The sequence below is a fragment of the Sciurus vulgaris genome, assembly GCF_902686455.1.
Source record: "Sciurus vulgaris genome assembly, chromosome: 8".
In the NCBI taxonomy this organism is placed as follows: Eukaryota; Metazoa; Chordata; class Mammalia; order Rodentia; family Sciuridae; genus Sciurus; species Sciurus vulgaris.
The window spans coordinates 143,528,731-143,800,256 of record NC_136468.1 but is presented as its reverse complement, the minus strand read 5'-3'; the positions used below and the strand labels follow the sequence as shown (position 1 = coordinate 143,800,256).

The 271,526-nt window shown below is 60.6% G+C and overlaps 12 protein-coding genes across 29 annotated transcripts; 6 read left to right on the top strand and 6 right to left on the bottom strand.

Annotated features, from left to right (window-relative positions):
* Positions 1–517: 517 nt before the first annotated feature.
* Positions 518–28,607, top strand: DTX1 (deltex E3 ubiquitin ligase 1). 2 transcript variants are annotated; one of them, XM_079151878.1, is made up of 10 exons: positions 518–735; positions 1,190–2,129; positions 14,612–15,296; positions 24,957–25,018; positions 25,406–25,567; positions 25,798–25,859; positions 26,267–26,425; positions 26,495–26,656; positions 26,741–26,830; positions 27,347–28,607. In XM_079151878.1, the coding sequence occupies exons 2-10, from the start codon at positions 1,871–1,873 to the stop codon at positions 27,569–27,571; spliced, it is 1,866 nt and encodes a 621-aa protein (XP_079008004.1). In that variant the 5' UTR covers positions 518–735; positions 1,190–1,870; the 3' UTR covers positions 27,572–28,607. The 2 variants fall into 2 exon arrangements, with proteins under 2 accessions (XP_079008004.1, XP_079008005.1); XM_079151879.1 differs by lacking the exons at positions 518–735; positions 1,190–2,129 and adding an exon at positions 12,477–13,262.
* Positions 28,608–29,400: 793 nt separating this feature from the next.
* RASAL1 (RAS protein activator like 1) lies at positions 29,401–54,916 on the bottom strand. Of its 8 annotated transcripts, none has more exons than XM_079151594.1 (21): positions 54,341–54,544; positions 51,520–51,576; positions 48,999–49,112; positions 48,800–48,861; positions 44,366–44,495; positions 42,553–42,634; positions 42,333–42,464; positions 41,147–41,235; positions 39,790–39,907; positions 39,513–39,666; positions 39,107–39,171; positions 38,746–38,858; positions 37,741–37,933; positions 35,253–35,390; positions 34,722–34,866; positions 33,494–33,666; positions 32,478–32,615; positions 32,264–32,399; positions 31,295–31,415; positions 30,440–30,516; positions 29,401–30,258 (listed from the first exon to the last, which is right to left on the bottom strand). In XM_079151594.1, exons 1-21 carry the CDS (start codon positions 54,403–54,405, stop codon positions 30,125–30,127), a joined length of 2,436 nt encoding a protein of 811 aa, XP_079007720.1. In that variant the 5' UTR covers positions 54,406–54,544; the 3' UTR covers positions 29,401–30,124. The 8 variants fall into 8 exon arrangements, with proteins under 8 accessions (XP_079007720.1, XP_079007721.1, XP_079007722.1 ...); XM_079151595.1 differs by having other exon boundaries at positions 49,026–49,112; XM_079151596.1 differs by lacking the exon at positions 51,520–51,576.
* An 11,768-nt stretch (positions 54,917–66,684) lies between these two features.
* Positions 66,685–72,025, top strand: CFAP73 (cilia and flagella associated protein 73). Of its 2 annotated transcripts, none has more exons than XM_079151597.1 (7): positions 66,685–66,874; positions 68,261–68,374; positions 69,070–69,174; positions 69,438–69,638; positions 70,102–70,323; positions 70,580–70,738; positions 71,908–72,025. In XM_079151597.1, the coding sequence occupies exons 1-7, from the start codon at positions 66,695–66,697 to the stop codon at positions 71,989–71,991; spliced, it is 1,065 nt and encodes a 354-aa protein (XP_079007723.1). In that variant the 5' UTR covers positions 66,685–66,694; the 3' UTR covers positions 71,992–72,025. The 2 variants fall into 2 exon arrangements, with proteins under 2 accessions (XP_079007723.1, XP_079007724.1); XM_079151598.1 differs by having other exon boundaries at positions 66,688–66,874; positions 68,269–68,374.
* A 454-nt stretch (positions 72,026–72,479) lies between these two features.
* On the bottom strand, positions 72,480–88,097 carry DDX54 (DEAD-box helicase 54). 2 transcript variants are annotated; one of them, XM_079151574.1, is made up of 20 exons: positions 87,883–88,097; positions 86,288–86,417; positions 84,456–84,526; positions 83,779–83,967; positions 83,646–83,695; positions 82,242–82,283; positions 82,043–82,138; positions 81,539–81,660; positions 81,392–81,453; positions 81,160–81,291; positions 80,096–80,306; positions 78,278–78,412; positions 77,753–77,980; positions 77,598–77,671; positions 76,757–76,969; positions 75,481–75,623; positions 75,284–75,397; positions 74,709–74,813; positions 74,363–74,475; positions 72,480–73,027 (listed from the first exon to the last, which is right to left on the bottom strand). In XM_079151574.1, exons 1-20 carry the CDS (start codon positions 88,054–88,056, stop codon positions 72,795–72,797), a joined length of 2,637 nt encoding a protein of 878 aa, XP_079007700.1. In that variant the 5' UTR covers positions 88,057–88,097; the 3' UTR covers positions 72,480–72,794. The 2 variants fall into 2 exon arrangements, with proteins under 2 accessions (XP_079007700.1, XP_079007701.1); XM_079151575.1 differs by having other exon boundaries at positions 74,387–74,475.
* Positions 88,098–88,190: 93 nt separating this feature from the next.
* RITA1 (RBPJ interacting and tubulin associated 1) lies at positions 88,191–94,494 on the top strand. 2 transcript variants are annotated; one of them, XM_079151587.1, is made up of 4 exons: positions 88,191–88,575; positions 88,724–88,865; positions 89,167–89,538; positions 93,259–94,494. In XM_079151587.1, exons 3-4 carry the CDS (start codon positions 89,231–89,233, stop codon positions 93,752–93,754), a joined length of 804 nt encoding a protein of 267 aa, XP_079007713.1. In that variant the 5' UTR covers positions 88,191–88,575; positions 88,724–88,865; positions 89,167–89,230; the 3' UTR covers positions 93,755–94,494. The 2 variants fall into 2 exon arrangements, with proteins under 2 accessions (XP_079007713.1, XP_079007712.1); XM_079151586.1 differs by lacking the exon at positions 88,191–88,575 and having other exon boundaries at positions 88,641–88,865.
* A 938-nt stretch (positions 94,495–95,432) lies between these two features.
* DRC10 (dynein regulatory complex subunit 10) lies at positions 95,433–120,601 on the bottom strand. Its single transcript, XM_079151584.1, has 5 exons — positions 120,448–120,601; positions 100,922–101,739; positions 98,502–98,735; positions 96,908–96,979; positions 95,433–95,947 (listed from the first exon to the last, which is right to left on the bottom strand). Exons 2-5 carry the CDS (start codon positions 101,705–101,707, stop codon positions 95,591–95,593), a joined length of 1,449 nt encoding a protein of 482 aa, XP_079007710.1. The 5' UTR covers positions 101,708–101,739; positions 120,448–120,601; the 3' UTR covers positions 95,433–95,590.
* Positions 120,602–120,877: 276 nt separating this feature from the next.
* Positions 120,878–173,117, top strand: TPCN1 (two pore segment channel 1). 5 transcript variants are annotated; one of them, XM_079151577.1, is made up of 28 exons: positions 120,878–121,031; positions 123,853–124,077; positions 147,697–147,824; positions 152,782–152,958; positions 153,887–154,000; positions 154,626–154,756; positions 155,452–155,540; positions 156,825–156,859; positions 157,283–157,341; positions 157,473–157,572; positions 159,601–159,717; positions 159,926–160,050; positions 160,693–160,741; positions 161,122–161,185; positions 161,630–161,674; positions 163,780–163,836; positions 163,904–163,957; positions 164,577–164,649; positions 165,652–165,759; positions 167,195–167,266; positions 167,693–167,782; positions 168,797–168,912; positions 169,556–169,602; positions 170,097–170,165; positions 170,235–170,319; positions 171,029–171,168; positions 171,279–171,359; positions 172,874–173,117. In XM_079151577.1, the coding sequence occupies exons 2-28, from the start codon at positions 123,966–123,968 to the stop codon at positions 172,991–172,993; spliced, it is 2,457 nt and encodes an 818-aa protein (XP_079007703.1). In that variant the 5' UTR covers positions 120,878–121,031; positions 123,853–123,965; the 3' UTR covers positions 172,994–173,117. The 5 variants fall into 5 exon arrangements, 4 of the variants coding, with proteins under 4 accessions (XP_079007703.1, XP_079007705.1, XP_079007702.1 ...); XM_079151576.1 differs by having other exon boundaries at positions 120,883–121,062; XM_079151578.1 differs by lacking the exons at positions 120,878–121,031; positions 147,697–147,824 and having other exon boundaries at positions 123,857–124,077.
* A 2,151-nt stretch (positions 173,118–175,268) lies between these two features.
* SLC8B1 (solute carrier family 8 member B1) lies at positions 175,269–194,499 on the bottom strand (the record flags this gene model as incomplete). Its single annotated transcript, XM_079151588.1, is given in 15 exon segments — positions 175,269–175,938; positions 177,602–177,669; positions 178,785–178,865; positions 179,433–179,586; positions 181,059–181,180; positions 183,041–183,182; positions 184,607–184,737; positions 184,942–185,001; positions 186,209–186,316; positions 186,892–187,059; positions 187,133–187,245; positions 187,537–187,589; positions 187,667–187,819; positions 194,345–194,472; positions 194,475–194,499. Coding segments are annotated over 15 exon segments (1,704 nt in total). The 3' UTR covers positions 175,269–175,740.
* Positions 194,500–201,986: 7,487 nt separating this feature from the next.
* PLBD2 (phospholipase B domain containing 2) lies at positions 201,987–221,112 on the top strand. Its single transcript, XM_079151580.1, has 12 exons — positions 201,987–202,331; positions 209,027–209,120; positions 211,063–211,221; positions 212,679–212,779; positions 212,930–213,144; positions 215,889–215,986; positions 217,573–217,733; positions 218,102–218,197; positions 218,347–218,418; positions 218,963–219,115; positions 219,474–219,636; positions 219,777–221,112. Exons 1-12 carry the CDS (start codon positions 202,042–202,044, stop codon positions 219,942–219,944), a joined length of 1,770 nt encoding a protein of 589 aa, XP_079007706.1. The 5' UTR covers positions 201,987–202,041; the 3' UTR covers positions 219,945–221,112.
* A 1,190-nt stretch (positions 221,113–222,302) lies between these two features.
* SDS (serine dehydratase) lies at positions 222,303–228,564 on the bottom strand. Its single transcript, XM_079151585.1, has 8 exons — positions 228,474–228,564; positions 226,306–226,460; positions 225,702–225,741; positions 225,367–225,506; positions 225,183–225,274; positions 224,531–224,758; positions 222,871–222,995; positions 222,303–222,526 (listed from the first exon to the last, which is right to left on the bottom strand). The coding sequence occupies exons 2-8, from the start codon at positions 226,456–226,458 to the stop codon at positions 222,318–222,320; spliced, it is 987 nt and encodes a 328-aa protein (XP_079007711.1). The 5' UTR covers positions 226,459–226,460; positions 228,474–228,564; the 3' UTR covers positions 222,303–222,317.
* An 8,548-nt stretch (positions 228,565–237,112) lies between these two features.
* On the top strand, positions 237,113–247,552 carry SDSL (serine dehydratase like). 3 transcript variants are annotated; one of them, XM_079151581.1, is made up of 9 exons: positions 237,113–237,376; positions 240,436–240,612; positions 240,703–240,742; positions 241,283–241,422; positions 242,457–242,545; positions 243,182–243,409; positions 243,556–243,654; positions 246,407–246,531; positions 247,226–247,552. In XM_079151581.1, exons 1-9 carry the CDS (start codon positions 237,128–237,130, stop codon positions 247,414–247,416), a joined length of 1,338 nt encoding a protein of 445 aa, XP_079007707.1. In that variant the 5' UTR covers positions 237,113–237,127; the 3' UTR covers positions 247,417–247,552. The 3 variants fall into 3 exon arrangements, with proteins under 3 accessions (XP_079007707.1, XP_079007708.1, XP_079007709.1); XM_079151582.1 differs by lacking the exon at positions 243,556–243,654; XM_079151583.1 differs by lacking the exons at positions 246,407–246,531; positions 247,226–247,552 and adding an exon at positions 244,292–244,346.
* Positions 247,553–261,473: 13,921 nt separating this feature from the next.
* LHX5 (LIM homeobox 5) lies at positions 261,474–270,927 on the bottom strand. The gene is made up of 5 exons (XM_079150836.1): positions 270,425–270,927; positions 268,238–268,461; positions 267,334–267,611; positions 266,462–266,627; positions 261,474–262,788 (listed from the first exon to the last, which is right to left on the bottom strand). Exons 1-5 carry the CDS (start codon positions 270,595–270,597, stop codon positions 262,421–262,423), a joined length of 1,209 nt encoding a protein of 402 aa, XP_079006962.1. The 5' UTR covers positions 270,598–270,927; the 3' UTR covers positions 261,474–262,420.
* Positions 270,928–271,526: the final 599 nt, after the last annotated feature.

The following is a 271,526-nucleotide window of genomic DNA, read 5'->3' as shown; positions in this document are numbered from 1 at the left end:
GGGTGCTCTGGGGAAGAGGGCCCTGGGTGGCTCCCTGGGTGCTGCAGCAGGATCCGAGTGGGGTGTTCAGGTGGGCACTGGCCCAAGCGCCTCTGTGATCCTGGGCCTGTTTCCTCCTCTCTCTGAGCCTCAGTCTTCCCGTCAGTGTGCCTCAGATGCCATGGTTCCATTTGGCTCTCCCAGGGGCCTTGCCGTCCCCTTCCTACCCTCCGGGACAGCGGGAGAAGACAGTCTACCCCAAAATGCCTTAAGAGCTTCCTGTAGACTGTCTCTCTTATTGGTTCATTCAAGCATTTATTGAGCACCTATTGTGTGCTAGGCCCTGGAATGCAGCGCTGACACAGAGACTAAGCAGGCGACCCCTGCACACCCGCTCCTGCCTCGCCCGCCTGGGCTCGGGCGGCCTCGCTGGAGATGTGGGGCCCCGCGACTCGCGTGGCGGCGGCGGCGGCGCTCTGGGCCGCGATCTGTCTCCTCCCCTTCCTCCTCCCCCGCCCCCTCCCCCTTCCTCCCGAGCGCGGCCGCGGTCGCCGTCGCCTCCCACCCGCGGGATCCCGGCGTCCGGCAGCGGCTTGCGTCCGTCCGTCGGTCGGCGGGGCCGTGTGTCCGCGCGGCGGGCCAGGGCCGGGAAGGGACAGGCGCGGAGGCGGGACCGCGGCTCCCTCCCTCTCCGGGGAGCCCGGGAGGCGGCGGCGCTGGGGCGCGAGCGGAGCGGAGCCGGGCGCAGCAGAGGCGGTGAGAGCGCGGGGCGCTTGGGGACCCACCCCCGGCGCCTGCGGGGTCCGCGCGGCTCGGCAGCGCTGGGCGGGGAAGGGCGCCGTCCCCGGGCGGGAGGCGGCGCGATCCCGCTCCCGACCTGGCCCCGGGTGCCGCGGCCCCCGAGGGGCCCTGGGCCGCGCCCGCCGCCGCGCATCCCGCAGCCCCGCGCCCCCCGCAGCCCGGCAGGCGCGGGCCCCGGCGGGGGGCGATCGCCGGCTTCGCGCGGGGCGCAGCGGGCGGCGCGTCCGGGGAAGCCGCGCGCCCAGCCTCTCCGGTGCGGCCTGTCTCCAGGGGACGCGGGCGGCGCGACCCCGGAGCCCCCGGGCGCCCCGGCGCCTCCCCATTGTTCTCGGGCGATCCGCCGCTCTCCCGGGAAGGGGGAGGGGGCCGCTCGCCTCTTAAAGGGCCCTCTCGCTTCTGTCTCCGGCAGGTCGCGAGCGCGAGTGGGGTGGGGCGTGCCGCGGGCCCCCGCCCCCTCGGCCCCGTCCCCTGCCCAGCCCGAGCCGCCAGCGGCCGCGCCGGCCGCGCGTCCGCGCCGCACCCCTCCCTGTGCGTTCTGCGACCACCCGGGCCTTCCAGGACAACGTGGAGAGGGGACGCGGGGGACAGGGACGCCCCCTTGGACAGGAGCCGTCGGGAGGGGCGGACCCGAGGCCAGGCGGCCGCCCCGCCGAAGCCAGGCGCAGCGTCTGGGACGCAGTCGGAGCGCAGAGGCTGGCGGAGCGCCGCAGAGAGCAGCAGGCTGGGGCCGGGCCTCCGGTGACAGGCCCTGCGTGGCGGGGAAGAGGACCTGAGACCCGCAGGGAAGAGGCCGGACCCGGAACAGAGGCAGCTGCCTCCCTCCCTCGCTGGGTGCAGGGGATCCTCCCCGCGTAGAAGGACCCCGCCTTCCGGGGCTCTCTTTTTCCGAGACTGCCGAGCCGGGAAGGGGTCCCCGGAGCCTGCACCCCATGTTCCCTTAACTGAGGCCTCCAGGCCATGGAGAGGAGCCCGAGATAGGAGGCCGACGTCCTTGCCGCCCCTCGGAGAGAGGAAGTTCCCTGCCAGCTCCCAGGCCCAGGAGGACTTGGGCCGCAAGTGTGGGGACCTGGCCCCGGAGGCGGCAGCGGCCATGTCAAGGCCCGGCCAGGGTGTGATGGTGCCGGTGAGCGGGCTGGGCTTCCCGCCGCAGAACGTGGCCCGGGTGGTGGTGTGGGAGTGGCTGAACGAGCACAGCCGCTGGCGGCCCTACACGGCCACCGTGTGCCACCACATCGAGAGCGTGCTTAAGGAGGATGCCCGTGGCTCTGTGGTCCTGGGGCAGGTGGACGCCCAGCTGGTGCCCTACATCATCGACCTGCAGTCCATGCACCAGTTTCGCCAGGACACAGGTAAGCAGACCCTCCCCCCTGCCCTGCCTGCCCGGGCCAGGGCACTGCTGGCCACCAGCCTTTCACAGTGGGAATGCTGCCCTCCCATCCGGCATCCCCAAAGGGGGCCTGGGACCGCAGAGGCCAAATCTGCTGATCCACCCCAGGGGAAAGGGGCAGTCCAGTCTAGTCCAGTGACGCTGCGGGCCTTGGCCAAATCGTATCTGCCCCCCGCAGTCTCAGTTACCTCATCTGCAAAATGGACAGAAAATATCTCTCTCAGCTGTGCAAGGAATTCAGAAAAATTGAGGTCACAGAGCCCAGACGGTAGGTGAGCTGAGCGCTGGGATGTTGAAGCCGAAGGACTGCTCGCCAGCCTCCCCCGGTGTTCCTGGGGCCACCTCAGGCCGCCTTATGATTGCATAACTACTATCAGCCCCATTTCACAGATGAGGAAACTGAGTCCAGGAGCTGAGTGATTGAAACTTAGAGCTAGGATTTAAAGCCAGGCAGAAGGTTCCAGAGCCAGAGCGCCCGGCGGGCACGGCACACCAGCTGCAGGTGTTGGTGGTGCTAGGTGGGGTGACGGCGGTGGCCCTTGCTGGGGGACAGGGCGTCGGTGGTGTTGGCGGTGGGGGGGGTGACAAGGGAGCAGAGTGCTGTTGGTGCCTGGGTGGTGGCTTTGGCAGGGGGCTGTCATGGAATGATGGAGGTGGTGGCTTTGCTTGTGGAGGCAGCCGGTGGTGGTGACGCCGATGGCTGTCCTGGTGTCGTGTCGAGAGTGCTGCCGTGTGGTGAGGACGGAGGGAAAGGTGTTGGTGGCAGTCGTGGCCGCGTGGCGTGGGTGGCCGTGCCAAGCATGCTGGTGATCGATCAGGAGTGGCCTGATGGTGCTGCGGTTGTGCTGGTCGGTGGTGATGTGACAGGTGGGGATGGTCCCCCAGTTCGTCACCAGTGGCTGCCCAGTGGTCTCCGGCACGCTTGGCGGGCGGCAGGCGGTGGTGAGATCCTGCCAGAGCATCCCCAGCGTGCTCAGCCCCCAAGGAGCAGCCAGTGGGGGCTGGGGAAGCTCCTGTGACTCTCTGAGTGACGACTACCGGTGACAACCTTGGGGACAATAGGCTGCTGTCCTCTCCAGAGCCACGCTGCCCCTACGCCAGCCATCACCACGTGTGGCTCCAGTGTGCTGCCTAACGTGACGGGAAACTTGAAACTCAGCCCCCGGGTCCCGCTCCCCCCGCCAGGCGCTCGGTGGCCACAGGGTGGCTTCGGTACGGGACAGTGCAGACCCAGCACGCTGCCGTCACTGCAGAAGGTCCGGCTGGGCTGGGCTGCACTGCTCTGAACGCTGCATGACACCACAGCGTGCTCCCCGAACCAGGGACCCAAGTGACGCGCCAGCAGTGGCTTCTGAGGAGGCGTTTCGGGGTGTCCTGTTTCCATAACTCCAGGCACTGGCGGTGGCCCCGGGTCATCCCTCCTGTGGTCCTTTGTTGAGGCCTCAGGCTCTGTGCTAAGCTCCGGACGACAGCAGGGAGCCAGACAGGTGCTTAGCAAGCTTCACTCCTGGGAAGCCTGCAAGGAAGGTCCCCGCACAGCCAGGAAGCGGCCATACAGCTGCATACGACCTAATCAGCCGCAGGTCTGAAACGTGAAGTGACCCTGTCCAGGGGCACCCGGGGAAGGATAGTCTGAGGACGTGATGTCTGAGGAATGGGTCAGGGAGGCCGGTGCAAAGGTCCTGGGGTGAGCAGGAGCAGAATCATCCAGGCCCTTGTGTTGGGAGTGCAAGGTGGGGCGAGATGAGGCTGGACTAGGGAGCAGACCTGCAGACCTGGACAGCTCGGAAAGGTGGGGGGACTCAGCCTCCAGGCTGTGCCCGTCCCTCCAGAGGAGTACCCAGAGGAGCACCTGGTGGAGAAGAGGGAAGTGTTGGCACCCCGCCCCAGCCTCCTTCCTCCCGAGGGGGCGGGCAGGGGCCGAGCAGCAGGGAGCAACTCTCTCCATGCGTGCGTGGTCCTTTGGCACCTTGCAGGCGCACAGCCAAGGCGGGCCGCGGAGATTTCCCAGGGCCTGACTTGGGTGGGGTGGGGGGACCTCAGAAGCAGAGGGGATCCTCCTGAGGCCGGGTTGGCAACTTTGCCGGTGGTCCCCCTCCCCGGCCGAGGCCCCCTCTCTTCCCAACACTCCTGCTCAGCCTCTGCGGCCCCAGGACAGCAGCCCATTCCCCTCCCACCACCCCCAGGCCCCCCAGGGCTGCTCGCCCCACACCTGCCGGAAAAGGCAAGGAACCACTCATCTCTCTGCAGGCTCCTGGGTGCCTGCCAAGACCCCCCAGGAGGCAGGAGGATGAAACCTGCTGGGGCTGGCGGGGCCTGCTGGAGGACGGGCCAGCGGCCTCCCTGCCACCAGACACACTGTAGATGTCTGTCCCGGAGCAGAGCCATGTCAAGAAGGGACCTCTTGGCCGCCCTGTCCATGGGGCAAGAAAGAGCTAGGCCAGGGGGAGGCAGCCCCGGGGACCAGGTCCCCTCTGCTCTGACCCGCTGTGCAGCCTCGGCCAGGTCAGGCACCCTCACCTCTCCAGGACTGTTTGCACATCTGTGAAATGGGCCAGAGCATCCCACCTCTAGCAAGGCTGCTGGAGAACACAGCCTGGGGTACCCCTCAAACATCAGCTGATCCCCACCGTGTGGACCTACCGTGTGTCCACCCTGAATGCAGGAGGGATGAGGGAGCGGCTCTGGCCCACAAACACACACCCCACCATAAAACTGTAAACCCCAAAACTCGTGTGTATGTGCTGAAATGAGCAAGACTTGCACCTAGTCTTGCTATTTATAACTCTTCATAAGCTTACTGAAGCTAAACTGAGTTGTGGGGGGCAGAGACAGGGGCGTGGGGCACCCTGATACAGGAGCTGGCAGACTTTGAGGGTAGTGCAGGTGGTAAATCTTCCGTCCCCGTGGGACCGACAGTTTCTCGTGGCTACTCAACCCCGAAAGCAGCCACGAATACTATGCAAATGAGAGGGGATGGCTGTGTTCTAAAGAAGCCGGTTGTGGACATTGGCATTTGAATTTCATAGCATTTCGCAGCTCATGAATTATTCTTCTGTTCAACAGTTTAAGAACGTAAAACCCATTCTTAGTTCCTGAGCCGAATGCAAAAGCAGGCGGTGGGTGGATGTGGCCCACGGGCTGAGGTTGATGACCCCTGACCTCTAATATTCTCGTCACCTGCCCTCGGGGTAAGACAGTGCTGGTGGCCAGGACACTGGCATGGCATCCATGTGCCATGGGGCAGGTTGTCCGCAGCTGACACAGAGGCATGTCTCCACCTGTCCCCAGGCAGCAGAAGGCTGCCAGGGCATCGGGCCCGGGTTCCAGGGGACCGCTCGGCCCCTGGGGGCTGCTGTTTGCTCAGCCATTCCCCCTTCCTCTTGGAAGTTCCAGGCCTGGAGCCTGGGAAGCGGAGCCCCCCACGTGGAGACAAGAGCTGTGGCCTGGCCCGGCTGACCCCGGTGGCTAACAGGTGTCCCGGCCCGAGGGCTGGAGGGCCAGAGGCAGGCGGGCAGGTGGCTCCCTGGCTTTGCGTGTGGGGTTCGTGCTGGGGACACTCCTGCTGAGATGCCTGCTGGCTGCCCCCGGAGCTGCCCTGGTCTCCCTTTGTCTGCAGACAGACCAAGCTGGTCACAGATCAAGCCAAGGCACGGTTGCCCGGCAGACCAAGCGCCCAGCACCACCCGTGTCTGTGGGGAGAGGCGTGGGGTGGCTTTCTGTCCCCAGAAGGGGTCCCAGCCTCCCCAGGGGACATGGTGTCCTCTGCCATTGGGCAGCGGCCCCCAGGAGCCTGACCCACACTCTGGGCCACACTGCTAGACCGAGGGGTGACTCAGCCTCGTCCCCGGGGCTCTCAGCCTGCGCCCGCCTCCTATGGCCCAGGTGGGCAGTGGGGACACCCCTCTGACGGTGACCATTCTGCAGAGGGGACAGCTGAGGCCGAGGAAGCCAGGCTGGGGACTGACCACATGCTGTACAAGAGGCCCTAGGCCCGTCCAGTGTGGCACTCCTGCCGTCAGACAGGAGTGGCAGGTGGCGGCTGGTCTCAGCACGTGCCAGGCCTGCGTCCCTCCCCGGGGAGCCAGGTCTCTGCCTTCCGAGAAGGTCCTGTCTGAGGACACCTGGCTTTGGAGACCAGTAGGGCTTCCCGGAGAGCACGGGGCGCTCAGGGAAAGACCGTTGGCGCCTAGACTCCAGACGGGGCGCTGGAGGTCCAGCAGGGGTGTCCTCCCAAGACACGGCCTGCCAGCCCCACACGGGGCCAGCTCCCCGACAGCCCTCGAGGATGGAAGCCCCTTCCCCTCCCCATCGGGAGCTCTGCCCGGCTTGCTGTCAGCCTGGACCAAGGCTCAGTCACCCTGGGGCTCCAGGGCCAGCTCCCTGGCTGCCCAACCCCTGGGACCCCCTCCAGGGGGCTGGTGGGGGCAGAGAGGGTACGTCTCATGGTGACCGTGGGTCCAGCTGGTAGGTGGGCGTCTCCCGCCACCAGTCACAGCGCCTGCTTCCACATGACGGACCTTCCCTTTGGCCCCCGGCTCTAGTCCAGCTTCGGGCGCCTCTTGTGATACAAGTTCATCGTCATCCCATTTCAAAGTCACGGGTGCCTGCCCAGCACCCTGGGCTGGGTCTTGAGCCCGGCTTTTCAGAGTCCAGTGAACATTAAATCGATGGCAGAGTTTCCTGGGGATGAAGACAGGTACAAACAGGAAGAGCATTTGAACCTCTGACCTGTGGGGCCAGCAGATACAGGCCTGGATCCTGACTCGGCCCCTTGCTGGCTGTGTGACTGTGGGCAAAACACTTAACCTCTCTGAGCGTCAGTTTCCTCCTGTGTAAAATGGGGATAAGAAGAGTCCCTAGCTGAGAGGGTTAAACGAGGTAGCGTGGGCGGCCCACAGAGTCCCGCTTACGTAGGAGAAAGACCTACCTGCCTCGCGAGAGGGTCCCGCGGTCTGTGGCCAGGGATGCGGGAGGTGTGAGTCTGCGGCTCGGAGGACTTCCTGTAGAGAGATCCTGGGAGGAAGGTGTGGGGTTCAGCAGAGAGAGCAGCGCATCCAGGAGAGCAGAGGCCCGGGACCCAGGGAGGCTGTGACAGGGACACAGGAGAGGAGGCCTCCTGGGACCCGCAGGGCCTGGCAGCAGAGCCTGCCAGCTGCTGCCCTTTAGCTGCCAGGCCCTGGGGACCCCGCGCCACCCAGCAGGACCAGCCTCCCTGATCTCGGGCCCTGGAGGCCGGAGCTGGAGCAGGTGGAGCGGGCTAACCTGGCTCCTCCCTGCCTGGCACAGGGACACAGGAGCCCAGCCGGGGACCCTGGCTGCTGGGGAGGCCCCCATGTGGGTCTGAGATGCACATCCAGGGCCGCAGCTCAGAGGACGGCCCCTCCCCAGCTCCCCGGGTGCCCGGTACCTTGGACAGCGCCACAGGGACTGGCCAGGCCCGTGAGACTGGGGAGGCGGCTTCCGGTCACAGCCCATTCTGGCTGCTCTCAGCACCCCACCTTCTCCTTCGCCTGTCCCCAGCCTTGTTCCCCCAGCCTCCTCCCCAGCCTCGTTCCCCCAGCCTCCTCCCCAGCCTCGTCGTCCCAGGGAGCTGTGGAGTCTGACCAGGGAACGAGGGAGGTGACAGGAGTGCGAAGGACAGGAGAGAGCAGGAGCTGAGGCAGGGACAGGCTGCAGCCGGGATGGGGGGTGATAGAAGTGGCCCTGACAGCAGGTGGCAGGAGGTGTGCGGGGCAGGGAGGGTGTGGCTGAGGGCGGGGGCCACAGGGAGCCACAGGAAGGGGTCGTGTGGGAGAGGAGGCTGGGCGGTCACGTGGGAGGCGAGGGTGGCCGCAGGCTCCTGCGTCACAGCCCGTCCCCAGGACAGCCTTGGTCCGGACGAGGCAACCGAGACTGCTCCTGGCACCTGTTGCCAAGGGAACCTGTCCTGCGGCCTCGGCTTTGGGTATTTTGGACATTCCTTCATGTCCTCGTTTGCCCAGCGCCTGGCCCCAGAGGAAGCCAGGGAGGCTGACCCGCCCAGCCGCAGAGGGGCCACAGGACCCCAGGCAACATGGGGCCTCCATCCTCCCGAGCCACGGGCCTTCCTGAGGTTCTGCAGGTGCCAGGCTCTGTGGGAGCCCTGAGGAGGGAGCAGTGCCCCCAAGGATGGAAGAGAAGATGCCAGGAGTCCAGAGCACTTGTGCTGAGCCAGGAAGATGGAGTAGGAAATGGGGGGGGTGGTGGAAGAACATTCTAGACAGAGTGCGAATACCTAGAGGTGCAGAGAGGTGTGCACCTCATGAGGTGTGCAGAGAGCGGCCAGAGTCCGGGTGGTTGAAGAGCCAGGCTGTGCAGTTGGCTTGTAGGGGACATTGAGGGCTGAGCTAAGGAGGCTGGTCACAAGGGCACTTGGGAGCCGTGATAGGCGTTGAGCTAAGGAGCGCCATGGTCAGACATGAGTCTGTGAAAGAGCCCTCTGGGCGCCATGTTAGAATGCATCACAGGGCGAAAGGGCAGGAGCTGGGGTAGGGGAATAGGCTACTGCAACGGTCCAGGCAGGCGGTAACAGACTACTGCAACGGTCCAGGCAGGCGGTAACAGACTACTGCAGTGGTCTAAGTGGCAGTAGTGGTTTAGGCCAGTGAAACAGCAGTGGAAGTAGAGAGAAGTTCAGATCCTGGCTGAGCTCCATCCTGGCTCAGAAGTTTAATGGTTGTGTGCCTTTGGGCAAGTCACTTTCCCTCTCAGTGTGTCACTCAGCATTTGTACAGAACAATGATAAAAATGAGATGGGTCCCCATGGTCTCTTGGGCATACAGGAAGCACTTGGGACTGTGACCGGCATGAGGTGGCCCTCTGGAGGGTTTCTCACGCCCATCACAGGACAGAAGGAGCAGCAGCTCCCTGGCCGTGACACTGCCAGCCCAGCTCTGGCAGCCTCCGCTGCGAGGCCTGTGGGAGGCTGTGGCCTCTGAGAGTGGGCAGCCCCCAGCCTTCCCCAGGTGGGCTGGGGACACCGTCTAGATCCCCCACCGCCTCCCCTCTCCACCGCGGCCCAGCGGCCAGCAGCCCCTGGGGAGCCTGGGCAGCGTCTACGGTGCAGAAGCCGCTAATGGGCCGCGGTTAGCAGGCGAGCCCCGGGGAGAGCTCGGAGGGAGCCAACCGCGCTGTGGGATGATGGATCGCGGGCGGGACCCCACGGCTTCCCGAGAAGCCTCAGCCCCCATCTGGCAAGTGAGGCTGGGGAGGGGCTCGGGGTGGGCTGTCGCCGCCACGTTGGAGCGGGAGGGCACAGCACGCCGTCCTAACCCCCGCTGAGGCCGTGGGGCCACCCGGAGGGCCAGCCAGGGTGGAGGGTGAGGTCATGGTGATCAGCGGGGCTTGAGCCTCTGCAGTCTTGCCACCTGGAGGGCCTCCGTGTCCTCCCGCGAGCGTGGCCAGGAGGGGACAGCCGCTGAGCCCCGGCCCTGGTCAGACCAGCCACCCACAGGTGACCTTGGGTGTGTCCCTGCTTCCTCGAGACCACTTCACAGGCTGAGGGCTGGCGAGCAGGGGCGCTCCGGCTCGCCCACCCCAGCCTCGGGCCTCCCCTCACCTGACAGGATGTCCCATGACTGCCCCCCCGGCCCCCTTCCCGCCAGGGTCTGGGTGCCCCCGACTGAGGTCACTTCCCTCCGGAAAGCCACCCCCAAAGGGAGGGGCTCCTGCAGGGTGGAGGCTGGCCCAGCCAGGGAGGCGCTGTCAGAGGCCGGAGGCCGAGGAGCAGGCGGGGGCTCAGGCCCTCCCCCTCTGGAGGACTGAGCGCCTGGAGACCCAGAGGTGGGCTGAGGCGCCCGCGCTCCCCCCTAGGTGTGGGTGTGGGACGCAGGCCGCGTGGCCAGGGCAGGATTCGTCCACCCAGGCAGGCAGGCCGGGTGCCTGAGGCTGACTAGCTGCCACTGGCCCCCGAGCCCCCAGAAGCCAGTGCAGCCCAGACGTCCCTTCACTCCGTGAGCGGGTCACCGTTCCCGGCCCCCAGCCGTCCCCCGCCCAAGGCTTCGCCTCCCTGGACCTCGGTTTCCTCATCTGTAAACCAGGAATGATCCAGATGGGGCGAGGTGGCGCGCAGTAGGTGCTCGGCCAACGCTGCCCTCTTCACCGAGGCCTCCTGCCCACTCTCTGTCTTGGCCTCGGAGTTTCCTGCTTTCCTTTCTCTTCATCGCTCAAAGCCTTCTGTCTCTGGTCCCGGCTCCCCTGCCCCCCACGCTCCCTCCCTGTCCGCCTGCCGCCCACACCCCTGTCCCCAGGGCCCAACCCCAAAGTCCTCCCGCTGACATTTGACCAAAACCCTGGCCCCTCGGTTCAGCTGGAATGAGATTGGAATTTTTCAACCAGACATTCTTCACACCCGAGGCGGGAAGGAGGGAGCATCAGGGACAGCGACGGGGGACTGTCCCTGAGTGCCCGGGACGCGGGTCCTCGGGAGCCAGGGTCCTGGGGGCTGGAAAGGGCGTGGTCTGCTCAAGGGCTCCCTCAGAATGACCCAAAGGCCCAGTGGAGCCTCTGGGCCACCAGCCTGAGGTCCTGCCTGTGCCCCAGGCTGAGGTCTCCAGCCCCAGCGCAGACCATGGTTCTGTGAAAATCTAGGCCAAGGCCACTGCAGAGGGGCCTGAGCGTTTCCAGCGCTGCCCCTGGGAGTCTCAAGATCCAAGTCCGGCAGGTCACCAGCTCCCCTGGTCTGGTCCCGGCCGGCCAAGGCCAGGGAGGTAGGTGACGGGCAGGCCAGGCGGCAGCGGGCCCAGCAGGTGCAGGCCCAGCGGGGAGGGCTGCAGCCGCCCTAATTACTCCAGCTCTCCAGGTTCCAATCTGGTTTCAAAAGGACTCCAGGGACACAGCCTTTAATAACTACCAGTAAACAGGCAGGGAAATCGATCGCCGGTGGATAGAGCCCCAGAGAGAGGCCGGGCTGGCCGGCCTGACCAGCCTACAGGCCCTCTCGCCGCTGCCCAGGCTCCCCTGCCGCAGGCCCACTGACCGCCTCCTCTCCACCGGGACCCCAAGCTCCTCCTCTGCCCCCGGCTTTATGCCTGCTGCCATCCCATAGTTGTAAATCTGACCTGACCCTTTTCCTTCCAAACGCCATCAACAATGAGGAAGACTGAACAAAAGCAAAGGATTTAAGGACGGTGGGATTTGACAGAGCTGCTTTGGCCAACGATAGCAAGGGACCCTGGAAGGCTTGCTGGGGGGTGGGTCACAGAGGGCCCTGTTGCTGACTAGGAGTTCGCCGGTGAACCAGGGCTGGGCAGAGATGGGTGTGTATGTGACCCGTCACTGTAGCCAACGTTCAGCCACCGCTCACCATGTGCCGGGTGCTTGCTGAGTACTTGTTTCTGTTCCCCAGTGATTCCTGGGGGGAGGTATTAATGTCTCTGTGGAGCCAGGATGTGTCCAAAGCCTGTGAGGCTCCTGAGCGGCTTCTCTCCCTCAGTGCCCTCCCCCACCCTCCCTGCCACCTAAGTCCCTCTCAGGCCGGCCCGGGGAGAAGGACTGTGGCCAGGGAAGCAATCAATACTCACACACTCAATTAAAATGCTAAACCAGGCAGCAGGCGGGGGCGGCCCAGAGGCCGGGAGTCTTCATGCCACCCGATAGAACGTCGCTAGAACGTCGCAGAGGCCCAGGGGCCTCATCCCCTGGGGCCAGCCTCCCAGGCCGGCCTCCCCATGCCCTCCACCCCACCTCGCTCTGTCCACCACTGCAGTGCTGCACCTCGGTCTCCCCAGCTTTCCGGCTGGGGGTGCTAGGGATGCAGAGGCGAGATCCCGGCCTCGTGGGCAGACAGCCCGCACAGCGAGGGAGCCACAGATTGATGTGTCACGTCAGGCAGCAGTTAAGTGCCAGGGAGAGAAAGAAGCGAGGTAGGAGGCCAGGCTCAGAGGGCAGCCCATTCATAAGGAGGCCTGGGAAGGTCTTCCCAAGGAGGTGACATCCGAACGGGGACGGAAGGAGGATAGAGCCCTGGGAACGTCGGGACATGGCTAGGTCACCTTCTAGACAGAGGGGCCGCCTGCAAGGGCCCTGAGGCAGGACAGTGCTGGAGACCTTTGGGAGCAGCAAGCAGGCGGGATGGCTGGAGTGCAGAGAAGGGGGACAGTAGGTAGTAAGTCAGAGAGGACGACAGAGCCAGACAGGGCGGCGCTTTGTAGGTCACGCAGACTTCGGTTTTCACCCGGAGTGCACAGGAACCATGGAGGATTTTGAGCAAAGCCAAGACAGGCAGGTCTGACAGGCTGAGCGGGATCCCTGGCTGCCACGTGGGGAACAGTCATAGCGGGCAAGGGCTGTAGCTCGAGCCAATTCTGAGTCTACTGCACCAGTCTAAGCAGAGGGATGCGAGGCTGGGTGTAGGTGGGTGGGTGCAGTGTGGGGTGCCCAGGTGTGGGATATATTTTAAGGTGGAGGGACTGGGCTGATGGACACACTGAAGGTGGGAGATGGGGGCAGAAGTCCAGGAGGAGTCCAAGGTTTGTGGGTCCAAGAAGGAGCAGCCCAAAGGCCGGAGCTGCCAGTGACCACGTGGGGGAGATTTCAGCCAGAGTGGGTCCCAGGGTGGCGGAGATCAGAGCTGGAAAGTCAGGACTCAGGACCCCGAATGAGGCCGGCTGTCTCCTAGTCCTGGGGGCCCCTCACACCCTGGGCTGCACCCCCAGTCCTTCCAGCAGCCCTCTCTGAGCGGCCAGGGGTGGGTCACAGATTAACATCACCCCACTTTCAAGATGGGGCCCCTGAGGCCCAGGGAAGCGTAAGGGACGTGGAACCTTTGCACAGCCCTGAGTCACGGAGCAGCCGAAGGCCCCGAGAAGTCCAGCAGCCAGGACCTGGGGGAGCACTGGGGAACCCAGTTTCCCGAGCAGCCCCGCCCTCAGTGGGTACCTAGCACTTTGGCAAACAAGGAACGGTCCTGGTTGGAAGCCAAGTCTCGGTGCCCTAGTATTCAAAACGGGGGCATCAGTACCACCAGGCCGGTTGTCGGTCGCCTCTTGCGCGGGTTTTGAAGGAGCGCTCAGCAGAGCCGACCAAGGAGCCGAGGGTCGGCAGGTGTCTGCTGGGGGGGCAAGTGAAGGATCAGGTGAGTGAGAAAACCAGGTGGGGGAGAGCGGAGGAAGCCATCATGAGCGCAGGGTTGGAGGAAGAAGACCAGCCCCGCCCCACACGGGCGCACCCTAAGGAGTTCCTGCACTTACTCAGCAGCACCCTCCTGAGAGCAGGCGCTGGAGATGTAGCTGTCAGCAGGGAGGAAGTCCCTGTCCTTGCGCTGGTTACATTCTAGCAGGGGGAGACAGACAGAAGCCAAGATACATGGTAAAACGGAGCCCGGGTGCGATGGCGCATGCCTCTCCTCCCAGTGGCTCTGGAGGCTGAGGCAGGAGGATGGAGAGTTCAAAGCCAGCCTCAGCAACTCAGCGGCACTACACAACTCGGGGACAACTTGTCTGTAAATAAAATACCAAATAGGGCTGGGGAGGTGGCTCAGTGGTCAAGCACCCCTGAGTTCAACCCCTGGTACCAGAAAAACAAAGAGAATGGGTAAAGTGGAAAGTGTATCAGAGAAAATGGAAAAGGGCAGGAGGGAAGGGCAGGGGGTGGGGTGCGAGCTTCTAAACAGGAGGTGGCAACCGGAGGCTCGACTGCCTGCATGGATAAAGGCGTGAACCAAGGCTGCAGAATAGGCGCAGGTGTGGCTGGCCGCAGGTGTGAATGAGCTAAGGAAACGGTCACTGGATGAAGGGCGGAATGTCTGGGTGCATGAATGAAGGCGCAGACAAATGAGTGATCCGAGGAAAGGGTTACAGAATAAATAACTGGCCGAGTGCCCAGATGCACCCACTAATGGATGAGCAGAGTGACGGTCGCATCCTGGAATGAATGAGTGAGCTAATGGAGGAGACCTGCGTGCCCCTGGGCCCCAGGCATGGCTGGCTCCCCGCTAGTGGTGGTCCCGCCTCACCTGGGCAGCCCCACTCCCTTGTCCTCCTCCCCTCCTCCCTCCCAGGGCCTGTGATCGCCAGGACCTCACGCCTGGCCTGGCTGGGGACTGGCACTCACTGACCTGGGCGCCCCCAGGCCTTGCTGACTTCCTCCCCAGCTGTCCTGGACGAATCCTTTGCTGAGTTTCCCACCCCATCCCCCACCTGTGGACTAGCGACCCCCGCCTGCAGCGGAAACTCCTGCCTCCCTCGCCCCAGCCCGGACCCACCCCCCAGTCTGTACTGAGCCCGATCCCCGCCCCTGCTGACCTCCCTCCTCTCCCAGCTGTGCTGACCCTCCCCCTGTCTTGATTACCCCCTTGGGGACCAGCGCTGAGTCCCCCTGCCCCTCCGCCTATGCTGTCCCCGGCCCTCTGACCTGACCTGACCCCTAGCCAGGGCCGGCAGTCCCCGCCGCCTTCGCTGACGCCCCCTCCCCTTCCGGGCACAGGCACCATGCGGCCCGTGCGGCGCAACTTCTACGACCCGTCGTCGGCGCCGGGCAAGGGCATCGTGTGGGAGTGGGAGAACGACGGAGGCGCGTGGACGGCCTACGACATGGACATCTGCATCACCATCCAGAACGCCTACGAGAAGCAGCACCCGTGGCTCGACCTCTCGTCGCTGGGCTTCTGCTACCTCATCTACTTCAACAGCATGTCGCAGATGAACCGCCAGACGCGCCGCCGCCGGCGCCTGCGCCGCCGCCTGGACCTGGCCTACCCGCTCACCGTGGGCTCCATCCCCAAGTCGCAGTCGTGGCCCGTGGGCGCCAGCTCGGGCCAGCCTTGCTCGTGCCAGCAGTGCCTGCTGGTCAACAGCACGCGCGCCGCCTCCAACGCCATCCTGGCCTCGCAGCGCCGCAAGGCGCCCTCCGCGCCCCCGGCGCCTCCGCCGCCGCCGCCGCCCGGAGGACCACCGGGCACGCTCGCCGTGCGCCCCAGCGCCACCTTTGCGGGCGCCGCGCTCTGGGCGGCGCCCGCAGCCGGCCCCGCGGAGCCCACGCCGCCCCCCGGGGTGCCCCCGAGGAGCCCGAGCGCCCCCAGCGGCGCGCCCACCCCGGGGCAGAACAACCTCAACCGGCCCGGGCCCCAGCGCGCCACCAGCGTGAGCGCGCGCGCCTCCATCCCACCCGGGTAAGACGGGGCCCGGGGGGAGGGGGCTCTGTCAACCGCGGGATGGGCGCAAGCGCAGCAGCGGCTGCCCACCAGGGCCCGGAGCCAGGTATTCCAATAATAATGCAAATGGCCATCACCTCAGCACCCCTTAGGAGTTCACTCGTGGTGAGCTTTACCCGAGCCCCTTAGTGCGCTGCTGCGGTTTCTCCTGCACAAGGCCCTGTGAGGTGGGTAGTATCGCCATCCCCAGTTACAGGTGAGTGTTCTGCAGCTCAGAATGTTCCCGGGATCACGCCCGATGGGCAACCACTCCGCAGCCACTGTGCGAACTCTGCGCTCATTAGCTTCTCTTTCTCTGCGTCCCCGTTTATTCCCCTAAACAACTCAGCGTTCCCTTGGTACAGATGGGGTGGGGTCACAGGTATGGTGACCTCTGAGGTCACTCGGGGCAGAGCAGAGATGGGCACCCAGACCTGTAGGGTTCCCGTCTGCGCTGCCCTGGCTTAGTGAGTCTGGGGGCTTCCAGTCCATCTGCCTCTGCTCCTGTGGCGGCTGGTTCACCCTTTCGCGGCTGGTCCACAGTATTTCCTCCATAATCTGCACCAGAAATGTCACCACCACTTTGGGTTAACAAGCTGGTGTTCAAACTGGGCTCCAAAGACCCTGGGATGACTTGGAATTGTGGCCAAGTCATCTGGGAGGGGGCTGCAGGGGAGACGGGCAAGCTGTGGTCCTCAAGGGGAGGTGGCAGAAAGGCCAGCCCAGGAGATTAGCAGTGAGGACCTGAGACCTGCCAAGCTCAGGTCTGAGTGTGACCTTGGGGATCACCACCAGAATTTCCTTGTGATAGAATAGAAGGATCGTGATTGGGTGGGATGGGACATATGGGCGTGTGTCATTCTTCAAACAATTGAAAATTTGCGACATTTCTGCATCTGCTTAAGATGTCACCAGACAAAATTAATTTGGTTTCTTCTCCTCTTTTTCTCCTTCCTTTTTGTCCTCTTCCTCCTCCTCCCCTTTCTTCCTCCTCTTCCTCCTCCTTTGTATTGGGGACAGAACCCCGTATCACTTTATCACCACACCACATCCCAGTCCTTTTTAAAATTTTTTAAATTTTGAGGCAGGGTCTCATTAAGTGACTGAGGCTGGCCTTGAACTTGGGATTCTCCCTCAGCCTTCCAAATCCTGGGATGGCAAGCATGTGCCACTGTGCCCAGCTGTCACTGATGAAAGTTTTGAAAGCCATCGTTTGAGGGCAGGCTGGGAATTCCTCAGCTTTCCTTGCCCAGTATTAATTCTCCAAATGTGGAGTGTTGCGCGTTCACAGAGCTGCAGAAGACAACGCGGTCAGTGTTCTCAGGGAGCACACAGATGGCCCGGGAGGTGACATAGAGCAATAAGGGAGTCCGTGGATGTGACCTCTGGAGGCAGGACAGAGCTGGGGGCCAGGGTGGCATAGGAAGAGGGAGCGGGTGGTCAGGGAGGACCTCTGAGGAGGTAGCAGATGGGGAGCAGGGCTGTGCCAGGAAGAGGGAACAGCACGTGCATCTTTGAGGGGACCCGAGGCCCGGCACGCTCAGGGCAGGGCTGGGGGGCAGTGTGGGCACCAGCAGAGGGGGCAGGGCCTCCTGGGCAGGATGAGTGCAAAGCAGTGGGCAGGAATGAATCCAGAAGGTTCTAGAGACCAGGAGGGCTCCCTTGTGGAGCGGTGGGGGCTGAGGCTGGTGCTGCCTGCAGTAGGAGCCAGCGAGTGTGCTTGCACTCAAGAGGGCCCTTGTCTTTGGGGTCCTCCTGGGCCTGCCAGAGATCTCATCGCCCCAGCTACGGGTCTCCGCAGCCACCCCCTCAGCCCCGGGGAGCTATCTGACCCTCCTGAGCTCAGACATCGGCCTGGAAACCAGGTGATGGGTTTCCTCCCCGCCAGGGCGGTGCTGCCCAGTCTCACCCCAGAACCTCTAGCGGACCCTCAGCACACAGGCAGGCCAAGGGACCCCAACCCTCCTTTGCTGAGGAACCCCAATTAAAAATACCCCTGCTCGGTGTGGGGAGCGGCCAGAGCTGAGGCTGGGCAGACCCCGCCTCCTCCAGGCTGAGCTTCCCATTGCCAAGCACCCGAGGCCAGCGCAGCCCACAGCGGGAAAGAGTTGGGGGTCTCCCGTCCCACCCTGGCCCCTGGCCCTCGGCCTTCTCTCCGTCTGTGTCTGTTGGCCAGGGCTGTGGGGATACAGCACCCCCACCGAGTGGCTCAGGACCACACTGGGCCTCCTGTCCTGCCGAGGGGATCTGAGATGGAGGTGCGGCAGGCCTGGCTCCTCCTGGGGCCTCTCCCAGGCTTGCGTGTGGCCATTGTCACCTGTGTCCTATCAGGTCCTTCTGGGTGCCTAGGACACCTGTCCACGTTTGAGCTCGGTGGCCTCATGAAAGAGCCTGCTCCTAGGGAGCCCTGCTCTGAGGCTCCAGGGAGGATTCTGGGCCCGGGCCCCCAATCCCAGCCGCGCCTCTGATCAGCGCCCCTGGCTCTCTGTGGCCCCAATTTGCTCTGTCTCTGTGTCTCTCTTGCTTTCTCCCCTCAGCTCCTCCCTCTCCCTTCTCTCCATCCTCCTGGTTGGTGACCTTGGGCCAGCAACTTTGCCTCTCTGGCCTCAGTTTCCCCCTCCGACAAACAGCCGCAACCTCTATGATCCATGTGCAGGGGAAGAGGACTCTCCAGACAGCCCCCCTCAGACCTGGAGCTGGAGCAGGGGTCACGCCCAGAGAGGGTGATGAACCTGCCCAGAGTCACACAGCCAGGGGGGGCAGAGTGACCACCTGGCCGGAGGTTTTTTCCGCCGGCCCCGTGCTGGGGCAGGAGCCAGCTGGCCGTCTGGGCCTGGGGAACAGGCAGGGGTGGGGAAGATCCGCCCTGTCTGCTGACCGGTCAGCGTCCAGCACTTCAGAACACAGCTGTGGAGCAGAGGAACTAGACTCAGAGTTTCCATCACACGTGGTGTGGCGGGTGGGGAGAGGGGCAGCTGCGGCCTGTTTCTATTTATTGAGCACTTGGTGCGTCCCGGGCACCAGTTCCCTTTCTACCTGCTTCACCTCTCAGCTGTAGCGAAACCCACTGGGGCAGGTCCTGTTATCTCTGTTCTCAAATGAGGACACGGAAGCTCTAAAAGGCTAAGGCACTTGCTCAAGGTCAAGCATCTCGCACTCCGATTTGAAATCCCAAGTTAGCCTGGGTATTGAGGTGCCCCATCCATGTGCCCGCGTGGTTTCGGGCCATGGTCCAGAGGGTCTCGGGGAGCCCGGGGAATGGGTGGACCTGCAGAGGCAGAGTGTGGGCCCAGCTTCGGCACTCTCTCTTGCTGTGTGACCTAGCCGAAACCATCACCCTCTCTGGTCTTCAGTTTTTGTGACCAGATGTCAAAGCTCCTGCCTTTCCAAGTCTGCACCCTATTCCCTCCCATCCCCCTCAACCTCATGCAACGTGGCCAACCTGAGGGATCATTTAGGTTTTCACATCATTGAAAGCCATTCCTAGGCTCTCTCTGGACGCTGGGAACCATCTGCCCTTGGCTGGCGTGGCAGGCGGGGGAGATGGACTTGGGAGTTGTTTTGGTGGTTTCCTTTTTTATTTATTTTTTGCAGGGGTTTTATTTCATATGGAAAAGAGTTGACATTTGTTGCAGTTTTTTCTCAGGTATTAACTTCAAAGGGCTCCAAGATCTTACTGGACCCAAAGGTAGCCCCTGGAAAGTCCTGCCTGGCGCTGGCTGCAGGCTCTGGCCTGTGCCCGCCCCCCTTTCCCTGGCCCGGGCTGTAACTGGGCCTCACCACAAGGTCACACCGGAGGCGTCCCCACCTGAAGCACTTCCTGCCCTGCTCCCTGGGAGGCCCAACCTCACACCGCTGGGCTGCCCACGTGGCCGCACAGGCCGTGGGAACAGCCAGCCGGCCCTCCCCTCCCCTACCTGTGTCCCCAAGCGCTGGGCGGGCCCTGAGCCCAGAGGTGAGGAGAGTGACCCCGAGCCCCCAGGCCTCTGGATAAATCCCATCCCCAGATGCCAATCACCCCGCAAGTCCCTCTGGAGGAGGGGCGCAGGCGCAGCAGGCACGGGAGTGAGCCGTCCCTTTGACAGGGAAGCGGAGGTCCACAGACGGGGACTCCCGGCAGGTGGAGGTGCCCACAGTGGCTGAGTTGGCCCCAGGGGACACTCCATCTCCATCTGCCCGGGGCTTGCTGCCAAGTCCCGAAAGTCAGCAAAGGGACGGCCACGGCACTTGATCCTAGGTCGGGTCCCCAGGACCGTGGGGACAAGGATTCTGCCCTGAGGTGGAGCTGGGCACTGGAAGGGGCAGGTGAGAGAGCAGGTCCAGACCCTGGGCGGAGCCTCTGGGAAGGAGACCAGGGCACCCTGGGGCCCCGCGGCTGGATCCTCCCCCACTGCCCCGCCCCCGCCCCGCCCACAGCGGCTGGACCCCCCTCCCACCCCCAGGGCTCCCTGAGAGCTGCTAGGTATGTGCTGGGGATCTGAGGCCTGTGGGGTCTGGACACCAGCGTCAGAGAAGGTGGGGGTCTGGGGTGGGCAGGGAGGGACAGCAGCGGGGCCAGGCACAGGGGACAGATAGAACCCTAGCTGCCCTGCAGGGACTGGCCACAGCAGGCCCATGTACCCAGCTCCTGTTCCAGTGGGCCCGGGGCTGAGCCACCCCAGGGTCCAGGTCCCCAGGCTTCAGCCCAGCTCTGGGGTTCAGAGGCCTCTGAAGACTGGCTCTATCCCAGATAGTCCCACAGACCAACCTGGTGGGGTCATCCTGGACTCTGACCCAGAAACTCCGGGACCTGGTGCCAGCTGCTCCACTCACCAGCTGGGTGACCTAAGTGGAGTCACTTCCCGACTCTGGACTTCATCACCTGCAGTCATCACAAATAGATTTCACGACCACCACTGTCCTAGTGGTGGTGACTTCCTGGGGCGCTGTGTTAAGGAGGACTCTGAAATCACATCTTGGCTTATTGGTTAGGATTGCCAGGATTGATTGGTGATGTCTGCGGTGGGTGCCAGATAGGCGGCAATAGTAAGCATGTCATTTATTTGGTGACTTGTCTTTGGGAGTGGAGTCCCATTTGAAATTAAAATCAGAGCCCCTGTTTCTAAGGACACCAGCCCCCTCCCCCATTAGACCACAGAGTGAGGAGACAGGTCTCCTACTGGCTCGCCTGCTCTGGTATTTACCGAGAGCCCTTTTCACAGTGTGTTATCCTCAATTCTGGGGTCACAGGGCTGGGTCAGATGCATTTCCAGCAGCTCTCAATCTGGTAGAAGAGATAAGAGTGGAGCCACACAATTAGAAAACAAGATAGAAAATTCTTTTGTCCTCAGAAAAACAAACGTCCCTTTGGAGTAAAAGAAGAAATCGATAGGAATCCACTGTAGTCAGGTCAGAAAAGTCCTGAGCAGACAACAACCTCTGACCGGGCTCCAAAGGGCAGATGGAAATCGGAGGTGGATAGAATAGGGAGGCAGGGGACACCGCGTGGTGAAGGTGCCCCAATGGAAAAGGGCAGGGAACAGAGTGAGGAACAGCATAGGAAGGTCTGCCCACATCCTCCCGTCCTGCTGAGCACTGTCTCCCAGCCCCGACAGGTAGGATCTGCTCTTCCTTGGCAGGGAGAAGAGACACACAGCCCATCCTGCCTCCCAGATCAATCCTGAGGACACTTTTTCCCTCAGTCAGAGCTTCCTGCCTCAGCCTCTAATCTGGGATAAAAGAACTACGCCCCAGAACCTTGCCAGGGAACCCCTGCCCCTGGCAGCCCTCCCAGGAGCTGCCCAGCTGGATGCCCTTAGTGTGCTCACCTTGATGAAGGTCAGCAAAGAGCCTTCCAGAGCCTGGAAGCTTCCTGGACATTTTTCTCTGTCTGTGAGTCACTGTGTACAGACGGTGCACGAGGAGACTGTCCCAAGCATGTGCTCGTGACTCATCCCCACAGAATCCACACCTGCAGCAAGGTTCATTGAACACCTACTATGTGCTTATACACTGGTGTGAAGTCAGGTGAGCAAGAAGGCTGAGTCTGGCCAGGTGTCATTGCAGCTGACACCTCTCAGTCAGCCACTGGGATCTGGGGCCTTCTTTCAGGCAGAGCACACAGCACGGAGGATTCCCTGCACGGGGACTGTGCTCACGCTGGAGGAGCAGCCGAGGTGTCTAGAGCAGAGAGTGGAGGGGTAGGAGATGGGTCAGAGGGGCAGGGACAAGCCAATGGCACAGGGCCTGGTCATGCTCAGAAACTGTTTTGCCCTGAAAACAAAAATGTAAGGTAAGGACAAAGACAGGGATGTCTCTCTGTTATGGTGACATTTGAGCAGAGACCTGTGTCAAGCGATTCCCTGGGGATATCTGAGAAAGAGCATCCTGGGAAAGGGATCAGCAAATGCAAAGGCCCTGGGGCAGGAATGTGCCCACCGGGTTGAGGGACAGCAGGGGAACCGGGGTGGCTGGAGACGCAGTGGCAGGTGCGTGCACAGGAAATGGGCTTCAAAGAGGAGACAGGGCTGGGTGACGGTGACAGGCTGTGCTGAGCACGGTGGGAGCTCCGGGACCCAGAGCCAGGAACACACAGGTCTGCACGGGATTGGCAGAGCGTGCGTGGCAGCCAGAAGCATCCCTGCCCTGGGCAGGCCAGATCTGGTTTCTGGCCAGACAGTCCAAGGGGCCCCCAGGGTTCCTCGGACCCCGTTGGCTGGGCCCCAAGAAGGCAGGGCAGGGGTGAAGGTGGGTCCCTGTCTGAGGCCCACGGCAAGCCGGCGCTTGTCCAGGTCGGGAGGATGTTCTCACTGACGGGGAGGAAACGGTACATCCCACATCAAAAGGGGCCCTGGGCGGCTCCCACGCTGGGTGTCATGGGAACTTGGCTACTCTTCGTTCTCGCAGGCGGCCTGCAGACTGAGAAGCCTGGGGCCGCTGGGGACTGTCCCCTACCTCCCCAGTGGGTAAATTTTTTAAAAAAATTTAAAAGCCCGCCATTACACTCCACTCAGCCCTCTCCTGAGAGCCAGACTGGCCCAGGTAAACCAGGCATCTCTGGTTTCTCCAGATATTTTCGGGCTGTCTGGTCCCAAACATCCTCTCCTGGGGCACCACCTGCATAGCTCCCAGGCCATAGGCTCCGCAAGGCCAGGGTCATCAATGGGACCAGACTTTGCCCCTACCATAGACCTGAGGTAGCACACGGGCCTTACTGATTGAGACGTTGCTGGATCGCTGCAATGAGGATTCTGCCCAGCTCGAGACAGTGCTGTGATGGATTAGTGATGTCTGCCACGGGTGGGACCCTGGGTGGTGGTATGCATGCTAAATATTTTTTTCCACCATTTTATAGCTGGACCTGAATAGGAGAGATGTTCTCTTCTTGTGAGACTCAAAGGAAGGGAGAGAGGTGGGGAGGCCCAGCGTGTTAAGAGCCTCAATCCCTGTGGCGACCCAGAGGCATTTGAAGGTCAGGTCTGCAGGAGGAGCCCTGGGGAAAAGCCTCTCTGCTGTCCTGCAAAGCATCTTGAAGGTTCTAGAAGGTCCTGGGAGATTAGGACAGCCTGAGAAGGGTGTTGAGCCCCAGCAGGGCCAGGAAGAAAGCCCCCTCCCCTGGAGCCCGGGGCCTGGACCCAGCACCAGCTCCATATCTACCTCGCCTGCCTCGGCCCCTTTGCAGATGGGAAGCCAGGGCCCAGCGCCTCCCCCTCCCCCATTGGCCAGGTCCCAGAGGACCCAGGGCCCTGTGCTGCCATCCCACCTTCCTTGGGGGTGGGTTCAGTGACTCTAAGTCACCCCAGCAACTCCTCCAGGGGCCGGACCCTGATGTCTTTCTCAGGCCCTGGTAGAGCCCCCAAGGGATCTGGGATGAGCCCCTCAGCCTACCCTGCATGGCTGGGTGGCCACAGTGGAAGGACTGTGAACCGTGTGTGTACATGTGTGTCCCCAAGTGTGGACAGCAAGTCCCTTTGTGGGCTGCAGGTGCCGGTGCTGAGCCGGGTCAAGTACACCCAATTTGCGGCCTGCTCCCCACAGCTTCGTGGGGCAGAGTGGGGTCGGCCACATCAGGGACAGTGTGGGCAGGCACAGCTGGCTTTTCTTGTCCAGCTGTGTCCCCACAGTGGTCAGTGTGCCCGGAAGTGTGGACCTCTGCGTGTCCGAGGGGCAGTGTTCCCCAGGTGTCTGCATTTGCACACGGACGGGGAAGGGGTTCCCTGGTATGTGTGCACACTAGGTCACGAGCCCCTGGGACGGGGTGTTCGTGTGTCTCCATACGTGTGTGGCGTGCTCCTTGGTGGTATTTGCGTGTGCATCTGTGTCTGTGTGTGGCGTGCTCCTCAAGCATAGGGAGGCACGTGTTCTTGGCCCATGCGTGTGTGTCTCTGGACCCACCGCAGTGTGTCCAGCCTGCCAAGGGCAAAATTTGCCTGAAGAGGCACCCTGGCCAACTCCCCTAGCCAACTGTGCCTGCAGGGGACAAGTGACCAGGCAGCATTGGCCAGGCTCCCACCTCAGCAGGCCAGCCCAGGGCTGCAGCTCCCGCTCCAGCTGTCCCTGTCCCCTCCTTTCTTGCCACACCCCAGGGGCATCCCCCGCCCTCAAATGCTGCTTCTCTTCCCAACTCATCCAGCCCGGGCTCCAAGCCCAGCAGAGCAGGACGCCACCCACCTGCCACAGCCTGAGCTGAAGCCGTGCAGATTCAGGAAGGCAGGTGCCCAGGCCACCCAGCAACGCCCCGGGTGCAGTGTCACTGCCCGCACTTGACAGAGAGGGGAACTGGGGACCGAGAGTTTAAGTGGCTTGCTCGAGGCTGACACAAAAACCCTTCTGTGGCTCCCTAAGATGGAGAGGGGCCACACTTGACTTAGGGGAGGGGACACATAGCCAGGACGATGCAGGCGACGGTGGTGACAATGATGTCTTTACGAGGTGCCCCGCCCTGGTCGTGGGGAACACCATGGAACCCTCACGTGCCGGTTGTACAGAAGGGCCACAGGCTGGGGAGAGGTGAGACCTTGCTGGCTCCCACCAGCGGAGCAGGGGTTGATGAGAAGCGAAAGCATCTCTGGCTGACCCCAAAAGCCAGAGCGTAGTATTCCCCAGGGCCTGCTTTGCCTTAGTCACAGAACTGATGTCGGTAAACTTTGTGAAAGGAATGTTCATCATCAAGTGCCTTTGAAAAGCCTGGATTGAGGATGGCTGACCAGGTGACCTTGCACAGGACTAACCAGAGCCTGCAAGATGCTCTCGGATACCTTAGGACTCTACGCGTGCAAGCGAGTGGTGTTTCCTAATTTATTTTGTCCCTGGATTCTTTCCCAGGACGTTTTATAGGGATCAGTGTTCCATACAACATGGGAGCCATGCTAAATCACTAATAGTTGGATTTGGGGCACAGTGGCCAGGGAAAGGAAGGAGGCCGGCTGTGGGGTGGAGAGGTCGAGCGAAGTCCAAGGGTGCGGCCCATTAGAGTCGCCGTGGAGATCCTGACCACACCACACCCCCAAGTAGGATGTCACGGGAGGAAGGGTTTTTCTAGATGTCGTGCACCAAGAGATCAGGGTGTGCCCAAGGGCCACAGACCGAAGGCAAACGAGGGTCCTCTGATGTAGTCAGGGGCCTGGTGTCCAGCTGCTGCCTCTTCTCTTATTCCTGCAGGGTCCCTGCACTCCCGGTGAAGAACTTGAATGGTACCGGACCGGTCCATCCGGCCCTGGCAGGTGAGCTGCAGCCCAGAAGCAGACCAGGAGGAGGCCGCCCCGCCTACCAGTCCCATGGCTCCGCCCTTTGGCTGCTGGTGGGCGGGGCTGGGAACGCCCACTGGTATTGGGTGCACTAGATTTCCACTCGGGGTTGCGCCGAGTGGGCGGACCTGGGGGCCTCACCAGCCCGCCCACCTAAAGGCTGCAGGATTCTGGGGTGTCGGCAGGCCGTCCGTGTTTGGGGACACGCCCCGCCCCCACATTCTTAGCTTCAGACTGACCTCCTGCGGGGGGGCGGGGCCCCTGAAGGAGCAGCCCCATCAGTCCACCAATGGCGGAAGGGCATATGGCTTGTGGGTGTGGCCAGAAAGACGCCCCGCCTCGATGGTCTCTCCCCGCCCCCAGGGATGACCGGGATCCTGCTTTGTGCAGCCGGGCTGCCAGTGTGCCTGACGCGCGCTCCCAAGCCCATCCTGCACCCGCCGCCGGTGAGCAAGAGTGATGTCAAGCCTGTGCCCGGCGTGCCCGGTGTGTGCCGCAAGACCAAGAAGAAGCACCTCAAGAAGAGTACGCCCTCCGACCCCGGACTCCAATTTGTTAAGACTTGTTACCTCACCTGCGTCTTCTGTCTCAGTCCCTGCCCGACCCACCCTTCTCCAACTCCTATTATAGCTGGCCTCCAGCAAACCCCGACTCCTCTGACCAGCCCTCTGTCCCTGACTCTGACCCCCGCCAAGCCCTCAGGGCGGGGGTGGAGACTCTGGATACCCTCAAGCCCCCCTCTTGTGTCCCTGCAGGTAAGAACCCCGAGGATGTAGTTCGAAGGTACATGCAGAAGGTGAAAAATCCACCTGACGAGGTGAGTCCCTGGGGAGGGGCCTGGCCTGCCAGCCCTCCCCCACCCTGCACGGTTCTCAGGGTTATCGGCGATGGAGACCCTCCTCCCAGCCGGTCCTTGCCACGTGGCTTCCGAGGTCTTTAAATGAGCAGAAATGCTTAAGTCTACTAGAATCCCATTTGTCAGTCTTAAAGATTGACAGTTTCATGTCACATTTCCCCCAAAATGTTTTCAAGGTTTCGCTTTTAGGAGTTAAGCCATTAAAACCTCTGGAGGGGGCGGGGCGAGGGGGTCATCTCCTCCGCTGGGATTTGTCCACATCCAGCACGCGAGGGTGTCGTCTCTTCATCTACCTGATGGCCCTGCCCCACGGAGATGGTGTCCTGCCCTCCCCCAGGGCTCAGTCTCCCTTCCCTGACCCCACGCAGGACTGCACCATCTGCATGGAGCGGCTGGTCACCGCGTCAGGATACGAGGGTGTGCTGCGGCGCAAGGGGGTGCGGCCTGAGCTCGTGGGCCGCCTGGGCCGCTGCGGCCACATGTACCACCTGCTGTGCCTGGTGGCCATGTACTCCAACGGCAACAAGGTGAGCCGCGGGCGCGAGCGGGCAGGCAGGGCCAAGCGCCGGAGTACTCACGCCCCCCTGCCCACCCAGGACGGCAGCCTGCAGTGCCCGACCTGCAAGGCCATCTATGGGGAGAAGACCGGGACCCAGCCACCGGGGAAGATGGAGTTCCACCTCATCCCCCACTCGCTGCCGGGCTTCGCCGACACCCAGACCATACGCATCGTCTACGACATCCCCACAGGCATCCAGGTGAGGCTGCTGGCCCAGGCCCCCAACCTTAACTCCTCGCCCCCCACCCGTTGTGGCTTCAGCCCCTGCCGCCCCTCCCCGCAGGGCCCCGAGCACCCCAATCCGGGCAAGAAGTTCACCGCCAGAGGCTTCCCGCGTCACTGCTATCTGCCCAACAACGAGAAGGGCCGGAAGGTGGGTGCCCCTGAGGGCAGTGGACACAGGCAGGGCCCTGGCCACTGAAAGCCTGGGCCTGTGGTCCCCATTGCCCCACCCTGCACCCTAGGGACATTGGCCACAACCATCTGCACACACACCTCATCTCATTCACCAGCCTGCTGAGGTCCAGGTCCGGACCCCATTTTTTCAGATAAAGAAAAGAAGCTTTAGAGAAGGCAAGTGATTTGCCCATTGGCACACGGCGACCAAGTGTCAGAGTCGGGATCTGCACCCGAACAGTCCAAGCCCTGGGCCACCACACTACGTTGCCTGATTTGACTCTTTTTCAAGAGCAGCCAGAGTGAGATTTTCCTCATGGAATCTGCAGGCTACTGAATGTTTGCAAAGTGGCTATTAATACAGCCTGGGGTCCAGTTTGAGACCCTTGCTCTACTTCAGTCCCGGGGAAGGGAGGCAAGATGGGTCTGGGGGCTGGAGGCAGGACCACGGCCACGGCAGGGAGGCCGCTGACCTCTGCCCCGCCCCATCCAGGTGCTGAGGCTGCTCATCACCGCCTGGGAACGGAGGCTCATCTTCACCATCGGCACGTCCAACACCACCGGCGAGTCAGACACCGTGGTGTGGAACGAGATCCACCACAAGACGGAGTTCGGCTCCAACCTCACGGGCCACGGCTACCCGGACGCCAGCTACCTAGACAACGTGCTGGCCGAGCTCACCGCACAGGGGGTGTCTGAGGCTGCTGCCAAGGCCTGAGGCCGGCCCGCCCACCCTCCGTCCTGCTTTGCCCTGGTCCGGCTCACGCCTCCCTCGGCCAGGGGTGCCCCGGTGGCCCACGCTCAGGGCCGGGGCGGGAGCCCGCAGGTGGAGCCCGAAGTCTTCAGGGGACTTGGCTGGTGGCAGTTGGGAGGATGGAAAGAGGATAGGCCAGTCGGCTCCCACCGTGGCTCCCAGAACAGGCTGCGAAGAGAGTTCCGGAAACCACAGCGACCTCCCTCCAAAAAGATGGCGACCCCCCCACACACACCAACACGTGTCCTGTTGATGCACGCACGTACACCCACGTGCCTCTATTGCCCCTACACTGGGGGGAAGAGACAGAAGGACCCCATGACACCCGTGTTCACCCCACGTCTGTCCCCATTGCTTCTGTCCCGCTTGTCTGCAGAGGACCCACAGCAGGCACTCAGGGGCCCTCTGGGGCTGCCAGGGGGACACAGGGACTCGGAAGCTGAGCCTACCCCTGTGCCCACCCTCCCTGAACCATCACACCAGTCCCTGCCCCTCGGACCAGGACTGAGCCGGGGCAGAAGGCCCCAGGTGACCACCCAACAGAAGGCCAGGCCAGAGCGAGCCGGGGCAAGAGACATCTTGTGTGCTCCTGTCTGTCTCTTTCTCCCTCTGGGATCTGGAACCCCGCCTCCTGTCCCATGCCCAGGCCTTATGTGGCTCCCAGATCATCCGACCTCTCAGCCAGATGGCTCCCATCTTTGAGATCCCAAAGCTGTAGTTTCTGGCTTGAGGAGCGAGAGGAGGCCTAGATCAGGCCAGCGCCTCGACAGGGGACAGCGGACAGCCAAGGGTTACTTTCCTTCTGCTCGGCAGTGGGCTGTGGGGTGGTTGAGAGTCTCGACCAACCAGGGGCCCGTTGCCCAGGCAACTCACCAGCTCCGCCTCTGTTGATTGGCTGCCGCGGCAGACGTCAGCCAAGATTTAAAGAGACGCCAGCGACTGCTCTTTTGACAACCTACCAGTCCCACTGTGGGTGGAGAAATAAATGGTCTTTCTCCTCCTCGCGCGCACGCGGTCTTTTCCTGCCCAGGTGGGGGTGGGGCGACTGTGGCCGGGACTTTTGGGAACATTGGGTTGAGGGCAACCTCAGCCATCTCCTTGGGAGACTGGAGGAGGAGGAGAGGGTTCCCATGATCCTCATGTCCTGGTGCAGACCGGCAGGTGGGTGGCTGGAGCAAAGGCAGACCCTCCGAGTTCCCAGGAAAGCAGAGGGGACAGCGGCCTGACTCTTCACAAGAGCAAAAGGTAGTGAGTGCACCCACCTGCTTCCCCACCCAATGACAAGAGAGGAGGAACTCTGGTTGGGGGCCTCCCGGAAAATACGGGGAAGCCAGGGCACACTGTGATCAGCCCGTCGGGACTTCGGAGCCCCAGACCTGTCCTGGGGAGGAGGGGCAGACCACAGGGTCACCAAGCAGCAAAGGTGAACCGCATCAACAGGCCGAATGCAGCTGGCCGCGGTGGATGTTGTGGCTCCTGGCGGCCCCTGCTGGCCACCCATGGAATAGCGCTGTCGGTCCTGGTGCGCTTGGTGCCTGGCCAGCTAGGCTTCAGCCTGTCTACACTCTAGTGACACAGAGCCAGAAATGCGCCCTTGAAGGCTCTTCCAGTTCTACCAGTCCGGTGTTCCCAAGCACTCTGGAGTCTGTGGCTCCTTCTTAAAAATCTCACCCCAGCCACCAACATATATACTTGCCCGCTGCCGGGTCCTGTGAGCCTCAGACATAAGACACCCACTCACTTGGGGAGCTGGTGGAAACGCCGATTCCTGCACCCACAAATCACAGACTGGGTCAGCAGCTTGGAGAGGCCCAGGAATCTGTATTTCTAGCAAACAGCCCAAGAGGTGGACTTTGGACCTCCTCTGCCCCTGAGCGACCCAGACAAACCAGATTGAATACCGCACAGCTGGCTCCCTCCCTCTGCATTTTATCCAGGGTGGACTGAGGCTCAAAGACAGGGGGCTCTGGCCCAATATCTCTCAGGCTCTGAATCTGACACACCAGGCTCACAGCCCCAGTTCTTCCTGAGGGACCTGATTCTGGAAGCTGGGGTTGGGGCCCTCAGCCAAGGACAATATACAGAGGACAGTGAGGTTACAGGGATTAGCAGATGTGAAAACAGGAAGGGCTGAGCCCATCTGGGGCAACAAGGCCGCGTGGGCATTGGGATTTCAGGTATAGCTGTATCCAGTAGCTCAGGGCAAGGCTGGCTTCATAGGTGTGGGCAGAGGCTAGTCTCCAGGCTCAGGCTGGACTCCAGGCTCAGAAAAGTCAAGTTCCTTCTGCTATCATTCCAGTCCGACTCAACCCAAAGAGTTTGGTTCATTCTGCACAAGGCTGACCTCTGCCAAAGGCCTGCTGTGCCTGTCTGGACTCAGGGCTAGAAATGTCTCTGAGAGTCTCCAAGAAGCAGCACTGAGCAGGCACAGGACAGCCACCGGGGGACTCCTGGGCCAGGGTGCACTGAGGGGGGCCCTGGCTCCTTGCTCCTCCTCTGAGCTGGCTCTGGCACTTCTTAGGGCCCCGGGGGGCCAGGGGCCACCTGCGTCTGCCGCTGGAACTCCTCATGGGCTTGGTCCAGGTCCGCAAGCACCCCCAGTAGGCGGGCAGCAGCTGCTCTCTGCCCAGCCAGGAACTCAGGGCAGGTCCCTGGGAGGGAGACAGGACCGCAGGTACTTGGCTGGTTTAGGATGGCTACCAGGACCTGGTCCCAAGGACTTGCTCATGCTGCATGCTTGAGCCCCCAGATGTGCCAGTGGATCGGAAGCAGGGGTGGGTGGGAGAACACAGGGGTACCCCTCGCACACCGCGGGGACACCTCAACCCTTACCATGAGTGGCGCTGGGTCCCCTGCCTGTGTCCGCCTCCAGGCCTGTGTCCAGATGGGAATCCTCCAGGAATTTCATCCTGGAAGTTGAGAGGGAGAAAGATAAGGCTGGTCTGAGTCCCAGTCCTGCGACCAGAGAGACAAAGTATAGGTGCCCACAGATGATCGCCATCAGCACAGCAGATACCCAGGTGTACCAGAGACCCCTCTAAGCCCTTTACATGTATCGACGCATTTAATGATTGCAACAAACTTATATGGCAGAGGTGCTCCCACTTAGCACTACTCTGATTGTGGAGACACAGAGAGATGAAGTAACTTGCCTAAGGTCACACAGCATAGTAGTTGTTACTATGAATCGAAAGCTATGTGTGCAGGGCCTACAAAGAGCTTGGCCTGCCTTAGCTCATTCCATCCTTAGGACCATATACAGCGAGGGAGCCGCCGTTATCCTCCCCATTTTCCAGATGAGGAAACTGAACTGCGGAGACGTGCCTTGCTCAGAATCACAGGACCAGGACTTGCCTCCCGGAAGTCAGCTTCAGAACCCACTCAAGAACCGGTTGGGATAAATCTCGGTCACTGAATAACAGGGAAAGTGAGGGCACGCATCCAAGGTCACCCGGGGAGCTCAGGAGGCCAGGATTTAATGTGAACCATGCTGCATCTCTAGAGCTCCAAGCATAACAAGACCCTGAGACCTAGCTCTCCGCTAGGACCTTGGAGGGGATGCTGCCTCAGCCCGACTTTGCAGACACCTGCCCCCCACCCCACAAGCTGAGCCAATGTGTGTGGAAAGAATGAATGTCCCAACGGGGCCACCCCAGTGACCCCTCACCCGGCAGCAGGGCCACCAACCTGAGCTGGTCCCGCCCCAGAAGCAGCTGCCGATACACCATCTGGGTCTCCGCATCAGGATCCAGTGGGTCGCTCCAGTCCCCCAGGGTGACGGCCGAGTGTGTGCGGCTGCAGCCCACAGCTGAGGGGGACACGCAGCATCAGGAACTCCCGCCCAGCGGTCACCAAGCCCAGCCCTCAAACCCACCCTTCTCAGGAGCTCCACTCCTCTGCTTTTGTCAAGCCCTGGGCTCCACCAGGAACCTCCTCCCTGGCCTCCCTGCCTCCACTCTCATCAGCCGCAGGGCTGCTCCCTGGACCCAAAGCCTCGGTCTCCTCTTTCCAGGTTCCAGAGCGTGGGCTCTCCCTCTGCGCCACCCCCCCACCTCTGCTCGGGCTGTTCCCCTGCTGCAGCAAGTCCTGAGCCACCCGCCTCCACCCACTGAGGTCTCATGGAGCACCACCTCTTCCAGGAAGCCCTCCTGGACGCCCCCGCCCTGGGGCTGGCTCGCAGGCATTCTCTGGGTCCCCAAAGCCCGTGCTGGTGCTCATAACGTTGTATTATGATAGTCTGGCTGGGGGTGGGGACGAAGCTCAGGGCTGGAGCACTTGCTGAGCACGCAGAAGACCCAAGATGGATCCCCAGCACCAAATCAACAACAATAATAATAACCGCGTAGCCTCCCGGAGAGCGAGCACAGGTCCCCCGCTGGAGAGCCAGCACGTAAAAATAGCCCCTGGTGCTCGGGAGCGCTGCGAGCCAAGCAGAGCGCTGGGCCCTCCGTTCTAGTTCATTCTCTGTCTTATTAACTTACTGAATCCTCAGAGGAACCCTGAGCTTGGTCCTTTCGTCAACCCCACCTCACAGTTGAGACAGGCCTAGAGAGGTTAAGTAACTTGACCACGGTGGCACCGTCCGCCCAGGCAGAAGTGGGACTCCCGCCAATTGCCAGGCGGGAAGGGCGGGGCCTGGTCTCCCCTGCCGCTCACCTGGACGCTCAGCCTGCAGGCAACAGGTCCAGCGCCCGCCGCGGAAGGCACCAGGGTGGCAGGCGGCCAGCTTGTCCTGGTTGGGGGCACTGGCTTTGCGCAGCGCCGACAGCCACTGATTCAGCTCGTTCACATTCTGCAAGGAGTGGGCGTGGTCGGGGCGGGGCGGGGCGGGGCCAGCGCGCGCCCTCCGCCCCCTCCGGCGGGGCCTCACCTTGCACTGCAGGTAGGTGGTGTGCAGCGCCCCCGCGCCGTCCTGTGTCACCACCTGCATCACGTGGGGCAACTGGAAGGCGCCCTCGTCCACGCGCTCCACTGCGCGGATGTGCGACACGGGGATGGAGGAGCGCACCTGGGGAAGAGGGTTGTCTCTGCAGGGCAGGCTGCTGGCCTGGCAGGGGTGGCCCCAGGGGCAGCTCCCCGCTGGGTGTGCGCGTCGGGTGGAGCCCCCAGGGTAGGGCACGGTCGGTCGACCCTTCGCTGGGCCTGTTTCCATCATCGTCACGGTCGTGACATCTTCAAAGCTGCTTAGAATGTGACCCGAGCTCTTTCCATTTATCAACTCATTCAATCATCACAACAAACTTCCCAGGTTGGGTTTGCTCTTCTTCCCAATTTGCAGATGAGGAAACTGAGGCCCAGGAAGGGATGGCCCTTCTGAGACCACTCAGGTGGTGGAGCCAGAAGGGGAACCCAGGGAGTTGATGGCTAGAAAAATCTACACCAATAAGATAGAGATCATAACTGGGTCCCCGCCAGCGTGAGGCACAGTGGGGGTGCGCGCCCGAACGGGCGGCCCCGCACCTTCCAGGTCCGGCCTGGTTGGGAATGCCAACCCCTTGTGGCCATTGCCTAGGACAGAGCCTGGCGGTAGGAGGCAGTCAGCAAATGTTCGCTGAGTGAATGAGCGAGCGAGCGAATGCCCGGATGTGAGCTACACAACCGGTCACACCCGAGTCTATGACATGTGGCACAGGCCAACAGGGGGCCCTGCAGCGAGGTCAAGCGTTGTCCCTGCCCGGGGAGGGCATGTCCGTGCAGAAGTGGACACCTCTGCAGGGCGCTGGGCTGGTGTGCGCAGGCTCATGCCTGTCCCCTCCTGTGCCCCAACTGGCCCCGAGCTGCGAGTCTGGCCTTGCTAAGTTGCTGCAGGGCCTCTGTTTCCCTGGGTACAGAGGCGGCTCCGTGCGGAGGCCACCCGGAAGGCCCGCCCTGCAGCCAGAGCCCCACCTGGCACTCCGGACTCTTGGCGTAGGACAGGTCCTCCCCGCTGAGCCGGAAGTAGCGCTTCTTGAAGGCGAAGCGTGTGGCCAGGCCTGCTGGCTCCTCCTTGCGCTTCAGCAGGTAGCCTTCTCGAAGTGTCACCGAGGGCGGGACCAGGGCCCTGGCTGGGCCCCCAGCCTCTGGGAGGTGGGAGAGGGAGGCAGAGACAGTGAGCCTTTCTAGCCAGACTCCACCTGCCCTGCCAGCGTGCCCAGGGCCTTTCTGGATGGCCTGGAGGCGGAGGAAGAACACCGGCGCTCTGGAGCCACAGCGGTGGGACCTGGCCCCTCTCCAACTCGGGGATCTGCAGGCAGTGGCGCAGGCGGCCAGCAGAGGGAGCCCAGCCCAGAGACACCCTCAGGAGCCTGGTCCCCGAGCGCACCAGGCCTGCCCAGTCCAGCTGTTTCCACAAGTTGCTCCCCTGGGACTTGGAGCTACGTGGTAGCCTGGACCCCATATTGTAAAGTGGACTCAACCCCAACTCTCTGCTTAAGACCTCCCGGTCCCACTTCTCTCCAAGTCCAAGATGAAAATCCTTCCCATGCCGATGAGGCCCCAGGGATCTGGCCACTGGCCTCCCTGCTCCGCTGATCCTCTCATTCACTCCTCACTGGCCCCCTAACTGTGGCATTCTTCCTACCTCAGGGCCTTTGCACGTGCTGTTCCCTGCCTGGAACAGTCCTCCCTGGGATCCTCACAGCCCTCTGTCCTCCTTCAGGTCTTTATTCCAACATCTCCAAGGTGGCCGTTCCTGTCCACCCATCTCGAAGCTCAACGCGCCCTCCCTCTTTCTCTCCTCAGCACTTCCAACTCCCCAACATGCCACACAATCTGCTTATTCATTTTGTTTACAGTCTACTAGAATAAGACTTCTGTGAAAGCAGGATCTTCTTCGGTCTCATTCACTGCTGTATCCAGGCACCTAGGTAAGTGACTATTATATGAGAGTCATGTAGTAGATGCTCCTCAGTGGTGTAGCCACCAGGCCCCTCCTGTGCTGGCTGAAGTGGTCTAGAGGACAAGGCCTGAGTTCTGCTCATCTCTGGGACTTAGCATTGCTGCCAGGAAATGTTTGTTGACTGACTAACAGACCTGCAGGCCCACAGTCTCCATGCTGAGGACCAGGATGGGGAAGGGTCCTGAGTGCTCTCAGTGGGGTGACACTCCAGGAGTGAGGGGCCCCCCGGGAACTCACCCTCCTCCCCATCCACATCCACCAGCTCGTCAAGGAAGGCTCGCACACGGGAGATGCTCTGCAGCAGGAAGGGGTGCAGGGGGGCCATCCACAGCTCCTTGCCCTGGCCCAGCTGCTGGCCCAGGTTTCCAATGCTCTGCACAGCCTGGGACCAGGGAGCAGGAGAAGGGGACGCCAGGGCTTAGTACCACATGCCTAGGCCAGTATCTGTTCCTCCCTCCCTCTTTGGGAATCCACACCCCAATCCCCCAAGACTAGACCCACCCAGGGCTGCCCCATCCTACACCCCGGAGCCCACCAGAACCTCAAGTTCCTGCCATTTTCCCAAAGATGGTCTAATTCATACTAAAGTGCCAATGACTACTAGCCTGCTCCCCACATCCCGCCGGGAAGGGTGGAGTTTTCGTTATAAAAAAAAGGAAACTGGAAAGCACGCTGGCTGGGACTCCAGTGGTGACCTGGGGTCTTCGGGTTCCTGTCAGGCCGCTCCCCGGCTAAGAGCACCCAGGACGGGGCCCCCGCTGCTGGCACCTTGGCGAGCAGCAGCAGAGAGCGGCTGGTCTGGGGGTCCGCGTGCTGGTCCCGGAGGTCAAAGAGCTTTGGCGTGAGGATGGCGGGTGCAAAGAACCGCAGGAAGAGGAAGCCGCTGATGGCCAGGTACTTCACGTCCTGCAGAAGACAGCGGGTGAGGGGGACCCCAGAGCCCTCCGCGGGGGACTCTGGGCAGCAAGGAAGCGGGACAGGAGACGGGTCAGGAGGCCCGATCCTGTCAAGGAGGGTTTTCTTCCGTGGGCCTCAGTTTCCCCAGTCGGAAAACGGGTAACACTACTAACACTGCCAAGTCAGATCTAGCCAAACACCTGGCCTGCGAGGGAGGCACCATCGTTGTCCCCATTTTACGTGTGGGAAGCAGAACCTCAGAGAGGTTGAGGGACTCGTTGGAGGTCACACAGCTGATGAGCAGAGGAAGCAGGATTCAGATCCAAATGCACAACTTATGGTAATGGTAACACGAGCCCAGAATCCTCTCCACACTCCCTTTATCTAATGCCCACCCCGGAGGAGAGAATGGAAGCCAGGAAAGGAAGGCTGTTTGCCCAAGGCCACCAGCTAAATGCAGCACCGCCAGGATGTGCACCCCAGGGGGATCTGAACTGCCTTCTGCTCCACGGAACCGGGCGCCCTACAGCCAAGAACTAACCACATCGTCACGTTTAGTCCTCAAATGCCTCAGGCACAGCCTGCCAGCCCCACTTTCCAGGTGAGGAAGAGGAGGCTGGACAGTGGACCCAGCTGGCAGGCTCCAGAGCCCCCCCATGTGCACCTGCCCCGGCCTCCGCCCTCGGCAAGCTGCGGAGCCGCCCCCCGGCAGCCCTGGGCCGGGCCCTCCGCGCTCCATCTGGGCTGCTGCCCGCCCTCCTCACCCTCGCGGCTACATCGAGCTGGGATCCTGCGCCTGGGTTAATTTAGGGGTGGCAGTCACCCCTGGCTCGAGGCCCTCCCGGCGTGGGCCAGCTTCCCGGGCAGCCCAGTCTTATCTGGAGCCCTGCGGGAGCTGGGCACCCGGGGCCACCAAAGGAAGGGTCTCTCCCTGCCCGTCTGGATCCCTGGACTGCCCCCAGAGTCCCTCCTGCTCTGACAGCCTCCTTCCCTCGGTCCTGGCCTGGGGAGGCCCTGCCGCCTGTCCAGCTTCAGGCAAGGACGGGACTCCTCCCACGGCAGGGCGCGTCTGCCGCTTCCCCTCCTGCCCGCCACAGCTGTGTCCCACTTGACACCTCGCGGGCAGGGCAGGTGACACTCAGCACAGTGGGGCGGCGCAGCGCCCGCCGGGCGACCCAGCGCCCCTGCCGGGCGTCAAACTGGGTTTGGCCTCAACCCTCAGCCGGGGGTGCTGGCTCCTCTGGACCTCAGTTTCCCCATAAACAGGAGGTGTCGGGGGAGTGGGGGCACAAAGCAAAAGTGAGCAGCCCAGGCACCCCACTCGGGACCTGGCGTCACCGGCATTTGGAGAGTGAACCTCAGGTCTGCGTTTCTGCCACCTGACCCTGCGGAAGAGGTAGTCTTGCGGCAGGCCTGTCATTCCAGCAGCTCGGGAGGCTGAGGCAGGAGGATCACAAGTTCAAAGCCAGCCTCAGCAACTTAGTGAGGCCCTAAGCAACTCAGTGAGACCCTGTCTCTATATGGCAAATGGCTGGGGAGGTGGCTCAGTGGTTAAGTGCCCCTGAGTTCAATCCCTGGTACCAAAAAAAAAAAGTCTCACTGCCATCTGCAGGTGAGGCCGGTGACAGCCACCTGGGTGTGCTAAGCCTTAAACCAGTCCAACCACAAACATAATGATGGATCCAAAGTGTCTGGTTTTGTTTGTTCGGGTGATTTAGTGCCAACTTTTATAAATGGGAGGCCTCACATGGAATCCAGAAGGTTGGCTCCTAAGAAGCTCCCCTCAGAAGATGTGGCGACACCTGGCCTCCATTCCCACGTGGCCACCGCGGCCTGCAGCCGCCCCTGGAGGGAAGTCGCAGGAGCCGCCTTCTGCCGCAGTCTCCACCACGCCCCACCGCGCCGCCCGCCCTGTTCACAGACCTCGCCTGCCTGACGCCCCATGGGTCACTGGTGGCCCTCGTCTCTGTTTCCTGCAGAGCCCCAGACCTCTCGGTCCCTTTCTCCCGCCTCTAAGAGCTGGAACGCAGGAAGCGCCTGCTTTTCGCCAGACTCCATGATTCGGTGAGACCCAGGCGCCAGCCCCAGCCCTGCCTCAGGGGGTGCCTCCACCTCTCCGGGCCTCAGTTTCCTTCTCTGTGAAATGGGAGTAAGACCGGGATCCACTCCGGGAGGCGGGTGTGACGGTGACCTAAGATGCAATCCTGGGGTCCCGGCAAACCAGACCGGGCCGCCGAGGCCGCAAGGAGCGGAAGGGCCACGACCACCACTGGGTCTTCACGCTGCCCGGAGCCCTCGGCCCGGGTCCCACCTCTGCGCAGCCGCCCCGGCCCCGCCTCCCACCTGCCGGCCCGCGCACCTGGTGCTCCGCCTGCGGGAAGCGCTCCTCCACGCACAGGCGCAGCTGCTTGAAGGCGTGGCGCATGGCGGGCGGGCAGCGCCCCACGGAGCCCACGATGGCGTCCACGATGGGCCCCAGGTAGCCGGTCAGCAGCCCCAGGCTGCTCTCCCGCACCTGGTCCTCTGAGGGTGCGCCCTTGAAGGAGATCCTCCTGGGGAACCAGAGAAACCTGTCGGCTGGCGGGAAACCCTCCCAGCGCAGTGTTATGGGGGCTGAATCCAGGGGCGCCCGCAGCTCATTTCCGTCTTCCTTTGCCGTGGGAGTGTCTGCCCAGCCCAGACCCAGACTGAGAACTCCCTGGAAGCAGGCGGAAGGTTCTCAGCCCCTCTGCGCCCTGGGCTAAGGGAGCTGGCACTGTGTCACCTAATCCCAGTGCAAGCCTGATGCATTAAGTGGCCTGATTGTTCCCTTTGAACAGATAAGGAAACTGAGGCTCAGAGAGGTTCCCCTTGCAAATGGGCGGCAGAGCTGATACTGGAACTCAGGACCACCAGCTCCAGCATCTGCACCACCAGGTCCCAGGTGCCTTGCTGTCCTGGGCACCCACTGAGTCTCCTAGAGTCTCCAGGTGCTAGGAAGACCCACACCTTGAAGCTTCATAGATGGACTGCCCTTCTGCTCGGGGTCTGGGTTCAAGCTCCTGTTTTGCAGCTTCCCAGCTGTGTGACCTTAGGCAGATGGCCTTCCCTCTCTGAGGCTCTTTTCCCTCAACTGTAAAAAGGGGTCCTGATGCCTGTGCTGAGGAGGCTGGAAGGTGTGGGCAGGGCCCAAGGTGAAGGAGACACCTGCCCCTGTCCCCACCAGGTCTCAGCAACCAGCTCCTCTGGCCCTGTGGAAGGGGAGAAGATTCTGGAAAGAAAGGAGACGGCCCGGACAACTCATCCCACCCTACTCCCTCCAATCTCAGGGCTTCAGTTCACCCTCGGGCAGGTGAGATCTCTGCAGCACCTGGGCTCTGCTCACCTGGCCCGGCCCAGGTCCATCTTGCATGGGTCCAACTCCACATACTTCCTCTCCTCGAAGACCCGGCTGACCACTGGTTTGAGGACCTCATGCAGGTAGCGCATGCCCACGAGCTGGGGGTGGGGGCACCACAGAGAGGGCTGAGGGCCAGGCTGGGACCCCTGAGCCAGGGCAGGGCCCCACGGGGAGAGGTTCAGAGAGGCCCGGCATGCCCACGGGCATGCCCAGGGAGAGCCAGTCACCAACCACCAGTACCCCAGCTCGGCCACCAGTGCCACCAAGGCCAGCCGAGCTCTGGGGCCCAGGAAGGGAAGTCCCCTTAGGGAGCGGCCCCCTGGTCCCAGTGGACGCACCTACTCACCTTCATGAATTGCTGCATAGACTTGGAAGCCAGGGAGTTAGAGCGGAAGAGGGTGTTGGGGTCTCCTGGGGGGCAAGGAGAGCTTGTTGGGCTTTGGCAGGCTGCACCCAGCTCAGCCCACATGCCCAAGATAGGGGGTCATGATTCTTCCAGCCTCAAGAATCAGGGAGACCCAAAACATCAACTCTGTTCACAGCACTGAGCCCCAGGGTGGTCAAGCATGCTGCCTGCGGTCACACAGCCCCCAAGGAGCAAGACCAGCACCCGTCCTGGGAGGGAGCTCTTACTGACCTGGGCGTGCATAGCAAGGGCCCCCAGAGGATTCCCAGCCTCAGCGAAGGCCCCGGTTCTCCCCAGGAACCCTCCCCAGCCTTGGGGGGAGGCTGGGGCTAGGTGGGCAACTCACTGGTACGAGCCACCTCTCGCCGGGTGAGGTAGTCCAGCAGGGGCCCAGCCAGGCCCTGGCCCAGAAAGAGCTTCACCAGTGTGGTCGCGAGGTCCCTGCGGCAGTCCCCTGAGGCCACCTCCTCCAGCACAGCCAGGGGGCTGGCAGTGTCCTCCTGGGCAGGGACCAGAAGCCAAGAGGTGACCTGGGGCCCTGGGGCCCAGATGGGGTTCCCTGAGGCAGGGGGAGGCCTCGAACCCAGGCCCTGGCTGGGCAGCACCACCTCCAGCACACCCACCTCCACTGGCCCCCGCACGGACTCCAGGAGCAGCGCCATGAGAGGCTGGTAGTGCTGAGAGGGCAGCACCCGGTCCTCCGTGAGACGGACCTTCAGCCGCAGGGCACCCAGGCTGCCCCTGGCGGGACAGGCCACCGAGAGGCAAAGAAGACAAAGCACATGTGGGCAGGAGACCCAGGAGGGGCCTGGGCATTGGCCAGACCAGGCCAGCAGGGACAGGTGTAGGCAGGTGTGTGCAGGTGTGAACTGGGCAGGTGGGTAGGTGTGGACTGGGCAGGTGTGGACTGGGCAGGTGTGAACTGGGTGGATGTGAATGGGAATGAGGGTGGGTGTAAATAGGGCAGGTGTGAACTGGATGGCTGTGAACTGGGTGAGTGTGGGCAGGTGTGAACTGGGTGGGTATGGACAGGTGTCAACTGGGTGGGTGTGAACTGGGTGGGAATGGACAGGTGTGAACTGGGTGAGTGTGAACTGGGTGGGTATGGACAGGTGTCAACTGGGCGGGTGTGAACTGGGTGGGCATGGACAGGTGTCAACTGGGCGGGTGTGAACTGGGTGGGCATGGACAGGTGTCAACTGGGTGGGCATGGACAGGTGTGAACTGGGTGGGTGTGAACTGGGTGAGTGTGAACTGGGTGAGTGTGAACTGGGTGGGCGTGGACAGGTGTGAACTGGGTGAGTGTGAACTGGGTGGGCGTGGACAGGTGTGAACTGGGTGAGTGTGAACTGGGTGGGCGTGGACAGGTGTGAACTGGGTGAGTGTGAACTGGGTGGGCGTGGACAGGTGTGAACTGGGTGAGTGTGAACTGGGTGGGTATGGACAGGTGTGAACTGGGTGGGTGTGAACTGGGTGAGTGTGAACTGGGTGGGTATGGACAGGTGTGAACTGGGTGGGTGTGAACTGGGTGAGTGTGAACTGGGTGAGTGTGAACTGGGTGGGCATGGACAGGTGTGAACTGGGTGAGTGTGGGCAGGTGTGAACTGGGTGGGTATGGACAGGTGTGAACTGGGTGGGCATGGACAGGTGTGAACTGGGTGGGTGTGAACTGGGTGGGCATGGACAGGTGTGAACTGGGTGGGCATGGACAGGTGTGAACTGGGTGGGTGTGTACTGGGTGGGCATGGACAGGTGTGAACTGGGTGGGCATGGACAGGTGTGAACTGGGCAGGTGTGGGAGGGGGATTCACTGGACACTGAAGCTCATCCAGCAAACGTGTGCCCACCAGTGAAGGACAGTGAATACCGTGGTGCTTGACCTTGGGGGGCTGGCCTGGCTCCGGAGGACCCAACCGCGGGCTGGGGATGCTGGGGGGGGGCGGGTTCCCATCCAGCCCCTCCCTCTGCACCCACACCTACCCAGAATCCTCCTCGGTTCCAGGAAAGGGCAGGAGGCGGAACCAGCCATTGGGCGGCTTCTGCTGCAGGGTCTGCGGCGGGAACTCCACCTGTGGGGACACACGCCATGGGCCACCTGCCCTGACTGGCTCAAGCCCCACCCAGTCCTGGAAGAGCTCAGATTGCCCACCCACAGGACAGTGGCATGACCTGCCAGGGGTCACCTCCTCTCTCCCAGTCCCAAACCATGAGCTCCTGCCAGGGCACGTGGGGCCTCCAGAGGACGCTCAGTTTACAACTGAGGAAGCTAAGGTCCCGAGAGGTGGTGGGACTTGCCTAGGGTCTCACAGCTGCTGACAGCAGCCTGGACTGGGTCATTTTCAGGTGTTTAGAGACACAAATGGCAGCATAAAGGGCTTCAAGAGGGTCCAGAGGGCACCCAAGCCTTCTCTTATATAAATAAGAACTTTATAGAGAGAGAATTCACACCCTTGCAATTCACCTACTTGAAGTGTACTTGATGGGTTCTCGTACATTCAGAGTGGTGCAATCCTTCCTGAATCCCAGAACATTCCCTGTAGCCCCCCAAAGACTGTGTGCATCAGCCCATCAGCCTCACTCCTCAGCCCAGCCCCTGGCAGGCACTGCGGCCCTCTGTCCACAGCTCTGTCTGTTCCTATAAGTGGAATCGTATAGTCTGGATTCCAGGGAAATGACTTCTTTCACTGAGTGTCTTGCCCTCAAGGCTCACAGGAGGTATAGCATGCACGGCTTAGTGCTTCATCTTTTTTATGGCTAAATAATATTCCATCGTATGGGTGTACCACAGTGTGACCATCCGTTGGTGGATATTGGGGTTATTCCCACTTTGGGTCACTATCAACAATGCTGCTATGAACATTCATGTCAAAGTGTTCGTGTGAATGTGGGTCTTCACTCCTCTTGTATGCCCAGGAGTAGAATTGGCAGGTCATATGGGAATTCCATCTTTAACTGTTCGAGGACCTGCCAGACTGTTTTCCACACAGCCGGAGCATTTTATGTCACGACCAGTAGTGTATAAGTCCACCTCCCTCTTACTTAATCTTGCCTCCTGCTGAAACGTCATCCATGAGCCACCCGGGAACTACCCCAATCATCCTGAGATTCTCCCCGCTGCCGGAGGTACTGGGGAGCCACGGAGGATGTTGCAGGGAGAGGTTCTCACCATGCCCAAGAAGTCGTTCTTGCCCACCATGTCCCAATCCCAGAGCTCCACCCGCAGCGGGGACGCGGTGCCCGGCATCTCCCGCAGCTCCAGCACCTCATTCCAGTGTGGGAATCGAGTCTTCTTGATGGTCTAGGGGTGAGGGCGGTGGTCTGTGAGTGACAGAGCCGGGCCCCACCCCGCCCGAGCCGCGCCTGCCGCTCCACCGCCCCACGCTCACCGAGGTCTCGGAGCTCTGGCCGCCCCAGAACACACGTGCAAATGGGTCAGAGGTGCCAGAGATGTCCCTGGGGGCCAGGTCCCTGGGGAGAGATGAGGAGGGAAGTAAGGGACCCGGGACCCCCGAGGACCGAGAGCCAGGCTGGGCCTTGGAAAGGGGGCTTGAGGCACTGGTTCCCAAGGCATCAGAGGCTCCGCCAAAGAAGCCCAGCCAGGGCCACCACGCCTGCCCAGACCCAGAGCCTCAGGTCGCCCCCCACGTCCCCACCTTCCAGCTGAGGAAACCGAGGCACAGGAAGGTCCAGCAAGCCAAGGTATGGGGAGGGAAGGGTCCCCGCAGGTTCCCGCAGGTCCTACCGGAGGCCACAGCCTCACTCTGCACTCTTTAGCTGGGTGACCCTAGAAAAAGCCAGTACCCTCTCTGAGCCCTAGTTTCCTCATCTGGAAAAGCAGGACTAACAACAGGCCAACCCTGCAGGACGAGGGTCAAATGAGAGGGATACGTGTCCAGAGCACTTGGTATACAGCAAGGACACAGCGCCTGGTGGGTGGTGGGTGGTGGGTGGCTGGAGGCGAGCGCTCAGTCACTCATTCACTCAACAAACACTCATGCCCACAGTGCGTGCAGGAACAAAGAGAAGGCGGGCGACTGGACCCCGGGCTAGGATTGCCATAGCAACTCAAGCCTCACCCCAGCCAGCTTCCCCACCCCCACTCTGAGGCCCCCAAACCCAGGAACACCCCCCACCGGGGGCTGCTGCCGCTCCCTCCCAAGCCTGTGGTTTCCTAGGAGCCAACACAGTTGCTAAGCAACAGTGATCAGTCCCTCTCATGCCTGCAAGGATCCTGCACAGCCTTGTCACTGGGGAGGGGGCCTTGGGCAGAAAGCAGCCAGGAGCCTGGGCCCCTGCTGCCTCCTTAGCCAGCCTCATCCCGACTCCAGGGGCCCCAGCTGGGACCAGGCTGAGGCAAAAATCTGGAGGTGGCAGCAGAGGTTCAGAGAGGGCAATGAAGAGATTCATGGTCACACAGCAAGCTAGAAACAGAGATCGTCCCCACTCTGGATGAGCACTGGCCTAAAAGTGAGGGTGGGGTGGGGAGAGAGGGAAGGTACCATCCCCAAAGGCCCACCTCTGAGTCTGCTGCCCTGCCTCCGTCTTCCCACCGACTTCTTTGGGACAGGACCACCCACCCCTCACTCTCAGCCCACGTGACTGCAGAAGGCCAACCACTCCCATCCCAGGAATGGGACTCAGGCCTGACCAAGTAGACAGAATAACCGTTTCCAAAGTAGGCCTGTGCCCCAGACAGGGCCGACAAGAGTTGGTACCAGGAGGCTGCTTGGAAACAGTGAGAACTAGCACTCTGTCAGTTGGGTGGGATGCCAGCTGGGGCTGTGAGGGCCATCTCACCCTAAGAATGAAGCCAACCCAGAGGCAGCAGGGCCAAAGACTTATAGATTCCTGATGCCACCACCTGAGCACCTGGATCCAGCCATGCCTGAAGCTACACATCAGTTCTATGAGCCTGATGAAGCCAGTAGGAACTGAGTCGGTTATAATGTGATTAACGTCTGTCTGGCCATCCTGAATCTGGCCTGTCATTGCTGCTCACTGGGGCCCAACCAAACCGTGCTTATGAGTTGCAGTTTGTTGAGTTTGGACTATTGCCCACACGGGCTCCTGGCTGTGAACTCAGAAGGGCACCGGGAGAGAGGAGGTCCTGAAGGCCAGGCAGCAGGGCAGACCCGGGGGTTTCCGCTCACCTCGGACATGGCCCCGCCCCACCACGCGCCCCCTGCATCTTTACCCTACCTGGCTTGGCGCACGTGGCAGCGAAGACCACGACCGCGCGCATCCTCCAGCATCTGCACTGCCAGGCAGATCTCGCCTTGCACCTCCGCGTCCGGACGCACAGGGCTCAGGTTGATCCAGCTGTCGATCCCTGAAGGGCGAAGGCGCTAATGCTTATGGAGGACCCAAGGGCACCAGGCGCGGTGAGCTTTAAAATCCCTCACTGTTGCCCCCGACCCCACAGCGAGAAAGGGGCCGCCTGGAGTTTGGTTGTGGAAGCAGATCCTTCCTTCGGTTCTGGAAAGCGCTGGGCTCTTGGTTTTGCTATAACACATTTCCTCTCCCGGTATCTCTCCTCTTCTCCCCTGGGGACTCCAACTGAGCGATGTTAGACCTTCAGGGCTCCCGCCTCTACCTTTTCCTTCTCCCTGTTCTCTGAAGTGGATTCGGGATGACTCTTCTGGATTCCACTCCGGTTCACTGGGCTCTCCCTGCCACCCTGGATGGGCTGACGCTTAACTCGGTTTAGGTCAAAATGAAAACTAAGGTGAACTAATAACTTAGTATTTCACTTCACCAATGACAATTTAAAAAAAAAGAAAAAAAATTTTTAGTTGTAGTTGGACACAGTGCCTTTATTTTATTTATTTATTTTTATGTGGTGCTGAGGATTGAACTCAGTGCCTCACAGATGTTGGGTAAGGCTCTACCTCTGAGCCAGGACAATGGTGATTTTCTAGAAAAGTTCCATTGGGTTATTTTTAAAAATCTGCCTGTATATTCACGCTTTCATTGTGCTGGTGAGGAGCCCGCCTGGGTCCTTACTCAGACTTGGCGCACATTCTCAGCCATGCCTGCTTATTTCTTAAATTTTTTTTTTTTTTATTGCTGCTTTAACATTTTCCTGTGCATGTTGGTCATTCTTGTGGCTACGACTTTTATTTCTTTAAATATCTGATTTTTCTAGCCAGGCACGGGTGTGTATGCCTGTTACTCTAGCAGCTTGGGAGGCTGAGGCAGGAGGATCGCGCGTTCAAAGCCAGCTCAGCAACTTAGTGAGGCCCTAAGCAACTCAGTGAGACCCTGACTCTAAATAAAATATTTTTTTTAAAGGCTGGGGAGGTGTCTCAGTGGTTAAGCGCCCCTGGGCTCAATCCCCAGTACCAATACATATATGTGGAAATCCCATATGACAGAACGACACGATCCGGGCTCTGCGGACGCCTGCTCGTGGTGGCCCACCCCGTGAGCTCGCGGATCGCCCACGGTGGAGCCCTGCCTGTTTGACCTTCCGCTGTGGGAGACTTCAGGTGGCTGCAGAGCCCTGGAGAGGGGCGCTCCCTGCTCCCCCTGGGGGCCTGTGAGGGTCTCGCCTCAGGGGCTGCCCTCGGGCCCCGCCCCATCGCAGACTCTGCGCACCGTGGCCGCTTCCAGGGAGGCCCCTCCTCCGCCCCTGGCGGCCCCGCCCTCCCCGCAGGTTCAGCTGGGGCTCAGGGTGGGGACACGGAGGGAGTTCCCTCTGGAGGTCCCGGGGGACCCCGTGACTGGGCGGAGGGCCCTCCTGATGGTCCAGTCCCCGTACCGCTGGAAGCAGAAGTCCCCATCTCTTGCGTGTCCACCGCTCGCCCCGTCCAGGACGCCGCTGGCTTTCTGTCTCCTGAGCACTGCCACAGAGGCCTGACTCCTCTCCCCAAATACCCTTGTCCCTCTGGTTCCAGTGACCGCAGGGCAACCTCGGGGATCTTCTGAAGACACATTCAGTCCCTCCTGTCACTCCACCTTCCCAAGAGAGCTCCCATCTCTTCACTGTCTGGCTCAAGAATCATCCATGGCTCCCCGTTGCTTCCAGAAGCCCAGACCAGCCTGCACCTAGAGCTGTCTCCGGGACCCCATGTGGCTCTGCCACGGCCACAGCTGGACCCTGATCCCGCGCCTCTGTCCTCTGGGAAGCCTTCCTTGGTCACATGCCGCTCACCACCCTTTTCTGCTCATCTGCCAGCGACATCCCACAGATGGCCACCTCCACGTGCCCATCCTGTTTTTAAACAGACCGAGGCACCACCTGCCCTTCTTGCCCTGTTCGGGGTGAAGGCGTTCTCCCTTCCTGTCTGGTCCCTAAGCTCCGGAGCCACGCCTCCTAGGTCAGTTCATTCCCCGCCCCAGGTGTGGGGTGGGCACAGCCGAGGCTGGACTCCCCTCTGCGGGTCCTAGGATGGGCAAGGCGTCCAGCGCTCCACGCCCAGGGCCCCTCCACGCAGGCCTGGAAGGAGAGCACCCAGCGGCAGGGTGAGGGTCGCTGCTGACAGGCACAGGTGGGACCCCGACTCACTCCCACTGAGGAGCGGTAAGTGGTCCGAGAGGTCACAGAGGAAAGCGAAAAAATTTAACGCCAGCCCTACACCTTATATCTGAACGTATTGCACATGGACAGAGAAAATGGACTTGTCACTAGGAGGAACCACGGGGGAAAAAACTGTCTTAATCTTAGAGCCGGGAGGGGGTTCTTTTCTTTCATTTGCCGCGTGCTGGGGATCAAGCCTGGGGCACCCCACACGCTGGGCAAGCACTGGCCCACTGAGTTACAGTCCCAGCCCCCAGGGGACTGGGGTCCCCCAGATTGTTTCTCATCTAACAGCTCATCAAGAACGTGTGTGTTAATGTGTGTGTGGGCGGGGGGGGGTGCTGAGGTTGGCCTCAGAGACGTAAAACAAGTTTGATACATGGCAAAAATGACAAAGTCAAAATAATAGAGATAAAGGAAAATACAATTAATTCACAAATAATGAGTAGATTTCCATAATATGTAAAGAGCTCCTATAAATCATCAAGGAAAGGCAACCAGCCCAGGGGGCAAAACTGCATATACAAATGGACAATGGACAGAAGAGGGGAAAAGTGACTCTCAAACATACAAAAATGCATCCGATCACCCTCATAAAGAGTGCAACAAAAAGTCACAAGAAAAGGCAATTTTTACCTATCAGATCAAGATTTAAAAGCCTGATAATGGTTTACAAGGGTGTGGTGGATAAATTGTACTTCCTCCTGGGGGGTAATCTAGTAACACCTCAAACATGCAAATGTGCAGACTTTGATGCTAGGAATCCCTCTAATAGATGGTGTAGCTGCGTGTGTGTGTGTGTGTGTGTGTGTGTGTGTGTGTGTGTGTGTGAGCAGGTTGTCGGTACCACCGTGTGAGATAGGAGGAGACTCAACAACCCAAATGTCATCGATAGAAAATCAGCCATGCACACAGCTCTCCATCCAGCGACTCCTGGGAGGACGGAGTTCCAGGATGTCACACAGATATCAAATAATGCAGAAACGCTTGCAGCACTGCTAGAGGAATATCTCAAAACCACGGCCTGGTGGTGCCTGTCATCCCAGCAACTCCGGAAGCTGAGGCAGGAGGATGGCAAGTTTGAGGCCAGCCTCCCCAACTTAGTGAAACCCTATCTCAAAGTAAAATTTTTTTAAAGGGCTGGGGATGTGGCTCAGTGGTAAAGTGCGCCTGGATTTAAGCTGCAGTGCCAAAAAAATAAAAAATAAAAAAAGTGATAAAGAGGTAAAAAGACAAGGTACAGAATAGTGAGTATAATACACTACTATTGTTTCCGTCAGCAGAGAAAACACACACACACACACACACACAGTGCAGCACTAAGAGCTCAGAACAGACAACCTTGACTGAAATCCCAGGTTGTCTCACTGAATAGCTTTGTGATCTCAGGCAAGTCATTTACTCCTCTGTGCCTTTATCACCAAAACATGGGCATAAGAAGGATCCCTATCTCATAGGGTTATTCCCATCCCTAAGCAAGTGGGTATACCTAAAAAACATAGAAAGTGCCCTGTATACACTAAGCACTATATAAGTGTTTGCTACCATCACTGTTTTTTGTTTTTGTTTTTTTTTTTTTTTTTTTCTTGTTTTGCTTTGCTTGTTTGTTTGACGCTGAGGATCAAGCCCCGGGGAGCTTTTTATTTTCTTTTGTTCTTGAGACAGGGTCTCACTAAATGGCTGAGGCTGGCCTTGGGCTGGGGATCCTCCTGCCTCAGCCTCCTGAGTGGCTGGACTACAGGCGAGGGCCACTGCTCCCCGTCTGTAGCTCTTGTGCTGTTTCACAATCTCGAGGCTGGGGTGTCGCTCAGTGGGAGGCCTGACGTCCATCCCCAGTACCAGCACCGAGCGGAGAGAGCGAGAAGACTCTAGAAGGGCCTTTAAGGAGCCGACCATCCTGGGAAGACCCGGGAGGCCCTGGGAGGGAGGGGAAGTGCCCCTGCTCACTGCCAAGTGCCACACGTCACTATGTGGAGGGTGCGCTGCTCAACCCATGAGCTGAATTCGAAATTAAAGACAGAAACCCCCGCGCAAAGCCCCTTCCACGGCAGCTCTGCCCGGGAGGGCCTCCGTGGTTGCGGGCGCCCCTGCCCAGCAAGACGGCCCCTGCTCACCCCGGGGGTCCGCCGCGATGGCCTCCTTGCTCAGGGAGATCTTGCCGATGACGTCGTCGTGCCTGCGGGAAGGCGGAGGGGAGTCAGGGTCCACCCGCCCGGAGCAGCGGGCAGGCCTCAGGGCCGGGCAGCCGACCTCACGCCTCACCTCCCCGGTGCCCCGGCTGGTCCCCAACACACCCCGCTGCCCGCCACGCACCCGACGGTGTCCTCGTCCAGCACGTACAGGGCCAGGTGGTGGAAATCCAGGGGCAGGTGCACCGTGTACTCCTCGCCCCAGAAGGGGCTCAGGCTCCGCCAGACCGTGGCTGTCCTGCAAGGGGTGCAGGGGGCTGGGCGCCCTTGGGCCACACTGGGGGTGGACAACCAGAGACCCCGCACCCACACGCCAGGACACACACACTGGAGCCCGATGCACACGGCCCTGCGTGGTGCGGACTGACCCCAAAGCTCCTGGCGGAGGCTGGGTCCCAGTGCAGCCGCGGAAGGGGATGGGCTTTGGGAAGTGACCCACCGCGAGGGCTCTGCCCGCCCCCTGGAGTCACCCGCTGATGGGCTGAATGGACACCTGGTGGCCACCGCGGGAGGCGGACCTGGCCGAAGGGTGGGCCCTCGTCCCCGAGCCTTCGCCTCTCTGTTTGGGGCCACCGTGAGGTGGGCAGCTCTACCCCAGCGCGCCCTCTCTGCTTCTCTGCGCTCACCGACCGCGGCAGGGACTTCTGCGACCTGGGCCAACATCAACCTCTACTCCTTTCGGTCGCTTTTTGCAGCAACAGAAAGCGAACACACACTACGACCCAGGGACACACGTGTGCGCGAGATCGTGTGTGCACGCGCGCGCACAGAGACTCGCACATTCTCAGGCACCTACTCGGGGTTTAAAACGCATGCGCAATCCTGCCCATGCGCAGGGCCTGCAGCTGGTGCTTCGGGGGCTAAAACCACGCACGGAAAGACCAAAGGACTCACAGAAACACACACACAGGGATGCACATGGACACGCGGACATTCCCAGACAGCCAAGGAAGCCAGAGACACACGCACACATACATGGGCACACATATGCATGCTCAGAAGTTTCTAGAAACACATACCTATGTGTTGATAAATACAGACCCGGTCAACCAGACAGACACACGCCAGAACATGGAGACACACAAAGACAAGACCCAGAGGCACTCACAAACCTACAGCTGAACACGGCTGACACACACAACACACCACCACCCGATTCCATTCACTCATTCACACCATAACCTCCACTCAGACTGGGGGAACAGTCTGGTGACTGAGGGGACCCCTATGTGTCTAGGTGGGTAAAGTGGGGGAGTGGGATTGGGAAAGGCTTCCTTCAGACTTAGACAGGCAAAAAGGAGCAAGACATGAGGAGGGGTATTCCAGATGGCTGGACCAGCGTGTGCAAAGGCCCTGAGGCAGGAACGAGCAGTTTCAGGAAAGTGTTGGGTGGAAAATGAGGGAACGCCAAGGGCCTGGACACGGTGAAGTCAGCAGGGGCAAAGCACCTGCCAGGGTAACCACAGGTTACCAGGGCAAGCAGGCCATGGGCATAGGCTGGCAGCATCGCTGCCCTGGCAGCCTGGAGACGCACTTCTCCTGACCCGACAGCGAAGAAAGAATCAGCCCCGCCCAGTGAAAGCGCACCCAGATTCCCGGCTGCAGATCAAGGCTGCCTTCCCGGAGGCTGCTCCCTTCTTTCTTCTTGTCATGCTGCCTCAAAGCAGCGCATGCGCCAGGCGCGCACGCACACCCAGCCCCTCCACGCCCAGCGCCCGCTGCATCGCACCGGCCCTCGGAGCTTCCTCCCAAAAGGCCCTTCTTCCACCCTAGCTTCGTCCCCTCAGGGGTCCCCTCAGACTCCCCAGCCCCAGACCCGGGGGCTCCTCACAACCCAAAAAGGGAGACACAGCAGCCCAGGGTCACGTGAAGACTCAGTCTGTGGGTCTGGGGCAGCATCACGGCACAGGGACCCGGGCCCTGCACAGAGAGAACCATGCGGGTCAACCAGGCGCTGCGGCTGTGGCCTCCCGGTGGCCTCCCCACCCCCCGCTCCAGGCCCATCTGGACCAGAACTGGCGCCAGAGCATCCTGAATCCTGCCGTCTCCATAGGAACCACGGCCGCAGCCGCACGCCCACCCGCCCAGCTCAGGCCCGCGGGGGCTGAGCGCTGTCCCTCGGCCGCCGGGGTGGGAGCCGAGCGCCGCCGCCCGCCGCCCCTCCAGACCACCTCACAGGACATCAGCTCACCCTGGCGGCTCCGCTCTGTACAGGTGACCAGATGGGCCGTCCTGGTGCCCACACGTGCACCCGTGCCACACACCACACGCACTTCGGCCTGCACACCACCAGGACCACCACGCGGGCACACACACTCACGCACGTACAAGCACACCCGCACACACACAAGTACCCGCAGCCCCCAGCAGGCCCGGAACAGCCAGTCCAGCCAAGCGTGAGATGCCCGCCCCCAGGGGGGGCGCTGCGGGAGGCACAGGCTGGCAGAGGCTGAGTCAGCCCCAGGGAGCCAGCAGGGACATCGCGGTCCCGGGGGAGGGATGTCCGGCGGGTGGGGGGCCTGCATGGGGAGAGCAGCTGGTTGGGCCCCTGAGGCCAGCTTCAGGCCACGCGTGCCCTCCCGGTCCTCTGCTAACTGTGGATTCTCATCCCTGGACTCCAGAACCCGGCTCCAGCAGCTCCTCACCTCGCCACCACCTCATCATCCACCTTCACGAGGCAGTAGGGGTCGCTGCTCCCAGACCTGTGGAGGAGATCGGAGAGGGCACCCATGGGCGGAAGGGCCCGCTCCACCTGCGTTACTCAGGTGGGGGAGCCAAGGCCCAGAGAGGGCAGGGGACTTGCCTAGGGTCACACAGCGTGTGGAGCAGAGGCAGACCCATGGCCTCCCTGGCCCACCACGTGCTCTGGGCTTCTACTGCAGAAACAGAACACGAGGCCAGGAAGTCCGCTCCGACACCCAGGAAGCTCACAGCAGTGGTCAGGGCCTGCCCTGGGGTGTCTCTGCCCACCCCTGGTGGAAGCCTGGCAGGTCCCTTCCCCTCTCCCGGCCTCAGTTTTGCTGTTCTGGAAGCTGGGCATAACTGGACGCTCGCTTCTTGGGGGTCGGAGGGACCCCCCTGGGGAGAGGGATCATGGGCCAGTCCTGGAGCCCTCGCTGATGGGGCCTCGATGCCGCCCGCTGGGGTGAGCACCCGGGGAGCAGACCCCCAGCCCCGGCAGGATGAACCCACAGGCACAGCCGGGGACCCACAGGGGCTGTCTGTGTGGCCTCCTGAGGCGAGGAGCGCTCAGTCAGCCAGTCTGCTCCAGCCCCCATGACGGCCATCGCGGGAAATCCCCAGGGTCCTTCAAAGGTCCTCCATGGCCACCTCCCCATCCCAGGCTGGGGGCCACTTGGGTGGCTGAGGCAGGATTGCTGGCCTCCTTTGCAGGTTCCATGGCAGAATCTCCTTCCCTAGGTGCCCCAGGACTCAGTGTCCCCTCCAGCCCCATCCCAACCCACTGGACTGGGTGGCCCCAGCAGTCTCGGCTCCACCACCCTCTGGACCCTGTTGCTGCGTACCGCCCTGTGCCTCGATGTACTTATGGGGGTCTCTGTCGCCGGCTGCCCTCAGGCAGACTCCCACCCTCGGCTTCCCCAGTGCAGACGCGGGACCCACCCGCCCAGGGCTTGGACACCCCTCCCCTTCGACCGGGCCTGACCCCAGGTGCCTCACGGGAGCCAAGTTCCACGCCAGGGCTCTGACGCACAAAGGCCTTATCAGGCTCCTCTCGGGTAGGGGCTGCCATGACCAGGGCGGGGCCTCTTCCAGACCCTGACCTCTCCAGACTCACGGCCTCTCCCACGGCCCCAGCCCAGGCCCGGAGAGCAGGCCCCTCGCCCAGTCTGTTCTGCACAGGGTGGTCGGCATCCGAGAGTGAGCCGGGCTACCTCAGCCAGGCGACAGCTCTCTGGTCCTCAGTCTCCCTACTGGTGAAACAAGTGCTAAGCAGGACCTGTCCGTCGGACACCCTGTGTCAATCATGGAGAGAACTCAACCGTGGTGCTGCGGGAACCCCGGAGGCCAGCACGAACAGGGAGCCGGCCACCAGGGAAGCCCAGGCAGGGTGGCCAGGTCCCCAGCCGGGCAGAGCAAGGCCCCTTGCCCTCTGGCACCTCAGCTCGCCTTGGCCAGGGACCTGGAGCGGTGGCCGGAGAGGCAGGAATGAGATGTGCCTCAAGTCCTCTAGAGAAGCAGCAGCCGAGAGCCGGCATCCTGGACAGGGGCGCGCTGGCCACCTCCTCCCAGGACTGAAGGAGGTGCCAGACCCCAGTGAGACGGAAGCCAGTTTCTGGACGGGGCCCCTTCAGCCAACCAGCAACCGCCAGGCCCACCCTGACGGTTCCATAACCTCTACACTCTGGAACTCCGAGGGCCACCCCAGAAAGAGTGACAGGGGCTGGTCCAGTCACTGTCTCTGTACTTCAGCTTTATGGCAGGTGTGCTGCTGGGGCAGCTGGTGGGGAAGGAGTGGCCAGCGCCGCTCTAGACACACTCCCTGGGGTGAACGCAGTGGGAGGGGGCAGGCTCATGAAGTCAGGCAGGGGGGCGCTCCTGGTTAGCGTCCCACCCGGAAATCGGGGCAGAGCTGAGCCTGGCCTTGACGTGGCAAAGGCTCCAAGCCCATGTTCCTGCTCGTGTCCTGCCACAGGTGAGCCCTCCAGGTCCTCCCGCTCACAGCTGTGCGTGAGATCCAGGTGGAGACTCCATCCAGAGCCCCTCTGCCCAGAGGGGAGACCCAGACCCAGAGAGAAGAGGTTCAAGGTCACCCGCCAACATCCTCCAAGATTCCACACCTGCCTTACAGCGGACACCCTCAGCGGGAGCCCCCACCCCATTCCGCTGATTCAGCACCTGCTGACTCGCCTGGGGAAGCAGAGCCAGGGGCTGGGCTGACGGGAGCCCGAGTCCCCAGCCCCGTGCAAGTGCAGGGGAGGGGCTGGAGGGGCGATCGACTCTTTAAGTGGCTGAAGTCCAGAGCAAGCCACCACTGGGCTGGTGGCTGCCACACGGGGTGCTCAGGGCCCTGAGCCCCGAGGGCCACTGGGATGCTCTGCAGTGGGGCCCTTCTGACCCCCACCCTCCGGGGCTGCTCCTGAGTTCGGTCATGGTCACCTCCCCCGCCCCCACTCCCCACCCCCCAGGCCTGAGAAGCCTGTCCTCCTGCCTGGACCAAGGAAGACGCCCGCAGCTCCCTCCCCGCCTTCCATGGGATTGCGCCCCGCCATCCCCTCCAGATGCCCCCCCGAGAGCCAGAACGCCCCCCATCCCGGGCGCGGGGCGGGGCGTGTGACAACCCCGGGCGCCCCCTCCCACCGGGGCAGCAGCGGGCGAAGGCGGACTTGCCCGATCCCAGCTCTTAGCCGAGACCCCGACCCTCCTACCGACCTGGGACACGCGGCACCGGCGTCCAGCCCCACCCCGCCTGCGCGCCCCTGGCCCCGAGGCGCCCGGGGTACTCACACGTCCTTGGCGGGCAGCGCCCGGCCCTCCACCACTCGGATGTTCAGGGAGCTGCTCTTGGCCATGGCGCCTGGCCCCAAACTTTCCGGGCAGGAGGGCGCCCAGGTTCCAAGGCTGGACCAGGGGGCGCCTACATGTCACCAGCTGCAAGCCCGCAGCCCTGCCCCGGGGTCCCAGCGCCACCTGTCCGAGACGCGGGTAGCTGGACGGGAGGTTTCCGAAGGCGAAGCGACGGGTGCCCGAGGAGGGGGCGTCCGCCTGGACTCCACAGGTAGTCGCCGCGCCCCGGGCAGGCGGAGCGCGCAGGCGGGGACCGCCGGCTGTCGCTGGGCGTCTGGAGCTCGGCGAGGACCGACTGGGCGGGCAAGGGGCGGCCGGGGAGGCCCAGGTCCTTCCCCCCAGCCCCGCCTCCCGCGGGTCCCCCGCCCGCCCTCGGCCCGGCTCGCGCGCCCCCTGCCGGCACCCCGGTGGCGCGCGGCAGCTCATCCGCTCGGGGACCCGGGTGAGCCGAGGCGGGCTCGCCAGGTGGGGCGGGGCCGCGGCCGTGGTGGGCGTGGCCATGGCTCCTGCGAACTTGGCTCTGGGCTGCAAAGACAGTCGGCTCAGGCTGGTCCCCGATCCGACACGTCCACGTCTCCCCGGCCCTCCCTGGCCTGTTCCCGGGCACCGCCTCCTGGGCACGACCTCCGCGGCCGGCGGGAGGCGTCGCTGGAGAGAGTGGCACCTTCCCTGGGGTCGGCTCAGAGTCGAGCGGGGGGCCCCCCGGATCATTCCCTTCATCTCCTGGTTCCCAGCGGAGCCCCGAGAGCCGGGCGGCAGCTCAGACGTCACGGGCTGGCACTGCGGGGGAGGAAGCCGCGGCCGCAGGGGGAGGGGAGCTCGAGATTACCGCCGCCGCGGGCGATAAGAGCCACCCGCAGTCGCTGGCACGCTTACGGAGTGCCAGGCAGTGCGCTGAGCGTTTCACGGGGATTATCTCTGTTGCTCTCCTAAGAACTCCGTGCCCTACGCACTACTTACTGTTGCCTCCATTTTGTGGATGAAGAAACTGAGGTTCAGAGAGGTTAAATAACTTGGTGGATATTCAAACCGTCAGGAATTGGTTTGCCTTCCCAGGTTCGAATCCTGGCTCTGCCATTTGGCAGCTGTGTGATCTAGGGAAAGCCACTGAACCACTCTGTGCTTTGGCCTGGTTTTCTCATCCGTTCAGTGGGGATGATATGGTATCATGAGAGAATTAAATGAGGTAATGTAGTCAAGGTCTGAGAACAGTGAGAGACACCTAGTAAATGTTCAGCAAGTGTTTGGTATTATCATTGTCCCTTAAGGCCCAACTAAATGCCACATCTCCCAGGAAGGATGCTCTTCCAATTCAAGCAGAGATTTTCCTCCCCTTCTGTCTGCTCTGGAAGCTCCAGGTTTGTACATTTGTCAAGTTTTAAATGAGATAATGTGAGCGGAAGGGCCTGTCTTGGGGCAGACACTGAGATTTATTTGTCCCTGCAGTTCATCGTGTGCTTGCTTAAGACCTCTTAGAATGGAGCCTCCTTACTCCAGTCAGCTCAGGGCTGGGCACCAACGGCAGAGCCTGCAGAACCGGGTGCAGTCAACACCCAAACCGGCAGGACCGGGAGTTCCCTGCCCAGTCACAGGAGCAACCCGGGTCTGCTTCCCGAGCTCCCTCCCTGACGCCCCCCACACACCCACCAGGCTGGGGAGCGTTCAGAGCCCTGGTCTTCTCTCCCCAGCTGGCCACTGACTGGCGAGTCCTCGCCTCCAGAGACTGGGCCGCAGCGGCCCCACCTGGGAATGGGAGAAGCAGCCCAGAGGCTGAGAGCATTAGCAGACCCTCAGTGGGGTCCCAGCGTTGATCCAGGGTGGGACGGAACAGGGTAGCCCCAGAGCAGTAGCTGAAGCTCCTCCCCACCGCGCCCAGATTGCCCCAGGGGAAGCATCCAATCCAGGCAGAACCCAGCAGCACCATGTGACCACAGCTTTCGCACGGGGGTCCTGCGACACCCCTGCCCCACCTGGCTGGGAGTGTCTGGCTGGCCCCTTTCCTCCTGAGTCCTGCAGAGATCCTAGAAAGGCCATCCCCCAGCCCAGGAGGCCTGGTGGAACCTGAGGGGCCCATCCTCCAGAGCTAAGCAGGAAGTCCATTCCAGATCACCCCACCGGCCCCCGGGGAGAATTACCAGAGCTACCGACTGTGCCAGCCAGGCCTCCAGGGAGCCAGCTCTGTCACCAGCTCCATATCCGGCATCTGACCCCACAGTGCACCTGGGCCAGTGGCTACACTCCTAAATTTTCCACATGGCCTGGCCACTTCCTGTTGTTCTGAGAAGCTCTGACCTGAAACTGGCCGGGGCTTGGAGCTCTCGCAGCACAGCCCCTGTCAGGGGACCAAAAGGGAAAAGGTGATCCCCGGGGGGTGACCTGCTGGGAAAGGGGGAGGCCTCTTGTTCTCCTGGGGTTAACGTGAAAGTCAGTCAGGAGGGCAGGTGAGGCACCTGGCCTCCTTCCTGGTACATAGTAGGTGCTCGAGAAATGGCCAGCCTGGGCTGCAGACAGCAGGTGCTTTACAAAGTCTTAAGGGGGAGCAGTCCTGAGCTCAGAGTGGAAGAGCAGAGATCTCAGGTCGTGCGGACCTAGCCAGGTCCCACGTGCTCCCAGTGAGTGCTATCGCTCTTAGTGCCTCGGTTTCCTCATCTGTAAACTGGGGCTGATACAAGTGCCACCTCAGAATGCATGTGAGTCTGGAGTGGAATTGTCAGATGCTTATGGTATACAGCAAGCGCTCACTAAGCGTCATGGCCATTGTGGGACATCTGATTCCGCACCTGTGCCTGATCCCGAGCTCCACTTGGTGGCTTAGTTCTGAGGCCAGCTGAGTGCTGAGGACTTGGCCGGGGTGGGGGGGGGGGGGGCCCCAGGCCCAGCCCCAAATTCCTGGGGTGGATGGAGCGCCACGTCTCGGGCACCAGGGCCGATCCGGATCATAGAACTGGAGGAATCGGAGATTTTTGTCTCTCTGATAGAGAGATCCCAAGATTGGGTGCTGGCCGCCCTGCTGGCCTCACTGCCCAGGACTGACGGTCCTCCCACTTCTGACACCCTGAGCCAGGGTCCACAGGGAGCTCACGGACAGCGGAGGGAGGGCTGCTCGTCCTGAGGGGCGTCAGGCCTGGGCACCGTCTCCACCTGCTGGTAAGACCTGAGGTGCGCATGACTTTCCAACCCCCTGAAATCGGCAACGGAATGGTTTACACCATACACCATGGGAATTGGCAAACACCACTGGCCATGGGGCTCTCCAGCCCCTGGGGCCTCCAGGCAGGCTCCTAGATTCAACCCCATTAGACTTTCCTCACCCCGTCCCCCCCACATACACACCAGCTCCTTCCATCGGGCGAGTCCCACCTTCCTTTTTATATAATTACTGAAGTCCTCCCAGTACAATTGAAAAGAGGTAACAAGAGGTGAAAGAGCATAAAACGATATCTGCCAGGCACAGTGGCGCACCCCTATAATCCCGGCTACTCAGGAGGCTGAGGCAGGAGGATGGCAAACCCAAGGCCAACCTGGTCAACTTAGCAAGACCCTATCCCTCCAAAAATTAAAAATATGCTGGGAGTGCATCTCAGTGGTAGAGTGCTTACTTCCCATGCTTGAGGTCCTGGTTCAGTTCCTAGTACCACAAAAATAAAGAAAGGAAGAAAGCTCAGACTTCAGTGTAGTGGCAATGCAGTGGAATATTATGTGGCTATTAAAAAGGATATTCTCAAAGAATATTTAATGGCAAGAAAATATTTTTAACAGTGGTGGGAAAAAAATCACAACCTTATATACAGTATGATTTTGATACCACTAAATATTTTATATGTGTGTACGTCATAGTCATCAACTCTAACAGATTTGTATTGAGTGCCTCCTGTGTCCTGGGCCATGAAGATAGAGCGAGAGGACAGCTTCCTGCTGGTGTCCCTGGGGCTCTCCAAAGAGTGGGAGAAACTGACAAAAGGAACAAATGTTAAATGACATCCTTTCCCCGGGGGGAGGGAGGCGACATGACCTGGAGAGGACAAGGCAGGGCCCGTGCTGCTTTGAAAATCAGAAAAGAAAGCCAATAGCCATGCCACCTGGCTGGAGTCCCAGCCGCTGGGGAGGCTGAGGCAGGAGGATGGCTGGAGGCCAGGCAACACGGAGGGACTCCATCTTCTGCCTGCTCTGGTGTCGGAGGGAGCCCCTGTCCTTCCCCCGGCAGCTCCGCTCAGCCCTGGAGACCGCGAGGCCCCTCCCCACTGCCCGAGGCACAGCTCACGACCTTGGTCCCTGTCCTCTTGTTCTGTGGTATCTACATCCTCATCTTATCTCCTAAATGTCAGGGACGACGTCTGATTCATGCCGCGCCTCCCACACCGCTTGGCACAGAAGACTCAAGTCACACTTGCTGGGTGAGATGGAATTCAGCTCCCCTGGGGGCTGGAGCCAGCCTCTGTCTGTCTGTGTGTCTGTCCATCCCTCTCGCAGTCCTCTCAGCCCTCGGTGTCGATGACGGCAGCTTCCTCAGTGCCCTGTACTTCTCTGTCCTCAAGCCAGGAGGCCAATGGTCCTCTAGACCTCAGCCTCCGCTCTGGGGAAGTGGCGCCTCCTTCTGAGGCCAGGGCTGGGGCCAGGCGGGCGGGTCCCTGGCTCAGGGTGAGGTGAGACTCTTGTTCCCTGTCTCAACACAAAGCCTGTTTGTGGTGCCAGGCGGACTCTAGGCAGAGAGCCCTGGGCAGGATTTCCAGAACCCTCGAGGGCCAGCTGCCCAGGAAGCAGGCTGCTGCGTGCCCTCCTCCCGGAGCTTGAAGACAAGGTGTCCATCTCTCAGTGTCCCCCCCACGCCAGGGAGGAGGAGGAAGGGGGAAGCCACCCAGCGTGACACCAGCAGGCGGAGGCGGTGGATATTTCCAGAGCTGTGGGTGTGTGGCCCAGGGCAAGGCCAGCTGGAAATGCTGTCCTGCTGTCACTCAGCAGCCCAGCTCAGCCCAGCCCACAAGGGGTGGGGACAGGAGCCTGGAACACCCTCACAGCATGGCGGGAAGCCCCGAGAGGGCTTGGAAACAGTCCCCACTTCACAGAGGGCACGGCTGAGACCTGGGGGGTTATGGCTGGTCCCACAGACCTGCAGGCGTGGCTCCTGCCTTCCGACCCAGCTGCCTGTGTAGGGACTTCCTCCTCCCCATTAGGCCACGGGGGGCCCCCAGGGACTCCAGGGGGCAACTGGCTGAGCTGTCCCTGTACACAGGAGCACCAGTCCCCGCGGCCTCCCAGCCACGTCTCCTCAGGAGTCTCCTGACTACACTGGCCTTGGTGCTTCGGGCCCTTCTGGCCTACCCGCCCGACTCTCCCTTCCTGCGCACACCACCTACAGGCCTCTGCTCTCTTCCAGGGGTGGGGCTACGCATGCCTGCCTCAGGGCCTTGGCACATGCTGTACCTGACACCTGGACCACTCCTCCTGTCCTTGACTCAACCCTGCTGATCGCTCTGGTCTGAGCTCACATGTCGCTTCCTCCAAGAGACTCTGCTGCCCCTCTCGGCATAGTGTAATGACATGGCCAGGTCATTTCATTCCTCCGACCCTCCCCACTGGTCCGAGAGCCCCAGGAGGGCAGGTTTTGTCTTGTCTACTACTGAATCTTCGGCATCGCCTATACTGCCTGACATATATAGTAGGTGCTCAATAAAAGTTTGCAGAAAACGCCTCTTAAAGAGAGTAGAAACTAGAGAGGAAGGCTGCACACCGCCTTTGATGACAACGTCCCCTGAGGAGGAAGGAAGGACATGGGGCTGGGGAGGGAAAGACCCAAGGGCCCACTGTGTCTGCAGTCTCGTGGGTAAGGAGGGGGCGAGGGCCACGCCCCCACGGCCCAAGTTCAAAATCCCCCTCCCACTCGACACCAGATACGCAATACCCACAAGGAGAGCGTAGAACCCTAGTGGAAATTTAAAATCTTGCTTTGCAAAAAGGCCACGTGAAAAGGGGAGATGCCAATGAAAACCGCAGAGACATCGCACCGCCTGGTTAGAACAGCCGCCACCAAAGACAAAATCACAAGGACCCAGGAAAGGGGACCGCTCCTGCGCCAGGCCTGGGCACCTATGAGCTCCGCTGTTATGGAAAACAGCATGGAGCTTCCTCAAGACGCTGAAAATGGAATGCCCGGTGACCTGGCGTCTGCCACCGAGTAGATCTTCAGAGGGCAGGAAATCAGTGCGCTGAGGACACAGCCCGATCCGTGCGCGCCGCAGCGGCAGCGAGAGAGGGAACCAACCCAGGCGTCCACCGATGGGCCAAAGGTCCAGTGGAATATTACTCAGCCCTAAAAAGAGTGAAGTCTTGTCGTTGCCAAGGGGATGGGCCTGGAGGACGCTGTGTTGGGCCAAATAAGCTGGGCTCAGGGAGGCAGCTAATACCTCCCCCACAGAGGAGGCTGTCCTCAGAGGCAGGGGCTGACCCGAGAGGAGCAGCGAATGGAATCGCGGCCACCCGAGGCTGGGAGAGGAGCTGGAGGGAGAAGATGGACAGTCTCTGCAAAGTTACATCTCGGTGACAGGAACACGCGTTGTATGCTTCAAAGTAGCTGCAAGAGGGGGTTTCGGCCGTTCTCACCAGAAAGGAAGAATAAACACGGGCCGGCGCACTTGCCCGCGTGCCCGAGGCGGGGCCAATAGCCAGCGTGTGAGACAGAAGGAAAAAGGGAAGGAAACGCAGAAGAGAGAGGACAAAAGTGACTGAGGAGAGAGCTACGAAAAGCACCCTGACTTGATCCTTGGACTTCGTTTACATATATCAAAGTATCACACAAAAACCGTAAAATTATGTATCAATTAAAAATCAAAATCTTAGGGACTGGGGCTGGGGCTCAGTGGTAGAGCACCTGCCTAGCACGTGTGAGGCACTGGGTTCCATCCTCAGCACCACACAAAAACAAATAAAAGTATTGTGTCCGTCCACAATTAAAAGAAACATTTTTTTAAGTAGAAATAAAATTCTTGCCAGGCACGGTGGTGCATGCCTGTAATCCCAGCAATTTGGGAGGCTGAGGCTGGAGGATTGCAAGTTTGAGGCCAGCTTCAGTAATTTAGCTATGCCTTAAGCAATTTAGTGAGACTCTGTCTCAACATTAAAAAATAAAAGGGGCCGGGCATGTGGCTCTGTGGTCCAGTGTCCCTGAGTTCAATCCCTGTCTCTTACCTGCCACCAAATGAAAGAAAGAAAAAGAGAGAGAGAAACCTTACCAGCCAGGTGCAGTGGCGCATGCTGTAATCCCAGCAACTTGGGAGGCTGAGGCAGGGGGCTCTCAAGTCCAAGGCCAGCCTTAGCTATTTAGCGAGGCCCTGTCTCAAAATAAAAAGGGGATGTTGCTCAGTGGTAAAGTACCCTGGGTTCAATCTTCGGTACCAAAAATTAATTAATTAATCAATCAAAAAATAAGAGTTTTTTAAAAAGGGTTGGAGGTACGGCTCGGTGGTTGGGTGTGCCTTGGTTCAGTCCTCAGTCATAGAAAATAAAAAAAAATTGGCAAACGTTCTCTCCTGTCATGTGTGACAAAATGATTACCCCCCACCGCCCCCCGCCATGGTGCTGGGATTGAACCCAGGGCCTTGTGCATGCGAGGCAAGCAGTCTACCAGCTGAGCTCTATCCCCAGCTATGTAGGACTAAAAAGAACAACAACAAAAAAGAATTTTAAAAAAAGAAAGAAAACACAAAACAGCTGTGAGAAAATATTCCACCAAGAACTACGTCAGAATAACCAGATAGGCATCTAGAATTTTCAAACACAGAATTCTCAAAACTCAGCACATAAAAATAATCCAACCGGAACGTGGGTAAGACTCATGGGGGGGCCGTGGCTGGGGGCCCTTGCCTGGCCTGTGTGACCCCCCAGCACTGAAAAAAACAGGATAGGTGGATAGAGGTTTCTAGAAGAGGATATGCAGATGCCAAATAAGTCGTGAAAAGATGTTCAGCATCATTAGTCATTAGAGAAATGCAAAATAAAATAAAACCACAGTGAGGTATCGTGGCACACCTTGTATCAAAATAACTAAAATTAAAAGTAGCGATACTGGTTCAGCATCTCTCCTCTGAAATGCTTGGGACCGGAAGTGATGCAGGTGTTGGACTTTCCCATTTTTTGGAATATTTACACGGACTCTACTGGCTGAACATCCCTAATCTAAAACTCCCCAATATGAAATGGACTTTGATTTCTTTCACGGCATTTCAGATTTTTTAATTTTCAGATTAGGGATGCTCAGCTGATCACAGTAAGGATGCAGAGAAACTGGATCACTCAGATGTTACTGGTGGGAATGTAAAATGCTACAGACCCTCCGGAAAAGAGCGGGTAGTTTCTTTAAAAACGGCACGTGCAAACCAGGTGGCACACACCTGGTAATTCCCTCCCCTTGGGAGGCTGAGGCAGGAGGATCACAAGTTTGAGGCTGGCCTCGGCAACTTAGTGAGACCCTGTCTCAAAATACAAAATAAAAGGTACTGGACATGTAGCTCAGTGGTAGAGCACCCCTGGGTTCCATCCCCAGTACCACCTCCCCCCAAAATTTACACTTAGCATAGAACTTAGCAAGTGAATCTGTGGACATTTTATCACAGAGAAATGAAGACTTAATATTTACACAAAAACCAACAGGTGATTTTTTAGAGCAGCTTAATTCTGAAAAGTCAAAACTTGGGCAACAAGCAGATATCCTTGAGTCAAATAAACCATGGTTCATTCGTGTGATGGAATGCTCCTGGACAATCCAAAGGACAAGCTCCTGACACACACATGTGACAACCAAGGTGCATCTCAAGAGGGTCTGAGGAAGCCAATCTCAGAAACTGCAGTGCAGCCGGGTGCACCCCTGTAACCCCCGCAGCTCAGGAGGCTGAGGCAGGAGGATCGAGAGTTTAAGGGCAGCCTCAGCAGCTTAGCGAGACCCTGTCTCTAAATAAAATATAAAACAGGGCTGGGGATGTTGCTCAGTGGTTAAGTGTCCCTGGGTTCAATTCCTAGTAAGCCCCCCCAAAAAAGGAAAAAAAAAAAAAAGCCCATATACTATATGATTCTATTTACATAACACTTGCTGAATTGCTGAGGCCAGCCTTGAATTTATGATCCTCTTGCCTCAGCCTCCCAAGTCACTGTCACTGGGATTACAGGTGCCATCAATCTGACTATAACAGTCTTGACAATATCGTCAAAATGGCCATACTACCAAAAGTGCTATACAGATTCAATGTAATTCCACTTAAAATCCCAATGATGTACCTCACAGAAATAGAGCAAGCAACCATGAAATTCATCTGGAAGAATAAGAAACCCAGAATAACTAAAGCAATCCTTAGCAGGAAGAATGAAGCAGGGGGTATAGCAATACCAGAACTTCAACTATACTACAAAGCAATAGTAACAAAAACAGCATGGTATTGGCACCAAAATAGACAGGTAGATCAATGGTACAGAATAGAGGACATGGACACAAACCCAAATAAATACAATTTTCTAATACTAGACAAAGGTGCCAAAAATATGCAATGGAGAAAAGATAGCCTCTTCAACAAATGGTGCTGGGAAAACTGGAAATCCATATGCAACAGAATGAAACTAAACCCCTATCTCTCACCCTGCACAAAACTCAACTCACAATGGATCAAGGACCTTGAAATCAGACCAGAGACCCTGCATCTTATAGAAGAAAAAATAGGTCCAAATCTTCACCTTGTTGGCTTAGGATCAGATTTCCTTAACAGGACTCCCATAGCACAAGAAATAAAAGAAAGAATCAATAACTGGGACAGATTCAAACTAAATAGCTTTCTCTCAGCAAAGGAAACTATCAGCAATGCAAAGAGAGAGCCTACAGAGTGGGAGAATATCTTTGCCACTCATACTTCAGATAGAGCACTAATCTCCAGAATCTATAAAGAACTCAAAAAACTACACCAAGAATGCAAATAATCCAATCGACAAATGGGCTAAGGAAATGAACAGACACTTCACAGAAGAAGATGTACAAGCAATCAACAAATATATGAAAAAATGTTCACCATCTTTAGTAATAAGAGAAATGCAAATCAAAACTACACTAAGATTCCATCTCACCCCAATTAGAATGGCGATTATCAAGAATACAAGCAACAATAGGTGTTGGAGAGGATGTGGGGAAAAAGGTACACTCATACATTGCTGGTGGGGCTGCAAATTAGTGCGGCCACTCTGGAAAGCAGTGTGGAGATTCCTTAGAAAACTTGGAATGGACCCACTATTTGACCCAGCTATCCCACTCCTCGGCCTATACCCAAAGGACTTAAAATCAGCATACTACAGAGATACAGCCACATCAATGTTCATAGCTGCTCAATTCACAATAGCCAGACTGTGGAACCAACCTAGATGCCCTTCAATTGATGAATGGATAAAGAAACTGTGGTATATATATACAATGGAATATTACTCAGCTATAAAGAATAATAAAATTATGGCATTTGCAGGCAAATGGATGAAATTGGAGAATATCATGCTAAGTAAGATAAGCCAATCTCAAAAATCCAAAAGAGGAATGATCTCACTGATAAGTGGATGATGACACTTAATGGCGGGGGAGGGGGACAAGAATGGAGGAAGCAGGGACTATATCGAGGGGAAAGAGAGGTGGGAGGGGTGGGGGGAAGGAAAAAAATAACAGAATGAATCAAACATCATTACTCTATGTAAATGTATGAATATGCAAATGGTATGCTGTTACTCCATGTACAAACAGAAACACATGTATCCCATTTGTTTACAATAAAAATAAATTAAAAAAAAAAAAAAAAAACAGTCTTGACAGGACAACACAGTACAATGAGTGGTTGCCAGGTGAGGAAGGGGTATAAAACCTACAGAAGGCCATTTCAGCCGGGCCTGTGATCCCAGGGGCTCGGGAGGCTGAGGCAGGAGGATTGAGAGTTCAAAGCCAGCCTTAGCAATGGCAAGGCGCTAAGCAACTTGGTGAGATCCTGCCTCTAAATAAAATACAAAATAGGGCTGGGATGTTGGGATGTGACTCAGTGGTTGAGGGCCCCTGAGTTCAATCCCCAGTATCAAAAAAAAAAAAAAAAAAAAAAAAAAAGGCCATTTCATTAAACTGAGCTCCTGCACAGACCAAACCAAAAATCAAAATGGAATCGTGAAATTAAGCGGTTTATCTGACCCTCCAGAAATTAGGATTACAGAGATGACAGCTAAATTTCCCAAACAGGCCAGTTTCAAGAGACACCGACGTAAGTCTGCTTTAATCCTTACACAGAAGAGGTGATTGGAAACGACTACCCGCAGCTCAGCGGGCACTTCCTGTCCTGTCTCCCTGAGCCTGCCCCAGGAGACGGTAACCTGGAAGTGACCCTCTGCCTTGTTTCTCTCTGTCCCTTCCTCCTTTGCTTCAGTATTAGGGAAATTTATTCTACTTTTTGTGGAATAACGTATTGCCTAACCCTGGAATTGAAGATAAGGCCCATTAATTGCCTTACGCTGGGCCTGGGGCCTAGCTCAGTGGTACAACCAGTGTTCAGCAAGCAGGAAGCCCTGGGTCCATCTGTCCTTCCTTCCTTCCTTCTTCCCTTTCCTGGCCTGGCTCTGTCGCCAAGGCCAGCCTCAAATCACACCCACACTGAAGTGAACCTCCTGTCCCAGCCTCCGAAGAAGCTGGGACTACGGGTACACACCACCCACCCCAGGGCCTGGGTTCAATCCCCAGCACTGCAAAGAAAAGAAAGAGGGAACAGGTGATATAGGCACTCTGATAAACCATGCCCAGGTTTTTGGGTTTTTTTGGGGGTTTTTATTATTATTATTATTATTATTATTATTATGTACCAGGAATTGAACCCAGAGGCTCTTGACCACTGAGCCACATCCCCAGCCCTATTTTGTATTTTATTTGGAGACAGGTCTCCTGAGCCTCTCGCCATTGCTGAGGCTGGCTTTGAACTGGTGATCCTCTGGCTTCAGCCTCCTGAGCCACTACAGTTACAGGCGTGCACCACTGCGCCTGGCCCCAGTCCTTTCTATTTTTTATTTTGACACAAGGTCTCAATGAGTTGTTTAGGGCCTTACTAAGTTGCTGAGGCCAGCCATCCTCCTGCCTCAGCCTCCCGTGATCGCCATGCCCAGCATCACTTGGCAAATCCTGGGTGGGGGACCGGGGTGGGGGACAGCGTCGGCCAGGGGCCCTCCCCCCCCGCTCTCCAGGGTGGACTCCCCTGGCCACAGCCTGGCAGTGGAATGTTGTGTCGTTGGTTGCCAGGCAACCAGGGCCTGATGGCCACTGCTCTTGGGAGTCCTGGGCTCGCTGCCACATCATTCTCGCTTAGAGCCCCCAAGGGCCTCAGAGGCTCCTGCGAGACTCCAGCCGTGGAAAGGCCACCGGGCCAGCGCAGGGACAATGGCAGTGCCCTGGGAGGACTATTTCCGGCAGGTCTTGCAGGAGAAACTGCCTCAGTGAGTGGGTCGCAGAGGCGGGGGCGGAAGGAAGGCAGCAGTGGGCAGGGGCCACCCTGCTCCCCCAGCCCCTTGGGGAAAGAAGCAGCTGCGGCTCTCAGAGGAACCGCGACTTCCGCCAGGCTCAGCGGGCTGGTCGCGGCAGAGCTGGGCCAAGGGGACAAGGCTCTGGGACTAGGCCAAGGTGGAGAGGAGGCCTCCCTCGGCTGCCCCCACCCGGGGACCTGCGCTTCCGGGCGAGGGGAGGAGTCCCCTGCGCCCGCTGAGCTGGCCTCGGTCCCAGGCCTCTGCAGAAGCACTGGGTGGGGTGTCCCCATCACAGCTGGCCACCTTGCCACGTGAGACCCTGGTCCACCCCTTCCCCTGGGTCTGCTGGCCGCCTGGAGCCTGGCGGCCCCTGGGGGGCTCCCTGACCAGGCCTAGCAGGGGGCTTCTCTCAGCTGGGCCCCCAGAGCTGTGGAGTCCCCCACCCCACCTGCCGGCCCCTCGGCCTCGAGGCCACCCTGCCTCCTCTCTCAGCCTCCGCCCCCATCAGCCCTGCTCTCCACCTGAGTCCGGGATGGACCCCACCTGCACCTCAGCCCTGCCTGACCTGAACCCCGTGCCCAGGCCGGATCCGGCAGCCCGGTCCCTGGGCTCCTGCTGCTGGCTCACTCGGGTTTGCCTTTGCTTTTCGCACCAGCCAGAGGGGTTTCTCCTCTGCTCAAGAACCTCCCCTGGCTCCCACTCACTCAGGGGCAAGGCCAGCATCCTCCCTGCCCAGACCAGCTATGCTCTGACCCTCGGCTCCTCTTTGCTCTCGATTCCTACGGTTGCCTCCTCCTGTTCTCCTCTCAGCCTCACCAGGCCGCTGCTCCTCCCCTAAGGGTCGAGGCCTTGGCTGTCCTGGCCTCTGCTCCCTCTTCTCTTCCCCCAGGTCTCTGTTCCAATGTCACCTCTGCAGAGAGGTTTTCTGAGTCCCTGGTGAAGTCTTCCTAGCCCGTGTAGGTTTCCATCCTGGGACCTGCCATGTCCTAATATTATATGATTTTTTAAAAAATATTTTTTAAGTTGTTGATGCGCCTTTACTTTCTTTATTTTTATGCGGTGCTGAGAGTCGAACCCAGTGCCTCACACATGCCAGGCAAGGGCTCCACCCCTGAGCCCCGCCCCGGCCCCTTATTATATGATTTGCTAGCTTGATTTCCTCTGGCCCCCGCAGGTCCAGCTCCTAGGGGGTAGGGCTTTCCTGTCTGCTTTGCGGTGGCCCCGCAGCACCTGGCGCAGGGCCGAGCGGGCGCTGGGGTCAACGTGCCCAACGAGGGAAGAATTCAGTCGCCGGCAGCTCACAGGGCGGAGCTGGGGAGCCCCAACTTCCACCTCCTTCACCTGCACCTCCCTCTTGAGCCCACTAGGAAGACCCCAGAGAAGAACGGGGACCACTTCCCACCCGGGCTGCGCCTCCTGGAGAAGAGGCACGAGCTGGCGGATGCAGACCGGGGTCTGCAGGCCCGGAGGAAGGTGAGCCTCCGCGGCCGGACTCCCCGGACCTCAGACGCACAGTGGCCGTGAGCGGAGACAGGGGAGCAATGCAGGCCCTCTCTTAGGTGTGAGATCTGAGACAGCAATGTGGCCGTCCTGAGCCGATCAAGTGACGGCAGTTGCTGGTGTGAGTCAGTGTGGGTGCTGGCATGGCCCTGGGATCCGGGGGTGTCATCTAGTCCCTGTCCTCATGAGGCTCAGTCTAGAGAGCAAGAGACAAGCATCCCAGTGGTGGGCTTTATGCGGGAGACACTGGGCAGAGGCCGTGGGAGCCCAGAGGAAGGCCCGGTTTCCACGTGGGGGTGGTCAAGGAGGACTTCCTGGAGGAAGCGTGCCTTGGGGGTTGCAGAAGGGCGAGCTGGCTCATCCAGCCAGGGGAGATGGCTTCAGGAAAGAAACAGGCAGAGGGGACAAAACGAGGTGACCGAGTGGCTGCAAGACAGCTGAAGGAGGGGAGAGGATGAGGTGAGTCGAGGCTGAAAGGGCGGGGACAGGGACTTTCTGGCTACGGCAGCGCGTTTGGGCTTCTTCCTGGGATGGTGGGAGCCATGGACGGATCTGAGCAGGGAGCAGCAGCAAGATCAGGGACAATGGATCCCAGGGACTAAGTGTGAACCTGAAAGCACTGGATGACTTGAACTCCCAGTCACAGAGACACCCACCCTCACCCCCAGGAGTTCCACGCCAGGATGGCAGCCCTGAAGCAGCGCTGGGAAGAGCTGGCACAGAAGGAGCAGAAGCTACAGGGGTCCTTTGTCCACTTTGACAAGTTCCTGCAGGTAGGGGGAGACGGCTGGGGCGGGCAGGTCCCAGGGACCCACACCGCACAACCCAGTGGGGGCCAGAGGGTCCTCATAGGTAAGCGACTGGGCTGAGCAACGCAAAGCGACAGCCTGAAAGGAGGGGAGGGGGGCTCAAATCAGAGTCCGGCAGAGCTTGGCTCGCGGGCTGGGTGTCGGCACGCTCGGCAGCTCGGCGTGCTTGTGGGGCGAGGAGGAGACCGCGGGATCTCCAGCTCCGCGAGCTCCGTCCCGCTCCCCAGGACGCCGAGGCCCGGCGCGGCCGCGCACTGCGAAGGGCGGCGGAGGAGCGACACCGGGCGGGCCGCCAGGAGGCGGAGGCGCTGCGGCTGCGGGCTCAGCTCCAGGGGCTGCAGCTGCAGCGCACGCGGCTGCAGCGACGGCTGCAGAAGCTGGAGCCCTGCGCGCGCCTGCTGGAGCGAGCGCTAGAGCGGCTGCCCGAGGTGAGCTGGGGAGCGCAGCCACCGTGCAGCGACAGGGCCCCGGGCTGGATGGAGCACTAATGGAGCGCTGGCTGCAGGCAAGAACCACCACTTACTGAGTGCTCACTGTATGCCGGCAGCACGGCTGTTCTCGAATCATCCCGTCGGTGCAGTGGGCTCTGTTGGTGTCGACCCATTTCACAGATGAGGAAGAGGGTCCAGATAATCGATAGACATCACTAACTGAATGAACCCATGACTTAATGTTGATCTAGGGAGGAGTTTAGCTAGGCGGTGGTGGAGGCGGGAGGGTGGAGCAGAACTCGGGTCTCTGACCCTGGGGCCAGAGAGCTGCGATTCCCCCATTTCACAGTTGAGCAAATCAGGCGCCAGAGGAGCGTCAGCGGACTAGGTGTGGCCCAGGTGCGGCCGGTAGGGCAGGGACAGCAGGGCCAAGTGGCTCCCTCTCCCCGTCCTGCCCCAGTTTCAAGAGGTTCCAGAGCTGGTGGCTCGTTTCGACAGCCTGGCAGACACGCAGGTGGCACTGAGGCTCACGGAGCGCGAGCTGCTGGCGGAGCTGGAGGCGACGAGGGCGCGGCTGCAGCGGCTGCGGGACACCGGGCAGGACGAGCTGCTCGCGCAGGCCCAGCAGCGGTCACAGCTGCAGGCGCGCCTGGAGGCCGCGCGGGAGCGCACGCTGCAGTGGGTACGGCCCGCGGAGGCCCCGCCCAGTGCCATCGCTAATTGGAACAGATGGTCCGCGCTCTACCCGAGGGGCGGGCTGCACTAACAAGCGGGGTGTCAGACGCGAGCGCGCTCAGGGCCCCCGGGTGGGCCTGTGGGGCCACGTGGCAATGCCTGGCCCCTCTAGGCTCGGTGCTCCCGGCCGGTGGGGGGTGGGGGAGCCCGCCCTTGGGCGCCAGTTCCCGGCTAGCACGGAGCCGCGGGCGTGTGCCCTCCAGGAATCCAAGTGGATTCAGACCCAGAACGCTGCCGCCGAGAAGACCCTGCTCCTGGGCCGCACGAGGATGGCAGCGCTCGACCTGTTCCAGACGGTGTGCCAGCACCTGCGCCGGCCGCCTGCCCTGCACCCTGAAGACACTGAGGGGCAGCTGGAGCAGGTCAGACCTCCCTCCCGATGTCATCTCCTCCAGGGGTGCCACAGTGCCTCAAAACCCTGCCCTCAGCAGCACCTTCTCTGGGCTCCATCCCGGCCCAGGCACCCTGCACGGAGCCTCCTCCACCCTAGCTCTGCTATGCAGAAGGCCCCAGCCCTGGCCTCGGGCACTCCCGTGTGGCAAGCCAAGTGCACCCTGGACGCCTCAGGTTCATGCTCAGTCTCTCGGTGACATCGCTAAGAAACTAGGAAGTGACCCTCTGCTCCTTGCAGGAGGGGTCTCAGCCTCTCTAGGGAGCCCGGGGACAGGCTGCGCACCATCCGCCCTTCACAGTGGGGCCACCAAACGTCACTGTGGACCAAGCACACCCGGCTTCTCTCTTAAGGCTGAGATGGCAGAATACGCCTCGTGGCCTGCGGCACGTTCGCAGTCCTGGGACCTAAGGCAGGGCCTCCACACACTAGACAGGTGCTCCGCCTGAGCTACATCCCTAGGCCTTTTAAAGACTCGAGATAGAGCCTCACTAAGTTGCCCAGGCCTCAAACTTTTGAACCTCCTGCCTCAGCCTCCGGAGTTGCTGGGGTTACAGTACGTGCCACCACGCCTGGCAACTTTCTTATTCTTTTTCCATTTTTGCTGGAGAGTTCCCTCCTCAGATGCTCACTTAGGTGAGAAACTCGAGGGCAGCCCAGGGACGGTGGTGAGTTGGCCACTAATGTCTTTGACAGTGGAACTATGGACTTTTATTAAGTTCATATAAATAAACTAAAACAAAATAAGGGAGGGTCACCCATGGAGATGGGTGACAGGTCACAAACCAATGACCGTACCCGATACAGTGAACCCTATGTAGAGGGCACCCATAAAAACTTAAGCTGAGTAATAATGATACCTTTATGCTAACTGGGTTGCTCGTTTGGGTCTTCCCGGGTGTCCGACACAGAGAACACCTTAACATACGGGTTAAAAGAGCAGCGCAGTGATGTGGCGAGGGCTATGGCCAGGAGCGTGGAGGTGTCGGGAAGTCTTTGGAGGGAACCCCGCGGCATCACTGCTGCCTATAACGGGGCCTCCAGCCTGCACCCTTGCCTCGCAGCCTCCCAGGGGTGGTGGGTGGGGGCTTGCCATCCAACAGAGGCTGGGATGTGACCTGGCTGCCCTGGGTCCCCCAGGTGAAGCTGTTCATCCTAGACCACTCGGCTGTGCTGGCCAGCCATCGCCAGACCGAGCCCGTGGCTGCCGTCTCCCAGCCCTGACCAGGTGAGCAGCGAGTGGGGAGCCAGCCCCAGGGAGGGGTGCCGGCTGTGCGGGACGGGAGCTGCTCCTGATGCCGGGGGCCTAGAGGGGCACACCTCCTCCACCCCTGTCCTGGGTCAGTCCTGGGGGCCGTCTGGTGTGGGTCAGGGCAGACCAGCAAGAGGGCTGCCGGCAGCAGCGTGCAAGAGACCTGTGCCCCCTGCAGGCCTCCGCCAGGGAGGGACCCATTCTGGGGTCCAGCTGCTGGAGGCCCCTGACTTCTCACGCCAGAGGGCAGCAGCTGGCCCCGTGGCCCAGCTCCCGGTCCTGAGCCCACCACAGGCAGCTGACTCCCCTCGGAGCCTCACTTCCTCATTGGAGATGTCAGAGCACCCTCAGGGGACCCAGGTGGCACCAGGGGGCACACACACACTCCCAAAGCCACCTCAGCTGCGATTTGAGAGTCTGGGTCTCCCCCTCCCACTCCCAGGGGACTGCACTCGTGGCCTAGCAGAGGAGCTCAAGGAAGGTTTATTACAGGAAAAACCATCACTGAGCTGAGCACCGGGGCTCAGGCCCAGGTGACCACGACCTCTGAACCCAGAACTCACAGAGTCGCAGCGACTACGCTGCCAACCCAGGTCTCGGCCCCCTGAGTTGCTGGTGAACTCCTACACGCCCGCAGGGCCCCACTCGATTGGCTCTCAGCAGAAGCAGGGGCCACCCTGCCACACAGCCCTTCTTCCTGGACGCGGCTCCGGCTCCGGCAGGTGGCTCCCCAGCGGTGCACGGGAAATGACTCGGGGCCAGCCGGGTCCTGTCCTTACATCCTCTTCCTCATCTTGCCCTTCCTGGAGGGGGCGCCCCGGCCAAAAGCGCCCTGCTGCAGCTCCCGGACCCGGCGGCGGTTGCGCCCGGAGAGCTGCTTGAGGCCCCCACGCTGCAGGAAGCGCATCTTCTGGGCCCGGCGTCTCTGCTTCAGGATCTGCTGCTTGGTCTTGAGCTCTGAGCGCACGCGGCCTGCGGGGGCTCCAGGGGCCGGGGGCTGGGAGGCACCTGCCAGCACAGGACGGGGCTGAGCCTCTGGGTCTCCCCCAGGGCCCCAGGCTCCTCCCCTGCCCTGCTCCCAGCTCTGCTCCACACTGTGGCCCCAAGTGTCTGACAGGCAGTAGGCACTTCATAAGGAGAGAAGGGGGAGGAAAGACTGGGCAGGTCAAAGAGCCAGAGAGGAAGAAGGCACAGGGGGGACGGGATAGAGCCGCAGAGGGGAGAGCGAAGCCTGGAGCCTGGGAGGAGACAGGCAGCCCGGCCAGCCCCACGGGGCTGCGGGAGATAAGTAGGGGCCAAGGCCAGCCAGGTGAGGTGGCCGGCAGTGGGCAGCCTGTTCAGTCCCCTCACCCCGGTTTCCCTGCCTGTAGAGTGGGCACTCTCAGTCTCTAGTCCCGCAGGTCACGTGGCCTGTCGCGGACACAGCCTGTCCCCACACAGCAAGTGGGAGCGCAGCCCTAACAGCAAGCTAAGCCACGGAGTTTGGGGGCAGGGCTGGGTTGGGAGGGGCCAGGCTGCACATGCGTCCCATCAGAGCATGACAAGGACTGAGTGGGGTCAGAGGGCAGGCAGTGGCCTCTGCTCCTCATGCTGACCCAGGGTCTTGCACCAGGGGTCTGTCCCAGGGCGTGGCCCAGGCCCACTAAGCACAGACTGGCGGACAGAGTGGCTTCCGATCCTGGCTGAGGCGGGCCCAACAGACCCAGCCCCACAGGGCCCAGGCTAGGCGCGAGGCCCACTCTTCCAGGGAGACCTCCCAACCCCGCAGTCGCCTCCTCCCTGAACCAGAGCGGCATGAGACTGCAAGCTTTTGCAAAGTGAACTCTACAGTGTTGCCAGAAGAACATCAGTCCTGACCTGTCCATGGAGAACCTTCTGCTCACCCCACCAGGTCCAGCCACACGCACCCGCGCTGGTGCAGGCCCAGTGGGGTGCAGCAGCACCCGCTCCCAGCCCTCCCCAGGCTTCTGACGGACATGCTTAATGAAATCAGCCGCTCACCTTCCAAAAGCTACATGGTCATCCGTGCTTCCCCTGAGGTGGGGGCTGGGGACAAGCACCAAGGGGCACAGCTCCTCCAGTGCCTTCAGGGGATGCTAGCGACCCTGGGGGAGGCCAGGTCAAGTCCACTGAACGACTTGACAGGGGCTGTGGTTTTGGCAACCGACCAGCGGGCTTGTGGGTGGGGTCTTTGCGAGCGGGTAGGGCTGCGGGGCTCCAGGGCCTGGGCAGTGACCGCATGGCTGGACCAGCTCGGGGCTTCTGGCTGTGCCTGCTTTTCCCCAGCTTGACCGCACCTGCCCTGTCCACCTGCACACTTGCCTTCCCCGCCCTGGGTCTCACCTGGGCCACGCCCTCGCTTCCCACCTCTTCGTGGTGGGCCTCGCCGGTCAAATGTCCCTTCCTCCTCTGAGTCCCGATCATCAATTTTCTGTTTCTGTTTCCACTTCTGGTAGCTGAGGAACCACGTTAAGGAAGCTACACGTGGCATCAGTCCCCTACCACAGCAGCCACAAGCCCCACTTAGACAGGCTGGGGCTGCAGAGCCGCCTGTCCCCGCCCCTGAGCCCCCCGGCCCCTGTCCCCAGTATTTACGGTCCCGCGGAGGGCCACGCAGGGGGCAGCTTGGCCCCACCCCTCGTGTCGGAGGGCCACTGAGGACCCAGCCCGGCCCCGCCCCTCTGGATACAGGTCCCGCTTGTAGGAGCTGCTGATATAGCGGCCGCTCTCGGTCTTGATCTTCTTTTTGTCCTCCTGTCCCGACTGTCCGACGAACCGTTTCTTCTTCCGGTCCCTGTTGAAGGAGTTGGTGGGGCTGCCGTGAGGGAACGTCCAGGTTCCCTGTGGGGTCGCACCTGGGCCCGGAGTGGGGTCCTGGGGGGATCAGGGAGAGAGCGCTGCCCGCCCGCAGCAGGCGCTCCTCAAAAGGCTCCGCTGCCCCGCCCCGCCCGCCTCACCTCTCCCTCGCCCGCCCGGCCTCAAAAGGGAGTTAGGGGTCAGAGGCATCAGCATTGAGGTGGGGGTCAGGGGTCCTCCTGGAAGGTCCCAATCCCCATCTACCAGAGCCTGCCTTTGTGCCCAGGTAGTCACAGCAAGAGCCCTCGAGAGCCTGTCTAGAAGAGGCGACCGGGACAGCATGGAAAACCCGGTGGTGCGTGCACCAGGGCGGGCGGGCCAAGGAGGCGGGCACCACCTCGGACCTCACGGGACACAGGCTGTGCGGCTGGGTGGGCCCCGCCCGGGGGCGCGCTCACCCGCACTCACCACTTGAGCTGCTGCTGGCCTCGGGTCAGGTTCTGCGCTTCGTCCCCCATCAGGTCCAGGACCGCACCGGCCACCTGCTGCTCGAAGGCTCCGCCCACCCCACCGACGCTCAGGCTGAAAGGGAGGGTTTACGGGGTGAGGCGGGGTGACGCGGCCAGGAGATCCCACACCCCACTTGAGACCCGCTGGCCACTCACCCACGCTCGCTGTCGAAGTCCTTGGGCCGGTAGGGCACGTAGAACTCCTGGTCCCGCTGCTGGGCCTCCTCCCTCCGCCTCTTGGCTCCTCTGTGAGGTGGTGGCCGCTGCCGCTTCTGGCCTGAGACCTCTGTGAAGACAAGCTGCAGGCAGGAGGTCCAGCATCACAAGCAGAGTCCACACCCGGTGTCAGCCAGAGCCGAGGTCCAGAGCTTCCAGGGGCCTTTATGAGTCTGGCTTTCTCATGTTTTTGGTACTGAGATTGAACCCGGGGGCTTTACTACTGAGCCACATCCCCAGCCCTTTTTATTTTGAGACAGGGTCTCCTTAAGTTGATTGGACCCCATTAAATTGTTGAGGCTGCTTTGAACTTGTAATCCTCCACCTTGCTGGGATCACCGGCATGAGTCTCGGTGCCCAGCGGGCCTTCCCGTTTGTTAGCTGGGTGCCCAGGTCTCCTGTGGGACGCACTTCCCTTTCTGCACACAGCACAACCCCTGCCCGGGGCCAGGAGAGGCCGAGGGATGAGGAGCAGGTGCAGCTCTGAGACCCTCTTTCCAGGCCCTGCTGCCCCAAGCCAAGTGACCAAGGCCAGGCTCGCCATCTCTGGGCCAGGGCGCGTTCCACACAAGGACTCCTGGGAGTTCCCAGCCGCACCCGTGGCTACCAAGCCCTCTGCCAAATGAGACCAGAGATACACAGGTGCTGTCACAGGCCCGGCACCTCCCCCCAGGGCAGGACACTTCATGGTCCTCCAGCTGCCTTTCAGGGGGTCACTGCCTGACACTGTTCGTGTCATCTGGCTGCTGGCCACGTCCCTCCTCCGCCCCTTCCCCCCACCTGGACCTCAGGCTGGAACTGACGATATAACACGCCAGCGGCACCTCCGGACCCTCCACCCCATCAGCAGGCAGGCCCAGGGCAGGGGCAGCAGCTGCACGCCAGGCCCCGGGCCTTCACGTTCTAGAAAGGAACCTTCCTGAACTGGGCCGCAGGGCCCTTCCCCCTCGTCTGTGTCCATCCTATGGGCGTGGAGACCCCAGGCCACACGCCAGGTCTGAATCCCAGCCCCCTGAGGGTCTGTGCCCTGGGGACGTGATGTGCACGGGCGGTTCTGCAGGCGGAAGTGAGCTCTCTGCTCCCACAGGAGGCGAGGCGGAAGTGCACCACTGCCCTCCCTGAGCAGAAGGACGGCAGAGCCCCAGGACAGCCCCGTTGCTGCTGGACCGCCCGGCCAGTCCCAATCCCAGAGCAGGGGCCCCGCTGACACCTGTACCTCCACATTCTCTCCCCCGTCCTCTTCCTTCCCAGGCTGCTCCTCCTGAGGTGCTGGGCAGCGCAGGGAGGGGCCGGCCAGAGCTTTCTGCCGCTCCTGTTGCTCCTTCCGTCCCTGCTGGAAGCTGGCGATGGCTTTGCGGTCCTTTTGCCGCTTGGCACGCATCACCTGGCTGCTCAGGTCCCGGCTGGAGGCATTGATCTCAAAGATGGTCTGTGGAGGGGACACCAAGCCTGCTGCCCATGGGCCCTGCTCACTCTCACAAGCTGGGTGAGCCCGCTGTGGACATCCCTTCCACTGTCACTAGATAGGCACTCTGGTTAACAGCACTTCACAATGAGAAAGGAGGACCAGAGAAGGTGAGTCACTTGCCCCAGGTCACACAGCTGGGAAAGCCAGAACTTAGCTTCCAACCCCAGTCCACCCGGACCCCAAGCCGGAGCTCCCCACGATCCTCTGCAGTTCCACTGTGCTGCTGGGGGCAGGCCGCCCGCTACCTTCCCTGCACCCCACTCCACATGCACAGGGTGGGGTGTTCAGTGGGGCAGGAGGGCAGGCAGGCTGGGGACAGCCAGCTGTCCAGGCCCCTAGCAGGTCATGGGCACAGCTGCTCCCGCTGTGGGCCTCAGTCCACCTCCACACGTGGGGAAGCAGCTGCCCCACGGGGCCTGCGGTGGCCCAGCAGGGTCCGGGCTGAGGGCGTCTCTGGGAGCCAACGAGCCAGGGCTGCAGGCTGGGGCACACCAAGCTTGGACTGACACTGCTGCAGGGTCCGGCTGGGGGCTGGCGGCGCCATCTACTCCCGGCCCTGGCGGACCGCGCGGCCCCGCCCCTCGCTCACCGAGCGTGCGCGGTAGCTCCGGATGCCGTCCACCAGCCTCAGCCGCCGCAGCTCCCCCTCCTCGAAGCGCGAGCCTGGCAGGGGCGGGACATGAGGACCAGGTGGCCCCGCAGGGCCTGCCTGCCGCCCGCCGCCCCACCCTGGGCGGGACTCACTGAAGAGGGGGTGCAGGCCCAGCCCCGCCACGTCCAGCTCCTTGGCCCTCTTGATGGACTCGGGCGAGGGTGCTGGCCGCGAGCGCATGTACTGCTGCTGGGCATTGTCCGCCACGCGGCCCAGGCTCCGCAGCTCCAGCGACGCCTCCAGGGTGCTCCTCAGGCCGCAGTCCTCGTCGTCCACCACGCTCTGCGGCACCCGGCCCAACACGCCGTCCGTGCCAGCACCTGCCACCCGCAGCACACTGAAGGGCGACCCGCTGGCCCACTGGCCTGGCCTGCCCACCCTCCCAGGCCCCCGTCAGGGTAAAGAGCAGCTGCCACAGCCGACCCCCGAATGTACCAGAAAGAGGGCCAAAGAGGAGCCCCAAGGTGGCTGCTGGGTTTACAAATTAAGTCCCAGCAAACTCAGCTGGTGTCCGTGAGGCCGCGGCTCCTGCCTGGGCTCAGACCCGCCCGCCTCCTCCCAAGGCCAGCACCAGGTGCCCCACGGCATGACTTCAGTGCTGCCCCGCCTCCCCTCACCTGAGGGTTCCTCGTGGGGTCGCGCCAGGGTGAGGGAGCGGCCCAGGAACAGGTGCAGGTCCAGCAGGTAGGGAACCTCATCTGGGGCCACCAAGGAGTAGGCTGTGCCACTTCGGCCGGCCCGGGCCACTCGGCCTACGGAGGAGATGGAGTCTAAGCAGAAGCACGACAGTGCCAGCTGTGCCGCCCAGGAAGGGCGCTTCAGAGAAGACAGCCACCCTGCTGGAGAACAGCACTTCCTGGGACACCATGAACGGGGGCACCTGCGACAGGTGGTCACGCACTAACTAAATGAATAAACAGAAAGGCTGCAGACAGAGCACCAGCTAGGGTTGCAGCCAGCGTCCAGTGGTCCCTAAGCGCCGTCCGTCTGTTCCTTTATCTCAGGAAACGGTCCCTGTTGAGTTCCACTCGCTGTGCTGTGTGTAGGTCGTGCGGTGTGTGAGCAAGTACCCAGGGCAGGGGCGGGGACCCCTCCGGGAGGTCCTCCCTAGAGCGATGGCAACTGGGGACAGCAGGTAGCAGACCCCGCTGCAGCCCAGGCACGTCCAGGGCCCCAGCCACCCCTGCCAGGGCTTCTCCCCACCTGCCCCCCACATTCAGGAGGTCAGAGAAGCAGAGCAGGGCAGAGGCTCCAGGGCAGGAAGAGGGCGCCAAGGAGCAGGCGTCTGATGGCTTCTGTGCAGGGAGGGGCCGTGGAGGGGGCGGGGCCGCACAGCGAGGAGGAGCTCTCAGTGCCCTGGGCCAGGCCCTGGGAGTGGCCAAAGGGTGAAGCGTGTTAGAGATTCCAGGGGCGGCAGCAAAGGACACAGTGACAGCTGTGTCACCAGAGAGCAAGAGGGCAGCGATGGGCGGGTCTGAGAGAGACCACGGGGTCCACCCCGACTTGCCGCCAGCCTGCCACCTGCCCAGCTAGTTCCCTCCCTGGCCTTGGTCTCCCCACCTGTGAAAGGAGGCGAGGCCGACGCGGGCTGCGTGGCCCCGGGACAGAGGGCCTGCGGCTCTGCTGGACTCTCAACCTCCCCATGGACATCAGGGACAAACGGTGTCCCCAAACCATGCTGTGGTCCCAACGGCCAGTGCCCCAAACGTGACAGTCACTGCTACCGTGGGTGCTTAACAAGGCCATGCTAGGGGGGCGGCCCACCATCCCAGGGGGCTGCTGGGAAGACGAAGAACCAGGGACAGACACGCCAGAAGGCGGCTGTGCCGGAGGTCCAGGCGAGGGACGCGCCACAAGGAGGCCAGCAGCCATCAGCAGTGGGGCCAGAGGCCAGGAGGGCCCTCCCTGCGTCCCAGAGCCCTGCCAGCACCTGGCTGTGGGCCCAGCCCAAGTGGGGGACAGGCTTCGGTGGCTTGCAGGCGCCCATGCACACCCACACACTGCACACTGTTGTACAAAAAAGTCAAATGGGGCTGGGGTGCGGCTCAGGGGCAGGGGAGGCCGGGGTTCCTGCCCCGGCCCGGGGAAAATGTCAACGGAGCGGGCTGTCGGGGGGCAGAGGGGAGGCCGCGGGGATCCTGACCCAGCACGGCGGGAGCGACCACGTAGGAAGGAAGGTGGAGATGGCCCGGTGCAGCTAAGGAGGCAGAGTCTCAGGGAAGGGACACGGAGGAGACCGAAAGGCCCTGCTGTCGAGGACCACGTGAGAGAAAGACAAAACCCAGGGCTGGGGCAACCAGAACGACAGAGGCCCATCAGGACCTGCTGCCCACGTCCCCAAGGCCCTCCTAGGACCTCAGCTTCCCTGTCTGTAGTGGCAGGAGCCCAGCCTTCCTCTCCCAGCCACCAGCGGGCTTGAGGCCCAGGTTCCTCACCCACGCGGTGCAGGAAGAGCTTGCCCTTGGCAGGGAAGCTGTAGTTGATGACATTGTCCAGCAGCGGGATGTCCAGGCCCCGGGCAGCCAGGTCGGTCACGATGAGGGCCGAGCACTTGCCGTGTGTGAACTTGGCCAGGTTGATCTTGCGGGCTGTCTGGTCCAGGGCGCTGTAGATGTGGGCGCAGCTGACCTGCTGGGCCGCCAGCAGCTGCGGAGCGAGGGCAGGAGGGAGGTGAAGCAGACTCTGGGAGGGAGGGCCAGGCAGGGGCCTGCAGTCTGATGCCCCAGCAAGAAGCCACTCGGTCAGTGACCACAGCCTGGAATCTGCACCAGGGTACAGGGGGCGCGCGTCGCCGCCCGGCTGGCTCTCTGCAGGCTGTCTGAGCCCCGAGGGCCCCCTCCCCAGGCCACCGGCACTCACTCAGGAGCAGCCTCGGCTGACCTCTCGGGATCTCACTGAGGACCGAGTCCACACGCACACTGCAGGGAGAACAGAGCCCGGCTGCAGGAGGCACGTGACCCATAGTCGTTCTCTAAAAATTACTATTTTGGTCTCATGCACTGGTGACCCCAGCTGCACAGGCAGGGCTCCGAGCCGTGTCCTCAGACCAGAGATCCAGGTGTGGCTGAGGGCAGGAGTTAGTGGCCGGACAGGGTCCACGGCCTCCTGGGCTTCTGGGTCTCCCTGCTGAGTGTCACGCGGGTACACACGTTAGAGACAAGCCATCGAGCTGCTTGCACACGCCAAGGGCACCTTACACAGACTACTGTGTGGGAACCGCGCCTCCACTTTAAGAGGTCAAACACGGTGCGCGCGGAAACCCGACTGAAAAACGACAGGATGGCACGGTTCAAACCCGCCGGGTTGGAGGGGAAATGGACAAAGGGGGACCTGGGGCCGAAGCGCCCGGCAAAGAGCAGCGCAGCCCCGCCCTCGCCAACCCCGCGCTCCGCTCGGGGCGCCCTCTGGTGGCCACGCTCAGAAGCGCAGGGCCGGGCTCAGAAGGAAGATGGCGCTGTTCCCGGCTGGTGCTGCCCACCTATCATCCGGGGCTGCTCACCTCCGTGAGGTATTCGGCGTGGTGCTTTGTGGCCACGAACACCACTGTCTGGTCCTGGGGCCGCACGACGCTGCGCAGCAGGTGCAGCAGCACAGCAGCCTTGGCGTCCTCGCGCACCAGGAGGAAGGAGGTCTGCAGGGAAGGAGCAGGTGGTGGGCTCTCAGGGCCTGGCCACCGGCCTGCAGGGCCCACCTGGCCACTGGCCTGAGGAAGGGGCCTGCTGAGGCCTCACCTTGAGCTGCTCGTTCAGCTTGGCGTCCACGTCCAGCCGGATGAGCACAGGCTCCGTGAGGCCTGCAGCGGGCACAGGGAGGCCAGAGGGGATCACCCAGGGACAGGGCAAACGGGCCTGGGTCCAGAGCCGCCCCGGCCCACTCACCTGCCCGGGCAAACTCCACCAGCAGTTTAGGCAACGTGGCGGAGAACAGCACTGTCTGGTGGCCCCCAGGGAGGCGGCCGATGATCTCTTGCAGCTGCTCGGCAAACCCCATTTCAAAGAGCCTGGGAGGGTGGGCGGGCAGGCGGTTGGGAGGCCTCTGCCGGGGACGCCCAGCCCAGCCCAGCCTGCCGCCCGCAAGGCCACGCTCCCACCGGCACTGACATCTGCCTGCATTGAACTCAGCTCGCCTTTTAAAGCACAACCCAGCCTAGCAAGGACCTTGACATCTCCACCCCGTGCCCTTGTCCTGTGCCAGGCGTGGGGTGCGGTCAGTACCCCACAAGTTCCACCTTCCACCCCGCGTCATCCCTCCCGAGGCCGCGGCCGGAGCCTCCCAGGCTCTGACCAGGCCTGCAGCGCTGAGGCGGGGGTCGGGTCCCGCCTTCCTGGCTGGAGTCCCAGCCCACTGCCCGCTTCCCGGGCGTGGGGCCTCCGGAGCCTCACCTGTCTGCTTCATCGAAGACCACGTACTCCACGCTCTGCAGCTTCAGGCCCATCTCCACAGCCACGTGCACCAACCGCCCGGGGGTGGCGATGATTCTGGAAGGGGTGCACAGGCAAGGTCACCGGTCAGCCCCTGCCACCCGCCAGCCCGGCCACCTGGGAAGGAGCCCAGAGCATCATCCCTGCGTTACCAACTCACATGTCAGGATTCTCATGCAGGGCTGCAAACTGGTCTTCCATTCTGGGGAGAGGAGGGTCAGTCTGGTATCAGCATCTCTGCCCCTTCCCGGAACCCAGTGCCCAGTAAGTCCCACAGCCCGTGCCCAGGAAGCACCTAGACTTGCAACTGAGGAAAGCCTACTGCTGAGACACCAGGCGGAGGCACTGCCCGCACCAACGCCACAAGTCACCATGTACCAAGAATCACTGCAGCGATAGCTCCCTAAAGTACAGGCTCCACGGCGGAGTCCACCTTGGTCCCACTGCCCTCCTGAAATGGCCACAAAGCTGCTTCTAACCCACGGCACTGCCTGGCACGAATCCTGGAACTGCCAGTTCAACCAGAGCCTGCGCGTCCCAATGTGCCTGTCCTTAAACCTTTTGGACGTACACCCCCAACTTCAGTCCCCCTCTGAAGTGTTCATGGGACATCTAAAGGAGCCGGGATCCTGGGACAGGGACAGCTTAGGAAGGTGGGGCCTTCTCACAGTCACAAACCAGAGGAAAAAATTACGTGGGCCGCAATCCCAGCAGCTCAGGAGGCTGATGTAGGAGGATCGTGAGTTCAAAGCCAGCCTCAGCAACTTAGTGAGGTCCTAAGCAACTCAGTGAGACCCTGTCTCTAAATAAAAAATAGAGAGTGTGTGGCTCAGTGGTTAAGAGCCCCTGGGTTCAATACCTGGTACCACAATAAAATAAAACAGATGACAGTATAGGGAAACCACTGGGAAGAAAACCTCAATTCTGAGCGTGACTGTTCAGTGGCCTCCTGAGAGCAGGACACAGGGCTGCCCCTCAAGGAGAAACCGGACGCGCCGAGGCAGGGGTGGGTTCTGACCAGCTCTGCTACAGAACCGTCCCAGGGCGTGTCCTCTGCTCATGTGTGGGCACTGCTACCTGGGGGGCCCTGCTACCTGGGGGTCCTGCTACCTGGGGCCCTGCTACCTGGGGGGCCCTGCTACCTGGGGGTCCTGCTACCTGGGGGGCCCTGCTACCTGGGGGTCCTGCTACCTGGGGCCCTGCTACCTGGGGGGCAGCAGCTCTGGAGGAACAACACTCCTGGCAATGAGCCACAGCTCACAAGCCTTCGTCGCACGTGCTACTTTTAATCAACCCACAGGCTGGCAGCCACGCCGCCCAGGCTCGCTGACCCTGGGAGCTGGAGCCCCCTTTCAGGAACCTCGGGAGGCGCCTGAGCTGCGGGGCTGGGGGCCGCTCTCAGCACCCACCACGCACTTGCCCCTGTGAGTTTGAACGTGCAGAGAAACCGCCGTTGGAATGAGCAACAGGGGCTCAGTCAGTCCAGTGTCCCTGAGCACAGGGACATGAGCGTGCTGGTGACCACGGTGGGGGTGACCGGGGCAGGGGGTGAGGGGGTCCTTACTTGTCCCCGCCCAGGATCAGGGCAGTCTTGAGGCCAGTGAACTTGCCCAGCTGAGGGGAGGAAAGGAAAGAAGAAGCTGCCTGGGGTGTCGCCAGCCGCCCGGCCCGGCCCCGGCCACAGCCCGCGGCAGCACCTCCTTCGTGAACTTCATGGTCTGCAGGGCCAGCTCCCGGGTGGGCGAGAGGACCAGGGCGCGAGCCCCGCTCTGGGCGCTGCGTGTCTTGAGCCGCTCGAACATGGGAAGCAGGAAGCAGGCCGTCTTGCCGCTGCCCGTCCGGGCCATGGCCACCACGTCCTTGCCGTCCAGGATTACTGGGATGGTCTGCAGGGCAGGCAAGGGCGGGTGGTCGGTTCCTGCCCCAACACGGCGGGTGGGCCACAGGGGCTCTCAGCAACGGCGCGGGTGTCACAGGCCCTGGTGGCATTTCCACCAACACCCATTTGCCTGCCTCCAGGAGGAACGGACGGCGCCCGATTCCTGAGCTGCGGGGGCGCCTTCTGCGGGGCGAGCTGGACTCTAGCTCCCGTCTAGACCTCCTCCTCGGGACCTGAAGGTCCCCAGGGAGCTCAGGTCTGAGGACAAGGATGGCCACCTGGTGATGGCAGGTGCCTGTGGGCCGCCGGCAGGGTGAGCAGCAGGAGTCCTGGGGGCTTGACCGGCAGAGACCCAGGGTCAAGTCTCCATTCTGCCGGGCCGGCTCCCCACCTGCGAACTGGCTGAGCTGGGGAAGAGGAAGCGCTGTGACCCCTGGGACGGGGTAGCCGTCACAAGGCCAGAGGGGGCGAAGGCCGACCCGCCCGGCCCCGTACCTTCCTCTGGATGGGCGTGGGCACCTTGTAACCCTTCTTCATGATGCCTCTGAACACCGGGTAGCTGAAGCCTAGGAGAGACGGGGGAGTGGTCAGGGCCAGCAGGTGCCACGAGTGCTCGGGACAGATTACAGGACAAATGGCTGCTTCACCAATGGAGGACACCCAGAAAAAGACTTCAGGAGAGACAACCTCAAGGTCTATTGAGATCACAGATGGGTCTAGCCAGGTGCGGGGTGCACGCCGGCAGTCCCATTGCTTGGGAGACTGAGGCAGGAGGACCGCAGCTCAGCGAGACCCGGCCTGGAAATAAAAACGGAAGGGCTGGGGATGTGGCTCCGTGGTGAAGCACTGCAGGTCCCAGGTTCAATCCTCAGTATTAGAGAGACAGCAGGAAGGAAAGGGAGAGGGAGATGGGGAGGGGGAGGGAGAGCAGAGTCTGCCAATCGCAGTGGATAAAGCTTCTGCGGATGCTGATGTGAGCCCACTCTTTTTTTTTAGTGGTCGATGGACCTTTACTTTACTTATTTCTATGCGGTGCTGAGGATGGAACCCAGGGCCTCACACGTGCCAGGTAAGCGCTCTACCACCGAGCCACAGCCCAGCCCGAGCCCACTCTTCATGCCACGGCCGACAAGGGTCGTGGTACGCTGCTGTGTGAAGTGATCAGGGCGCAATGAGAGGACACGCGTCTTGCTTTTGAGTCTCCCAGGGTGCCGAGGAGGTGGGTGCTGAAGTCAGACGAAGCTGGGTGACAGACCTGTGACATGCGCTATACTCTGTTTTTTTCGTTCAAAATTCTAATTAAAAAAAAAGATGCTAAGGGACAGGGCCCAGGACAGGGCAGCGCAGGTGGAGGTCTGGAGCCGGAGCCCTGGAGGTCCGAGAGCTCGGCTCCAGCTGCTTCTCCTTCCGACTTTCATCTTTGTGATTCAGGAAGGCCGACAGCCTGGACGGATTCTGCTCTGCTGACTGGCTGAGGCAGGGCACCCTGTTGAAGGCCTGGCGGTCCAGGCTGCTTTTGTGACCTGACTTCCGTTCTCCTCGCCCGCTTCTCCACCAGGACGTCCTTTTTATTGGTTTGTAAAAGTTCTTTGAAAATTAGGGCTGAAAACCCTTTGTTCCATGGCTTGCAGATATATTCCTGACGAAGCATTTATTTTATAGTGCTTTTTAGCATACACATATCTATTTCAAAAAAAATCAAATTAAATGATGTTCAGATGGCACTGGGAAAGTCAACCTTCCTTAAGGTATAGGTTTATATAGATATGTATGTGTATGTATATAAACAATTTTTTTCCCTCTTCTATATCAGGGATTGAACCCAGAGACACTTAACCACTGAGTCACATCCCCACTCTGAGACAGGGCCTCACTAAGTTGCAGAGGCTGGCTTTGAATCTGCAATCCTCCCGCCTTGGCCTCCAGAGCTGCTGGGATCACAGTGGGGGCCACCCGCCGCGACAGACCATGAACACGTTCTTGCTCGGCAGCTCTGAGCTTCAGGGCAGGAGGATCCGGCTTTATTTCTGTCAGCAGGTGTTCCAACCCACCACCCGCCTCGTTGCGCTGTCACACAGTAGAGCCTCTGCTGTCTCTGCCCTGCCTGCACCTGCGTCACCGTGGCTGAGGCCTGTTCTGCTTGCTTTCTCCTTGCTTCAGGCCTGCTGTCCCCACGAGGCCCTGGAGGCCTTGATCCCCAGGTCTGCTGTGCCAGCCGACCCCACCCCTGGCCTGGTACTGGGCCACGAGCAGAACCGCAGCTTAGGGTGGAGGCCACAATGACCTGCTGCTGCTCCCCAGAGCCCCGGGTGCGCCTGCTCACCCACCCATGGACTGGAAGCCTCCAGACTTCTTCTTCTTCTTGTTCTGGGCTCGCACCATCTCCCGGGTGTCTGATTCCACATCTGAGGTGCACTCTGAGGTGGGAAAGGTGGGCAGGGGTCTGCCAGGTCCCAGCTGGAAGAAGAGAGCAGACCAAGCAATCAGACCATCAGTGGGCAGGGAGGGGGCTGCCCGCTGGCCGGTCTCTCCTGCTAGGTCACTCAATTTCTCCACTAACGGCTCGTCCTCAGACAGCCAGGACAGAGCACGGGTGCCAGGGGGTTCTGTGGCCACTCTGCCTGGGGCTCAGTTCCAACTCTGCCCCTGTCTTGTGAGCTAAGAATGTTTTTCACGTCTTAAAGAGTTGCATTAACATAAAGAGTTCCACACAGCCTAAGATTGATCACATGGCCCTTAACAGGGACAGTTTGCCATGGAAAGGTGAGTGAAAATAAAAAGCCCAGCACAACACTGCCTGCATGAGTAGGATGCATGGACACAGCGCCATTTCATCTTTTCAGTAATTTCTGAAGCACATATAATCACCTGCCTTCTACACATGTGGGACACAGAGAGGGTAAGCAACTTCTCCTGTGTCCCACAGTGGGTGCTGGGCTGGGCCAGATTTGAACACAGGGTAGTGCCATGGCAAAACCCTTGGTATACACCACGTATTCAGACTCCTCCGTTGGCACTCACTATCTTTGCTACCTGCACCTTCATTGGCATTAGCAGTTTCTTCGAATTGACTGGAGCACCTACTTAGTGCCAGGTGCTGGCCAGGCTGGGGAAATGGAATGAGCTCTCATCCCAACCCTGCCCGGGGTGCAGTCTTTTCTCTTCTTATAAATGCCCATTTATTCATCGCCATACTCCGGGCCTACTCTGTGCCAGGCACTGCTGGGCACTGCACTGAGGAGAGCAATGGGCTGCAGCTCTTCTGGCCGCTGGGTGTCCACACCTCATTTGCATACATTTGGCACTGGTTAGTGGAATGCCACCGGCTTTGGAACCAGACCATCCCGGGTTAGAATCCCGGCTGTCTCACTCTAGCTGTGAGATCCTGCTCACGTTTCTTAACCCCTCTAGGCCTCAGTTTCTTCCTCGGGGATGGCTGTAGTTGGCCATAGTTGGTGATGAGGCTTGTAAAGCTCTTAGCAAGGAGACTGACACATGTCAATCGTCGACACATACGAGTTTAACTTGGTTTTAGTTTCCCAGGGGCCTGAGGGCGTCGCTGTCTCAAGATACGGGGGTCTGGCATCCCCTTAATTCAATTTCCCAAGACTGCCCCAAACTTTGTCAGACCTTCCGCACCCGCACTTTTCATTGGACGGCTGGGAACGGGGATCCGCCCCCTGGGCCGCGGTGGCCAATGAGGAGCGCGCGAGCCAGGGCCGGCGAAAGGCCCGAAGGCCCGGGCGCCGGCCGCGCGAGGCTGTGGCGCGGGTGCTGGCTGAGGCCGCCCGCCGAGCCCGCGCCCCGGCGGGCGGCCCCGAGCCCCGTCCTGGGCGGCGGACTCCCTGCCCGCGCCAACGCGGGGACTCGGCCGTGCGGCGCTGCCTGCAGCCGCCCCGCGGTCCCAGCCCCACGCTCCTACCTTCCCAGCCCGGGCGTCATCCTCCGCCTGAATCTCAAAGTCGCCGTCCTCCGAGTCGCTGTCGCGGGCCTGGGAGGCCGCGCCCCGGCGCTTCCGGAGCCCCTTCTTCTTCCTCCACTGGGCCATGGCAGCTGGCGACCGAGGTCCGGCCGCCGGGCGCTTGCCGGCCGCCATGCGGGCCGGGCGCTCAAAACCCGGAAGTGGGCGGAGCCTGCGGGACGTACCAACTGCGGGGGCGGGGGGCGCGTGCACGCGGCCTCTGCGGCGCGCCGGGCGCTCTGGCCGCCCGGGGGCCCGTGCGCACGCCCCCGGCTGCGCGCGCGGCCCGCCGCGTGGCCCTGGGGGACTCGGCGGCGGCAGGAACTGGGCGCTCCCCGCGGGCGCCTATGGTCCGCGCCGCGTCGGCCCAGCTGCTCGCTGGTTGCTGTTGGCGGGATGCGCGCGCCGAGCACGCGTCGCTAGGGACCCTGCTGCCCCAGCGAGTCGCACGGCGCGCGGGGTCGGGCGACCCGAGCTACCCTGGGTCCCGAGCCCCGGGCATTCCAGGCTGCAGATTGGGCGCTTGGATGCGGTGCGCGCTGCGGGTGCCCGTGCACCCCGGTCCCCGCGCCGAGGGGTCCAGACCTGGCGCGAAGGAGGCGCGGGAAGGGGGTCCTGAAGGTGGTACCCGACGTCCGCAGCCAAGATGCTCAGGTAGGAAACTAACCCAAGGAGGCAGGGGCCTCGGGCTCCGACTTGGGCGTCCCGGCTTGTGGGGAGCGTGCGAACCCCGAGAGCGGAGCAGTTCCGTGCTCCAGCTCTGAACTCGTATCAGGTTCACATTATGCTTCCCCTGTCTTAGCTCTGTAGGCTTGACCTCCATGTGTGACTTCACCTTTTGAAGCCTCTGATTTGTGATCTGTAAAATGGATATAATCAAAGCTACTTCCCAGGGCTGTTGAGAGGATTAAATGAGACCATGCTTGTAAAGCTCTTTGCACGAGGTAGGCCTGGGATCACCTGACTGTCCCGACCCCCTGTCTCCCCTTCGCTCATACCCCTAGACATTCTACCAACATTCGTTGAGCACATATTTACTCATTGAAGAGTTGCGGGTAGTACCCTTTTCCCATCACCAAGTTGAACACATTTCTAGAATGCCCCTGGGGTTGGCTGCTCCCCTTTGGGAAGGATTGGTCCAGGGAGAACTAGGCCCTTGGCCCTTGGGATGAGGAAGGGGACCTGGGGACTGCCAGTCATCCTCACTGCTATTGGCTCAGGGCTGCCACCTGACCCCTTTCACAGAGAGCCCCGGAGGCAGGGCCTGTCGGGCAGAGCGAACCTGCTGTCGCCCAGGACCCCGGGCAGCATGAAGACCCCCGTGGAGCTGGCCATCAGTGGGATGCAGACCCTCCACCTTCAGCACCGCTGCCGGGGTGGCTACCGGGTCAAGGCCAAGGCGTCCTATGTGGATGAGACTCTGTTTGGCAGCCCTGTGGGCACCAAGCCCCCTGCACCAGACTTTGACCCACCCTGGGTGCAGAAGCCTGACCGAACCAGAGGAGTGGGCACCAGGGCATCGCCATCGCAGGCCTCGCTGTCCAAGGGGAGTTGCGAGACCACCCCCTCTAGGGGCAGCACCCCGACTCTGACACCAAAGAAGAAGAACAAATACAGGTACGGGGGGCGGGGGGGGGGGGTGCGCTCCTGACCTCAGGGCTGCCACCTGTGTTGCTGTTACAGCCTTGCTGTCGGCCTGCTGTATGACCTTGGGCTAGGACCTTGACCTCTCTGAGCTGCACTACCTGGTAGGATGAAATGAGAAGGGTACACGGTACTTCGTGCTGTAACCTAACGCCGAGGAAGCTCTCAGTCCATGATGATGTCGGTGACTGTGAAGTTGGGACCCCCATGTCCAGAGGATGTGGATGGCACACGTGAGGCCCACAGAGGTCAGATGACTTGCCCGAGACCACAGAGAAGGTTGCAGGTCATTAAAGAGATCGGTCTGTGAGAGGATAAGTCCGCGCTGTCAGTGGGTCTTGCTGCCCTTTCATGAACAAGTTAGAAAAATAGATGCTGATGCTAATGATTATTATTTAGTTAATTAAAATTAGGTGATTTGGATCATTTCAAATTAATAGCAGCCTGGAGGGGGGTCCCCAGCTGTGATCATCGGTGTTCTGGACAAGGACTCAGAAAACCAGTACGTTAGCCAGGCTGCATCGCAACACGGCCTGAGCCGCTGGTTTTAGCCACGCCAACTTACCTGGCCACAGTGCTGCCGGCTGGGGCCCCTGTCAGGTGCTGGAGGTCTCAATTCCCCTGAGGCCTCCCTGCCTGGCTCACAGGGGCCACATCACTCTTCTCGCTGCCTGGGCACCCACGCCATCCCAGTGGCTCTTCTCCGGGACCTTCTTAAGTCCTGTGGGATCAGGGACCTGTCTTCAAAATCTCACAATTTGGTCCACAACACCTGGTCGTGGATTGGATCTGAGGTGTCCCCCTAAAGCTCATATGAGATAATACAGGAAGGTTCAGAGGAGAAGTGATGGGGTTATAAAAGCCTTAATCTAATCCGAGAATCAGTCCCCCGTGGGATTAACCGAGTGGGGTGTGGCCGGAGGAGGCGGGTCCCTGGGGTGTGGCCTTGGGGTATACATTTTGTGTCTGGCGAGTGGGGTCTCTGCTTCCTGATCACCATGTGAGCTGCTCCCCTCCGCCACACTCTTCTGCCTCAGCTCCAGCCCTGAGGAATTTAGCTGGCCATCTATAGACTGAGACCTCTGAAACTGTGAGCCCCCACATAGATTCTTCTCCTCTCCTAAAATTGTTCTGGTCAGATCTTTTAGTCACAGCAGTGAAAAAGCTGACTAGTACAATGGCCAATTCAATTTTACGGTCTGTTCTAAGCTGCGGTGGTGGGCATACATCAGATAAAGAGACATGAGAACGGAAACGATACCTATTAAAAGAGGCTAAAATCAACAAAGATCAAAGCAAGATCCAGTTATGTCAGGCTGAGAGTGACATTTCTAAACTCCAAGGCAGGGTCGGGTTGAGATTAACAACACTGGCATCCCATGACATCGCTGGAATACTGATATACCTGTAGGCTGTATTAACAGAAGCATGGTATCCATGACAAGGGAGGTGACAGTTGACCCCATGCTCATGTGGAGAATGGGATTTTCTGGATGCTGACAAGTTAAGGAGTGTGTAGGAGGTAGGGAAATCATTGAGCCAGAGCCCTGGCACTGTACAGATGCAGGCAGCAGACACATGGTTCCACAGCTAAACAAGAAGCACAAGGTAGACTTCTCAAAGACCTACAGTTTGAGGATGGGAAGCCTGGTCAGTTCTGGCCAGATACCCGGGGCCTGGCACCTAATAGGTATAAAAATAATTGCCAAATGAATCTGATTAAAGATTAGAGGCCTAGAAAGCACTTAGGTGTGATTTAGCAGTTGATAGCTTGGATCCTTGAGCCAGGCTTGATTTGAATCTTGTCTCTGCAGCGATCGGGTGGGACTTACCCTCCTGGGTTAGTTTTTCATTGCTATGACAAAATACCGAAGAGAACTGAAGGAAGGTCTGTTTTGGCTCGCAGTTTCGGAGGTCTTCAGGTGGCAGTTGGCTGGCCGCACTGTTTCTGAGCCTGTGAGTAGGCCCAGCTTCCAGATGGAAGGGCATGGTAGCCAGCGAGTAGAGAGCGGGAGGGAGTAGCCAGGGACGCGATATGACCTTCCCGTGACTACATTCCACCTCCTACAGTTTCTTTCTCTCTCTCTTTTTTTTTTTTTTAACATAATTTTTTTTTTATTCATTATGCCGTGATGAGGATTGAACCCAGTGCCTCACACGTGCCAGGCATGCGCTCTGCCACTGAGCCACGACCCCAGCCCCTCCTCCTAGTTTCCACCAGCTCCCAATCCTGCTGTTCACATGATTAGCCCACCAGTGGGCTCGTCCACAGACGAGGTCAGAGCCCTGCCACCTAGTCACTTCCCAGAGGCCCCACCTCTGGCCACTGCTGCAGTGGGGACCAAGCCTTCAACACATAACCCCTGGGGGACATCCCTGATTCCCCCTACCTGTGCCTCAGTTTCCTTATCTACAAAATGAGATTGATTTTGATACCTCATGTGGCACTTTGTGAGAAATTACCCAGTGATGCACGTGCTGTGCTGAGCCCTGGGCCTGTAAGAGAGACGGCCTCTGTGAACGTTCCAGACTGGCTGGCTCGTAATAGGAGCCGGGCCTGAGTGGACCCCACCAGCAGGGTGCTGGCTGTCGCAGTTTCAAATGCAACAGACCAAAGGACTGCAGAGGGCAGCCGCCAAGACCTCTGGGACAAAGGAAGAAACGTCGTGGAGGAGAGAAGGCCGGGGATAAAAACTCGGGGTAGAGCACCTGCCTAGCATGTGTGAGGCCCTGGGTTCCGTCCTCAGCACCACAGAAAAAGAAAGAAAGAAAGAAAGAAAACAAAGATATCATGTCCATCTACAACTAAAAATATTTTTTAAAATGGGATAAAAACTACAGTTGCTTCACAGTTGGCCCTCTGCACTCTTACCTTCCACATCTCTGGATCAGAACTATTTGGGGAAAATAATTGGACCTGTGTTGAATAGTGTACAAACTTTTTTTTTTTCCTGTATCTAAACAATACAGTATAACAGCCATTTACGTAGTTGTCGCCTTGTATGCGGGCTCGTAAGCATTGCCAGCAATCAAGAGGTGACTTCAAGTATCCAGGAGGATGTGTGTGGGTTGCATGCAAAGTCTCCCTCATTTTCCCCAAGAGACTTGAGCACCCCCAGAGTTTGGTCTTTGTGGGGCCTCCTGAAACCAGCTCCCCTGTAATTGGAACTCTCAGTGGCAAATGATAGAAAACTTATCCAAACTTGTTTCAGCAGAAAAAGGGCATTTGGGGTCCAGGTGACAGAGCTCACGTTATTGTGGGGACTGGGCCTCCTCTTGAGTCCTGCTTCCCCGTCAGTCTCCAGAGGGGGTGAGCTGGCACAAGTGGCTTTGGCCTGATATTCTGTCAGCCTAGCAAGGACAAAGGCCAGGAGGCAGGAGAGCAACGCTTCTAGTTTCTGCAAAAATCCAAAGGCAGACTTTCATTGGATAGACTAGGTCATGTGACTGCTCCTGAACCAATCATTTCGGCTGGAAGGATGGGATATGCAAATTGGCCAGTTCTGGGTTGGGGCGCCCCTGAGAGCGGGATGCAGGGGCACAGGCCGCTTTGCAGGGGCCGCAGGCCGGGCCAGGACCTGGGCCTCCCTGCAGGCCCGGAGCTGGGAGGCGGGGACCCGGGGACTGAGGGCCCCACCGTGGAGGCCGCTGGGTGGCCGGGTCGCAGCTCACTGCCTTGCTCTTCCCTTCCAGGCTCGTCAGCCGCTCCCCGTCCTACTGTGACGAGTCGCTGTTCGGCTCCCGACCCCAGGGCACCAGCTGGGAGGCCGCTGGGATGGCCAAGGGGGATGCCGCCAAGCTCCGGGCCCTCTTCTGGACGCCGCCGGCCACCCCCAGGGGCGGCCCCTCCCCCCGCCCCAGGGAGACCCCGTTGCGAGCCATTCATCCCGCCGGCCCCTCCAAGTCGGGATCCCAGGCAGCCGCGGACGCCTGTGAGCTGCCCGCGGGTGGCACAGGGACCCCTGCCCCTCCCAGGCGGGGGCGCTCGCAGTCCCTCACCCACCTGAACACCCCCAGCACTGGCTGCCCAGCCCGCACAAATGGACCTCCGGCCCCCAGGCCCTCCACCTCCGGGGTGACCTTCCGGAGCCCCCTGGTGACTCCCAGGGCCCGCTCAGTCAGTGCTTCCGTGCCAACCACGCCCCGCCAAAGTGGGGCCACCCAGAAACCAAAGCCGCCTTGGAAGTGAGGTGCCTTCGCCAGGGCTGCCCAGGGTTCGCAGGCCCTGGTAGGGGGTCCCCTGGGAGACCAGCCTTACCTGGGCATCTGCAGGCATTGGAGAAGCCCTTCACTCTGACGATCTGTTGTTCCCTGCCTTCTCCCCTGATGGGCACGGGGACCACCCTTGAGATGTCCCTCTAGCCCTGTCTTAGCCACTTGAATCAGTGCCAACCCGGCCCTGCCACCTCCCCCGCCTTCCCGCCAAGAGCAGATTGCCTGCTGGGAGGTTCCTTCCCCCTCAGGCTGAGACTTCTGCTGAGGATTCAGCCTCCATGGAGTCTGGAGGCCACAGAGCTGTTTTCCAGGGCTGTGTGTGTCTGGGGGAACCCAAGGGCATCTGGGTGCTTCATGGGTGGACGTTTTCATTTAAACGTTCGTGTATTTATTTCTGTCAGTGGCTCATCAAGGCCTTGCGCGGCACTTGCTTCTTCCCCTCTTAGGTAAAGGCCGTTGTTAGACCTGACTTGATTTAAATAAAAGTTAAATATGACAGCTAATGCAAGGAAGTGACACAAATCATGCCAGTGGCTCCTGCAGTTTGGGGACACAGGCCTCCAGCCATGGCGGGGAGCAGCTCCTGCCACTGTCCAGCTAGTGCCACTAACTGGTGGTTGGCTGCTGCTCCCTGAGGTCGGACTGGGCCCTGAGTGTTGGTGTTTAAGTTAGGTGTGTGCGTACATTTCCCTCCTCGAAACCAGGTCAGTGCTTTGCAAGCGAAGGGCCCACCAAGGCCAGCCGTGGGGGGTGTGTCTGGAGGGGACTTGGGATGCAGCCCTGGGCCCCTGGGTGTGCATTTCTCCCTGTGCCGCGGGGCCCCAGGTGAGCCCAGCATCCAGCCTGGCAGGGCTGGGCTCTGGGCCTCTCCTGTCTCTCTGTCCCCTAAGCACCAGGTCCAGGTGGCCTGGTGGGAGCCCTCATTGCTGCTCTGGTGACACCCTGGGGAAGGGAAGGGGAACGTGGCTGGGGAGGGACCCACGGTGGCCAGGACCAGGACACATAGGCAATCCTGCGGGTGTCAGAGGGCTGTGAGGAGGCAGGCAGCGGCGCTCAGGACAGGTGCACCCTGAGCTTTCAGCGTGGGCTGTTTAACTTCGGGGACTTTGGGAGAATCACGCCCCGCCTCTGGCTTCTCTTGCGACACCCGCCTCCCTGTGCTCCCTGTCCTGTTTTAACCGGCCAGGGCTAGAACATCTCCTTTACTGCCATCCACACCAGTTAGCGGCCAGCACCAGGCCTGTTGTCTGGAAGGTGACGGGACTCGTGGGATGGGCTGCCTGCTGTCTCTGCCACCTGCGGTGGGGGACTGCCAACTCTAAAAGACTTGCAGACCTGAGATGTTTGGATGATGAGAATGTTCTAGAAAAAGCTGCGAGGTTTCTGTGTGATAACTCCCAATGTGTTCAGCTTCCTGGGGGCCAAAGCTGCAGGTTTACACCACCCACACCTTTAGCTTCACAGGCTGGAGGGGAGAGCTGGGGAGAGCTGGAGAGCCGGGCCAGCTGTGACCCAAACCCCCAGGTGGGTGATGTGTCTGCCACAGCCCTGGCAGCTTCCAGGCCGGGATGGGGCTGAAGGAGGGATTGGCTACCTGTGAACGGACTCCTAGCTGTGCCCTGCTTAGAGCCAGCTGCCCTGAGGTACCCACAGGCAGTGCCCAGGCCACAGCTGAGTAAGACGGCTTTATTGGTAGGATACTCCTTTGGACATGGCTTTTTAAAAAAAAACCTTTTTTTTAAAGTTTAAAACAATCAAACCAGGAATGGCGGTCTGCAGCGCAGGCTGGCCAGATCTGGGGGCAGGCTCACTACTTGCCCTTGCCCTTGCCCTTGCCCTTGCCTTTGCCCTTGCCCTTGTCCTTGCCCTTGCCCTTGTCCTTGTCCTTGCCTTTGCCCTTGCCCTTGCCCTTGCCCTTGCCCCGCTTCTTCCTCTTGGACCTGAGCATGGAGCGGACCAGGTAGCCCTTCCACACCGCCTGGATGAGCGTGGCGGCCCTGACCATGTGCATCATCTCCCGCTCGGCCTCCATCCTCTTCTTTGCGTTGACCTCCCGTTCGGCCAGGATCTGAGAGAACTCCTCCACCAGCACCACGTGCCTCAGCTTCAGCTCCTCCAGCTGCAGCTTCTCCTCCTTGTGGATGATGTCCAGGTCCTCATACTCATCCTGGGGGACAGAGGTGGGCACAGCCCCTCCTGCTGTAGCGGACGCCTCTCCCTCCCCCTCTCTCCCTCCTTCCTTCTAGGACCATTCGCCAAGCATCTACCCGGAGAGCAGCATTTCCAGAGGACAAGGCTAGGTAGACCTTGTCACCCAGGTCCCTGGCACAAGGATCCCATGTCCCTTATTGCACCATTTTTGGTTGGTTGGTTTCACGATGCTGGGGAGGGAACGATGCCAGGCAGGTACTCTCCCACTGAGCGACCCCCAGCCACATGACCCTCACTAGGATCGGAGAAGCCAGCTCTGGTGGCCAGGCTCCCCTCCCCGGGCACTGGGTCAGACGGAAGGAAGACGCCCTGACTGTTTGTCCTGACAGCATAGCTGGCTTTGAGCCACGGGGGCAGATGTTGCCTCCCCAGCCCTCCCTGGTCCCCAGGGCCACTGATGTTATCCCAGAGTGGGGGGGGTGCTTGGGGATACCCCAATTTGTAGGCTACCACTCCCCAAGTACTCCCTGCAGACCCTGTTCTGGGGCCTGAATCCCCTCCATGGTCCCAAGACAGCCATCAATGCCTCTTGATCAAATGCAGAAACAAGCTCAGAAAAGTCAAGTCCTTGCTTCAGGTCACTCAGCTGGTGACAATTGGGACTTTCTCACTGCTGAATCCCAGCACCTGGCACATCCGAGACGCTCAGTGGAGTTGGCTGAGTGAGGACTTGTGTCTGTCTGCAGGTGAGCGGGCTCCCACGGTGCAGCGTGGGGTGTGGTCACTGGGCGCGCCAGGCTCGCCGCCCCAGGCTTGGGCACTTCCCTTGGGGGCCGCAGCCCCAGGCCTTCCCCCTCTGGCCTCTTTGCCCAGCCCGGATGAGCCCTTGAGACCCTCCTGGGACCTCTCTTCCCATTGCTATTCCTCAAGGATCTGGCTTGGGAAAAGCACTGGAAAGAGACTTAGTGACAAATACCTGCTTTTCACCCATCTCCATGTCATATTTTTGGATCCAGTTCTCAATTTCTGTCTCCACTTTATATTTTTTCTGAAAAAACAAACAATTCAAAGTCATGGTTTGATGGGACAATATCAAGAGGGGACAGCACTGAGCACTGTACATCCACAGGGCCTGTGGCCCGTGCTTTCCCTGTCTCGCCTGCTGAATCTGCTCAAGCAGGCTTTTCCCTCCATTTCACAGGTGAGGAAACTGAGGCTCAGACATACTAACTCACTTGCCCCTATTGGGGACAGAGCTAGTGGGTGGCCGAGTCAGCAGTGTGGCTCCAAGGAAGCTCTAGGCAGGGGGAGCAGCAGGTGCAAAGGCCCTGAGGTGGGAACCGTCTTGAGGTGTTTCAGATGGACTGAGCCTGCATGGCCAGAGTGCAGTGGCCAGGATGGGAGGTTCTGATGACATCCGAGTGTCGCTGAAGGAGCGGCAGCAAGCCTTGGATTTTAGTATAAGGGAGAGGGGAAGCCGCAGGGTGGATTTAGGTGTTAGAGGATCATAGAACGTTATTCAGCCAGAAGAAGAAACAAGGTGCGGACACCTGGACCACGTGCTACCTTGAGGACCCGAAGCTGAGTGACAGAAGCCAGTGTGTCAGGATAAGTAAACCCCAGAAGCAGAAGCAGGTGAGTGGCGGGAGGGCCGGGGCGGGCTGAGGTGACGGGGCTTCCTCCGGGGGCGACACTGGACGTGGAGGTGGGGTGAAGGCAGGGACGTCAACGTGAATGGCCGCTGGAACATGGGTTGTTATTTTGTTTTGTTACTTTGGTTCTGGGGCTTGGACCAGGTGAGTGCTATCCCTCTGAGCCACAGCCCGGCCCTTTTTATCTCCTGTGGCCTTGAACTTGAGTCCTCTATCTCGGCCTCCCAGGCAGGCCCTGGTTAAGTTCACACTACGTGAATTTCACCTCGATTAAAAACGAATAAACTCCCTGGTCCTCCAGAGCCAGAGTCCTCACCTTGAGCGGCTCGGCTGCCTGGCTCTGGGGTCCTGTGACCCCCTAGCCGTCCACCATGTGAGTACTGTGTCAAGGTCTTTCCTCTGGAGAGAAGCCCATGGCTTCATCAGATGCTCAAGAGAGCTGTGACACCAAAGGAGACTATATTCAAAAGGGTCCCTCATAAGGACAGTGGGAAGCTGGGAGCTAGGCCTGGCCTGGCAAGTGGGCAGGGAAGGTGAGTGAAGGGACGATGTTTACTCAACACCTACTACACCCAGCCCTCCATCTGCTCCTGGGAGTCTCATGACAACTGAGCTTACATTGCCACTGTCGGGCTGGGAAACAGGTTCGGGGGACTTCAGTTCACTTTGCCTGAGGTCCCTGTGCTGCTGTCCCTTGCATGACATCCAGCAGGCAGGAGCCATGATCCCTTGGGGGCAGAGGAGTTGAGGAACCTTCCCGAGGTCACAAAGCTGGCACGTCCAGGGCCAGGCCTGCCTGTGCCCCTCCCGCCTCCTTGGGCACCTCGGGCTCTCCCGGCTCCTGTGCCCTCCCCTCTTGGGCCAGCCCTGCACTGCCGGGCACTCTGCAGCCCCAGGGTCCTCCCCGCTCCCAGGCACCTTCCTCAGCGCCTGCTCGGCCTCCCGGTTCTCCATGACCAGGTTGTGGTACTGTGAGCGAAGCGCCAGTATCTCCTGCTGGATCTTGGCCAGCCTGGCCTGCGACGCCCGGAAGTCGGCCTTCTGCTGCCTCTCTGCCTCCTGCTTCGTGCGCAGGAGGCTGTTCTCCGAGAACTTGAGCACCTGGTGCAGGTGGTTCTTCAGTTCTTGGATCACAAAGTTCTCCTTCTCCACCTGGGCAGGACGGGAAGCACGGCATGAGCACCCACGCGGTCACCAGCCATTGCAGGATGGCCGCCGTGCCTTAGGCCCAGGCACACCTGCCTTGCACAGTCCTGCCTCCACCCACTGGGGGCAGGGACAGGGTCAGTCAATGACAGGTGGGGACACACAGGCTCTGGAGGTAGAGTGGTCTGCCGGGATCCCCAGCCAAGCAAAGACTAGTTTTGTTTCCAAGTTTATTTTTGGGGTGCTGGGATCCGACCCAGGGCCCCACGCACGCAGGCCCGCACTCTGCCTGCGGCACCCCAGCTGGATGGGAAGCCGGGTGTGTCTGATCCAGAGCCCATGTTCTTGGCCACCACCTTCCACTTCTTAGGGGGGCCTGCCCTAAGGAGGCCACCAGACAGCTCTGGGGCGGCAGGACGCTCCAGCCAGGCACGGGGGGGAGGTCCCACTGGTGAGGCAGGGACTGCGGCCGGGCTCCCCAGGCCAGGCCTGTGCTGGGCGGAGGCTGGCACCCTGTGCACACGCTGCCAAGGCTTTCCACGAACGCCAGGTTCCCCTGGGGACCCCTCAGGGCTGTGACTGTGTGTGCTGGCAGCGCTGGGCTGACCCCCGGGCACCGGGCAGGTGACACGGCTTTGTGAGCCAGTGGGGCTTCCAGGTGGGGCTGCGTCATCGGCAGCCAGGGCTTCTCTTGCAGAATCCCCACGACACACTTGACTGACACTGTCCCTACTCGATGACCCTGTCCGATACTCGATGACACGGAGACATTCGCCCATCTGGAAAAATGGCATTTGACACCAGAACAGGCCAACTGGAAAATCCCAGCTGGTTCGGACCTGGATGGCGGCAAAGCTGCCCACGGCCCTGCCTGTCCCTGGATGGTTCCCTCTGCCGGCCTGCCCACCCTGACCGGGCACTGCTGGGCCCTCCTCCACCCACCCCACACCCGGCTCTTTTGTGCCAGGCTCAGTGGCAGCCGAAGGAGACAGGCCCTGCTTCTCACGGGGACGTGGTGCACTTGAACGCCCTGAGGACAGATCCGCTGAGCACAGCGGGGCGTGAGCTGCTGCCCACGGTGGAGGCGTCTGTGCACCCGGGCTCCCTGCCACCCATCTGCCTCCCTGAGAGGCTGGTGTGCCGAAGTGGCCAAGGCCTAAGCAGGAGCACTATCTGCAACTCCAGGGCAGGACAGCTGCCCACCACTCCTCCCTGCTGGCCGGATCCCTGGGGAAAATGGAGTGACCGAGGGCCCCTGTGGGCAATAGCAGAGGAGCCAGGAGGAAGCAGGCCGCCATGCTGGCCCAGCTCTATGACAGAGAAGGACTTGTCCAACTCAGCTAGGCCACCGTTGCTCTGGTGTCTGTCACAGCAGCCAAGTCAATCACCTCGTAGGTGATCTCCACAGAAAGCTCTGGGGAGAAAACCATGTGTGAGGCACAGCGTGCGTCCGGGGAAGTGTTGGCACTGGGTTTGGGGCCAAGCTCCCACTTCCCTTCTGACCCTTCTAGAGCTTCCACTTGCCCTGCCCTTGCCTGAAGGACGAATCCTCTGCGTGGGCCACCAGGGACCTGTGTGACACCTGCCTTCCTCTCTCTGGGCCCTCCTGGGTCCCCTCCCTCCTGCTCCCTGGCTGGCTGGGTTTCGGAGCCGGGCAGGCTGAGTCCCACCTCACGATCTGAGCACACGCTCTCACCTGGATCTGGGCTCAGCAAGTGGGCCTGCGGGCCAAACCCAGTCGCACCTGAGACTGAATAAAGTTTTATTGGAACATGCTGCTTAGGGCTGCTTTCACACGGTAATGGCCAGCAGGGCTGAACAGTGGCAGCAGGGACATGTGGCCACAAAGCCTCAGGTCCCGGCTGACGCTTCCCCTGCAGACACCACCCCACACCTGGCCGGACGAGCTTCCTCGCCCCACAGGCCGGGTCCGCCTCCACTCCTTCTGCAGGTCCCCACTTCCATGTCCCCTGTGGCCTGGCTCTCGTTCCCCCGAGTCACTTCCTTCAGAACTGTGACCAAGGGGTCCTTCCACGCCCGCCCTCTCCCCCGACCCTGGCAGGCTGGAGCCCTGAGGGCTGGTGCGCAGACAGGCCACCTCAGGAGCACCATCGGGGAGGGAGCGAGTGGGAAGAAGCTACTCGTCACCCAGGAGGACCCCAGCAGCCACGCATGCGGCGCTGGCGCAGTACCTCGGAGTCCCGGTTCTTCACCCGCACGGCCAGCTCCTGCTCCAGAGCGTCAATGACCTCTTGGTTCCTCCGGTTGCGCCGGCTGATGTCCAGGATGAACTGGGCCCGATCCCTGGCCTCCATGGGGCTGGTGAGAAGCCGCTCGAACAGGAAACCCCGCAGCTCCTCCAGGCACCGGATGAAGCGCTGGGCCGCGGCACTCCTGCCCAGCGCCTGCGCCTGCAGCAGCCTGGCGGCCGGGGGGCTGCCCAGCAGCAGGCGCAGCACGTTCCGGGTGGAGTCTCTGACCTGCTGCATTTGCGGCCGCAGGCTGGCCCTGTGCTGCGCGATGGCCGCCAGGCAGTCCTGGAACCAGGGCTCGTCTGCCGCCTCCTCGGCCTGCACCAGCCGCTCCTTCTCCTGTAGGTCGCTGATGGTCTCCAGCAGGGTCTGGCACAGGTCCTCGTGCTCTGCCACCGTCCTCGCCACGTCCTCGCCTGGCAGCCCCTCCAGGGCCTCGGGATGGGCCATGGCGTAGGACAGCAGGGTCACCAGCTCCACCTTGTAGATGGCCTCGTCCAGGACCGACATGATCCGCTTGGCCTCGATGGTGCTGAGCTTGGACTTGGAGGGGACGGGCGGCTTCGGCAGGTTGCCCGGCTGCTGCCACGTCTCCGTCTTCAGTGGCATCTTGATCAGGGAAGTGCCTTGGTAGAGAGGGGTCGCGGCGCGGACGCCGGAGGCCATCTCCTGGCCAGGCCTCCCGGCCTCCATCGGCCCTAGGAGACCGAGGCTTCGGGAGGCCATCCGGGCCTTGTGCTTCTCCTGGGTCTGCAGTCCTGCAAGGCAAGGGGGGCGTTCAGTGCTGTGCTGGCCTGTGGCCCGGGAGCTCAGGGGGTGCTTGCGCTTTCCCACGGAAGCTTTGTGACAGGTTTGGGCCACCAGGGTGGACACGCAGGAGCACTGGGAAAACAGACCCTGTTGTGAGGATTAAATACAGGGAAGGTTTCATGGTGGTACAGAGTGGCAAGGCCACCCCGGGAAGAGGAAGCCATCCATCGCCTTGGGAGGGGGTGAGTGGGGGACACAGGTCACCAGGGAAGCTCAAACCACGGCCATCAGCTCGCAGGCCGGGCAGCTGAGGGGGAGGGGTGAGAAGCACCAGCTCCTCCCCTCCTCCTGCCTCCTGCTCTGACCCCAGGGTCTCCCCTGGGCCCAAACCAGAGGGAAACCCACAGACAAGGGAGCCCGGGCCACGCGTCCTGCAGGGATCAGCTGTGAAGACCACACAGGACTGGCCACAGAACAAACAGTGGGGCCCAGGGTACGTGGACCAGGACCAGCACCATTCCAAAGAGTTTGAGTGTGGATTTAAAAAGCTGCTGGGCTGGGGCAGGCGGGCGGTGAAGGACAGCTTCCAAACACAATTAAAAACCAGCTTCACTAAAAATGCAATGCTGGATCCTGGTAGGGAGAAAGGACATTTCTCTGGAACAACCAGAGAAGCCAAGTTCATGGCAGAGTCAGCAGCATGGTGCCCACGCTGATTTCCTAGACGAACCACAGACTGCATTTGTGTGGGACGTCCCTGGACCTGGGGAAGGGCACGCAGGATCTGTCTGTACCAGCTTTGCAATGACTACAAAAGAAAGGGCTTCTTTAAAAGACCATTTCAGAAAACCCAGGGTGGCCATCCGCAGCTCTGGTCTATCGTTCCCCCACAGCACGGGCGCAGCAAGCTCGGGAGCCCTGGATCAGCCATACGTGGCCATATGGTCAGTCTGAACGGTCAACTTGACTGGATGAAGAGAGGGCGATGATTAAGAGGCCTCTGGTTGTGCCCTGAGGGCGTGTCTAGGAATGACTGGCATGTGGGATGGTGAGCTGGAGACCCTCCCCAAGCCTGGGCGGCACCACCCAATAGGATGGAGGCTTGGCTGCACTAAAGGTTGGAAGGACAAGGAAGCAGCAGCAGATGCAAGCTCGGCTCTTTTCAACTTTTTTAGTTGTCAATGGATCTTTTTTTAAAATTTTATGTCTCTCTATGCAGTGCTGAGGATCAAACCCAGTGCCTCGCACGTGCCAGGCAAGCGTGCACCACCGAGCCCCAGCCCAGCCCTCCATTCTTCTTGCCAGGTTCCTGATGCTGCTGTGGTGGCCTGAGGATATGGACTCTTGCTTCGTCACTCTTCCAAAGTGGACGCTGCCGTGGTCCTCCAGGGAGTTTCCTTGGTCTTGGACTAGGTAGCACTGCTGACCCCTCTTGTTCTGGGGCTTCCGCCTCTGACCGCGCAGCTGCTGGTTCCCCCAGCTCTCCAGCTGCAGACGGCCATGTGCACTGTCCAGCTTCTGGTCGTGTGAGCCCATCTACTAAACCCCCTTTATAATCATCCCTCGTGTTGACTCTGTTCCTCTAGCGAGCCTGAATGAAACATGGACTCAGGTCCTTGCTTGGGGACCTGGGCTCCCTCAGCTGTAAAACGGGGATCCTCAGGGTCGTGGGTCACTTCCTACACAAGTCCTAGACAAGAGGGCTCGGTAAGTGTGGTGTAACCCCAGGTCCAGGACGTGGTGGACTGCTGACACCCCCATCCAGTGGCCACCGACGATGGACACCCCACGCCAGCTGCTCTCCTCGCCCTTCCCCCTGCCCACTGACTCGCCCTCCAGGCTGAGGGTCGCCATTGGGGTCTCGGTGTGGACTCGTTCACTCTCTTTTCTCTCTCCTACGACATAAGCTCCAGTGAAGTAAGAGCTTCCTCCACCTTGACGGTGACTAAAACCCTGGCCACCACCTCGGGAAGAGATCTGCTTCTACCCTTCAGGGGTCACCGGGTGATGCTTATTTCCATACTCTGCCTATGGATGTGAGAGATGTTTTAAGGAAAGGATCACTCGGGGCGGGGGGGGGGGGGGGGCTCAGTGGTGTAGCGCTTGCCTGGCATGTGTGAGGCACTGGGTTCGATTCTCAGCACCGCATATAAATAAATAAGATAAAGGTCCATTAACAACTAATATATATATATATATATATATAAATAATTTTTTAAAAAGACTAGGACTTGATGAGCGAGAAGGAGTTTTGAATTTGGGTGACTTTGAAGGTGTGGCCCTTGAGAACGGGAGGATTGGCGGGGAGGAAGCAGGCGTCTCAGGGCTGGGGTCCCAGCTGCCCAGTGGAGTGGATGGTGGCACGATGTCAGGGCAATGATCCCTTCCCTGATCTAGGTCGTGGACGCGCCCCGCTTTCCCTGGAGGAACGTGTCCTCTCTCGTTTGTGTACAGTTGCTGTGATTTGCAGAAATGTCCCCGAGTCCCACATGCTGTGGGCTTGGTCCCAGCCTATGGGAGCCTTGGGAGGAGTGGGATTTTATGAGGTGGAGCCTGGTGGGAGGAAGTTAGATCCCTGAGGGTGTCAGGCCCCCCTAGAGGGGGATACTGGACCTGCCCCCCCCCTCTCTTTCTGGTCCTGGGGATTAAACCCAGGGGTGCTTCACCACTGAACCCCAGCCCCAGTCCTTTTTTATATTTTATTCTGAGACAAGGTCTCACTAAGTTGACGAGGGCCTCTCTAAGTTGCCCAGGCTGGCCTTGATTTGCGATCCTCCTGCTTAGGCCTCCTGGGTCCCTGGGATTGCAGGCATGGGCTTCACACCTGGTCTCTCTCTTGCTTCCTGGCCACCATGAGGTGAGCAATTTCCTCCATCAAGTGCTTCGGCCATGAGGTCCTGCTGTGCCCCAGGCCTGAGGCCACCCAGCCAACCAGCCATGGACTGATGTCCCTGAACCCACAAGCCAAAATAAACCTTCCCTCCTCATAAACTGTTAAACATTTTATCAGCGTGACAAGAAGCTGATACAGCAGTGTTGGTGGGCTGTCAATCAAAGGGCCCTGCCAGCTCTGTTAGGATCCCGAATTCTGATTAGAAATACTGGGAGCTGACGCCTCAGGGCTGCTTCTGAAGCTCCTGCTACCAAGACCCCCAGAACTTCCTGCCTGCTGTCCTTGCTGCGGCCTGGCTCAGCATTTTGCTTAGCCAGGGCCAGTTTCTGTTAGTTGTGATCAAAGACACCTAGTTGATAAAATACCATTGGCCACTAAGGGCAGGGCCCTGGGTCCAACCACACATGATCAGAGGCTCTGGGGATGAAGGTGTAAGTGCCAGAGAGAAGTGATGTTTGGAGCCACCAAAGGTCATCTTCAAGTCATCAAACCAAAGAGTAAATAGAGAGAGGAGAAGGGAATCAAGAAAACACACAGCTGGGCGCGGTGGCGTACACCTGTCATCCCAGCGGCTCAGGAGGCTGAGGCAGGAGGATCAAGTGTTCAAAGCCAGCCTCAGCAAAAGTGAGGCCCTAAGCAACTCAGTGAGACTCTGTCTCTAAATAAAATATAATAGGGGCTGTGGATGTGGCTCAGAGGTCAAGTGCCCCTGAGTTCAATCCCTGGTACCAAAAAGAAAAGAAAAAAGAAAGACACAGAGTGGCCTGCAAGGGGCTGGGGACACTTGGCTCCTTGACTAGCAGAGGGACCTGAGGTCGGAAGGCTGCTCGGGAGCTGCGGAGGGAGGCCAAGGGCGGCATGTCACCTGTACCCCTTCCTTACCCACTTCCTGCTCTCCAGCCAACGTCCTCAGCCCCTCTGAGACCCCTCGGGTAGCCGTGGGCTCTCCAAGGATGAAGGACCTCTGCCCGGCCGCAGCGTTGAAGGAACACTCTCCTCCAAAGCTCTCAGGCATAAATCAGAACGCTGGGATTCTTCCGAGACCGCGGCTGGAAATGCGACATTACAGGAAATGTTTCCAATTTGCTTTCAGCCAAATTACCTCTTTTGCTTTAAAGGGCAAACTTGTTTTCTTTGATTACGATGATGCCCATCAGTTCTTGACAGCTCATTTGGATGTACAAGAAAAACCCGGTGGAGCCAGGATGGGGGGAAATGCGTCTGCCACGCTGACACAATCGAGCCGAATCGCTTTTCCTTGAATTCTAATACGATCGCTTCACGTCCTTTTGAATGCCACCCACCTTAATATTTAAATCATTTCCAACTTCAGCCTCCCCTTCTAAAATTCCTGCCCTGAGTGAAGCAGGGTGGTTAATGGATGGGGAACTTTAATTGGATCTTCCCTTTATCTGTCATTAATTCTGCTGATGAACTTTATAAATGGAAATATATCTTTATCATGCAAATTATACCTCGTCTTTGTTCAAATGGGCCTGTTGGATACTTTATTACTTTCGCTCTCAGAGTATTTGGGAAAAAAATAAAAAGACTTGAGCTAAGCGATCTATTTTTTTTTTCCCCTTGGCGACAAAAAGAGGAAGAGGCCCCAACACCCACGAGCATCCTCCAAGTCAGCACCGGCACCTGGAGAGGTCAGAGGGTGGTGGAACCAAACAGGCCCCGGGGGGTGGGTGAATCTCATTTTAAGGAATTCCACTATGGTGTGGGCTGACTCTCCAGAACTTTCCATGCACCAGACTGTTCTAAATGCTTGATATGAACGACTTCCCGGGATCCTCACAGCCCGAGAGGCGGGTGCCGCTGTTACCTCCACTTACACAGGTCAGGGAGGCGAGAGATGGAGGATTCTGACTGGTAAGGGACTGAGCTTGGATTTCAGCCCAGCCGCCTGGCTTGGAGCCCGGGCCTGGGGTCACTTCTCTGTGCAGTCTGTTCCTAGTTCTTTAGAGACAGGGTCTCACGAAGTTGCCCAGACTGGCTTTGAACTCACAGCCCTCCTGCCTCAGCTCCCTGGGCGCTGGGATCCCAGGTGAGCGCCCGTGCCCAGCAGGTTTTGATCTTGATGTTGACTTCTATGGTGGACGTGGTAGAAAGGGCTTTTCTGGGCCAGTTTCAGTGAATCCTGTCAAATAGAGACCTTGAGGACAGATCTGTCCAAGATTCCGTCCCTGGGCACTCGAGCCACTTAAAAGCTCCCGGGCGGGGGATGTGGCTCCTGCCTGCCTGGCCTGCAGGAGGCCCTGGGTCCGACTCCCAGTACCACAGGGGAAAAAATGGAGTTCAATACGATTAATGAGCAAATCAACCGTTCTTTTAAAAAAATGGAAATAAAAACTGCGAGTATGAATATATATTCATAGTCATATCTATTCATTTTTAAAAATATGTTTTAGTAGTCAATGGACCTTTATTTTATTTATATGTGGCGCTGAGACTCGAACTCAGTGCCTCACACGTTAGGCAAGCGCTTTACTATGGAGCCCGGCCCCATATCTATCTCACTTGTTGTTATTGTATATATATATATAACTGTATATATTGTATATATAAATGTATACATGGACATAATTAACAAAAATGAATATATGTGTAGGTTTCATGGTGGAGTTATATTTTATACACACACATATAGAGAGAGAAAGAGAGGGAAAAACTTCACCTGGGAGCACAGGCACACCCCTGTAATTCCAGGCTCAGGAGGCTGAGGCAGGAGGTCACAAGTTCGAGGCCAACCTGAGAAACCTATCTAGACACTGTCTCAAAAAATAGCAGAGCGGGCTGGGGAGGTAGCTCAGTCGGTAGAGTGCTTGCCTTGCAAGCACAAAGTCCTGGGTTCGATCCCCAGCACCCAAAAAAAAAAAAAAAAAAAATAGCAGAGCTGAGAATGTGACTCGGGTAGTTCGATCCCTAGTGCCACCAACAAACCAACCTAGAATGGCCTCAGTAGAGGGAAGCAGGGGTTTTCTGTCCCGGTGATGGGGCTGTGTGATCACCAGTCCTGGGGCCTCAGCAGATCACAGGCTGCAGGAGCTTCGTGGGAAGCCGGAGACTTCTGGAGTCTGGTAAGGAGGACATATGGAAGTGACAGCAACCGAGGGGGGTTGTTGGTCTTAGTACTGGGCGGGAGGATGACAAGGATGTGTTGAGAAACAGTACTGAAAAACTATAAAACTCTCGGTAGAAAACATGGGAAAAAAATCCTCGTGACCTTGGACTTGGCTATGGACTCCTAGATATGACATCAGAAGAGTGAGCGATATAAGAAAAAATAAATTGGAATTCAAAACTTAAAATCTTTGTGTATTAAATGATGTTTCAAGAAAGTAAAAAGACAACCTATCGAACAGCAGGAAATACTTGCAAATCAGGTATCTGATAAGGCTTCAGCGCCGACTCTGGAAAGAAGCCCGAAAGCTCACAACACAAACAACCGAACTGAAAGGTGGGAGAGGGCTGGTTGGTGGCTCAGGGGCACAGCGTTTGCCCAGCACAGGAGAGGCCCTGGGTTTGTCCCCAGCACTGCAAAACCGAGCCAAACGACACACCACAGACATTTCTCCCCAGAAAATATTCAAATGGGCAATAAGCACATGAAAAGATGCTCCGCACCATCAGTCACCAGGCAAATGCAAACTGAATCTATGAAGTCCCCCTTCACACACGCTAGGATGGTCACAGTTTTGGGGGGTGGGTACTGGGGCTTGAACCCAGGGGCACTGAACCACTGAGCCACATCTCTGGCCCTTTTTATATTTTGTTTTGAAATGGGGTCTCCCTAAGTTGCTTAGGGCCTCGCTACGTTGGTGAGGCTGGCTCTGAACTGGAGATCCTCCTGCCTCAGCCTCCCGAGTTGCTGGCTGGTGGCATTAGGTTGCAATTTTTTTTTTTTTTTAAAGGAAAATAACAAGCATGGGTGAGGACGTGCTGCAGGGGGACCCCGCGTGTGACTGGGGGCTGTATAGCATCCAGTCGCCGTGCGAGACAGTTGGGTCCTCGGAAGTTAAGCATGGAGTCACCCCGGGACACAGAGATGCCCTTGTAGGTCTCCACCCAAAGGATAGAAAAGGAGGGCTGGCGAGGCCCCTGCACGTCACACGGCAGCATCATGTACAAGCCCGAGGGGAAACAACAGAGTGTCGGTCACCAGGGAGTTGGTAAGCAAAGCGTGGCACAGTCACAGGGGAATATTCATCAGCCCAAGGAAGAATGGCCAGCCGCTGGGCTACGACGTGGCTGACCTTGGAAACTCTCAGGCCGAGTGACGCGGGCTCCAGGCCTCCTCCACCCTCAGCACCAGAGTAAAACAAGAACAGAAAAGATGAAAAGCGCCAGGCACAGTCCCAGCCATGCAGGAGGCCGGCGCAGGGGACGGCTGGAGCCCGGGGTCTGAGGCCTGCCTGGGCAGAAGGGCAAGCAGGGCCCGACCCCACTTGTGTGCAATGCCAGGAATAGAGGCAACGGCCACAGGCCACTGGCACTGCAGGAGGGCCTCAGGGACGCGGCGGGAGGAAGGGGAGGTGGTGCTTCGGGGACAGACTTCCCGTCAGGGTGACAAAATCTTTTGAAATCAGGTTTTCTCGATGGCTGCACAGCACTGTCCGCGAGCTTAGTTCCATTGAAGGGCACACTTCGAATGCCTGAAGTGGCAAATATTATGTTATGTATTTACTACCACAACAATTTTTTTTTTTAGTAACAGAGGAGGACCTTGGACGTTCTTACGAAGTGAACCGAGATGGTCGCACGCCTGATCACAGTGTGGGACGCTGGGCTTCACGCACGGCTGGCCGCCTCCCTTCTGGTGGCGGGAGGGGCTCCTTGCAGGCTCCATCCGGGCAGTGTCCCTGAGTTCCCCTCCCTAAGATGCCACCGCTGTGGTTTCTGCCCCGTTTACACACAGAGTCACGCTATTTTCAACTCAATTTCGTTCTTCAAGAATTCTTTCATTCATAAGTTCTTTTGATTAAAAATGAAACTTGGTATTTCCACAGTAACTGAAAAACCTGTCACTTTTGCCAGGGGTGGTGACGCACGCCTGTAATCTCAGAGGCTCGGGAGGCTGAGGCAGGAGCATTGCAAGTTCAAAGCCAGCCTCAGCAACTTAGCGAGACTCTGTCTCAAAATAAAATATAAAAAGGGCTGGGGATGTGGATCAGCGGCTAAGTGCCCCTGGGTTCATTCCCCGGCACCAAAGAAAGACAGCTAGGGCTTGAGGATGTAGCTCAGGGACAGAGGAGATGCTCGGCATTCGTGAGACTGAGTTCAACTCCCAGCACAGGAAAAAAAAAAAAAAAAAACCGAATTAAAAGAGGCCTGAAGCAGGTGGCAGTGGTCACCACCTACGTCTCTGAGGAAGGAGGGTCGCACGTTCAAGGCCAGCCTCATGTTCAAGGGCAGCTTCAGCAACTTTGTAACACCCTCAGCAACTTTTCAAGATCATTCCTCAAAATACAAAATAAAGCCAGGCACGGTGGCGCATGCCTGGAATCCCAGCAGCTCGGGAGGCTGAGGCAGGAGGATCACGAGTGCAAAGCCAGCCTCGGCAATGCAGGGAGGCTAAGCAACTCCGCGAGACCCTGTCTGTAAATAAAATATTAAGAAGGGCCGGGGATCTGGCTCAGTGGTTAAGCACCCAGGTTCGTTCCCCAGCACCAATAAATAAATAAATAGGGCTGAGGCTGTAGCTCAGTGGTCAAGTACCCTAGGTGCAAACTTCCGATACCAAAGAAAGAGAAACGAACCAACCAACCGACTACACACATCCTCCTTTCTCAGCACTTTCCATTTAAAATCCATAGCCAGGCATTCCTGGGCAATGTAAGCATCTCCTCACCACCTTCAGCTGCAACCTCCTCGCCCACCCGCCTTCTTCCTGTGGCTGGACGACACAAAGGCCATAGTCAGCTTCAAGGTGAGAGGCAGGAGGATGAGGCAGGGTGGGCTGTGCCGGTGCAGGGGCAGAGGCAGCACCCCACGTGGGCTGCAGCTCGCCGCTTGGTTCTTATTATCTACTCTAATGCAGTTTGTGATTTCTGCACAATTGCAGATCGAGCAAAGCCGAGCTCCGGCGTTCACAATGTGCCCGCTGATTTCACGCATTCTTGACGGTTCTGACTGTTCCCGAGAGGCACAATTCCCGCCACCTGCCTGTCTTACCCTGATGTTCTGCTCATGACTCCAGGGAGCCCTTGGCAGGGAGGAGACTGCCGGCTGCTCGCCTCCGATCAGCCCCCTCGGCAGGCAGGCTGGCTGAAAGGTTGCAGGGTCTTCCTGTGAGCCGAGGAAGCCCCCAGCAGCCTGCCAACAGGCTTTCTTCAGGAGGGCTTTGTGCTCCATCTGAGCTTTCCAAGCCAGGCCAGGGAAAGTGAGGGGCTATCCTGGGCAGCGAGGAAAACTGAGGTCCCAAGTGACTCACAAAATAGATGCTCAGAAAACCCACCACTGTTGAATGCGCGAGGAGGCGGCAAGTCCACGTTTACCCATCAGCCTGCTTCTTGACCTGTTTTTTTATAGGGAGATGTAGGCCCAGCAGGATTTGGTCACTTCACAGAATATATCATGTCCCAGATCAGAACCAGAAGCAGTCCGATCTTAGCAGTGAAGGCAGTGAGCAGAGATTTGACCCAAGGGTTGTCTCTTATCCCCATACTCAGGGCTGAGAAGTTCTAAATAAAAGCTCTAAATCTGTTTTTCCTTTTCACAGTTTAGGAGGATGTTTTTCTTTTTCTGCCCTCAATTTTGAGCTATTACATTGCCTCTCTCGTCCCTTTCAAGAGCCCGGGTTTTATGGGCTACATTGGGTTGCAACAGGTGCCCGGGTTGGGGTGTAAGTGAGCACAGAGGTATGGCCAGACGGGGTCTCCTCTGCGGCGGTGGGCGGTGGCCCAGGCTGCAATGTCTCCAGGACAGTCTGGTTTTGACGGAGAACTTCCACATCCCTGGCCAGAGCGAAAGCTGGGGCAGCTCCCTGACCTTCCATCTCTGAGGTGGAGAGGACCAGGAGCCCTGCGAGGTGACGAATTCGAGGTTCAGTCCTGAGGCTCCCACTTTCCAGCTGTGGCCTCGGGAGAGATGCTGGACCTCGCCGGGCTCTTCTGTGAATGGGGACGGGGACGGGGAGGACCCCAGCTGGCAGCTGTGGTGTGGCATGGAGCCCCGTGTGGCCCTCACCGCTGCCTCCAGCCATCCCAGCCCGTGCAAGCCCTCGACTACGTCTCATAACAGGAGTTGCGCTTTTCCTCAAAATGACGTTCGGGAGCAGAAGCGTCTACAAAGAGCCACAGCAGAACCTCCGTCGGCTCCTTTGCACTATTTCTGTTTTTACTTTGGCCGATGTCTACGTCCTTCATGCGTCTCTGTGCGACATGGAGGAGGGCTGAGCTCCCTCCGGCCACCCGCCACCACCCCTTCTCCTCTGCCTTTCGAGTGAGATCATCAAGACAACATGATTTTGGTTATTTCAGAAAGAAGTTCCTAGTGGTGGATTTAGAGATTTCCACAATAAACTTCTTCCACGTGAAGAAAAACTAAATCAGCCACTTCACACCTGGAAGAAGGCCCAGGGTCGGGACATGGCTCGGTGGTGGAGCACCTGTCTCCTCCCCGGCGACACCCACACCCAGATGCGAGGCCCCGACAGGCCTGGGGAGCTTGTGGGGCGACAGGGAACCACCATCCCTGGAGGGAGGGAGCGCGCCCCATCACTTTGCAGGATCACTTGGTGTCTTTTTGCAAAACTTGACGTGCTCTTAGCCTATGACCCAGCAATGGCTCTACTTGTTACTCACCCCGCTGAGAACGTCTGTCTGCACGCCCTGCCCGCCACGCAGGTATTTACAGCAGCTTATTCATAACTTCCCAGACTGGAAAGCAACCCAGAATCCTTCAGGAGGTGAGTGCATGAACAAGCTGCGGAACCTCCATGACGGGAGGTGAATTCAGCACTAAACCCGAGCCATGGAGCCACAGGAGGACCAGTATGTGCACACTACTAGGCACAAGAAGTTGATATGAAATAGCCCAAGGCGAGGGGTCCCAACACGTGGCTGCTACGAGACAGTGAAAAGGTCAGCAGCTGCCAGGCTTCGGGGGCAGAAAGAGGGGGACAGGCAGGAGGGGGGAGTTTTAGGGTCATGAAAATACCACGTAAATGTGCTTTGAGGAGGGGGCCGTCCTGCACCTCTGTCCAAACCCACAGACTAGACCATACCACCAGAGGACCCCACCCCAAACTCGAGCCGGCTGCCCCAGTGTCCGGGCGAGTTCTCCAGGCTGACAGGTGTCCCCGTGGCCGTCCGCAGCAGAAGGCAGGGATGCTGTGCCTGGGGAGCAGGGATGTAGGAAATCCAGTCTCTTGATTTCACTGTGACCCTAAAACTGCTCTAAAACACAAAGTCTTAGGGTCGCGACTCTTTAGTGGGCACTTGGGACTGGCATGAAAGGCAGATGAACCCATGTCCTCGTGCGCCGCACAGGTGAGTGAGCGGATTTTCTTTTGTTTCTTCTGTGTGGGGCTTGAACCCAGGGCCTCAGCCGCCCAGCGCACCCCCGGCCAAGCGGCACCGCGCCTGCCATTCCTCCTGTGACTGCACCGCATGCTGGGCTGAGGGCTGAGTTTCTTTGTCTGGGTTTGTGGTTTTAGAAAACCACCTGTTGGAGGTTCCCGTGGGAAAGGCACGGGCAGCCCGGGAGCTGCCCCGCTGCTGCGATTGAACAGCTGAGGTTAAAGACACCTCTCCCCACGCTCTCTAGTCCTGTTCAAAGGCTGTTGGTTTCCCATCGTTTCGTACTTTCTGTTCCACTAGCTCGGGCCTGAAGGGAAAGGGTGTGCCCGCTGTGTGTGCCCGGCTTGTGCGTGTGGCGTTTGCCTGGCATGACAATCTCAGCCCAGCAGCGGTTCCCAAGCTCTGTACTACCAGAATTGGGGCCAGACAGCTCCTGGCTCGGGGCTCTCCTCCGACGTAGGGTGTTTACTGGCATCTTTCGCCTTCAGCTGTTTGAAGCCAACAGCATCATTTGGCTCTGAGCAGCTGGAGACAAGATGTCTCCAGACATTGCCAAACGAAATGTGCCCAGATGGGAGGCAGAGGTGGGCGCAGGCTGCCCCAGCTGAGAGCACTGGTCTGGGAACTACGGCCTTGCCTGGCGTGAAACTCCTGGCTCCCACCCAGAGCCCAGGGCTCTGTCCAGGTGTAGCCCCGTCCCGCCCAGGGCTGTTATCGGTGCCATCCAAAGTCACTGTCCTCTAGAACGAGGACCCGACTCACGAGCTGGGTGTTAGGAAACCAGGGTGCCGACTCTGCCCTGCTAGAGGCTCTGGAATGACCCGGGGAAGCCTCTCTCTCTGAGAGCGGAAGACACCACCTGTCCTAGCCACATCAAACGGGGGCAGGGTGGAGGAGGGAAGATGCAGATGGGAAAGCCCGTCTTCAAAGGTGAGTGTGGCCATCACACGGCGAGGCCCAAATCAGAGTGCACGGCCTCCCTGCCCTGAGCCCTTCCCTCGGGCACAAAGGGACCTGCACGGGAGTTGGGCAGAGTCACCCCTTTAATTAAGTTCTTGCTGACACAGAGGATGAGCCCCACACTAAAAGCATGGCATTTACGCGGAGGACGTCTGCCTGGAATGTGTTCCTGCAGGAACACCCTGCCCAACCGGAGTCCTGGCGAGGATGCTCCGGCTGGCCGGTCAGCCTGGAGGCAGGGAGGCCCTGCCTCTGCAGCCTCTGTTCCTGTGCTTTCAATCCCAGGGCTGTTCTGGCTGCAGACGGAGGGCGAGGCCTGGCACAGGAAACGCTGGGTTTGATTCTTGCTGTCAACAAATAGCTTTTTTTGTAATTCAGGAGTAATCCAGCAGTCCTCACCCTCCTGGGCATGGCCTGGTACTACTGGTTATGCTTTTTACTTCCTCTGCCACCTTCCAGGACAGGGACTAGGGACTCTGGATCTGCTGAGTGAGAAAATTCAGCCACTACTGCTTCCCTTCCTGCTCAGGAGGAAGAGGCTAGGAATCCCGGGAGTTTTAAGCTGGTGTGAGTGGCCCGTCCGGACGGGCAGCCTGGGGACAGGAGCGGTGGAAAGGTTGGCAGGCGCAGGATGGCAGGGGGATCGGGTTGAGGTGGTGTCATGGGGCCACGGAGGAGGCCCCGACGGAGGAGGGTGGTCCGACAGGGAGACGGCGGGGATTCTGGAGAGAAGCAAGGAAGAAGGTGAGGACGGAGTGCGGGGTGCTGGTGGGTGGCTGTGTGTCAAGCGGCAGCTGAGAAGTGACAGCCACGGGCCATCTGGGGCCTGCTGCTCACATTCCCTGAGCTGGGGCCATGCTACCTTGCAAGTGCCCCGGCCCCGGGACCGCCAGACAACAGCCCCACCCTGGGTCAGCGATTTTTCTCTCTCTCTTTCCCTTTTTTTTTTTTTTTCTGTTCAGGGGATTACCCCAGGGGTGCTCAGCCGCTGAGCCGCACCCCAGCCCATTTTGCATTTTATTTAGAGACAGGGTCTCCCGGAGTTGCTTAGGGCCTTGCTAAGCTGCTGAGGCTGGCTTTGAACTCTTGAACTTCCGTCAGCCTCCAAGCCGCTGGGGTACTGGTGAGCCACACCACGCCTGGCTTGTTTAACTGGGAGAGACTGCCAAACCAGGATTGGATGTTCTCACCAGCGGGGCTGGATCGCTCCAGCTTCTCCTCGTCCATGCCGACTCTATCAATATGGCGACCTGTTCAACGTTCTTCACGTGCTTGACTGGTCTTGCATTTCTGGTACAAGCTCACTTGGTCATGGTGAATGATCCTTTCTTATATGTTGCTGAATTTGATTTGCTAATGTTTTGCATGCATTTTCTTGAGAGATATTGGCATGTAGCAGGACTTGGTAAATGTTTTTTTTCTAGAGAGGGTCAAATAGGAAATATTTCTGGCTTTGTGGCTGTATGACCTCTTTGCAACGACTCGATTCTGCTGTTGTGGGGCACAGGCAGGCATAATAATATGTAAATAAGTTGGTTGTCGTGTTCAAATAAAACTTTATTTACAAAAATAGATGACAAGCCAGAATTGCACTGTGGCCCATGGTTTGGTGACCTGGTTCTACTGTTCCTTTTCACATAATGTCTCTTCCTGGCTTCAGCATCAGGGTAAACTAGCTTCACAGCATGAAGGGGAAGTATTTCCTCTGTCTCTTTTCTGAAAGAGTTTGGAAAAGATTAGTATTATTTCTTTTTTTGGCAGGGGGATGTATTGTGGATTGAACTCAGGGGCACTTGACCACTGAGCCACATCTCCAGCCCTATTTTATATTTTATTTAGAGACAGGTCTCACTGAGTGGTTTAAATGCCTTGCTTTTTGCTAAGGCTGGCTTTGAACTTGCGATCCTCTGGTCTCAGCTTCCTGAGCCACTGGAATTACAGGCTTGTACCACTGCAACTGACCAGTATTATTTGTTCTTTATGTATTTGATGGAATTCAAAGTGAAGACCTCTAGTCCTGGGCTTTAAGTTGAAGGACGATTTCAAATTTCTAACTCAATTTCTTGCTAGAAGTCTATTCAGATTTTCTGTTTCTTCTTGAGTCATTTTAAATAAGTCATCTTCCTCATTTGTCTTATGTTTTGGTATAAGGTTGCTCACACTCTTCCTTCATAATTTAACTTTTTGTAAGTCACCGGGCATGGTGGCGCATGGCTGTAATTCCAGTGACTCTGGATGCTGAGGCAGGAGGATCACAAATTAGAGGCCAGACTGAGCAACTTCCTGAGACCCTGTCTTAAAATAAAATAAAAAGGACTGGGGGTGTAGCTCAGTGCTTGCCTAGCATGTGCAAGACCCTGGGTACTTAAAAATAAAATGAAACCTCTAATTTCTGTAAGTCTTTCTCCTCTTTTGGGCACTGGGGACAAGGAACCCAGGGTCTCACACATGCTAGACACACATTCCATCAGTGAGCTACATCTCCAGCCCAAATTTCTATAATTCTAATTTGGGTAATTGGTATACTCTCTTATTTTCTAGCTTAGTCTAGCTACAGTTCCTGGTGTACTGACCCTCCTGTCAATATTCAATGTCCCTTGCTGTCTTAGTAACATTTCTTGTCTTAGTTTTGTTTGATAGTAATGTAGCCACGAGAGCTCTGCTGTTGCTGTTCGTGTGCGTCTGTCCGGCTGTTTACTTTCTTTCCGACTATTTACTTTCTTTCCAGCTGTTTACTTTCTTTGTGTCTTTTAAATCTGAGCTGTGCCTGTCCATCTCTACCTTCTGGTTGAAGTTTTTATCATTTCCATTTATCTATTTACATGTAATTATTCATATCATTGGCTCTCTGCCTCCCATTCTATTTTTTTTATGTGTCTCATATATTTTTTTGTTTCCCTGCTAAGTTGCCTTTTATTGTGTTAAATAAGTTTTTAGTACATTTTTTATTCCTGTCTTTTCAAAGCTATTTCTTGAGGTTTTCTTGTTTCTGTTTTCCCAGTACTGGGGATTGAACCCTCTTAATTTCTGCAAATCCCCTTAATTTCTACCACTGAGCTCCATCCCCAGCCCTTTTTAATTTTGTTTTGAGACAGGTTCTCACTACATTGCCCAGATTGACCTTGAACTTGGGATGCTCCTGCCTCAGCCTCCTGAGCAGCTGGGATTACAGGTGTGCATCGGCTCTTTTTTTAGCATAGGGGTTGCTCTAGGGACTACAATGTGCATCTTAATTTATCACAGTCTCTTTTAGAATAATAATAACTTAACTTGGTAATATAAAGAATGTTGGTGCAATGATTCCTTTTCCTCTTCCTTTATTTTGTGCTTTTATTTTTATATATTTATTTTTTGCAGTGCTGCGGATCAAACCCACCGCCTCAAACACGCCAGGCAAGTGCTGTGTTGCTGAGCCACGTCCCCAGCCCGTTTTGTGCATATTGTCAAAAATATGACATTGTTTTGTAAGTCTAACAGCATGGTGTTATAAATATTGCTTTATACAATTTTATATTTTTAAATGAGACAAAATGAGAAAAACATGCTGGTATTTTCTATTTGGTGAGTCCTTGTTCTTGAGCCTTCTTGCAGTTCTTTAAGCATGGTTTCTTTTGAACATATTTATAATAGCTGCTTTGAAGTCTTTGTCTACTAGATCCAGCATCTGGGGACAGATAGTGTCTATTCGCTCCTTTTTCCTGGAGTCTGCTTACACATACTATTCCTTGCTCATCTCACAACTATTTGTCGAATACTGGAAACTTCAGAGAAAAGCCCTAGCAGCCGTGATTCTGATGTCTTCCCCTGGTGACGGTTGCTCTGGTGTCGCTTACGAGTTTGCTGAGTAACTTCCTGCGCTAAATCTGTCAAGTCAGCGCGCTCTGCAATGAGCAACTCCGCTTACTTTTTTTCCTTCTTTTTAAACTTGACTTCTTCGGTGATTCCTGTAACTTCTAGTTTAAAATTCAGTCCCAAACTGGTCAGAGCTTGTGCTCCGATTCTCTGAATCTGTAAGTCTTCTGTCCTCCGCTGCAAATGTATGGATGTTCAGCTCATCGTCAAGTCTGGTTCCTCCTGGGCTCATTGTGTCCCGTCTGCATGTCCACACAGGCTCCGGCGGCCTGGGCTGCGTAAGTGGCCACCTTATCAAGGTCCGTGGCCATCTGGGTTCCCAGACTCCAAGCTGGCAGCCCAGAGTTTGCCGAGATAGGACTGAACCTCGGGCGCCGGAGCCGCGGGCGCTCTTGACGCAGAGTGCTACTTTAGTCAATCACGCTTTACATCAAGTGTGACCCGTGAGGCAGTGACAGGGAAGCTAATGGTTGTCATGGGCCACCAGCCCTTGCTGAGCCATCAGGCCAGAACTGGGGGTCGGGGCATTCAGAGAAGCCCTAGGTAAGTGTGCCTCATATTCCAACGTCAGTTGGTTTCACCAATAAATACTCCAGTGTGTCGTAAGCCTCGGGTGGCTTTTCAGAGTGCTGAAATAGCAGTGGACAGTTTTGTTCAGTTTCACAGTTGCTTTTTTTTTAACTGAGGTGAAATAAACATAACGAAGTTTACCCTTTTAACAGTTTGTAAGGGTAGTTCAGTGGCATTGACACTGTCCCACTCACATATGTGTGCCAACGTCACCTCTATCTTCTCAAACTGAAACTCTGTCCTGTTAAACAATAATTCCTTTCTCCTTCCTCACAGCCCTGATCACCATTGTTCAATTTTCTGTCTCTATGAATATGAATACACACACACACACACACACACACACACACTCAAAATACATATACCCCATACCAGTGAAATAATACAGAACTTGTCACTTTGTGTTTTTTCACATAGCATGTCTTCAAGGTTCATTCATGTAGCATGTTTCAGAATTTTATTCCTTTTAAGGGCTGAATAATATTCCACTGTGTGGATATGGCACATTTTGTTTAACCATCCATCCATGAATGGACTACAGCTGCATTTTTAAATTTTTTTCTTAGTTGTTGATGGACCTTTATTTATTTATTTATTTTTTTTGCGGTGCTGGGGATTGAACCCAGGGCCTTGTGCTTGAGAGGCAAGCACTCTACCAACTGAGCTATATTCCCAGTCCAGGACCTTTATTTTATTCATTTATTTATATGTGGTGCTGAGAATTGAACCCAGTGCCTCACACATGCCAGGCAAGCGCTCTACCACTGAGCCACAGCCCCAGCCCTACAGCTGCATTTTGAAGAGGGAATTTTGTCACCTCTTCACTCCCCATCTGTACTACCCTACTTCATTAATGACTGTCTCCCGTATTAGATCATGTGCTCCCTGAAGGAAGCAATAGAGTTTTTTCAGTTGACTGCGCTATCCCCAGCACTCATAGTAGGTACCCAATAGATACCCAAATATTTCAGGTAGAGACCAAGAGGACTTCCTCAGAGCTGTTTTAAGCAGAAAAAGTTAAGGCTAGATGTATATCAGGGGAAAAAAGGTTGCCACTATTTGCTGACCACTTACTATGTTGCCCATGCCAACTTCTTTATAGCCTTATCTCATTTAATCCTTAGAAGAAACTCTCGTTTAACATTGTACAATGGGCCAGGTGCTGTGACTCCTGGGAACTCAAGAGGCTGAGACAGGAGGATTCCAAGTTCAAAGCCAGCCTCAGTAACTTAGTGAGGCCCTAAGGAACTTAGCAAGACCCTGTCTCTAAATAAAAAAATATAAAAAAGGGCTGGGGGTGTGGTTCAGTCCTCAAGTGCCCCTGGGTTCCATATCCCATACCACCCCAGCCCCCCAAAAGAATGTACAATGAAATCATTTGAGGAACAGGATTAGGAGTTATCATCTAGAGCCAATACAAAAGACACTCATTGTATAATCAAAATACCGTTTTTGGGGGGTGTGGTACTGGGGATTGAATCCAGGGTCTCCCACATGCTAGGCAAGCACTCTACCACTGACTGAGCTATACCTCCAGCCCCCCCCCAAAAATCTGATTTAAGCACTCTCTCCAATGAGCCGCCTTCCTCGCATGCTCACCCAGGGACGTGTGGTTCTTGGGTGGGATGAAGGGGACTTAAAAACCACCTCCTCAAGTGCTCCATCTGGCGATGCGGTTTCAGGATGAGGAAGCGCGGCCTTGACATGGACAGGCGGAGGGGCAGAACAGGGGTCAGGGACCCAGACGATGCCCTGAGTCCTTGCAGGCACCAAGAGGGAGGTCCAGACAGGCGGGCTGGGAGCAAGATCCCGAAGCCGGGATGGGGGCTACTGAGGCCTTTGGGGCCAGCGGAGGCTGGGTCGGAGCTCACTCCACACTGGCCCGGCCCGACGCTTCCCGCCCGGTTACTCACCTACTCCGAGGGCTCCAGCTTTCTCTACTACGCACTGTTGTCTCGGCGCTCCCTGTGTTGCTAGGTTACCCGCCAATCTCAGGAGGCGGGGCTCGGTGTCTGACTGACTTTCCGATTCACCATTCAATTCCTTGTTCCTCTCTGTCAGCTCCACCTCCTGGGTTCTGACCAATCAGGATCGTCGTCTCTCTGAGGTTCCACCAATGGAAAGACCCGGGACTTCCTCGAGTTCGGGCTGAGCGAGTAAAGCGGAGAGAATGGGCGGGGAGGGAGGTGGAGCTTCTCCGTTCCGCCCCTCCCAGGGAGGCGGGCGGCGAGTCCCGCACTCGCAACTGGAGAGAACTGCGGAAGGACGTGAGACTTGACCAATCAGAGCTCACCGGGCAGCCCGGGTGGCCAATAGGGCGCGGCGGAAGGGAAACGGGGCGGGCCGGCGGGGTTGAGGGGACGGTAGGCGGCGGATCGGAGAGCTGGCGCAGCTGCTGTGGTGGCAGCGGCTCAAGTGGCGGTGGCTGTGGCGGCTGCAAGAGCTCCGGGCTCGGGGCTTTGGCGGCGGCGGACTGGGCTGCGCGGTGCAGACGCCGGTGCGCAGTCCGGGTTCCTGGGGCGGCGCGTGTAAGAATCCAGGGGGTGCGAGGGCGCCCCGAGGGAGAGGGCAGGGGTCGGGGGTCAGAGGGTGCCGGAGTAGGGGTCGCGGCTAGGCACCGGGTGTGGGTGGTGGACGGGGTGGACTCAGGGGACTCGGGGAAGTCGCCGCCGTGCTGCGTCCCTCCATCCCGGGCTGGCGCTTTGCACCCCTGTCGCCCCCGGCTTCCTAGGGCGACCCCCGCGTGGGGACCCCCGTGAGAGCCGGGAGCACCTCGCGCTGGCGCGGGCGCTCCTGCCTCTTCCCTTCTCAGCCCTCTCACCTCCCCACAGTCCTCAGGTGACCCCGCGGGAGACTCGTGCCCGGGGCAAGCTGCCCCAGCGGACGGCCGGTGTTGGCCAGCTCAGTGTCCCCGGGACCTTTCCCCAGGGGTGACCTTCCGGGTCCTCTGAGGAGGGAGAGTCAGAGCCTGCGGAAGGAGCAGTGGGCAAGCACTCCGGAGTCCTGAGTTCCAGCCAGTGCACTGTGTGACCTTGGGCCATTCCCTTCCCCTCTCTGGGCCTCATTTTTCTCTCTGCAAAATGATGGGTTTTGAATTCCAGTTGGGGAACTGGTTCTGGGAGTAAACGGCAATGTTTGAGCAGGGAGGATCCCTGAATTCAAACTGCCTGAATTGAAATCTGGCTGCTGCGACTTTTCTTGCTGATTACTTAGGAGGGGCAAGTTGACCCACCTAAGACTCAGTTTCCTCATCTGTAAAGTGGGGGTGTTAGCTGAGATAGAATTGGTCAACAGCAGTACTCTCCACATTTTGAGCCACATAGTCCTTTTTATGGGTGCGTGGGTTCTCAGTTGTGCATCGTAGGATGCTTAGTGGCACCCTGGCCTCTGCTTACTAGCAAGCACTCCCAATTTATGCCAACCCAAATGTCTCCAGACCTTGTTAGTGTTCCCTGGGCCCAGATCACCCCAACTGAGAGGCACTGAGCTAAGCAACTACATGCATGTTTTAAACAGCTAAAACATAAACACCACTAGCAGTCATGATACTAATGACAAAGTTCAGAAACCTCTTCTTGAGAGAGTTAATAGTCTCCTGTCTTCAAAGTAAATACTGGAGAGATAATTATCAAAGCTGAGTAATGTCAACAAGGAAGTCCCTTTATATAGTCTCTACTTTTGTTTGAGAATATGCACGGTAAAAAGTTAAACCAGAGGGACTGGGGTTGTGGCTCAGTGGTAGAGTGTTTGCCTAGCACATGTGAGGCACCGAGTTTGATCCTCAGCACCACCTAAAAATAAATTAAAGGTATTGTGTTCATCTACGACATATGTAACACAATACCTTTATATATATATATGAGTTAAACCAGAGACTGAAGATGTAGCTCAGTGGTAGAACATGTGCTTAGCCCTGCACCAGAAAGAAAAAAAGATAAAAGAAATGTTGAATCAAGCCAAAATGAAGCGTGATTCTTAAGACAGCCTAATATTAGGTCGGGTCTCATTCGGGATTTCCTCTTCTGCCTCCCTTGAGTGAGATTTAAAAGCACACAACCCGCAGATCTGGGGAAACTTTTAAAAATCTTGTCACAGGAAGTCTTCCGGGCAGGGAGCTACAGGCTGAGCGGTCTACTTCTGCTACCCTGTTTTAGAAGGATGTGCTGTTCCCCTCTGATGCACGGGGATCTGCTTGGAGTTATTCGGATGATTCATTAAAGAAAATTGCCCAGTTGCCTTTCGGTGGGCCCTTTGGAGGCCAAGTGGTTTGAACTCAGAGGCCACAGTCTGCTGCTGTTTTCAAGTTCAAAGGTCTTTAGACAGATCTGCTGAGTCTTGGCATTTCTTTTGGCCCTCCTAAGCGGAAATGGGGATGTATAAATAGAAACTCTAACAGGCTAGTTCTGAGTGTTTTAAATCGGGAGTTGGGGATGAGCACTTCCGCTGAGTGATATGGACCTCATTTAGAAAAATATTACTCCTCCCTTTTCTTTCCTCCTCCAACACCTAACCCTTAGGAGCACAGTGTCTGTCTGAGAATGAGGTGTGCTGTTTACCACCATAGTCAAGATGGTCTTGGGAGTGTGTGTGCGTGCCTCAGAGGCTGCTGAATAAAGCCAACGTGGAAGTTGTTAATTAAGAAGAAAAAAAAAAAAAGGAAAAAAGATAAAGGCAACTGTAGATGACCCGCTGTGCTAACTTTTCACTCGTCATTATAACCTCCTGGGAATACAGGCCTCAGGTCAGGCTGTGTGGTTCAAAGCTTGGCTTTCTGGCTGTGTGTTCTTAGACACGTTACTTAACCCCTCTGTGCCCTTCTGCAACTGGCACAATAATCATACCTATTCTTGGGGTGATGATGAGGTTTCAGTCGGCTTTTACTTATAAATTGCTGGTAGACTCCCTAGTACACAGAATATACTCTACAAGTATTAAGTACTAATTATTTTAATGCTTGTTTGTTTTTTTTTTTTGTCTTCAAAATCTTTACAAAACTCACACCCAGCCAAGTGTGAAGCAGGGTGGAGGTGGAACGGATCAGCCTTAATCTCACTCTCCAGATGTAATTCCCCTAACTTCTGTTTTTATTCTCGCGGCTGCTCTTCCCCACATCGTAAAGCGATTATACTTTCTCTGCTAATTTTAAAATGAGATAATAGTTCATGTACCGAACGCACCTCGCCATTAACAAGAGTTACACGAGGCGGGGTTTTGCGCGCAGTCCCAGGGTCGTGCGCCGTCCCCGTACCGAGACCCAGAACGAGTTCGTCAGCTCTGGCTGTGTTTAATCATTGTCTCTCCTTATCCTGCACACCCAGGAGATGCCTCTGATGGAGGAGTGTCTGAGAAGCACCTTCGGGCCAGTGGCTTTGAAAGAGCGACAGTGTAAAGCCCTGGACGCTGCCTCCTGAAGACCACGGGCGAGGAGATCATGGCCGTGAGTCTAGAGGACGACGTGCCCCTCATCCTGACCTTGGACGAGGGTGGTGCTGCTCCGCCAGCTCCGACTGACCGCCTGGGCCAAGAGGAGCTGCCCAGCAAACGTAAGACCGGGCTCCGGGCGGCGGGGACCGTGGCTCCTGGGTGTCAGGGTGACGGGTGACGTGAGCTTTGGTCTGCCAGGACGGCAGGTGCCCTGTCACCTGGCCCCAGGGCTGAGGCTTCCGAGGCCACACCCCCACCTTTGTCTGTGGCTGGGGGTCTGTGTGCCTCCTGGAGGCTGGTGGGCTTCAGCCGCCCCTGCCTGACACCTGACGCACCATGGCTTTTTGTCCCTGGGTGCTTGGCGGGGACCTTGGGCAAACCTGCTCCTTGGCCAGCTTCCCTGCCCCACTCCTTGTTAAGAAAAGAAGCAGATCTCGACACCAGCCTCCGTCTGTCCCAATCTGGAACTGTTGGCAGGAGAGCAGCCCTGACTGCTTCTCTCGGCTCCATCTCAGTCCCTGCGTTGCCAGGGCCGGGTGCGGAGGACGAGCGTCGGTCACCATCCATTGATCTGAGGGTTTGGGGTTTTGCTTTGTCTTCCTCTGAACCAAAGCCTAGCGCAAAGTGAACCCCAGAGAGGTGGCGAGCTTTGAATTTTTAAAATTTTAAGTGAGTGTCTGGCAGAACGAGAGGCCTTAAAATCCTTTCTGGTCCTGGTCCCGAAGGCATCTGCTTTGTCTGCGCAGGCCGTGGGCTCCAGGGAGGCTCAAAATAACCAGCCTTTCCTGGAGGTCCTCAGACGTCAGGGCCTCCTGAGCCAGCGGAGACCGTCTGCCCTTGTTCCCACTTGCGACCAGGGTGGCACGAGCTGGCTGTCCCATCTCCTTTGTCCAGAGAAGATGCAGCTGGGCGACGGGAGCTCAGCCACCACCCCTGGAAGGGAAGGAAAGCAGAGTCCTGGCCCTGGGAACAGGCCTCTCTTTGCTGCAGCACGGTCACCCCCATCTGGGGTGGCGCGGCTGGCCTCTCCAGGAGAGTCAGAATAGACCCCAGATCCCCGTCAGCACCACCTAGTCCAAGAAAGCAGTGGCTCCAATTTCTGGCTTTTGACTGTTTTCTCCCTAAGACCCGCTCGCTGGGCGCAGTGTCAGCGCTGTTCTAGGAGCTGGAAGCCAGGGCTCAGGGAGGTTAAGTGACTTTGCCGAGGCCCCGGAGCTGGCGAGTGGTTGAGCAGAGATGTGAACTTAGGACCGTCTGACTTGGGTTTCTTCCCTTCTCCCCCCATTCCTCCTCCTCCTCCTGCTCCTTCCAATCCTTTTCTTCTTTTTTCTTCATAAGCTTTTAATAAACGTGAGTGCAAATCTTTAGCCTTTTTTAAAAAAAAAATTTTAAAAATCAGTACATATGTTTTTCCACCCTGGGGGTCACACCCAGGTGTAGTGGATGCTGGGCTCTTAGCATTCATAAATGTCATCTCATCAGATGATCTCAGGTGGTCATGCCGTTGTCTCTGCAGGCACCAATGAGGCCCTCACCGAGGAAGAGTAGGCCTCCTGGCAAGTCTGTCCCTGGGGAAGCCCTGCCCTTCACCATCAGGCCCAGGGGTGGAGGGGACCTCTGTGCCCTGGAGGAGGGGACGAGGTAACTTGTCCAGGCACGCTCGGTTGGAAGCAGCCATGCCTCCTGGTCGTGGCACCGACTTGGCCTCAGTGGGGACACCATCTGGCTGGGAGGCTGTCCCTGCACCAGGGAGTGGACTGGAAGGTGGGGGCATGCGGGGGCTGGGGCCTGCCAGTCGCCAGGCTTAGATTCTAAATGGAAGCTCGGCTGCCACTCATTAATCCCTGCAAAGCGGGGGAACTCATGGTGGGGCGTCCAGCTGTCCTGTGGGATAAAAATGGGAAGATCAACCCAGTTCCCTGTGGAGATCAGACTTTGAACTGGGGCCGGAGCTCGATGAGGGGGAAGTAGGCCAGAGAGACAGTGAGGGCCACCAGTGGGCTGTTGTTGCCTTGCTGAGGTTAGTGGCTTGTTTTGATTTGTTTCTCCAGAACACAGAAGGAGCCCGACCTCTGGGGACGTGGCATTTCTTCACGGTGCATCAGTGCCTCAGTTTCCTCTCTCTCTCTTTCTGGGTCATTTGCTAAAGCCTAAGAACCAGTGAGCTCCACCCCTGGGCCTGATGGTGAAGGGCAGGGCTTCCCAGGGACAGACTTGCCAGGAGGCCTGCTCTTCCTCGGTGAGGGCCTCGTTGGTGCCTGCTTGATCTTGGCACTGACCTTTACCTGGCCCGTGTCCCGCTCTGGGGACGCTCGGTCTGAAGCAGAGGCAGCCTGGCGATCTCCTTATCTGGAAGCTCATCAGGACCTTCCCACCCTACAGGATGCAGCCAGGCTCTCCCGCTGGCCTGTGGGTCCTCGTGTGTTCACCGCCCCCTTGCCTGGCCGTTTCCATTTCCTGTCCCGCCCCGTGATGTCACACTGCCTTCTTAAACCCCTGCTCCTCGTTGGGGCTGGGAGTCGTCTGGAATGCCGTTCCAGCTGCTGCCACTGTGTGGGGACTCCGGTCCTGTCTTAGAGGGCCTCATGCCTTAGAGGGTCTTTGAAGCCCCGGCAGAGCCGGTCACTCAGGGCCCTTTTCTGCCTTGCTGTCTCGAGCAGCCCGCCCTGTGGTGATTGCTGCCTAGCCGTCGGTCACCTGCAGGGCCCTGCATCTCTGGATCTCACAGTTCAGCACCTACGGCACTTGGTTCTGCTCGGACCCCAGCATCAGCCAGTCCATGACTGAGCCTCGAGGTCCTGAGGACAGAGGCGGTCCCTGGGATGGGACACCGTGGCACGGGTCATGAGAACCAGCGGATCCCCACGGTGTGAGCCCAGGTCCAACCTGGGCGTTTGTCCTGCTGTGACTGTGAGGACTTCCAGGCACGTACCTGCCTGCTCCTCAGGCTGCCCAGGGGCCTCCAGGTACCCCCAACAAGGGGCGCGACAACAGACATGTTTCCCCGCAGTCTGGAGGCTGAAGCCCGAGGTCAAGGTGGCGGCAGGGTTGGTTTCTCCAGAAGCCTTGTTCTTGCTGAGTCCTCAGCTCAGTCTCTGTCTGTCTTCTGATAAGGACTCAGTCGTCGTGGGTCAGAGTGGCCCATGTGACCTCATCGTACCTCCTGACCTCTCTGGGACCAGCCTCCAGATCAGTCTCATCCTGAGGTGCTGGAGCTTGGGGGCTGAGAGGACACAGTTGAGCCCATGACACTGTCAGATGCAGGTCCAAGGAGTCCGGCCACTCACCTGTGACTTCTCCCTTGAGGAAAGTGGAGGCGTGCATTTCCTCATCGTGGGGACAGGTTGGGGTTTGGCCCGAGGTGTACACACCCCTGGGCTGTTTAAGCGGCTGCTCCTGGGCGACTCGCAGGGGCCGTGGCGGCGGGTTGATACCGGAGGCCGGTGGGAGCAGGGCCGTTTAGAGCTGGAAGTCAGGAGCGACCGCGCAGCTGTCCTGGCTGGGGCATTCAGCGGGCGGCTCAGAGACAGCTGCGGTCTGCAGCTGCATCACCTGGATCCTCGGCGGGTTTGCCAGGGAAATTCCGGTCATGCCCAGCCTGTGCCGTCGACCCAGCCGCCCTGAGATGGCCTGTCCTATAGCCCATGCCTTTCCTGGATGAGGAAGGGGTTAGGGGTTAGGCGGTGGCTGGGCTGGGGCAGGGTGCTGGCTCTCATGGTTCTGGGTTGTTCCTGGTTTCCAGGTGACACACCATTCGGGGATAAGGCCACGGCAACAGAGCAGGGAGCTCCCCCCATCCACCACCCTGCTCCACTGGACACCTGGGGTGCCATCGGGTGTTGCCTAGGATACTGGGCCGTGTCTGCAGTGGGGCCACTGCCCTCTGGCAGGAGTCTGCATGTGACCCCCGGCTTCTCTTCCAGAATTCCTAGGGCAGAGCCACTGGGCCCAATGCTGGGTCAAGGCTGGATCAAAGCTGGCTAGAGCTGTTGGGCTCGGCAGATGTGGGGAGAAGAACGGGTGGATGCGGTGGGTCCCCTCCTGAGGGTGGTGAGCCAGGCTGGCTCCCTCCAGTCTGACCTGTGGCTCCTGCTCTGACTCGGCCTCCCCAGGGTGCCGGTGAAAGAGCCGGTGCCCGAGGGACTTGTGATGCTGTTGACGGAGTGGTTGAGGATGTGGGTTCTGGAGACGGGCTCCGGGCTCCCTGTCCTAGCCAAGTAGAGACGGTTCTTAAGCCTCAGGCTCCACATCTGTAGCGTGGGCCCAAGTGGCCTCGGCCAGGAAGGCTGCTGGCGCTAGGGTTGGGATCACGTGGTCAGCTCTCGGCCATCAGAGACCTAAGATCACGGCCGCTGCTCCGAAGGCCTTCCATGAGCAGGGCGACTGAACCCAGGCCCAGACGTCAGTCCTTTCTGCCTGACTTGTGACCCAAGGTGGCTGCCACTCCTCCGGAGCTGGGGCAGCAGGACAGCTGGAGACCAAGCAGCGATTCGATTTCCTCTGCCTCCCGTGGAGGTGGGCATGTGGTTGCACTGGAGTCGCCCCCTGGTGTTTTTAGGGCCTTGCCAGGGAAGAATACTGGGTATCACCAGACCATTGGCAGCACCGATTAGAAGAGCGAGCACCCAGCATGCTGAGCTGGGACCCCGCAGCAGAGACTTGAAGTCTTTCACGTCCACAGCCCTCCGTGCCTTCCTGGGGGTCCTGTCTGTTGCCCTGGGCTCCCCTGCCACGAAATGCCATCTCTCCCCTCTGCGCACAGAAGGCTGCCAGTGCACACGGCCGTCACGGCAGCTGGCACTGTAAGATCGCCCGGGGAGGACTGAGTTCGTGTGCTCTGAAAGCGCTTCGTGAGCCAGAACCGTCAACAGCCCAGCCGCTGCGTCAGGAGGGGACATGGAGGGCTTGGAGGATTCCCAGCACGTGCCTCCCGTGGCACCTGGGGGCAGGGTCCTCCCAGGGCTGCTCCAGATTAGAGCACCACAGCCCAGAGCAGAAGCAAGGACCGGCCCAGGGCCACGGGGCTCCCAGGTTGCCCACCCCACTCTGAGCCCGGGAGGGCCCCGTCTTCACCTTGGCCGAGTGAATCCCTGACTGGACCTTCCTTCCCAGCTGGGTCTAAGACTGTGCGTGGTGGCCAGTGACCCTGGCTGGCGAGCCCCTCCTGGGGCTCGCTGCACTCGGCCTTCCACGCGTCCCTGGGAGGGGCCCTCAGGTCCTCCTGCAGAGGAGGACATCGAGGTAGCGCAGCCCCTGTCTTCTGATTCCACAGCGAGGCCCTTAGCCGGTGCCCCACCAGCAGAGAGGCTGTGGGGAGGAGGCAGGTGCGCGGGGGCGCTCCGTGGAGGCTGGTTTCTGGCTTTCTCCTTTTTTAAAATTACGCCCGTATTCGTGCAAGGCCTGCTCTTCCATGGCGTCAGGGCCGGAGGGCGGACAGATCGCCTCATGGCGAGGTGCGAGTGGCTCACCAGAGGAGGCAGGGGACTCAGACGAGGGAAGGCCTCATTTCCCTGCTGGAGCCCGGCCTCCTCCTCCGCCTGTCTCCTCGCCAGCGTCCCGCATGGCAGTGGCCTACACATCCATCATGGTAGTTGGAACAAGAAAATTTGGACTGAAAACAGAAATGGCAGAAACCAGGATTGGAGCTGGGAAAGCAGGCAGAGGAGGGTGGGCTGGGGTGGCCCGGGGCAGATTGGGAAGGCCCCTCGGGTGGCAGCGAGGTCGTCAGTTTCCAGTGGCCAGTGGCCACATCATGCCTGCCAGGGGAGTGTCCCTGGGCTGGATAATCCACCTGGGCCGTTGCCTTTCACCCCGGCGCCTCTGCCTCGCTTGCTTTGTGTTGGGGTGCTCGGCTCTTGGGCCAGTGTTCCCCCTACCTGGGCATCCAAAAGGCTCTGGTTCAGAGGAAGTGGCTCCTCTTCCCCTGGGTCTCTGGGGACTCTGCTCTCTGAAGAGGCAGCTGACCCTGGGCTCCAGCCAGTCATTGCCACAGAGGATCACAGCACGTTTTCCAGATTTTTCAAAAGCAATCAGAACTGTGCTTTCAATCCGGAATCTTCTGTGTGTAAATACCAGCAGCTGATTCATATGTCTTAAGCGTAGCCGCTCAGGAAAACCCAGCCAGCAGGCTGCCCCCAATACCCCCTGACCTGGAAAACTCCTTCAGCCTTGTGTCCCGTGCGGGACAAACCACTTCGAAGTACAGAAAATAGTGGCGTCGGGTGGGACCAGAGTCTGTCTCCAGGCGCTCTGTCAGGGAAAGGCCGATTGCACTCTGTGCTGGGATGGGAGCTGGAGTGGGCAGGTGTCGGGCAGGCAGAGGACAGGACAGGCAGGACAGGGCCCGTCTCCCAGGCTCCTTCACTTCGCCTTTGTGTTCGTGTACAACCTCCCTGGAGGTGCGTGAGGGTATGAGAAGCGACGCCCGGGGAGGACTTGCGGCCTGCTCGGTGGTGACGGCGAGTGAGTAGCAGCACGCGGTGTCAGCCGAGGGTTGGCCACTGAGCCCATCCCAGCCCTTTTCATGTTTTATTTAGAGTCAGGCTCTCACCGAGTTGCGAAGGGCCTCGATAATCTCTGAGGCTGGCTTTGAACCCTCACTCCTCCTGCCTTGGCCTCCCAAACTGCTGGGATTATAGGCGTGCGCCACCGAGCCCAGCTTCAGGCCTTTGTACTTTGAGACAGAGTCTCACCGGGTTGCCCAGGCTGGCCTCAAACTTGCAATCCTCCTGCCTCAGCCTCTAGAGCAACTGGGTTTCAGGAGGATTTAGAGGCGTGTGGGGGGGGGCGTGGCTTCCAGGGAAGTGAAGAAGGGGCCGGGGAGGCGTCTGCTTGGTTGGGGCTGGAGAGGCCCCCAGAGAGGTTTGTGTGCTGGCTTTAAAGGGCTGTTGACTGGACTGAATGCCTGTGGAGATCATCTTTTACCCATTTAAAAGTTACAGTTTTTAAATTAGGAACTTTCTTTGGGCTCCACATTTAAGAACTGGCCATGTGGAGAAAAGAGCTTTGTTGAATTTTAAATTTGTAATGAAGGCATTTTTAAAAAATTCTGTAGTTCTTAAGTAAAACCACTAAGTGGCGATGAACAGGAAGTGAAAGTCTGTTCCAGAGAAAGGGCAGGGGCAGGAGCCTTGGAGGGGTGGACAGACTGTGGGCCCTTGGGCTGGAGGGCAGGAGGTCCCCTTGCCTCCTGGTCCTGCTGGGGCGCTGGAGAAGCCCCAGAGGGCAGGGCTCAGCAACCACCCTCCTGTTGCCCTCAGTGATTGGAGATGAGGGGCCAGACCAGCAGCCTGCTGGTGGCCCCAGGACATGGTCGCACCTGTTTTGTTTGCCCCAGGGGTGCTGGAAGAAGGAACAGAGGTCGCCAGGCATTTGTGTCCCCTGAGCAGCTTGGCCCACCTCTGGCACCGCCCACCTCCCACGCTGCTCCCCTGCCTGGTGCTCTGTGCCCTTGAGGTCACATTCCCCGGGAAGAACTCTGGAACTCTGGTGGCGAGGTGCTGCGGGGGAGACAGGAGAGCCAGGGACGCCATGCCCGGGGGGGCAGTGGCAGCTGGCTTGTACCCGGCGTGGGTAGGAAGGCGAGGAGGGCCGAGCCTGGGGCGCGGGCAGCAGATTGGGCTTGGGTGTGGTGAGCGCCCCACTCTGGGGCGAGGCCAGCTGGGTTTGAGTCCCGCGCTGCGTCTCCGCTAGACCTCGGGCAGCTGGGGACTGCTCCAAGCTCTGTCTTCCTCATCCGTGAAATGACCCTGTACCAGTTCCGCCTTGTGGCCGTTCTGAGGCCTAAACAAGGACAGGCCCCCAGGAAGCCCAGGGCCCCTCACACTCGGCACTCAGTTTGGTGGGTGTAGGCGTTCCAGGTGGTCCTGGGTGGCCCAGGGAGGTCAGCCCCGAGGGCCACAGTGCTGCGGAGTGGCCAGGCGGCCGCAGGATGGCAGGCTCTTGCCCTGGCCAGCTCTGGGTGCTCTCTCCAGCCCCCGTGGGGACCCTCAAGCTTGGACGCCCTGGGGATTGGAGGTGGGAGGGAAGCTGCCAGGCTCTGCCTGGTGGCAGGACGCGGGTTGGCATCTGACTGGCTCCCTGACCAGCCTCAGGGCTTCCCCCAGGTGGGTGTGGGTCTCAAAGCCATCACTGTTCCTGCCTCTTAGAGGGTCTCAGGAAAGGCCCCCACGGGCTGTCCGGCCTCTACCCCAGGCGTGGGCGGGGAGGGAGTGTCGGGAGAGCACTCGCCCTGCCCCACCTCCTCGTGCCCTTCCCAGCCCCCAGGCCCCACCTCAGGGGTGGAAGGGACTCTCGCTGCTTCCGCAGGTAGTTCCCATGCAGCCTCGACCCGAACATCCATCCCGACCTGGGCTTGACCGGGCAGTCTCCATTCGCCCAGCTGGATGCTAGGAGGCCTAACGCTCCCTCCTGTCCCCTGGCTGGAGAGCGTGTCCTCATAGCCACCCTGCCCGCGTGGGGGATGCACCTCCTGCTTGGGTCACAGGTTGTAGAATGTCCGCTGCCTCCGTCGGAGCGCGCTGGCTTTGGGAGCCCCACGTTGCTGCGGCGCAGTGCCTTGGATTCCTGGTTTGGGTGTGGCCGGCGACCGCAGCTGCCTCACCACTGAGCCGCATCCCAGCCTTTTGGGTTCTTTTGGAGACAGGGCCTCGTGTTGCCGAGGCTGGCCTCGTGGTTGCTGGGATCACAGTGTGCTCTCCGCCCAGCCCGTTTTTAAGGTGGAGGAACGAGGAGCTCCGCTTTCCGGTCAGTGGAAGGCTCAGTTTGCTTGGTGGACTCTGAGGGGAGCTTCCGGTGGCTTTCCAGCCTCGGCTGCATTTGGGACGCTGGCACATGCTCCCTGGAGTGCTTGTGGGGGTCCCCCTGCCCCTGGGCCCATAGCGGGTCCAGGAGCTACAGGCCAGTGCCCTTCACTCCACCCTGAGTGACAGTCCCCTGGAGCCGCGCTTGTCCCCTGGCAGAGGCAGCGAGCGCTGAAGACAGCCGCCAGGGGCAGGCAGTGGTGTTCGGGCGGCTCGTCCTCGGCCCTGCAGAGCGAGAGGTGTTGGTCTGCAGGTCTGGGGTGTGAGGAGAGGGGAGGGAGCCCCCTGCCCAGGCAGCGGTGAGTGGAAGGGCTCGTCCTCAGCAAGTGTCAGGGACACTGGGCCAGGCAGATGCGGGCTGCACAGGAGACTCTGGTGCCCTTGCTCCCGGTCAGCACCCTGGTTCCTCTACTTCCAGGCCTGGTCCCCAGAGAGCATTTCTCCATGCAGGCTCCAGTAGCACAGGTCTGTAATCCCAGTGACTCGGGAGTCTGAGGCAGGAAGCTCACAGGTTTGAGGCCAGCTTTAGCATCTTAAGTGAGGCCCTAAGCAACTTAGCAAGACTCTGCCTCAAAATAGAAAATAAAGGGTCCGAGGAGGCGGCTCAGTGGCGGAGCACCCCTGGGTTCCCTCAGCACTGAGAAGCGGAGGAAGCTATGCATGCTTCACCTCTCGGCCAGGCTCTCGCTGTGGGGCAGCTGCTGTTCTGGGGACTGACCCAGGGCCGTGTGCGTGCTGAGGGCACTGTGCCGCCGAGCCACGCCCAGCTCTTCATGATTTCGTTTGGAGACAGGGTCTGGCTCAGTTGCCCAGCCTGGCCTGGAACTCGGATCTCCTGCCTCAGCCTCTTGAGTAGCTGGGCCTACAGGTGCGCGGCACCATGCCCAGCTTGGCCCAGGTGCGAATGGAACGAGATGAAGTCATTAGAGACCTGCACTCTGATCCCATGGCCTGCCCAGCAGAGGTGGCCTGGCCAGGCCACGAGGAATCTTGCCTCAGTTGTCCTCCTGCCTACCTGGTCTCCATTCTCGAACTTCCTCCCCGAAACCAGAACAACATTCCAGGCTTGAAACACGGGACTGTGCATGGAGCCTCATTTAATAAGCACATGGTCCTGTTTCTTTTCTCACCTAAACCACCTTTGCTGCGGAAGCTCGGGGCCTGCTGCCCTCTGGCTGCCGGTGAGCCTGCGTGGCCTTCCGCTGCTGCACACCCAGCCCTCTTCTTGCCCAGCCCTCCCTGCCACTGAGCGTGGTGGCTGTGTCCCGCAGCTCCTCCGAGCTTGCGGCTTCCACCCTGATCTGCTCTCCAGGCAGAGGCCTGTTTGCTCCCGGCTTCCGGCGAAGCTTTGGATGTGTGGAGTCAGGGTTTGCCGGTGATGTGATGGTCTGTAAAGATGGCTAGCAAAGGGAAGTTCGGTGAATTCGATTAAGTGAAGTGTGGGCCTCGGGGCTGAGCTGGCAAAGAACAAGCAGGGCACGGACAGTGTCCTCTGGCCACGCACTGTCAGGTGGGCTTTGTAACCCTGTTCCCTTCAGAGGCTGCTCTGCCAGTTGGTGGGTTTCTTTCTGGCGGCTCTGGTGCCCACGGCGAGGGCCGGAAGGTGGTCTCGGCAGCTGGCTGTTGCTTCTGTGCTGATTTCTTGCACAGCTGGGCCTCTTTCTGGAAGTACAGGTTGTGCAAAAGCAGGGACCAGGTCTTGGGTACACATACCCAGGGCATAAACAGGCACAAAGTGACCTATTTGGGAGTGAGTCACCAGGTTCCCAAAACACCCAGTGTTCTGGGTAACTGTCTGTCACAGCTTAGGCCCTCGAGCCATCTGGGGTGCCGAAGAGGCTCAGGGACATGTGACCAGCTCAGAAATAGCCCAGGTGGGGTGGGGATGTGCTTCCCCCGCATCAGGCTCTGCTTCCAGGGCGTGCCTCCCGGGGTCTGCGTGTCCTGGAACGCCTTGTGGGCGGCTGCCGATCCCAGCTCCCTCAGGCTGAGCGCACCTGCGGCCCCGCCATCCTGGGCCGCCTGAGCCTCTGCCCCGTCCCTCGGCAGCCGCTGTTCCATTCCGTTCCATTGTTCTGGGTCCCTTCTCTCTGGCTGGAACTCGGCTGGGGCAGAGCATCTGCTGGCTGATGGCTTGGAAGCCGTCCAAGCCCCCGGATGCGATGGCTTTTGCTCGTGGGTGGTCGTCCACAGGCGTGGTGTCTTCGCTCTGTGGCTCTCGAGGGTCCCCTCCTGCAGGCCCTCCTGCTGCCTGCTGTGGCAGTCGTCACGCGCCCTGGGGCCAGGCTGGGGCCTCACCAGGGCTCTGCGTTTGTTAGTACCGACCCCCAGGCCCGCTGGCCCACGTGGTCTTGCTGCCTGTTCTCTCCCGTTTCCTCTTGGAGAGCGGGCAGGGTGGCGGGGCGGCTTGGGGCATCTCAGTGCAGGGACCCGCGTGTGCTGGGGCATGGCGCGTCCCCTGGGACTGGCAGCACTTCCATCTTCCCTCAGCCGCTGGGTCTGCACGGGAGGGTGGAACTGCGCCCTGTCGCGGAGCTGAGCTGCGCGGAAGGAGTCGTGAGCTCGTTTCTGCCCGAGTGTCTGTTTCTTTTTCTGTGAATGGGGACAGGAGTATCTACGGCCAGGGTGGACACAGAGATGTCCTGTCACAGTGCAGGGTGTCAGGGATCCTTCACCAACCAAGTGTCAGCGTTGCTTTTTTGGTATCAGGGACTGAACCCTGGGGTCTCTACCACTGAGTCACACCCCCAGCCCTTTTAATTTTCATTTTGAGACGGGGTCTCGCTGAGTTGCTGAGGCTGGCCTTGAACTCGCAATCCTTCTGCTTCAGCCTCCCTTGCCACACGCCTTGCTTGGTCCTGCCGTCTCTAAGATGTCTTCCTGGTCTCTGCTGCTGTTTATTGGTGAAAGCTCTTCAGGACTGCCTTCTCCACTTGACAGGAAGGGAAGCTGAGCAAAAGGAAGGGAAGACTCCACTCCGTGCCTGACCACTGGCTGCCCCGGGGTTTCATCTCCCTGGAGACATGGTGTGCCCGCCATCAGCCAGCAGGACACAGGTTTCCTTCCCGCTGTCACTTCCCTGTGGTGGCACCGTGCCCTACACCTTGCTCTGTGCCCAGAGCCGCCCACAGCAGCAGCAGGCTCAAATGCTGTGTCCAGCCAGGCTCTTGGGAAATGGACCGTGTGTCCCCTGGTTCTAGAGAACATGTGGTCCCTGCTTCGTGGACCCGTCAGCTGGCACATCAGCAACCTTGGTCAGGGCGCGTCTCGGCTGGCCCTGAGCTCTGAGCACGGTTGTCTGCTGACCTCTCATGGGGGCCTGGGGAGGGTCGCTCGTGGGGATGAAGATGCCGCTCCCTGCGCTGTGGCTCACAATCAGCATTTCCGAGGCGTCCAGTGAGGCGGGACAGATGTTTGCACAGGTGCCCACTCTTCAACGGGAGGCAGCGGGGCGTGTGTGCGTGTGTGTGCGTGAGTGTGAAGCCTGGGGCCCGCACAGCCGTTGTTAAGATGCCCAGGTGCTCTGCACGTGGCAGTGCCTGTGAGCTGGAGGGCGGGGAAGCCTGTGTGTCCTAGGACACCTGTGGCTGGGGAGCAGGCCACGCAGGGCCAGGTGGACACTCGTGGAACTGAAGGAGGTGCCGTGTCCTCCCTCACCAGGAATTCCTGTGGACATCGGCAGGCCACGCAGGCGCGGCAGGGACATGACGCAGTCTCCGTCCCAGGAAGGGTGACCAGAGGGTTAGACGGTGAAAACAATCACGAGAGCTGTGAGCCTGAGGGTTCGAGCCAGCCTCAGCCACTTAGCCCGGCCCCAGGAGCTTAGTGCGCACCTGCCTCAAAGAATAAAAAGGGCGGGGTGTGGCTCAGTGGCTCAGCGTCCCCAAGTTCAATCTCTAGTACCAAAAAGTAAAATAAGAAGAAGAAAAACCAGAACCACCATTGGGCCTGCTGAGCGCAGGCTGCCTGCAGGAAGCGTGGCCTTGCCCAGCACAGCGTTCGTAGGTGGGGTAGGAGCTGGCCAGGACCAGCCACTTTGGCTTTCCAGTGGACACCTGGCAGGGTGATCCACGCTCAGAACCCAGAGGCTCACGTCCACCCCATGACTTGAGCCCGGCCTGGACCCCAGCTTTGAAGAGGTGTAGAAGGCGGGGGCTGATGGAACCCAGCCCTGCCGCTTCCTCCCCGTGACCCTGGGCCCGGCACTCAGCCTGTCTGGGCCCGAGGTGGCCCTCGGGAAGCCGGGGCAGGATGGCGCCTGGCTCGTGGGGAGCTGGTGGGGCAGAGCCTGTAGCTGCGCCTGGCGAGCCCTGGGCAGTGCCCTTCCTGCCGTTCTTGTCCCTCCTCTGCATCCGCCTGCCCTGGGCTCCGGCTCCGGTCGCTGAGCCCTCTGCAGGTCCCAGACCGGCCTTGCCGCGTGCCTCCCTGTCCTTCACGCCTGGCTGCCTGCTTCTGGAACGTGCCCTCACCCCACGCTGATCTCCCGGAGGCCGTCCCCAGTGAGGGCAGCCTTTCTAGGCTGTGGTAACTAATGATTGGCTTCAGCGTGCCCGACGCGCCTTCCTTCTGTCACCTCCACGTTGGGAGCTTCTTGGGGACAAGTGCTTATGGTTTCACATTTTCTAATCCAACACTCAGCACAATGCTGGTATACAGTAGGTGTTGAATAAATACCTCCTCAAATAGAAGGTTAGCCTTTTTCTCTCCCCCAGATCACAATAACACGATTCGAGAGATGCTAGCCCACACCTGTAATCCCATCAGAGGCTGCGGCAGGAGGACTGCAAGTTGGAGGCCAGCCTCAGCATCTTTGAGACGTGTCTCGAAATAGAAAACAGAAAGAGCTGGGATGTGTCTCAGTGAAGGAGTGCCCCGGGTTCAGTCCCTAGAACTAAAAAAAAATGAAAATAAAGACCGGAGAGGTCTCTCAAGGTCCTGTGCGGCCTCGGAGCCTTCTCGAGAGCCTCCTGTGCGGAGTGGGGGCAGCGCCACAGTCGGCAGCTGCCCGGGTGACGCCCACTGGCTCCCGGTCCGCCTGCGTGCTGCTCTGCCCAACTCCCCAGAGCCGGCCTCTGGCCTGCTCCGGCCTTCCCGCTTCCCCTGTGTGTCGGGTTCCCAGCCTCTGGCCTCTCCTGCCATGCCCCTCAGGACTGGCCAGAGGATGGCTCCCTCTGGACTTAATGGCCGAAGTGCCTGTGGGTGGCCGAGCACAAGGAGGGGCACTGGCCTCCCAAGCCAGAGTCCTTGGGGAGCAGCGGACCCAGGTTACCGCCCGTCAAGCCTTCCCGTCCTCTGGCAGAGCCTGTGGCAGGACGGGGTTGGGCTGGTGCCAGCCGCTCCGCAGGGTCTCTGCCAGGCTTGCCCTTCCGGAGTCGGTGTTGGCTGGGGTCTGCATCCCGGCGGGGCCTTGCCGACATGCACAGGTGCCGCCTGCCTGTTCCCGAGACGGGCTTCTTCCCGCTGGCGGCTTACACTGTTTTCCTCTGGGGCCTGGAAGTGCTCATGGCCGCAGAGCTATGGGGACGCTGCGCCTGCGCAGTCCTGGGGCGCGGATTCCTTTTCCTCTTCTCCCGGCGCTCTACGTGCGGGGCTCTCGCAGCTGTGCGGCTGGCCCGTCACCAGCACTGGTTTCTGGAGGCCTCAGCGCTTCGTGGCCTTCGCATGTGTTTTGGCAGTGCCTGCAGCGCCGCTGGCCCCCGTCCAGGCCCGTCCCAGTCCCGGGTGAAGAAACTGAGGCTGGGTGGAGGTCAGGAGCAGGAGGGAGGAAGGGGTCTGGCAGGGAGCCCTGGGGCGTCCACGCTGCCGTCTTGGGGAGGAGCTGCGTGTGTGGGCGTGTGCTGGGAACGCGGGAGGAGCTCAGCTGGTGGCAGAGCAGTTGCAGGCCCTGGGTTCCATCTCCCCAAAGACGGGGAGAGAGAAAGTGTGAGGTTGCAAGCATTTTAAAAAGTGCAACTAAGGAAGGGTGGAGTCAGGAATGGGGCTGGGGCCCCAGCGCAGTCCACCCAGGAATGCGGGCTTTCTGCCAAGCGACCCTCTGCAGTCTTTCTGGAGCAGTTACCTCATGGAATTATTCAAAGCGACCTCTCTCTCAGGCCTAAAACGACCTCTCTCTCAGGCCTAAAACGGAGGGCCTGCCCAGGCCCGGTGGTTTCCCCAGCTGATCTGACCCAGCACCTGCTGGGTGGGGGTGGCGAGGCCCTGCTGCCTGCTCTTCCCTCTCCCTGGCGCAGCTTTATGGCCGGCATATGGAAACTGTTTCTATTTACCCAGCAGCACCAGGAAGCCCCTGCATGCTGGGCTCCAGCAAGCGGAAACCCTGATTCCCCGCAGGGCCGTTTTGGAGGCTCCATGCAGGGCAGCCAGCTGTTTGCCCGGAGAATCTGGGCCTGTTACATCAGCGTGCAGGGGCGAGGCCATCTGTGCAGACAGGTCATCCTGGGCTGCCTGGCTCTGCGTGCAGCTTGCCCATGTTCCGAGCCAGAGTCCGGGTGGCTTTGCAGCGCAGTGCCTGTGGCTCAGCCGCTTCTTCCCGTTCCCTCCCCCCGTCCTCCTGTGACTTGGTGTTCACCTCCCTGGGCTGACCGCCTCGCTCCGGGAGGGAAGTTCAGGGCTGCCCAGATCTTCAGTGCCAAGGTCTGTGGGCTGAAGAGGCGTGCCCATCCGCTCAGCTGTTTCCCTCAACTCTGCCCAGGGCACTGAGAGTGCAGAACACGCTGCTGCCCCTGGTGGGGTTTCCCCGGAGGCAGAGTGCCGTCTTCCTTGCCGGCAGGAATGCTCCTGGCCAGCTTCCTCCAGCTCCGGAAGCCTCAAGTGGGGACGCTCCCTGCTGAAGAGCCGGGAGGCCACTTCCCCTGCCTGTGTGGCTGGGCGCGTCGTCCGTCCTTCCCTCTGAGTTTCCAACCCAGCAGCCTTCTAGACAAGGCTTCCTGTCGCCCTCCTGGTGGAGGCTGCGGGGCCCTGAGGGTACACCCGGCCCTCCCCTCTGTCCACCTGGGAGTGCTTTCCTGGCAGGGCCAGGTCAGCGAGGTCCTCCAGGGTGGATTCTGACACGGCCTCCTCTGGTCGCAGGTGGGGGGCCTGTCCCAGTCCTCAGCGGAAGCTAGAAGCGTAGTGTGCTGTGAGCACCTGGCGTTTGCCCAGGGACCTTGGAACCTGTTTCTTCCCCGAAATGCAGAGCAGGCTCTGGGCTCTGGAGGAGGAAGCCGGGCAGGACCACAGGGCAGCCCCGGGGTCTGCAGATGCACAGGCGGAGGACGGGGCGCAGACCCAGTGGGCCTTATGGGTTGTGGGACAGATCATCCTCTGGTCTTCACGGCTGTGGTGACCTGTCAGAGTCACGGGGGTCCCCTGCCTACTCTGAGGGACTCACTTGGAGGCCAGGCCCCCATCAGTGGGGGAGCAGGACTCGTCCGTAGAACAGCGCCCCCTCTGGACACACAGGCCCACGCAGGCTCCCACTGGGCCTGGTGCCTCCCGCCCTCTCCCCTTTGACCCACCCTCTGCGCCGCCCGCTGGCTCCTGTCCAACCCCAGCTGCCCTTTCCTCTGGACGCTGCTGAGGACAGGCATGGTCTGTCTCTTGGCCTGGGAGGTGGAGCAGATCAGAGCAGAGCGGGCAGCGGGAATGAAGCCCTGGGGGGACAATGCTGCAAGTGCTTCTGGACCTGGCTGCCAAGGCGGGCCTGCAGGGCCGGGCCGTGGCTCCCTGCCGCCCGAGCCCTTTCTGGAATCCCTGAACATGCTGCCGGCCGCACGCGCCTGCGCCTGCTGGAGGGGCGTTTCCGCGTCACCGTGGCTTTCCTGAGAAGTCCCTCGGCGGCCCGTGGGCCCAGGCCTGTCAGCCCCCGGCGTGGGAGCGCCACAGACCACAGCCACCATGCTTTTCCTTCCCAGGGCTTGTGGGCAGGCCAGGCTCTGTTCTGGCACGGATGGAGTCTGCACGGTCCCCTCCCCTCGGCTCTCCCCGCCTTCCCTCTCGGTTCTCCTTTTGAGGTTCTACCCTGAATCCCCTGTGCAAAACCCCCTTTCCCCAGCCAGGTTTTGGAAAGTGGCATTTAAAATTCAAAGAGCCCTGTGCCCCCTCGCTGGTCCCCCGCAGTCTGGGTGGCCCGCCCTCCGCCTCAGTCGCCTGCTGCCTGAGTGCTTGGGGCACGTGGGGTCTTCAGGGCAGGGCCTCCTAGTCCACCGCTTCTGCACTGTGCTGGGCCCTGGGCACCACAGTGAGCAAGACTGACGTCCCTGTCCCCAGGAAACTGACTTCCAGACAGGGAAACAGGCCCCCAGCTCATAAGCAGGGGACGGCCGCTGCCCAAGGAAGCACCAGGCGGTGCAGGGCTGGAGAGCATGGTGGCCGTGTGGCTTCATGGGGGAGGCCAGGAGACAGCGCTTGGGTGAGCAGTGGGGAGGTGTGAGGAGCTGGCCACTTGAGGGTCCAGGCAGGACAGAGGAACAGGAGGTGCAAGGACCATTCAGCAGGAAGTTCCGGGCGTGTTCCAGGGTCACGGGGAGGCCATGCGGCAGGAGGAGGGCGAGTGGGATGAGGTGACAGCAGGTGTCGCAGGCCTTCCGTGGGACTGTGGAACCCAGGGCTGTAGGGCTTTCCCAGGGAGGCGAGCCTGGGTAAGGAGATGCCATCTGGCCTGGCGGTTTAAGGATGTTGTGACAGTAAATGAAGTCGCCCACTCTCCCCTGCACACGCTCAGAGGATGCTCTGGCCCTGGAGCGCAGCCCAGGAGAGCAGCCAGGGAGCAGGAGAGGACTTGTGGAGGGGTCACTCTGGCCCGGGAGAGGCAGCTCAGGCCCAGGCCCAGGGGAAGAGCCACTGAGGAGAGATTGGCATGTAGTTCTTGCACTTAATTAGATGTTAAAGTCCAATACGTATACACAGTGCGTAATGGCGAGACCGTGCGATCCTGTGGTCCAGGCAGCCCACGTCTGGGGCTGCTCTGCAGCATCCTGGGAGAGACTACCCTCCTGACTGCCTGAGGCCCCTGCTGCCCTGGGGTTCTCTGCTGACCTCGCTGTCCCACTCAGCAACTGCAGGCCCAGGAAAATATGTCCTGACACCCACCCAGACCTCTGCCTGTCCGTGAGTCCCCTGTGGCCTGCAGAGTGTATCTGGGAGCCCTGGCCAGTGGGAGTGACCGTCTGTGCAAGCACCTGCCACTTACTTGGTTTGATTTGGGGTCACAGGAAGCCAGGAGACTGGCTTTGTAACCGAGTGGCCCCATCAGGCAGCATGCACCATATCCCTTCCCTGGCCCTCAGGATCCTCGTCTTTGGGAAGTTGGGGTGAATGAAGTGGTCTTTAGGATCCTTTCCAAATCAGACAGTCCTTGTGTCAGACAATCAGCAGAAAGTGCACCAGGATGTGGGCAGGGGAGCCCCATGGCTGTGTTTCTCCAACTCTGTGGACAGGGACCTATATTTTCCTAAGACACAGTGAGAACACCACCTACCCCGGGGTTTCTGAGTGGGACCGATTCCTGGACCGGTCACACCATCTCAGACTGGCTCCCTCGGGCAGAGCTCGGGAGGCCCCGACCTCGGAGTGCCGGCCTTGGTCCTCAGACGCCTCGCCCTGGCATGTTCACCACGTCAGTCTCCATGTCGGCTGTGGCCGGGGCTGCTGACTCTGGCTCGTGCATTGGTCGTGCAGGGAGGCCGTTCCTGTGTGCGAAGTGCTGAGCGGCGAGAGAGGCTCCCCTGGGCCAGGGCAGGCAGGTCCTTTCCACCGGAGGCCAGGGTTTGTGGAAGGCGTGAGCAAGATCCAGGCACTGCTCAGCTCTGCAGTTTGGGGTTTCTAAGGCCCTTGTCACCAGCCTCCCTGTTGCCCCGCCGTCATGTGTACCTGTGAACACGGCTGCCTTGGGTCACAAGGTCGGCGAGACCAGCTCCCTACTTGCTGGGAAGCTCCTCTGCTGATGGCGGCCTGTGGCCTCAGAGCCTCCTCTGGGGCCCCCGATGGTGGGTCTGCCTCCTCCACCGCCTGCGCTCCTGGTCCAGGTACGGGCTGTCCCAGGTACTGCTACAGTCCCTGCCCAGAGCCCCCGACGTGCACGGCATTTGGAATAAAACCAGTCTTCACGCGCGTGGCGCTGACGGCGTCCCCTTGCCTGTGTCAACCGGTCAAAGCCAACGCTGTCGTGCCCCCTCCAACACCACTCCCGAGTCCTTGTTCTGCCCTTTGCAGCCCAAAGACAGCCTGTCACCGTGGCCAGCCCCGCGTGGCCTGAGGCGCAGGTGCCCACGCACCTCTGACGCTGTCGCCCGGGCCCTCGGTGCTCTGGTGGCCTCTCCCCACCAGCCGAGCCCCAGGCTGCAGGCCCGCGTGTCTGTGAGGAGTGCGGGACGTGGCCAGCCAGCGGCAGGCCACTGGGTTTAATCAGCAGTGACACTGCCAGATCGTCCTTCAGGGTCAGCCCGCACCTGGCACAGGCCTCAGCGGGAGCTGCCCGAGGCCACTGCAGCCTGATTAGGTGGACGGAGGCCCAGATGAAGGCGGGCAGTGGAGGCAGGTTGGAGAGGCGAGCTCCAGGCCTGGCCACTCAGGCGCCACCAGAGGTGGAAGAGATGGGCCGCGGGATTCTGGTTCTGAGGACAGTCCTCCCAGGGAGGCAAAGCCTGTCCCTCCTCAACCCCAGGGTCCCTGTGGGTCTCGGAGGCTGCGTGGAACTGCTGTGGTGGCCTGGACGGGTGTGTGCCAGGCCCAGCACACTCCAGACACAGGGCTGCCTCTCCAGAAAAGACCCTGCCCAGGTGCGAGGAGGTGTGGCGGCCAGGCTGGACCTGCCCTGGGGACGTGGCCTGGCCGCCTGGCCAGTGATGCTGTGCGGGCAGGGAGGGCCAGGGCCTTCTCCCCAGGCGGGCCGAGAGCCTGCAGGAGGAGGAAGCTCTGTCCTCCCGCGCCTCCCATGGGCGCTCGCGGCCACGCGCCTCGCTGGGGTCACTGATGTCTGCCGCCGTCGTGCCAGCTGGGACCCCGTCACCGTGACTTATTCTGCCCAGGACTCTGGGTGTGAAGGTCGTGGAGGATCCGCACAGGCGGGGCGCATCCCATCCTGCAGCCCACCTGTGGCCTTTCCTGCCCGCGAGTCACGTTGGCCTGGCTTCCCTGTCCACATGAGAGACCGAGCCTTCTGCTGTCTCCTCCTGGGCTTCACTCTTAGAAGTGGGCACTGGGCTCGGGGTTGTGGCTGCTGTTCCTGCGACACAGCAATCTCGAAGCTGGAGTGGGGGCAACCTGCCTCGCGGGGTGGTGCAGGCATAAAGTGGTCGATGGACGTGGGTGTCCAGGAGTGTTGGTGTCTGCAGCGTGGTGCGGTCTGCGGTTCGAGCAGGCATGGCGCAGGCTTCCTTTCCTGCATGGCAGCGTGGACCTAGGCATGGACAGGGCCCTGCGCCCTCTGTGGGCCCCACCTGCTGCTTAGTCTTCCTCTTGCAGTGGCAGCCGATTCCAGGAGCACGTGCCCCGGGAGGACAGGGCGGGAGCAGGGTCAGAATTCAGGAGCAGCACCTCCCCTCCGGCCTGTGTTGTCACAGCAGGCACAGGTCACCTGTGCTCACGAGGAGGAGACAAGCGCTCCCTGTCCCTGGGGAAGTGGCAAGGTTCTGGAAGACTTGGAGGATGAGTGACAAACCACGGCTCTTTGGGAGATGGGTGTGGTGCTGTGGTGCGCAGCCTGTCAAGGCCGCTGCGTGGTTAAAGTCATGTCCACCACCCCTCCTCCCAGACTCCTCTGCCTCCAGGTGGCTGACGTATCTACCCTGGAGCCAGCTGGTCGAGTCCTGGCTCAGCCCCCTACAGCGGTGCGGTCGTGGGCACTTGGCTTGACCTCCCGGTTCAGTAGGACGTGCCTCACGGGTTGGTGTGAGGCTCACGTGACGTGAAGAGCAGGGAGCACGGAGCTGTCCAGGGCAAGGGCCGCTGCCTCTCCCAGCCCTTCCTCCCGGCCTTCCTGTCTTGTCTCATCTTCACCGTGCTGGGAACTGAGCCCTGAGCTACGTGTCCACCAGGGCCTCTCCTGGGGCCCAGCTGGCCTTGGACTTGCCATCCTCCTGCCTTGCTGCCGAGTGCTCCCCTGTCCTCTGTTGCTCCATCAGTGCCCCTTCGGAGGTTCTCCCACCTGCGCACCCTGGCGGCGGAGGCAAAGCTCCGTCCAGAGTGGGCTTGTGAACTGGCCAGGAAGTACAAGAGGCCCCGAACAGCAAGGAGGAACGAAGCCGCCTTTCTTTCCTGACTACAGGGTCGTCTGCGTAGGAAAGCCGGTGAGGGCCACAGAAGCAGCCACTGGACCTGCAGCCAAGTTCAGCAAGGCGCGGGATGGACCCGAGCCGGAGCTCGTCGAGACGGTGGCAAGAAGCAATTGGGATCTGAGATCAAAAAGTGACTCGTTCGTGATGGCATCTGTCGATGGATTCAGCAAACGGCGCGTGAGATCTGCTCACTGCGACCTGTGGCATCGTGAGCTCGAGAGCTGACTGAGCCGAGAGGCTGCGCTGTGTGTGGGAGTTTGAGGTGTCGGTTCCTCCCAGTGGTGCAGCACAGACTCAAACTGAGCCTTTACCTTTGACCTTTTGTAGAAATTGACCGGCAATCTGAGGGACTAACACTGCTTCATTTCTCGGCCTGTACAGCCACGTTGATCAGGATGTGTTGATGGGAGGTCCTCACCACCCAGAACTCGGCAGAGTCTCTCAGATGCACTACCAAAGGCGTCAGCCTGGAAATAGTACATGGGTGAATCCGCATCAGAGATCTTAAATTCGGCTTTCAGAGTGGCTTTGGAAAGGCACTGTAAAAAGTCGGGAAGACGAGCCACAAGCTGGATATCCAGAATGGAGATAAGGACTCGCAGAATTTAGCAAGCCGGGAGCTGCCGTCCAGCAACTCGGGGCTGAGGGAGGGGGGTCGCAAGTTCAAGGCCAGCCTGGTAACTTAGCAAGGCCCTGCCTCAAGATAAAACCAAAGTAAAAGGGGGTGCAGTCAGTGGTAAAGTGCCCCTGGGTTCAATCCCCAGAGCAACGTCAACAGCAAAAAATCAGTAATAAAGTGGTCCAATAAAAAAATGAAATACCTGGACAGAAGACCCTTCAAGGAGAACGCATGCACAGCTCGCAGCTCAGCACACGCAGGGGGCTTGGCCTCAGTGCTCTGGGGAAGCGCAGAGGTCAGCACTGGACGGAAGGGCAGTTCGGGGTGCTGCACCCTCTCGAGAGCTCAGCAGTGGGAAGACTGACCCTGGCATTGGTGGGGACGCGGGGAGCCCAACTCTCAGCACCGCTGTGGGAATGCGAACCGGCACCGCTGTTCTGGGAAGCGTGGGCTTCAGCTCTTCCCCTCGGTGTTTAGTTATCCGAAAGAAATGGAAACTCTCGTCCACACAGAGCCAGGCTCGGGAAGGCCAAGAGCAGCTTCATCTGAAGTAGCCCCAAACCCGGCCTGTGTCCAGATAGGCCGGCGGGTCCCCGTGGCCAAGTTCCCCCACAAAGCAGGACCCGGCGATGCAGCCGTGCACCTCTGATCCGCGCACATGCACGTGGAGCTGAGGACTCGTGCTGAGTGAAGGGCGAGGCCAGGGAAGGGGAGCACCCTGCGATTCCCGGTGCAGGCCCCGCACTCCGAGCAGCAGGAGGCAGTTTCCTGGTTCCTGGGGACGGCTGCGCAGGGACAGGTGGGGTGATGGATGTGTCACCTTGATCACAGTGGTGGTTTCCCAGGAACGTGCACGGGTCTGGGCGCGTGAGATTGCGGCTTGGTGGTAGAGGTTTGCCTGGCTCATGCCAGGCCCTGGTCCACCCCACACTGCAAAGAAAGGAAAAGTGTCATTGTTCACTTTACATACGTTTTATTGCACGTTAACAAACATGTCAGCTTTATCGTGTGCTGTCAAATGAGTGAGTGGTAGTGTCAGTTACACTTCTGCACAATCGTTTTTAAATACGGATGGAGAAGGACTTTGCAGCTGGCCCAGCCGGTCGCCCCTGCTTGGCAGTCCCAGGTCAGAAAGGCCCTGGGCGATGTAGCCGCCGAGGATGCTGTGTCCTCCTGCCACTTCCCGCCGCCTCTGCGGGTCTCAGTGTCCACACTTGATTACTTATCTTCCTACAGGTGTGTCGTGTGGGGTGTGGATTTGGGGAAACCAAATTTTCATCCTAGATTCACTTTTTCCCAATAAATTCACAGGCTAAGAGCCATTTCCTGGGCCCTGGTTTACCACGAGTCTCTGTGGAGGCTCCAGATTCTTGCGACACGTTCAACTCAAACATGTTCAGATAGGTCCTCACCGCCTCCCACTATGAGGGTCAGGGACCTTGGGGCGCAGCCCATGGCATCTCCTAGCTGTTCCGTGGCTGATTTCCGTCTCGGGCAGCCAGAGGAGGGAACAGCGCCTCCCTCTGCCTGGCCTGGGAAGAGATCGCAGCACAGCCCTTCCTGGGTGGTGGGGGTCAACGCCAAGCAAGGAGGGGGCTCTTACTGCCAGGCCCAGGTCACCTCCCTGGGAACCAAGGCGGCTCAGCCAGAGCAAGGCAGGTGGACGCAGGGCAGGCAGAGGGTGTTCCCCAGAGCGTGGCTGCAGGTGTGGGGAGGAGGCCTCAGGTCCGCCTGCCGCGCCCCAGGGCACAGCCAGCCCTCTAGGTGTTTGACGAAGCAGAGTCCCAACAAAAGTCTACAGAAACAGTGTCCGAGGCTGGCCTCACTGCCCTGTGGGCGACCCTCCCGGTTTCCCTGTGACCATCAGTAGGTGCGGGTCTTTTCTGGCGTCCTCCTCTGAGGGTGGGCATGCCGTGGGCCCCCTTGTCCAGCTCCGCTTACTTAGGAGGAAGACAGACGGGCCACCAGCCCCCTGTGCCTGTAGTCCTTAGCGCACAGGGCAGCGCCCTGTGAGCGCGGCCCCTGCCCCAGGCCTGCTCTCTCACCGCTCCTCCTCCCGTGCAGATGAGGGCAGCCACGCCAGCCACGACGCCCTGGCCCCCAGCCTGGTCTCCGGCGGAGAGAGCTCCCCCTCCAGCCCCTCCGGACACAACTGGGAGATGAATTACCAAGAGGCAGCGATCTACCTCCAGGTGAGTGTCTCCTGGCCAGCCTGAGCATGGGTGGGGAACCAGGTTCCTGACGCTGCCCACCGGGCGTCCTGAACTTCGCACTGTAGCAGGGGCTTGTCAGCATCATGCTGGGAACTTGGAATCTTTTTCTTTCCCGTTTAACATGATGCACTCACATCTGCTGTTTCAGACTTGGTTTCTGTTTGTTTGGTTTTTGGGAAAAAAAATATTTTTCTGTAAAAGTAATATATGCTTGTCATAATAAATTGAGGGATGAGGAAGAAGTGAAGAAACATTCACCCAAGGCAGTCCTTATTGACCTGCATGTTAAAAAATATACACAACCAGGCTCACTGGCTCCTACCTGTGATCCCAGGAACTCAGGAGGCTGAAGCAGGAGGATTGCAAGTTCAAGGCCAGCCTCTGCAACTTAGCAAGATCCTGTCTCAAAATAAAAGATAAGGGCTGGGGGTGAATCTCAGTGGTAAAGAGCCCCTGGGTTCAATCCCCAGGCCCCCCCCCCCAATAAACAAACAAACAAACACCAAGCCAGGCACGTTGGTGTGCACCTATGGACAAACACCAAGCCAGGCACGTTGGTGTGCACCTGTGGACAAACAAACACCAAGCCAGGCACGTTGGTGTGTACCTGTGGTCCCAGCTTCTCAGGAGGCTGAGGCCGGAGGCCCACTGGAGCCCAGGTGTTCAAGGCCAGTCTGGGCAACATAGCAAGACTCTATATGCAAAACCATTAAGGTGAATGTATGTTTTCTAAAACGATTTCAAGGTTGTGTGGTGTCTGGTTGTATCATCTGCTGCTTTTCTTGGTCAGGGATGGAAGCAGGAGCTAGTGCAGGCGAGGCAAGCGCTGTGCGCCCAGCCATACCCCTAACCCTAGTCTGCTTTTGTATTTTTTTTTTAAAATAACACATAGCACAAGCTTTTTCCTCCTATTATGACCCTGGCATAAATGTCATTCCAGTGACTTTGGACCACATTAGCCAGTTAGCTGCTGGGACAGTGCAGGGTGTTTCCCTCAATCTGGTTCCCTAATCACAGACGCCCCCGGGGTGCAGCGTGCTCTACTGGCTAGGCTCCCAGGGACGGGTGCCTGGGTGGGAGCAGTCGTTTCCTGGGGCCCTCCTGAGTCAGCAGGAGACCTGCCCCTCGTGGCCAGCCCTGCGTTTCCTCGTCACTGAGATTTCAGCATCTGGTGTCCCTTCAGGGAGGCCTTGGGTGAAGAACTAGAAGTTCCTTCATGGGTCTGATGGTTTTCCCTCACCTGTTCCTTTGAAGCAGGTCTCCACTGCAGGATTTGTTTCTCCACTTAAACAAAAGATCTGATTAGATCCAGGTGTCCCTGTCTCGTCAGCTGCCTGCCTGCGTCTCCCGGGTGGTGCAGTGGCCCACCCTGCTCCCCAGCAGGTGCATTTGGTTCAGGCGAAGCGACAGGAACGGCGCAGGGACGTGTCCACCAGCTTGGTGTGCCTGTTAAGGACCTGGTCACCTCACGCACCTTCTCCGAGGTCGGAGAAGACCGTGGGAGAGGTCAGAGCCCAGAATCAGACCCAGGGACGCGGGCATCTGACGGTGCCTTCTTCCCTAAGCAGGCGAGGGCACTGGTGATCAAATGTGGGACCTGTGGGGACGCTGTCGTCCTCTCAACAGCACGCCCAGGCTGGCACTGCCACCTCCCGCCTTACAGGTGTGGCCGTTGAGGTTGACGCTGAGTGATGTCCAGGGCCACCCCGCTGCAGGTCGTCCTTGGGCCGGGCAGGGCCCAGTGGAGCTCGGTGCTTGTCCCTGGTCTGCCCGCACGGAGCCTGGGGCCACTGTCTGCCAGCGACGTCCCTCCTGTGAGGTGCGGCCCTGGTTCTGTAACTGGCCGCGTTGTATCTGCTTGAAAACGGCTCGTGCTTGTGGACTAGGGTTGTGGGGCATTGGGCTACGGTGATCATTTTATATGAAATCACACGTGTCCCCGTGTATGTGCGCGCACGCCCCGACGGCCACGCACCTGAAACGCCGCGCCTCGCGAGCAGGGTGCTGAGCTCCACCTTGCAAATCGCGTGTTGTTTGAATCCTTTCACCAAGACGTGCCTCGGTTTTTAAGAAGCAAGTGCAAGCAGACTGGGTCCCGTGAGCCACGTGGTCCTGTTTCTGGAGGTGTCTGGCTGGCGTCGGGGTGGTGTCCTGCTTCTGCCGGCGGCTGAGCTGCAGCAAGGCCCCTGCCTCTCCTCCCTCGTTCCACCTCAGTGCCTCACCCTCAGGAGCCCAGTGCTTGTCTCTGTGTGGACTTGAATCCAGGGAGCAGAGAGCCCGCCTGGAGGGCCGTCCCACCGACCTTGCTGATGTGACCTCACGTGGTTCACAAACAGCCGGTAGGAAGCATGCCCGGTGTCGTCCTGCGGCCGTGGATCAGAGCCCAGCCCCACGGGCAGGGTTTCCCATCTGCGCTGGTGGAGACCGCGTCCCCGTCTCCTGCGTGGCCCCTCCAGGTTCTGGAGTTCAAATCTGAGCCTCTGGGCAGGGCCCTCCTCTGGGCAGGGCCCTCCTCTGGCCAGACCTGCTCCCTGCCTTCTGTTGGAAGAAATTGTGCAAGAATCGCATTTTTAAAGTAACTCAACTTCTGGCCACTGTGTGTGTCCTCGTGCCCCCGGGCACAGACAGGCTGCATCCAGCCTGCCCGCCTGGATCTGGAGGGGTGTGTGCCCTTTGTCAGCCGCCCGGCTGGTCTGCCGTCCATCTTTCTGCCTTGCTAGTGAGGGCAGCAGTGCATCAGCCTCAGGAAGTGACCCGTGCAGTCCCCTGCACACCGCAGCCCCAGCCTTCCCAGAAGAAGCCCTCGTGAGGACAGAGAGGGTGGCTGCTGGAATCGACCCACAGACCCGAGTGTGTTCCGCCTTTCCACTGGCGGCGGAATGTGCCCAGAGGTGGCCCCAGGGCAGAGGCGGGAGCTGAGCGGCTCAGTTGAAGAACTGGAGCCAGCGGAGGGCGGACAGCAGGCAGGACTCCAGCCCCAGGGCTTTGAGGAAGCGCCAAGGCTGGCAGCAACCGGAGGGCCAGCAGCGTGGGTGCCACTGCTTGTGTTTCCAGGGGACGTTTACTTCCTGCAACGCTCTGGGAGGCCGAGGGCGTGGCTGAGGGCGTGGGAGCCACGTGGTCGGGCTGTGTGTCCGCGGGCACCCGAGCCTGTGCTGGGGTCTTGTCACCTCTGTCACCTGAGGTTCTAAAAGTTCCTGCCCACCAGGGAAGCCAGCAGGAGTCATGGGTGCACAGGGCTTGTGCAGGGCTGGGTGCGGTGCCTGGTCCTGGCAAGGCCTCCGTCCTGTTCTGTGGGGGGAAGGAGTCCAAGGCAGGTGCTGGGAAACTGGACAGACAGCCACGCGAGTTAAGAGCGGGGCTGTGGCACGAGACTCCCTGCCTGCTGCGGCATGGGTGAGCGCTGGCGAGCAGTGGAGGGGTCCTCCCGTGCTGGCGGGAACCAGAGTCATGCAGCCGTTGTCAGAAAACCAAATAGACCTGCCTGGGGTCCCGCAGCCCCGTTTCCAGGCGCGTTTTGAAAGAATCGAAGTCAGCTTGTCAAAGAGACGTCTGTGCACTGGCGATCCCCGCAGCCTGCTCACAGTGACCAAGATGTGCAGGACCAAGAGTCTCAAGAGGTGAATGGACAAAGAGAACCTGGTATGAATGCACAGTGGACTACTATGCAGCCTTCAAAAGGGATAAAACCTGCCATTTGCAACAGCATGGATGAACCTGGAACGAGATGTGGCATGGAGTAAGCCACCCACAGAAGGACAGGTGCTGACCTCACGCACGTGTGGAACCCCAGCACATCACAGTCCCAGAAGTAGAGGGTGAATGGAGGTCACCAGGGGCTGGGCTGGGCAGGGACTGGGGAGGTGGGGGTGGCTTGGTGCAAGTCTCAGACAGGAGGACTGCGTTCCTAAGAATAATTGCTTAGCATGGTGACCATGGTTAATAATGCGGTGTCTAATTCAGAAATGCTAAGAGAGTAGGTTTTAAATGTTCCCACTACCAAAAATAAAAAAGGGTAAGTGGGTGGCGGGCTTGTTGATGAGTTTGGCGTGTCATGATATGTCCCCGTATCAAAATGCTTTCATGCCCCCCAAGTAAGTGCACTTATTATCTGTCAGTCAAACAGTGGGGCAGGCTGGGGCAGCCGAGTCAGTCAGAGTGAGCCGGACTCCCAGGGCCAGCGCGGGGGCTCAAGGGTCTGGCCGGCCTGGCGTTGGCCCATTTTCCCACGGATGCTGGGTGACACCACGGAGCTACGTTCCGGTCAGCTCACTGCTATGACCCAAAGGCCTGACAGGAACGATTTTAGAGGAGGGAGAGTTCATTTGGGGCACAGGGTTCCAGAGGCCTCAGTCCAGGGACGGCCGACTCCGTTCCTCAGGGCCTGTCAGACAGGACCTCGTGGCAGAGGGTGGCAGAGGGAAGCAGCTGGGAACGGGCCCCGGGAGGCAGGGAGGGAGGGCGAGACTGCCCTGCTCTGGGCAGTGTGAACCCGAGGCGCCAGCAGCCACCCCCTCAGAGCCCCGGCTCACCCCGCCGGGCGATGCCACTGACCGGGTAGAGGCTCGCAGCCCACGCTTCGCCCCAGGCCCTCTTGCACTTTCCCGCTCAGGAGCTTCTGCACCACACCAGGCTCTGCCCCGGTGCCTTTCCCACCCCCGTGGCCCGAGGAGGGGCCCTGGTGCGTGCCGTCAGTGTGGAGCTGAGCCTCGAGGCCGAGGACCTTCCTGGTGCCCAGGAGGAAGCGGGCAGCGGGCTCAGCTGGTCTGGCCCAGGCTAGGCTCCTCGCCTCCTGCGCAGCAGCCGTGCCTCCCGCCTGTTAGGCCTGCGCCTCTGCCTCCCCATCTGCCTCTCCGGCCGCCGCTCCTCCCCTGCCTGCCGTCACACCTCTGGGTGCCAGCTCACCCCGGTGGTGCCCACGTGCCTATCTTTTCAGGAAGGCGAGAACAACGACAAGTTCTTCACCCACCCCAAGAACGCCAGAGCGCTGGCGGCCTACCTCTTCGCACACAACCACCTCTTCTACCTGATGGAGCTGCTGACCGCCCTGCTCCTGCTGCTGCTGTCCCTGTGCGAGGCGCCCGCTGTCCCCGCGCTCAGGCTCGGCATCTACGTGAGTGCCTGGGCCCGCAAGCATGGCTGTCTGGGGGCAGAAAGCAGAGAGGGAACATTCCGGAAGGACAGGGGCTGTAAACACCTCAGGCAGAAGTGCAGGGCGGTCACCGAGGCCTTGAGAACAGTCTCACCTGGTTCCTGCTGGGCAGTGTGGTCAGCGGGCTACCCAGGATCTGTCCACAGTGACGTGCAGGGCGGGTCCCATTCAGGACTAGTGCCCTCCCCTGGGCTTCGGGGCGGGTCACCCCCGGCGGTGCCTGCACACTGCCTCCAGCCTGGACGGGCAGGCAGGCTGGGGTCACTGGTGGAGGTGGGAGGACCGTCCAGTCCCACCAGTGCCCTCCCCCAGGCGAGCCCGTGGTCAGCGTGGGGCCTGGTGGTGTGGAGCGCTGAGGCCCCTGCCCAGCAGGAACAGGAAAGGAGGCCCTTGTTGTGCAGCCTGGGTCCTCGGGCCCTCGTGACCCTTCCCCAGCCACCCGCCGCCCCGCTCCTCCTGGCACCTGGAGCTGGCTTTCCCTGCTGAGAGGGACCCCGTCCCTGGGAAGTCACAGCAGCCGAGCAGACGAGGCTCCTGTGGGTCTTGCCAGCGTGCCCGTCCTGGGTCCAACACAGGGAGCAAGGCCGGGTGGCCTCCCCTTGGTTTCTGTTTCTAAGTGCTTGGTTCCTGCTGCCCCGGTGTCTTCTGTGACTTTTATGTCCTTCCTGGAACAAGGCGAGATGTGGGGTTGTCACGCTGGTCCTCACGCTGCCCGTCAGGCTGCGCCCGGCCTGTCCTGTGCAGGTCCGAGGGCCCGGCGGGTCTGGATGTTCTGGGAGATGCATCGGGCCAGGCGCTCACAGCTGCAGCCTGCGTGTTGGGAAGGGGTCCTGGGCGGGGTGGGACAGAGAGAGGTGACCGTGACATGTCCCCCACGCTCTGCTTGCAGGTCCACGCCACCCTGGAGCTGTTCGCCCTGATGGTCGTAGTGTTTGAACTCTGCATGAAATTGCGGTGGCTGGGCCTCCACACCTTCATCCGGCACAAGCGGACCATGGTCAAGGTAGGTGTCCATCTGCCCGCCACGCCGCGGCCCCTGGCCACGTCTGCGTCACACCCGTGTCTTCGGCCTGATTTAAGATCGCCCACGGGTCCTTGGCACTCGGGGTGCCACCCAGGGTCCTTCCGTCCTCCGCCCGCCCCCAGGTGTCCTGGCAGTGCCCTGCAGCCCAGGGTTAGCACTGCCGGGCAGGGACACGGTCACTGTGGGCTGTGTCGCCCTCCGTCTTGGGGATCACCCAGCTCTGCCAGCCCTGTGCTGCCCACTGCTGGCACTGCGCCCCGGTGTGTGGCAGAGAAGGCGTCAGTAGGACGAGTCAGGTGGCTCTCGGCAGCGTGGCGAGCGCACACCCTTGTCTAGGAGAACGTCCGAGTGAGTGGAGGTCAGCGAGCGGCAGGCCTCCGGGCTCCCAGGTGCGGGTGGGACGCACCGGGAGAGTCTGGTGGTGCCCTCCGTGTCTGATGTTTGGTCCCCGTGAGCCTGGTGGTCGGCTGCGGGAGCACCCCCGTGAGGACGCTCCAGGGCCGCGGGTCGCCGGCGGGTTGCGGGGCCTCCTGGGGCTGCTTGGTGCTGGGGAGCAGCGGAGCTCTGGGCCAGCAGCTGACGTGCTCCCTGCCGCCGCCTGCAGACCTGTGTCCTGCTGGTGCAGTTCGTCGAGGCCATCGTGGTGCTGGTGCGGCAAACGTCCCACGTGCGGGTGACCCGGGCCCTGCGCTGCATTTTCCTGGTGGACTGCCGGTACTGCGGTGGCGTCCGGCGGTAAGGCCCAGGCGGGGCTGCTTGGAGGGTCCCTGCCGGGGGGGCAGCCCAAACCTCTGGCCGTGGAGCCAGGCTGAGTCAGCTGGTGGCAGGCCAGTCCTGCGCACCGGTGGACCAGGGGCACCCCGGCTTCCCTGCCTGGCCTGGCGCAGGGCAGGCCCTGTGAGGTCGACCGTCCCCGACTCTGGGTCTGGGCCCCGTCCATCCTGCCTGCAGCCCTCTGGAGCCAGCCCCGCTCTGAGCGTGTCACCTGCTTGTTATCTCTGGACACAGCAGCTCATGCCCAAGCAGCCGCTGGGCGCCCTCCTGGCCCCTCCCCAGGCGCTAGGACCACACTGAAACCAGACCAAGCCGAGTCTTGTGTGTGGAGACTCCCTCTGGAACGTGCCTGGCCTGGGTCTCGTGGCCATGTGGGCCAGCAGTGCCTCCTGGGTGCCCATCCGCACAGCTGGAACCACATCCCAGGAGCGGGGGGTCCTGGGGTGCCTTTGTGCATTCCTGTGCCCGCGCTGGGCCTGCCACCCTGGCCTCTCCTGCGGGGCCCTCTGTCACTCGGCTCACCTGCCCTTGTTCCCATCACCCACTGAGGGGCTCAGGCCTCATTGGGAGCGTGTGGTCACTCCCGGGTACGGTGGGCCTGAGCCCGGGAGGCGAGGTGCGCCAGCCCCGCTGCCCAGCCGCCACTCTCTCCCCAGCAACCTGCGGCAGATCTTCCAGTCCCTGCCACCCTTCGTGGACATCCTGCTGCTGCTGCTCTTCTTCATGGTCATCTTCGCCATCCTTGGTGAGTGCTGGCACCTGCAAGAAGGTGCGCAGCCTGCATGTCTGGTCCCTCGGGCCGCTATGGCCAGAGACCACAAGCTAGGTGACCTGGAAGTGGACGTGTGGTGCTCACAGTCCCAGAGGTCGCGCATCTGGGGCGGGCCCCTGTCCGCAGCTGGCGCCTCCTTGCTGCAGCCTCACGTGGCGGAGAGGGCAAGGGGCTCTCTGGGGCCTTTTGTTTTTCAGTGTTGGGGATTGAACCCCAAGCCCCCGACTGCCCAGCTGTGCCCCCCACACTTTTCATTCTTATCTTGAGACCAGGTCCCCCAGTCGCCCAGGCTGTCGACGTCTAACCCTCTGGCCTCGGCCTCCGTGCAGCTAAGAACTCGGGGTGTGCCACCATGCCCAGGTGGCACGTTGCTCTTGGGCGCACAGGGTGTTGCCTGTGGCACGTGCAGACGTGGCCCATTCACTCTCATGCCATGGGGCAGTGTACCTCCTGGTCTGCTGCTCTGGACGCTGTCCACGTCACACACCTGCTGCGCCTGTTCCACTGCTGCCTGGTGCTTGTGCCCTGGCCTCCCCTGGCACGTGCCTGGGCCTGCGGGGTCTGCGGTCAGCTTCGTGGTGTGCCCCCTGGCACCCAGCCTTTCTCCCAGGGGGAGGTCTGGCCTCTGCAGGGAGACAGCGTGGCAGACCCAGGGCTCATGGGGGGGCGGGTTCCAGCATGCCGCGAAGGCTGTCCCTGGGTGTGACGGCCCCGGAACCAGAGCACCCTCATGGCTAGCAATCCTGAGTTCCCTGCTCCCGCCACCCTCTTGATGGAAGGGTTCGTGCTTCACCTGAGGCTAGAGAGCTCCCTTCTCCCACCCAGGACCTCGAGGACTTGGGTACAGCTCATTCCGGGAGGAAGGGCGGGAAGAGTGGTCCCCCGGGACCCTGGCTGCGGGAACAGCAGGACCCTCTGGAGTTTGCCTTGCTCTGTGTTCCAAGCTGGGAGGCTGAGGTCCAGCCCAGATGTGTTTTGTTTGGTCTGAAAAGTTTAAGCCAGCACTCGAGAAGGAAGTACCGATCTCCAGCCATTCCAAAGCACGGACCTGACTGTCCTGGGCCATCCCACGTGGCAGTAGGCCACCAGTGTCCAGTGCCCCTGTTCCGAGATGGCCGGTGTCCTCCTGGGTGCCACAGCCCCCGCCATGCCTGGCGCTCGCCCCTGGCCGCTGCGCAATGACGTCGTTCTCCGACTCTGTGGGCCTGGTCTTGGACCTCTGCCCTGACCCGTTTTGGTCTTTCTCCCACGGTCTAGGTTTCTACTTGTTCTCCTCTAATCCTTCCGACCCGGTAAGCAGTCGATGCCTTGGTCTCTTCTGGGTGGCTTTTCCTCAGATGGGCTGGAGGAACCCGTGGCCAGGTTAGGAAGGGACGCCCCGCCGGCTCCTGGCCCCTGAGAGCCTGTCATTCACCCTTGAGCCGTTTATTTCCTGGAGGGTGGAGGCAGCCCGCTCCGTCCTTTGAGGAGGGCTCCCAAGGCCAGGTTTGGAGTGTCAGAGTGTTTTGGCAGAGGTGTGGAGGAGAGCCAGGCTCCTTGCCCAGACACGTGGCTCCCTGGAACAACGTCCCCTGGAGTCGGTAGCCTGCCCTTGCCAGAGCAGTCCATGGTGCCTGGCCGTCCCAGGGGCTCCTTGGGGAGAAGGGAAGCAGGCGGACAGGGCAGGGCTGTGGTGGCCGCACAGGGTGAGCCCTCGGTGTGTCCCCTACCCCCAGTACTTCCGCACCCTGGAGGACAGCATCGTCAGCCTGTTCGTCCTGCTGACCACGGCCAAGTGAGTCTGGGCCCCCTCGCCTCCCGTCCCCGCGCACGCCCCGCAGAGCGCATCACGCCTCAGCATGCGGCGCCCGGGGGCTGTCCTTCACGGGCCTGCCCGTGGCCCGTGGTGGACCCTCTGCCCGTCAGTTTCCCAGACGTGATGATGCCCTCCTACGCCCGGAGCCCCTGGTCCTGCGTCTTCTTCGTCGTGTACCTGTCCATCGAGCTCTACTTCATCATGAACCTGGTGAGCAGCCCGCCACCTCCCAGGCCCAGTGGCCGTGTGGGGTTGGGGACCATCCCGTCGGGTCCCCCTGGTTGTCAGGGCTGCTCAGGGACCGAGTGGCTCTTAAAGCACACACAGAACAACTCCCGAGGCTGGCATTTCCCACGGCCCCCGAGGGTTTGTGGTCACGGGTCTCAGTGTGCAGATGGTGAAGCCGCAGGCGTCGCCCCAACGGGCGCGTGCCACGGCCACAGCCCAGTGTGGCCTGTGGTCACTTTCCAGAGTCCTGCCCAGGCACCCCGTCCCCTGCGCCCACCTGCCAGGAGCTCCATGTGCGCCAGTAGCCCACTCGCCACGAGCACGCCGCCCCTAGGGGGTGAGCCGCCCTGTGCCCGTGGGGCCTTGGAGGCGCTCGCCGAGGCGAGGCTGCTGCTGGGCTGTGACCACACAGCAGACCACAGTGACACGGGCTTTGCGGGAGTTGCGTTGCTGCGCTGGAGCCCAGGCCTGGTGCGTGCTGGGCAGGCGCCTGGCTGGCGAGCCGCCCCCAGCCCGTTGGGGGCGTTGGTGAACTTCCAGAAAGCACCGTCACACCGCCACGAGGTCAGGCCCGGGCCCAAGGGGGGGCACTTTCCCTGGGTAGGCTGTGAGGTCTCCTGGAGACTTGGAGCTTTAAAAAAGAAGACGTTTTCTGTGTATGATTTCTCCAAGTTTAAAAGAAAGAAGGGGGAACCTTCGCGTCCCCGATACTTTGTGGTTCGTTCCCATCTGTCTGTCGGAAGAGCAAAGTCTTGCTCCCCTGCGCTGTCACCACAGTCCCGGAGACGCCCGGGGCCTCTCGAGGGGTGGGGCCTCCTCGCCACCAGCAAGCAAGCCACCGGCCACCTCCTGGTGGCCACTAACCCAACTGTTTTGACCCTGTCCACCTGAAGGTGCTCAGAGCTCCGGGAAGGGGTCTCCTTCCTCAAAAAGGATGTTACAAAGGGCATCAGTGTGGTGACAGCAGAGGAGACCAGGGGAGGCTCGTGGGGCCTCCACGCCCTCGCTGGCTGCGCTGCCTGCAGGACCCCACCTGGACGCTGTCCGAGCCCCGTCCTTTGGGTCCTCATGGAGACTTCATGGCCTGGCTCCATGAGGCGGGATAACCAGCTGTAGCGTGGGAGCCCACAGGCTGTCCTGCCCTGCCGGACAGGTGGGGAAGCCCAGGCAGCCCGTGGGCAGGGCACCCGTCCCTCCAGGCCCAGAAGGGCCCCTCTGGAAAGACGCCGCTCTGTGGCCTCTTGGATGAGAGCCAGGTTTTCCGTGACCCACCTTGGGGGGCATCAGGAGCCGGGAACCGTGGGTGGGAAACAAAACTTAAAAGAACACCAAAACCAGAACTTGTGTGACATCGCGGGCCGTGAAGATCCGGGCCAGTGTGCTGGCCCAGCTGCCTGCAGCCTGCTTCGGGTGAAGTGCATTGGCACAGAGCCACGCCCACTGGCTTACTTGCTTCTATGACTGCTTTCACGGAACAACTGGCGTGTCCAGTCGGGAGTGGCAGCTGAGGCCACCTGGCCTTCATAGCCTGAGTTACTGGCTGTGCGGCCCTTGAGAGAAAGGAATTGCTCATCTTCAATCTGCAGAGTAAACGGGGGGCCCACGTGAGGGGAGGCTGAGTCTCCTCGAAACGCCTTTGGAAGATGATGTATTTCCAGAGAGGACTCATCACTGGCCTCCTCCCGCCCCACCTGTAATGTAGGCATGCCCCTGAGCTGGTGGCGCAACTGCCGGGTGCCGCTTCCTGGCGTGCAGCCTCCTCCCCTCATTCCCGGGGCACAAGTACTGGGCGTGGGAGGCGGAGCACGGCGTGATGCCTCTTCCTGCCCCGGTGGGAATGGAGAACTGGGCATCTTCCTCCTGCTGCTTCCTTGTCCCCTGGCCCGTCCCTGCCCAGGTGGCAGACACCCCCGGATTCCTGTGTCCTGGGGTGCAGGCTGGCCGAGGAAGGCCCTTCCTGCTGGGGTCCTGCCTGCAGGGCGGCACACTCAGGCTCTGGGCTCCCCACAGCTCCTGGCCGTGGTATTCGACACCTTCAACGACATCGAGAAACGCAAGTTCAAGTCTCTGCTGCTGCACAAGCGAACCGCCATCCAGCACGCCTACCGCCTGCTCGTCAGCCAGCGGGTAGGGGCGCGGGGAGGTGGGCTGGTCTCCACCTCCCACCCAGAGCAGCCCCCAAGCGCTGCAGGGCCAGACTTCAGAGACCAGAGTCTTGCCCGTGCAACAACGAGCAGGCCCTGGGTTCTCTCCTGCTGGGTGTCCAGTGTGGCTGCCCCGGCAGGCGGACAGTCAGCTCTGGGTTCCCTGCTCCACCTGCTGTCCCTCTCCCCAGAGGCCGGCTGGCATCTCCTACAGGCAGTTCGAAGGCCTGATGCGCTTCTACCAGCCCCGGATGAGTGCTAGGGAGCGCTTCCTGACTTTCAAGGCGTTGAATCAGAGCAGCACACCTCTGCTCAGGTGAGCACAGGTGCCGGAGAGGCACTCAGCCAGACACGGCATCGCCCGGGGAGCTGGGGGCACGCGAGCAGCAGGTGGGCGGCAGGCTTGTCAGGCCTGTGTTTTCGCTGCAGAGCTCCTGTGGGTGGGTGGCGTCTTCAGGACTCTCTGAGAGTCACAGGAGCCAGCTCCAGTCCGTTGTAGGCAGGCTGGATGAAGACGAGTGTCTGCTCTGGAGCCCCGGGGCAGGGGCAGTCCCAGGTGGACGGAGAAGGGTAGACATGTGCGCACGCCCATGCACACACACACACACTGTGCACCCAGCACAGCTGCAAAGAACTGAGCTGGGTCTCCATGGGCAGAGGGGTCTCCAGGCGGCTGACGTGGGTCGGAGCAGCAGCTGCTGCAGGGGGATGCGCGCTCTGGGTGGAGCCCAGCGCAGTCGGCCCCTGGGGCCCCACTGGAAGACGCTCAGCGTTCGTCTCAGAATCACAGACTGTCAGCGGCAGATGGACGAAGGGGATCAGTCAGTGTGGGCGAGCCCCTCCAGGACAGGAGACCAGAGGCCGTGCTGGGACCCACGAGCTGCCTGTCCTCCCTGCTTAGGGGTGACAGCAGGGGCAAGGGGGGGCTCAGTGTTTGCTCTTCCTTGTGCTCCGACAGCCTGAAGGACTTCTATGACATCTATGAAGTTGCCGCCCTCAAGTGGAAGGCGAGTACCCCTGGAGAGGGAGGGGTGGGCAGGTGGACGCCAGTGGGCAAGGGACCGGAGCCACCAGAGGGCTGCCTGGTCCTGCTCGGGCAGCTGGGCACCTCTGAGACCAGGATGTGGCCCCATGTCTGCCCCAGCTGGGACGTGGCGTTGGGCTTGCGATCACCCAGTCTAGTCTGATGCCAGGAGGGTCAGCAGGGCTTCGCAGGTGCCCCTCTCACCCGTGGGCAAGTCCCTGCCCAGAGTGACCCCAGGTCTTAGGAAGGTCAGACACGGGCACTGCTCAGGCCAGCGGCTGCTCTGGGCATCCCACCCGCGCTGCCCCGCGTCAGCTCCCGATTGCCGGGCGGCGCCCCCTGACTGCGGCTCTTGCCTCGCAGGCCAAGAAGAACAGAGAGCACTGGTTCGACGAGCTTCCTAGGACGGCCTTCCTCATCTTTAAAGGCAAGGTCCACCTGACGCTGACCCCGCAGCAGGGCGGGCGGGGGTCCCAGAGGCCACAGGCAGGCCCTCGTGGGCGTGGCTGGCACAGAGCTGGCGCACGTGCAGCTGTGCCACGGCTGCTTCTTACTCAGACCGGAGCAGTGGTGTTCACTGAAGGAGGCCCGGAAGGCAGACCCCCAGGATGCCCGCCTAGTTCTCTGACCCCGCCTGTTGCTTTTCTGTGCATCCTACACTCGAGCGATGATGCCGTGTGGGAGGGCAGTTGGCTTAGGTACGGGGCTCAGCTCGCTCCGGGCTGCAGGTGCACCCCTCCGGGGCTCACTCAGGCAGGCCTTCCTTCTGCAGCCGGGCATCCATGTGCCGTTAGCCCCGTACGTGAAGGGTGTGCTGGGGACGGTTCTCCCAGAGGAAGATGTCAATGTGAACGTTTCCTCTCTCGAATAGGAATCAACATCCTTGTGAAGTCCAAGGCCTTCCAGTATTTCATGTGTAAGTGTGACCCGCTGCCCTCTGGGCCCTTCCCTCCTGAGCTTTGCTGACCCGGAGGGTGGACAGGCAGGCCGTGAGTGCTGGGGTTGTGCGTCCTGACAGTGCCCACGTGGAGCCAGAGGCGAGCCCAGTGGGAGAGCAAGTGAGACTCTGGGTTCCACCCCGGCACCTGAGGAAGTAAATAAATAAAGAGAGGAGGGGAGGAAAGCCACAACAGTGTGACCGTGTGCCTAGCTCCAAGGTCAGCAGTCCCTGCAGGGCCAGTCCTTCCTGGTCCCCTGGACCTGGGCTCTGGCTCCTGCTCGCTTTAGATCTGGATTCCAGAACCAGAGCACGACTTCTCCCGGGTCTGTTTCACCCTTGAGATTCTTTCCCCTCCTCTTCCTCCTGCAGGGCTGGTGAGGAGGCGGGATTGGAGTCCTTCCTCGGGGCTTCGCGCTCCCCTGCTGCCTGTTGCCTGTGATTAGGCAGTTATGTCGAGACTCTGCTACTAACTTCTAAACTAATTTAAGATAAAATTCAGTTACCCATTGCATTTCAAGTGCTCAGTAGCCACAAACAGTGACCAACAGTACAGATAGGACTATGTCCATTGCCACAGAAAGTTCTCTTGGACAGTGCCAATCTGCAGTCTCAAGCAGATTCAGCCTTTGCAAGACGCTCTGGTTCCTTTTAGAGGTGTTTAGAGACCGCAATCTGACGTGCTAGGGGTGCTCTTTGCTTAGGATGGGTCACCGTCATTAGGCTTTTCCGTGGAAGGGGCTAGCATATTACCTTTCGAGAGGTAACTATGTTGTGGGCGCAGTGGTGCACACCTGTAATCCCAGCGACTCAGAAGGCTGAGGCAGGAGGATCTCAAGTTCAAAGCCAGCCTCAGCAACTTAGCAAGGCCCTGAGCAACTCAGTGAGACCCTGTCTCTAAATAAAATATGAAAAAGGATGCGGCTCAGTGGTTAAGCACTCCTGGGTTCAATCCCTAGTATCAAAATAAATAAATGATGACTGTTGTGTGTTTATCCTGATACTCAAAATTCAGGCCTTTGGGGTGCTTACCTAACTCTACCAATCTGACGTGTCTGGACTCTGAGTCTTAAAACACAGGTTCCTGGTGGCACTGGCACAGTTAGTCAGTCCCAGCACAGTCCCAATGATGCAATGACTAGGTGCACCCCCCAGGACACTCAGACCACTGCGTTTAGTCAGCTGGGGTTTTTCCTCCATGTGGACACACGTTTATCTTCCTTCATTTCATTTTGTTTTAAATTTTGGGGGATTGCTTCTGTTTAACTTTTTAATATAATTATGTAGAATATTTACATGGTCCTAAGTCAGATCTGTGAAACAAAATACATTCAAGGAAGCTAAGACCTCCTGTCACCTCCCCTAGGGGTGACTTTCTTTACGGTTTTCCTTTCTGGTTTCTGAACACTGCAAGATGCATATATGCGTATCTCCCAGTCTGAAGTTAACTGGAGCACCTGGAGACTTTCTTTCCCAGTTAACACGTCCTCGAGGCCACTCGGGTGACCTAGAGAGGCCTGCCTGGTTTCCTCCTTGTCACTGACAGTACGCTGTCTTGTGAATATCCGACAGTCTGTCCATCCACCCAGCACCCTCTGATGATCATTCAAATAGTGCTGCTGTGAGTGGCTGCCGGTATTCTTCCTTTTGTATTTTGCAAGTGTGTCATTGGGTCAATCCTGAGCAATGGATTGCTGGTAAAAGGCTCAGTGCTGTGCCCCTCTGCTAAGTAGTTCACAGGCCATTCCAAACTCAGATGCCCCAGGGGAAGCCACGTGTTCTGTGCTTGGTGGCCTGGGTGCTGGCCAGCGTTTACACCAACTCAGGATAATCCCCCATCTCCGGCATCCTTGCAGTGATATAGAGGGGCTTTGAGACACTCCTAGCTATTTCCTGAGTGACGCCCTGGTCAATTAGCTCCATGGTAAGACCCCGAGCAGAAGGAAGCTCCTCTCCAGGGGTGTGTGGAGCAGCCCCGTTGTCTGCACGGCCCAGAGCTTTCCAGAAGTTAACCAGAGATGCAGACGTGACCGCAGGTTTCCAAACCCACCCGTCCTGTCTGCCCCCTCTGTGGCCTGTTTCAGACGCGGTGGTGGCGGTCAACGGGATGTGGATCCTCGTGGAGACCTTCACGCTGAAAGGTGAGCCTGGGCGGGGCGCCTGCTGCGCGGCCCCGCTCACCCCTGAGCCGGCTCCTCTGTCTCGCAGGCGGGAACTTCTTCTCCAAGCACGTGCCCTGGAGTTACCTGGTCTTCCTCACCAGTGAGTCGCGGAGCCTCTCGGGGCTCCCCGGGAAAGGGGACCTGGGGAGGGGGCAGAAGCTCAGTCTGGTCCCTGGCTCCTGGTGATCTCCTCCGTGGGCAGGTCCAGGTCCAGGTCCAGGTGGGAGCCGCCCGGCACTCAGCCCTCCAGCGCCCCCCGGGCTGCCCTCTGGCCGCCTTTGCCATTTGCGCTCCGCTCTGGGCGGGACCCTGACCCTGCCCACACCTCCCTGCGCCCACCCAGGTTCTCCCCACCCGAGCCGAGGCTCTGTCTCTGCCGGGCCCTCTGGCGCCCCTGAAGGCTGAACTCGCTGCACACACTCCCCATACTCTATGCCCTGTGCCCTCAGGCACGGCCAGCTCTGCCCGCTGGTGCCCGCAGGATGCCTGGCACCACGAAGGGGCTTAGGGAGCCTCTTCACAGGCAGAGGGGTTCTGGGTCATCCCTGAAGAGGAGGGTGGCGTCTCTGTTAGGCAGCATACCCCATCAGCCACCCCGGGCAGGCCCTCTCGTGTATGGGTGTGGCCTGGGCTCAGGCCAGCAGCCTCTGCCCGTGGGGAGCCGCGAGGCAGCCCTGGGGAGGCGCTGGGGTGTGTGCCGACCGCCCCTCTGTCCACAGTCTATGGGGTGGAGCTGTTCCTGAAGGTTGCCGGCCTGGGGCCCCTGGAATACCTGTCCTCTGGATGGAACCTGTAAGTGGACGGCCACTCCTTCCTTCCCCAGGGCTGAGGCTCCCAGGGCAGCCTTAAGTCCACTCCTGCACACCCGCACCCGGGCCCTTTCCTAGACGAAGGTCCTGCCTCCCTGGAGCAGTCCGCACACGGCTCAGGGGCTTCCAGGGTCCCCTCCTGTCTGAGGCCCCTCGGTCACCACGCCCACCCTCCTGCAGTGGCCCTGAGGTCCCTTAGGCTCTCTGGAGTCATCGGCTCCTCCTCCTTTCCTGTAACCACGTGCCCCCGGAGGAGCCTCCATGTCCTCCGTGGCCAGCCGTGAGGAGAGCCCGGGCCCTTACCTCCCGTCAGAGTCCACTCTCCTGTGGAGCTGGGCAGTTTGGGGGCAGAGAGGAAAGCCGGTTGATAAACGGGATTGGAGAATGGGAGCACGGGGTGCTGGGGGCGTTCCGAGCGCTCAGCACGTGGGAGGCTGAGGCAGGAGGGTTGCTTAGCCCAGGACCGGGACAGCACGGCCCCATCCCAAGGGAAGGAGAAAGGCTGGGGGCCACGCGGTGGTCAGGCGCTTGCCCCACGGGTCCGTCCCAGGACTTAAAAAAAAGCACCCAGAAAGTCCAGGAAGGCTGTGTGTCTGTGTGTCTGAGGGGAGAGCCTGCGTCCCCCTGCTGGGAATCTCACCGGAAATCCCGCTCCCCACACAGGGTTCCCAGGCCCCACAGGCCCCGGGTGACCAGAGGTCCCGGGCACCGCAGAGGCTGGGCCTGCTGCCCTCAGTCATTAGACTAGGCCGAGCCCGCGGGGCGGTTCCAGGCCTTTGTCCCCAGGAGTCAGCGTGTGAGGCCTGGCCCCCAGGACCTGGACTAACAGGCCCGGCCAGCCCAACCTCAGGGACCGAGGGCAGAGCAGGGTGCTCCCCCGGCCGGCTGGACGCGGCCCTGCGGGCTGTTGGCCTCACAGCTGGCCTTGGGCTGCCAAGGCGGGGGCGCAGCGGGGCGCGGCGGCTGACCTGCCTCTCCTGGGCAGGTTCGACTTCTCTGTCACGGCGTTGGCCCTCCTGGGACTGCTGGCGCTGGCCCTCGACATGGAGCCCTTCTACTTCATCATGGTCCTGCGTCCCCTCCAGCTGCTGAGGTGACGCTGTGTGGCTGGCACAGGGGCAGCGGGAGAGCTCTGGGGAGGGGAAGGGAAGAACCCCGGTGAGCCAGGACCCGGGCCCCGCAGACAAGGAGGGGCAGGGCCGCTGCCTCCCCTGAGGCCAGCCCCTCCCTGTCCTGGGTGTCTGTCCCTCTGTGAGCTCCTCCCTGTCCTGGGTGTCTGTCCCTCTGTGAGCTCCTCCCTGTCCTGGGTGTCTGTCCCTCTGTGAGCTCCTCCCTGTCCTGGGTGTCTGTCCCCCTGTTGAGCCCCTCCCTGTCCTGGGTGTCTGTCCCTCTGTGAGCTCCTCCCTGTCCTGGATGTCTGTCCCCCTGTTGAGCCCCTCCCTGTCCTGGGTGTCTGTCCCTCTGTGAGCTCCTCCCTGTCCTGGGTGTCTGTCCCCCTGTTGAGCCCCTCCCTGTCCTGGGTGTCTGTCCCTCTGTGAGCTCCTCCCTGTCCTGGGTGTCTGTCCCCCTGTTGAGCCCCTCCCTGTCCTGGGTGTCTGTCCCCCTGTTGAGCCCCTCCCTGTCCTGGGTGTCTGTCCCCCTGTTGAGCCCCTCCCTGTCCTGGGTGTCTGTCCCTCTGTGAGCTCCTCCCTGTCCTGGGTGTCTGTCCCTCTGTTGAGCTCCTCCCTGTCCTGGGTGTCTGTCCCTCTGTGAGCCCCTCCCTGTCCTGGGTGTCTGTCCCCCTGTTGAGCTCCTCCCTGTCCTGGGTGTCTGTCCCTCTGTGAGCTCCTCCCTGTCCTGGGTGTCTGTCCCCCTGTTGAGCTCCTCCCTGTCCTGGGTGTCTGTCCCTCTGTGAGCTCCTCCCTGTCCTGGGTGTCTGTCCCCCTGTTGAGCCCCTCCCTGTCCTGGGTGTCTGTCCCCCTGTTGAGCCCCTCCCTGTCCTGGGTGTCTGTCCCCCTGTTGAGCCCCTCCCTGTCCTGGGTGTCTGTCCCTCTGTGAGCTCCTCCCTGTCCTGGGTGTCTGTCCCCCTGTTGAGCCCCTCCCTGTCCTGGGTGTCTGTCCCCCTGTTGAGCCCCTCCCTGTCCTGGGTGTCTGTCCCTCTGTGAGCTCCTCCCTGTCCTGGGTGTCTGTCCCCCTGTTGAGCCCCTCCCTGTCCTGGGTGTCTGTCCCCCTGTTGAGCCCCTCCCTGTCCTGGGTGTCTGTCCCCCTGTTGAGCTCCTCCCTGTCCTGGGTCTGTCCCCTCCTCACACAGCCAGGCTTTGCCCCTGCATATCACCTGCCTCGTTTATAAAATGGCAGACAGGGGCTGCCGCCTCCTCCCATGTGGTGCTGTGGAGACCATGCTCGGCTCTGCCCCTGGGGAGCGTCCTATGCCCGCAGGACCCGTCCCACTGTGCCATGAGGCGCCTGGGCGCCCAGCTCCCAGGTGGAGGTGCGCCAGGCGGCCTGGCCCCTTCTGCCTCCGCATGCCGCTGTCCCGCCTCGCCCAGGTTGTTCAAGCTGAAGAAGCGGTATCGTGACGTGCTGGACACCATGTTCGAGCTGCTGCCCCGGATGGCCAGGTACTGCCCCTCCCCCTGGCCTGCAGGTCCAGGCGCCATGAGGCTCGTGCCCCGTGGGGGCCGGGAGCTGGGTGGTAGCAGGGGCAAGGCGGAGGCCCAGGAAGGACTGAGGCTCGAGGGCCGAGGGTCTGGAAGGAGACTGGTCTGGCCACGCAGGTCTCCCGGCACGCTCTCCTCTGCTGACCCGCCTGAGCTATCCCGTGGGGGGCGGGGCTGTCCCTCACTTACCTCCGTGTCTGCGTTGCAGGTAAGGCCCTGTGAGTCGCCTTCACAGGTAAGGGTGCATCTCTGGGCGGGGCCGTCCCTCCCACGCCAGGCAGCTCCGCTCGCGAGCCTGGCTAGGGGCATGCCTCCTGCCGTCGGCTCCGGGGTCCGCCGGCCGGGTGCCCTCCTGGCCCGCAGTCACCTGTGCTCTTGCGCCCCCAGCCTTGGCCTCACCCTGCTCACCTTCTACTACTCCTTCGCCATCGTGGGCATGGAATTCTTCTGCGGGCTGCTGTACCCCAACTGCTGCAAGTGAGTGGCCTCGAGCACCCGGCATCGGGTCCCGGCGGGACTGCCCGCCTGGGCCTCCTGTCCCAGCGAGGTGACTCCGCATCACAGCGCCCGCGGGCCCGGCACTCTGCTTGCTCTCGGTGCTTAGGCACAGGAGCCCAGTGGGGACCTCAGATGAGGAGACCTGAGCAAGGGTCCTGTCCCCCAGGCAGGGTTCAGGCCCAGCAGCTCCCCTCCCCAGACCAGAGGGCCCCGAGTCCCATCCCTCCAGGAGTGGCCAGGGACCGGAAAGCACCAGGTCTCCTAGGGGCAGCCTGGTGGGGTGAGACAGTGGACGCACGGCAGGAAGACTGTGACCGTGAGGCTCCAGAGGCAGCGGGCGGGAACCAGCCCCTGCCCCTGCCCCTCCCCGAGGCGTCTCATGAGCTGCAGGCTCTCCTGCTGCTCAGCTCGGCGTCCTCTTCCGAGGAGCCCGGTGCCTCTGCAAGCACTAATGAGGTCCCAGGGACGCTGTAGCTGGCTGTGGCCGGAGCCCGCGGCAGGGCCCAGCTCTACGGCACAGGGAGCTGCTTCAAGCGCCCGGCCCAGCTCTGGCCAGGTGGGGCCGCTGGCAGGAGGCTCAGGTCTCTGCCCCAGCACGAACTTGCGAAGCGTGCGTGTGGAATTGAACAGGCTGGCCGTGAAGGAGAGTGGACAATGAGGACCAGCCCCTCACCAGGGCAGAGCTCTAGAAGCCCAGCGAAGCGTTCTCCTTCCTGGTGGCTGGTGCCAGGCACCACCCTAGAGCCCCCTAAGGCGGGGCACGTGCAGAAGTGGCCTTGCAGCTGCACAGACAGGCCCAGCGAAGGGGGCTGGGGGCAGGCCTGGGGCTCCCACAGAGATGGCAGGGGCCCCCCTCATGGAGGCCAGAGCAGGAGCCAGAGAGGGCTGGGAGGAAGCCCAGCAGGGAGACAGCAGGCCAGGGCCAGGCCTCGACCTGCATGCGCTGGTCTGTGGGGGTGACCAGGGTGTGACCCTCCCGCCCCTCCTCCGCAGCACCAGCACGGTGGCAGACGCCTACCGCTGGCTCAACCACACCATGGGCAACGGCACGGTGCTGGAGGAGGGCTACTACTATCTCAACAACTTCGACAACATCCTGAACAGCTTCGGTGAGTGGGAGCTGCAGGAGGGGCCTCCGGCCTCCCCCTTTGTCTCCACAGGTCCCATGTGAGGCTGTCCCTGCTGAGCCGCTTGCCGCCTTCTCTGAAGTCCCCTCTGGCCCAGCTGGAGGGCTGGAGTCCAGGCCAGGTCTAGGGCCCCCTCGTCCACCAGATTTTATTCCTTTGCCTGACACTTTCCCACCCTGGGGGAGAGAACTTCATGCCTCAGGTGGCAGGGTGCAGCCTGGCACCAGAGTGCCACCCGCTGGCACAGTGCCGGCCGCAGGGAGGTCCAGCCATGTTGGTGCTGCTGCAGGGTCCCATGCTGTCCAACTCAGGCCTGACCTCAGCGCCACAGATAAGCCAGTGGGACAAGGCTGGAGGGACGTGGTCCTGCCAGATGGGGAAGGGGGAACCCTCCCGACAGCCCAGAGCTGCACCTCGTGAGGCCCCGCCCCAGCCCTGGGCCGTGGCAGCTCTGAGGCAAAGGGCATGCCCTTCCGGGGACAGGCCGAGGCGGAAGGACTTCCGGGAAGGAGGGGCCTGGGGCTGCCATGTTCACTCTGGTTTTAGTGCCCGTGCCTGGGGAGGAGGGGCCTGGCAGCTGCCCGCGCGGAGCGGCTCTGACCAGACGCTTCCCCTCCCTCCGCAGTGACCTTGTTTGAGCTCACGGTCGTCAACAACTGGTACATCATCATGGTGAGTCCCCATGGCAGGGTGCGTCACTGGTCCTGCGCTGCAGGGCTTGGGGTCCTGCGTCAGGCTGGCCGGGTGCTGCAGGGGCCGCGGCACAGACAGGCACCGCCCTCACTGTGGGCTGCACTTGGCCTTTTCCCTGCCGTTGGGCCCGTGCAGCCGTGTGGCCTGTGGGCGCAGTGGCCCGCCCGTGGTGCCAGTGCTCAGGGCAGAGGCGGGACGTGGGGCGTTGTCTCTAGCAAGGGGAGTGCTGTGCAGAGGTTCTTGGTTCCTCCCCTTCTTTAAACTCCCCAGGCCCCAACCCTGCTTTTGATAGACAGCCGAGCCAGTCTGGGACCAGCCGGCCATCCTGAGAATATCCCGGCTCACACAGTGGCCGGGATAGCTAGACGGAGGGAGGCGATTTTCAAAAGCAGATCAGGAGGGTCTGTCGGGTGGGGAGGCCTGGCCCTGGCCGGGTGGAGGGGCCTGGAGCTCACCGCTGCTTCCTGTCGCAGGAAGGGGTCACCTCGCAGACCTCCCACTGGAGCCGCCTGTACTTCATGACCTTCTACATTGTGACCATGGTAGGCCTCTGCCCTGCTCCCTGGGCCCCGAGGGGCGTGGCCCACGCAGCTGACCCCCCCTCCCGTCAGGTGGTGATGACCATCATCGTGGCCTTCATCCTGGAGGCCTTCGTCTTCCGGATGAACTACAGCCGCAAGAACCAGGGCTCAGAAGGTCTGTGCGGAGGGGTCTCGGGTGGTGGCTGCCCCTCTGTCTGTCTGTTGGTCAGGTCTTGGCCGGCTGATTGTGGTAGCCAGTCCCCTGGTGGTTCAGCCTGTCTGTCTAGAGCTCTTGTATTGATTAGCAAATATTTGACGGCAGAAGACTGCTCACGATCTCACTGTGAACTAAGAACGGTAGCGTCGTGGTTTAAGATACCCATGCAGAGGGGCCTCGTGTGGAGGCCGCAGCCCGTCCTCCCCAGCCTGAGCCCAGAGGCTGGGAGCCGAGGGAGATGGAGAGCTCTGTCTCTGGCCGAGTCGGGTCGAACTTTTCTTGTTGGTTTCTGAGTGATGCCTGGTCCTCCTGCAGTTCAGGTGGCGTGACCGCGCCGGCTACAGAGGCCAGGCGCTGCTCCCAAGGCAGCTTCAGGAAGGCCTCACTGTCCGGGTGCACGGCTCTCTTCGTGCCCATCCTTGGTCCTTTCCAAATTCTCCCCAGAGCGTCGGTGCAGCTTGCTGTTGGTCCCCAGCTCTGTGGAAGCTGGCTGTTCTCTTCCGCCTGGAGGTCCCTTGAGGTCTCTGTCCCCGGCGGGCTGCGGCCAGACTACAGTCCTGATACCAGCATGGGAGGAAGGGGGTCCCAGAGGCTGAGGGGGGCAGAGGCTTAGGACCCACGGAGGGCCGGGGCCTCGGAGCTGCAGCCCCTGCCGCCCTCCCTGCAGTGGACAGTGGCATCACCCTGGAGAAGGAGCTCTCCAAGGACGAGCTGGTCGCCATGCTGGAACTCTACCGGGAGGCACAGGGGACCGCCTCCGATGTCACCCGGCTGCTCGAGACCCTCTCGCAGATGGAGAGACACCAGGTAAGCGGCCGCAGGAGCAGGTTAGCGTGGCTGAGTGTTGGGGACACTCCTGGGTGGCAGGACACCAGGGCCCTGGCACGGTGGGTCCAGCAGCCTCTGCCCTTCTTCAGCAAAACTCCCTGGTGTTTCTGGGACGGAGATCGAGGACCAAATGCGACCTAAGCCTGAAGATGTACCAGGAGGAGATCCAGGTAGGCCCTGCCGCCCTCCCCGCCGCCATGCTGGCGGGCTCGCGGGTCTGGTGCCAGTGGAGGGGGGAGGTCTGGGGACACGCGAGTCTCCACTGCCTGTGCTGCGGAGGCTTGGGGCTGCTCAGCCTGACCCCTTGCTGGCTGGCAAGCAGAGGCCGTTCTCAGTGGCCTGTCCCGTGGCGTCACTGCCCCGGCGAGTCTCCAGCACCTGTTACTCTGAGTTGGAGCTGCGAACGCAGACGTGCCCAGCAGGAGGGGCAGACGGAGGGCTGGGCACCGTGGCCACCTGGACGAGGATGTGCTCCCAAAGAAAGTGGCACTTCCGTTTCATTCCCAGCCGTGCGTTGCCTGGTGGAAATAAGGCCCTGTGTGCCCAGCTCCTCGTGGGGGTGATTAGTTGGACTTTTTTTGAGAGAAAAGAGAAGTTAAGTTTTTTTCTTTCCACGATTTCCCAATCTGTCCATATTGGCAACTGCATTACGAATCTTCCAGGTACCACGTGGGCTGCACTGTCTCCTGACAGAACCCCCGATTGCAGGCTGCCGCCGGGCCCTGCTGTGGCCTTTCCTTTCCCCGGGGGTCCCCAGGGCAATGGGGAGGGTCTCCCACACCAGCCCCAGCAGCTGCACTGATTTCCGGAGCCCTCGCTGCTGGGAGTCCTGTCTTCCTGAGCAGGGCAAGCGGAGTCCCTGCCCGGGAGACGGGGACCAGAGGTGCCGGAGGGACACCGATACTCTAGAGCGTGAGAGTCTGGTCGACCTTCCTGGGCAGAGGAGCAGTGGCCCAGTGACTCAGTGTCACAGAAACATGGAATGGTGTCACAGACCCAGCTCTGGGTTCCGTTCCATCTGTGACAGGGGTCACTGCGCAGTGGGGACAGGTGCTCAGGAGCAGGTGTGGTGCCCTTCTGAGAGAGGCCGCCAGAGTACTCTGCAAGCTCCCAAAGCCTGTGGTTCTGTTCTTCTAAAACCGTGGGTGACTCTAACCCCTTCACTACCCAAGGGCCCCAGGTCCCAAAAAATTGACCCGGGGGCCAAGCTGCTTCTCCAGAAGGCCTCCCACCCCGTTGGAGGGTGGCGGTAGTATCACGGCAGTTAGAAGAGACCTCAGCTTGGCACAGCATCTGAGCCCGGGCTTTCTTGGGTATAAAATGGGGACACACTTCTGCCAAGCTCCAAAGGGGTAACAGGGGGCTCCCTTGGTGAACACCAAAGATGCTGTGCACAGGTCACAGGCGAGCCCTGTGCCTGCAGGGACCCGGGGTGGTGACTGTGCCGGGCATGTCACCAGCAGGGCGCCCACCTCTGTGCACAGAGAAGAGGCTGCACCGCCCCCTTGGGGCAGGGTGGCATCCCAGAACCCGCATGTGCCGGGCAGGCGGGGATTCAGCCCGGGGTGGGCCAGCAGCTGAGCCCCGCTGTCCGCGTACTTGGCTGCCCCTGGGTCGGGGCAGGGCTGGGACAGGGGCATGCGGTGGCGGGAGGGTGGCCCTCAGCGCCCCTGCATCTCTCCAGGAGTGGTACGAGGAGCACGCCCGGGAGCAGGAGAAACTGCGGCAGCAGCTGGGCAGCGTCACCGTCCCCTCTGCCCCACCACCCCCAGGCAGCCGCCAGCGCTCCCAGACCGTCACCTAGCCCCAGCCCGCAAAGCTGCCTCTTTCTTCTATGCAATGATACCACAGTACTACCTACTACGCACGCGCCGGGACGTTGTGGGGACGCGCTGTCCGGCTCGTGCACACACCTACATGGGGGAAGACGGAGGTCGCAGGCAGCCACCCGCCTGGCTCCCTTAGCGCCAGTGCCGGCTCGCAGAAGGCATCAGTCGCCACCCAGCTCTGGGCCGTGGGGAGCTACAGAAGCCCCTTCACAAGAAGACCCCTCGACTCGAGCCTGCCACCTCTGCAGGGCTGGCCTGCCTCCGCTGCTCTTGCAGGCAGGCCCGTCCCTGCCTGCGTCCCCACTGACTCCCCACGGCTCTGTCGCAAGCACCCGTGTCGGCTTTAGGGACAAAACCACTTAGGAAGGAAGGAACCCAAGTGCCCGGGTGGTGTTTCCCTAGTGATGCCACGTCCCCTCTGGGGGGACCCGTGCCCAGGACGGGGAGAGCCAGGGGGGGCTGCGGTTGCGCCTGAGGGCAGCTCTCAGGTGCAGGGCCAGCTCCTGAAGGGCCTTCTGCAGTCCCTGTCCTTGCAATTCACTTGTTCAGGTAAAGGACGTCTGCAAGGACGACCTGCGCCATGGACAGCGGCCTGCGCCGTGGACAGCGGCGTCCCTCACAGCCTGCATCCATGCTCTGGGCTGCAGCGGGGCGCTCAGGGGCGAGCAGCTGCAGCCCGGCCCAACCCCTCCATGCCTGGGCCGCTGCCCTCTGTGGCTCTGGGGCCAGAGGCGCTTGGCCTGACCTCGGTTGGTGCAGGAGTTTGGGCAGCGCTCCTTAGCCGGATTCCCCGTGGCCCTGGCGTCCCCGGGTGTCTGAGAGAGGTTGGGTGGCCAAGGAGGCAGAGCAGGGTCAGAGCGAGGGGCTCTGTCCAGCTCTGCTGGCAGGGAGGGTGGAAGGCCAGGGAGCAGGCGCCAGCCTGGCTCTCCAGACACCTCTGCCTCCTGTGGCCTGGGCAGCAGGTGGACAGACGGGGGCCGCAGAGCCCGATCCCAGGGCACAGTGCTGCCCCACCCCAGGGCCACGCTGCCTGGTAGCAGCCCCCCTGCTGCCCGAGGAGCGGGTGGCCTCACTTTTGAAGCACAGCCCTTTGGGGAGCAGGGAGTCCTTGAGAATCAGGGTTCCCAGGGGTAGACAGGAGACCACGCTGCCCTCGTCACCTTCGGAGGCCATCGGCCACGCAGGGGCTCAGCAGGGGGCCCGGGCCACACCCTTCTCTCCAGAGAAGGAACTTTATTTGCACAACTGGGTGCCTTTCAGCCTTTGTGTATTAGAATGGGCTTTTGGAAGCAGGGGGAGGGGCAGCTTCTAGAGGGCAGGGGGCTTCTGACCTGAGTGTCCAGGGCTCACTCTAGTCCCTTCCTCTACCCCAGGGGCTGCAGGCTTGGGAGGTCACCAGGGGAGCCGAGGCCCCAAGAAGGAGGCCGGTTCAGGACGGGCGGGGCCTGACCCTGTCCAGCCCCCAGACATGCAAGATGTGCTGTCGGGTGGCAGTGCCCTCACCCGGACACAGGGCCACCTGTGGTCCCATCAAGCTGACCCTCAAGCTTGCCTGCCGAGCAGGGAACAGTTTTCAGCCAAGCTATGAACCCTGAGTGCCCTGGGACTCCATAGCTCAGATGCCTTCCTCACCCATCGCAGCTGAAGGGGACTGGGTGGCACTTGCTGCTGGCCAGGTCACAGCCTGGCAGGGTGGCAATGGCACTGTGCGCCCTCCCCAGCGAGGTGGTGGCACTTGGGGAGGCCACCGCCGGGCCCTCCTGGCTTTTCCCCACCAGCCTTACTCCACACCACGCAGACAATCATTTTGTAGGGACGGCGGGTGGCACCTGGTTTTGTACGTCGGCGATTTGTTACCTAGAAACCACTGCGTCTCTGGATTTCTGGCATATTAATAAAAGAGCCTCTGCTTTGTAAACGGGCTGCTGCCTGGTGACTTCCGGTTTCTGCGGGCAGGGGAGAGAGCAGAGGTCCCTCTGGGGCCCTTCCGGACGCCCCTCGCCTCACCCGTCTTGCCAAGGAGCGGGGCATCAACCAGTCCCTCCTGCCCGGTGTGGAGGAACAGGTGCGCCTGAGCATGCTGCTTTCAGGAAACACCTGAAATCTTAACCCTGGGCGGTTTCTTGTTGTTTAATTTGGAAAAAGGACAGCAGAGTCTCTTCGCGAACAGCAGAAGCCAGCAGGCAAACAAGCCACTCCCTGGAAAGGCAGGGTCGCCGCCACAGCAAGGAGGCCCCAGGCCGCACCGCTGGGAAGCGGGAGCCCCGGTTCCCAGGTCTTGAGCCCTCCATGGCGGCCGGCAGGTGGTGGAGCCTCTGGGCCCAGCCGCGGTGTTAGGTTGAGGTCACCTGGTTCTTCTGGCGTTCATGACCCGGCCGCTGGAAAGCTGGACTCGGGCACGACCCACAGGCCACCTTGCTGGGCCCACACGCCAGGCTCACCAGCCATCACCTGGGCCACCTGGTTCTTTGACCCTGAAGAGAAGGTGCCACCTCCTCCGCCCAGGCCCGGCCCTTCTTTCTCATGGGGCCGCTGGGGTCACACAGGAGGTCCAGCTTCCGCCTGGCTCAGGCCTCAGCAAAGCCGTTCCCCAGAGGGCCAGCGACTGGACTTGGCTGGTCTGCTCTGGCAGCAAGCGCCACTGTGGAGCTGCCCACTCCAGTTCCAGCAGGAGGCTGCAGGGGCCCCCACGGTGCCACCCTCACACCAAAGGCGGCTTTGGTCAGGTACTGTTCAAGTGAATCACTCCAAACTCAGTGAGCAAGGCCACCACCAGGAAGCTCAGGTAGAAGAGCAGCAGGCCCAAGCCGTAGACTCTGCCGAGCTGGAAACACTGCAGGGGGACCGAGACCAGGGAGAGGACCAGGCTGAGGCCCAGGGCGCTGGCCAGCACCCACACCAGCAGTCCGCCCGGCTCCAGCTGCGGGGAGAAGGGGGGAGCCTGGTCAGCGCGTGTCCCGCCCCCACTGCCGCCCGCAGCCACGTCTCAGCGATCACCCCAGGTCCATCCACCAGGGACTGGCTGCCAGCAGCGCCTGGGCCTCCCTGTGGGAGGGCAGAGCCCATCCCAGACCCAGACGCGACCCCAGCGGCAGCAGAGGAAGGGACACAAGCACCGGCTGCTTTGACCCGACCGCAGTCCTTTCTGGTGGGTGCTGGTCGACTGTTTGGCAGATGAGGAGGCGAAGGCTCCGAGCCCGCCACGTAGCGAGATTCCATCTCAAAGTAAGTGAGCCAGGCACAGTGACCTCGCTGCTAATGCTGGCTACTCGGGAGGCTGCGGCTGGAGGATGGCAAGCTCGAGGCCAGCCTGGGCAACGTAGCAAGACCGTGTCTAAAATAGCCTGCTCGCCTAGAATGCGATCAAAATTCTTTTAAAAGAGCAGCTTGTGTTTTCACCTGGCAGTCGCTGTGGACACTGCCTAGCTTGATGTCTCTCGTCCCGTGTGACTTACGGCACACACGAGAAAGGGGTGTGAGGGGCCGTAGCCACAGCTTAGAATCCACGACGAAAAGGGACCCCTTAAGTCTGCGAAGAACGTGAACACACGTACGCACGCGCAGAGCAAGTTCCCAAGCCCTCCCAGCGGCCGGCCGGCGGGCGTGCAGCATGAAGGCCGCTGAGGGCCATCAGCAGCGGGCTCTGCAGGAGCCATGGCTTTCAGAGACTCGGTGGGTGGCTCGTCTCCACCAGCCACACCAGCATCGGCCTCCCAGCCTTCTCAGTGCTCCCCGAGGGCTTGAAACCAGCCCGGGCCATCCGCCCGCAGCTCTTCCTGGTGGCCTGATTGCAAGTCCCGGAACCCAGTCGGTGGCAGCTGGGGTGGATCTGCCCGCTGGCTTCCGCTGGCCCAGGCCTCACCGTCCAGCGGCTGCCCTTGGGCCCTGCTCTTCTAGAACTTGGACGGCCTGCCGCGGGAGGCTCCTGCCTCACCGTGCTTTCTGCCCCCGCCCGGCCCGTGTCGGAGGTCCCGCCGTCCGTAGGAACCTTGGTATGTCCTGCATCTGTCCTGGGGGCGGGGAGAAGTTGCAGCTTCCGGGCTGCAGGGTGGCCAGGGCAGAGCTGTGCTTAGCATGCACAGGTCCCGGCCAGTGCCCAGCGCCCTCATGCAGATTCCCTGCACAGGAGGTCAGGTCTCATGCCCCAGGAAATCCTGAGGGACCTGCGAGGACCCCCACCGTCCCTGTGCCTTTTCAACCTTCCTGCGGGCAGCACTGGGATCTTACCCCATTCAGGAAGCCTGGAGGGGGTCACCACCCCATTTTACAGGTAGGGAAGCTCAGGCACAGAGATGTCCTACCTCACGCAAAGTCACACAGCAAGAGACTTTGGTGATGGACCTGGGCCTGAGGGGGCAGGGGCCCGGGCCGCACAGGCGCCTCCCTCTCCTGCTCTGAATCTTAGCTGCTTTGTCGATTTGCAAGGAACACGTGTTTTTCAACTCATGCAAAATATTCCCAAATCAGATTTGTCAGGAGTTCAGACAAGCCTCTTCCCGGGAAGTGGAAGTTTCTGAGGTGTGAACGTCCCCGCCCCTCGTGGGGCGCCTCCTCCCGCCTGTCACCTCCCCTGCCCCACTCACCTCCACCTCCGGGGCGTGGCTCCGGGCGATCTGCAGCAGGCAGCCCAGCCCCACTCCCACCAGGATGTCTGCAGCCCAGCTCAGGAAGCTCCACAGGCAGTGGCCACAGCCCGCTCCCGCCCTCCGGCTGGGCTCCACCTGGACCCGGGTGCAGGGCCAGAATGAGCCCCGCCTGATCACCTATGCCCACTGCCCACATCCGAAAAGCCCCCATGGGAAGGGCTGGGCTCCAGTTAGTGCCTGGAAGAGGGTGACGCTGAGCGAGTTTCGCACTCAGTCCTCGGGGACCGATGAGGGGTCAGAAGTGCTTGGCACCGTGAGCGCCCACAGATGGGGCCAGGGAAGTCAGGCGAGGTGGGGCCACTGCCCACAGTCCCCTGGGGAACCAGCAGGGCACGTGGGTGGGGCCATCTCCAGGGATCGTTCTGGAACCTCCTCCCCACCCCACCTGGCAGGCCAGGAGAGGTCCCCACCCCAAACCCAGCCTCTGGGTCCCTGCCCGGCCAGGTACCACGGATGCGCTGTGCACACGCCCTCGTCCCCGCCAGGTGCTGGCACTGCCCCGGCCGCTCTGCCACGACCTCCACCTTCAGTCCAAATGCCGCCCCTCTGATGGCGCCGGGATCGAACCCAGGCCTCACGCGGGCTGGGCAGCGCTGCACCACCCCGCTGCCCCGCCAGCCCCACCCCAAGGGCATGTAAAGAGACCCCCGGGGCAGAGGGCAGTGGGCGGGGACGGAGCAGGCAGGCCACACCTGGCACCTGGTGGCACTGGGACCAGACCAGGACTAGCTGGGCTCAACGCTCTCGGGCTGGAGCAAGGCCGGTGGCAGAGGCTCGCCTGGTGCACAGGCCCAGGTTTGCTCCCCAGCACCCGCCAGAAAGAAGGGCAGCCGGGAGGAGAGCCAGTCTTCCCAGGAGGACCAGGCTTGAGAAGGGCAGCCCTGGGCCCGAGCTGGCCCGCCTGCTTCACGACCAGCTTTTACTGAACAGAGCCAGGCCCGGGGCTGCGCAGCTCAAGCTCACTCCTGCTCCGCAGGGAAACCACCGGCCCACCAGCCCACAGAGCCACCGCAGGGAGCTGGGGCCCCAGCAGCCACTCCACAGTCCCAGCAGGGCACAGGGCCACCCGTGCCCTCGGGCTCCCACCCAGCGCCAGCCCAGCACAGCCCCTGAAGGATACTGAAGATGATGCCCCCAAAACAGGCCGAGAAGGCCATCCGCGGGTAGCCCTGGCGGGCCAGCGTGAAGTCTGCGAAGGCGTCTGCAGGGAAACAGGGTCTTGAGTGGCAGGTGGCCCCGCAGTCAGCAGACACGGGGCCCCGGCGTCCTGACAGGTGTCTCCTGCATTCTTTCCACCCCAGCCTCCCAGCGGGACTGCCTCGGGTGTGGGATGATGCGCTGCCACCACCGACTCACCCAAGCCCACCTGCTGCTGGCACACTGCACCCCTTCGTGAATTAGGGAACGCTGCCCAGAGAGCTAAGTGAGGGAGGCCTAGGTTTAGGCCACTGGGTGCTCCGATGCAGTGCATAACCTGGTCAACCATACCTGGCTGCTGTAGCTATACTAAGCATGGTTGGCCGCAGTGGGCACCATGTCCCGCCTGAACTCCAAGAAGCCACCACGTGTCCAGGCATCAGAGATTGGGGAAGAGGCCCATTTGGCAGTTCAGGCCACCTCACCCCAATGCCCCAGGTCGGTCACTCCAAAACATCTCCGGCACCGTGCACGTGCTGGAGACGGACACCCTGACCGTATGCAGCTCTGGCCGGGGCAGTGAGGAGCCACGAGGGCCTGTGCTCTCCCCAGGACCCAGCCCGCTGATCACCTCCGATGCTGTTCCCCCAGGCCAGTAGCGTGAGCCCCAGGACCGTGTTGCTCAGCCGGAAGACCACGCCCAGGGACCTCAGGATGTTCACCACCTCCGTGGCAGCCGCGTTGATCCAGAGGGCGCTGGTCAGGAAGCCCAGGAAAGCAAAGAGCTGTGGAGGAGATGGCCCGACAGGGATGTGGCCCTGGCTCCTCAGCTGTGGAGCCAGACAACAGCGCCGCCCCCACGAGTCCAGGGCAGAGGGAGGTCACAAACGCAGCCCGTGCCCCGTGGGGCAGGGCTCGCCCGTTAGCCCCTCGCCTTTGGGGGAAAGTGTCCCAGCGTCCATCGAACGCCAGCCATCACCTCAAGCCCACCCCACCCCCGCCCACCCCCACCCCACGCTGGTCTGCGTCCTGTCTGTGGATCTGCCGTCGTGGACACAGCGTGAGTGGAGCAGTACAATCTGCATCCTCCGCAACGGTCTCCTTCCCCTTCCAGGGACGTGTTCAAGGTGTGTCCACGTCGCAGGCTGAGCCAGGACAAAAACGGCAGCAGCCGGGCGCGGCGGTGCACACCTGTGATCCCAGCTACTTGGGAGGCTGAGGCAGGAGGATGGCAAGCTGGAGGCCAGCCCGGGCGATGGAGCCAGGCCCCGTCTCGATGGTAGAGCACTTGTCTAGCAAGCACGAGGCCCTGGGTCCACCCCAGGACCAGAAAAAAAGGCCACATTTTTATCAATGAATATAAAAGATGAAAAATTTTTAGTAATTTTTTTTCTGGTGCTGGGGACCGATCCCAGGCCTCATGCATGCTAGGCAAGCGCTCTGCACCAAGCTACCCACAGTCTGAACCTGGACAAACCGCCTAAGGGTCCTAGCCAGCCCGCAGACTGGGGAGAATGGAAGGGGCGCCCACAGAGCGCCCGGGCCTCGTCCTGGACGCAGGTGCTTCCTCGCCAGTCCGGGGACAGACGGGCACGTCCTCAAGAATCAAACACAGCTGCCATTGCCCCGGCAACGCCACCCCAGCAACGCACCCAGAGGAAAGGCAAGTGAGCATCCGCACAGAAGCTCCCACCCGAGGCTGGCGGCCTCCCGAGGCTGGTGGCCTCGCTCTCACGACAGACAGGAAGCGGAAGAGACCCGTGCACACAGCAGCGGTGGACGGACACAGACTGGCATGTTCACAGGACGGAGGGGGACGAAGCAGGCACCCCGGCTGCCCAGGGACAGCGCGCGATCAGAGCACACGCTGCGGCACAAGACGCGTGTCCACGGATGCGGCCAGGGGAGGTGAATCCGCGCCCGGTGAGCCCTGGGTGCCAGAGGCGGGGGGATGCACCACTCTGTGGGGCTCAGCGTTGCCCCTGGGACGCAGATGTCCTGAACTGACCATGGCCACGGCGGCCCCGCCCCCGGGGACACACGGACACCATGGCGGCTGGCAGGGGACTGTGCGGCACGGGAATCGCTCCTCCTAAACCAGAGACCCTGCCACCAAGTACCCTGAACAGGGACAGAAGCCCGCGTTCCCGTCACGGGGGAAAGTGGTCGCTGGCCAACTGCTGGGGACACCAGCTGGCCACCGTCTGCCCCAGAGACCGCAGCGCCCCTCGCCCAGCCGGGGGACCCGGAGTCTTACACAGTGGAGCCTGGGGGGCCGCCCGCTGGTGGTGGCGAAGAAGGTCACGGAGGCCACGGCTGTGCCGGCGATCACCACCACGGCCCAGACCGGCAGGAGGCCGCCTATCTGGTAGGTGCCATCTGCGGGCGAGAGTAGCGCTGGGACTCCCGCGGGCCCGGGTCCCAAGCCTGCCCCCAAGCTGGTCAAGAGACCAACCGCCTGGCCAGACCCGGAAGGCCCAGTCGACCGCCGGCCCTGCCCGCCTCCTTGCGGGCATCGCTGATCCGCCCACGCCCGGCCCTGCAGCACCAGTGGGTGGGCCTCACTCGGCCGCAGACCCAGCCCCACCTCTGCCCTCCCATCAGCCAGCGGGACCGTCCCGCGCCCTCGAGTCAAAGCACTACGGGCACCCTTCCAGCGGGAAGAGCACCCCAGAATCTGCACACTGCCCGTCCTCCACCGCAGGGAGGCAGCAGTTCCAAGTCCAGACACTTCCAGACCGTCTGGTCCCGTCTGGAGTCTAGCTCTCGGCTCGCACGTCCAGGGGGCGTAAGAACCAAGAGGGGCTAAATTCACAAAGGATGCGACAGGTGATTGACAGGGGTCATTGGCCAGTGTCTGCTGGTGCTGGTTTCGGCCTGGGCCACCTGGCTAAGCCCATGCGGGGGACGGGAGAGGGTGGCCGGGACGGGGGGCCAGGGAGTGAGGGGCAGCGGGGCCAGAGTGAGGCCCCCGAAGAGGGAGGAGCCAAGGTGAGGCCGGGAGGGCCTCCAGCCAGGGCCAGGGACAGGCTCCCTGCGAGGCACCAGAGGAGAGGCCATGGCAACTGGGAAGCGGCACCTCAGAGCTGGCCTTTGCCCGTGGGACGGCCACACTGGCTGCATGGGCGCAGGAGGGCGGGACAGAGCGCCCAGGAGAAACCGCCTCTCGCGAGGCCCTCTCCGCTCCCCGCCCGCCCGCGTCTCCCAGCGCCGCGAGGCCCGGCTGGACAAAGGAAGTGGGCCAGCGGCCCAGAGCCGGCAGGGGGACCCAACCAGGCACGTCGGTCCACTGCCTTTGCTTCTGCAGGACCATGAATTTCCCAGACACGAGGCCCATTTCCTGCTGACACAGGATGTGGCTTCCTCCTCGGTAAATGGTCTTTACGTGAAAGGCGTCCATGGTGGGGACTAAGGAGGCAGCAGCGGAGCGGCCTGTGAAGGCCAGGGAGGCCCATGCGCTCGGTGGTGCAGCCCAGCTGCCCGCACCCGGGTCGGATCCCCAGCTGCCACCAGAGCACAAATCCACGGGCTGGGAAGTCAGTCCCTGGACAGGGCAGGCGCCCGGCTCAGCTGGAGCCAAGGTGGACAGAGGCTCCAGGGTCACCTCGTGTCCTCCCCTCCTAGCCCCCTAGGAGGATAATGGAGGGGAACGGGCAGCATGAGACACTGAAGTTAGACAACAGGAAGGAACCTGGAGGGCGAGTTAGAGGATGTCTGACCAGCCCAGGCGCCTCCTGGGCCTGAGCCAGGCAGAACGGATACGGCTGCTCGGGGCCAGGCGGGGACCAGCAGATGACACAGGCCAGGACAGACCCGAGCCCGGCCTGGTCACCCCGGGCGATGGAGGGCACTGGGCAGGGCGTTTGGACCCGTGGGCCCTGGGCCCCCTTCTTGGCGCTGGTCAGCCTGGCCTTCGTGGCCCAGATCTCGAGGAGCCCAAATCTGAATGCGACGTGAGGTCACAAATGTCCTTGTTGACTGACTGACGTTCTGCGGTGCTGGCACCTGGGGCCTCCCACTGGCCGCCGTGCTCTGGCCACTGAGCCCACCCAGCCCTCCTCGCTCAGAAGGCAGGCAGACAAGTCGGGGCAGCCATGTGCAGCCGACAGGACTGGACCAGCTGAAGGTCCCTGGACAAACGTCCAGGCTGGGGTTGCTGGCGGCCTGGGCACAGGGGGATCCTGCTGCCCCCAGGCTGGGAAGAAAGCTTGGGATGAGGCCCAGGGGTGGGACACTCACAGGCCCCCGACTGCAGGGTCAGGGCCAGGACCAGGGGGCTGACGGCCAGCTGCAGGCAGTTCAGGGGCCGCTTCCAGTTCCGGTCATCCCTGTCCGGGTCCACGACGGGCACAGTGAGGAGCAGCAGGAACTCCACGGGCAGCTGCCAAGTGGGCAAGGGAGGGCGGTGTCAGTGGAGAGGCCGAGTCCCCACCAGCCACACATGGAGCTCAGCAGCCTCGGAACATGACCCCATGCAAAAGCACCCTTGGGGCAGCTGGCTGGACATGGGCAGTTCCCATGGTGGTGCACTGAGGAAGTGAAGATGGCCAAGTAGATTCTCATGCAGTTCTGAGGCAGAGGGTCCACGACCCAGGGGTCAGCAGGACTGTGTTCCTTCTGGAAGCTCCAGGGGACATAGGTCTCCCTCTCCAGCTTCCACGGACCCCTGCCTCCTGAGCCCTGGTCTCACACCATCCCAACCCTCCTGAGTCCTCTGACGTGCACCTTCTGCCTCCTCCCTCCTGGTGAGGACCCTGTGATCCCACTGGGCCTGCCCAGGAAGTCCAGAGAGGCTCCCCCTCTCCAGGCCCTGGTCACGCCACCAGGCTCTCCGTCCCATCAGGCAGCACACCACGGGCTCTGGGGACTAGGCCTGGACGTCTTCAGGGCTGTCATTCACCCTAGCGAAGCTCCTCAAGTGCTCCTGACAAGCAGCACAGGGCAGGAACCCTACGTGACGCAGAAACAGGCCCAGAGAGGGCAAGGAGCTCCTCGAAAGCCACGCGGCGGGGACACCGACCAGCTCTGGCAGCCCTGGGTGCCTGGCCATCTCGGAGCTAGTGACAAACACGGGGTGCCCGCGCCACTCCAGGCCCTGCACCCGGCCCTCCGCACATACCCGCTGGGGCCAGAGTGGCTGAGCAGAGGCTCTGCTGGCACAGCTTGTCTCGACCTCTCCCACTGAGGAAAGGACACGCCCCAGGTGTCCCCTGGCCCCAGAATGAGCCCCAGGGCAGACCTGACCCCAGACAATCTGGAGCAATAGCCCTTGTCCACCTATAGCCCACGAAGACAGAAAATATCGTCACTGCAAGCGGGTGAGATTTGGGGAGTGAGATTTGCGGGCTGCTTGTTATGCAGCATCGGCGTGGCAGTAACTTGCTGCTACACCCTCTGCAGAGGAAAGGCACACCATCGTCATGCCCATTCACAGGGGAGGGAACCGAGGCTCGGGAGCACGGTGACTTGCCCGTCGTCTTGATGCACCTGGAGCCGCCATGGGGCACAGCAAGAGCTCACCACCTGCCCCCGGAACTGAGCAGCCTGAAACACCCGCTAGGCTGCCTGGTTACCTCCAGGAGGTCATGGGCTGCGAGGCACCACGCCTGCCCAGCCCTGGTCCTCACCCGGAGGGTCCCTCCTCTCTGTCCCCAGGCAGATGTGCTCCTTCCACAGAGGGCAGTGCCCAGGTCATGCTGCTGGCCGGGCTCCGTGACCTGGTCTCCCCGTCTGGTCTCAGCAGGCCCAGGGCCACCCCAGGCTGGCGCGAGGTGGGACCACTGTGCCACCCCTGTCCCCAGGCACCTTGAACAGCTTGAGGGCCCTCCAGGACGCGGACTTGCTTCTCCAGGTCCTGCAGTCCAGGGGGTTCAGGGCGCGGGCCAGGGAGCGAGCTGTACTCTCCTCCTGGTCCAGCAGTGGCCGGAACTCGTCGCCTGCATTGTGAGGCAGGGCAGGAGTGGCCGCGGCCAGCTCTGCCTCCAGGAGGCCCTGTCCCCTCCGTCCCCCCTGTCCTCCCCACGGCTGGCTGAGGGTGGCCCAGCCTGGCGCAGATGGTTGTCTTGGGCCGAGGCTCGGCCTGCCCACACCCCGTCTTGACCAGCTGCCCACCCCCAGGCTGGGCCAGGGTGCTGGCTCACCGAAGTCACAGCTGTTGGTGCTGGAGGACACGGGGTCCTCCTCCGAGTCAGACAGCATCTCTGCGGGAGGCAGGGCGCTTACCAGAGCTGGGCCTAGAGCCCCGGCCCTGGCTCACGCTGGGAGGACACCGGCCAGGCGTCCGAAGGGAGCGAGGGTCAGGCCCTGCCTCTCTTTCTTGGTGCTGGGGCGTGACCAGGGCCCTGCGCGTGCCACCGAGCTCAGCCGCCTCTGCTGCGGGCTCCTCAGTGTCTCAGGCCTGCTCTGGATTATTCCACGGCCAGGGCCCCTCATCCCCAAGACTGCCTGTGCAAGGACAGGCCACTGGCGCTACGCCTACCACGGCCCTCCCGGGACACATGCGGACATTAGCGACTTCAGTCCCGCTTTCTGGAGCGTAGGGAACCCAGGCTGTTTTCTCAACCAGTCTGGAACTTTTCTCAAGAGCCTTCTGGACTCTTCCAGGCCTGGCACGTGGAGAGCAGCCCGGAAGGAAGATGCAGCTCGAGCTGCGGTCTGGCCCTGAGTCCCCTCTCCCGCCTCCTCCCCTCGGCGCCCAGCCCGGTGCGCTAGGTTGGGTCTAAGGAAAGCCAGGGCGACACCTGCTGGGCTCAGGTGGCAGAGGGGAGAGGAGAGGAAGCAATCTGGGTAGACTTCCTGCAGGAGGAGTTGCCAGCACCTGCTTTGTGCCAGTGGCGTCCCGTCCCTGGCAGCTCACAGACACAAGTGGACAACAGGACAGTCCTGGGCTCCCCGCTGTCACTCTGGCACTGCGGTAAGGGAGCAGCCTCTGGGGTCTGAGTCTGAGGCCTCTGCAGTTCCTTGGCCCGGGCAGGGCGTGGGCCCTGAGTCTGCTTCCTTACCAATAGAAGGGCAAGGGGCGAGGCGGCAGGCGCCCGGGACCCCAGCGCCCGGGAGCTCTGCGAGGCACGGGCGAGCCGTGCGTCTGTCTGCACGTGTGCTGTGGGTTCGCGCGTCTGCGTGTGGGCTGCATGCCGGCATGCGTGTGCCTGGACTTGGGTACACGGCTGTGTCTGGATTCTACCCAAGGGCAGCGTGGGGCACCCGGGCATGTGGGTAGTGACGTCCCAAGAGGACGGCTCTGGCATGGCGGGGACAGGGCACCTGGACAGCCTAGGAGGCTCTGGGAACCGAGCCCGCACAGAGAGGGGCCTTGGCAGGAGGAGAGGGGCCATGGCCCCAAGGAACGCGGGGTGGCCCTGAAGGGCACGAGGCTCCCGTCCCCCTGGTCCTCTCCTGGGGACTCACCTGGTGTCCCCGGCAGGGAGCAGACCAGGGATTTTCTCCGCTGCCACCGGTAGATCCAGGTGCAGAGGACGACAGTGACCACGTAGAAGAGGTACAAGCCCAGGTAGCCTGCACACAAGGGGACGCTCAGCAGAGCCACTCTGGCCGCAGGCCACCAGCTAGGGCGGCCGTGTCTGCTCAGCCCTGTCCCCATCTCCCCGAGCCCGGCCCCCTCGCCTCACTGGCCTGTCCTCCCTTCTGTGGGCCTCAGCTGGGCAGTCGGGGAAGGAAGGTCCAGCCCAGAGCGGAGGGCGCGCCCTGCACACCCTGTGTCCAGCCCCAGAGGCCGTGACCCCGACCCCACCCTGGTGGCGCCAGCTCCAGGCCCTGGCCCCAGGGTGAGGCAGCTCGCAGGCTGTGGGCCCCGTGGGCCCCTGACTCGCCACCTGGAGCCGTCTGGAGGACGCGTCTGCGGCCAGGACATGCTGTGCCCCTCGCTGGGAGCGGGGAGCAGGGACACTCCCAACGGCCACTCTGGCCTGCCCCGCGGGCCACTGGAGCCAGTTAGTCCCCGTTTGCCCAAGCCAGCTCCACAGGGCTCCGTTCCTTGGAAATCAAGTCCACCCTCCACCCCGCCAGCCAGCCTCCCGTGTCCCTCTGTCCCTGGGTCTCCTGGCCACCACCCCGGAATGGCCCCTGCTCACCCAGGGCCCACGCCAGCGTGACCCTGCCCAGGTAGAGCGCAGTGAAGGTCAGGAACACGGCCACCATGTAGAAAGCAATGTCCCTGAGGAAGGGCCTGGAGGCGGCCAGGAAGGGGTGCAGGACGGCGATGCCCCCGGCCACCACCGTGGTGACCAGCACGCCTGCACCTGGGGGACAGCAGGCCAGAGCTCAGCCACCCGCCGCCCCCTGCCACCCTCACCCCGCCAGGGCCATGCTCACCAAACAGAGCCCCGATGGCCAGGCCGGCCGTGCGCGGGTCTGAGAAAGCCACCAGGGCGCTGAAGATGTCCGGGGCGCCATTCCCGAAGGCCAGGAAGGTGACGCCATAGGAGTTTGTCAAGGGTCCACGCAGGGCCTTTCCTGCTGCCAGCCCCTGGCCTCCCTCCTTCCGTCCCTCCCGCCAGGTGGCCCACAGCAAAGGATACTGCCACGTTGTGGGACAGCTTGAGGGTGGCAGAGATGGCCCACAGGTTGGGGCAGAAGCTGGAGGGCAGACAGGGTCCCTTTCCACCTGGCCGGCCTGCCCCTCCCCAGGGCCCTGCCCTGCCCTGCCCTGCCCCGCCGCCGGGCCCCGGGTGCCAGCCTCTCGGCCACACTGCAGGCGAGCCCAAGGCCAGACTCACAACTTGGACGCAGTGACTCCCAGAATCAGAAACAGGTAGAGCAGCCAGGATGCCTGGTGGGGAGAGCGGAGGTGGAGCCCGGCCCCTCCATGACCACCGCCCCCTCAGCAGCCGCCCGCCCGGGACTCACGTAGAGGGTGACGGCCAGAGGGAGCAGGCCGGGGGGGAAGTGGCAGAAGAGGCCCTGCAGGTAGTCCAGGTAGCCCCCACCACTGCGGCAGTCGGGGTTGGTCCTGACGAAGTCACAGCGCTCAGAGGCGTTCAGGCTGCTCACGAGGTGACACTGCAGGGGGCGGGTGTCAGGGACAGAGCCCACCTGAGCCGGGAAGGTACCCCCTCAGCCGGTCCCGAGTCCCTCAGGGCCTCGGCTGCCAACTGCAGGCTTTTATTTTTAAAGATAAACTTGTGTTTGAAATTAATGCAAACAATTCAGGCAAACGTATTTGTTTCCAAAGGAAACGATACAAGTGTTTTAAAAAACGCTTTTTGCTGTTTTTCTGCAGTGCTGGGGGTTGAACGGGGTCTGTGCATGCTGGGCAGGTGCCCTGTAGTCCAGCCACAGCCCGTTCGAGGTTTCTGAGCTCCTCCTTCTCATCCGGGTCCCCAGAATCTCTCCCCTCTTCCCAGCAATCCCACCGCGGTCAACTTGGAGCACATCCCTACACACGTCTCTCAGTTCCGTACGTCTGCACACACCCTAGCCATCAGTTTGCTTTGCAGAGATGAGTCCCTTCTAACCTTTCTGTAATTTGCTCAGTGAGCAGCTATGTCAGGTATTTATGGAAAAATGAGACACACGAGTGACTTCAATAGGCCAGGCACAGCATTGCGAGTTTCAAACGGACTTCGCCCAGCTACTCGGGAAGCTGAGGCAGGAGGATCGAGAGTTCAAGGCCAGCCTGGGCAACTCAGTGGGGCCCTCTGTCAAAGTAAGAAAGGGCTGAGGCTGTAGCTCGGGGGTAGAGCACCCTTGGGTTCAATCCCCAGCACTGCAGGAAAACAATAAAAATAAAATAAAATCAATGAAATGGATTTCAATCAATCTGCACAACAATCCTTGAAGACGGTGCAGTCGGGAGGCCCGTTACACAGATGAGGAGACTGAGGCAGACTGCAGTCCCTGCAGCTGGAGGCCTGCGGTGCTGTTTTTGCTTCTTTGTTTTTTCCCCAGAGCTGAAAATTGAATCCAGGGCCCTGCACATGCCAGGCCAGTGCTCTACCACTGGGCCACCCCCCAACCCCCGTTTCATTTATTTTGAGACAAAGTCTCACTAAGTGGCTGAGGCTGGCCTCAAACTCGCGATCCTCCTGCCTCTGCCTCCCGAGCGGCTGGGATGACAGCGTGCGCCACGCGCCAGCTCTGAGCCGCTGGGTCTCGCCATCGCTGGCCCCTGCTCCCCGCCGTCTGTGGTAACTGCGGCACTTTTCCCACCACGGTGATACCCAAGGAGGGCTCCTCCCTCCTGCTGGGCACGTGGGGCGACTCATTTTCCAACGTCCCTGACAGTCCACTCCCTTGCACATGACGCTCCAAGCACACGTGAGGATGCGCTGTCGGAGAGAATTCTAGAAGTAAAAGTGCTGAGTCAGCCTGTCCTCATCTGGGGCCCTCTAGAAGCAACCCAGCGCGAGGCGAGATTTCCAGGATTTCCACATGCCAGGGAGGTGGAGGGGGGCCCTGGGCTCCATCCTCATCACCACGGAAACAAAACCCAACAGGGACCGGGACCAGGAGAAGCCGGACTCCCGGGCACCGTTATCAGGCAGGTAAAGTGGTGCGGCTGCGGGGCAAGCAGTCTGCAGTTCCCTCAGAAAACGGCCCGCGGCTCTCCTGGGTGCACAGTCAGAAGAACTGACCGCACAGTCTCCACGGGGTGTTTCGTAGAAGCCAGTCCAGAGCAGCATTATTTGCAACGGCCCAAAGGTTTGGAAGCAACTTAAGTGTCCACCAGTGAGCCAGGCACTGTGGCCCACGTCTGTCATCCCAGCGGCTCCGGAGGCTGAGGCAGGAGGATCGCCAGTTCAAAGCCAGCCTCAGCAAAAGCGAGGCCCTAAGCAACTCAGCGAGACCCTGGCTCTACATAAAATACAAAATAGGGCTGGGGAGGTGGCCCAGTGGTTGAGTGCCCCTGAGTTCAATCCCCGGTACCCAAAAAGAGTGTCCATCAGTGAACGAGTGGATCAGCCACACGGGTACTTCACACAAGCCTGAAAACACACGGGCACTTCTGATACCTGCCACAACAGGGATGAACCTCGAGGTCACTGTGCTAAGTAAAATAAGCCAGTCACAAAAATACATACTGCTGATTCCACTTCATCAAATTCACAGAGACAGAAAAGTAGTCGAGCGAGGTGGGCACGCCTGTGATCCCAGAGACTCGGGAGGCTGAGGCAGGAGGATTGCAAGTTCAAGGCCAGCCTCAGCAACTTAGCGAGACTGTCTCAAAATAAAATAAACATGATTGGGATGTGGCTCAGTGGTAGAGCGCCCTGGGTTCGATCCCCAGTACCGCAAAAGAAAAAAACTTTTTTTTTTTTTTAAATACACGTGAAATGAACCAAAGGTCAAATGTCCACGTCCCTCAGTGTTTACTGGGCACTGCGCCCCTCATTTCCATCTGCCCCAAACAGCAGAGGGCGGCTGCAGAGGTCATGTGGCCACGAGACGGGAAATATTTACCCTCTGGTCCCGAGTGGAAAGTCTGCCCCCATTGTTCCCGAAAAACGCAGGAAAAGGCAGGTGAGGCCGGACTGCGGCCCAGCGCACTCGCCTCGCACCGGGGCTGCCCGGGGCACCCCCAGCACCCGGGAAAATGCCAGGGCCCCTCGCTCCCCAGCCCACCCTGGCCCCAGCTGGACCGAAAAGTAAGGCCAGCCTCTGTCTTACGGGGGGAGGGTTTCACCTCGCCCCAAGCCCAGACCCCTGGCTCTGCCGGGCCCAGGAACCTCCCAGGGAGATGGGGTCACATGGGGGTTTCTGGCAGGAGAGGGTCCCACTCAGCCCACAGGAGGACCCAGGGTGAGAGTCCAGGGAAGCAGGTGGCTGCCCGGGTCACTTCCTGCCCGGGGAAGAACAGCAGCAGCAGCGATCCTGCGGGGCAGCCTAGCCCCCGGGACGTGACCGGGTGGGAATCCTCCTTGGAATCCTTCTAGATGATTCAGTCCTTCCTCGGGCAAAGAAAGGAGGCTGCCTCCTCTGAACAATGGGACCATGACACCATGATAAGGAACACAGAGGCGACCTAATCAGGCCAGACCAGCAGCGAGCAGGTGTTCAGCGAATAGCGGGCAAGATCATCATCTGGGGGAGGGGCTGGGAACCCAGCTGGGGCCTCAGGCTAAGCCGTCCTTCACCACTGAGCATCACCCTCAGCCCTAAGCTTCTAATTTCTACCTTTTTCTTTCCCTCCCAGTACTGGGATTTGAACCCAGGGGTGCTTTACCACTGAGCCACATTCCCAGCCTATTTATGTTTTGTTTTGAGACAGGGTCTTGCTAAATTGCCAAGGCTGACCTCCAACTTGGGATCCTCCTGCCTCAGCCTCCTGAGTCTCTGAGATGATGGGTCTACACCACCGTACCTCGCTCTCTCTGTCTTTATAAGAAACCTGGGAGGTAACAGGGCACAGTGGCACAGACCTGAAAACCCAGAGACTCAGGAGGCTGAGGCAGGAGGATCACAAGTTCGAGGCCAGCCTGGGCAGCTTTGTGAGACCATGTCTCAAAACAAATAAAAAAAAGGGCTGGGGATGTAGCTCAGTGGAGGAACTCACCCGGACCCACTTCCCAGTACCAAAAGAAAAAAGAAAGAAACCCGAGATGTTGGTACAATCACTTCCACATCACAGGTGAGAATCTGAGGCACAGAGAGGCAAGGCCTTTGGCCCAAGGACTCAGACTCCGCTCGGCCACAGGTCACCAGCCGGAACTGCTGGGGAACTAGCTGCTCTGACCCCACATCCTGCCCTCTCTCCTCCGTGTCTCCTGTCCTCAGGGGCAGCCAGGCGGGATGCAGGGAGATGCTACCACCGTGTTGTTGACAGCAGAATGTGCTAGCAAACCTGGGCCTCCAAACTGGGCCTCCAGGAGGGCATGCCTGCTCCGGCTGGCCATGAAGGCTGCTCGCTCCCCAGGCTGAGTTCAGTTGGCGCCGCTCTGAGTCGGGCTGGAGACTTCCCAGCCTCCTCTCTCCCTTCCCATCCTCTTCCTGGGTCTCTGCCTCAGCCTCAGGGGACTCCAGGGGACACCAGGTTAGGTCAGGGTGGACAGGGCAGGGCTGCACGCCCAATGCCTCAGGGCCTGGCCGATGATGGACACATCTAAAATCAGACCTGCTTGGAACCGCGGTGCGCTGAATTTGTCCCCAGGGCCGTCAGCTCTCCACCCTGTACCAGTAGGGCAGGTGTGGACAACAGGATCGGCTGCTCAGAGTGGGAGGCCTGGGCGGGAGACCCAGCTTTGCAGCTCCCTGTGCCCCTGAAGTCCCTGGGCTTTGGTTCCTTTACCGGTACAGTGGCCAGAGCAGGTGGCCACGTGTCCTTCTGTGTTCTCTGCCCTCGCTTTAGGTCCATGTGGGAATGCAGGCGGCCGAGTCCAGCCTGGTCCCCAAAGAGCCAGAGAATCAAGCAGCCGGGTGGCTGAGGAGACACTTCAAAACTTCCCTAATATGTCAGCCAGCGCTGGGCTTTCATAAGCTGTCCTCCCCGAACGTCCCCAGGAGCCCAGGTCCCTCCTCCTGCAAATGCAGTCAGGAGAGGGAGCGTGGGGTCGCGTGCTGGTGCGAGTGGCATGTGCCGTGTTCCCACAGCAATGGGATCACGGACACTCAAGTTGGCATAGCACGTGAAAGTCACGTGTCAGGAACCACTGAAAAACGGAAAAGCCGTTTTTAGCTCCAGGGTCACGTAAAAGTCAGCAGGGGACTGGACCTGACCCACACGTGGTACTCCTGACCCTTGAAATCAGGCAGCAAATGAAAGAATCCATGTGCTGAGAAAATCGCCCGGCACATAGCTAGTGCTCAGTAAAATCAGCCTCAATTCCAGGCGGAAAAAACGACCTTCTGTGGCGGCCCCTCAGACCTCCAGGGTCACCCCAAACGTGCAGCATTTCGGGCCACCTGACCCCTCGTCCGATCTGTCCTCAGCAAGTTCCCCCCACGCCTCCTCTTTTCCCAGAGACGCTGGTGGTCCAAGACTAGACCGTCCCCCGGCTGCTGGGCCACACTCAGGCCAGCCCGGCCTGAGGGCACTGGGTGGCTCGGCACATCCTATTGCTCCCCCAAGTCCCCAGTCAAGTCAGACTCCTGCCCAAGGCCACTGCCACCCCCTCACCAGCTCGCTGGGCCTGCGCTTCCTGCCCCCACCTCTGCCCCATGCCCACCCTCCCACAGCAACCAGAGGGACCCGCCCCTCCCTCCTGTGCTCCAAAGCCTCCCCTGGCCCCACATGACCCTGTGACAGCTCACGTCTGCCAGGGACCACTCCGTTTCCCACCCCGAGAGGCGGCTGTCAATTTAATAACCACAAACCACTTTCCCGTCTGTGAAATGGGCGTGATTGCGTTTGACTGCTGGGAGTCGGGGCACCAAGGCGCGAGACCTTAGCACGGGTGTCACGCCCTCTCGGCCCCGCCGGAGGAGACCCCAGGCACCATGGCCAGCAGCCCCTGACCTCATTCTGCCGTGGGATCTGCTGCGGCCCCTCCTCTCCCGTGGACACCAGAGTGGAGCGGCACAGGGTCCCTGTCCCCGTCTCTGGCCCAGCTGGCCCCGGGGGCTCTCGCCTCCATCCCCAGGACACATGGGGCCCCCAGGGGCTCCCTCTCCCTCTCTCTCTCTGTCTCTCCCTCCTTCTGTCTCTCTCTCTCTCTCTCTCGCCACTCTGCCCTCCAGCAGGTCCACCAGGATGTCCCACTGTCTGTGCTTCCACTTGGTCCCTGTCCCTCACACCCACACTTGTGCCCCTGGATGACTTGAGCTCCCCACCGATCTCCCTCCCGCCCACTCTCCCCGCTCAACCCGTTCTCTCCACAGCAACCAGAGGTCCCTTGAGCACAAAAACTGGATTTTGACAAAGCCCTCCAGTGGCTATCAAAGCCCTCCAGTGGTCACAAAGTAATTCCCCTCCCCAGTTTCAGTCACGAGGCCTTCCATAATTTGGCAGCTACTGCCTCTGAGTCCTCTTAACACTCTTCCCCTCGCTCATGCTGTTCCAGCCACCCTGGCCTGCTGATCCAGGCACTCGCCCAGCCCGCTCCACCGCGGGGCCTCCGCACGGCCTGTTCCTCTTGCCCTGTGCTCTTCCTCCAGATGCTCCCTCTCCATTCGGGGCTGGGCTCGAAGGTCACTTCCTCATAGAAGCAGTCTGGGGCCACCCAACCTGAAGTCCCTGGACACGCTGGCACCCTCCCCTGAACAGGCAGCACACCACCTGAAAGCTGCAGGGCCACTTCCGCCTGTCTCCGCGAGCAGCCTGTCGGGCAGGGTGGCAGGGATTTTGTCTCTCCTCCCTGTGACCTCCCAGGCTCGGCTCCGTGCCTGGCCCTCGGCAGATGCGCCTCACTGGTCCTGGGATTGAACCCAGGGCTGCTTGACTGCGGAGCCACATCCCCAGCCCTTTACTTTTTATTTTGAGACAGGGTCTCGCTAAGTGGCCGAGGCTGGCTTTGAACTTGCGATCCTCCTGCCTCAGCCTCCGGAGCTGCTGGGATGACAGGCGTGCGCCATTGTGCCCGGCCATAAAACACATCTGTTAACTGAATGCACGTGCCCCTGCCCACCCCAGCTTCCTGCCGGGATACTCACATCTGCCACGGGGGTCTGGTTCACAGCTGAACCCGGAAATGGGGGGCTGGTGTGGGTCCCCGTGGACGGGCCCCAGGCCCCGGACACGGTCTCCACCATCAGGAGCACAGAGAGCCGTCTCAGCACCCCGTGAGCCCCAGCCATCTGCTGGCCATCGACTCCACAGCGCCTGAGCCCCCTCCACTTCCTCTTTTGTAGGAGGTCAGTTCCAAATGGCAGGCTCTCCAGCAGCCTGTGGGGAGGGAGTGACAGGAGGGGACAGCGTCACCCAAGATCCCAGGACACAGCAGGAGGGGCCCAAGACCTTCTCAGCTAAGGTGCTGCCTCCCTCCCTCCCTCCCCTCCCCAACCACAGCGCAGAAGGAGCTCGGTTAGAGGAGGCGGGGCCCTGCCCATGTGGCACGCAGGTCACACGGGCCTTCCTCAGCGCCCGGGGAGTCTCCACCAGAACTGGCCCCTCACCCGACACACACACACCCCCGGCCCCAGAAGATCAGGGCCGAGACCAGAACACCAGGGATGGAAGGGGCTTCGGACAATCTGGAGACACATGTCTCTGCGGCCAGCTGAGTGAGAAAAATATGGGAAGCGGCAGTGGTCAGGAGCCGGAAATCCCTCAGAATCAAGGCGCACGTACTTCTTGGGTGGACTCGGCCTGTGGCTGCCAGTCTGAGAGCCCAGGTATCGCGCACCCCATAGCCTGTTAGGCAAAGCTGTCATTTTGTTTATTAAGAGCCAGGAGCACTGGGCGAATCCCAGCCACTCAGGAGGCTGAGGCAGGAGGATTGCAGGTTTGAGGCCAGCCTCAGCAGCTTAGCAAGACTCTCGAAAAATAAAGAAAAAGCACTGGGATGCAGCTCAGGGATAAAGTGCCCCTGGGTTCAATCCCCAGTACCAAAAACCAGAGAGCTAAGCCCCGGAGTGGAACACCTCATTCAATCCCAATGCCCAGGGGACACCATCATCATTCCCATTTTACAAACGGGCAAACTGAGACTCCATGTGGTGAAGCCGGGCCTGTTCCCCACTCAGGGTCACATCTCCCTCATCCAGTCCCCAGGGCGATGCCAGAGATGCCACCACCTTGCTGCTCTGGGAGACTGGGGCTCAGAGGAATTTGCAGCCTGCCCCAGGTCACACAGCAGGGTGGCCGGCCACAAAGTCAACAGCTCCTCTGGTGAGGAAAGGGAGGTCCAGGGGGAAGTCAATTGCTCAAAGCCACCCAGCCTGCTGGCAGTGGCCAGGGGCAGGATGCTGGCCTCTGCCTCTCCCCTCAACACCAGGGGGACAGATAAAGGCTTCATTTTTCCTTCGGGAAATTAAACTGGGAGAAAAACTAGGTCCACACATCCTAGATGAGCACGTTTTAATTCTGCCATCAGGAAAAACAACGTCCATAACATCTTTTCGGGGTTTTGTCGCGTTTCTTTCTGGGTGACTCTTTGAACAGATGTTTCTCAACGTCTTGGCGGCTCAGTGTGGGGAGGAGGAGGAGGAGGCCCCAGAGGAAGAGAAGGGGACCTGCGGGCGCAGGGCTCCTGTCCCGCAGTTTCCTCACCTGTTGACCGGAAGATGAGGCTTTCCGTCCCGTCCAGTCCCGCGCGTGTCCTCCTGAACTCCAGGCGGGGTTGGAGTCCCTCCACCTGGCAGCGACCTGGAGCGGAAAAACACTCCCGCCTGGCAGTTCGGTGTCCGCCGCTTCCTATCCGTGCAGCCTTGGGGAGGTCACGTCTCTCGGGGCCTCTGATGCCTCGTCTGTAAAATGGACACAAATGCTGGCCCCTGGTGTCCCCAGCGCACGAGGACCCGCCTGTCCGTCGTCTCCACCGGCCGCCGATTTCCTTTATCCAGTTTCACCATAAGCACGTACTGAGCACCTGCTGCAGCGGGTACCGGGTCGAGCGCGGGTGGGAAGGGCCGGGGGCCGCGACTGGGCTGCGCTTTCGGGGCGCGAGCCCTTGGGACGCCGGGCGCGCGTTTCCAGTCCCGACGCGCGTTGAGAAGTTGAAGTTGGGGTGCCGGGTCCGCCGGCGGGAGGCTCCTCCCACCTCGGGCCGGGCCTGGGACCCGCAGACTCCGAGCCTCCTCCCCGCCGGGCCTCGCGGCCTCCGGGGTCCCTCGTTGGCCCGCGCCGCCCGCCCTTCCTCGGGAGCCCCGCCCGGAGCTGAGCCGGGCGGCCGGGCGCTGGCCCCGTTCGCCCCGCCCCCAGGCCCCGCCCAGGACACGCCCCTCCAGCTCGCCCCGCCCAGGCCCTTAAAGGTACAGGCTGCCGCCGTGTCTGATCCCGCTCTCCACTCTCCCTTCTGTCCCCAGCCTCTGGCTCCTGCGTTCACCGGGAAAGCAGAAGCCCGGGTCAAAGCTGAAGAGTAAAGGCAACAAGAGGCCAGAAAGGGGCAGTCATTGGGTGGGATAAGCAAGAAGGTGTCAAATGGCTGCCTCTGGTAATGAAGGGCGATGGGAAGAATCAAGGAAGATCCCAAGTGAGGAGGGCCACACCCTATCTGCAAATATTTGCCTCCATTTGAGGTTTCTGATTAAGCTCCCATTTCCCTCTACTAGCAGCAGCCCCTTTATGCTAAGCACGCCTGGGACCCCAGGCAGACAGGCTGAGACTCGGAGCTGGTGATCTACCTACCCATGGTTGGTGATCCACTTATCCTGATGGATCTGTGGCCCCTCTCTTCCCCTCCTCCTGGGAAGTTATGGGCATCCGGCCTTCCCTTCCTCTGGGGCAGGCTAGGGCACAAGGGCTGGGAACTGGACGTGGTGAGGCTGGGGGCATGACTCCCCCAGGCCACTCCTGCTGCCCCCTCTCCATAATGAGCTGCTGACCTGTCTTTTAAGCCACTGCCCCTTCCTCCCTGGGCCAAAGGCTAGCCATTCCCTGAACACGCTGGGACCTTACACACAGCTGCACATCAGGGCTCCTTCTGAGCCCCTGCCCCAGGCCACCCCCGTCCTCTTCCACCCAACAAACTTTTTAATCATTGCTATTATTATTTATTTTTGAGATAGGGTCTCACTACGTTGCTGAAGCTGGCCTCTTACCTTTTGATCCTCCTGCCTCCACTTCCGGAGTCACTGGATTCCAAGGGTGTGTTCAGCCACCACACCTGGCCCTGCCCGTCTTACTCACGTTGCTGGGCCCAGCTCAAATGTCACCACCCTAGGGTCTTGTGCTTCCTTGCCTGACCCTCACACTGCCATGGGCTCCTTACCTCTAGCACTGGCCTCTAATCCCATCTGAGGAGGATGTCCTGGTCCCCGGCATGAGCGCTCAATCACGAGCACTAGGCTTCTACGGACTTTCCAGAACCCCTTGCGCTCTCTGAGCTCGGTTTGCTTCGCTGTACAACAGGATGACCATGGTGCCTGCCTCCTGGTGTCCACAGGGTGACGTTGTGCAAAGTCCCACACACCATTCCTGGTGCTAAATCCATGTTCCCTCCATGGAAGACACTCTTGTCCCTCTTATCTCATTATCACTACAATGTGGCTATTTGGTGCCTGTGTCCCCACTGTCTGGGACCCCCCCATAGCAGGGCCCACGCCTGTCCTGTCCCTGTGTCCCTGCAGCCAGTGCAGGGGCACCGTAACTAGTGTCTATAGTAAGAACTACTGAGCTTGTTCTGGGGCCAGCGGACCCCCTCCCCCCTGCCACCTGCTGCCAGGGAAGTGACTCCAGAATTGCTGAGTCTGAAGCCAAAGTCCTCCTTCCTTCAGGGGCTCTGACCCCAGTACTCAGGCGCCCAGCCAGGGGGAGGCCTCAATGTCACCATGATAGGTCAGCGGGTTGGGCGGGTCACTACCTCCCTGTCTCCCAGGACTGGGTGGGCTGGGGGTGTGCTAGTGGGGAGCATGAGTGTCTCTTGAGAGACCCCCGGACAGATCCAGGGAGGAGAGGAAGCTGGGGCCGTGGACAGCTCCTGGTTCACCCTGCGTGGTGGACAGGCAGGGCCCCTTGTCCAGGCAGGGAAGGGCCAGTTGTACCTCAGATCCTAGCTTTGCCATTTGCCAGCTACTTGACCTTGAACAGGTCATGTCCTCTTTCTGAGTCTGTTTCCTCATCTGGAAGTGGACATCAAAGCAGGACCTAGGTGGCCCTGGCTCACTGGGCCATAGGGAACGTGCTTTGAAATTCCATATGCAAAGCCCGTGGCCAGTGCCTGCTGTGTGTAAAAGTCAAATAAATGGAAGCTTCTGGGATTCTTGTTCTCATTATTACACTACTGACAAGGAAAGCGTCTGACAGTGTCTGGTGTCCACAGGTGACAGTGTTGATTTCCCTTCCTTGGAGACACGGGCTCTGTGCTTGTATCAGTTCTCTGTGGCTGCGTGACACACCACCCCCAGAGTTGGAGACCTGACGTGGCGGCATTTTATTATCTGTGTCCCCGAGGCTCATGAACCTGCAGAGGGCTCAGGTCCATGGTTCTGGCTCAGATCCTCCTGTGCTTGCTGTCACCGTGGCTGGAGCTGGAGCAGATGGCTGGGGGCTGCCTGGGAACCTATCTTCCTTCATCGAGTCCCCTGGCGGTCCCGGGGGGCAGAGGCAGACCCCGATCTACAGATGACCAAGGCAAAGGTTTCAGAGCACAAAAAAGCAGCTCTGTTGGATTTTATGACTCAGTTGTGGAAGTGACACTGTCACATCATGTCACTTCCACCACAGGCAGACCCAGCCAGATTCTAGGAGAGGAAATGGACCATACCTCTTCGTGCCAGGCCTGTCAAAGTGACATGGAAAGAAGATAATGTGAGAGACGACATCTCAATGTGACCGCCACACCTCAGTCCAAGGAGGCCACCGACAGTGAATTGCTTAGGCCACATGAGCAGCAGCAGAGGGAAGCTGCGTTTGGGGGCAGACAGGGAAGGGACCCTCAACCCCACCGGGTGGACTGCTTCCTACATCACTCAGAGCGAAGGCCTCGCCAATCAAAATAAGCCGGTTGCAGAGTTGCCTTTGTTCCGTGCATGCCCCAAGCACGCCCTGGAGACAGGGGGAGGGTGACAGAGACCTCATTTTACTGAGAGGGCAGATTGACCTTCAGGGAGATGAATCGGCCTGCCCCCAGGGTTCCCTCTGGGAAGTGGCCCAGATGGGATCGCACCCAGGTCTGGGAGACTCCCCTTGAGTCCCGCTCACCCTCCAGGCTGGGCATCCTCCTCCTATCAGAGGCAAGCCTGGGGCCTCTTCGGGCTCAGCACACTCGGTTTAGAAGCAGTGGGAACATGGGGGCAGCAGAAGCAGAAGCAGTAAGGGGAACTTAAAGAGGAAAGAAAATAAGATTTCTTATTTTTGCAGTTCTGGCAGTTGAACCCAGGGCCTCACACATGCTGGGCAAGTGCTCTACCGCTGAGCTCCATCCTCAGTCTTTTTTATTTTTTATGTTGAGACAGAGGCTTCCTAAGTTGCCCAGGCTGGCCTCCAACTTGTGATCCTCCTGCCTCAGCCTCCGGAGTAGCGGGGATTACAGACATTGCCCCTGGGAAGCCCCAACTGGCCCGAAATCCTAGCTCCATGCACCATCTGGAGATTGAAAAGTGCCAAAAGCCCTTTCTCCCACTTGGTGATTTACCAGTCTACAGTGGGCATGTGAATATCCCGATGAGAAATGTCACTCCTACTTCTGGGTGCAGCGACCTTAGACAAATACGGTATCTTAGGGGAACCGACACTGAGGAGTAACACTTGCCAGGCGCCACTAAATTCACCTACTGTGCCAGGTCTTAGTCCTCCCTGCCGTCCTGTGAGTTAGGCCCTGTTATTGGACCCTTTTTAGAGATGAGTAAACTGAGCACAAAATGATGACATCACCTTGGCCTAGTACTCTCGGGAAATGAGTGGGGAGGCACCCCAGAGTGCTGCGGGTAGCCCCACGCCACCTTCCTCAGGGAGGTGAGACCCTATATTAGTGGAGAAGCAGGGTGGGGAGTGCGCCCCCTGGTGGCCACCACAGGCAGCTTCCATGCTGCTTCCTAACAGTTCAAATCTCTGTTCTGACACGTCCAGGCTGTGTGACTTCAACAAATCACTTAACGGGCTTCAGTCTCCGTTTTCCCCGTGAACGTTGAGACTTCTTCATACATTAGGGGTGCAAGTCCTTTTTCTATGATACATGCCGTAAAACGTCTTCGTTTTTTTTTTGTTCTCTTTCAATTTATGGAGTTTTCCAACATGCAAGAGTTAAAAAAATTATATAGTCTGACATATCAGTCTTATCGCGGCTGGGTTTGGAGTCACAGTTAGCCCTTTTTTGTGTGCGAGGTACTGGATATTGAACCCCAGGCACTCTTACCACTGAACCCAGCCGCCCCTCCCCCTGGGCTATTATTTTTGAGACAGGATCTCACTAAGTTGCTGAGGCTGGCCTTGAACTTGTGATCTTCCTGCCTCAGCCTCCAGAGTCACTGGGATTACAGACATGTGCCATTGCACCTGGCTTATCGTTAGCTTTTTGCACACACACGTCGTGGAGTAATTCACTGCATGGTTTCAGGATTTATTCCTGTGCACTGTGTGAGGTCCGGACCCTGGATTAAGAAGAAAAAAAGGCATTTTAGGGACAGATGGATAAATTAGAATAAAGATCCCACATTAGATAATAACATTAAATAAATGATAGTTTCCTGAGTCATTTACACTTGTGTCTCAGTATCCTAGGGGGATTGGTTCCAGGACACCCCTCTTCCACGCTGAAATCTGTAAATGCTCAAGTCCCTTATACAAAATGACCCCAAATTTGTGTATAATCTACTTGCTTATGACATATATATCTTCTCATATGTTAAATTATCTCTGTATAACTTATACCTAATATGACATATAAATAGCTACATTATATATATTACCTATAAATATAAATTGCATATAATATATAAATATGTATTACATATAAATATAAATATTATATAACAAATAGCTATATTGTATTGTTTGGAGAAAAATAGCAAGAGAAACAATTCTATACATGTATAATACAGATGCTTTTTTTCTCTTTTTTGGGGGGTGTACTGGGGATTGAACCCAGGGGTGCTCTACCACTGAGCTACACCCCTAGCCCTTTTTATTTTTAATTTTCTTTAAGTGGCCGAGGCTGGCCTCAAAGATCCTTCTGCCTCAGCCTCCCTGGTCGCTGGGATGGCAGGCATGCGCCATGCACGGTTTTTGTTTTTGAACATCTTGCATCCTTGGGTCGATTCCCTGGAGGGCCGACTGTAATGGTATGGTCATTATGCAGGATAATGTCTTTGCCGTTAGGAAATGCACGTTGCAGCATCCAGGGCTGACCTGTCACGATGTCTTCAATTAACTTTCAAACAGTTCAGCAAAACTATAGAAAGGTTAATTAGATGAGACCGGATATTAGCGAGTGATGGCGGACATGAGAATATTTACTATTCTTGCAACTTTTCTCAAAGCTTGAAAATTTGCAAAGCGAAGCGCGGAGGCGGAAGTGTTAAGCTGGATTTTCACAGGGGAAGGAGGCCCAGGGCCCTGGAGGGTCGCCCCGCCCCGGCCCCGGCCCCGCCCCGCCCCGGCCCCGGCCCCGCCCCGCCCCGGCCCCGCCCCGGCCCCGCCCCCTCTCTGGCCCGGTCCCGCCCACCCCGGAAGCCGAGGGCCGGGCCCCGCCCCGCGGAGTCGCGGAGTGCGGTCACGTGATCCAGGCTGCGGCGTGGGGCTCCGCGCGGTCATGGTGGCCCCGATGTACGGGTCCCCAGGCGGCCGCCTGGCCCGGGCGCTGACGCGGGCACTGGCGCTGGCCCTGGTGCTGGCTTTGCTGGTTGGGCTCTTCCTGAGCGGCCTGGCGGGCGCGATCCCGGCCCCGGGGGACCGCTGGGAGCGCGACAGGCCGGCGCCACCCGCCTCTCGCAGCCGCTCGGTGCTCCTGGACGCCGCGTCTGGCCAGCTGCGCCTGGTGGACGGTCGCCACCCCGAGGCCGTGGCCTGGGCCAACCTCACCAACGCCATCCGCGAGACCGGGTAAGGGTTGGCCCGACCCCGCGCAGGGCCAGCCCCGGGAGGGGTGCGTGGGCGCCCGGCCCGCCCGCCCCAGGCACCGTCCTCTCGCAGGGACAGCGCCGCTGTCTCGCCCTGAGTCGCCTCTCCCCTCTAAGACGGGCCCCTCCGGGCCAGGTCCCTGGTGGGGAGGGGCTGGTGCAGCACCCCTCACCTCAAAGGGGCCAGTCACTTGCCTCCAGCCAGTGGTGACAGTACTTCTGACCCCAGAGCTCAGGGGCCATAGAGCCGGCATCCGGCGCAAGTCATGGCTGGTGGGTAATGCGGTCACCCCTGTCCCCACTGGAATCCCAGGGCTCAGTCCTCTTCCTCAGACTTCACCCGGCCCCCAGGCCAGCCCCATGTACCGAGGCTTGAGCTGGGCAGCACCTTTCCAGGGGTCTAGCCCACACTCGCCTGCCTGTGGCTTGCTCCCCCGGTGCCAGCCTCCTGCCTCCCTTCCAGAACCAGGACCGCAGGATGGAGCCTGGTTCCAGCCAGTGGGAAAGCAGAAGGTACCTGCGTTGACGCAGATGCAGATAGGGCCCCTACCAGGGCTCTGTCCTCCCTGCCCTGCCTGTCCTGGTCCAGGGGGAGGGCCTTGGGCAGATCCTCTGCAGCCGTGACCACTGTCCTTGAGGGGGTGCAGGCTGTCACTCTGCGCTCTCTCCCTGACTCCTCTGCCCATCTGGGCTCCCACCTCTCTGCCCGTGGCCCAGATTCTGAAGCTGCACTCTGGTTAGGGCCTCGTGTGATGCCCTTCTGAGGCCTGCACAGGGGCTCGTTTCCACCCCTCATCCTGGTGCCTGGCCTTAGGGACAGTAGAGAGGTGAGCCAGCCCCTCTCCAGAGGGACAGACGGTGCTGGAAGGGAAACCAGGGTCGGTGGGAATGGGGAGGATCTGCCTCTAAGCCATGTGAGCAGGTCCTAGGCCCTAGATTCAGGTTCACCGGGGAATTGCAGGTAACCCTGTATGTGTCCTACCTAGGCAGAGCCCAGGGCCCAGGAGGAATTGTCCCCATAGCAGGCATGACCCCTCCCACTCATGCCCCACCCAGTACGCTGGCATCCCTTCTTCCTTCTGGCGTTGGGGAGACAGGATGCTGAGCTGCTGGCCCTTGGAAGGTTCTGCAGACACAGGAGTTGGGGCTGAGCTGGCTGGGCTCCCCAGGAGGAGGCGTGGAGGGAGTTGGCATCTGTGGAGGGAGCGGAGTTCTGTGGCTGGCCACGGGAGCCACTGTGACTCTAGCATCTGATGACCCGTTCTCCGATGACTCACACATTTTTGACCATGCTTGGTGGAGCCAAGAGGGCATGACAGACTTCTGCCTGGATGTCAGCCAGGAAGGAGACACAGAAGGGAGGCCCAGCATGGAGAGGGGGCTTTGGCCTCAGGCGGCTCCCACTGGCCAGGTTGCTCTGGGTCTGAGCAACACGGGAATGGAGACAGGTCTTCCTTGATTATTCTGGAAGGAACGTTCTTCTAGGCCCAACTCTAGTGCTGTGTGACTTTAGGCAAATCCCATCACCTCTCTGAGCCTGTTTCCTTGCCTCAGGTTAGGCCCGAAAGGGTCATGGAGTTCAGTGGGATCACAGAAAGCACTGCTGTTGATTTGCTGAAGGAAGGAACGGGTGAAAGAGAAAGGAACAGGTGTCCTTTGCCCCCATTTTACAGTTGGGGAAGCTGAGGCCTGAGAGACAGATCCTGGTCTCGTCCACATTTCTCGTTTTCCATCGTTTCTGTCCGTCCCCTGGTCCTTACAGTCACTTGCCCCTTTCATGCTGAGTTCGCCAGCAGGGGTGGCTACCATGTAGGGAAAGTTGAACTGGGAACCCCCATTTCACAGGCAGGAAGACGGGTCCTCAGAGACAGCCTCTGGAGGACTCAGGGCAGGATGAAAGAAGTCCCGGGCGTCTGGCTCCCAGCCCGCAGTCTGAGTCATCGTTTTGGAGGGTAGCGGGTGGGCGGGAGAGCCCGTCCCTGGGGACCTCGCCACCCAGGACCTGGGGCTTCAGGGTAAGCCTCCATCACGCTTCTCTCTGCGTGTGCGTGCCTGACTTGGTACCAGTGCCCGTCACGCAGCCTGGACATGCTGAGACCTGGCGCCTGAGCTCAGAGGTGCCCCTGGTGGCAACCTGCTGCAGCTGGCTCCCGCCTTGGTCCTGGGAAGCTGCGCCTCCTCCTTAGTTGTCCTTCCTTCCCGACCTGATCCCAGCAACCAGCACCTTATCCTCGATCCTCGAGGCTGGTGGGGTACATCGCCCTGGAGATGGAGTGCTGGGAAACCCAGGAAGGAAAGCCCAGCCCAGGAGCGCGCTCGAGTGAGGCCCAGGGAGTTGGAAGGTCATGACGGGCCACCTGGGCCATCGCGAGTGCGTCCTGCATGCTGGCGGGTGTCGGTGGCTCAGGAGGGGTTTGTGGGCTGGGGATACAGCTCAGTTGGTAGCTTGCTTGCCTCACATGCACAAGGCTCTGGGTTCAATCCCAAGCACCACCAAAAAAAAAAGAGTTTGTGGCTCCCTGCTGTCCCCTGGCCTTCCTGTTCTCTTTTCCTATTCTGGGGATCGAATGCAAGGTCTCTGCCACTGAGCTGCCTCCCCAGCCCTTTCTATTTCATTCTGAGACCGTAGCCCTGGAACTGGCCTGGAACTTGTGATCCTCCTGCTTCAGCCTCCTGAATCACTGGGATTAGAGGTGCCCAGCCACCCCAGTTGCTACCCCTCCTGGGGTCTTGCCAGGGCCTCGAGCATGCTCTGACGTTCCCGAGCATGCCGCGCCTCTCGGTGCTGCCTCCGTTCCTCCCTTGAGTTGATTTGGAGACTTCAGCTGCCCCTGGTGTACAGTCAGTGTGGCCTGTAGATTTTCCAGAAGAAGAAAAAATAAAAAACTTTGAGGGAAGCGATCCAAGGCTGCCCACTTCTTAATCTTCGTCCAGCAAATGCATCAAAAACCAGACAGAGCAACTTTCCTTGGCTTCTGTCTATATTTATCTCACAGACGAGCAATTTGAGAAGAAAGCGAGTAGAAAGGCCGTCATCTCGGGAAGGCGAGTGGTCTTAGTGAGTCCACCGGGTCACTGAAACAGCTGGGGCTGGGGTGGGGGCCGCTGAGGTCTCCCACTTTACGGATGGAACGTGGAGCGGGGTGCCAGGGCCTTCATTCCCCGTGCGGGCACTTTCCATGGTGACCGTGGCGGTGGCCTCGTCTTGGTGACAGGGTGGCTCTGGCCTAGCAGGTCCTGGGAGAGTGGCTCGAGTAGGGTGCAGGGCCCCAGGCAGCCCGGGGTCCTCAGCCCGCTGGCGGGGCTCCTGAGCCGCAGACGTGCCTTCCCTACCTGCAGCCTTCTGGAAAGGCCAGCCTCGCTGGGCAGTGCCACCGACTTGGGTTTTCTGAGCTCGGTCACAGTGTGTGGCACCATGTGGTCTGAACCAGCCAGCGGCCTCCGCAGAAGAGGCAGGGAAGAGGAAGTGTGCCCGCGCCTCGCAGGACAGTGGCCGGTGCCCTGCTTGTGGCCCTGCGGCGGGGTTGGGCTGGGGCTGGGCTGCCGGAGGAAGGAGCCCAGGCCGCGCTCTGTTGAGATGGCTGGGCGGCCGCAGAGGGCTCGCTTTCAGATCGTGCCGCCTGTTTGTTTTGCTCACTACCTGCCCTGGCAGGAGCCCCCCACGGAGCCGCACCCTGGCCGGACGCTTCCTTCCAGTAAAAAGTACTGGCAGTTTTGAAGGGTGGCCTGGGACGTGGGGAATGGACACCTCCATTCTCTCTAGGAGGAACCTCGTCCAGAATCATCTGTGTGGAAACAGGCCTGACATACACGCACTGCATTTATGCGGAGGGGCATGGGTGTGTCCTGAGGCCCATCGTCCACCCGCCCTCTTGGTCTCTGTCTCTCTCTCTCTCTCTGTCTCTGTCTCCATCTCTCTATCTCTGTCTGTCTCTGGCTCTCTCTTTGTCTCTCTGTTTCTCTGTCTCTGTCTCTCTGTCTCTTTGTCTCTGTCTCTGACTCTGTCTCTCTGTCTCTCTCTGTCTCTCTCTGACTCTGTTTCTGTGTCTCTTTCTGTGTCTCTCTGTCTCTGTCTTTCTCTGTCTGTGTCTCTCTGTCTGTGTCTCTCTCTTTGTCTCTCTGTTTCTGTCTCTGACTCTGTCTCTGTCTCTGTCTGTCTCTGTCTCTCTGTTTCTGTCTCTGTGTCTCTCTCTCTCTGTCTCTCTCTCTGTCTCTGTCTCTCTCTGTCTCTCTCTCTGTCTCTGTCTCTCTCTGTCTCTCTCTCTGTCTGTCTCTCTGTCTCTCTCTCTCTCTCCTAACCTGATAGCTGACACTGTTCTCCGTCAGCATGTGGCCGTCGCTGTGGTTCTGGAAACCAGCTGGGATGGCGATTTCGGCTATGCCAGGCCCCAGTGGTGGCATGTCGGGTGGACTGGGTGTTCCTTGATGTTGGTAGAAGGGCTGTGTGCAGGCCCTGGTCTCGATCCCGGCACAGCCCTGCGAGGACCCTGCTGCCCCGGGGTGGCAGTGCTCTGGCCTCTAGTGAGCAGAGGGAGCCCTCTGGCCCTGGGTCACCCGCGGCGCTTGGTCTGAGCGGCTTTCCGGTTCTCTGTGAAGCCCAGGGTGTCCCTCGCCTGCCGCCTCCTGGGCCACGAGGGAATCTGCCCGCTGGGCGCCACCGTGTGTCCCCTCCTGGCACATGCCGGCAGTCCTCCCAAGTGGGCGTCGCCGTGACATTGACAGGGGAGGAAACCAGGCCCAGAGAGGTGGAACAGGGGCCCAGGGGCGCACAGCCCGCGCGGGAGGAACCCAGGAGCCCAAGCTCTCTGTCCTTCGCTTTCCTTCCTTCCTTCCTCTGTTCTTCGTCATTACCCATCATTCCGTGGGAGTCCCTAGCCTTGACGTTCCTGGCTCTCGTCCGCCTTTGATGAGAACCACATTCCCTCTGAGCTGAGCGCCGCAGTGTGCGCCCGTCTTCCCAGAACTCGGGAGGGGAGGCCCGAGACTCTCGTGAGCCCTGGCGATGGAGGCCGGCGGGCCACACGGCGAAACCCCTTCCCAAACGACCAAGCAGGCAAAGAGACCGCGCGCCCTTCCAGGGTGCAGTTGCTCAGGTGAGGTAGAGGCTCAGCGCGGCTCTAGAATCTTCTTAGCTCGGCTACTTAATTGCTGTGTTGAGGGAAGAATTTAGAGAGAGGAGCTCCATCTGGAGGGTGCCGTGATCTTGTTCTGGAACATTCAGAGCTCAGGTCCCCTCTTCTTCTTCTTTTAACTTTCCCACCTCCCCTGTGGCAAACTCCTACTTAAACTTCAGAACCCTCCTGGGGAGCACCTCCTCAGCTCCACGTCTGTGCCTCCGCCTTCCCCATGGGGCAGTCACCCGAGTCCTTCCCTGTCCCCACGCCCACCACCGGCTTCTTGAAGCCGGGACTGAACTCCTGCCTCGCCAGCCCCCGCTGTCCGTCTCGCAGGCTCTCGGGCTTCCCTGTGACCTTCCGTTGCTCTCATTTTCTCCGTGGAAACTGCCTTTAACAATGTGCACCCGAGCCCGGCACGGTGGCCAGGCCTGTCGTCCCAGCGACTCGGGAGGCTGAGCAGGAGGATTGCAAGTTCAAGGCCAGCTTGGGCAATTGAGGGAGACTGTCTCAAAGTTAAAAAGAGGGCGAGGCTGTAGCTGCGTGGCAGAGCGCCTGAGGCCCAGCTCTGCAGTAAATGGTACGGAGGCGACTGCGTGCTGACAGGAGTCCTCTCAGATGAGGGACGGGGGCAGAGGTGCGGCTCTGTGGTGGGCGCTGGCCTTGCCGCGCAGCTTCTCGGGTTCAGTCCCCAGTCTGCAAAAAAGAGAAGAAAGGGACAAGAAGCCCTGGGGGCGGGGCGAGCAGGCGTGTTCATGGAGCACCTACCTCCCCGCTGCCCGAGGGCGAGGCCTGGGCCCTGGCTGGACCCCGTCCCCATCTTCCTAGCCAGAACCTGCCTCGTCCCAAGGCCCTCGGGTGACCTGGAGAGAGCTGCTCCAGAGGAGCAGACGGGCCGGAACGATCCCGCCTCTGCCTTGGCCAGCGAGGTGTCTGCGCACCAGCGAGCGCCGGGCACCAGTGCCGCGTAGCAGACGGGCCCAGGCCCAGCGGCTTGCAGCAGCCCTCACCTGCCTCAGCCGTGGTCCGCTCTGTGTGTGTCCTCTTTGTGGAACCAGCGGGCTGGCTGGGCATGTGCCCCGTGGCGGCGACAGGCAGGAAAGGCAGGTGAACGGGTCCTCTTAAAGGCTGAGCCTGTCACTACCGGCACGTCCAGGGCTAGAGCAAGCCACATGACGTGATGGAGCCCTGGTCCAGGTGCAGGGGGACAGCTGGCCCCGGGGAGCCTTGCAGTCGCGTGGCACAGCGTGGGTTTCAGGCGGCAGCCCCGAGTGACGTTTTGATTGGCTGCCTGTGGTCAGGCCACACGCGGCACCATCTTGTAGGACTGTGGGGTGTCATGAGAGGGCGGTGACCTGGTCAGTGCCACGGTGACTAGACGGCTGCCGGGCACCAAGGACGTCTGGAGATGCGGCTGCCGTGACCCTGGGGGGGATTCAGTGGGCCAGCCTGTTGGGGTGCTGTTTGTTGGTCCTTATTAGAATAAAACTGGCCACAGCCGCGTCTGGCCAGGGTGGCTTTGCCAGGGTCCCTGGCTGACCGGGGTCCGGCCTCCCCTCTGCAGGTGGGCCTTTCTGGAGCTGGGCACGAGTGGCCGCTACAACGACAGCCTGCAGGCCTACGCTGCCGGCGTGGTGGAGGCCTCGGTGTCCGAGGAGGTAAGCCCAGCTGGGTCCAGCTGCCCAGCGCTGTCTGGCCCGCGCCACCCGGGGCTTCCAGGGCGTCCAGGACCTGTGCAGAGTGGGCCCTCCATCTGCTGGGGAGAAAAAAGCTCCGTTCTTTTTAAAAGGCACACCGTGCACCCTCTGATGCACAAGCCATTCCCTACCCTCAGCAGGATCGTGAAGGGAGCTGCAGAGGGAGACCCAGGAGCCGCCCACCTCGCTAGTGCAGGCCTGCCGGGCCCCTCCCTGGCTGTGTGGAGGGGTGCCCACACCAGGGCATTCACAGTGTGAAAGGTACAGTTCAAGCCGGGCACTGTGGCACCTGCTGTAATCCCAGCGGCTCGGGAGGCTGAGGCAGGAGGATCGAGAGTTCAACACCGGCCTCAGCAAAACTGAGGCCTAAGCAACTCATGAGACCCTGTCTGTAAATAAAATACAGCTTAGGGCTAGGGATGTGGCTCAGTGGTTGAGGGCACCTGAGTTCAATCCCTGGTACTCAAAAGTAAATAAACAAATTAAATTAAATAAATAAAAAATAAAAAGGTACGTCCATTGGCCCTTGCTGCCAAGGACCCCTCGGAAGGATGCAGGGAGGAGTGGGTTGTTGGTAAGGCCTTGCGGGCAAAGAGGACTAGGGTCAGAATGTGCTCCAGTGAGGCGGCAGCAGGCCGGGGTCCCTGAGCCCACCAGCCTTGGGCAGTGGGTGCTGCCACAGGCCCCGTCTCCTCACCACCTGGGCTGTTGGGCAAAGGTAGCTGCCTGCCTGGCCTCTGCTGCCAGGTGGGCATGTTGGTTCCATCCCTGCAGCAAGACTCCTGAGCCGGGCGTGGCCACGCTTCACTCCCAGAGGCTCGGGAGGCTGAGGCGGGAGGATCACGAGTCCCGGGCTGCCTTGGCAAGTGAGACCCTCTCTCAAAAGTAATAATAAATAAAAGGGCTGGTGATGTCGCTCAGGGTACCCCTGGGTTCCATCCTCAGTACCATAGATGAATGAGTAAAAAGATAAGTAAGTTGGTTGACCTGTAAAGATAACAGGCGGTTTAGAACTGGGGCGAGGCCCAATGGTGGAGCACTCAGCAAGGGCAGGGTCCGCCCACAGCATGGCAAGAGGTTAGAAAGGGAGGGAGAGGCTTCTTGGCTGGCTCAGTCCAGGGCTAGGCACACAAGTGCCTCGGGCGAGGGTGGGCAGCAGGGGTGGAGGAGGATGCCAAGAGGGAGAGGGAAGCCCTGGGCACCACAGTCCCCCTCAAGGACACGCCCCCAGAACCTGCAGACCTCTTGCGAGGCCCCGCCCCCTGAAGGCCCCACCCCCAGCACCTGGGGGATCAGCCCTGGGAACCCTCCAGCTCCAGACCTCAGCAGCAGGGGTGGCGGGAGTGGTGCGTTTCTCACAGAGTACTGAGGTTGGCGCGGGCTTCTGAGCTTGGCCGCGGGCACTAGCCACCCCCAGAGAGCCACAGGGGCTGGGCGGACGCGGTGCTGTGGGCCTGGCTGGGCTGGGCTTGTCTGGCCGGCTGGGAGGCTTCTGTAGGCTGCTGGCAGGTGGGTCACCCTGCAGGGGTGGCTCTCCGTCCACTGGGTCCTTCCTCCACCTGCAGGGGTGCGAGGCCTGGTGGGAATTGGCACTCGCCTCTCGCCCACGTGTCAGCCAGCAGCTGGCGATGTTGCCCCCTGCCGTGGCCCCCATGCGTGGGATGCGAGGGAGCTGCTCAGAAGCAGCGTGCACAGGTGGCCTGGGCCCCACAGCAGGAGGCGTGCCAAGCTCTGGCCTCAATGCCCCTGTGCGCCGCACCTGCAGAGGAGGGAGGCCGGCCGCCACCTGTGGGCAGGAGGGCCGGGCCAGCTGTCGCCCGAGGCCCGGGCAGGGCGGAGCCTGAGGCGGGAGCCTGGTGTTCCGGGAGCAGCCCGCCAGCCGCCTCAGCCGCCGCTCCCGCAGCTCATCTACCTGCACTGGATGAACACCGTGGTCAACTACTGCGGCCCCTTCGAGTATGAGGTCAGCTACTGCGAGAAGCTCAAGCACTTCCTGGAGGCCAACCTGGAGTGGATGCGGCGGGAGATGGAGCGCGACCCGGACTCCGCCTACTGGCACCAGGTGGGCTGCGCCCGTCAGTGTTCTGGCTGCCCGGCTCCCGGAGGCTCTGGTGCGTCCGGCTGCCCCCGGGCCCTCATGTCCATTGCCACCCCTTCCTCCCACCCGGCCCATGTTCCTCCAACTGTCCGGCTTGACCTGTCTGTCCTTCCCTCTGTCCCCTTGATGGCACCCCAGCCTACCCGTCCAGCCACCTGCCCTTCTCTGGCATAGTCACTAGAAACCCGCTCTAGGGTCAGCGCGGCTTTCCCTGTGCACAGGAGCTTGCGGACAGGTCGATCCTGTGGGGCGTGGGGGGCGGGGGGACATGGAGGAGGGGGCAGCAGGTGGCGACACCAGGCCGTTGGCCACAGGGAGCGGCTGTGGGCTGGCGGCTAATGAGCAAGGCCAGGCTTTGCTTGTGGCTGCTGGCCAGGTCGTCGGCGCAACCGGTAATCTTGGATCCCTGAAAAGCCTCGTGGGTTTAACTGTGAAGTACGTGTGACAGCCGTCACTGTAAAGTGGCCGTCAGGACCCCTGGGCACTGCCGCTGACTTGGGGCCTCATTCGTATCATGTCCCTCCCTCAGGACAGCTGCTCACTGTCCACCCAGCTACTCAGACTACGAGGATGGTTCTTCTACCCACCTCCCCACCTGTCATCCACATATCTGTGCATCTGCCTTCCCACCCATACATCCACCTGTCCACCCACAGCACCCCATCATCCTCCCGACTGTCAGTCCATCCATCCGTCTATCAGCCTCCCATCCATTCATCCTCCCATCCATTTACCCTCTTGTCTATTTGTCCATTCGTCCGTCCATCCATCTGTCCATTTACCCTCTTGTCTATTTGTCCATCCGTCCGTCTGTCCATTCATCCATCCGTTTGTCTATCTGTCCATCCATCCAATCTATTTACCCTCATCTCTTCATCTCTCCATCATCCATTCATTCATCCATCCGTCCACTCTCACCTATTCATCCATCTGTCCGTCATCCATCATGCATTCATCCATCATCCATCCATCCGTCACCCGGCCATCTTGCATATAAGTGCCTGGTGAGCACCCAGCACGGGCCAAGCCCTCCGAGGCACATGGTAACGATACTCCGTGGTGTCAGGATGTCGAGGCAAAGCCACGGCAGCCAGGAGACTCAGCTGCATGGGGCGGGTTCCCGGGCCAGCAGCTCAGCCAGTGACTAAACTCAGAACAGGGAGCAGCTGGCAGTGGGCCACGGTGGGTGCTGGGAGGCTTCCTGCAGCACGTGGCTTTTGAGGTGGGCTTTTAAGCGGGGCTGATTTGGGGTCAGCACCCTGTGGGGACAGAGTCGATTCACGGAGAGCAGGCGAGCACTTGGCACGGAAGGGCAGGGCTGGCTGGGCCTCTCCCGCTTTGGCTGCACCCCAGGCTGCCCTCCACGGAAGGAGGACGCGGGCGGGAGCCGCCTCACCTCCCTGCCCCTCCCTCTGCCCCAGGTGCGCCTGACCCTCCTGCAGCTGAAGGGCCTGGAGGACAGCTACGAGGGCCGCGTGGCCTTCCCGACGGGGGCGTTCACCATCAAGCCCTTGGGCTTCCTGTAAGTGCCCCGGTGCGCAGGGTGGGGAGGGCCGCACACCTCACAGGCGCTGGGTCCCCTGCCTGCTCGGCCCCTTCTTGTTCCCCAGCCTCAGGCTGGGGGGACCGTGGTGCAGCAGGCCCGGGCCCCTCCCGTGCCGTCCGTCCTCAGCCTGCTGCAGATCTCCGGGGACCTGGAAGACCTGGAGCCGGCGCTGAATAAGACCAAGACCAAGGCCGTGCTGGGCTCGGGCTCCTGCTCAGCCCTCATCAAGCTGCTGCCCGGCCAGCGCGACCTCCTGGTGGCCCACAACACCTGGAACTCCTACCAGCATATGCTCCGCATCATCAAGAAGTACTCCTTCCAGTTCCGGGAGGGCCCCCAGGGTAGGTGGACAGGCGGGTCCTTGTGCTGCCCGTGGCCGGCAGTTGGGAGGGGCGGGCGGGGAGGGGGCCGCGGACACCGGGTCGCTCCAGGGCAGTTCAAGAGGCCATCTTGGGTTTTTGGTTTTTTTGACCGTTTGTTTTCTCAGTGCTGGAGATGGAGCCAGGGCGTGCTCATGCATTGAGGGCTCCACTCTGAGCTGCCCCTTTCATTTTTATTCTGAGACAGGGTCTGGCTAAATTGCTGAGGCTGGCCTAGAACTTGTGATCCCCCTGCCCTGGCCTCCTGAGTTGCTGGGATCACAGGCCTGCACCACTGTGCTGGCTTGCCCTCACTTTTTTTGCGGGGGTGGGTACCAGGGATTGAACTCAGGGGCACTCGACCACTGAGCCACACCCCCAGCCCTATTTTGTATTTTATTTAGAGGCAGGGTCTCACTGAGTTGCTTAGGGCCTCGCTCAGTTGCTGAGGCTGGCTTTGAACTCTTGACCCTCCTCCCTCAGCCGCTCGGATGACAGGTGCGGGCCACCGCACCCGGCTCCCATTACACTTCAGAAAATTAAAAAAGAGTTGTAGAATATCAGAAAACCCAGCAAAACACTCGCAGTGAAAATCGCTTCAACATACCTCACTTCTGAGAACATGTGGTTGTGTTTTTTTTCCTAGATTTTTTTAAAAAACATACTTTGATTTTCTGTGGTTTTGCCTCACTCTTTTACGTGAGTAAGAGGTGAGTAGAGCCAGTCCAGGTGAGGGGCAGAGCCCTTCCCAGGTGAGGGGCGGAGCCCGTCCAGGTGAGGGGTGGAGCCCGTCCAGGTGAGGGGCGGAGCCCGTCCAGGTGAGGGGCAGAGCCCTTCCCAGGTGAGGGGTGGAGCCCGTCCAGGTGAGGGACAGGGCCTGTCCAGGTGAGGGCGTCCAAGTCCCCTCCTGGAGGCAAGGCTGGGCCTGGGGAGCACCTTTCACAGTTAACAGAGGGCTGGGAGGTAGCTCAGCTGGTAGAGTGTAGAGCGCTCGCCTCGCAAGCACAAGGCCCTGAGTTCGATCCCCAGCACCTCAAAAAAAATTTAAAAAGTTAAAAAAAAATGAAGTTAACAGAGGCGCGTTCGGAAGCTGAGGCCGGTGCGTGGGGCAGGCCCCAGGGAGCTCCGAGTCCCGGGCCACGACGGGTCGCACTGTCTGTCACAGCCACAGACGGGATCCGCACCGAGGCCCGTCCCTGTTCTCGCGGGGCCGCTGCTAGTGGCGTGCGGGTTTGTGGGCTTGACACGTGCCCTGTGACCGGGGCCTGCCGCCAGGCGGTCATTTGGACCCGTTTCTCGCCCCACACTGCCGTGCGTGGTCCCTGAGCCGGGAGCAGCCTGTGCGCCTCCTGTAGCTGGTCAGACGCAGCAGCCCAGCCCTGAGGGGTCTGCCCCGCGTGGCCCACGGGTCACTGTTCCCTCAAGCCTGCCTCTGACGGCGATGGCGGCACCCAGGCAGCCTGCTGGGTCGGACCAGCGTCTATGTCACGCAGCCTCCTACCGTCGCCCAGGCCGGCCCCGTGATCTCCCCTCGCTGCCTTCCGGGCCCCCTCTGACTCCTTTCCCACCTGGTTACTTGTTACCTGGTTACTTGCGTGTTCTAGAACTTCATTCACGCCTTTAGCCAGCTTATTTAGAACGCCTGGTTGTGGTTCCAGTTTTGTGCATGAATTCTCTTTGGAGGTGAAGATCACACAACGTAAACTCGGCCATCTTCAAGTGTGGGCCTTTCTGTCTGGGTCCCAGACATTTTCCTTGCCCTGGAGGGAGGCCCCGTGCCACTAGGCAGTCACCTCCACACCTGGCCTTCCTGCACCTGGCTTCTTTCCCAGTGTGGTTGGTCTCCAGGCTCAGCCACCGTGCCACAGGTGTCGGGGCTCGGGTCCTCTTCCTGGCTGAGTAGTACTCCATGGTGCGGGCAGCCCATGGCTAACCCACCCAGCAGCAGTGGACACTGGGATGTTGCCACCTGTCGGCCCCTGCACTGTTTCTGCCAGGTGATCACCTAGGCACTGAAAATACTGGAGTGCAGGGAGAGGGAAGAAGCCCCTGTCACCCCTCGACCAGGCACCCTGCTCTTGGAGCTGTCTTCCCTTCCAGCCCTGGGTTTGCCGCTTCTGTTTGTTTGTTTATTAGGTTTTCCTTTTGCTCTTTTATTTATTTATTTATGCATTGGGTGCCCCGCCCCTGCCCCAGAGCCTCTTGGGCCTGCAGCCCACCTTGGCCAGGGCTCTGGCTGTGGCCGCCATCCGGGCAGCCCCCTGCCACCTGCTCGTGAGCTAAGACCTCAGGGCACGCTGGGCGGGGAGCAGGGGGAACGTTCCCATTTTGCAGGTAAGGAAACAAGGCTCAGGAAGCCAATGCCTGGGCCAGGCAAGCCTAGCGCCTCCCTGCGGGGTGCGCCCTCTGACAGGCCGCCCCTTCCACTGTCTTCGCAGTTGAGAAGCAAGGTGCCCGTGAACAAAAGGGAGACTAGGTGTGCTTCTTACTGACTGCTGTGGCTGCCAGCGCTCGTCTCCAGGCGTTATGTCTTGCGGTGCTGGAATGGCGCCTGGGGCCTCCTGCGCGCCAGGCAAGCCTCTGCCCGCTCCAGCCCTGGCCCACGTGCACATTTTATATCAGCGTCCTCATCTGCTGAAGGACAGAAGCCACGGGCCGGAGCGGCTTCCTCCCCGAGGCCCACATTCCTGCAGGCCCTGCCTGACCGACGGCCACTCTCTCCCCAGAGGATGCCCCCCTGGTTCCTGGTAACGAGCTGGCCTTCTCATCCTACCCTGGCACCATCTTCTCCTGTGATGACTTCTACATCCTGGGCAGCCAGCTGGTGAGTCGCCCGGTTGCCCGTGTCCCCTCCCTGGGGATGTGTTAACCCTGCAGCTGGACCCCAGGGGGACCAGGGCTGGCGCGGGGGTGAGGTGAACGAGCCCGGCTCCTCCTCCCTGCGCTGTGGCTGGACCCCCATCAGCGCTTGTGAAACGTGGGTCCCCGAGGCCTGCAGTGGCCGGACTCCGAGGGGCCCAGGTCCTCGGGAGAGCCTGGCCTTGGGAGCCCCGGGGCGCCCTTGAGCTCGCGACCCTGGTCTGCTTCTCTGTGCTGAGGCTCGCCCCGCCGGCCCGACGCCCCTCCTGCCCCTGCGGCCGGGTTTCTGAATCTGCTGTTTGTGGCCTGTTGTTTTTACTGTGTCCCTGGCTGGCATCCAGGCCCCTTTAGAAATCCGTTCCTGGCATCTCTGCGGAGACTCCCGCCTGCATCACCCGGGCAACCCCGCCAGGAGAGAGCTTTCCGGAGCGCCTTGGGGCCAGGGCGCCCTCCTCGGAGGGCGGGCAGGGATCCCAAGTGTGGGGAGAGGCCTGGCCGGCGGCTGCGGGCAGCGAGGCAGCCGGGGGGCGTCTCCAGGAGGCCAGGCCAGGGCTCTCCTTCCGCGGGGTCCTTCACTGCCGCAGACCCCTCCGTGGGACTGACGCTTTAGGTGTGGCCACCCTGGGCGGAGGCTCCTGCAGGGAACCAGCCGTCTGGACACAGCCTCGGTGTCGCATGAGCAGATCCTCAGCTCCGGCTCTGTGTGCTCGTGATGGAGCCGCGGACGCCCACGCTCGGCTGTCCTTCCCAGGAGGACCGAGGTGTTGGAGGAGAGGGTTTGGCAAACCTCGGAGGGTCAGGGAAGCCCCGCAAGGGCCGGCGACGTTGGCGTGGCGACGTTGGCGTGATGCCGTCAGCCTGCCGCACGTCTTACCTGGACCTGTGGCTCTTCCTGCCCCACGCTGACTTTCTTCAGTCGTGTTTCGTTTTGGTGCTGGCAACGGAACCCAAAGCTGCTCCACCACTGAGCCACGTCCTCAGCCCTTTTTACTTACTTATTTTTTTGAGATAGTCTCAGAGTTGCTGAGGCTGACCTCAAACTTGCGATCCTCCTACCTCAGCCTCCTGAGTCGCTGGGATGACAGGCATGTGCCACTGCACCCAGCGACATGAGTTTCATTAACTACCAAACACAGAGGGCAGACAGGGTCGCTGGAGAAGTGGGCAGGGGAGGAGGCAGCTGTGGGCAGCGTGGGCACCGCCCCTCGGTTTCATGCCGGATTGGAGAGGAGTGGAGCCCTCTGTTCCAAGGCCCCCAGGGGCTCCAAGCCCGGGTCTCCAAGTTAACAGCCTCAAGCTTCCTGGAGGGGTGGGAACGGGGCGCAGCTGGGGAGAGCTGGCTGCAGCTCAGAAGCTGTTCCCCTGGGGCTGAGCGGGACGCCCAGCCTCAGTGCCCCAGTGCTGGCCCCAGGAACCATTGGGGAGCCTGTGCATGAACCAGGGTGTCAGTGCTGGGGGCAGCTCAGCGGGGCTTGCGAACACGCCACGCTCAGGCTGGCCGAGAGCCAGGCCCCCCAGACCGCCACTTGGGCAGCTCCCCGTCCTCCCCAGGTCGCGCTGGAGACCACCATCGGCAACAAGAACCCAGCCCTGTGGAAGTACGTGCAGCCCGAGGGCTGCGTGCTGGAGTGGATCCGCAACGTGGCGGCCAACCGCCTGGCGCTGGACGGCGCCACCTGGACGGACACCTTCAAGAAGTTCAACAGCGGCACGTGAGTGGGCTCCGGGCCCGCGGCCCCCCCCCAGGGGGGACGCCGAGGCTCAGGAAGGGAAGGACGTGCCCCCCGCAGGCCCTGGCTCAGAGAGGGGCCCCTGGAGTAGGCAGGGAGGGCCAGGGACGGGGACCTGACGGTGGGGACCTGACAGACCACCGGCAGAGGAGCTGGCCTGTGTCTGCCGAGCCCCGGAAGTCGCGGACACCCTCCGGCAGGCGGGCAGCGTGAGGCCTGAGGGCTTTGGGTGCCCGGCCCCATGGCAGCGGCGGGCAAGGCCCAGTGGCCCGTGACTCCCGGGCATGGGGCTGGGTGAAGGGAGGCCGGGCAGGCGGCCCAGCCATTCAGTCCCTCGCTGGGCACGCCAGGTACAACAACCAGTGGATGATCGTGGACTACAAGGCCTTCATCCCCGGCGGGCCTAGCCCCGGGGGCAGGGTGCTCACCATCTTGGAGCAGCTCCCGTGAGTACCTGCAGGGGCGCCCGGGGACCGCGGGGCGGAGGGCCGGGCGCCAGGAGGCTAGGGGCGGTGCTGGTGCAGCTGCTCCCCGGGCACGGGAGCCGCTTGGCCCCGGGCCGCTGCTGACGGCCTGCACCCCATGTCTCCCCCAGGGGCCTGGTGGTGGTGGCCGACAGGACCTCGGAACTGTACGACAGGACCTACTGGGCCAGCTACAACGTCCCGTAGGTGCCCGTGGCCCTGCGTTGGCGCCGGGCGCTCGGGGCCAGGCCTTCCCAGCTGTTAGCCTCCGGCCAGGAGGGTCCCGGCGGTCGGGCGACACAATCGAGGGGCTTGGGCACGTTGTGGGACTCCTGTGTGGCGCCCGCCAAAGGGCGACTCTGCCTGGGTTAGTGGCTGCTGCCTCCTGGCATCGCGGCTGTGCCGCCTGCTTCCTCGGGTCTGGCGACTCGGCCTGGCGGTCCTGCTCCTCGCTCACGGGCGCCGAGGCTGCAGCCCCAAGCCAGCGCCGCCTCCCCCGCCCGGGGAGTCAGGGTCAGAACCCAGGTCCGTCAGACCCCGGCCACCCCCAGGCCACCCCTCAGTCACCCCCCAGGCCACCCCCAGGCCACCCCTCAGTCACCCCCAGGCCATCCCCAGGCCACCCCCCAGCCACCCCGGCTCAGCAGAGCTGTCCCTGTTGTGTCCCGGCTCCTGTCTGGTGATAGGCTCTGCAGTGACCACTGCCGGGCGCCGTCGTGGGTGGTGGTGACCCTCCCTGTCTCTCAGGTCCTTTGAGACCGTGTTCAACGCCAGCGGGCTGCAGGCGCTGGTGGCGCAGTACGGGGACTGGTTTTCCTACGACAAGAACCCCCGCGCCCGCATCTTCCAGCGGAACCACTCGCTGGTGCGCGACGTGGACTCCATGATCCGGCTAATGAGGTGGGTCTGGCGGGCGCCCCAGGGTGTCCTCCCAACCCGTGTCCACACCCTGCAGCTGGCCGGGCCGTGCAGCGTGCTCAGTGTTCACAGCAGCGCCTGGGCGCTGTGGCCCTGCGCCAGGCACCGGCGTGGCCCTGGGGTGCAGCCACAGAGCTCCTGGCCACCCTCCTCGGGCGCCCGTCCCGGGGCTCCAGCTCCCAGGCCCCGGCCGACCCAGGTGTGTAGCAAGGGCCACCTGAGTCCCCAGGGGCAGGTCGGGGTGCCCGGCCGAGCGCAGGCTCCCCGGAGTGCTGAGTGAGAGCCCAGGCCCGTGGGGCGAGGGCCAGGCCTGGCCTCCCACGACCGCCTCCCCGCCCAGGTACAACGACTTCCTGCACGACCCCCTCTCGCTGTGCAAAGCCTGCAGCCCCCAGCCCAACGGGGAGAACGCCATCTCCGCCCGCTCCGACCTCAACCCGGCCAACGGCTCCTACCCGTTCCAGGCCCTGCGCCAGCGCCTGCACGGGGGCATCGACGTGAAGGTGTGCCCGCGGCCGGGCGAGGCCTGGGCAGAGGCCACGGAGCCGCTGTGGCGGGTCGGGCTCGGGCCTGGGCCCTGGGTTGAGCCAGGCTGGGGTCAGAGCTGCCCAGGCCCCTGCTCAGCCGCCTGCTCTGCCCCCAGGTGACCAGCCTGTCCCTGGCGAAGGTTCTGGGCTTGTTGGCGGCCAGCGGCCCCACGTGGGACCAGGTGCCGCCCTTCCAGTGGAGCACCTCGCCCTTCCGGGACGTGCTGCACATGGGCCAGCCCGACCTCTGGAGGTTCCTGCCCCTGGAGGTCTCCTGGGGCTGAGCCCACCCCGCCGAGCCTACCCACCGTTGCCGCTCCCGACTGCCCACACCCCGGGGCTCTGCCTCCGCTGCCCTCTGAGCTGGACCTGCGGCTGTCAGGGTCATTCCTGTCCAGTGGCCTCCTCCCAGGGTGGGGCGTGGGCCCAGTGGGCCCAGAAAGACTCACTGTCCCCCCCAAGTGGGTGGGCGCCCCTCTGCACCTCTCCCTCCCCCCTCCCCCCTTCTGCTTCTCTTCTCTCTGCCACCTTTGGGACTCTGTGCTCATGCTCTGTCCCACCTGAAAGCTGGGGAGGCCCTGGGACTCCACTGGGCCAGGAGGCCTATTCCCACCCAGCCTCCAGCCTCCAGCCTCTAGCCTCCAGCCTCCTTCTGGGTGGTCGGGTGCTGGTGCAGTTCAGCCCTGGGATCTGAACGTATCTTCGCTGCTCTGGCTGGTGTCATCCTCCTGCCTTGGCTCCAGCCCCTCTGCTCCCTCAGGAGGCAGGCCCCTCACCCGCCTCTCTGCCCATCTTCCTCGAGGACAGAAACTTGAACACAAAACCAGTTCCCGACTACTGGTGGCTGGAGGGTCTCGGGTGCCCCATCCACCGGGCAGGCGGGAGTGGAGCCCCGCACTCCTGCCCTGTGTCCACCACCCGGGCCTGCCCTGGCTCTGGGCAGTGCCCGCAGCTCCCCTGCTGTGGGAGCTGCAGACGGTGCCACCATTAAACAGGAGAGGCCGTGGCTCCTTGGCACGGGGTGGGCTCCTCCCTCCCTGGCAGCGTCCACTCTGCACCTGCTCGTCCTCTGTCTGTCCGCCCCTGCCGCTCGCGTGCCCACCCACCTCCTGCTGTCTGTCCACATCGTCCCTCCGTCAGGACGGACCACTGACCCCCTCAGGGTGGGCGCCCACTGGGCCCCTCTGCTTCTCTGCATCTGTTTCCTCCTCTTCTCTTGTCTCTGCCACCTCGGGGACTCTGTCCTCACGCCCTGCACCTCCTGAAGGGCCATCGCCCATCCACACCCAGCCATCTATCTATGCGTCCAGCTGTCCATGCGTCCTAGGTGCGTGGAGCACCCGCTCTCCGGGTCCTTCCTAAGTCCTTCTGCAGGGCACAGACCAACATCTGACCTCCCACGTCGCCTGCCGGTGACAAGACTGTCCCCTGCTCCCTGCCTGGGGACGGGCGGCGGGCGGCCTGGAGTCACACACCTGGGTTGGAACCCTGAGCCTGCTTGTGCTGGCTGTGGCCTCCCTCCGCCCTCCGAGGTGAAGTGAGGCTCCCGGGCTGTGGCCAGTGTCCCCAGGGTCCCCGGCATCACACATTCGTGAGCCCTTGGGGCGGGCGGCTCGTGCTGGGGTGGTGACAGGCCCGAGGGCGCTGCTCACGCTCTGGAGAGAATAAAGTGCGGTGTGGCTGGGACTCCTGCTTCGCACTGGCTTTGGGTGCCTGTGGTCTGGGCGTTGTGGCGGCCGCCTGCCCAGCGCTGGGGATCGAGCCCAGGGTGCTTCCCTACCCTTTCTGAAAACCTCAGGACGGGGCCTCACCCAAGCTGGCCTCACAACGTATGATCCTCCTGCCTCGGTCTCCCCACTCGCTGGGATTGCAGGTGTGCCCCGTGCCCCACCACGCTGGCCCCACCTCTGGACGCGGGAGTGGAGGTTGTGGGGATCAGCCCCAGTGACGCCACTGCTCCCTGTGCTGCTGTCTTGGAAGCAAGGGGGCGTGTTTGGGAGGGTCTACACTCTGGCCTCAGGTCCACCCAGGTCCCCCTGTCCAGAAACCCGTGTGGGCCCCACGCCCGGCTCCCGGGGGTCCTGGGATACAGTTGTGCTGATGGTCAGGATGGACTCGGGGTCAGGGTGTGCTGGCCGCCTCTGCCCCGCCCGTCCCTGCGCAGGTGGCCTGAGTCCCGCCAGGAGGGTCTCCAGTGAGCAGGTCCCCTCTGCTGCTGACAGGCGGGCCGAGGGGAGGGGCAGGACCGCAGGGGACAGAAACCTCGGAATCTGCGCTTCATAAATAACAGAGTTTTCTTTTCCATGAAAAAGTGCTCGTTAGGAAAAGGAGTGGGCGTCAGGGCTTCCTGAAGGGAGGACGAGGAGGCCCTGCGCCTGGACCAGGACCCCGTTCGCCTTCCTGGGAGCAGTTCAGGCAGGTCCCCGAGGCCCAGGGCCCTCCCGCTCTGGGGACCTGCTGCTGTCGGCAGTTGTCGCCCCAGCAGGGGTGACTGAGGACAGCCACACGAGGGCCTGTCCGTGGCTGTGCCCGCCGCGGACCTCCTGGCCCCTCTGCACAGCGGCTGGTCGTGCCAGACCCAGGTCCATCAAGCCCGAGGCTCTGTGCACAGCAGGATGCTGTGAGCTTCCAGCCGGCGAGGGCGCCTGGGCGGGTCCTCACTTGGGCAGCCCGTTCTTCATGCCCAGCTGTTCCTTGAGGGCCCAGAGCTGGCCCAGGCTAATGTTGCTGCCCCCGCAGACGATGACCACCAGGGAGGGCAGCGGGGCCTGCAGCTTCCCCTCTCCCTGCAGCTTCTTGACCACGTGGCTGTAGACTGCGGCCAGGGCTGCCCCACAGGCCGGTTCCACCAGGATCTTCTCATCATCTGCGGAGGGCGTGGGAAGTGGGCCCAGGGAACCACAGGGCCGCTGAGCTTGGGCCACGAGCCAGTCAGCTCTCCGCCTGGCCATGGCGGCAGGTCACCTCCCACCACCACCCCCGTGGCTCTTCCAAGCCCGAGCTGGGGCCTGGGTGTCGCCATGGGGTCAGCGTTGACGGAGCGCTCGTTGCCGAAGCCCCGTGGTAGGAGGATTCTGGGTGGGAGGTTCTAGGTAAGGGCGGGGGCGACGACGAAGGCAGTCCGGGGTGAGCGGGGCCCCGGGTGCCTCGGTGGACAGCCGCTTAGTTCTCGAGCCCGTGGGTCAGGTCTCCACAGGACTTGGCACCTACCCACAAACTTTTCAATGGCGGCCACAGCCTCCTGGTCCGAGATGACTTCGGAGAAGATGGGGTGCTCCTGAAACAGCTTCAGGGCCTGCGCCCCCACGGTGCACACGCCCAGCGCCTTGGCGACGCTGGTGGAGGTGGAGACGGGCGTGGGGGAGGGGCAGGAGAGGGGCCGTCAGGGGAGCAGCCGCAGGGGACGGGCAGGACTGTGTACTTAGAAAGGGACCCCAAACGGGTCTGCCGGGGCTCAGATGGCTGGAATGGGGATCAGTCGCGTCCCTCTGTGCTGATGCTGCAGAGAAGGACCAGGGGACCCACCCCCAGTCCACCCGGTCATTCCTCCTGAGCCTTGTCGAGCTCTGCCCGCCCACCTCCCGCCTTGTCCTCCAAAGCTCAGCATGACAGACGCCTCCCCCAGGATGTCCTCTGGAGGACTCAGGCTGGCCTCTGGGGACCCTCAGCGGCCCTGCCCCTGGCAGCAGGCGGCACTCCCTGAGAAAGCCTGGCACTGGCACTTCCCAAGCAGCACTGGACTCCCCCCTGGTTTCCGCGTCATTGGCTGGTGTGGTCTTACTGACGGGGACACGCGGCAGAGTCTGCTGCCCAAGGTCCGCTCGTCTAGGGGAGCTAGCGCTGGGGCTCTGAGCAGGGTCCGTGGAACCCCAGACCTGTGCAGGTGGCCGCTGGTCCTGTCCCCGGCTCCTCCCCAGGAGCATCTCCAGGGCACGGCCTTGGCCCGAGGCAGCCTGCGGCTCACAGTGGGCGCTCAGCATGGCTTCTGCCCAACCCTCCTGGAGGGGAGGCCAGCATGGCAGCCTCCTGGGAACTGGGCTCCCGTTCCCACCCGGGCTCCGTCCTCCCCGCCTGCACTGAGCCGGCGTCCACCCTGACCTAGCTGCCCACATCCCTGCCTGGCACGAAGGCATCTCCTAGCCGCCCCTGCAGCCAGGCGTGGCCGCGGGACTAGGTGCTGGCAGGCGAGGGATGACAGGAAGCTCCCGCTGTCCCGACTTCTGATGGTTCATCCTGATTCCTCGACTCCGCGAGGGTGTGAAGTGACCACAGCGGTAGAAGCTACCTTGGAATTTTAATTTGGACCTTTGTCCAGGCCACCGATTTGAGGTGTGATTCTTCCTAGCCATGCTGGGCAGTGGCAGGGAGCTGTGCTCCCGGCCAATCGCTCGACGGTGCGGTGCTGTCTGCCTCAGCGAGGACGGAGGGTGGGTCAGTGTGTTCAGTTCACCTTTGACTCGAAATGTTTTCAACAAACGTCGGTTAATCGGGATGTGGCCCTGCAGCAGGGTTGTAAGTCACGGAACAGCTGTATTTTGTCTGTTTAGCCTGCAACCTGTCCCTGCTTCCTTCTTCCTGCTAGATGGAGTGTGGAGGTGATAGTTGGCACGCAAGTCGCCATTTTGGGCCATAAGGCCATGTGCCAAAGATAGCAGGGCAGGACACTCAAGGGACTTTGGTCCCTGTCTATGGAACTGCTCCTGGACTTGCCGTCTCTAGACTTTCACAGAAGAGAAATCAGGTTCAGCCACTCACTGTGTGACTCTGGGCAAGTGACCAAAGCCTCGGCTCCCTCGGCTGCACAGGGGTGGCATCGGGAGCCAGCTCCCAGCCAGCCCAGACGCCCCCGGGCAGCACTCCAGGTACTCACCTGGTAATCTTGGGCAGGGAGACCAGCTTGCCCGCAGTGGTGGCGGCGTGGAAGCTGTGGGCACCGATGGTCTCCATGGCGATGATGGGCACGTCCCCCCAGCCCACCTCCTGCAGCCCCTGGACCACGCCGCACAACAGGCCCCCGCCGCCCACGGACAGCGCGATGGCGCCGGGCTTGGCGCTGAGGCTCTCCTTCAGCTCTCTGATGATGGAGGTGTGGCCTTTCCTGCAGGGCGACGGTGGCAGCTCGGGGCCGGCTTCCTGCAGGCGAGGCAGGCCCGAGTCCCCTGGCGGGCTGGTCCCCTGCTCCCCGATGCCACCCGACTCCAGGGCCCGGCTCCATCTCTCCCTGAGCGCGCCCTCTGGCCAGCCACTGGGCCACCCACAAAATGGAGACCCGCAGCACCAGGAAGGGACACTGCCTAGAGCAGCGGGCAGCAGGCTGCGGGACAAGTCCACCGGCAGGCTTGCACAGCTCCCGGGGCCCCAGGGACGGAGCTCCCGCTGCCCACAGCGGCCACCTGCCCTGAGGACCCTTCCTTCCCCCGGACCCTCCTCCCACCCTGGCTCTGTCAGGGACGTGTCCCCTGGGCAGCCTCAGAGACCCGGCACCTGGCAGCCCATGCCAGGTGCCCCCGCGCGGCACTCACCAGATGAGGGGGTCGTCGAAGGGCGGGACGTAGACCCAGCCAGGGTTGTTTTTCGCCAGCGCCTTGGCCATCTGGAAGGCCTCGTCCAAATCCTGCACAGTCATGGTGGGTCACTGTGGGTCACCGCGGGAGGGTTGAGGCGCTGACCCCGCACCCACGGCAGCTCCCGGGGGGGCACTCTCACCTCCCCCGCGACCTTGACCATGGCGCCCTCGCCCTGGAGCCGCTGGATGGTGAGGGCCGGCGTGGTGCTGGGCACAACGATGGTGGCAGGGATGCCCAGCTTCCTGGCGGCGTACGCAGCCGCCATGCCTGCGTTGCCCGCTGCCAGGAGGTGGAGGTCCAGTCAGCGTGGAAGGGCCTGAGAGCCAGGCTGCCCTCCTGCCGGCCTCCTCCTGGAATTCCAACCCGACTGCTGCAGAGGCTGTCAGCTCGCTGCTGGGGGATCCAAGCCCAGAGAGGCGAAGCCCCTGGCCCCAGAACACACAGCAGAGGACTGGGGGGAGGCCGGCCACTTACCAGAGGAGCACACGAAGTGTTCACAGCCTTGCTCAGCCCACTGTGGGGAGAGGAGGGAAGGCTTGGGTCCACCCCCGTCTTTTCTTTCATTCTCTTCTGCGTACTAGGGACTGAATCCAGGGGTGCCCTACCACTGAGCTACATCCCTAGCACCACCACCCCCTTTTTGAAAATGTTGAGACAGGGCCTTTTTAAATTGCTGAGGCTGGTCTCAGACTTGCAATCCTCCTGCCTCAGCCTCCTGAGTCTTTGGGATGACAGGCTGCACCACCGTGCTGGGCCCACCTCCCAGTTTTTGCCTGGGCTCTTCCCTGCCCCGGGAACGTCTCCTGGGACTGGACGTGACACAGACCTCCTCCTCCTCCTCTTGGACGGTGTTCTGCTCTAGGCCCTCTGGTCTTCCTCCCAGAGACCGACTCGGGTGGCTCCCCAGGGACCCTCGCGCACGGGCACCCCGCAGCCAGGGAAGTCCTGATGTGGGTGTGCAGTGCGGGTGGGAGCCATCAGCCCTGAGCCTGGCTCTCCTCTAGTTCACACAGCCCTGGTCCTGCCTGTCCAGGGAGGGGCTGCCACCCTGCCCAGGTGGTGTCCGCCCCTCCTGTACCATCTTGCAGAAGTGCCCGATGCCCCGGATCTTGAAGGAGCCAGAGGGTTGGGCACTTTCCATCTTGAGATAGACGCTGGTGCCGGCCACTTTGGACAGGGCCATGCTGTCCCGGGTGGGGGTCCTCATGTGCAGGGGCTCTCCAGACGCCATTGCTAGGGGGACGGACAGAAGCCCAGAGGGTCAGGAGAGTAGGCACCATGCTGGCAGTTGGCATCCAGGAGGCAGGTGACCCTTCCCCTCACTTCCCAGGGAGAAGGATAACGGTGGGCAGGACGGCAGGTAGAGTGTGTGCCAAAAATGGCCGGTCCCCCAATGTGCGTGACCCAGCGACCACCGCGCAGGACATCTCAGGAGGCCCCCGGGAACCTGGCGGGATGGGGCTCCTCGGGAGGGCCGGCTCGGCCGAGCGCCCTGCGGCTCCAGCGCTTTGCTGTGGGCCTCTTCCGATCTAAACACACGTTTTTATTTTTGTGGTGCCGGGGATGGAAGCCGGGCCTCACGCACGCCGAGCAAGCGCTCCACGGGAGCTCACCGCGCCCCGCCGCAGCCACAGTCCAGGGAGGCCACCACCAGTGCTTCCCGTCCCAGGCGCCCCTCAGGAAGCCCCACACGCTCTCCTCCACGAGGGGTAGGGTCAGGCCTCGCCCCACCCTGGGCTCGTGACCTGGGAAGCCACACTGTGGCTTTCGAGCCAGGATGCGTGGGTGACCGTTGAGCCCTGACGGGTGACGTGGGTCACTTCTAGGACGTCCCTGCTCTTGCCAGGGGCGATTTCAAATGCCCAACGTGGAGCTGGGCAGAGATGGGACCCCTGCCCCAAGCCAAGGTCAGCGAAGGCGGCTCGGTCCCTCGGATGCAGAGGCGGCCGCCAGGGGTTCCACTCCACCCCAGGGAGGCCCCAGCTGGCCGTGGTGTCATCTGACAGACTGGGGCTAAGGACGCCTTCGAGGTGACTCTGGCTTGGCTGCTGTCACCTTGTGCCATGCGAGGAACCCCGAGTAAGCCCTGCCCAGCTGAGCCCCTCCGGTCCGGTGACAGAGATGAGCAGGCATGGCTGCTGCCTGGAGCCCGTTCTGGGCCCTGTGCTCCACGGCGGGGGCAGCGCATCCGTGGGGCCAGAGCCCCCAGCCCAGAGTCAGGCTGGGCTCTCTGGCCGGTTGTTCAGAGCTCAGGAATCTCCAGGACCCCGGTGTGGCTCAGGCCTCCCTGCCTGGACCAGCGCTGGCTGATTACAGTTGAGATGGCCAAGAACCTAGCCACGCACACACCCCTGTGGCCTTTCCGTCTGTCCCTCTCTCTCGCTGAAAACCACAGAGGAATTTGTGTCCCTCAGCTGGGCCAGAAGAGGTCAGTGGGCGGCTGCCTCAGGGGCCTGTCCAGTGCCCCCTCACCACCCAAGAGGGTGCATCCTTCCTCCTTGGCCCAGGTGGCCGCTAGCCTGTGCCCCAGTTCTGGTGACACCACCTGGTCCAGTCCCCTGCCTCGGGCAGGCCTGTCTCAGGAACACCACTTTCCCAGGCTGGCTAAGACATCCCAGTGACAGGGAGAGTGGTGGGGGTCCTGGCCCCGCAACGGCCTTAGTACCCTCAAACGTGGGTGCCCCCTGCTCGTCTGGGTCAACCCACACCTGGACCCGGAGGGAGATGCAGACGCCGACTCCCGAAGAGCTCGGGGTGGAAACCAGAGCCCGAGGGCCTCCAGAATGGCGGGGGTCGCCCGTAGACAGTGGCACCGGGTTCTGACCCTCGAGATGCCCTGGCTTGAACCCGCCCCTGGTGGCAAGCGTGAGGAGCCCACCCGGGAGACCCTCTGGGGGAGTTTGGAGGGTTCCCGCATATCATGATTCTTCCCAACAGACTGGAGCCCTGCGGCGGGCCCTGGTGAAGGAAAGCCACCCCTGCGCCGTGTGCGCGGGGCGGCAGCGTCACCCCACCCTGTCACTCGGCGGGTGGCCGGCGCTCAGTAAACGTTACGATTATTATTAAGTGCGCTCTCATTTCACCCACGTAGCCTTAGCAGGGAGCTTCTGCTGACGCCCCAACTGACAGGCGAGACCACTGAGGCGCAGGGCCCTCCGTGCCCAGCCGCTGGCTCCAGAGCACGTCACCGACCCGATCACCCCTCGTCCCCTATCCTGGAGTGCAGCTGAGGATGGGGCCACTTACCAGGCACAGTGAACGAGGTGGACCTCTGGACAGAGCGAGGAAGTGGATGGTTGCAGGGACCCAGGGAGGACAAGTGGACTGCTCTGCATTCTCCCGGGCTCCTGCCGCGGGGCTTTATTAAAGCCGCAGCCTCCTCTGGGCAGCCAATGGGCTCCCAGGGCCGGCCCCGCCCCGCCCCGCCCCGCCCCCGCCCCGCCCCCTGCGCGAGCTGGGGGATCCGGGAGGGGAGGGCCACCCACTATGCTCCCCCTCCCGCGTCCCCCGTTTCCTCCCCTTCCCTCCACTCCCTTTCCTCCCCTTCCCTCAGCGCCTCCACATGTAACCGGGGACAACACCTCTTCCCCAAGGGCCATAGCAATACGTTTAAAGGCCCTGGCATATGCTTGGCATATAGTAGGTGCCCAAGAAACGCAACGGCGATATAACAACAATAATAACAATCCAGAACGCAAGGGCCCCTCGGCTCTAGTAAACGTCAGGTCCCCCGGAGAGCTGGGTACAGTTGTTACCCTCATCTCCCTGCAGGGAATGGAGGCTCGCTCCAGAGATTGTCCTGGCGCCCGTAAGAGGCAGGAGTTGGCACTGGGACCCAGGCCACCCGGCTCCCAGCCTGGCGATCCAAGCTCGGTTCTTCGTCGCTGCCCGCGGTCCTCCTGCAAGAGCCTTTTGGCACAAAGAAGCGGGTGGGTAGACCCCGGGCAAGAGTGAATCCTGGCCCTGTGGTTCCCCCGCTACCTGGCCCTGGGCGAGGCCCTCTCGCTTCGCAGGCTGCAAGGGGCACGGCCAGGGCGTCTCCTCCCAGGCTCAGAGGACAGAAGGTGTCGCGTAAGGGCCTGGAGCTGAGGGGTGTTCAGGACGTTAGTATTGACCAGCACCATCACCATCACCTCCACCTCCACCATGACCCCCATCACCACCGTCACCACCGTCACCACCACGAAGGAAGTGGAGCGTCTTGCTTCTGAACGCTCCCTGCCCTGAGCCAGGGCTCGGGTCTGCCCCTGGCTTCCCGAGGGGTCTGTGTCCACAGGCAGCGCCCAGAGCCCGGCTGCCTCCTGCCCAGGTCCCTCCACGAAGCCCCCTCGTCGGGCAGGCGGTAGGAGGGTACCGAGGAGACCGCGGCCGGCCGGCAGCTCGCACACCAGCCCGCGGACGAGCTGCCCCTTCTGCTGGCCCTCTCCAAGCCCCCAGCGGGCGGTCCGTGGGGTGCGGGCTGGGGACAGGCGGTGGCGAGGAGGAGGGCGGGGCACCCTGCCCTCACTTGCAGACTCAGCCCCTCTGCGCCCGATTATTTGCAGCCGGCACCAGCCAGCGCCCGCTGCCACGCCCTGTTTCCCCCCGGGGCTCCCCAACCCCGGCGAGCAGGGGACGGCATCTTGAGCCCCACGTGGTAGGTGAGGAGACAGGCTCAGAGGTTGGGGACGTTTGCCAAAGGCCAGCCGGTGCCAGGTGGCAGCTCTGGAAGGCAAGCTCGGGGACTCTGAGTCCTCTGTGGACACAGGGAGGTGGGGGCGGAGGGCACTCGGCCAGCCCGGTCCCATTGGGAAGCCCCGGATTTAGGTGTGAATGACATCTCCACACGAGGTTGTCCCGTGGCCCGAGGACAGGCCTGGAGGAGGACAGCCCCTCGCCACGCCCTGTGTCCCTTCCCGTTCCCGGGTGCTGTCTGACCGAGGCAGACGCAGAGGACGCTGGGAGCTGCAGGCGGCAGGGACCAGGAGACCACTTGTCCTCAGATCCTCCCGTGTGTGTCCCCTGCTCTCAGCAAAACCGGATCCGTGGCGGTCAGCGTTCAGACGGCAGAGCGGAGGACGCAGAGGAGGGGCGGGGCCGCGCTCGGCACCGCCCACCGCGGCCCCGCGCAGCCTCTTCTGAAGAGAAGGACTTGACTGAGCTCGAGCTCACACGCGCCCGGTTCGCTCGTGTGCAGAGTAGCCATCTGCGGACCTTGAATCCGCCCCCAAAGAAACCATGTCCCCGCAAGCAGACGCGCCTCGCCTTCCCGCCCTCCGCCCCGTTAACCTCCAGCCGCCTCTGTCTCCGGGGCCTCGTCTGCTCTGTTGTTATTCACCCTCGTGGAACCGTGTTTCACGGGTTCACATGAAGTGGTCCCGTTTGGAACTGCACAGCATTTCATAACGACACCACCACATTTATCCATGCAAATTTTCCCAAGTTCGAGTCAACGTGCTGTGTGACCTTGGACCAGTCATTCCTCTTCTCTGCGCTTCCGCATCTTCAATTAGATTTGTTATGAGGCCTTGATAACGTGATTGATGTGAAACTGTCAGGATAGTACCTGGTGCACGCTCGGTATTGAGAAGCAACGGCTAGCCAGGCGCGGTGGCTCACGCCTGTCATCCCAGCGGCTCGGGAGGCTGAGGCAGGAGGATCAAGAGTTCAAAGCGAGCCTTAGCAACTCAGCGAGGCCCTAAGCAACTCAGTGAGACCCTGTCTCTAAATAAAATATAAAACAGGGCTGGGGAAGTGGCTCAGTGGTTAAGTGCCCCTGAGTTCAATCCCTGGTAACAGGGGGAAAAAAAAAAAAGCCACGTCTGTTTTCCTTTCTGGTCTTCCAAGGACGTTCGTCCCTGGCGCTGGCGATGGAGCACAGATGCACTCTTCACCCAGCTCTCCTCTGGAAGACAGGAGGAGACGGGAGGCCAGTCGAGGTCACCTTCCCAGCTAGCAGATGGACAGACGAAGGCACAGCTCTGCCTGACCACGAGGAGAGCCGGCAGCCCCAGGAGGAGGCAGGAGCCTGGCTTGGGAACCCTGGACAAGTGCCTCCCTCGTCCCCACATCCCCACGTCCCCACCTCCACTGCTGTTACATCACACCTTCCTGGAAAGTGTCCCCTGTCCCCGAGGGGGGACGGAGTGTCCTTAGGTGTGGGAGGTGGGGATCCGATGGCTGTTTTCGCGGCTCGGGAACAGGAGCTCTTTCCTGTCGTCCTCCCTGGCTGGCAGACAGCTCTGGGTCCTGAGTCCATTCACCTGGGCTGGAAATGCCACCCAGCCGTGTGACCTTGGGGTGGCCATCTCGCTGCCCTAGCTTCCTTTCCCACCCCCAGAGATGGGACAATGATGTGACCCGGCATTGCAAGTTGGAGAGAGTGGCCGGCCAGGGCCGGGCCTGAGCAAGGGCCATCTCCATCTTTCTTCTTGTCCACGACTGTCCGGGCTTTGGGGTCCTCCCGCCATGGCCGGCTCTCCTCCAGGTCTGCTCCCCATGGAGCCTGGGCTGCAGCTCCGGGGGACTCTGCAGCATCGGCCCTGTCTCTCCCAAGAGGGGCCACAGCAGCCTGGTACGGACTGTGCCACCTCCTGGCCACTCCCAGCAGCCTCTCCCGCTTCCCGGGCAGTTCCTTGCTCGCAGGCAGCGTGATGCCAGCTGCAGCCACCGTTCCCGCAGCCTCAACTCCAAAATGTCCAGAGTCCAGCCAACCTCTGCCGCTGGCGCCTGGCCCCGGCTCTGAATCCCGCACCTGGACCCTGGGTTCTTCCCACAGACTCCCCTCTCGCCTCCCTGAGGGTCTTCTCACCTGTCCCATTCATAGCGGGGACGCCCTGGCCCCTGTCTAAAACCACCCTGCCCGCCTTGGTCTGCACATCTGGCCGTGCCCACCCCACACACCTCACTGGACTGGGGCTTCATCCGGTGCTGAATTCCTTATGCCCGAGACGGGCTCGGTGCACAGTAGGTGCTCAGTAAACACCACACTGTTCACTTCAAATGAAACGAAGCAAAGTGTCCAAGAAGCACAAGAATAAAAACACCGAGGCTCATAGGTTGCCTGCAGGCTTGGGGCTGGGGGCGCGAGGGGCTCAGGGACCTCACCGGGTCCCTGGGAGCCTGGGGAGACCTGCTGAGGAAGGGGCTGGCCACCCCTCTTTCAGAGGGTCTGAGGCCCGACCCTCAGCCTGTGCGTTTCCATCCCCCGCAGGTCCAAACGACCCAGCTTTCCTGCCTCCCTCCCCGTCTCTTCCTTGTTCTGGGGACTGAACCCAGGGGCCTCCCTGAGCCATCCCCCCCCCCCCCCAGTTCTTTTACATTTTAACTTTGAGACAGGGTCTCGCTAAGTTGCAGAGGCGGGTCTGGAACTCGCCATCCTCCTGCCTCAGCCTCCCGTGTTGCTGGGATGGCAGGCGTGTGCCGTGGGACTGCCCTGCCCAGTTTTCCTGCATTCACTACCCCGAGCGCAAGAGCACGTAAAAGCCCCAGAGATGCCGGAGCCCCGGAGGCGGTCATTGCGCTTTCCCGGCCTCTGCCAAACTTAACTCAAGGAGGCAGCTCTCAAGGTGGGGTGATCTTGTGCCCCAGGACATTGGTCAAGGTCTGGAGATGGTTTTGGATCACCACGGGGTGAAGAATGCCACTGGCTTCTAGCGGGTGGAGACCAGGAGTGTCCTTCAACAACTTGCAATTCACAGGACGCGACGGCAACGAGTCATCTGTCCCCAAACATCAGCACTGCTCAAGGGTACTAGGGACTCATACCTCCCTCGTTCTACCGTCTCTACTTTAATTAATATGGCCAGGACTTAATCTCGCTGGGGAAGAACCTGTGTTGTCTAAAAGTTGTCCTTCCCTATCGCTACTGCTCACCCAAACCCCCTGGAAAATTCAAGGATATTCTGTTTTCTTGGTGAAATGGATCCAAGCCAATCAGATGTCCCTTGTTTGGGGCTCAGTGCTTCGACCTCTGTGGCCCTGGCTGTAGGAACTTGGCATGGAAACCTCTCGGCTCCCGTGCAGCTGGCCGCAGTCCAGCTTTCGATGTGGAAAGACCCAACGGAATGTTTTTGGACCATTCGATGGTGCTGCCTCTGGCCTCTCGGCTTTGCGTCATCTCCAAATGTGACAAACAGCTTCTTGGGGGGACCTTACGTCTAAACCTGCCACCATGGCCAAGGTCAGGGCCCCACGGCCAGGGGAGCCTCCCCGGGGATCATCTTCGGGCAAGCGGGGACCGGAGTGGGCGGGGCTGGCTGAGAGCTGGAGACTCAGCAGAGCCCACGGCAGACGCGCTCCCCCGTCGCCTCCCCAGCTTCATTTTTATTTCAAGCAGATACTTAATCTGTGGCAGGGAGGAGATTTCCCTTCTTCTAGGCGGGGACAGCGGACTTCAGGGAACCAGGACAGTGGTGGGGGAGGGGCTGGGTCCCCAGGGTTCTGCCTCCCAACCCAGGGGACCCAGGGTCGTCCCCAGCTTGTGCTCCTGGCCCCCTGTGGCAACTGTTCTGCGGCAGGTGGGAGCCGTGGCCCTTTCTGTCCCTCTGAAATCCAAGGCTCTAGAAACACAAGGCCTGGGGTGGAGGCCACCAGCTGCCTCTTTCTCTCCTTTTTTTTGGGGGGGGGGGGGTAGGGGGTGAGTACCTGGTACTGAACTCAGGGACACTCGACCCCTGAGTCACACCCCCGGCCCTATTTCGCATTTTATTTAGAGACAGGGTCTCACCAAGTTGCTCAGTGTCTTGCTGTTGCTGAGGCTGGCTTTGAACCTGTGATCCTCCTGCCCCAGCCTCCAGAGCGCCCGGCTGCCTCTTTCCCTTGACCTGTTCTCACCTCTATCCCCCGAGGTTTCAAAGATCTGGCTGGCGTGTCAGGAAGCCCCCAGCCACCCACCCCACTTCAGTCAGTGTGCAGATGCAGCCAGCCACCTGCTGAGACGTCCCTGTTACACTGAGGCCGAGGTCAGCCATGGCCATGGCCAACTCTCCTTCCTTCCCTCCTCTTCCTCTCCTCCTCCTTAACGCACGGCATCAACTAATTACAGTCAGTCGCCTATGCACGCCGTGAACTGATCGAATATCGATGGGTGTTTGCAGAACGAGTTCATCAGAAACGCCACAGAGGCTGAGTCGCGGGGCGCTAGCCCGGCTGCGCACGTTCCAGGGCTGGCAGAAGAGGCGAGGCCGCCGGCTGCGTGCAGCTTCCTGCCTGCTTCCAGGTGGTCTGCGCATGGGGCCCAGGTGGAGGTGGTCTGGGGAAGGTCACCTGAAGGCAAGGAGGTGCCCCTCCCGAAGTCTGGGTCTCCAGGGAAGGAAAGTCCCTCAGGCCCCACCGTCCCTTCTCTCTGGGCCTCGTCCTCCACCCGCAGGAGGCTGGACTGCAGGGCCCGGCAGACGCTGCGGCTAAGGGTTTGCAGGCTTCTCAGGCCCAGGACAGCCAGGCTGAATGCCCCTTGGAGATGGGCCCCTGGCCTCTGCTGGGCAACCCAGGGCGAGTCACTTAACCTTTCTGTGCCTCAGTGTCTCCCTTAATAACTGTTGGGGGGAGGGGGAGGGGGCTGACTCTGTATGAGGCTCTCAGACTCATTGATCTCAAATACTCGGAGGGTCAACCCGGGGCTCTGGGCCCCTGGCTGTGGGGTCAGCAGCAGGGAGAGGTAAGGCCAAGCTAGGAGGGAGCTGGGCCTCCGTGGAGGACGCTCCACTCAGCTGTGGCCTGTGAACTGTGGCCCCACCTGAGACCCTGTGTCCAGGGCGGTTGATCCCCCCTGAAAGGGCCGGTGACCCTGAACTTGGCAGAGGGGCCATGGTGTGTGGGGTGTGGAGAGACAGCCACGTGCTCAGTCCCTGCCTGCAGCCCGCTGCCCGGCCCTGGCCTTCGTCATTCGATGGAACTTGGCCCCGCGGCTTGGAAGGTGCCTGTCGCGGTGCCAGCAGGACTGGGCGGGGCCGATCGGTAGCGCCTCTGTCCTCTCTCCGCGCACTGCCCTGACCTGGAACAGCCAGCTGCCAGCAAGGGTGGCGAAATAAGCTTAATGAGTAGCCAGGGGCAGCCCGAGGTGTCAGGGACAGGGATGGCTGACGAACGTGGCCAATGGCCCGACCCAGCCTCTTCCTCACCGCGGCCAGAGCTCTGGAGCCGGCCCCTCTGGACCTGAGCCCTGGTGTTGCTGTGTGACCTTGGGAAAGTGACTGGGTCTCTCTGAGCCTGTTTCCTCCACAGAGGGTTCGCTGGAGTCCCGTTTCCCCAGCGCGTCGTAAGCTTCTGTGGCAGAAGGACGCCACACTCCCGGACCTCAGGCCCTCCCGCCCTGCTCTGCAATCTTTGCCACATTGTCAAGTCACCTCTTGTAGAACCGTCACGGTGACAGCACACAGCAGCAAGGACACCGCACACGGAGCCCCGGCTGCTGTTCTCAAGGCTTCCCAGACATTTGCTCATTTGACCCTCACATCGACCCTGCTAGGGAAGGAGTTGGGAAATCAAGGCGCAGGGAGGTCAAGTGACTTGCCTGAGGTCACACAGCCAGGAAATGGCAGAGCTATTATTTGTACCGTAGCCTGGCTCCGGGGTCTGTGTCTTAACACGCAGGCACGCTGCCACTCCGGAAATTCTTCTGCTACTTAATACTCGAAAGAGGTTGCGTTCAAAAATTGGAGCACCTACCTTAGCTCCTTCCTAAGCATTAGTGTCCCTGAAATGGCGGGTTTGGTTTTGCATGTACATATGGGCACACGTGCACACACATGCACGGTCCGTGCTTCCTGACGCACGCAGCAGGAAGTGCCCGGCTAGGTGAGAAATCCTCTCTAGTCAGTATAAAAGGGCTGGCATACAGTAGGCATGCAATAAGTGCAGTGGTTGTGCTCCCGTCTGAGCCCCAGCTGTGTGCTAGGGCCCACCTCCTCCAGGAGGCCCTCCCAGACCCGTCCCCGCCGCCACTGCCTTCTGGTGACCTCCTGCCCTCTGACCTCCTGGGTGTGAGACCTGTCACTGTGTCAGGTGACTTTCTCTCCCTCCCTGGTTCGATCCCCTGGCAAGGTCGGGGCAGCTGGCATCGGGGTGTGGAGATAACCTGCCCAAGTCCCCCTGGAGGCGCCGGGTCGGGCAGCAACACTTGACCGCATGTGTCCAGGAGTTAAGCACGGAACCCGGGAGGTCACACACAGTCCAAGAGGGTCAGGGGCATCTGGGCTGCCGGCTCCTCCTGGGAGCTCGACTCCCACTTCACAGACAGGGAAACCGAGGCCCAGGGTGACTGAGTGGCTGGGGTTCGCCCCGGGACAGTGACAGATAGTGATGGCCATCTGCTTGGTCATTCCCAGACTCATGCTGTCCGTGGCTCCCTAGTGCCCCTGGGTGAGGCTGGGTCTCCAGTGGCTCAGACGCCCGTGTCTCTGGCTCCTGCCCGTCTCTGCCCCAAGCCTGCCGGCCGCTGGACCCTGCCTTCTCCGACAGCCCAGGCTCTGGGCTCCCGCAGCCCTGACCAGCTCCCAGCTGATATCACCAAGGGCCTTGTCAGGACAGGGGACATGTTATCTTGTTTGAGGCCAAAGATCCCAGGGATTGGCACATAGTAGGTGTCCAATAAATATTTACTGAGTGTGTGAATGAGTGGCCAGCTGGGTCCCTGTGCTGGGTGTGCAGGCCGGGCCTTCTCCCGTGACTGACGTGACTGACGGATGAGGGTGCTCTCCCCTCCTCCCCCTCCCCCTCCTCCCCTCCCCTTCCTCCTTCCCCCCTCCCCCTCCCCCTCCCCTCCCCCTTCTCCCCTTCCCCCCCTCCCCTCCTCTTCCTCCTCCTCCTCAGGTCTCACACCTATGGTTCAGGGAGGGGGTCTGGCTTCTGGTCGAGGCCTGGGCTGAGGGAGCTTTGGGAACGGGGGTCTAGTGTCTCTGCCCCTCTCTGGCTGGGCGTCCATGGCCAAACGAGTGCCCCTCTCTGAGCCTCAGTTTGCTCACTTGTCAGACAGGACCAGGAAATGGGCACAGGGAGCCCGGGGAGGCCGGGAGGACCTGACACTGACCTCCCCTCTCCCCCCTCTGTCCCGGGGGGCCTTGGTGGGAGCTGCCCCTTTAACACAGGAGGCGGGTCTGAGGCAGGAGGCTGGCAGAGGCTGGCAGAGCAGCCGGAGCAGCAGGAAGCAGCTGGCTGGGGACAGGGCCGAGGTGAGGTGTGGAGCAGCGGGGTTCTGGGGCTCGGGGGTGCGCGTGCCAGGGTCTTTGCTCTCTGGGGCCACGGCCGGCCGAGTGGAGGACCGAGGAGAGGGGTGCAGCTCAGCCCTCCCGGGTCACCGTTCAACTCAGGGTGCCTGGGGGGCGGCGGGGCGCGGGCACCCGGGCTGCAGCAGGTCCTGCTGGCCAGCGGGCAGGGCTGGCACCCTGCCACGGGCCAGCCCAGGCTCTCCAGCTGACACCAGGTGGTCCTCAGGGACAAGGCAGTGGACAGGCGGGGCCTGTCCCCAGCTGGCGGGTGAGACCGGGAGGCCCGTGAGGTAGTGGCTCAGCCAGGGCCACGCGTTGCTGGGATCTGAGCCCCAGCCTGGGTACCCCCGCCCTGCCCCATGGCAAGTAGATCCAGGCTTCCACCTCAGCCCCTGTGGCTGCCACTCTGGGCACGAACCAAGTGTCCCTGGGCGGAGGCCTCCGCTCTGCCCGGACCTGAGGGGACCTGCCCTGACAAGGCTGTTGGCAACTTGGGGCTTGTTTATTTAACTGATGCCTGCTGGCAACTTGGGGCTTGTTTATTTAACTGATGCCTGCTGGCAACTTGGGGCCTGTTTATTTAACTGATGCCTGCTGTCTCCGGGGTGGCTGGGATAAGGAGGAGGGCTGGGGCCTGAGCTGGGAGCATTTGACTCTTGAAGAAAACTGGCAATTAAGTATCAAATGCCCGTCAGCTGGTCTAGCCCTTCCTAGCTGTGTGACCTTGGAGGGCGACCCCTCTGGCCTCGTTGCCCATTAAATGTAGCTAGTGAGCTCCTGTCGTGCTCCTTAGATGAGATGATATGCAGGGTGCTTGGCACAGGCCCGGCTCCCAGCGAGCCCCTGCCTCTCTTATCTAGTGCTGCGGTACGTCAGGCCAAAGTCCGTGCCTTTACGCATGGCCTGACTTAATCTGGGCCACCACCCTGGGACACACAAGCTCTCTGCGTTTGGGGCGTGGCTAGTTTGTCTCGCTTTTCAGACCTCAGTTTTAAGGGTCCCCCCTCCAATAGGTCGGCCCTGACCTGCACACCCAAAATAGGTCCCTTTGTTCTTTTCTTGCCAGCACGCTTGTGTCCACGCACAGCACTTCCTGATTACTTTGTTTGTCTATGCAGTTACTTGTTGCATGCTGATCTCCCCACCAGAGCATCAGCCCGTCAGCTCTGAGGCGGATGTCAGTATGCTTCACTGCGGGGCCCCCAGTTCCTAGGTCAAGGCCTGCACCTTGGGGGTGCTTTAGAAACATGCCGGAGTAAGGGGGCGCCCACTACTGGCCCTACTAAAAGACCCGGATGAGATAATACCGCTGAGAACCCAGCGACTGCGTGCCACACACTAGGGGCTCGACGAAGGGAAGCTGTTATCATTACTAGTGCACACCGCAACCGTGGGTCGGGGTCTGTATTCATCTCCATTTTACAGAAGGGGAAATGGGCACAGGGAGCTCAAGATACTGGCTTGGGTCACACAGCCAAGGAAGTCGGAGCTGGTTTCGAACTTTGATCCACTCTACAGCCCACCCAGGCTTCTGGGCTCCAGGACTGGAGAGGCTCAAGCTTTGCCCTGCCTGGTGTGGGGGTCCCAGGGCACAGGGTCAGATGAGTGGTAGGAAACCTGGTCCTCGCTGCTCTGGGCCCCAGCAGAGACTCAGGGTACACCAGGTCGGGCTCGGGTGGAGTGGGGTGTGGCCCTGGTGGCCGTTCCTTCTCCTGCCTCTCATTTCTTCCTCTGCTCCTCTCCCGGGATCCAGGGCTCCGCCCGCTGGGATCCCTGCTTCAGGCCTCCCTGGGGCCCTCGTCACCCCCGAAACCCCCCTGTGCCAACTTACAGGTCAGAAAGAGTGACAGGCCTTGCAATCTGGGTGGGACCCTGGCACCTGGGGCAGAGGCTGGCCCAGCCCCCCGCAGGCCCGGGTTCTCCCCCGCTGGCCAAAGCAGAGGACAAATAAAAATTAAAAACTAAAACCTCCAGACTCCACCACCAGCCACAGACCACCTCCTGTCACGTAGAACGAGATGACTAGAAACTTTCTTTTTTTCCTTTTTAATTTTTAAAATTTTTGCCCCACTGGGGACTGAACCCAGGGGCGCTTAACCCCTGAGCCACAGCCCAGGCCTTTTTATTTGGAGATGGGGTCTCACTAAGTTGCTGAGGCTGGCCTCAAACTTTCCGTCCTCCCGCCTCAGCCTCCCACGTGGGTGGGATTACGGGTGTGAGCTACCTTGCCCGGCTCACCTTTTCAAAAGAGCGTTGGTGAGGTCTAACTGACATCAAATAAAATGATCTCACTCGAAGTGTGGAATGCAGGAAGCTTGGACCAACGCACACAGTCCTGACACCGTCCACACTTTTTAAAAAGTGTTTTTAGAGACACGAGTGGACGCGATACCCATGTGATAGCCAGGGGTCAGGATGACCATGGTCATAGTGATAATGACGGAGAGGAGTGAGAATTCAGAAAGCGGGAGGGACGGATATAAGGCCGGAACACGCAAGGCCACGGGTCAGCGCTTGCTGAAGCCAAAGGACGGTCACATCTGGGGTGTCCGGTTCTCTAGGGTGGAGATTATCCGGAAGCTTCCCTCCCCAGAGACCTTCCCTGCCGGCCCTGCTCCTGAACCCACGGGTCGCTCCTCTTGGACGTCTGTGATTCCGCCTCCCCACCAGACAGCAAGGTCCGGCCAGCAGAGTCCCTCCCCTGGTCCCCTCCTGGTCCCCGAGCCCGGCGCGCCCTGCCCGCCCGTTGTAGGTGCTCAGTTGGCGTCTCGAGCCAACAACGAGCGAGCTGATCATCACCAGGGGCCCGTCCAGCCTCCTCTGCAGGCGGGCAGCCGACTCCCAGCTTGGGGTGCCCAGTCCTGACCTCCTTGTCCAGAGGGGAGACCGAGCCCAGCGCGGGGCGGGCGCTGCCTGGGTCTCCCTGCCTGGCAGCCAGCGGGGCTCAGTTGCCCAGGCCGCGTGGCCTCAGGCCTCCCGCCGTCCCACCTGGAGCGTCTGGGCCCAGCTGTGTCCTCCTGCAGGCGACCCTGGTGATGGAGGGCCCCCCGGCGGGGTGGGCGCCCTTCCACCGCGTCACGCCCCTGCTGGAGAGCTGGGCGCTGTCCCGGGAGGCCGGCACCACCGTCTTCCTCAAGTGTGAGAACATGCAGCCTGCCGGGTCCTTTAAGATCCGGGGCATCGGGCATTTCTGCCAGCAGGTGAGGGGGTGCGGGAGGGAGACGCCTGGCCGCACCCCAAACGGGCCTCAGGGCCGCCTGCTCCGCTGACTCCATTCCTTCTCTCCCCAGATGGCGAAGAAGGGGTGCAAACACCTGGTGTGCTCCTCAGGTGACCCCACCCCTTTCTGCTTTGCGGGGGGTCCTAGGGCAGGGGTGGGGGAGGAGAAGCTGGCCAGGGTGCGCAGAGGTGTCCAGGGCGCGGCCTCCTTGTCGGTCAAACCTCAGATGGCCTCCTCAAGCACCCACTCCTGGGCCTCTTCCCTACACCAGGGCTCCAGGCCGCAGCGCCTAGTTTAAGCTGCAGGTTCTGAGAACTGAAGCGCCTCAGGCCGTGTGGCTTTCAGGCCCAGCTGGATCCAGGCGGTCTCTCTGCCGCTCTTCCTCTCCTGCCTTCCTTCCCTCTCCATCGGCCTTCTCCTCAGGACAGCCTCTCCTCCAGTGAAGAGAGAAACTTCTCTTGCACCTTAGAATTCCTCTGTGGCCTGGCTTGGGTCACATGCTCATCCCTAAACCAATCATGGGTCAAGAGTTCAATGTAGATCAGGGGGCCGGTCAGTGGGGGGCACATGCGTGACCCCCAGAGGGAGGTGGAGGGAGCTGGGGGTCAACAGGCCGAGGCACCTGCCCATCTCACCTTTCTCTCACCCAGGGGGCAACGCGGGCATCGCTGCCGCGTACTCTGCTCAGAAGTTGGGCATCCCGGCCACCATTGTGCTCCCGGAGACGGCCACCACGCAGGTGGTGAAGAGGCTGCAGGGCCAGGGCGCGGAGGTCCTGCTGACCGGAAAGGTGAGGAGCCCAGGGTGCAGGGCAGCTGCCGCGGGCATCCCCGCCCCTCCCTGTCCCCGGAGAGTCTGGCTCCTTTTCCATCAAATGAGCGTCTGCAGAGGGTCTGAGCCGGGGGGCAGGACAGAGGTATGTCATGGAGCGAGGGCCAGGACCTCCCCACTCGCCTGTCCCAGCCGCAAAGGACCTCCCGAGGCCGACCCATCTGTCTGACATCCTCCACGAAACAGCTCTCCCTCTCTTCCTTCCACCCCACCCACCCACCCACCCGCCCACCCACCCATCCACCCACCCACCCACCCACCCCCCCACCCACCCACCCACCCACCCATCCACCCACCCACCCACCCATCCACCCATCCACCCACCCACCCACCCATCCATCCACCCACTCATCCACCCACCCACCCGCCCACCCATCCACCCACCCATCCATCCATCCATCCATCCACCCAACCACCCACCCATCCACCCGCCCACCCACCCACCCACCCATCCACCCACCCACCCACCCACCCACCCATCCATCCACCCACCCACCCGCCCACCCATCCACCCACCCATCCATCCATCCATCCATCCACCCACCCATCCACCCAACTACCCGCCCACCCATCCATCCACCCACCCACCCACCCATCCATCCACCCACCCACCCACCCATCCATCCATCCACCCACCCACCCACCCACCCACCCATCCATCCATCCACCCACCCATCCACCCACCCGCCCACCCATCCACCCAACCACCCACCCACCCACCCACCAATCCATCCATCCACCCACCCACCCTCTATCTACACACCCACCCACCCTCCCATCCACCCATCTATCCTCTAGGGTTGGGGGAAGCACATGGCACCCCTTTGTCCACAGAGAGACCTCTGTCCTTGTCCGCTGAGGCTGCTGGACCTTTGGTCACACCTTTGGTCCCTTGGGCTCCCTGGACCCTGGGGCTGGGTGGGAGCCCTGGCCTCGCTCCAGTCTCTGCAGAGCCCGTGCCCGGGTCTTTGAGGGACCTCCATTTCCCCTTAGGTCTGGGACGATGCCAATCTGAGGGCACAGGAGTTGGCCAAGCAGGACGGCTGGGTGAATGTGCCCCCGTTTGACCACCCTCTGATATGGTAAGAAGTGACCTGCGTCAGGGCCCAGAGCTGGGAGACCCTCACCAAGCCAGGGTCCTCCCACTGGACAGCAGGGAGACTAGACCCAGAGCAGCCCCGAAGCTCGCGGCCCCTGCTCCTCGGGACTGTGTGACTTTGCGCAGCGCACTCCCTGCCCTGTGCCCGGGCTTCCGGATCTGTGAAGTGGGGTGCTCATACTGAGTCCCCTGATTGAATACGTGCCCCGGGCCAGGCACAGGCAAGGCTGTCCCCTGCTCTCCTGTGTGACCTCCCCAAGCCCTAGAGGGGGCTGTTACTAAACCCACTTCGCAGGTCAGAGGGGTCAAGCAACTTGGCCAAGATCACACAGCTAGTGAGTGGTGACACAGGGTCCTAGTCCCACAGCTTCAGTCAGCTGATTCCAGGTGACCTGCTGGTCCCTCAGCCACACGCACCAGCTTTACCTCTTTCCAAAGTCGTTGGGGGACCCACTGCCTGGGAGGCTGGCGGTGGGGACCGGGTGGAGGCAGAGAAGGGCGGCCACAGACTCCTCCCTGCGGCGTGGGTCGGGGCCACGGGAAGGGATCAAGGTACGCGGGGGAAGCCCCCAGGGACCCCTCCCCAGGGGCCGCGTCCCCCTCCCCCTCCTCTCCCCAGGGAAGGCAACGCCAGCCTGGTGCAGGAGCTGCAGGCTGCCCTGGGGACCCCGCCGGGCGCCGTGGTGCTGGCAGTGGGCGGCGGGGGGCTCCTGGCAGGGGTGGCGGCCGGCCTGGTGGAGGTGGGCTGGCAGCACGTGCCCATCATCGCCATGGAGACCCGCGGGGCACACAGCTTCAACGCAGCGGTGCAGGCGGGCGAGCTGGTCACGCTGCCAGACATCACCAGGTGAGCCGGGGTCTCCTGGGCCAGTCCAGGGGGGCTGAGGACACCCGAATGGGGGCTCCTCTTCCCTGGAGTCCCAGCCACGGAATCGAGGGTCTAATTCAGAAGTGCTGAGGGGTAGGGTTCCCTGAAACCTCATCCATTAATAGGGCAAGTTTTCCTTGGTCTGTATGGTTACAAAAGCTACCCGGGCCCAGTGCAGGTGAATTAGAAACTGAAGACATGAAGTGTGCCCCAGGAAGCACCAGGTGACCCTCAGTTCTGCCCCCGAGGGCGAACGTGGCTCCCGCGGGGCTTCCCCGTCTCTGTGCGGCATCCTTTCAGATCAGCGAAACGCTGCTGGCACGTAGTAGATGCTCAACTAGGTCCGTGGCATGAATGGTGGGCTATCGATGTTTAAAAGCCGGGATGCGCACACCAGGGTTGTGATCCCTTTCGCTGGTTCACGTTGTATCATGAACACAGTTGTATTTTCCCCCATGACATCGTTACCCAGCTAATTATCTCATTGCATTTTGTAATTGATTTTTTTATTTTTTATTTTTGTGGTGTTGGGAAAGGAACCTGGGGCCTCACCCATGCCAGGCCGGTGCCGTGCCACTGAGCTACACCCAGCCCAGTAACTGATTGTATTCAGCAGATGGGGAGCTAAGCTAACAGACCCACCCTTCTGGGCCCGGCCAGGCTGCGTCCTCCCCGCTTGTAACACCAGCCTGGTCCCTGAGGCTGCGTTCATTTCCTCCAGGTTACCGCAAACCATGTGGCTGAGAACAACCGAAGGCTGTTCTCCCTTAGTCCTGGAAGCTGCAGGTCTGAACCCCAGGTGGTGGCAGGGCCACCTGAGCTCTGGGGGCCCTGGGAGAGGGTCCTCCCTGTCTCTTCCAGCTTCTGGTGGCTGCTGGCGTCCTTGGCGTCCCTGGGCTGAGGGCGGCTGCACACCAGTCTCCGCCTCTGTCTGTCTTCACGTGGCTTCTTCACCCTGCATCTCTCAGCAGCCTCTCCTCTCCTCACGAGGACACCAGTTCTGGGATTTAGGGTCCACCCGAATCTCTCATCTGTGACCTTGTCATGTCCTGAGCCCAGTTGCTCTGGGGCAGCTGGACAGAGTGCCAGGAGACCAAAGGAAGCTGAGACAGCGCCGGAGGCCAGAGGCCTGACGCTCAGCCCAGCCGTGACGCGCTGAGCACCTCTGTCCCTGCAGCCGCCCCACCGGGCGGCGCCTCCTCTCCCTCGTGGTGCTCTGCCCAGCAGTGGCCAGCTGGGTGGGGACACACCTCTCCAGGTTCCGCCCTCGGTTCCGCCCCAATCCCCACAGAGAGGGCTGCACGCGTCAGGCTGCAGAGGCGGCGGCCTCGTGGGCTGTAGCTCGCTTAGCCTGTTGTCCGACCAGCATCCAAGGGGCAGCTGTCCCTGTGGATGTGACAAGGGCGGCTTTCCACGGGGAACCCCGACCTGGCCTGTCCTGTGCACGGGGGAGCCAGGGTCCTCCACCATGATGTGGATTGGAGTGTCCAACAAGGCTTGCTCCCCGGTCCCCTTAACTTGGCGAGGGTTAGGGGGACGGGAAAGGGGGCATGCAGGGACAGGCTGTCTGACTGTCCCCTTTTTCCCAGGACCCCACTTCCAAAGTGGGCACAGTCTGAGGCTCTGGGGGATGGCTTTGGGAAGACCATGTGGCCCCTATGGTCAGCGAACACCACCGTCCATGTGGTGTGAAGTGCCCGCTGCCTGCTGGGACTCGGGACGTGGCCGGGTCTCAGGGCAGAAGGGCTGGAACCCAGACAGCCCTGTAAGTGGGCTTTCCTAAGCACCTGCTGTATATAGGTCCTGGGTGGTCATTAGAGAAACGCAAGTCCACCTGGCCTCTAGGGATCCGGCCTCAGGGCGTCTCTGCCTCCCGGTTCACCTGCCCTGCTTCTGCCTGGGCCTGACCCCTAGGTGCTCTCTGGCCTGGACTCTTGGTCCCTCTGGCCCCTGCATCTGGGATGCCGACCCCTCTTCCTCTGAGGCCCAGCTGGGCAGAGGCTCCAGGCTGCGAGGACCTGCAGGCGCGTCCCCTTGTGTCCCTGTGGCTCCACCTGCTGCTCTTGGCTTGCGTATTTATCTATCGCTGCGGCCCCGCCACACTGTGCTCCTAACAATCACTAAGGCCATAAGAGCTTCCTCCGAACTTCCTGTCGGGCTCGGCTCTCCGCACTTTAAATGTTTCCCCTCAGCCGGGCCTGGTGGTTCAGACCTGCAAGTCCAGCCTCAAAATAATAATTAAAAAGGGCTGAAGATGTGGCTCAGTGGTAAATGCCCTGGGGTCTAATCCCCAGTACAGCTAAACAGATGAACATTTTAACTCATTTAGTTCCCCAGATGTCCTCATGCACCCCATTTTTCAGATAAAGAAACTGAGGCCCAGAGAGGCTAAGTGACTTTCCCAAGGTCACACAGCTAGAGCAGAGGCTTGAAAACAGCCACCCTGACTCCAGACTCTGTGGTCTGGGTCGCTCAGTGGACAGAGGTTCCCCGCAAAGTGCATGACCCACCTCTCAGCAGGTACAGTAGGGAGGTGATCCCAAGCACCGGGGAAAGTCACACACTGGAGCCAGGCCGCCTGGATTGGAATCTACATTCTGCTACAGAGTGGCTGTGTGTCTTTGAGCAAGTTACTTCACCTCTCTGAGCTCAGTTTCCTCCCCTGTAGAACGGATCTAAAACGTTCCTCACTCGAAGGTGGCTGCAGGAGGAAACAGGAAATCTGTGCACTCAGCATGTTGTACAGTTTCACGTATTAACCGTAGCACAGTCGTGAGAGGTGTTAATGAGTCAGTGAAGGAAAAAGCCCTTTCTGTGCTCGCTTGCTGGTGTGCAGGCAGAGGGACTGCAGCCTCTGTCCTGCTCAGGAGGCAGGGGTCGAGCACTGGGGTCGGGGGGGACTCACGACAGGGGCGCAGTCGTTGCAGGGTGCGCGGCCCCGCCCTGCTCTCCCTGACCGACCTGCCTCACATGCAGCGTGGCCAGGACCCTGGGCGCCAAGACGGTGGCCAGGCGGGCCCTGGAGTGCACCCGGGAGCACCGGGTCCTGTCGGAGGTGGTGGGCGACGCGGAGGCCGTGAGCGCCGTGCAGCGGTTCCTGGGTGAGCGAGCACCGCGCGGGGCTCAGGGCCCGCGAGCCCTGGTGCTGTCTGGGCTGCTCCCTGGGGGGCGGGGTGCCGCGCCTGCGCCCCCGATTGGCGCCCATCGCCCTCCCTCTGCGAGTCCGCCCGGCCGCTCCCCACCGTCTCCTGTGACCCCGGCCCACGATTCACAGGGCGCCTCCTCCAGGAAGCCCCCCAGGCCTCCCGCCACAGTGCCCGGGCTGGGGACCCCTCTGTTCACTGCGGCCGGTCCTTATCTGCCCCCGCTGGACCGCCAGCCGCCCGGGGGCGGGGCGGCGTCTTACTGACCGCGCTGTCCCCAGGGCCCCTCCCGCAGGGCGGGGGTGGTCGCCCTGTGCCTGCTTGTTGACTGAATGGCTGATGCGTGAGCCAGGAGGAAGATGGATGGGGGTGGGGAGGGGCGGGAGCGCCGGGCCAGACTGATGGATGGTGTGCAGATGGACGGATGGACGGACACACTGATTAATGGACATGTTGATGGATGGACAGACAGACAATCAAATGATGGAACGGGACGGATGGGTGGGTTATGGACGGATGGAGGGACACGCTGATTGATGGCTCCAGTGACGGATGGACAGACAGACAGCCTAGTGATGGATGGGGGAGGGCACGCTGGAGAGGGGGACCCCGGCCGGGGCAGCCTGACCGGCTCCGCCTCTCCCTGCCGCAGATGACGAGCGCATGCTGGTGGAGCCCGCCTGCGGGGCAGCCCTGGCCTCCATCTACTCTGGCCTCCTGGGGAGGCTGCAGGCTGAGGGCCGCCTGCGTCCCCTGGCCTCCGTCGTGGTCATCGTGTGTGGGGGCAACGGCATCGACAGCAGAGAGCTGCAGGCACTGAAAGCCACGCTGGGCCTGAGCTGAGGGTCCCTGAGGCCCCCGGGGAGGGCCGTGGAGGCTGCCCCGACACACATATGAGCCGGCCTCCTCCTCCAGGAAGCCCCCCAGAGCCGCTCCCGGGGCTCCCAGCAGCCAGGCCAATAAACCCTCCTGAGCCGAGTTTGCCGCCTCCCGTCTTTTCCCTTCACGAGCTACTGGAGGCGCGTGGCCGTCCTAAGCCCGTCCTGCGACAGGCTGACGGCGCACAGCGAGCCGCACCTTGAAGACGGTGTCCGGGGACGCCAGCCAGGCCCAGGTCCCGGGAGCCGGCAGGGCCAGCTCAGGGGCCGGCTCCGGAGGGAGAGGGGACACTGTCACTTGTCAGAGCTGGAAGGAGAGGATAGTCTTCATCAAGGGGTGCCAGGTGCCAGGAACTCTTCTAGAACGTTCCACCTACATCTTCCTTCAGGTCCACAGAGGCGCTGTGAAGAAGCAGCCACTGTCCCCGCAGGAACCATGCGCAGGGAGTAGGCAGAGGTGGCCCAGCCAGGCCCACTCCCTGCGATGTCCAGTGTCTCTCCCTGTGGCTTGGGCTCGAGCGTGCGGAGGCGGTGCAGGCGGGGTGTTTGGGAAGGGGTTGGAACCGGTGGTCCGCACGCCCCTGCGGGTCTCAGGGGAGGCAGGTGCTGGGCCTGGCTTGGCGCCTGGGCCCCTGGAGGCACCTCTTAGGAAATAGGATGGGCAGGTCCGCTCCTTTGCGGCCACAAGGGGGCAGCAACGTGTCTCCTTCGTCCGGCTGGCCCAGGCCGGAGACCTGCACCCTTGGGTTCTCCTGGGCTGCGGGCCCCTCACCGGGGAGTGCTGAGCTCCCAGAGACGGCCCGGGGGTCCTGGCACCAAGGAGCCTTTCCTAACCCCTCACAGCCCCACCGGGGGACAGCTCAGAGAGTGTGGGCCACCTCGGGCCAACAGCAGAACCCAGCTCCCGGCCCCTCCCGCTGCCCCCTCTCCTGCCTCCTGCTGTGTGTCCTCAGACAAGTGCCCTCCCTCTCTGGGCCTCAGGCTACCTCAGTGATACTCGAGGCCCACTTGCCTCCTCTGATCTCCTTTCCTTTCCCAGGCTACTCCCTCCGCCAGGAGCCTCCTCCTTGCTCAGGAGCAGGATCTGAGTGCACAGTGATCGGTGGCTGCTTGTCCCATTCTCTCTTTGACCCGTGGTTGCCAGGAACACTCCCACCCTGGAACCCCCGGACCAGGCCCTATTTCCTGGGAGCCACACTCTGTGAATTCCCCAGGACGAGAAGACCTTATGAGCCCCGGAGCTGGATGCAGCCAGACCTGCAGCCACCCTGCTCCTGCTGCCCGGCCTGGCGGTAGGCTGCGGAGGGCTGTGCATGGGCGGCCACAGGCGGTCCTTGTCCCTGCCCCCGGGCCTCCCTCCTCCCACGACAGGGTCGGGGTTGCCCATCCACGGGTGTGGGGCTCCTTTCACTTCATCTCATGACGGGTAGTGTCATCAGCCCCATTTTGTAAATGAGGAAACAAGCACAGAGCAATTGAGCCACTTAGCCTGGGTCACACAGCTTTATACATGTAAAGAGCATCTAAACCCCACTGCTTGGCCACCTCCTTTCCTTTGCTCCAGCTGTGTCCCCAGCCTGCTATGCCCTCTGCATTTCTGAATCATTGACATTCTTCAAAACCCAGAGGAGTGGGCAGCCTCCTCCCTGAAGCCTCCCAGGTTGCCTTGGGCAGCGGCGTTCTGCCCTGGTTCGTGCTTCTCCGGGTGAGTGCAGAACGCACCTGGGATGCAGGTGCTCTGTCTCCCAGGGGGCCTGCCTGCCTGGTGTTGGTGGCTGCCCCCCTGGGACAGGCCTCAGCTGCTGCTCGCCCCTCGCCTGGTCTCTGGAACTGCTGATAAGAAGCGAGAGGCTGTTGACCCTGTCCAGATAACATGCGTCAGTGACCAGTTCAGCCCCTCCTGGTTGACACCCGAGGCATGTGGAGAAAGGGAGGAGGCGTCGGGAGAGTCAGGACCAGAGAAGCCACCAAAGTGGCAGCCGCTGTGATTTGCTGCAGTAGGGAGCAGCCTCAGGCGGAGACTCCTACCATTCTGCCTCTGCCTTCCTGGGTCTCCAAGGAGGGTAGTTGGGCAGGGGTCTCTTTCTGTCAGGGCTGCACAAGGAACACTGGAAACTGGGTCACCAGCTATGTGCATGAGGTACCCCCAGCCTCGCACGCCAGCTGCAGCCTCTTGCAGTGGAGGCTCCCTCTGACCTCCACCCAGGTTGGTCCTCACACCTCTGCCTCCGGGGCCTCATCTCCATCTAGTCCTTCAGTCCCACCTTCAAGCCAGGTGACAGGGAGACTCGTAGTCCAAACTTGGCAGGCAAAGGGAATGTTCTGACTCCAGAAATGGCATCGGGCTGGGCACAGTGGAGCACGCCTGCAATCCCTGTGGCTGGGGAGGCTGAGGCAGGAGGATCACAAGTTCAAAGCCAGCCTCAGCAACAGCAAGACGCTAAGCAACTCAGTGAGACCCTTCTCTAAATAAAATACAAAATAGGGCTGGGGAGGTGGCTCAGAGGTTGAGTGCCCCTGAGTTCAATCCCTGGTACCAAAGAAAGCCCCCAAACAACAACAATGACAAAAAAACCTGGCATCAGCCAAGAGAGAGGCTGCTGCTGCCCGTCCCCCCACCCCCAAGCCTGGGCAAGACTCCCATCCAAGGCCCAGCAAATGCCCCTACCCTGCAAATAACCACCTGACCCTCCTATGGTGAAGCAGTGGCTTAGGTGGCCTTGAGCCTCGGTCCCTTCTGGCTCCTGTAACAAAATACTGCAGACCTGGTGGCAAGATGGTGGGGTTTTACGAAATAATAGAAACGTGTTGCTCATAGTCTGGAGGCTGCCAAGTCCAAGATCAAGGTGATGGCGCTACGGGGGTCTTCCCACTGTAACCTCACATGGCAGAAGGGGAAGGGGTGGTCCTCTCGGGCCTCTTTCTTAAGGCCGAGTCCCTTCATTAGGGTTCTGTCCCCGTGACCTAATCACCTCCTCTTAATATCACTGACTTGGGGTTAGGGTTTTGACATGGATTTGGGGGGGGGACACAAGCAGTCCGGTCGTGGCACTTGGTGTCCCAAGTCTTCCGTTGTGTGCGCACCAGGCACTGGTGAAGCTGCGCGCTCTGGACATGCTCCTGAGTGCGCACGCACTCTCCTGTTCACCGGAGGCCCGCGGTGCTTTGCAACTTTGCACTTGACATTTGTAAATCCAGTCACCAGCCAGGCCTCCGGTGAAGCAGGTTTGGCAGCGGGGAAGCCTCGCGCTCCCCCTTAACTGGGAGCCATATTGCTGGAGAGCCACTTCGGGGAATCCAGGGGAGGAGCCTGGGACTCCCGCCTGAGCCAATCCGAGCGTTGCATCTCCCCGGATCACTGTGATTGGCTCAAGACTGGACCCCGCCCCCGAGTTGTCCAATGAGAATGACTCCCGGGGTTCTGGCTCGGGGATGCGGAGGCGACCCTGGGCCTTCTGTTTTGCGTCTGGAAATCCCGCTCCCCTTGCAGCCGGGGCTTGGGCGCGTGGAGACTGCGGCGCTGGCTCCGCGTCCCCGAGTGAATGGACCCGCTTGGAGCTGCCGGCCCGGGTTGGAGACTTCTCTGGGCTTCGTTCTAACAAAATGAGGGCAGCCCTCCCTTTGGATCCACTTTTTAATGTTGCTCCCAGGGACCTTTCACGAGAAGAGCGAGGCAAAGCTCAGTGGGACGTTGCTGGCGAGCTGGGGGCCAGGGCTTATGGGCAGACGTGTCTTGGAACTGACTGGTGCCAAGGGTGGTCAGGCCTGGGGGAGCCCAGACACCTCATCGCTGAAACCGGAGCCCCATCGGGAGGCGTGCCCTCGTTTGCGGGCTCAGAGTCAGCACTGTGCTTCAGGTCCGTCCAAGCTTCTGAGGCCCAGCAGGCTGTCTGCAGATGGTGATGGCGGCAGCGAGGTCCAGAGGGGGACGTCTGGGGCAGGGGCACAGGGTCTCCCCCTGCCCTGGCAGGGTGCTTGGTTCTCACGAGGACTGACTGGGGATCTCAGTGTCCAGCAACCCCAGGGCTTTGTGGGGAATCCATCCCAGACCCGCACATCTGCTTCACTACTTGGTGTTCCTGGTTCGTTTTGGGGCGGGTGCAGGGCCTCCGTCTATGCTGGGAAAGGTGTCCAAAGCCTCAGTTCCACATTGACCTCGGCCTGCTGGGTGACTCTGGGGCTGGGGGGACACCAGCTTTGGCAGTGTGGTTCCATTGCACCGAGAGGCAGTGAGTTCAGAGAAACTTGGAGAAGGGGAAGCTACAGAACTCAGAGATTGATTTGGAGGTGGGGGCACAGTGGCCACAGGTTTCTGGCTGGAGATGGGAGTGTTGAGGGGGAGCTGGGAATCCATCCATCCATTCATCCAGCAAGTATTTGCTAAGCACCTACTATGCGCCAGGTGGTTTCTGAGTCTGGGGAGATTGCCAGAGCCCCAACCTCATGGAGCCTGCATTCCCGTGGAGAGATGTGGACAAGGACGGATCCCCCATTAGAAATGTAACATGTCACATACTGAGAGCTGCAGGTTAGGGGGGCTGTTTTATTATGTTAGACCACCCTAAGCATCGCACTGTTCTACTTATAAAGTATGCTGATATGAGTCGTTAACGGATAAGGAGAAAACTTGAATGTAAGCACAGTACAGCCACCATCCCCACACCAACAATTCCCTGACGCTACCTAACACCCAGCCTCTGTTCCCTTTTCCCCGGATGGTCTAAAAACATATCTTGTTGATTTGTTGGAGGCAGGATCCAGCCTTCACGGAGACTTTGGCTGGTTTGGTTCTTAAGTCTTCCGTCTGTAAGCTGGAAGTGGCGGGGGTGGTGGGGATCAAAGAAGGCCTCTTTGAAAAAGTACACTTTAAGTTGAGGCCTGAAGGCAGTGGAGGAGCACAGGGAGCGGCATGTGCAAAGGCCCTGGGGCAGGATTGTGTGAGGAGGCCTGCGTGGCTGCAGGGAAGAGTAGGAGGAAATGGACAGGGGGCTGGTGGTGTAGCTTGGGTACTGTTCTTGCCTAGCAGGTGTGCGACCCTGGGTTTGATCCCAGGCACCATCAAAAGAAAATCAATGGATCAGTAAAAGGAAGAAACAAAGATGTGCAGAGAGGGAAGTATGCACGGGAGGGGGAAGATAGAGAACTATGACTCTTCCTCAGACCTGAGGCCCCATCCGTTGCCTCCCTGGGTCCGGTCCCAGCCTCCACCTCTATCTCCTGCCTTGCACAAGCCTGTCCTCTGCGGACAGGTGCCCCTCCTCTTACTCAAAGCCCCTTTACCAGGCTGCCGAGGGTGCTGGCTGCTCGCCGTCCACGACTGCGCTCTGTCCAGAGGTGCGTGGGCGGCAGCGGTGACCCGCTGGAGCAGGAGATGCGGAACGAATCACAGCTCCCGGGCCTCGCGGCGGGCAGCCTCCAGGACCGTTCAGCGCCGGGCTCAGGCCCCTCTCCTCACCCACCTTCCTAAATCACGCCGGGAATCCCCATCTAGACTCCGTGGGTCTAAGTGGACCCGCTCCCCTCTCTCCCATCGGCCGCTCCTGGTTCCAGTGTTTGTGCTTTTTAAACTCCACCAAAAATGTCACGGGCAGGTTTCTCGCTCCGCTTCCAAACTCCCTGATAAATTCTACCGGCGGGGCAACCCCAGGAGAGGTTTTCTGGAGCAAGGAACCCCATAAATCACCCCGCTGCCACTCCGGCGTGGGCAATATCTTATGTAAAAAGGTGTTTCCCGGGAGCGCCACAGGCAGGAGAATCCTATTACAAGCCGCCCCATTAATTATCGAGAGTCAAGTCGACCCTTTCCTACGATTTTTTATCTTAAGTCCGAAAACTGATTACCTTCCCCAATCCTTCCCCTACCCAAAAGATCTGAAGAATAAAATAAATGTTTCAAGAACAAATACCAAAGTTTCTCCATTCAGAGGGGAGTCGGCCAGGAGGGGAGTCGGTGGGAAGGGTCCTTCTTCCTTGAAGGTAAAAGTGGTCAAGGGCTGAGCTGGGGCCTGGCGCATTTCTTGGCCTCTTCAGCCCTCAGAGGTGTGGTCTCTAGTCACCCCAGATTCCAGATGAGGGAAACTGAGGCTCCCCCGAGGTTACATGGTTTGGGTTTGGCCCATTCTTCTGAGATGGTGAGGCAGGCAGAAAATGGGTCTGGCTGGGGTGTTCAAAGACCTGGGTTCAAGTCCCACCTCTCCTAGTAGCAAGGACCCTGATTAAGTGAGTTAACTTCTCTGAACCTCAGTTTCTTCTTCTGCAAAATGCAGAGTAAAAGGATCCCTCCAGGGCCTCCTGAGAGAAGGCTTGCAAGAGTGGGGACAAAGGACAGCAGCCAGGCACTTCTTTCGACTGGATAACAGGCGGCCTCCACATCCTAAAGCAGCTCCATCTCTTTGCCGGACACCCAGCAGGAGGCCGATCCCTGCACCCTCTTCCCCCACTTAAACAGGATAAAGGGCTTCCCCTGACCTTCATCTGGCCTCTGCTGACCTTGCAGGCCGCCGTCTCCGTCTCTCCTTCCAGACTCCCTGCGTTACAGCCTGACCAGTACCTACCAGCCTGTCCAGGCCCCTGGGCCGCTCTCTGGGTTGCACCCTGGATCTCAGCAACGTCCGCAGCTCCTCTCTCAGCCCTGGGCCCAACATCATCTCCTCGGCAGGGCCCTCCTGGCTGCACCTGCCTCTCAGGTCGGAGCAGGGTCTAGGGTGAGGCGAGAGAGACCCCCGCCCCGGAGCAGAATGTAAGGGCTACCCCAAACCTCAGCAATCGAAAAGAAACATTTTAAAAACTAACATGAATGTGAACAAAACAAAATTCTAGATAAAGACAGGAGCCCACCAGGCCCTTGCCTGGCTAACCTGCCACCTCACCCCTACCCCAGACCTGTCAGAGCCTGTCTATCTAAAAGGTGGCTCTTAGAGTCGGGTGCGTTGGCACATGCCTGTAATCCCAGTCACTAGGGAGGCTGAGGCAGGAGGATTGCAAGTTGGAGGACAGCCTCAGCAACTTGGAGGAACCCTGTCTCAAAATGAAAAAATAAAAAGGGCTGGGTATGTGGCACTGCTGGGTTCAATCCAGTACAAGCAAAATTAGCTTAATGTGATCTAATATACAATGTAGACGTAGACTGAAATCTCTCATGGTACCCCATGACTTTATACAATTATCAATTAAGAATAAATAATTTAAAAAGCTGGCCCTTTTGTTCACACTGGGTTATTTTTACATGCATTTTGATGTTTTGAAATATTATTTTAGAATGCTGAGTTTTTGGTGTGCTCCGTCCAATCCTGCCCAAGGTCATTACCCACTTGCCTTCCTCTAGGCTGGTGGGCCGGGCACCCCTGCCCACGCCCGGTTACTCTCCATCCCAGCCCCCTCGCTTCCTGCCTCTGCTGGCAGCTATTGTTTATCTTCTCCCTTGGTGACGCTCTGTCTCGGCAGAATTTCGGCTCCGTGAGAACTGGCACCAGATCTGGTCACAGCTGTGACTCGGAACCCAGAGGAGCACCCAGTTCCAGCTCATGCTCGGCCTTCCACAAATATTTGCTGAAGGGCTGAACAAACGAGTGAAGAGAAGGTTCTGGAAGCCAGGTAGAGGGCTCCAGGGTTTCCAGTCCACCCACCACCCCCATGTTCCAGAGGAGTCTGTGGCCCAGAGAGGGTGAGTGAGCCAATCAGGATCACACAGTAACACCAGGGCAAAGCCAGTCCCAAACCGGATTCCCCTGGGGGTTCCCATGGAGAGTCTCCGGTCACCTGGAATGAGCCAGGAAGGGGCCAGTTCTTCTGAGTAGATGTTCCTGAAACGTCATCCCCCAAACCCATACTGCCCCCGAGGTTTGTCCGTATCGATGGTCATCGTCACTATTATTGTCTTGTCCACGATGTCCTCTGCGCCGTTTGAAAAGAAGACCTTGTCACCACGGCAATGGAGAAACAGGGTCGCTTCCCAGAATTAGGTGGCGGTGAGGACAACCAGGGAGAAAGGAAGCAATGTTGCTACAGTGTAGCCAGGTCCTGCCGGGGCGGCTCCTGCCGAGGCGCTGGCCCCATGGAGTCACCAACAGGACTGGCTTCACCCCCAGGAGGGCCCAGAGCGGAGAAGGTGCAGGGCACCCGGGGCCTGTGCACCCGCCTGGCCTGCACGGAGGCCACCTCCCGGCACGCGGGTGAGGCCGGTTTCCATGTCAAGGACTCCAAACTGCCTGTGAGGCCTTGGCCTCCTCCCGCAGGACCTGCAGCTGCCAGCGGAAGCCAGGCCCCCGGGCGGCCCCAAAGGCGGGACAGTGTGGCGGGGACCCAGTTCTCCGAGTGTCCAGCTGTCCTCAGGGTCCCGGAGGTGACAGGACGCATCCCACCCCGTGTTTTTAAGGAGGTGAGGCAGAACCCAAGACTGAGGGTTTAGACGCGAACCATGGGGCGCACAGCACTGGCCTCTTCTGCCCAGTTCTGGAACGTGCTCAGCACTTCGCAGGGAAACCCTCGTGGGCGAAGAGCCGCCCGCCAGACCTGCTGGCCGCCCTGCTCTCTGCCCCCAGGCGCCCCTGTTCCGGACTCTCCTGGATACGGCACCTCCAGGGGGCGGCTTCCCCTCGGTTAATGGGGCATTTCTTTTTTACTTTACCTTTCTTTTAGGATTGTATTTCAGCTTTTTTTTAAAATTGTAAACAAATGGGGTACACCTTGTTTCTCTGATTGTACATGAAGTAGAGGCGTACCATTTGTGTGATCATACATTTACCTAGGGTAATGGTGTTTGACTCACTCTGTTATTTTTTCTTTCCCCCCACCCCTCCCACCCCTCTTTTCCCTCTATACAGTCCCTCCTTCCTCCATTCTTGCCCCCCTCCCACCCCCCATTATGTGTTATCATCCACTTATCAGCGAGATCACTCGTCCTTTGGTTTTTTGGGATTGGCTCATCTCACTTAGCATGATATTCTCCAACTTCATCCATTTGCCTGCAAATGCCATAATTCTATTCTTTATGGCTGAGTAATATTCCATTGTGTGTATATACCACAGTTTCTTTATCCATTCATCAATTGAAGGGCATCTAGGTTGGTTCCACAATCTGGCTATTGTGAATTGAGCAGCTATAAAAAAAAATGGCACATTTCTTTTTCAAACAGATCATCAAATCATTCCCCGTTAGACTTTGACCTCTGGCCGGGTGCTGCATCCGATCCAATCCCTACAGGTCTTTCAGTGTTCCACCAGACAGCGTGGATACTCTTGAAGTATGTTCCGGAAAAACTGAATTTTTTTTTCTGCATAACCTGTGAAGTTCTTCCTTTTTTTTTTAAGTTCTCAGCACGTCTTCAAAGAAGAAAATAGAATTGCCAAGAAGGACTACAGCATCGATGTGTGGAAATTATTGTAACTGTGCTCTTATTTTTTTCCATTTAGTGTTAGTAACTCAGTGACTCTCCTCATAGCAAGGACTGTTTAGATTTTGATCTATGTGGCCTTATGTAGTCCTAACAATGGTGCTTGAAGCTAGATATCATTATGTCCTTTCTATAGGTAGCAACGCTGAGGCTCAGAGAGGTTGAGTAACCAACCTCAGGTCACACAGCCCCTGGCCTCAGGTTGCTCACAGCCTGAGAAAGTGCCACAGATACAGTGTGGGTTGATGTGAGGAGATGTGGACAGAGGTGTCTGGGAGGGCTGGCTACTTCCTCTTCACTTGGTCAATTTGACCAGCATTAGGGTCCCACTCAGCTCTTTCTGAGCAAAGATGATTTTTACCCTAAGATTCTCCCCCAGTGAAAAGGGGCCGTTGAGGGTCTGGAGGTGATGTCTAAGCCGATGCTTCAGGAAATCAGTGTGTCCACCACCGCCTGGGAACACCAGCTTCAGGTGCTGCGGTCCTGAGACAGCACTTTGATTTCCAAGGGCTAGCAGATTTGAATTCTGACCCCAAGACCCCAAGTCCTGTAAGCTCTGTGGGACTTTAGGCTACTCTCCTGCCCTCTCTGAGCCTCAGCTTCTTTCTCTGGTCAATGACCAGGGGTGGGGCGGGCTTTGATTGTCCCCTACTAGCACATTCTTCGAAGAATTAAAAAAAAAAAAAAATATATATATATATATGTATAGGAACAGTGTTGTCACTTTGCATATGCTTGCCAGAAAGCCACGCCACCTGCTAGGGTGAGGGGTGTCCTCCCAGAGTCCCCAGGAGCCCATCAGCAGGTGACGGGGCTGTGGCAGGTGGGGACGGGCCTGGGCCCTGGCGTCACACTCAGCCAGAGGAGCCCAGGGCGGCGTGGCCCTGAGAGGCGGCTGGAGAGGTCCCTGTTCATCACAGAAATGGCCCATTGGCCATGATCGGTGGCCCAGGTGTTAATGACGCTAATGGCAGAGGAAGGGTAAACCTGGCCACTTGGCTGAACGGAAGAAATATGCAGAGCAGCGCTGGGCTTTCCATAAATCAGCCGCGAGCGGCTGCCGGGGAGGCAGGACTTAAAATTCCAGTCAGGAGATGGGTCTCCTCGTGATCGGAGCTGGAGAGGTGATTTATTCTGTTTATATCTTTTTACTGCACGACAGGACTCGGGAGCCGGCCCGCACAGCCATTCTGCATTTTAAATATTAGTCCTGGGCCCGGGGTCGGGCCTGCTCCCTCCACGGGGCACCCGGCTGGGGGTCCGGACGCTTGGGGAGTGCCTGCTGTTGGCCCAATTGCAGCCTGGGGCGGTGGGGACAGGCGACACCCCCTTTCTCCAGAGCCGGGGTGCATCCAGAGCTCGGCCCCCTCCCACACCTTGGAGTGGTCCCCCCTCTATTTTTAAATGATAATAAACACCTGCGATGGAGAGAAAGGAGGTGAACAGAGACGTTAATGGAGGAGGGGGATCAGGAAGCGGGGGTGCGGGGAGGCCAAGGGCCAGCCCAGAGAAGCTCGAGGTCCTCCTGTCTTTTGACCTTGGCCATTGTCCTATGACCTTTGCCCTTTGCCCTTCAGGCTAGCTTCAGTTCAAACGTGGAGGGGGCATTTAAAAAAATCCAGCAAAGCTGGGAGCTGCTTGCAGCAAGAGTGAGCATTCCTTAGGTCCCTGCTCGGAGACCCTCCCTGGCAGCCACCCGTTCCTCGCTCATTCATTCAGCCACCCACCCACCCACCGGTTTGTGTCCTCCCTGGACATCGTGCTGGGCTCCGTCCTGCGCTTGGGGGCAGCACAGGTTCTAAGAGCAGAAATCCTTGATTCAAGTCCTGGCCTGCCCCCCCCCCCCAACTGCATGGCCCTCCCCAGGTCACGTACCCCTTGGGCCTCAGGCTCCTCTTCTGTGAAGTGGGGGTACAGCACTCTTCCGGAAAAGGGTCTTGAAGCTTAAGGGAGACACTGGTCAAAGGGTCCAGGTGGGCAGAATCCTGTCGGGCTAGTTTGGGAGGCACATGGTCTCGGGGGAGCTTGATCTGGACCAAGCATCCCGGGCTCCCCCAGGTGGGACCTGGGGCAGATGAGGCTTCATCCAACGCCCTCCTCCGATCACACCGAGAAGACGGTAGTGGGTGCTGAATCTGGTTTCTGGAGCCGCCCTCGGAGATCTTGATGGGGACCCCCGTTACTTAGGGATCCCCTGATTTAGAGGCGGCTTCTGCTCTTGTTCTCCTACGCGGAAGTCCTGGCCGTTCCAAAGGCAGGCGTGTGCGCAGGGTAAGGGCAGGGGTCCCTGGGGCTCTGGGGTAGGTGCGCCCTTGTGCACACAGGTGTGTGGGTGTCTGTGTTCGGGGGCTGCTGCGTCCACCTGGGTATCCACTTGGGTGCCTATGTGCACCTGTCCCTATCCACCTGCAAGAGGCCGGTGTGTGTGTCCCTGTGCTTCTTGTTTCTGTTGCACACACTCGTTCTCGGGGGTGAATGAGGTTGCGCTGCCCATACGCGTCCCTCTGGTGTGTGTGTGCGTGCGTGGGCCACCACCTGGGGGAGGGGCAGAGGGTGGCCTTCCTGGGACTCATCCTGTTCTGCTGCCCACGGTGAGCTCGCGGACACCTCTGGGCCCAGTGTTCCCTTGGGCAGGTGGTGGGGGTGCCAGGACACCGTGGGCCCGAGCAGTAGGTGGTGTGGCGCACTTGGGGGGGGGGGGTCAGGCATCCCCCTGCCTAGGGCCTCGGGCGGGCTGGCAAGCACTTTGCCCTCTTCTCCTCCCGCCCTGCCTCCCCTGCCTCTGTCTCCCTGTCACAGCCTGTTCCTGGAGGAGAGGGGCAGGGGGCAGTCCTCTGTATCCCCAGCCTCACTCGCCGTGTCCGTCTCTGGTGCGACGGCCGGTCTACAAAATCCGCACGTGCCCGGGAAGCAGACAGGAGCCCAGCAGAGACGGGGTCCACCTCACAAATTTTCCTTTGGCCTTTAGAATCCCTCAGACCCGGGGCGCCGCAGAGGAAGAGAGACAGACTCTGGCGCTTGGACATGAATCTCTGCTCTGTCACTCCCCAGCTGTGTGACCTTGGGCAAGTCCCTTGACCTCTGCGAGCATCCTGATGGGACAAATAATACCTTCCCTAATGCAAGTCCAAATAGCCGGCTGCCAGCACGCTTATTCTGGTAGGGTTGAAAGTGGCGAAAAGCAGAAACACACCTGAGTGTTTCAACAATAGAATTAAAAACAACACACACACACACACACACACACACACACACACACACACGCGCGGCTCAGCCATTCAGCGAACTTGAGGCAATGGTGACAAAGAGTGACGTAGCTCCGACTGTGATCAGTTCAGGAATCTGGACGTTTCCGTAGGAGCCAGAGCAAGCGACCACCTGGCACGCACAGGGCACAGTCTCTAGTTTCAAAACGAGGGGAAAAAAAAGAAAAATCCAGGGAGGAAATGCCCCCGCGTGACCACGGGCTTGACGTGCCGGATGACAACATTTTCTTCCTTTTGTGTCTGAAATTCCTAAAATTTCCATGATGAGCAAGTAGCAGGTGTCTGATAAAGACAGATGTGCCAAAAGGGGGGAAAGAAGAAAGACAAACCCGAGCCAGCTGGCCTTACCCTTGCGGGGGCCCCTGAGGGACAGGTGAGGGGGCTCCTGGCGGGGGCCTGTTCAGGTGGCCTGTCCCACCCTGGGCCACTGCTGGGCCTGGTCTTGGTGCTGCTAACCGGGGCCAGCTCCCAGCACCCCAAGTTTGGGTGACAAGGGACCTGAGGCAGGGACTCTTCTGCTCCCTCTACCCACTTCACCTGACGTTCCTGAGTGGCCAGGGGAGTGAGCGGCTCTCCTCGGCCCCACCCAGCCCCACTTCTGCAGGTAAGGGAACGTGCGAAGATGGTAGAGGGGATTGTGTTGGGGTAGTGGCCTCGGGGCCCCTAAATCTCACCCCACCCTCCTGTCCTGCTTTCCCCCCAAGGACATAAGAGTACTGTGGAACTAGGGAGCCCTGCAGCCAGATGTCCCCCTGCGGGACTCTGGCCTAATGCAGCCTTGCAGATAACGCTCGCCCGCATCCGGGCCTGATCCTTTTCCTTCCCTCCTTCCTTCCTTCTTTTTTTAAAAATTTTTTTAGCCACCTGCAAGTAAACGGAATCCTTTTCACCTACTAGACACCAACAAATCACACATGCATTCACTCATCAAATATTCTGAAGGCCTACTCTGTGCTTGGGCAGGCTTGAGGTCAGGCAGGGTATGACCTAAAACCGAGGACACAGGGCCATCAAAAACTGGCCACCGATTTTCCCAACCTGGCGGGCACCCAACAGCTGCCCCTTTGATAAGGAGAGGTCTTTGTACCCACTGAGGCTGTCGGATGCCAGAGAAAAGAATGGTCTCATTCACTCTGTCAAGGTAAGAATAACAAAAGAAGGAAAAAAAAAAAAAAAAACCCAGAGACAAAAGAAAACCACACAGCATTGAGGGAAAAAAGAATTTTTTTTTATTAATCTTTCTTCTTAAAAAAAGTTGATTTTTTTGTTTTTTTGTTTTGTTTTTTTTTAGGTAAACCTCTTTCTGCCCCCCCTCCCCACTCTGTCCACCCTCCCTCTTAAAAATATAAAAATGTCCAGCCCCAGATAACTAGAGTACAATAAATAAACAGTAAACACAAAAACATACTTTATTTGTTTCTTCTTTATACAAAATAAGGAAACTAGAAGCGTTCGACTTCCAAAAAAGTATAATATTGTACATCCTGACGGCCCAGCCTCCAGGCCCCGGGGCAGGGAGGGTGGTCTGTGGGCCAGAGCCCAGCAACTTGGTGCTGGCCCAGGGGCAGAAGTGGGCGGTGTTCAGTCCAGCCTGGACCCCGAGGCCCAAATAAATGTCAGCGTAAGGAAGGGCAGGCAGGGAGCTGACCCCGCGGGCCACATCCCGACAGCCCCGCTTCCTGGAAGAGCTGACCTTCAGCCTTCAGACGGCCACCAGGGGGCGCAAGCCTGCAGGGGGACCGGCCTCCCGTGTCCCCCCATCGGAGTGTGTTCCTCTCTCGTTCCCTCTCCCTCTCCATCTTCTCTCTCGGGGCTGACGCTTTCCTCACCCCTCTCTCTCCCTTTCAATCTCTCCTTTTTCTTATCAAAAAATTTTAAAGATGAAGAAAGCAGAGCGAGAAATGAGATTACAAAATGCCACTCGGATTGCAGAGAGGGAGGAAAGCCCCGTCTCCCCGGTCCCCTGGCCTAACCCTCTCTTAGTCCTAAGAGCTGGCGGGCGGTGGGGGCCGGGGACAGTGGGGGCGTGCTTGGCCTCTCCGACCCTCCGGAATATTGACTTTGGTCCCAAGACATTGCTCCCGGGTGCCGGGAGCGCGCCGGCGGCCGGCTGGAGCTGGAGAGCCCAGGGGTGGAGGGGGGGTCGGCGCCCCTCGGCGCCCAGCCGACGATCCCCTTCCAGTTGGGAGCGGACCCGAGAGAGAAGCCCAGAGGGAGACGGGGCCGCGTCCGCGTCGGGCGTTTTGGTTTCGGGAGGCTGCGTCCGGGCTGCGCCCCGGGGGCCGTGCGCAGGGGCGGCCCGGCCGCGGCCTTACCACACGGCGGCCTCGTTGAGCTCGGGGTTGGGGTGCGACAGGGGTCCGCTGTAGCCGCTGGTGCCGCTCATGGGGAAGGGCGGGCTGGGCCCGCCGCTGAACACCTCGCCGGGCATCGGGTGCAGCGCGCCGGGCAGGCCCGGCTCGGGGCTCGGCGTGTCCGGGTGCGAGATCATGTCGGTGAACCGGGGGTTGTCGGCGGCGTGCGGCCCGGCGAGCGGCGGCTCCAGCGCGCCCAGCGGCGTCGAGCCGGGCCCCGAGGCAGCCAGGAAGCTCGAGTCGGCCGGGGACTGCGCCTGCGACGGCGGGCCGTGCGCGAAGAAGTCGTAGTTGCTTCCCGGCGCGTAGTAGTCGCCTTGGTAGTCTGCGGGAGGCAAGCGGGAGGGGAGAGGCAGCAGTGAGGGCCCGCCACGTCCCGGAGGAGCCGCGGGATCCGGGGAGGAGACCGATGGGAAGGAGGCCTGGGACACGTCCACGAGGTCACCGGCGCAAGGACCTCGCAGATGCGAGATAGGGCGTTAGTGCGGGACAGCGCGACCATGACTCAGAGACCCGAGGCGGCCTGCAGAGACCAAGGGAGAATGAGGCCCGGGCACCTGGTGATGGGGGAGGACGCAGCAGACCCTCGGGTAAGGCTGTGGAGAAAGATAATGCGAAATCCCGAAAGGCCAGGGCCTCCGACTGCCAGAGACAGAGGCAAGAGAGGCTCAGAGACAACGAGGGAGACAGTCCCGAAAGACGCACATCAAGTCTCAGAGATGGAGGGAGACAGCAGTGGTCAGAGACGCAGAGACAGCGAACGATTCCGGGGTCTTCGAGTTGGGGGGTAGGGGCCAGACAGCGACAGTGAGAGACCACGGACGCGGAGTGAAAAGCAGCGGCGAAGAGGCGCAGCAGCGGGGAGTCACCAGACTTGGAGATGGCAAAGGAGACCCGGAGACGCCGAGGATCAGCACAGAGACCAAGGGCCAAGAGATCGGAGGTCGGGTAAAGTCCAGGAAATGCAAAAAGAGACGAGGCAGCGCGGTTACAGATACGCGAGGAAACCTTGGGGGTGGACGGAGCAAGACCGAAAACGAAGACCGAAAGGACAGAGTCCAAGAAACCGCTGGAACGCTGAGGCTGATAAGCAGGGGAAGGAGCCGGGCGGCAATGAACTGGCAGCGCAGAGCAGTGAGGAAAGTCCGGCGGCAGGACCAGGCCAGCGGTGGCAGCGCAGGAGGGCTGTGGGGCTGAGTTCTGAAACCGTAACCTGGACGCAGAGCACGCGGGGCCACCCTAGTCCCTTCTCTGCCGTCCCTGAGCCCCACCGACCTGGTCTGGTCCTTTGCCCCTCCAACCACAGCTCCTGCGACCCTCCTGATGCAGGCAGAGGGGTCCCAGAGAATGCGGGCTCTGTTTGAACCTCCGTGCTAGCCTGGAATAGAGAAAGCCGACCCCGGTCACTTGGGAAAGGGAGAACATTCGCAGGCACCTCCGGGCTGGGGCTTGGTTCTCCAGTCCGCCAGGACACCAGGTTCCGACCAACTGTGGACGTTTAATCCTTTTGAGAAGCTAATGATATTTATCTACTCTCGCAAACGGACAGATGTGTATTTCCCCCCCAACTTCAGGGGTGCAGGGAATCCATGCCACAGGCCACCCTCCCTCAACAAATTGCTTCTGCATCAACCCTGGGGCCTCCTTCCATGGCTTCTCCTCCAGGTCCTTGGGGACAGCCTGTTTCCCTCCCCACAAAGGTCGGCCCCTCAAGAATTAGGGTAGGGGACCCTACTGAAAGGAGCACCTTGCAGCCTGTACTGGTGGCAACAACCCGCTTTGTACGGCGGGAAAACCAGCCAGTCCCCGAGCCAGCGTCTCTTCTGCACACCCACTCCTCCTACTCAGTCCTGGAGTCTCGGTCACAGGCCAAGTTTCCGACGCCTCCCCTCACCACCGCCCTCCGCCCCCTTTCTTCTCTAAACCCTGAAATCTGTCCAAAATGGGGGGTGGCGTCTGGAAGCGCGCCTTGGAGACAGCTTAGGTTAGGCTATGGCTCAAACCGACGCTGGTTACTTTTTTGAAACCACGAATTCCATTCTCCCGGAAAGTGAAGGAAAAGGTTCAGAAAGGCGATTTGGGGGCCCCAAACGGACAGGGATGGGGCCGACCGCGGCTCGCAGCGAGCCGGCAAACCAGAGAAGGCCGCGGCCCCCGCGCGGTGCGCGCCGCCTCCGCCCATATGGCGGCCGGGCCGGAGGTAATTGGAACGAACGCCGTCTGAAAAGGGCACAAAAGCCGCAGCTGGGGCTTTGTCCGCGCTCCCACGGGGAGCCGCCGGCCCCGCCGCCCGGCCCCTTTCTCGCTCGCTGCCGGCCGCCACCGCCGGGATCTCCCAGCGCGGATTAGGCGGGGCTGCCTCGCTGGGGGCTGGGGAGTCCTGTTCCCCGCCTCATTCCGGGATAAGGGGGGCCCCGGTGTCCTGTCCCCCACCCCCGGCAGGCGCGCAGGGAGAGGAGGCGGCGGGATCGGTGCGGGGCGCACCGGTCCTCCGGAAAACTTTGGTTAATTACTCAGGCGGGGAGAAATTCCGGGTCAGTACCGCCCCCAGCACCTCCCCGCTCCAGCCCGAGGTTTTGTGCAGAAGGAGGCAAAGCTGGATGCAAGGAGTGCGTGAGCGGAGACCCCCGGAGGGCACACCCACAATCCCGACTGTCCAGGGCTGGGCAGTGGACGCTACCCCATGTGTGCCCACGACCTCAGAAAAGGACATAGTTTCGAATTTTGCTCACGATTTCTAGGGACCTCGATCTCTTCTCAGGATCTAACCTTCCAGCAACCTCTGGATGCCGGTCCCAGGTTCTCTTACCTCCCTCCAGGAGGCCCGAGTCCTGCCGCCCTCCTTCTTTCTCCCGCTTTGTCCCTGGATCTACTTTTTAAAGGGAGGGTGCCGTTATCAAACCGGGTTTCTATCCCAGAGCAAGCCTGTGGCACTCTCGGGCTAGGCACTCCTGGTTGCTCCCCAAGTTCAGAGGCTCACTGATAAGCGGGAGAAGTTGTCCTCTCCATCCCCACCCCAATGGTGCTGGGAGGCCCAGACTCAGTGTGCAGATGAGATGAGACAGGAGTGGGGAGTTGGGATGGGTCACTCGAGCCCCTGAGGAGGAGGAGCATGGGGAGAGAGGAGGGGAGGAGAAGAGGAGAGACCAAGTGGGATGCGCACCCCAGGCTGAGACCCCTAATGCTAACTTTGGAATTCTCCTTTTGCAATTGGGGTCTCAAACCATCCAGACCCAAATATGAAAAGTGGACATCAAGACACCCCCAGTCCAGATGAACCTCTGCCTGCCCGGGATAGGGGGCAGGCCCAGCAGAGCAATCACTGGCGTGCGGGTTACCAGTGCCAGACTCACAGTCCGTGGTCCCCCATCCCCCAGCAAGACAGGAACCACTGCCTTGCAAGCCAGGGAGGAGGTGGCCAGCAGTGGACCCACAGCAGAATCTCAAGCAGGGTTCCAGCCATTGCCAAGTACACCCGGCGCAGGGGCAGGGGCAGCAGGAGGGCTGCGTGTTCCCATGGGCCGGTGGTCTTGTGGATTTTTCAGTGCCAGCACTGCCCTGAGGCCGGGGAGTGTGAGTCTCTGGGTCTCTTTCTGGGTGGGTCTCAGTGACGGTGTGCGTGGGGTGGAATGGACCTGTGGTGTGGGGCTGTATGCAGTCCTGCGTCTTGAAATGTATCCCTGAAATCTCTGAATGAAAGCGGGTGTGCGCGTGCCCGTGTGTCCTGGGGTGGTGGGTGAGGCCGCGAGTGTGGTTTCTTCTGGTGTGTGTGTTTGTGTGTCACTGTGCCTGCTTTGTGTCCAGGAGGTATCTGTGGGTTAATGTGCTCTTGTTCATGCGTATCCGTCCAGGGGCGTCCTTGATCGCCTTGCGTCAGAGGGAGGGAGCGAGGGGTGTACCCAGATGTCCAAGGCGCGCACAGGCTAGGGCCCCTGCGCCCTCATCCTCCCGCACAGTGCGGTCAGACGGCGGAGCACTACTTCCCCGGAGCCCCTTACCTCCGTAGTAGGTGTATGGGGTGGACCCCAACATCTCCGACTCATCCAAGCGGCCGCCCAGCGGACGCATGCGCCGCGGACTCCGGAAGAAGGCGTGTCTCCGGGCGCCCAGCGCGCTCAGCTGTTTCATCCTGCGTTCTTTGGACCGTCGGTTCTGAAACCACACCTAAGGACAGCATTGGGGGCAGTGAGCTCGGGGTCAGGGGCTCCCTCGCTCCTCCTCCCGCTCGGGCTGCCCTGCTGGAGCCTAGCGCCTTTTGCGCGCCTGGACTCCCTTGAGGCGGGGGCCCGGCCGGATTAGGCCGGTAGGGGTGGAAAAGGGCCTCGGCGAACCAGCCAAGGGTGAAGGATTTCGCGGACCCGTGGGGCGACTCATAAAGACTTGGGCTTCCCGGTCCTCCGCTTGCCCGCGGCCTGACGGCTTTATAAAGGCCTCCCGCCCGGCAAGACTCTCGCCTCCGCTCCGGAGCGGGGCTCTGGCCGTTTGTCTGTCTGCCAGCGCATCGGTCGGGGCCGGGACACAGCTTTTCTCCGCTGGGAAGATGTGAGGGAGGGGGGAGGGAGGGGTCCTGGACCCCAGGGAGGCTTAAAACCTTCGCTGAACAGGGCGGGGAGCGGAACTCAGAGAGGCCAAGTGGCCAGGTCCACAATGGCATCTTCAGGAGGGCAGCTGGGCGGGACTGAATCTTTTGGCTCCAAGTTCCCCACCTCAGGCGGTGCCCAGCTGTCCCCGGCCTCGGGTGCACCGTGTGTCCCTAGATCAGAACCCTGCGCGTTGCTGACAGGGAGGCTGGGCGGAGGCTCCTTTCCAAGAGACTCCCGGCCCCCCACCCCGGTCCGGGTGGGGAGGAGTGACCCGACCCCGGCCGCACCTGGATGACCCGCATGTTGAGGCCCGTCTCCTGAGCCAGCTGCTCGCGGATGTGGCGTGTGGGCTTGGGCGTGGCGGCGAAGGCGGCCTTGAGCGTCTCCAGCTGCTTGGCTTTGATGGTGGTGCGCGGGCCGCGCCGCTTGGTGCCCGAGTTCTGCTCCTCGTTCTCGTTGTTGGCCGTCTCTTTGTCCGACGAGGTCGAGTTGTCCGTCTCCTTGGGGTCGTCCTGCAGTGGGTCCTGAAGGTCTGGGGACAAACTGCGGTCCGTACAGGATGACACTGCGGGCGGACGAATTGGGAAGGGGACGTCAGCGGCGGCCGGACGCCTCTCGAATTCCGTGGCCGGTTCCATCCGGACCAGGCTACCGCCTGCCGGCGCGGGGTTCCCTCCCAAACCTGCGACAGCCCCTCCCCCCGGGACCCGGCGCCCGCCCACTCTCTCCAGGCGGGGCTGGGTCTTTGAAACCGCCCTGCTCAATCTCTCTAAGCACATCTCAGCTAGTGTCCGGGTAAGGAGGGCACGCTCTCTGGAGAGCCCACCTTCTTGGACGCAGGAGGGGACCCCCTTCCCCCGCTTCCACCTCCTTTCCCTTCCTTCTTGCCTCCAGTTCCCAGAGACTGTTCTCCCAGTGCATCTAGAAATTGCCAGGATCCCCAATGACAGAGTGAATTGTGCCCTTTCAAATTCGAGGGAGGGGACCTTGAACAGGCTCCGGAACTGGAGGAGGCCGCTCCCAGCTCCCCTGCAGGACAGGATCCAAATGCCGGGTCTCCCCTGCGCTCTCGGGCCCTGGAACTGCCCAGCGTGAGAGTCTGGGTGGTGAGCTGGGAGCCGAGCGCACAGCCGGCACACGGAGGTGAAGAGCGCCAGCCCCGGGAGGGTGCTGGGGCCGGGGCCTCCATACCTGAGTTGAGGCTGCCCTCCTTGAGGCTGGAGGAGCTCAGGTAGTCATCCTTGCACACAAACTTGTTCTCGTCGATGACGTAGAGCTCTTCTCCCGTGGACAGCTGCTTGTTACACACCATGCAGGTGAAGCAGTTGAGATGGAAGACTTTGCTTCGGGCTTTGCGCACCAGGTCGCTGGGCGAGATACCCTGTGCGCACCCGGCGCACTTTGTGCCGAAGCGCCTGTGGGACGCAAGGTGCCAGTCACTTTGAGGTGGTCCGGGTCCAGTCTCCTCCAGCCCCCTGACCTCTTCCCATTGCCACGGCTTTCCAAAAGCCTCTCTTTCTATATCTGTCCAACAGAATCGTGATTCTGCCCTCCCTGGCCAGACCAGGGGAAGTGGGACAAACGGCCTGGACTGTTCTTGGGATGGAAACTCTCCTGCCTGTAGTGGGTTGATTCAGACTCTCCCGGGCTGCGAAGGAGGGAGCAGTGGGTGCAGCCTACAACCAATTCGAGGCTCAAAGCATCCCGAGGTGCCTTATTGTCACCCACATCCCCGCTAGATCTGCTTGGGTTGCCCCGGAGTCCATGCTCTGGAGGCCAGGCAGAGTTTAAGGCCCGGCAGGCTGGGTTTGGATCCTTCTTTGCTTTGCCTCCTGGATCCTTTCTAGTCTTCTGAGGCCCAGGTAGGGCCAATCTGCCTGGCCAGCTGGCCCTAGCAGCGGGGGTGGGGAGCCCCTTTCCAGGGGCTGGTCTTGAGCAAGAAGGAGGGAACCTTCTGCTAATTCCCAGCACAAATTGGGAGCCTTTCCAGTCCCCACCATGGGATCAGCTGGATCTAGCCAGGAGCTGTGGACAGGAGGGCCTAAGAGGAGTGTCTCTGGAAAGCAGGGACTGAGTTTCAGTCCCCACCCCCAGCTCTGGCCCTGGCGGGGAGCAGGAGAATGTGACCAAAGGCCATCCTGAGGGCTGCAGGCCAGGACATGGGAAATCTCAGATTCCCTTTCCCTACTTCCAGAGCTGATTCCTTTTCTTCCTTGCTTTGCACTCGGGGAGAAAGAGGCCTCCCCCAGAATGGGTGGTGTAGACTCCCAGGGGGAGAGGTGAGATGCAGGGTGTGCGGGGGAGAGGGCTCAGGACTCTGGGGACCCCACATCCACTCACACCCATGTCTCTAAACAGGGTGAATTTGGGTGACATTGATGTAGTGAGGGCATTAGAAGCCATAAGTCACTTTTGGCCTTATCCGGCAGTGTAATTGGCCATATGCACCTTATCAAAAATCATTAGGCGCTTTGCAAGCACCGCCACATTAGCAGCGCCGGGCCTCGGGGCCGGGGAGTTTACACGTGTAAAGGCAAGGCTGACATTTTCTCCTATTCAAATTCCCTGGTGCCGGGCGGCTGGGGCCGGCGGGCTGCCTTTCTCTGTGGTGCTAATCACACCCCGCTTCCCTCAGCGCCTGGAATTTGCACTCACAAAGCTGGCTCTGGGTGCCCAGTGGAAGCCAGCAGGCTCAGCTGCCGAAACCCCCCCCCGCAGGCTTCTAGGCTGCCCCTCAGCCTTTCCCAGCTGGGGAAACTGAGGCCCAGAGAAGTGAGCTGGCCTGGCCTGCGGGGACCCCAACACACCGGGAGGTACGTGACACAGCCCAGGCTAGACCTCAAAGATCCTGGTTCTCAACCTCCATTTGTTTGTGCTTTTCAACACGGGAGGCTGTGTTTAAGGGGTCGGGGGAGCCGAAGGGCAAGATTCCTTCTCACTGTAGCCAGGGGAGACCTTCCTGTGGAGCCGGGAAGTTTCTATTTGTCCAGGAGGGCAACCTTTGGGCTCATGCGTCCTGCTGGAAAGGAGAAGCCTCCAGTGACCCCTAACTCTAGGGAAAATTGTTCTCCCTCGACCCGGGCTTGGCGGTCTGTCCTGGGCTTGCAGCATTGGGTGGGGGCAGAGATGGATGGCCAGCAAGTTTGGCAGGCTTCTTCCCCTGCCCCTCTCCACGGAGCCTCCTGGAGGGCAAGGCAGGCCGGGCAGCAAGGCAGCGTCCTTCCTCCTCTGCCTGGGCTTGGCCCTTTCCAGGACAGAGGCCAGTGAGCAGAATACCTCCTGCTCCTACCTAAGCTCTTGAGCCCTGGAGGCTGGGATGGGTAACCTGGTCCCCCTGCCCCCGCACCCTGGAGAAGCGCGGGCAGGGCGCGCTCTTACCTGAAGAAGTCATTCTTGCAGTAGAGCTTGCCCTCGCGCGAGAAGCACTTCTCGGAGAGGTTGGTTTTGCACTCACAGCACTGAACGCATTTGATGTGCCACGCGCGGTCCAGCACGTTCAGCAGAAAGCGGTCGAGGATGGGCCGCTCGCACCCGGCACAGTGCACCATCATAGCCCCGCACCCTGGCGGCTCAGGCCGCCTCGCCGTCCCTTTGGGCCGCTGGCCCTTGGGCCTCCTGGCCCCGCGGCTGTTCTCCCCCTCTTGTCGCGGCCGCCGCCGGGCGAGTCCGGTCCGGACCAAGACTCGGCGAGTCAAGTCCTTGGACGATCTCTGGCCTGGCGCTGGGCTGCCCAGAGTGGGTCGGTGGGGGCGGGGGTGGCGGTCACAACCTCATGCCACGAGTAGCGCGCGCCCCGGCGCCTGCTCCGGGCTCCTCCAGGTGTCTCCGGTGGCTGCTGGCCTCGGCACTGCCGGGCGGCTTTCCCCGGTGGCGAAGGCGCCGGCACTTTCCCCCACTTTCAAGCGGTCCCGATCCTCATCTTTGTCTGGCCGCCGCCTAATTCGCGCATCCTTATTCAGATTTGGTGACGTGGCGCGGCACGTAGGGGGCCCAGCGGCCAATGGGCGCGCCGTGGCCATGGCAACCTCTTAAATTTATAGCATATCTAAATTGGCTACAGCGTTGCGGTCCGGACAGAGCAAAAAAAACAAGGCACCCGTATTGTTGAGTATTAGCTTCTACCTGGTTCGGAGGCTGCGTAAGTATTTACCTTCCAGTCTGGGGCTGGGGGGCGGGGGCGCGCGACACGAAAACCGAGTTTCTCTTCCTCTCTCTCCGCAAATATTTGGGGCCAGGGTTCCAAGGCCTAGTCAGGGAGGGGTCTCCTCACCCGTTTTGCCATCCCTGGAACTTGCAGAAGTTGCCTGAGGCCAGGAGCGCACTCCAGTCCGCCTCCCCTTCCCCTGCCCAGCCCCACCCCCACTGGACTTCTGTACTTGGGTGCCCGGGTCGGAGCTCTGGTCCGCGGTTCTCCTCCGGACCCTGGATTCTTTTGTCATACACCGAGCTGGGGCCCAGCCGGGCCTTTCTCATGGAGAGA

Coding starts and splice junctions, on each gene's coding strand:
- DTX1 (XM_079151878.1), top strand. CDS start 1,871: ATGTCAAGGCCCGGCCAGGGTGTGATGGTGCCGGTGAGCGGGCTGGGC. Junction 2,130..14,611: donor CCAGTTTCGCCAGGACACAG/GTAAGCAGACCC, acceptor TTCCGGGCACAG/GCACCATGCGGCCCGTGCGG. Junction 26,657..26,740: donor ACATCCCCACAGGCATCCAG/GTGAGGCTGCTG, acceptor CCCTCCCCGCAG/GGCCCCGAGCACCCCAATCC.
- RASAL1 (XM_079151590.1), bottom strand. CDS start 49,537: ATGTTGGCCCAGGTCGCAGAAGTCCCTGCCGCGGTCGGTGAGCGCAGA. Junction 35,391..37,740: donor TCCCGCAGGCGGAGCACCAG/GTGCGCGGGCCG, acceptor TGTCTTCTGCAG/GACGTGAAGTACCTGGCCAT. Junction 32,400..32,477: donor CCACCTACCTGCAGTGCAAG/GTGAGGCCCCGC, acceptor CACTCCTTGCAG/AATGTGAACGAGCTGAATCA.
- CFAP73 (XM_079151597.1), top strand. CDS start 66,695: ATGGCCACTGCTCTTGGGAGTCCTGGGCTCGCTGCCACATCATTCTCG. Junction 66,875..68,260: donor TTGCAGGAGAAACTGCCTCA/GTGAGTGGGTCG, acceptor CTCCCTCTTGAG/CCCACTAGGAAGACCCCAGA. Junction 70,739..71,907: donor CTGAGGGGCAGCTGGAGCAG/GTCAGACCTCCC, acceptor TGGGTCCCCCAG/GTGAAGCTGTTCATCCTAGA.
- DDX54 (XM_079151574.1), bottom strand. CDS start 88,056: ATGGCGGCCGGCAAGCGCCCGGCGGCCGGACCTCGGTCGCCAGCTGCC. Junction 75,624..76,756: donor ACGGGGGAGAGAATGTGGAG/GTACAGGTGTCA, acceptor TCCTGCCTGCAG/CTTGTCTTCACAGAGGTCTC. Junction 75,398..75,480: donor GACTTCGACAGCGAGCGTGG/GTGAGTGGCCAG, acceptor CCTCCCTTTCAG/CCTGAGCGTCGGTGGGGTGG.
- RITA1 (XM_079151587.1), top strand. CDS start 89,231: ATGAAGACCCCCGTGGAGCTGGCCATCAGTGGGATGCAGACCCTCCAC. Junction 89,539..93,258: donor AAGAAGAAGAACAAATACAG/GTACGGGGGGCG, acceptor CTTCCCTTCCAG/GCTCGTCAGCCGCTCCCCGT.
- DRC10 (XM_079151584.1), bottom strand. CDS start 101,707: ATGGCCTCCCGAAGCCTCGGTCTCCTAGGGCCGATGGAGGCCGGGAGG. Junction 96,980..98,501: donor CCGAGCAGGCGCTGAGGAAG/GTGCCTGGGAGC, acceptor TTGTTTTTTCAG/AAAAAATATAAAGTGGAGAC. Junction 95,948..96,907: donor TGGAGATGGGTGAAAAGCAG/GTATTTGTCACT, acceptor TCTGTCCCCCAG/GATGAGTATGAGGACCTGGA.
- TPCN1 (XM_079151577.1), top strand. CDS start 123,966: ATGGCCGTGAGTCTAGAGGACGACGTGCCCCTCATCCTGACCTTGGAC. Junction 147,825..152,781: donor AGGCAGCGATCTACCTCCAG/GTGAGTGTCTCC, acceptor CTATCTTTTCAG/GAAGGCGAGAACAACGACAA. Junction 169,603..170,096: donor ACAACTGGTACATCATCATG/GTGAGTCCCCAT, acceptor TTCCTGTCGCAG/GAAGGGGTCACCTCGCAGAC.
- PLBD2 (XM_079151580.1), top strand. CDS start 202,042: ATGGTGGCCCCGATGTACGGGTCCCCAGGCGGCCGCCTGGCCCGGGCG. Junction 215,987..217,572: donor ACATCCTGGGCAGCCAGCTG/GTGAGTCGCCCG, acceptor CGTCCTCCCCAG/GTCGCGCTGGAGACCACCAT. Junction 219,637..219,776: donor ACGGGGGCATCGACGTGAAG/GTGTGCCCGCGG, acceptor CTCTGCCCCCAG/GTGACCAGCCTGTCCCTGGC.
- SDS (XM_079151585.1), bottom strand. CDS start 226,458: ATGGCGTCTGGAGAGCCCCTGCACATGAGGACCCCCACCCGGGACAGC. Junction 225,507..225,701: donor ACACTTCGTGTGCTCCTCTG/GTAAGTGGCCGG, acceptor ACCTCCTGGCAG/CGGGCAACGCAGGCATGGCG. Junction 225,275..225,366: donor TGGTCAAGGTCGCGGGGGAG/GTGAGAGTGCCC, acceptor ATGACTGTGCAG/GATTTGGACGAGGCCTTCCA.
- SDSL (XM_079151581.1), top strand. CDS start 237,128: ATGGCCAAACGAGTGCCCCTCTCTGAGCCTCAGTTTGCTCACTTGTCA. Junction 243,655..246,406: donor TGTGCCCCAGGAAGCACCAG/GTGACCCTCAGT, acceptor CCTCACATGCAG/CGTGGCCAGGACCCTGGGCG. Junction 246,532..247,225: donor CGCCGTGCAGCGGTTCCTGG/GTGAGCGAGCAC, acceptor TCCCTGCCGCAG/ATGACGAGCGCATGCTGGTG.
- LHX5 (XM_079150836.1), bottom strand. CDS start 270,597: ATGATGGTGCACTGTGCCGGGTGCGAGCGGCCCATCCTCGACCGCTTT. Junction 268,462..270,424: donor TGCAAGAATGACTTCTTCAG/GTAAGAGCGCGC, acceptor TGCGTCCCACAG/GCGCTTCGGCACAAAGTGCG. Junction 262,789..266,461: donor CCCATACACCTACTACGGAG/GTAAGGGGCTCC, acceptor TGCCTCCCGCAG/ACTACCAAGGCGACTACTAC.